Below are 255,359 nucleotides of genomic sequence, written 5' to 3'. Positions count from 1 at the left end.
TGGATTCCTTGATGAGTTGTTAGGACAGTTTGGGATATTTATGATAGAAAGAAAGGAAATCACTGTTTCACATCTGTGAACTACATCACCATAGGTTTTTTTCTTCTTTTGTTACTTTTGGACCAACATCCGCTTATAAAATGACAGACAAGGTTAGATTTAGTGCATTAAAAATGAGCATGGCCTTGAATTCTCTGCTTTTTCATATTTCATTAAATCCTACCACTGTCAACTTCACTCTCAATGAACTCATTCTCTTGTGGGCTCAATTTGAGTCTGATATGCAGAGTTGTTTCTTATCAGTTTGAAAGCATTAAGATCAGATCTTGTGATTGTTGTATGTGCAGATTGTGTGAACCCCGCGCACTTGTGTAGCAGCATTGTCTCTTGATGAGTCTCTACAGCACTTTGATATTCAACAGGAAATGGGAGAAGGATATGTGCATATGCTTGGGGATGCTGGGACACACTTGCAGCCGAACAGAAATCCAGCAGCTGGTTGGATTTGTTTTGGCCCAGGGCTGACCAACCCAGGGCCTAGCAAGACCCAGACAAATTTCCTGGTTGATAACAAGCAATTTCTGTGAGTACAAGCAGCACAACTTTGGGAAGACAGACTGAAGACTATGAAACATTTCACGACAGCGTGTAAAGCAGAAATCCACCTCTTTTTTTAATAGATTTAAAATTGTTTAAACTTAACTATTTCTCAAACAAAAGCAGATGCCCATATTAAGACACCCAGTTCCTCTTAGCTCTAAGTAGCACTAGCATCTTTTAACTTCAGGATCTGGTCAATTACAGCTCTCATAAGTATCTCTAGCTGAGGCAGGAAGCTTTTCATTCACAAACCTAATTGTTCACTACTTGTCAAAGCACATAGGTTAAAGATGATACATTGTCAGTTATTATTGTAAAAGGTTAATGGACAAGTTAACCTTTTAAAAAAAAACAACTATATACCTTCCTAGAACCAAACAGAGGACAGACAATGTATGCAACCAGCTAGTAAACATAGTTAGTCATGACAGAGACATAAACTCTGCTGGAGTTTTCCCGATTTTGGAAAGAGTCAAATTTGAACTAATTATGTCCTGGAAAAAAGCAGAGCAATCCTGATAATCACTTGTGAATAATATTTTTTTTAAAATCTAGCACATCAGCAAGTCTAGAGTTGCTTGATTTTTTTTCGCACACAATTCATTTCTTTTTTTCGACGGCAAGCACACATCAAGCAGAACAGAGTAGATCGACCTGGAAAGGAAGTCCAACAACGGAACTCAGAGAATGTGGTTGATTTCAAAATGAAAAAAACATTAGATGGATTGTAAATACGCATGATTATCAAGATTACCTCAGAAAAGGCATCAAATGAATAAATCTATATCGTAAAGGCAAAGCTACCTGTTGTATCTTTAAATCCCGCGTCACCTCTGCAGAGATCTCAATTGTTCTCTGATTAGGCCTGGCAGAAGTAAAATACAAGTCCACAGTTTTTTAAGGTTTGTTTGTTTTTCATTGACACCTCAGTAGAAGAATGACCCACGAGACAAGGTAACATTTTCTTTTAAGCCTTAGAGAAGCAAGTTGGAAGGGAATGGGAGCTTGGTAGAACACAAAAGCAAAAGCATACCTCCAAAATGGAACATTTTCTGGTACTCTGTTTTGGACTAACTGATTCTGGGACTTTCCATTGACATTGACAACACAGGACAACTTGCCAAGCACCTCAAAGGCAAAAACTGATACATTAAGCATAACTGAACATGCTGCTAAGGTCAGGCACAGGGATAAATTAAAGGAGTGGTTTTCAGTTGTTTTCAGTACAACAATCTCTTGAAAAATTACAATGACCTTTGGATTGTCCCGATGTTAACTTGGCAAAGCTTTCTTCTTTCAGTCCTATTAAAACAAAAATCATGCACATATCTGCCATCATTTTAGTGAATTGGTAAAAAATGTTTAAAGTTCGTTAGGATTTTAAAGGCAGCGTTGGTAATTTTTAAAATTACCAAACCAACCCAACCCAACCCCCCCCTCCCCCCTGTGCTCCCTCAAAAGCCACGCCCCTCACTTACATGCAGGAGTACCATTGGTCCAGAAGCGGATTTCAGCTCATGCTCTGAGTGTGGGCTCTTGCATTCATGGCTTGATCGGTTTTTAAAAAACGAACTGTCATCCGACATTGGTCAAAGTTTTACAGACTTACAGCTGCAACTGATGACATTATTGTGATAATGTACTGTATATATACTACAGGCAGTCAATCATATGATGATCTATACCAATATGCATCGGATCATTCGAGATAGAACCGGTTCTTTCACTAATACAACCTCTATCTCCTCCACCCCCTTCTCCCTGTTTGTAGTGTGTAAAAATATTTGGCAGTTAGGTTAACATTGAAACAAAGCCCAGTAAAAAAAAGAACAAATGGTAACTCAGCCAAGCTACAGAGAGGAGTCAACACACTTGCTGATGCAAATCAGGTTAAAAACAGAACATTGCCCCAAAAACCAGACACACACCGACATATTTACACCACGTGGTTCAAAGGTTAATGGAAACAAAGAGAGAGTTTACTATGTGGAAATATTCAACATGATAGAATTACAAAACTGTATGATGTAAGGTTTTGGATGAAAGTTTGACAGAGCTATTTTATGCCATACAGTTCAAACTGTGAAAATGGTGGTTGACGGAGGCTGCTCTGGGAAATAGAGACAAGTAACATCAGCTTCATCATCAGAGCCACCTATGATGTTCTCCCACCTCCAAAAACCTCCACCAATGGTATGGCGAGGACCCAACCTGTGCCCTCTGCCCAAATCCAACAACTCTCAAGCACATCCTGACCGGTTGTAAGACAAGCCTCACTCAAGGCCACTACACCTGGAGGCACAACCAGGTCCTCAAGGATCTGTCAGCAGCTCTTGACAAGAGGATTACAACAAACTCCTAGCCCCTAAGAGCAACCACCTCTATCAGGCCCCAACCTTCATCTGAGAGGAAAAAAAAAGCCCAACCATCCCCCTACTAAACCAGAATTTGAACTGGCCATGGCCCGGGACTGAAAGATGCTAGTCAATATTGGCCAACAACTAATCTTTCCACCTAAGATTGCATAGAGACAATCAATTACAATCGGTTAGAGAACTGTATTAAAATGTCTGAGAGTGTGAAAAACCAAGTTATAGCCTCATCCAAGAATGAAATGTCTACAATTTAGGACTCATTGGAGATCTATTATAAGAAAGAGGATCATTTATGTTATTAAACTCATCCTGAGGAAATGTTTCTATTAAATAAAATTGAAAGCCATCCAATAGTGATTTAGAAAAATGTAGGAGAACAACAAAGTTTAAAGTTTAAAACATTTAACAAAGTGACATTTATCCAGTCAATGCAATAAAAGTCCAAAGATAAAATTAATCAATTTCGGTAGGAATTTATGAATTCCTCAACGAGTTCCATTTTATTCATTTAATCTTCCCTGGTAAAACTTAAGATAATATATTAATAGACTTTATTGATCCCAAATGGGGAAATTCGGAAGTTGCAGCAGCACTATAGAATCAAAAAAAGTAAAAAACTGAATAAAATAGTAACATAAACACAATTTTAAAGCAGTAGGGGGGATACAGAGGACTATAATGGGATGAACTCAACAGGACAGTGAAAACATAATGCAGTGAATGGTAGGTTAAAGTGACCAGTGAAAAATTTAAAGTGATGTGTGATCAGAGGCAGTGAGATACGACTAGTTCCTGCTGTTGTACAGCCTGATTATGCATTCTGCCCCAATAACGAAAGTGCCACTACACCTTTACTGTTTTTCCCAGCACAGTTATAATACACTTCCAAATTGGGGACCCTCGTTGCATATGAAATAAAGAGGAGAGGATATGATACTTTATATATGATTACCCATCTCTCCACTTAGAAGGCCAGGGATGTATAAAAGCCACTCTGAATACTGCGCTAGAACAGATGTGTCAGGCAATACTTTTGCTAAAGAAATCCTAATATTTTGTATGGTAAAATAAGATAATGCCTCTGTTGTGACCTCTCTGAGGTTCATTAGCCATCACTGATTTTGGTTTGAGCCATATAGCTGCAAAATGTGGAGGGCATGGCATAGATGTGTTTAAAAATGATGTCATAGAATATTAGGTTTTATTAAAACTTCTCAATGGTATACCAGTGATAAATGAAGCCATTTTTTTTGTCATGGTAAAATCCAAAGGCAGGTACCGTGACCTCTCAGTATTTGCCCCATAAAGTTTGGTTTGTTTGCAGTGAACCAGAGGAACCAGGCCGTAAATTCTTACAAGGGATGCCACCTGCCGCTGCATGTTCAAGCCTCACAAAGGGGTTTGCAGTGCAAAACATCTCTGAGGTCACCTTGTTTGGACCAAAACAGTCTGAGAGTGAAGACCAAGAGTTCACATTTAACCTATGACTGAACTCCTCAACTGTTGTTTTCAATAACTTTGACTGTTCAAATAAACACTAAGATTTTGGAATCGGTGTCTCCAGCCTTGCTAAAACTTTGTTCTGGTCCAATATTTGGGAAATATTCAATAAAGTATGAAGCACTTCGCGTAAGCCTGATCAACAACAGTTGAGAAAACTTGGGAAAACCTACAAATTACCCAAGCCAACTGCGCAAATGACGAAGACAAGAGGCCAAAAGGGGACTCCCAGAAACCTACAGAGACTTTGCTCAAGTTTCACTCAAAATCAATCACTGCAATGGAACACAGTGCACAAGAAAGCTTGAGCGTTTGTGATAAGCTCGATCCAACAAAAACACTGATGTCATCATAAATACTGCCTGGGCAAGAGCCCTTTATAATGACAGATTATTCTTTCGACGTCACTGACTCAAACTCCATTGTGATAAATTTCCAAAAAGCCTGTGATCCTGTACATCGTAAGTTTCTTTTACAACAGCATATCACTCACAAAGAAAATGTGAGAAGCTTAGAGACTGTTTTTATATCAGTGTTAGAGCTGTTTGATGCTTAAATATTAGCCTTCTGAACACTCCTTGGACTTTCAGGTTTGACTTCTGTCAACTTCTGGGCAAAAACAAAGAAAGTATATTAAAAAAACAAAAAAAAACAACAAACAACCATGAGGATGAAACAGAAAAACCTCTGAAATAAACTGAATTCAGTTTCAGTCAGTGAATGAAACACCATATTTGTCAGTCCATCTGTTCAATTGTTTGAACATTTTGGAGATGGAAAATATCCAAGCAAGGTTTGGTATGTGAAAAAAAACCAAAACCCAACCGAGAACACTAACAAGATAAGACTTTTCTTTTGTTGGATCTTGGCAAATCTTCTATATCAAACCAATAATGCAAACTATTGGACATAACTTCTGTAAGATCCAGAGTTAAGTAACTACTGTGTCAACTTAGATAATGAAAGAAGCACCACTTAGTGTAACAATGGTATCATTTGTGTTATTGTACTGTGTTGCAGCGAGGGTTACCTGGCAGTGACCTGCTTGAACAGGCCTTAATAGGATCAAGAAAGAAAAGCTGACATAAAAAATAATCCAACATAACAATTTGCATATTCTTAAATGATGAATGGTACAGCTCACCAGATGTCACCGCTGCCCTCTGGACACAAATTCTGCAAGTTGCGGACCTCGCCTCGCCTTCCAGCTACGCAAAGCTCTTGCCACGTAAGCAAGGATCAGGCCTTAAACCACCAACATAGGGATCAGAACTCAATCTTTTCTTTCACTTTGTGAGACTACCTGCTTCTTTATTAGTGAGTAGGAGAGGAAACTTAAGTTGAATAATAAATTCTGGGCCAATTTTGATATAGGTAAAACTTACGTTTGAGAAGCAGACGCTGCTGCTGTTTTAATTCACTCCAGCAATAAAGACAACAGCTGTTTTTAATCTTTTCAAAATGTTGCGTGAATAAACTGTTACCAATTAGAAGAAAGTTGTCTGGTATCAAGTCTGAGGTTTGGGTTACTACGTCTCTGAACAACAGGAGTCCCAAAGGCAAGATGCCCTTCACAGGAGAGTCTAAGCCACAGGGCCTGTCTGCCAGGGCCCAGCGCATTTCTCATTTGCTGTCTAGACTACCTCCAGGCCGACCCAGCCACAGTCTGACTCAGGCAGCCAGCCAGCCAGCATTCAATAAAGAATCTCTTTTGCTCCCATCTGGCCAGGCAGGTATCAAGAAATCCACCTATATGAAAAAACTTAGCAAGAAATTTGCCTTCAGTGGTTTGATTTGTAAAGGTTACAGGAGTGCTAAATGAGCATTTACTTTGCTACACTGCAGATAACCTTAAGGGAATAGATTAACATTTATAATTCATTAACATGCGTACCTAGTTAGACACAATTCTTGTAAAAGGGTTAGAAAGACCAATAGCATAGAGCCCCGTTTCCACACAGCAGTCCGGTATGGATCAGTACAGTTTGGTTCAATTAAGCTTGATCCTGTTTGCGTTTCCACAGCCACCCATGCCCTATTTGGTAGGCAGCGTGTAAGCCGGATGACGATAGCCGCTACGTAAATAGCATCATATGATAGCAGCTAACTGCTAACTAATAAATTCAACAAAGGAGAAAAACGTTGGCATTGGCATGTGGATCTTTATTACAAAACTCAATCAAGCTCATCAAGGCTGTGGGCCTTCAGAGAACACACATAAGCTGATATATACACGCACAATCAGCATCCTATGGACATGCACGAATGGAGAGACGTCAGATTGACAGAGCGGCTTACAGCAGGCACTCAAACTGGTGGTGGGGGGGAATTTGGTGGCTTGCGCAAGGGCACCTCAGCAATGCTCAAGAAGTGGTCTGGCACCTCTCCAGCTACCACACCAATTTCCAGAGAACAATCTTATCTTATCATCTGCAAGACAGTGACAAACTAATGCTCCAGATAATGAATCTTTCCTCGAAGGAAAAAGAAAACATACACACAACAAAAAAGTGATTAAGAAAAAAGACAGACTTCAAAAGATCAAAACTACAACTACTATGTTGGAGATACAAAATCTCCTATGTCTATGACCTATGTCAAAGCTTTTGAGAAAACTATGTATAGGTTGTTTTTGTTTTGGCAGCTCACTCCTGAGTCCCTGGTGATATTTTTTGTTACCTGCTGTTATGAAGATACATCATAAAACATCTCAGCTCTAACTTTAGCTCCCGCTGGATTTTTCGTGTTTGCCTGTCTCTCTCTCAGCTGACATCTGAACCTCTTGAGAAATATCTGTGTGACCACAGCCCTGTCTCTGTCCAGTCTTACAAGGCCTGAGCATCAAAGATGGTTGTAAATGTCTTATAGATGGGTGAGAATATCTGGGAGAAAAGGAATGTAACATGTTAAAAATAGATTCACAGACTGAGTGACTTATTCCTGAAGAAAAGGTCCCCCCTCTAATCCCTTAAGTTTTTTCCTGCACGCTAAATAGTGTTTCGGGAAAGGAGGGAATGAAGGTGTTTAATTGTGTATGTTCGGCAGGCATAATGTTTGTCAAGACTGCTTGAAGCACTTCACATCTACTTTATGCATCGATCCGCCCAATTTAAAAGGGGAATCTGATCCTTTTAAACTTTTTCTTGTCATTTGCTGCATGTTTACTCATTACCTTTTTAATAATGTTAACAGTCTGTTTTTTTTCTGTGAATGGAGTTCGAGACAAAGTCAACTTAGCTGCCATTGAGTGGCCAGACATCAGTGTCGTATCTAGACAACAACAGAGGGAAACATCCCATCTGGTACAGATTCTCCACGGTCATGTTTGTGGAGGGCACTATTCTGTAAATACAAGTCAACAAAGCTTGGGGTTATATTGGGTGATCTTTCAGCAATAAGTACTGTAGTTACAGTTGCTAGCTGGCATGTAGCTGGTCTCTTGACAACAGGATGTTAAAAAAAAAGTTGCTCTTTCAGTGATATTATGTTAACACATTGGTGTATATAAAGTCAAAACACTGCAGGAATTTAATTTTGAATTAAATTGAAGCTTAGCCCTGGCACGCTTTGATCAAAGCACTCGTGTTTATTGACTTAATTACTGTGCTTTTCTTTGGACAAAGGTAGAACAATAATCTACCCCTGAACTTCTGACATGGGGTTGAAGCTTTCTCACGCAGGTTTCTACACTGTCAACAAGCTGTCACCCTGTTGCAAGTTATCAGACTGTGTGAAACATAGGCTACAGTATTTACAAATTCAACTGATACAATGTGTAACAGTGTGGAAAAAGCAGCATGGACAACTTGAAGTTTAAGACTGGGCTTCTAACCAATATAAACCCATCTTAAATGCCACTTCTTTGATTTGCAACCCTGCCAACAATAACCAACTCTTGACATCACAACATCCCAGCCCAAAAGCTGCCCTAATACAATTCCTTGTCAACAAAACCTTATGCAGTCTGAACTTACCTTATAAGTGTATTCATTTTGTCATGATAAGAATTACTTGCATTTTTAATAAGTAGTTCGATCATTTTCACGGTCCGACATATCTTACAGATGTGTGTTTTAAGGAATGTAACAGCTTTATAATCTCCTTTATTTTTGGTTGAATTTGTTTCATTATTTATCTTGAGGGACATTGAACTTCACACTCCCTTTGTCGGAGTAGGAGTTTCAGACACAAATTGCTCCAGCAGGTGTCACCTTTGAGTTCAGGTCATACACTTAATAAATAAGGATAGGACACTCCAGTTTCACTGGAGTGTCAGATGTTGCTAGATGGAATAGCACAAACAATTTTATGACCTCTACACCAAGCTACAGTACACAATGTGAGTGTTTTGAGAGAATCTTTGTAAGGAAATGTATGGACAAATGTTGGAATCTTGCATATGAAAATATTGAAGAACAGTAGTAAATGAGAATTAAATCTTCCATAAAAGAAGATGATATTGGACTGTCGTAATTTCCCCTCGGTATCTATCTATCTGTCTGTCTATCTATCTATCTATCTATCTATCTATCTTTCCCCTCAGTGCATTTAAGTTTAGGCTAAGCCGATATATCGTTATTGTGGGGCACTATTCTCACAAACAGAACCTATATGCATTCATACAGTATGGAATAATGTCAGAGTGAGGAGGCTACACAGGGACGAGAGCTCCAGGGGGTTCCATGCCCCAAATGCTTGGGGAGTGTTCCTTGCCCAATTACACTTTGGCAGTGCTCAGGAAGACAACCGGTACTCCTCCTGTCCGGCATCCATAAGGGGTCCACAGTGGGATTTTCACAGGCCAGCCTCCCTGCTGCCCACAGGGAATAAATGAGCCAGTCAAAAAAAAGTTATCAGTTTCTCCTGTGAGTTAAGCTTACAAGCTGCTTAATCTGTTGCACCAGTCTCCAGTATCTTTACATGAAATATGAGACTGTTAGCCAAGCTTAGCCTTAAAGCTTTAAAGAGAAACCTACCTAATTTAAGCGTTTCTTTACTCTTGTTACCTTACTTATTTGCTGCCTTCAGGTACATCCATCAGCCATATTATTATGACCATCAATGCAATCCAATACAACAGCTTTAGCATAAATTCTCCTTTTATGAAGCTGCTACATTTTCAGTATTTGTTGACATTCTCAGAAAAGTGATAGAGAGTATATTCATATCCAAATATTGTGCCCTTTCTGTTAACATAAGAAGCTTATACAGTAAGAGTTTATTCACCTAACCTATTCTTCTATATTAGTCTCAGAAGTAGCAAAGGAGGGCCCTCTACGTCAACTAATAATGGCTATTGCTAATAACACCCTATCAATTCAATTTAAAACCTTTATTTTAACACAAAAGCCACCAAGGTTTCCCTCATTTGCAGTGACATCGCGCTCACAGCATAGAGGAGGAGATGCAATAAAAGTCAATGGAAAAGAGAGGAAATCAGCTAAAAAAAAAAACAACAACAATAAAACTAATCAGTGGCTTCAATCTTCTTATCGAACTCTTACTTATAGCAAAAAGCCGATAGCATATTTCCCCAATAGGTCTATTGCAGGCTTTTACTTTAAAGTTCAGAATAAAATTCCCATGTCTTGGTCTTTAGAGTCATATAAAGACTTATTTTCATTTATCCCTTCACATGCTGCTGATCTTACTGACTTTTCCATGCACGGTGGAATCTGCCAGCGCAGTAACAATAGCCTTGGGTGGAGTGCACAGCTGAGCTGGAGTCTACAACATGTACTTTGATTGCTGGAATACTGGCCAGAGTGAGAAGCTTTCCTTGGATGATTTTGTTACTTATACAGGCCGCACTGTGCTCCAGCCCTGTGTCAAACACTGTTCAATAACACGTTATTACTCAAACCTGCATAATTTGCTTTATTGTGTATTTACTAAACGAAAGCTCTGGATGCACCATACAAGTTAAAACTTGTTATTTATTCCAAATGTTTCTATACTTGAGTTTTAAGTTATTCTGCCTTGCTTGGATACTTCACAAACATAAACAATGAAACACTTGCTGAGTTTGTTTATGGTCTGCAGGCTATTACCCTCTCTTGCTTTTTTTCTCGTTCACTCTGCTGCACTGGCATCGACACTGGGCTCTGAGAGGCCTCCTGAGGGAGGGGAAAAAGGGGAAACTTGGAACAATATATTGTAGGTAAATAAATGCTCTGTCAGATTAAGAATGCAGACCCGAGACCCTTTAGAGCAGCATTCGCCCCAAGAAATGCCCTAATTACTGCTCTGATCATGTGATAATAATGCTCTGACCTCTTTGGAAGTCACTGGGTTCACTGTGCAAACAAGCAAAAAAACTGAGAAGGAGGGAATATCATTTGGGGCCTTGAGGAGACTGCGCGTGAAGACATTGAGTGTGTGTTTGGGTTAAAGTAGGGGTACTTACAGTGGAAATACAGTACTAGTTTTAATCCCTGTTTCAGCTTTTCTGCAAAGAACCTAAAGGTTTGACTCCTTTATTTAGTCTTGGAGCTAAAGCCTTTGGCTGAGTAAAAGTAAAAATATAGAAGGTTGTTAAACAGGTATAATATAGAATAATCTTAATATGGACTATGACATGGCTATAAACATGGGAAGAGGATCTCAGTACTCGGTCTATCGGAATCTTTGGCTGGCAGATTGCTGCTGGAGAATGGCCACGTTATTGATACCAGATGAGAGGATGAGTAAAAATAGTGAGCAGACATGATGGAACATAATCATAACAGATATTCACAATTTCTCAAACTATATAGAATAGGTTAAATAAATGATGGGTTTTTTTGGATTTTGTTTTTCTGAAACATCTTGAACTATCCACATAAAGAGTGGGATTTCTTTTCTAAAATTAATTATATTATCTTTGTTTGGCTCTTCTATTTAGGTAAAAGTACCATGTGTTTAATTAGAGGAAAACTATGTTGTATTTGAGTTGTTAATTGAAGCTGAAGTCCTATGATTTCTCTATATGCACCAACTTGTTTGCGCATGCTCCCCTCGAAGGTGTCAACTGGTTATGTAGGTGAAAAAAATGAACTTGGCTTGTTTGGCAATGTTCAGTATTTATACGTTCACAGGGAATTTGACTGCAGTTTAAAGTTGCTGTGTGCACAAAAAAAACAACTAGGAAACGGGTAACAAATACGGGTGGGACGATAATGTCTCCATTTGGTTCTATGATGACTCATGTGCTGATTTGAATGAAGTAGAATTGTTCTGATACAACAAGAAGTGTAATTTGACAGGGCCAATGATAAATTTTCTTATCCTTTTAAATCAAAAACAAAAGCTTAATCTACAAGAGGACAGCGTAATAAAATATTTCCAAAAACAATGAACATCACGTCAGTCAGTCTTTTTTTCGCTGATGTATTTGTTTTTCTTAAAACACCTCTCAAATACTCAAACAGCTCGGCAATCTGTTCCCACATATTCACTTTCTCTGTGATGATCATTTGACAGGCATCCGTTTTCTTTGTTATCTTTGAGAAGAGCCTCGCCCCACCTAGTATAATTGGTTGCCTGGAGCAGTGACATTCAGCACCTTGCTGAACAGTTGTTGAACAGGGCTGAGATGTTTCAGGCTGAACAAATCCTAACACTTGATGAACACTCTGAATGCTCTTTAAAAGATGCTGGGTGCATCAATTGCCTTCCAAGAACCAACACACTGCTCACGCTCTCTTCATTGGGAAACTATCTTCAAAAAAACAAGCAGGCTTATGTAGCATGCAAGTTAACACTTGCAGGATAGCATAATGATAACCTCATCACCATCATTAATTTTATTTAAATCCTTGCAAAACACACTGAGGGAGAACCTTCAATTGCAATAGTGCTGAGGTACAAGATACAGATAAAACAAGAGAACAGAGATAAAACAGAACCTGCAGCGCAGTTAAAAAAGGCAAGGTTAAAATTTGAAGAAGAAGAAAAAAAAAAAAGAATAGAATAAAGTAAGAATAAATAACAATTTAGAAAGCTAAAAGCCAAAACAGCTAAATTGAATTAAAATCAGAAATCAACATTTTGAATTTTTCCCAGTGTTGTTAATGTGTTTGTCTTAAAATTTCTCATAAAGCAAATTCCAAGTGTTTGGTGCATTGTAACTAAAAACAGACCTTCCTAACTCTGTGTGGATTCTAGGAACCTGCAGGGTGAGCCATGACTGAGATTGTGTATTGTGGCTACTACCATTTAAACAAAACATATAGTTAAAAGATATGGAAGAAGTTAATTTAAAAGAGATTTGTAAATTTATAAATAAATGTACAGATCTTTTCTAATATTAAGTGCCAGTTATCTATTTATTTTTAAAAGAACTAGAATGTGTCCCATATCTCTCTCTGGAAATGAAGTGCACGATGATATACTGCGTCTAAAGGCTTGAAAGTGCTGCTGGCTGCATGACCATACGTCACAATAATCAAGAACAGAAAGGAAAACTGCCTCACTAATTCTTTTCTGAGCGAATGCAGGTAAGCTATATTTATTTCTAAAAATAAAGACCAGTTGTTGTCTTAGCTTAGGTAAGATGTGTATTTTAAAAGTAATATATACATATATATGTATATATACACTCAACAAAAATATAAACGCAACACTTTTGTTTTTGCTCCCATTTGTCATGAGATGGACTCAAAGATCTAAAATTCATTCCAGATACACAATATTACCATTTCTCTCAAACATTGTTCATAAATCTGTCTAAATGTGTGATAGTGAGCACTTTTGCTTTGCTGAGACAATCCATCCCACCTCACAGGTGTGCCACATCAAGATGCTCATCAGACACCATGATTAGTGCATAGGTGTACCTTAGACTGTCCACAATAAAAGGCCACCCTGAAATGTGCAGTTTTTGCTTTATTGAGGGTCTGGGGACTCAGAACCAGTCAGTATCTGGTGTGACCACCATTTGCCTCATGCAGTGCAACACATCTTCTTCGCATAGAGTTTATCAGATTGTCAATTGTGGCCTGTGGAATGTTGGTCCACTCCTCTTCAATGGCTGTGCGAAGTTGCTGGATATTAGTGGGAACTGGTACGCGCTGTCGTATACGCCGGTCAAGCACATCCCAAACATGCTCAATGGGTGACATGTCCGGTGAGTATGCTGGCCATGCAAGAACTGGGACATTTTCAGCTTCCAAGAATTGTGTACAGATCCTTGCAACATGGGGCCGTGCATTATCTTGCTGAAACATGAGGTGATGTTCATGGATGTATGGCACAACAATGGGCCTCAGGATCTCATCACGGTATCTCTGTGCATTCAAAATGCCATCAATAAAATGCACCTGTGTTCTTCGTCCATAACAGATGCCTGCCCATACCATAACCCCACCACCACCATGGGCCACTCGATCCACAACATTGACATCAGCAAAGCGCTCACCCACACGACGCCACACACGCTGTCTGCCATCTGCCCTGAACAATGTAAACCGAGATTCATCCGTGAAGAGAACACCTCTCCAACGTGCCAGACGCCATCGAATGTGAGCATTTGCCCACTCAAGTCTGTTACGGCGACGATCTGGAGTCAGGTTAAGACCCCGATGAGGACGACGAGCATGCAGTTGAGCTTCCCTGAGACGGTTTCTGACAGTTTGTGCAGAAATTCTTTGGTTATGCAAACCAATTGTTTCAGCAGCTGTCTGAGTAGCTGGTCTCAGACGATCTTGGAGGTGAACCTGCTGGATGTGGAGGTCCTGGGCTGGTGTGGTTACACGTGGTCTGCGGTTGTGAGGCCGGTTGGATGTACTGCCATATTCTCTGAAACGCCTTTGGAGACGGCTTATGGTGGAGAAATGAACATTCAATGCCCGAGCAACAGATCTGGTTGACATTCCTGCTGTCAGCATGCCAATTGCACGCTCCCTCAATGCTTGCGCCATCTGTGGCATTTTGCTGTGAGACAAAACTGCACATTTCAGAGTGGCCTTTTATTGTGGGCAGTATAAGGTACACCTGTGCACTAATCATGGTGTCTGATGAGCATCTTGATGTGGCACACCTGTGAGGTGGGATGGATTGTCTCAGCAAAGCAAAAGTGCTCACTATCACACATTTAGACAGATTTATGAACAATGTTTGAGAGAAATGGTAATATTGTGTATCTGGAATGAATTTTAGATCTTTGAGTCCATCTCATGACAAATGGGAGCAAAAACAAAAGTGTTGCGTTTATATTTTTGTTGAGTATATATATATACATATATATATATATATATATATATATGTATATATATATATATATATATATATATATATGCAGATGCCAAGATATTTACAACATTTGAAAACATCATCTATTTATAAAAGCTTCCTGCAGGTTTTCAGTTGCCTCATGAATGGTATTTGAGTCAGTTTGAGTATGAAGGACTGTGTTGTCTGTGTAAAGATACAGATTGCAGTTGTGTCATGAAGTGGTAATGTCATTGATATAGATGGTAAACAACATTGGACCAAGCACTGAACCTTGGGGAACTCCCTTTGTGATGTTGTTAATAACCAGAGAAGTAGCAGAAGTAGTGCTTTGATTTGAACCCATTGGGTAAGTATGATGTATGTTAATAAAAAATATATTTTAACTGTACATTAACAACTCCAGTATTTTAGCAAGACATGGAGATTGAACTATAGTTATTCATGTCAGAGCTGTAACCACCTTTATGTAAAGGAATAAAGAGGCAGTCTTCCAAACTCTAATAGTCAGATTAAAAAAAATGAGTTATGTGTTTGCTGATTAGTTGCACAGTGAGTTACAAAGCAAAGGGATTGGGATTGTCATCACCAGTTGATTTATGTTCATCAGTTTACTAGTTCTCTACATGCACAACACTTACCTGAAATAATTACCCATATTTCACTGCATCATAACAGCGTGATATTTTTGTGGAGGACAGTTAATATTTAAGTTTTTGCCTTACAAAGCCAAATGTTTATTAATAGGCTAATTTGCCTGCTATCCCACTTTGATAGTTGTATAAATCTGAACGCTCACAGACCTGAAACCAGCTTGCCAATGGTTATTGTGTTTCAGTTATCGAACAAAAGATGACTAATTTCTGCATCAATAAATCTGTCGTAATCGTATAAGGCGCTTTAGTCAGAAGGATGGGTGATGACCTGCTGTTATAACTTTATCAATGAAAGACCCCAAACATTCACCGTTTTCTTTTTCAACTGCTCAGATTAGACAATTTTTCAGGAAACGAAATCGATTTTCAAAATCGACCAATGAAGAAATCCTGATACTTAGTGAATCCATTCTTCCCCAACATAAAATATTAACTGTTACGCACAGGCCAATAAATTGGAAAATGTATGTATATGAAAAATTAATCACCCTTGCAAACAGACTTAAACAGGCATTCAAGGGTGAGTACGAAAATCACAGAACTGAGGTTTTCATCCGCAGCCCCATCTTGGTTCTATAAATTTAAATTCAAGATTGAACAGGAAAAACTATATTCCTACTCAGTATCCTGGCATTAAGAAGAGCTCTGGATCAGGTATAGGAAGAAGAAATATTAAACTAATCTGTCATGATTTATCCTCAAACTCTGAAAAGTTTCCACCCCTGAGGAACCCTAAGTGGAATTGAGAAAAAAAACAGCAGTGGAGACTGAGAGTGTTAGCTACAATGTATGGATGGAGTGAAAAGGAGGAGAAAATCCCCTGAGTGACATATCGGACCCAAACACCTGAAAAGTCCATCACTTCCAAGAAGAGTTTGGGAAAGCACCAGTTATATCGGCATCATGAGAGAAGGAGAAAAAGGGGGGGAGGCAAAGAGGTTCCTGCGTCACGTTTCTTTGATTTGTTCACCAGCTGCCAATGAAAATGATGCCTGCAGAAGTTTTTTTTCTTCTTCTCTCTTAAGCTCTGCATGTGCACGAGCAAACCACAGCTGTAGCCACACACTGAACAAGTCCAATCTTTATAGTATAATGGATACAAGGAAGGAGGCTGAGAGCACACATGGAGCCAGTTCCAACACTGATATGACTCATACAATTACTGGCTTCCATCCACCCATGGGTTCATGAGGTTGCTCTGACCAAAGACCATTGTGGGAAGTGCACATTTTATCACCTGCATACGGAGCTGGTGTAAAAAGTTAATGGTTTGAGATGATTAATTATTTTAATTCAGCCCATAAAGTATTGTGAAATTTGGGGCCAAATTTACATGACAAGAACAATTTTATTTTATATGCTTCATCCTGCTTGGTGCAGTCAAATGCCATGCTGCCACATCCTGCAGCTGTTCCAAAGCAGATGTTATGAACACATACAAGATCTACCGAGAATGGAGTGTTTAAGGTGACAAGGAGGGGCTGTGCCTCTACCTCCGAGGCACGCGCACTTCCTGCATCGTCCGCTGCAATATATAAAGCCGCGAAGACAGACTGCGCCGGGTGTACTCACCAAGTTTGCAAAGCGCAGAAACTCATCACTTGCAGTAGCAGACCTCCCCCTCTCCCCAAAAACGCACTGAGGCTTTCAGAGGTGATACAGCCACTCTTAACGCAGGGACAGGGTACCGCGGTGCAAGCAAAGGTATGACTAACGTTTCAGTGTGTGAATGATTGTCGCTTAAATATGTTTCGTGTTTTGAAAAACACAACTTTCAAGCTTATTTGAATGGCAAAAGCTCTAATTTAAACGGACTGTTAAAAATAATGTCTCTTCTTTCTTTTTCTACAGGTCAATCGAAAACTAGGGATATTCTGTCTGCAGCTTTAAACCAAACATGAAACCTCATTATTTCACCCTAGATCTAATGCTTCTGTGCATATCCTGCGGCGCAAGTGCACTGGCACCAAGTAGTCCCGCTTTGTCGGCCAATTTCACCAGTTCTGGAGCAGCTCACAGCTATGGAACAGACACCACGACTATTTCTAAAACCAGGAGGAAGCGATACATCAGCCAGAATGACATGCTCGCTATTCTTGATTACCATAATAAAGTGAGAGGGAAGGTGTTTCCACCAGCATCCAACATGGAATACATGGTGAGTAAAGGCTATCAATCACTTCTTGTCTCGTTCTTGTACTGAGATGCACGTCTTTGCATTGAATTAGCGCCATATACAGTATACTTGATTTGAATTTTTTTTTATTGCGTTTCTTATACTATAGTTCTAAATGCATCAAGGATCTTGTTTTTTCAAATGTGGCATTAATATTAGATCAATAGATTCAATCTAGAAAGGAAGTGGCAAATGTCTTTAAGCTTCTTGACACCTTCAGCTGTTCAGCACATTTCACAGCAGTTAGACCACCAAAGTAGGCACTCCCAAAGAAAGAGGGGTCATGTAATGGTAGGCTGCCAGTGGCCCACTGGCAGTGCATTATGCAAAGGTAGTAAGGGCTATCTTAGACCTCAGTCCAAACAAATCTTTTAATTCATTCTATATTATTAGATTTTTTTTATTCTAAAACAATAGTCTCATCTGGTAAAAATGCTTACTTTAGTATCTTAGACTTCCCCCAAAATCTTGGCAACTGAGCAGACATAGTAAGACTTGAAACTAGCAGCATCTCCATGTATGATGTTTACATGCAAACTGTAAGATGCAGTTAAAGAGTCTCTTCTTCTAATAAAAGATAAAGCAATGTGAAGAGGCATCCTTTAATCCCTTCAGTCACGGTCTATTTCCAGTAAAAGTGTTCAAGTGTGGAGCCCTTACCTTGATTATTGTATTCTTAAAGCTCTCCATCTCCCTGTTAAATGGAAGAGTTTCACGGGATACCAGGCAACCAACTTTCTCCACTTATGTAACTTATTTGATGGATGACTGTTGCCATGGTTACAGCTGTAACAGGCAATGAGGTCAGAAAGTGCTGACTCTTATCTGACATCTAGCTGCTGAATGAAGATCTGGGTGGTGTTGATATTTTTCCGTCGGTTATGTAACGACCTAACATGTATCCATGTGTGTGCATGTGTGTGTTTAGGTGTGGGACGACACCCTGGCTAAGACAGCAGAGGACTGGGCTCATGCTTGCCTGTGGGAGCATGGACCGCCTCACCTCCTCCGTTTCCTCGGTCAAAACCTCTCTGTCAGGACAGGACGGTGAGTGACCTTTGAGCATCTTTAACCCTCCCCCTCGCCGACATCTGCTGCTTCTCTCAGGGATGACTCTCTCACTCTCAGTCATGGTCGTTGTCTTGCAGCCCCCTTATTTTCTCTTCTAAAAGTTTTTGCACTGTGACCTGGTGACTGCTTGAGGAATGCTCCTGTGACCCCTCAGATAAACACGACTTGTGTTTTCAGCTATGACCCATGAGGACAAAGGAGCATCCCTTCAGAAGGTCTTGACTTTCCATTTGGAAACACAGGGCACCTTCACGTGTTTGAATACTTTCAGGCTTTATTGAGGGATAACATGAGACTCGAGGGAATACAGCTAATCGTAACATTTCCTTCTGTCTGACGAATCCCACGTAGTAATGCCATTCTACTGTCTTGCAGAAAAGAATAAAAATACATTTTGAAGACTTAGTTGAAAAAGGATTTAGTTGAAGTTATTTATTGGAGTTCATCTGCTTGACTTTATAATTTTGAGTAATCTGTGGAAAACCTAGGGGAAAAAAAGTATTGTGCCAGACCAAGCCCCCTATAGACCATGAAATGTGCTTCTTTAGAAAAACATAACTATGTTTCATCCACACTAAGTGCAGATTTCAATCCTACTCATGTTAAGAGGCGGAGTGTAACCATCCCACACTGACTCTAAATGTGACTCAATGTCTTTGGCAAGTTAGCATTATACAGTTCAGAGTGTGTTTGGACACCTCACAGATAAACTTGGCTGCTTCAAAAACAATGACTAGTTCAATCATTTTTAAGAATGAAGGTTGTTGCGTTTTTGGCAGCAAACTCTGATTTGTGGCCAGTTTACCAATAGTGGATGTAGTCATGATGAAAATGAAGCACATGTTTTATTTAATGTTCCAGCCTACAATGTAACATCAACCATTTTGCATAGGGCATCTTTACTCAGGCTGAACACAAAACAATTTATTGGAAGACAGAATCGGGATATAAAAAGTAAGAAAAAGGGCAAATTGGGGAAATGAACTGGGCTGTGCTCTGAACCCAAGAAGAGTCTGCAATAGTTTCTAAACATCTGTTTCAATATAGTCAGTTAAGTTTTGTCCGCCTTCTGTCCACAGCTATCGATCCATTCTGCAGCTGGTAAAGCCATGGTACGATGAGGTCAAAGATTACTCTTTTCCATACCCCCGTGACTGTAACCCTCGATGCCCACTCAGATGTTATGGACCCATGTGTACCCATTACACGCAGGTACACAAACAAGGATCAGTATCACATGTAATATTGTTGAACTGTTGCATCAGTGGCATTAACGTTCTGCTGATGTGCCTTTCCCCCCCCCCCACAGATGGTGTGGGCGACATCCAACAAAGTGGGCTGCGCAGTTCACACATGCCATAATATGAACGTGTGGGGTTCAGTGTGGAAACGGGCAACATATTTAGTCTGCAACTACTCACCAAAGTAAGTGAAGTGAGGGTTAAATGTATAGTTCTCTTCTTGTATAGTGTTACTTGCACGCTTTAAGTAAGCTTTAATCTAATTCTAGTGAACCTGTTAACCCGATGACGATAGGGTGACCACTGGCTTAATCCCGACACAGACGACTCTGTTTCGTGCTGAGCTTTGAAATGCCACCCATGTCGTAACAGACGAATATTCTCTAAAACATTCAAAGAATTAGTAGCTCGTTTGGACTTGTGACTGACTTGTGACCTAAGTTCTTTCATCCCACTGGATGCAGACATATGCAAGAGAACTGGCTCGGGACACATCCTGACCATGGGTAATGCTAAGATGCTAAGATATAGACCTACAGTGAACATTTGGCACACATGCTGAAGTTTCTGGCAAAGTATGTATTGATATGCGGTTTATTTCCTACAAAAGGTCCTCTGTTATTAGCAGATCAACTTCATAGAATTCAGATTTTTCTCATCTTTAAGAATTAAAAGCCATTATTGCTGATCTTTATCTTCAAAAAATATTATTTTATAATATTTAGAAGTCAAAATAATTGATAAATAGACATTGATTACAACTCATTGATTATATTCAGGTACACTGATTATTTTCACGTTTTTTCTGTATATGAACCTGAAATGCATCTTTGACAGACATTTATCTTTATGCTTTTAATTAATTAAACATTAGTTTTGTAAGAAAAAATCCTACATTGACTTTCTGTCTGCTTTCCATCTTCCAGGGGTAACTGGATCGGAGAGGCCCCGTACAAAGTAGGTGTCCCCTGCTCTGCCTGCCCTCCGAGCTACGGAGGCTCCTGCAACAACAACATGTGCTTCCCCGCTCTCAAGACAAACTACCTGCACTGGTTCAAATAAACACAGGTTTCCTTTTGACATAAGCTGACACCCTGCAGTACCACAGAGACAGTACTTCAATCCTCTAAGGATTTGCACAACAGTCTTGGACCACACTATTTTGTATATATGGGCTTATTTAAAGACATAAAACATACATTTGAAGGCAGCATATGATTTTGAAATGATGACTTGTAAATAAAATGTAAATTAATTTCATTTGTACCAGAAATGCTATGGAAATTTTAATTGATTGGATATAATTTATGTGTAGAGTGGGTCCTTAAACACAGAATATATTGTATGTGGTGCTGCGTTTTCACTATGTGTTTACCATTGACAACATGGTAATTAAGGTCATAACAGGATCATAGCTGCTCATACCTGCTCACTCTGGTGCTATGGGCATCACACCTTCATGTTGTGTGCTCTGCCTTCATAGGAATGTTTGTGATGTTGAGATCAAAGCTTTTGACCTCAGAGGCTAAAACCTACACTGGTGGCGTCAGCTTTGTCGGCACCTGAGGTCAAGCAAACTTCAGCGTTATTGAAATTTTCATTCATGTCCTGCAACAAATTAGCAAGGTTTGTTGACAAAAGTGCACTTACAGTAAACTGAACCAAAAAGAAGTGACATCAGTCCGACTTGGTGGTTTCTTTAAACGCCCAGTGTCATCATACATTTTGCCTCTAATGTCAAAAGCCCTTTTTGTTTCAACATCTGCACAGTTAAATCTGCACTGATTCAGTCTTTTATTTCATTACAAACATGACAAAGTTTTGAGTTATACTAAATGGAGCACATACATTAAGTCTGACCCTCATATCTGTTTGCTAATCATAGTTGAACATGGTGTATTGGTATGTTGTACACCAATATATTGATATGTCTGACAAATCCTTTGTTTATATTTTGCTCTGATCACTGATGTAGGTTTTTTTTTTCTTCCTGGCACTCAAGTGCACCTTAATCTTTGTTCTGCCAAAATACTTGGAAATGATTATTTTGTGTATATGTAATCATAACACCTTGTCTATCCTAAAAAAAACAAGTATACTGTAAGTTATTCATTTTTATATGGGGAAAATATTTAATTGATTGTATTTTTGTATTGTTTTGTAAAAGGGTTGTAAATATGTCCGATTGATTAAAAAGTGCTGAAAAAGGTTCAATCGCATGTCAACTTTTAAAAAAGGTTCGAATTTGATACATTTCTATGATTTGCTGTAGTTGCATAGTACTGCCAAGTGAGTGTCTGAACACTTCTAACTGGGCTAATGTCCCAGAACTTCTTCCAAATGAGGTCAGTTTCTCAGTACTAGAAGAAGTGTCAGCAGGAGGGAGGACCAAAAATCTGTTAAATCACAGAGATGTTGCCAGTGATCCAATATTAGTGTGTAACATTGTAGAGCAAAATAGGGGAAAAAATATAGCACTGCCTCATGAATTCAACTTTAACAACAAGCTACTTATGCAATGAACTGTGCTTTACTAAAGGTGTTTTGTGTTTTTGATTAAACGTGTCGACTCAAATTGTCCTGCAAACACTGTCTATGCTGATTTGTTGCAGCTTCCCCTCACGTGATATCGACTGCCCAGTACTGATCCAGCTCTTTCATTCTCCGTTTTCACTTTTAATTCAAACAATGCCATTTGTAAAGCCCCACCTGCGGAATATGAAAGGCTGAGAGGGAGGAGAGAAAACATGCTTGAGCTCCATCAGAAGCATAATATGACATGGTTGACTTTGGCCCAAGTGCCGAGAGTGCGACGCAAGCAGCACAGTAACACAAGAAGCACAAAGAGGGAGAAGGTGTCACAACTGACGTCAGAATTAACATAAACGCACTGTTAAAGACTCACACTTCCCTGCTGTCTAATGTCAAATGTTTGCATGCTATGAAGAAAAAAGTGGGAGAGATGGGGACAAACTTTGAGGGGGAGGTAAAAATGCTCTGATTTGTTGGACAGATGCTGCAGTTTCTTCTCCAGCTGGGATTGCAGAATATGGTTTGAAGCCAGCATAAAAATAATTACACATAAGAAAAACAGGCTATTCAGCAAACACATTTGCAAACAAGGTTACAATCTGGATTATTTGTCAGAGAAACAGTTAGTTAAAGTTCACACGCAAACTCCTAAAAATCTGTTCCAGGTTACAAACGTTGAATGCACTTTGGCAGGTAAGAATACAAAGTATCACCTTGCATGAGGTTTTCAAACCACTTCCTGCGCTCTATTAAAAAAACAAAAGCTTCATTAATACAGCCAGCCATAACAGGCGAGCTCACTACCTGGAACTAACCAACAGAGTTTTAGGAACACATTAGTATGCACGGGAAAAATCTTTCTATTGGAGCAGATGCTGACAACAGAGCCAAGAAGATGATTGGTGGATATTTAAAAGGCACATCAGCAGGATGAGGAGTAAAAGATATTAGGAAGAGTAAGACGACCTGCTGCCGAACCTAACCTGGCATATCAATCACTGGCAAAGGCTGAGCGAGGGTTAAGGATATGGATTTGGGTTAGGATTAAAACAGCCTGTGATGTTGCCGTGAGATGAATTCAAAAACACCTGCTGAGGGTGCTTAACTGCAGCAATTCACATATTCTGCTCATGCTCTTATTTTTACATTTCTGTTGTTGTCCTTTCGACCGAGTCTCATTAACATCTCCCACACTTCAAAATGGTCAGTTTCTCCAGAAACTGCAAATTTACTTAAAGAGTTCTATAATTCAATCAAGTATGGTTTTATACCACTTCTCTGCACATGTTGTGTATAATGACATACATTAGATGCTTTCACCTTCAATATCTTGATTATGTCTCACCTGACCAAATCTCAAAGGGCACTTTCCATTTTCAGTCACTTACCCTACATGTCTAACTCACAATGCTCAAATTTAACTGTACTTTAACTGTCATTATTATTGCACACACTAAACAGTCTTAAAACTCTGCACGTCAACTAAACGTGTATGGATATAAACTCCCGACTTTTTATCAGCTTTTATCTTTTATAGATTAAACAGATATTTCAAAGGCATCCAACTTCATGTGTTTAACTGACATTTCAACAACAGGCGACACATTCAGATCAAGTAAATACATCCCTCTACCTCTAATATGTCTAAACAATCCATACTTTAACTTTGAGCTCATCATAGTTTATACACTTAAACTAGTTTCTTTCAGGATCTCTGTTCTCACTGACACTTCCAGTTCCGCTTAACAGAGCAAATGTGTCACTGTAACCTCCACCGTGAATTCAGTTTCATAGTTTACCCTTTACCTGCTCTCTCCTAATAGATTTCAATGTGACACTTTAGCTGACTTTGTCTTCATTTACAGTCAAACCACTTCAGACATTACACTAAAGTGGAATTTAAATAATGCAGCTTGTATTTCTCACTTTTAAAAGAAAATACTTGCAGGGCATTTTAAAACTGACATGCCTGCGCCACTTGTCTTTAACATTTTAAACACTTTTTGATGGTTAAAATAATGTCAATGACAAGAAGTAACTTTTTCCAAAACTAGAAATGGTTCACTGTTACATTCTCTACTTAAACTGCTTTCAGGTGGTAAAACTCACTTTAACTATTTCACAGCTTGGGCTACAGGTAAGAGAGAAGAGTGCCATAAGCAGACAATAGCAAAAAGAGTTATGCTTTCTAATAATGTATGGCCAAATTGAACACCTACCGTCAGGCTTTTTGGCAAACTTCTATTGAGGAAATGAGGCAAGCTGGTGGGGTAGATTGGTGGAAGGACAACTCCAAATCCATATGGAAAATAAATCCAAACTGATGGCCTAACACAGGACAAGGTGTGGTGTATGGCAAAAAGACTAAAAGGAACAGGTGAGCAGGTGGGTTGGAGAATGCCTGGTGATTGCATAGCTGATTAGAACAGGTGTGTGGCTGGGGCCAGACAGGAAGGTTTGTAGACCTCTGGTGGAGAGATGGAGAATTGCAAAGGGAGCTTGGGAAATGGGGATGACAATAGAAAAGAAACAGACACAAAGTGGACAAAAAACTGACAACGTCCACAAGTCACTACACTTAAAGTCATTCCATTGAGTTCTTTCACTTTCAACAAAATGAATCCTTTGCACTTCATCTGTATCTTAAACTCCTTGCAGCAGTTTGATTCAAACTAATATCAACATTTGGCTAATTTGACTCTTCTAAACTGATTCAATGTATGCATTAAAAAGAGTTTCGATCCTTTAAAAAATGTGAAGAAGTTTTTCTGAAAGTAAAGCCTTTTTCTTTATTTTCCTTGGTCTGATTTAGTCTATTGTTCTTTTATGTCATTAAATCCCCACCCACTAAGAGTAGCTAAGCAAGAAGATAAACTGGGCTTGGCTGAGTATCAACAGCAGAGAGAGAGAGAGAGAGAGAGAGAGAGAGAGAGAGAGATACAATCAGAAAGACAGAGAAGAAACAGATTTTCAGTCTCAGGTTGCTGCATCAATAAATCCTTCCCAGCTAGCTTTTTCTAACAGCTAGTGCCAACGCCTTCTGAAGCCACGATGACGCATCTCTACGCTCATCCCAAGGTGCACCACTTTTCCTAATAACACAAGTGAATTACAGAGCTGTCAAATAAACTGTTATTGCTAAAACAGTTTCATCTCCCTCAAGTGTGAAAGTGGTGAAACGTTTATTTAGAAAGAAGATGGAGACTTTATAGGGACCACAGCAGGGTGATAGATCATTAATGGGGAGCGGGTGAGGTTTGGGGAGTCAGTTTCCAAAGTGTATGAGCACTATCCAAATCCAATAAGGATGAGAAGTATGAGAAGTCGTTTGAATATACAAAAGGAGGGGATAAATCTTGCGTAGAGTGAGTTTGTAGATTTGCTGATGTTGGTTGTGCAGTTAAAAGCTCTCCTTCCTTCCTTCCTTCACCGTCTCTGTATTCCAACCTCATTGCCCTCTCTGACTTGCAGATCTGAATGGTTGAAAACTTGGCTACTCCATGCCGCCAAGGGGATATTGGGAATGGCTTCATTTTAATGCATTTTACTTTTTTTTCCCTGTGTGTCTGTCCTAGCTATGTTTACTTTGCTCCCCTTGCAGCTCAACCATCGGAAATGCTGCCTGTGCCTAGCGTAAGGCGCACACTGTCCTCAAACATCCCCAAAAATGTGAATGCCAAGGGTGCTTGAGGACATCCAAAGAGCATCTGAACTTAAGCTGGAGTTAGAGCCAAAGTAAGAAAACAGTTATTCACCTCCTTATCTGTTATTATACCTTGTCTGAAACACTTATCTGATTGGCTACTGAAAGTCTGAATTAATTAAATGTAAATTCAAACTCCTGTGAGGAACTTTCTTTCTTTTTTTTTACTCTTGTCCTTTACATGTGTATTATTGATCTTTGACAGAAATGTAAATGATCTTGGTTTATATGTAGAATGCTGGATGCTGGTGGTTAGTTTGCATGCCTGACAGTATGTGTGTAGGCTGTGCTAAGTTTTGGTTTGGGAAATTGTTCAAAAGTGAGTTTTAGCTGGACCCAGCAGTTAATGGGCACCCCGCATGTACAGAGGCCAAATTATTTCTTCATTGCGTGATATCATTTTGCTCAATATTGGTCTGTTGATTTTCCTGCATGTAAAACTTTGTGCTGCTGTCTTGCCTGGTCTTTTTGTGTAAGAGGTGTATCAAGGGTTAAAGAAGAAAAAAAATTTACATTGCCATTTTGATAGATTTTAAATACTGCAGAGAAAACTCCCACATACATTTGTACTATAACTTTAACCATAGAGAAACTTACAGTGTTTATACCCCTGACATATATGCTTGGGTCATGCAGGAATCTGTTGACGTGATTCTCAGAGACTGATGTCAGCTTCTTGAAACATGTTTTGGGATCACCTCTAATGTTGGCACGTACATGGTAAAACCCTTTTGCCACCCATAAATCTTTCAGGGCTGAATGGTTAACTGCAGGGCAATGCTTCTTCTTTTGAGGTGGATGCCCTTACTTCAAACAAGGAGTTAAAAAATGAAGCGTCTCAGGTACACAAATCGTTTGCGGTGTCTCAGATGTGTATTTTGGTCCCAAAATGCTATTTATTTAGGGTAGCACCGCCATAACACGTGGGGAAAGGTATGATTTCTTCCAGCTTTTCTTGTTTTAATTGACACATTCTCTCTGCACTGACGTTGCATGCAATCAGCCACATTGAAATAAGACGTTATTTGAATTTAAGCATGTTATGGTCACTTTTCTCGTCTGGTGACTTTTCCTTGGCAAGGTAAGCTCCTTACATGGACAAGTAAAAGATAAATAAAGCACATACCTCAGTATAGATATTCCATTTTATGATGAAGGACATTAGCCACTGTTATGTCATAAAACGGTATAGTCTATATTAACCTCATGTGTGACATTACGTAAAATCTTTTTCTTTCCAACATTTTTGGAGCTGCGAGAATCATTCTACAGTACAACACGTCAAACTAGACTAGACTTGACCATTTTGGTTTAGTATTAGAACATAAACTGAACCGGTCTGGGTTCTGTGTTTGCCCTCCATATCCTACTGAAGTCTTTGTCTTGGACAGGCCACAGCTGCCTCCTCACAGGGGCCTCGCAGGGACTTCAGACAAGCGGCATTCTGCAGCAGCAAAACGAGGGCCAAAATCAATGTCCTGTCAGAGGCACTGCAGTGGGGGAGTGCTGCAAATTCAGATGGGCTTCCCTCCTTCTTTCTGGCCTCTGTTTCATACTTGAAATCAGCAAGCACACAAACACGTTGATGCTTGTACAATGCTTGCTCAAATGCAGAAAAAATATTTGTGACATCATATGTGACAAGAAAATGCATTATTATTGAATTCTCTCAAGAATATATCACTACACAAGATTACACTTGGCATTATTATGGAATGTACTGGTTTCAGTTTGCACAATAAGCAACAATTCAAGAAAAGTCCAGCATGAAGAAGAAAAAATACTTAAACAGTAAATTCTGGGTTATATTACATAATTGAAGGTTTTGCAAAACACAAAGGTAATGTGAGAATCCACAATTCCCCTGATCCCAGTGTGGTGACATTATCAGCTGACCAACATTTCAGTCCTTCAGTTTGCTCAATATATTGGCTATGGAAAGAGCCTTATTGTGGAACACAATCACCAAAGCTGACCCTTGTGGTTAAAAAATATGGTTGCTGAAGCATTTTAGTTTTGTCGTCAGGCACTCGTTTTGTGTTTTTCTTTTGAGCGTTTTTTTTCCAACCTGATTCCCTCGGTGAGACTCTGATCAGAAAGCCAGACACTGACACCTGGTGGTCACATAAAGCCTCTGCTCTATGTAAAACATTTCCTAGAAAGACAAGAGATACCTTTTCCAACATATTCTTAGGAAGCTTAATATAAAATATATTGGTGTAAAATCCATTAGATAATCAGCATCAACTTTTCAAAAGGAAAGTTAATACTTGTATGCAACTGTGCAGTTGTAATTTCATAGAGCAAAAATATTGTTAGCTATTGTAATCACACATCTAAATTCATGGTCAGTCAGAGTAATTTAGAATAGGTTTTTTTTAACATAACATTCACTTACTGGCCCACATTCCTGTATAGAAAGTTATAGGAAATAAATTAAAGGCGTACCAAAAGGTTTTCTTCTTCAGATTAACATCAATGAACGCACAGAATCGCTACATCTGTAAAAATCAATCGATATCATCATTGAAATATTTCATTGCAATTTTGCATCATTTAGAAATCTTGCTGACAACAACTCTACACTTTAAATATTGTTACATTTTGGAATTTAAAGTACTTCTTACAGCATTTTAAAACGTAGCTATGGTTGAACTTTAACACAAATTTGATAGGAGGGGAGGAAGTGTTAGAACATAAAAAATCGTAATAAAAAAACAAAACGCTCTTTGAGAAGATAAAAGGTGAGAAGTAGGAGAGAGGACATTTAAACAGAATGGTTTATGTGAATATTTTAGTGCAGTCAATGTTGGTATATTAGATATTTCATTTGAGAACATTACAATAAAAGTCAAATTAAATAACCCTGCAATCACACCTGTTTCCTAACACTGCACAAGCACTGTTTGATTTGGGGCTCACACATGCAATGGCATCTCCTCACAACCAGGGGGTAGAGGCAGACAAACTAAATCTCTCTGACCTGCAGTAGATATCGCAGGCGGCCTTCTGCTGAACACTGCTGATAATGTCACAAAAGCAAAGCTGCCAAATGACCTTGATGCTCTTTACTCCCATTCTCACCCCGACTCCCTTCCAACGCGCTGACCTCAATCGGGCTCAACGAGAACCATTAGTGAGCAATATGCCAGATAACAGGGGCCAACAAAAAGTGTTCATAGATTGTGTGTGTGGTTTTTTGTGGTGTCCAGAGGCTTCTGTTGTGTGTGTGTGGATGTGGATGGTTTCTGGCATGGCTGACGCATTCTGCTGGGTTTCACAGGATTTCTTGCAAGACCGCATGCTGAATGGAGGTGGTACAGGGCCCGTGGCTTGACAATGAGTGTGTGGGTGAGATAGGAAAAAAAAAAAAAAAAAATGAGGGGGAGAAAACAACGGGAAGAGAGAGGAAAATTAAAGCAGAGGAAAGGAAAGAATGAGTGTTTGAGAGAGACACAAAAATGTAAAATGTGAAAAGAGAAAATTAGGACAGAATAACAACATCAGGAGGCAATAGAAAACAGCAGATGCAATAAAAAATGAAGGGATAAAGCTGCTAACACAAGAGGCTGGAGCATGAAATCAATTATATTGCTCCACTGTGGGCACAAATACTGTAAATTTACTGGCAAGCATTGTAATAAACATGAATCAGAGACTTTTGCTTCTGTTACAGATGGCTTGACCTAAATGACCATGTTGTAAATCATATAAATCCAGAAATAGTTGGTAAGTATATTTCCTTTATCCAAACTATTTCATTTCCAGAGACAGACATGCTTCTGCCCCTTAGTCTTAAAGTATGTTAGCCAGTATGTGTTTGAAGTCATTTCATGTAGAGAGCCCATAAAACATATTCTGAGTGTTTCAAAAAAGTACATGTTTTATGTATTGACTCATATATCAATGCTACAAAGGCATGTGTAGCAACATGCAGCCTGTCACCGCTTTGCTGCCTTACCTTTCCGTTTAACAAAGACACACGCACACACCACACACCTACACACGCACACACCTACACACGCACACACCTACACACACACACACACACACACACACACACACACACACACACACACACACACACACACACACACACACACACACACACACACCCACACACCACACACACACACACACACACACACAAATGAGCCACATTAATTCTACAGCAGATGAATGAGTGTTTTCCTCCTGGGAGTTGTGGGCAAAGTGAGAGCCTTGCTGTTTCAACTGCGGTGTGACGGGGGGGGGGGGGGGGGGGGGGTCAGCTTTGACTGACTGCAGAGAGAGGGCCGCTGCTGGGACCGTGTCCGAGGTCCCTGCTTCTGACCCAGGAAGCAGACAGTAAAACCACAGGTTTATGGAAGTTCAGAATGTGGAGGGTCCCCTTATGAGAAAACTGTTGTATTATACAGACGTACTACAGAAGAACCTACAGAAGTAAGTCGGACAGCCTAGTAAGCCTGTGAGAGAGGGTTTGTATTTATCAGTAGTATTTTCTTATACTATGTGCTGTGGTTAGCTAACTAACTTAGCTAACCACAACCACCAGTTGTGGTTAGCTAGCTAACTGGTTTAAGCTCAGTATACCTGTGGATGCTTGACTTTTATGCATCTTCATTCCAGGCGTGAAGTTTTTTACTGTACTAAATTTTCATGAAGGTTACATGTGTATTCTATAATAATAAGATTAGTTAATAAAAAAGGTGTTGTTTTTTTTTAATATTAAACCTGACAGTTCCATAAAAAATACTTTTCCCCACTGCCGTTCTCAGATTGGTTAAACAGAAGAACTGAACTAACTCTATAAAGTAGCCTATGCAATTATTATTAACCTATGTAGCCTTTATGTAACCTATATGTACCCTATGAAGTAAACATAGAAGAATACATGTATTCCTGATTTATAATTTTGATAAAAATGGCACTGCTCATGAAACTTTCAAATTTGATTTGCTGTATATTTCTACTTGAGTAGAGCGTTGAATGAATGGCTGTGCCTCTAAGTTTTTTTTTGTTAACATTTTTACATGTTGGTATTGATACTTTTGTGCGTCTTCCACCATTAATCAAGGCTTCTTGAAATGAATATTTTATTCAAGCACATTACCTATCCATGTCATGTGGACCACTTTACAGTATGTTACAGGTCTATTAAAGCTCATACAGTGGCAGCATTGTCCATTCAGTCCTTGATTCTCCTGATGAGTAAAGGCAGTGTGCCAAAAACACAACAAAATAAAAACATCAGGGAGTCATGGAAACAAAGGGATTAACTGAGGAAGAGAAACAGAGTTAATGTACTCCCAGCACATGGCCGATTTGGCCAGTGTTTGGTTTATTATGTCTGTCAGGTAAAATACAAGACGATTGTGTCTCCTCCTGTGGAAAGTCAGTCTGTACAGGTTACAGACCCCCCCCCCCCCCCCCCCCCCCCCCACACACACACACACACACACACAACCACACACACACACACACACACACACAGGTCTGGAGATCAGCTACTGTTTCCACATGTTGCACAGCTACCAGTGAAAATGACCAGATGACCAAGACAAAACCTGCCTGTTTCCTTCATGGAATTTGCTCTGTAGCAGAGGGGGAAACAGTGACGACAAGTTCAGGGTTCTGAGGTAACAGAGAGATGTTTTGTGCTTTAATCCCCCAAAGGAGTCACCTGTGAACAGTTAGACTGAGGAGGATGGGGCCACTCAGGCTGCCAGACCCCATGTAGGAGGAAGATCTGGTTTAAATTAATGTATTTTTCACTAAACACGGGTACAATTAGAGAGGGAAACCCAGTCAACACCTTAAGTGCATGTTTCAGGGGATGACATCAATCAATAATGATGAGAAACACCTGTATCATAATACTTAATCTTTCAAAATATTTTCAATATAGAAGAATATTGAAGATTTAAACCCCTAACCATACATGAACCAAAATAGCACCATTTTACATTTTTTTGGTGCTTTTTCACACAAAAAATGGTCAGTTACTTCATTGTGACTTGCTCTGCACAATATTGAAGAGAAAATAAAATCACTTCAGCTCGTACAATACAGTGCGCACGCGCAGCCCCGCGCGCACAGAGGTCTTGGCATGCACGAGGGGGCAAACCTTTTTCGCGAGAGGGGGGCGTGGTAAGGGGCGGCACTCTCCCAGCGCAGTAAAGTTCAGGATAAAATGTGGATAAGTGATGCTTTATCGACTGTAGTGCAAGAATCCCGAGAGGAGAAAGACCCACTTCTTTCTCTTTTTTTCTAAGCAGCTGAATTAAAGGAGTGGAGGAAACACACCACGTATTTGATTTATGTCACATGGCAGTCTGTGACACCCTTCACCGCTCCACCTGAAACCTACTTTGAAGGCGGATTTTCTTTTTAATCTCCACCTGCTGGCGGAAGTTTTCTAACAGTCATCAATTGCGAGGATCTCAATAAACGGGCTGAATTCCAACTCATTCAAGGTAAATAATATCCAGAGTCTACACAAATCGCATCTCTTCAACTTCAGTTTCAATATGCATTAGGCTACTCTACACATTTTTCATTAGGTTCCAGTGCGTTTAGTCATTCTGTCAGAACCACAGCATGCATGCCAACAAGTTGAACTCAAAGTTGCCCATATGTAACTCATAAAAAAACAGTATGATGATTGCATTATAGTATTATAATAAATGTATTATGTTGGGAAACTACGGTATATTATTTTCCTAATATATAGATAATACTTGCTCCTTCTTTTGACAATAGAATCCTAAAGAGTGTTGAACACTAGTTGTGATTCTAAGATTGACACTTTTTTTTTTCTTGTCAAAACGCTGTTTCTTAACCTCAGTGAACCCTGTGGGGTTATCTATGGCCAAGTGTCTGTTAGCCTATTCACTGTCCTCCCCAAGATCAATATTGACTCAAGTCTTTCAGCAAATTTGATATAACATTCCAACACTTGTATAATCCAGTTTTGCTCTCTCCTTCCGACACCTTTGCCAGCTCTCTTTGTAGGAGAAGAAGGCGGTCTGTCTGTGCTGTTATACACCGAGTTTTGACCCGTAAAGAGGATCGCCTTTATCTCTGCCTGAAGCACTCCCCAGGATGAAGCATGCATCGCTGTTGCTGCTGAGGGGCGTTTCCTTGCTCCTGCTGCTTCTCACCACGAATTCCATGGTGATGCTTCCAAACTCCACAAGCTTGGAGCAGATTCTTGAAAAGTATCACGACGAGAAGGGGGACTGGTGGGAGGCCAAGCAGAGGGGGAAGAGGGCCATAACAGACAGTGATGCTCAGCTCATCCTGGATCTCCACAACAGGCTCCGAGGCCAGGTTTACCCTCCTGCTTCCAACATGGAGTACATGGTAGGTGGATAAAGGACTCTTTCTTTAAATGCTTTGACCCCATTTTGACCCTAAGAGACTTGTTCACTCATGGACCTTGTAGCTGAGAGAACTGACCCAGTCACCAGACTGGCTGGCACTTGTCCCATTTGGCTCACACACACACACACACAGCAACCATGCATGTAAGCGCCTTCACACACAGCCCCTCCCTACCAACACATGCACACACACACAAACACTGCACACACATCCAAGTCTGCATCCATGTGACATTGATTGTTTTGCCAGAAGAGAAGAATTCCACCACCTTGCCAATGATCACATTACTACTGCATTTTTTTTACCCTTGCAAAGAGATTTGTTTGACTTTATCCTTCGGCCATCACGTGTATGTTCAACGCCAGATCACTTTCAGCGTGCAATTAGAACCAGAGCACGGCACCAGGGCCTGTTTTACCAGCTGTCTACCCGCCACTAAACACACACACACACACACACACACACCACACCTTCAGAAATTACGCGTTTTGCAGATCTGGAACTCTCCCAAATCCACAACATGTGTATTTACCGCTTGACCGACTCAGTGCATTGCCACTGACAGCACTTAGGAGGTTTAAAATCGATACAGTGTGCAGAGGGTAATGAGGTTTTATCGTCTTTCATCTCCCCTTAAAGAGCTACAGAACAAAAGGCAGCATTATTCCATGTTAGAGGCAAATAAACAGTTCCTGCTGGGGGCAATTGCTGGACTATGTAATTGTATAATTGAGAGGTTGGACTTAAGGACCCCTTATGTGTGTGTGTTCATGAAAGCTCCACTCTGCCTGGCAGGGTTCTGGCTGAGGCACACTATAGTGGAGAAATGCTGAGCCAGCACTGCTGAGCTCCCCTTATACTGTCTCCTGTTACAGTGGTGGCTGTTTTTTTTTTTTTTTTAGCTGCAGGGGCACCCAGGGGTGAAATATGGAGAGGTATGCAACAAGAGGAGGTAAAGTGAGGAAATAGAGTGAGAGCAAGAAATGAAAAAAAGTAGTTGACTAAAATTAAAGGAGTAAAAAGGATACTGGAGATGTCTGCATTGTGTGGCGAGGCAGATGACAAGATTGGAGTGAATGAAATGAAAAATAAGTTAAAAACAAAGAAGAGTTAGGCAAGAGGCAATTGGAGAAGCAAGATTCGGATATAAAAAGAAATAAAGTGATCTTTATATATACTAGCTCAAATCTATTTGAGGTTCTGAAAATGTACATTTTTCATACAAGAACAATTCAGGTAACATGTAAAGTTGTATTTCAGTAAATTCCTGTGCTTTTATTTTGAAAGCAGCTCTGTATTTCTCAGATTTTCCTCCTGTCTGCATTGAACTGCTGTCACCTTTCAGAAACCTCACAGCTTCAGTCTACTGGAAGACTTAATACACATGCTCCCTTACCTCCACGCACGCAGCCACGCACACACACACACGCACACACACACAAATACGCTTGCCCACATACGTAGCTATTTGCCCATCGGCTCTGTTTATTATTTGCCATTGTGTTAAACCTGTAACCCTGCTGACCCTCTGTGGCAATCATCACAGAGACTCCAAGATAATATCAAATCTAATCCCCCTCCTCCCTTCATCTGTTTCCTGTCCTTGCCCGCTCCCTCTCTCTCTCGTTCTGCCTCCCTTATTCTTATCCCTGTGGCTCCGTTCCCATTCTGTCATTATCCAACATAGAGGCCCTGCAAAATTCCCTGGATAAGCATTCACACTCTGTAGCGATCCACAAAGTCTTCAATACACCTTCAATTGGGGTAAGATGGAGGGGGTGGGGTGGGGGGGTAACACTTCTGCCTCTAACTCAAATGTTGACCCACAGGTATAAACAGAGACGTGTCAGTGTTTGAAGCGCTGCAAGACAAACAGATGGCATCTTGGGAGAAATGGCCCCACCTGCCTTGATGTTTAACTTGGCTTTGGTTGGCTGCACTCAGGACTCAGGTGGTGATGTTAGCCTGTTAAGATCAACTTGAATTAACATTTTTCTGTTTAGGATAAGAGTTCAGAGTTGTACTGCAGGTGTTACACATTCTTGGAATAACCTGGATATAAGCAAAATTTAATTATCACCATAAACGATTGTGTAATTACAGTTATGGACAGGCATTGGAACAGTATTTTTAATCTCAGAAGATAACAGTCCAGATGAGTAAAATTGCCCAAAAAAATATTGACAAAGTTATTACACCAATAAATAAGTACAGGTTATGTCTAAACATCCTTTATCCCTGTTTATTCTTGTAGCTTTTTGCACAGTTTGTTTTAGAGATCACAGGCCAGAGTGTCTTTTTTTCTCTAGGGCCAGTCAGCTTTGCACACCAAAATAATCTCCAAAAGATGGGATGTCCCCTTGTTTCAATAGACATATAGAAAAGAAACTGAAGACCATTTTGCAAAAAGTGTTGAACCTCCTAAATCACTTATAGTAAACTCCTGACAGTTTTTAAAAAAAAAATCCAATGCCATCTTTCAGTGAGGCCCAAAAGAGAACATTCTCCAAAAATAGCAAAAATGCCACCCAAATGTCACAAAGCTGGTTTCTCTCCAGGCCTCACCTGCACTGTCTGAAACTTTTCCAAGAATATTGCCAACAGGAGACGCAAGGTGTACCCTTGAGGGAGTCCAGTGACCACACACAAACTGCTTGATTTAATGCCAAGAGTTTAAATAGGTATCACTCTAAATGCTCTTATGATGAATGGCTTGCAATGGACCTTTCAAGAACAATTCAGAGAACCTGGTTTTGAACAAGATCAACAACATCCAATCACCCTTTATAAGCTAACCCCCCATTATCTCAACTTGTCATGGAAAGACATCTAAAATTCAAAAATCTGTCAATGCAATTGTATCCTTTGTTTTTTTCCCTTGCTGCAATTTAAAACCTTTCTGCTGCTGATTCTGTTGTCAGCTGTGCCAGCATGGCTTGGACAGCCCAATGAATTACCAGGCGTGATGCGCATCTACTGAAAGAGCTTCCAGTTCAAGTGAAGCCTACAATAATTGTCTGAGCTGGTCAAACTATGTCCCTGTTATAACATGATGATTGCAGATAATGGTATTTGTCAGTCAACCACGTTCAGATGATGGGCAGTTGGATGTGAGATGAATCTGACTGAACTGTACTTTATGAAACAAGAGCTCTAAATCACATTCTGAAAAGGCCTTTTTAATGCAGTCATTGAAGCACATTGGACATGTTTGCTATATCTCATGGAAAAATATGGATTACTTTTCATATCTTTACATTTTTTATGAAGTCATCTCCATGCTTCTCTCTTATCACCTTGTCCTTCTGTCATGCCTTATTTTCAACTTCCCTTTCACCAATTCCCATAACTTCCCTCCTTGCTTTTTCAGTATTTCTCTGTAAGCACCATTGATTATGTGCAGGAAACCCAAACTTGCAAAGGAAGTACTTTTAGTAATGCAACCAGATGACCAAGGAAGACAGGAAAAAAAACGTTGGTGCAAATGAAGTGTTAAACAAAATACACAACGCAGTGTGCAACGCACTGAAAGACTGAAGCAGGGAAGGTGTTTTTCTTTATGGGGCCCCAAGCAGAAGTGTAGCCAGGGTGGGTGGTGGGGTCCTTGGTTACAAGGCCTCCCTGCTGGGATAACTGTGTAAACAACAGCAGGTTTGACAAGGCAGCTGCTCCCTGTAGCAGATTCAACATCTGACAAAAATGTGCTTTGGTCGACACTTCCAGAGTCTGCTTTTTTCCGTGAGCTTAAAGACATTGTATGGTTGCTTCGTGAATTTATTTTCATTTGGTTCAAGAGCATAACAAATCTTGTGAACTACTTTTGAAAATCTTCCGTCGATGTGGCATAAGCTAAATGTTTTCCACCCAATAACCATCCATTAATGGGCAAAAAACATTGTGTTGACCTGATTAAGTGTGGAACGTCTTACGTGCTGTGGTTTGCAGATCATTTGGCAGTTACCACAGCCCAATGTAATGTGTTTCAGTCTGCTTATCAGTGCACATTGATTTGTGCAAGGAGGTCACTTGTCAAGAAAATCGAAGGGGAAAATGACTTGGATGGAAGTCAAGGTTATAACTGAACTGCTTGCTTTTGCATTCTTCCAACGCTGAGGCTGACATTTCCCTGAAGCTTCTTCTGTTTCTGCATCATAGGGATAACCACGGATTACAAAACAGATTCAATAATTCTGACATACGAAGGCCTACAAAGGTGAATTCTGTGCAGGGGTTAGAGTTTCAGGTAAACAAATTCAGTACTTCCTGTTTTAGCCCTGGCTCTGTCAGTCATCATTTAGCGTTATTGTGCAAGACAGACCACAGGCACTACAGCTAAGGTTCCTGTAACACTGATATTCTCTCTCTTTGCAGGTGTAGAGGTGAATGAAAAATATACTCCACATCGTGTAGTGTTTATTTTGTTCTTTATTAAAATTGTGTAAGATTTTTACAAGGGTTTTTGTTGAAACCTGAAGCAAAACACTGGGCAGAATCAGCTGATACTACCTTGTTGATTTAAATAAATACGTCGCTATAGCCAACAGGATTACGAGAAAGAGCTCAAGTTAATTTGCAGAGCTGCCAGACATCCTGTTGTTAGGTAGGTGTGTGTTTCGGGAGTAATGCAGAAAACAGCAGTTGTTCCTGGTGGGACTTAAAGTGGGTGACTGACGATGGAGGAGGCGATGGTGCTGAGAAGCCAGGTAGTTATTTTAGTGTCTGTTATTGGAAGAGATTTCAGTGATGGCAGAGCGATGACTTCCAGGTTCCAATGTGTGAAATATGCAAACTCCTGACACCTCTGCTAGCATACTAATGCACATGCTCACAAACACACATTCACATATACACTTTAACTAATTGACTCCCTTGTAGAAACCTGTGACATTACACTAAAGGTGAAAGTGAAGGTGTGCAATTAAAGGAACATATAGTAACCTTCACAGGAATTACAGCTTGTGTTATTCTGACATTTTTTATGGCAGAATGTAGGTCAGCAGGGAGGAAGGACACTGCATTCCCAGAAAACCCTAGAATGGGAATATGATCCCTTAGTATCCAACCAAAGCCAAACTTAACTGTGAGGGCAATTCAGAGAGTGGTAACAAAAGCTTGCACCCAGACTTTTCACCAAAGACATATGGAAGGTATTACTTAAGGGGGAAAAAAGCGGTTGCATTTTTTGAATAACACCCAATCCCAGGGGAAAACCCATCTGGGGAAAGTCAGCTGAGCAGCAAGAAGAGAAGCGAAAAACTCCTTATAAAGCAGCAGAACATCAATGGAGTTTAGAGATAAGTACCTTTTACTAAACATAACAGCAATCCTATGGCTATGTAATCCATAGCCTGGACGATAAAACATGATAGGTAATCCATGTTCACCTCATATTATTGGCAGTTTAAATGAACCTAGCAGTTCCATGACATGATATGACTAGATTCGTGGGCAATATGAGTAGCTTTGTCTCACTTTATTTCCAAAATGTAATCCTGAAAATCACTTCTTTCTTGTTTGCTGTGCAGGTGTGGGACACAGAGTTGGAGCGTACTGCAGAGGAATGGGCAGAAACGTGTCTGTGGGAGCATGGGCCTGCTGGCTTACTGCCACAGATTGGACAGAACCTGGGAGCCCACTGGGGAAGGTAAAAACTAAAAAACAAAAAAACCCTTAAATTATCAATCTTTATTTGATTTAAATTTGAGTGTAAAAATATTTTTCATTTGTACTCCACATTCAAGATGTGTCACAGATATCATCCTGACTCTAATTGGATTAACAAGCAACACCTAGAACCAAATCAGTGTCAGACCGTGTGACTGTAATTTATCCACTTATGTCCAGTTGGCAGCTGGAAGCTAAAACTGTTTTATTTGCTTTCTATGTGGATCCTTCATCTACAAACTTTATCGTAATGTTGTAGTTTAGTGTAAATGACCTTTTATGTGCTGATGAAAAAATGAATTCCTTAGTCAAGGAGGTTAGTGAGCTTTTCAGGGTGCCAGTCCATAAATAAGAAGTGCACGTGAAAGAAGTGCTTAAACCTGTATTCTGTAGAGAGGCTACTAAAGAGCGACTTCTCTTGAAGTCAGATTATAAGAAGCTAGATGGTGAAAATGAGTCTTCTTCTCACTTGATTTCATTCAAAAGAGTTTATGGACTGATTTGATAGTTTGTAGCTTTTAACATTCTAAAATTCACTTAGCAAACACATTTGGGTCTTTAGCTTTTTCTTAAGGTGCACATACTGTACATCATGATTTTTATGTTGTCAATTATTTTGTTAATTAAAAATTGTAGTACATGGCATGGATAGTTGTAATAAGTAAGTCACTTTTGTGTTGGCCGGTCATCCAGGATAGAGAAGTTAAAATGTTTATCCACCCTGTCATCCAAATACTGTCATGTCTTGGCAACAAGATTGCCCAAATCAAGGCTAACAAACCAACGGTCAAGATAATTACCACTTTTATTCTACAGTCATCTTTGTCAGTACATCTTTAAATATATAGCTAGAATCCATTTATCTTAAACGTAGTGATTATAGTAAGGATGCAGCCATTTACATGGAAATGAGTTGCTTAGGTTTGCACTTCTATAAACAAAATTTCCAAGATAACAACCACATCTATTTTAAATGTAACACTTAAAGGTCACCCACTGTTTTATATCTTTTTTTTTTTGGAGACAGCTTTTTAAAAGAGCCCTTGCTGTACTCAAATAAAGGCGTTCCATAATACCAACTCCCACGCTAACAGAGACACAAAGACAGGTGAGAGGTTGTTTGGAACTTTTTTTTAATCCCAGGTTTGCTTTATTCATCTCCCCAGGTATCAGCCTCCTACGTTCCATGTGCAGGCCTGGTATGATGAAGTGAAAGACTACACCTTCCCTTATCCCCAGGAGTGTAACCCCTACTGCCCCTTCAGATGCTCTGGCCCAGTTTGTACTCATTATACGCAGGTAGCTTGCGCTGATTCATACTGTATCATCAGGAAATTTGCAGAACCTTTTGAAAGTTTTATCCTTGATTGAGTTAAGGTTGGAAAATATGTTTAATGGTCTGTGTTTTTATTCTTTTAAAGCTGGTTTGGGCAACCAGCAGCCGGATTGGCTGTGCTATCAACATGTGTTACAACATGAATGTGTGGGGGCAGATTTGGGCCAAAGCGGTCTATCTCGTCTGCAACTATTCACCAAAGTAAGCAGAAAACAAATATCTTGCATCTTTTTTTGTGTTAAGAAATGTAATATAGGTGATCAATTTTGCATGTCTGAACTGAACTGAACTGAACTGAACTGAACAGGGGAAATTGGTGGGGCTATTCGCCTTACAAACATGGGACCCCATGCTCTGCCTGTCCTCCCAGCTATGGAGGAGGCTGTAAGGAAAACCTCTGCTACAAAGGTATGTAAAGGGAAACTGGAGCAAGTTGTAGATAATGAATTTAAAAAAATGACATACTACACACTGGATTGTGATTTTACCTGAAGATGACAGCTCCGACCCTCCACAAGAAGAAACGGAAGAAAACAACTTCATTGAGCCGGAGGCCCCCCGTGCTCCGCAGAAGCCCCGGTTGAGGGCCTCCAAGCCGGAGCCTCCCAGCATCCCAATCCCAGCCACTTCCAAGCCCCCCACAGAGGACCGGCAGAAGAATGAAGCGGTCAACACACAGCAGATGTGTAAGCTGCCATTTAACTGTTTATTCTAGATCTAGTTTCTTCTCAATTGGGGAGGATGTAGGCTCTGGTTGAGGGACGGAGGGTGAATAAAGTGGCAAGGAGGATGGGAACAAATTTGGGTCAAAACTAGAATGTTTGTGGAAAGCTAACTGCTCAGTGTGTTGCCAGCCATAATGTATAAAAAAATGGAAATGTTTTTCCTACAATTTATCTTAAACTGCCTTGATGTTCTGAACACTTTATCTGCTATCTCCCTGATTAACCCTGACAGTTTGTGAAGTGTTCTTAATGTCGTAAGTCAGTCTGTGCAGCAGAGAGGAGTTGAGGGGGGGGGGAGCCCAATCCCCTAAGTGTGTGTTTGTTTTTGCCCGGCTGAGAGGGGTTGAGGGGGGGCTCGCTGTGGTTTTTAAATGGCTTCCTCCCTGCAGTGCAAGGAGCCTGTGCATGTAAGCTGAGACACTTCCTCTCGTACTGCTGACCACCCTGAACCGTGTTGCAGGAATTCTCCGCTTTGGTTGTTGAAGCAGCATAACAACAAAAGCCTTCTGCTTTTAGAAAACAAGTCGGCTGCATCAGAGCAGCATAATCATGCTTGTTGGTTCCTGTAGGAGCTCTGAAAGGCCATATTGTTTCTGTTTTTCAGCTCAGCTTGTGACCTGTGACACCAAGCTTCGAGATCAGTGTAAAGGAACGCCATGTAATAGGTGTGGTTAAGAGCAAATATAACACGATAACAAACACGTGAAATAGAGTTTGTAAAACATTTAATCATATTTTCCGACATGATTTTGTTCTGTAGGTATGAGTGTCCAGCTGGGTGCCTTGATGACACAGGGAAAGTAGTTGGGACAGTATACTATGAAATGGTGAGTACACAACTTAAGTCATGGGATTTACGAGTTGATTTACATTCCTACGTTGGTCAATTACAATAAACTGTGCTGGCAAAGTGTTTTTGCCAGCTTACACACCTGTATCACAAAAAGACCATACATGTAAGAAGGGTTGTAAATGCAATGTTGTATTTGCAGCAATCCAGTGTTTGCAGAGCTGGACTACATGCTGGTGTTATAGATAACGATGGAGGATGGATGGATGTAACAAGAGAGGGCCGGAAGGAGTTTTTCATCAAATCCAACAAGAATGGAGTCCAGTCTCTTGGGTAAGACGATAACATTTAAATGAACATCAACACAAGTTTGTAATTATATTATTTTGATGGTATAATTTGTCAAATATACCCACTTTAAATAAGAACAGTGTTGTCTAATGTCTTTGTTGTGCCTTGACAGGAAATATCAGAGTGCTAATTCCTTCACAGTTGCCAGAGTGGCAGGTTGGTGTGACACTGTTATACTGCAGATACGTCAGATGTTACATCGAATAACTCATTACAAGCTGGGCTGCAAATTTGTTTTCACTCGCTGTAATTATTTTTTGCAGTCAAAGCCATCACATGTGAAACCACAGTAGCACTTATGTGTCCATATGAGAAGCCTGCAAAACATTGCCCAAGGTTTGAATCTGACTTTATCTTTGCTTGATTGTCAGTCTTCTTCAGGCTTGTGTACATTGAAGACGCTTAACATGTCTGCACATTTCTCTGTTTTCTGTTAAGGCTTTACTGCCCAAGGAATTGTTTAGAAGACAATCCTCACATATCCAGAGTCATCGGTACTAGGATATATTCGGATGTAAGTGACTCTTTAAAAAAAAAAAGAAATATAGAAAAAAAAAAGAAATATATATATATATATATATATATATATATATATATATATATATTTCTTTTTTATATAAAAAAAAAAGAAATATATATATATATATATATATATATATATATATTTCTTTTTTTTTTCTTTTAGGGAAAACTGATCAAATACCTGTTGATTCTGTGATTTTCATGATTGATTTCATTCATTTCATGATGAAGCGGTCAGCTTGTCTTACATGAAATTCTGCTGCTTACCTGTGTGTAGAAGTCGAGTATATGCCGAGCAGCGGTGCATGCTGGAGTCATCCGGAACGCTGTGGGTGGATACATCGACGTGATGCCAGTGGACAAGCGGAAACACTACATTGCGTCATACCAAAATGGAATCTCCTCAGAAAGGTATGAAATTCTTGACCCACCAATAGAAACGTTGACTTTAGTATCTGTGAAAAAGAAATTGTAACATATCAGTAAAATACAAAGATCTCTTGGGGAATGATAGTAAAATATGTAGAAACAGCTGCCCTGTAAATCACACCTCAGTTATTCAATTAAAAATAATTAATAGGAAATCAAAGTTTAAAAAACTTTAAAATTGGGGTGTATATTGTACAAGAATACATTGCTTAAGGAGAGCACTGCTCCTATGTCTGCAGTCTGTCTTACAGATGGTTAGGGTTAATTTTCTATATTCACAGAAACCGTCAATGGCTCTCAACTAGAAAAATGTATCCACTCCACTCTCTCCCTTGTGGATCTAATCTTTTCAGGGTGCAGGCAGTTTGTTACAGTAAGCATGGCAGGGTGATTTGCATGCCTGTAGTTTATAATAATTAGCTGCTTGCCAATAGGTGTGAAGGTGAGACGTAAGATACTGGCATATTCAGGCAGAGGTTTTAAAGAAAACGAAGCAAAAAAAGGGCAATCAGCAAATAATTATCTTAAGTGTTATAATTTTGTCAGAAGAAAAAGTATTAGAATGCCATAAGCCATTCAGAAATGATCTTAAAAGTATCTGACACACAGTCGACATTCCCCTTACACTTAAAGATTGTCAAAGGGGAATCTGCAGGAGGAATGGATTCTTTTTGACAAAACAATGACAAATCTGAGAGTAACTTTTAACAGCCCTGCCACAACTTGCAAGTTCCATTTTTGTGATTAGATATAAGATTCTTATTAATCCTAACCATGTTCAGTGAAAATCATTGGTGTAGCCTGAAACAAAAGGTGTCTACATTCACTTGTAACCTTAAATAACTTCAATATTGAACCTAGGTAAATAGTGTTTAGGTATTTTTATGTAGTAAGTTTGAAAACAATCGTGTGTCAAGCACCACACAAGTAGAGCACTGCATCATCAGCATAAGGATGGATTACTGCTTATATTTAGCCACAATTTATCCGTTTTTACCACAAAGAGGAGGAGGGGCGGGTTCAAAAGAAAGCAAGAGACATCTTTGGTTTGTACTGTAGCACTGTAGGAATGTTAGGAAGATTAATGCAGGCAGTGAAATACCTCCCTAATTGAGAACTGTAACAGAGTGTAAAATGTAGGCCGCCACTCTACGATGTTCTATTGCCATTCTGATCAAGAGGTGTGATTTTTTTGAAACCGAAAACACACAAAACCAATCTAATTGTTTAGACTGAAAGTCAGCTCATTTAAATTGTTCACAAAGATTATTACTCATGAGTTATGAAAAGACTTTGTTGGTGCTTTCAAAGAGAGAGAGCATGTAATGAATCCTTGCTCTACCACTTCCCAACATCATTAATGTTACAGGTCTGTACCAGCCTCTGTTTAAGGCTTAAGTGACCCACAAACCGTATGGTCTGTTCTACTTTAAAAATTTTTTTTAACTGCACCAACTTTGGATAGTTCATGCTGTAGAATGAGTAGTGTGAACTTGATCTGTGTGGAGGACAAACACACACACAGTCTCCTTTCCCTTTCTGTCCTCTGCTTTTCTCTCCTCGTCTCTCTCAACCACATTTATTTCTCACGCTGCTGAGAAGACTGACATCTGTTCGTATCTACCAATCATTTATCATCTCTCCTTTAACTTCACAGCACGTCTGTCTTTGTTGGATTAACATGTGACGTCCCCTGTGTTTGTGTAGAAATGGGTGGTTTATCTGTTTTCTCACAGAGCTTCTCCCACTATCTGTTTGTGTCTTATCCGTCATCAGTGTCAGACAGCACACTGACGTGGAAAGCTTCCCCATACAGAACCTGACGTCTATTTGTGTGTGCGCGCACGCGATCTAATGTACCTCTATCTGCAAAAAGCTTAGACGAGTTCTATTACTGATATATGCCGAATCCAGCCCGACTTGACTCTTCCTATTGTTTGTCTCTTTCCCCCGCAGCCTTCAAAACCCTCCTGGAGGCAAAGCGTTCCGGGTGTTTGCTGTGATTTGAGTGGCCCCGAGGGCAGCTTCGCCAAACAGACAGAGCATTTGGGCTGTTGAATAGGCAGTAATCAAGCCCTGTTGTCAAACTCAATGACTGAAATATTGCTGGCTTTACTACACTCTGAGGTTAGAGATCATCTCCATGGCTGCGGAAACCCAGCAACCGAAAAATACTCATAACACAAAGAAGAAATGTCAGGATTCACTTAACACAAGTTACATTCACTAATTTTGCTGCATTTGTTTTTGGGAAATTGATGAAGTGTAAATAAGTTGTACATATTTGTTTATATGTCTGTGTGCCATTGCCTTGCCATTTAAGCAACTAGCTTTGTATGAATACTAATGTTAGACGTCCAAGGTAATAGCATAATGATGGCACTTAAGAATATCTACTTTATTGTATTAAGTCTGGCACATGTTTACTGGTGCTCTGGAGAGATTTATTGACATATTTTATACTTTTTTTAAGGATTGGGGAACAAATTGTAATGCATTTATTTTTATATGATTACATTTTATATCATGATGATTTATTGGATTTAAGAATGCTGCTATGTTTCTGAGTTGTTATTGTAATTGTTGGTGTGATGAGTTTTGTTCGTTTGGTAATTTTTCCAGATAATGTGGTTTAGTTAAAACTCCCTGCAGGACGGGAAGTACGCTCATCGCTCAGAATTGTCATTCTCTAAACAAAATCAATGTGCTTAACTCCATCATGCATCACAGATAACTGGATGTTGCATCCCCAAAGATGTTTTCAAGTGATCCATCTGCCTTTGACATTGACAAACACTGGCAATACTATGCAACATTTTCAATTCATACAATCTGAATGCTGTTTAAATAAACAGACATATTTTTCATTTTCCACCAGCTCTCAGATTTGTTTCAAGCTACAGTCAGTATGATGGCCAATATATTGTGTTTTTCTCACCGTTTCTCTTTTCATATTTTTCCTACCTCAGATTGTTAGGAAAAGTCAATTATGCAATAAATCATTACAACCACAGCAGCCATCATGAATTCAATGTGCTCTTTTTCATATTGTTTTTCTAAGACATCTTTGCATCAGGTCATATTAATTACATATTATACGGATATATTATAATTGAGATTTTATTTAAATGGATTCAATATCTAATCTTTAACTATGAAAATTGTATTGAGTTTAAACAACTGAAGATAACACTTTGAGTGAACTTAAGTGCATGAGTAAATCTGAATAGTAATTTTGAGTTTAAACAACTAAAGATAACACTTCTAAAAGTGGTGGGACAAGACATCAAAGTTTGATGGTACACCATGGCCATGCCCTTTAAAGAAATAACGTGCAGAGCACAAGCTGAGAGCTTCAACATGTCTGGAACAAATCGACACTGAGTTTGTGATGATCGACTGAACCCCTCAGACAAGTTCGTTCAAATAAGAAACGTGTGAAACGGGAATTTGAGACATTGCTCTTGCATTCAAAAAAATATGGCGGACTTCCTGTAATGTTTTGACTATAAGTGTAAGAGGTTTTTTTGTAGGTCTTGACATGGTTAACAAACAAAAATTGCCATGCATGTCGGACTAAAAAACTTGTATTGAGAGGCCTTTTTCAACATTTTAAGGGGGCACCATTGAGTCATTTAGCCACAACCCCTTGCTATACCCACATGACAAGTTTCGTTTTTGTACTGGGATCAGGTGTATGATGTTTGGTAAATGTATGACTAAATCAATAATAATAATGCAATAATGTCATTTGTTTGGAGCCGTCAAGAAAAGTTTACAGCTGTAAGCAGCAAAGTAACGTTTTATCGAAATGTTTTTTTGTGAAAAGGGACATGTTCAAGGCTTTGACACATCATAAACCCCAGCCTTAAACAGAACCTTAAATCCCTTGAACTGAATCCATCCTTTATCAATACCTCTTTTCCCGTTCAGGGTCATGGCGGGGGTGGAGCTGATCTCAGCTGTCATTGGGCAAGAGGGGGGTACACCGTGGACTGTTTGCCAGTCAATCACAGGGCTGACATACAGAGACAGATAAGCAGCCATGCTTACAGGCCTATCTTTGGACTGTGGGAGGAGGCCGGTGTGCCCAAAGAGAACCTACGCATGTACAGGTAGAACATGCAAACCTTATACGGAGAGACTCCTGTTTGAAGGGGATCTGAACCAGGAACCTCCTCGCTGTGAGGCATCAGCGCTTACCACTGCACCACCTTGCAGCCCTTTTGAACTTCAGCAAAGTGAAGTTAAATCTGAAATCATATTTTCACAGTTGCAGACTTCAACACAAAATGTTAACAGAAAGCTCTTAAATGAACTTAATTTCACATAACAGATCTTAAAATGATCAAATACTGACTTACTGAAATAAGTTATAATACCTTTCTGTTAGAGCTGACTGTTCGGAAACATTTTTGGCAATAAGTCATTCCACATACATTCTTACCCAGGAGATAAGCATGCAGAGCTTAAACACCAAACATCAAAGTATCTCCGGGAGTCACTGAAATGGTTTTGTGGCTTGAAGGAAGGCTGATCCCCCACAGTTCCAAATCTATAACTCCATTTGAAAGAGAAACCTGCACTAGAGATGTTAAATTCTCTCAGGATATGCCACCCTCCCCACATCCATATTGGCAAGAAGAAAGGTTTGGTTTGATTCTGAAGGTCTTTGTGATCCCCCTTTGGGTCTGTCAGCAGGGAGAAGGAGCGTCACTCCTCATTTGTTTCAGAGCAGCATTAGTGCAAAATGACCAATCCCTAATGGACTCCACCATATTCATGTCCGGTGGTGTTATGATGTCTGGAAGGCTGCAATCATTTGTGACTCAAGCTGCCACTCTGTGTTATTCCCCTGACAAGTCCTACTAAATCTTATATGATTGGATGACCATACATCCACTGGACCTGTGTCATACAGATTACAGAATACAGACAGTGACCCTCATAAAATATATTTTAAGAAATAGGTTCTTCATGTGAACTGTTCTTTTTTTTCATGCATGTGGCCCCAGCTCACAGCCCGTTTTCTCTTGACAATTTAAAAACGAAAAGGTTTAGACTGTATTCTTTGTAATGTAATTATTTTTTTAGACCAAACTGAAATTCACCATGAGAAAGCTCTGATGTCAAGGAGAAATGACCTTTTGAAAGGCAGAAAAATCAAACAGATCCATAGTCGTCAGGAGACATCTGCTGCAACTGGATTGGCCAAGGAAGGGGATATAATGTAAGCAGGAGCTTCCCAACGTTGGCTCACTGGAACCTGCAAGACACAGAAGCACAAAACCCTCGGGTAAATATCAAGTTGCGGTGTGCATTAATTGGACAACAGTGCATACACATGGAAAAAGGGGAGAGTTGCTTGGGCTATAAAGACCCCCTCTAACAGCATGTTCCATAAGTAAATATAGTTTTGAAGTTAAAGCAACATATTTGATAACAGCCAAGGTGAGACTACAGCCACTTAACAACGAATATTACCATTATCTAGAAAATGGCTGAAAGATAACATTACTGTGTGGCAGAAGATATAATCAGTTACTTCCTGTGTAACTCAGTACTACACTGTAACTTAATGAGAGCAGTCGTTAGCTGTTGTGTGAGGGTTAGCAAATGTTTGGCAAATATGTGTTCAAATCCACATATTCCTGCAAGCACTCGCATGTTCAAACCCTTGTCAGATTACACCCTAATATATGTGACTGGCTATTCTCTGCAAGAGAAAGGGGGGTGTGGAGTACTTGATAGGCTGTCCATGTGCTACCTGCTTCTGTAAGAAGAAAAGAGAGGCATACATCAGACAGGTGTCAAAACTCACAGCGGGGTGTGGGGATGGAGGTTGTGTTCGCGGGCTCTAAAGAACGAAAGGCATGGAAGACGAGATGGAGAGCGAGAAAGGGAAGGAGGTGGGGACAGAAGAAAAGGGCAGAGTGATAACCTGAAGGTGAGAGAAAACAGCGTGAAGTTCTGATTCTGCGTCACCTTCATGCTCCTGACATCGGGATACCTTCTGCAGAATGTCTGATCTTGTCCTGACTTTTAGAGTTCAAAGAAAACATTGCTTAACTGAAGTGTCATGATATGAAGTTTGCAGGAGAAGTTTGAAACATTGTTTGACACTTTCTAGTAAAATAAAATCAGCTGCACAACTTCAAATAATTTAAAAAAAAAGAGGTTCAAGACATCAGTGATTTTGATAGATTGTTGTTTGCCTTCAAGACAGACGAGGCTGCAAATAGGAGCAAACTGACGGAGCGACAGCCACCGGCCCATTAAAACCAAGGAGACTGAGTGCCGTGAAGACAGATGGGATGAGAGACAAGCTTGCAACTAGCAGGGGTCTGCATGTAGCCACCAGAGTTTTCAGACTGTCGTTTAAAATAAGGAAGGCCATTAATAACCTCCTCACTATGCTCTGCTCGGCTGCAGTCTGCTGCTTCTTGCAGAGCTAAATGTGGCACAGTGTGGCAGCAGACTGGCAGGCTGTGTCAAAGAGATCGTACACACCTGAGGGAGCGAAAAAGAGAGAGGTTGTTTGAGATTAATTGTATTTTTTTTCATTTACTCACCTGTTTATTTGCTATGTCATATCCCAACACGTTTGGATGGGAATCAGATCGCTGTAATGCATTCAGGGGAAGCCGTCAACACCAAGGTGAAAAGCAATGGCTGCCAGTGGTAATGACTGTGCCCCTTCTTGTAAAACCTTTACTTTGGCAGGTGAACTAAACATAAAATTTGACAGGGAGTTCTTTTTTTTTTTTTCGCTCATGATCCAAAAATATTACATGTACATAGCCACACTGTGAATTTGTTTTTGCAAAAAAAAAAAAGATGGAGTGGGTACTTTGGTGTAGAAAAAACAAGCTTTTCCTGAGTGGCCATATGACTCATGTAATTATTGAGTTATTTCAGGCATTGGTGCTTTTAAAACAAGCCACTGACCAATCTGAGAACATTTGATTTATAATAACCATTCATTACCAACAAGCTTTCATGTGACTGACTCAGCCATCCACTCAACTTAAAGCAGACAATGAAATAGTTTCTCAGAACCTTGTAATAGGTATATTCAGTCAGATGAACATATATATTTACATTTTTCAAACAAGGATAACTGAAGAGTTATTAAGGGTTTTTTTCTGCATGTTTTCTCTTGCCTGTAAAGATGGAGAGTATAGCTTCAAAGACTCTACCTCAAAGCAACAAAAAAAAAAAGAAAAAGAAAATCCAACATGTTCCACTTTCTAAAAGTGCAAAAGCAAAATGAGACAGGTGTGAGCAGCGTAACCTAATACTGTCAAACCACTTGTTAGCTACAGTGTAGGTGAACGGTTTTTTGTAAGGTGGTAGACTCTGTAATGTGATCCTCGTTGGTGCAAGAACAGAATAGTGCCATGCAGTTACACTTTGTCAACATCTCAGACGCTGACAATGTGTTGCACCGCAGGTTGATTGCAGTCAGCTTTAACATATCAAATACTTTGACAGTGAGACACAAAGAAGTGATTCTATTGAAGAGCACAGGCTTCTACTTCTTTTCTTTACAAAAAAATCTTTTTCTGCAACATTATTTCTCTGTTATACACTTAAGTGATCATAAAAAAAGAACACATCAAGAGCAAGTTACTTCTTACAGATCATTTAGAACAGAACACTGTGCATCTACATATTCACATGTTAATATCTTCTTCCTCCCATCTTTTTATGAACAGAGTAAACATTCATCTTACTCCATTCACAGCAGGATGGATGACAGCCACTTTTTTTAAATGCTCTATTGGTAGAGAACTACAAATCTGAGATGATTTAATGTCAACAATTTGCTCACATCAGACACTAACACTGACATTTGTTACTGTATAAATAGGTGTCAGTGAGGCAGTTTAATGCTCTGGATGCAGACAAGGGCCACATGTAAAAGCCTTTCCTAAAACAAGCACTGTGGAATAAGGAACGCTGTGTATACCTCTCCAAGGAGAAGCTGGCTGCCTCCCAGACTGCACTGCTGTTAGATGTGTTCCCTCAGGATAAACAATGACACGACCACATCATCTGGACACTTATAACCAAATCATGTGAGTCTCCTGGCCTGGACTAGATTTGAATCCTGCAAGTGATCTCTGGGGAGGTTTTCTGTCAAACATCCAGTTGTGGGTCAGTAGAGATTGCATTAATAATAACAAAAACAAAAAAACTCTTCACGCACAAAGCCATGGATAATAGAGGAAAGGGGTTGAGTTTCAAAGAAGCTGATATCTGAGTGTCTGTGTGTAAATCAAACACTTGTTTGCAAAAGGAAGGACAATAAACAGTGAGAAAGATCTGGAACAGAGAATGAGTTGCCTGACAGGGCAGCAAGAAGCAATCTGAGGAAGTACACACAATCTGAACCTTTTAATAGGGTCATGCATGGAAGATGGCCACACACTTATTTGCAGTCAGTCATTACACAAGCAAAAAGAAAGCAAGGTCATTAACTACTGTAGATGGCTAGAGTGATCGAAGAAGAGCACAGCATGAAAAAGTAAAAAAAAAACCTATTTCATAGTAAGGCACATCAAAGGGAGCCCCTGAATAAGTTTGTTTTTAAGTTTAAGCACGAGTCAGCAAAATGAAACTTTTTGTAGCTGCCTGCAACACTTTCACAGTAGAGAGACTTATGGGCAGTGGGCGATCCACCAAACACAATCCAATGACAGAAACTGACTCGTGTATTTACTGTATATTGGGATCATGGTCCAGGGGCACAGAGTGCAAAAATATTAAGAGCTGCAAGGAATCAGGCGCCAACGATGGGCCGCAAAATCATGGCGGAGGGCTGTCCCCTGACGCTGACGTCATCTCTGACCTTTCATGTATTTACAGAGGAGGTTTGATTTCCACGCTTTTTCCATGCTCACACATGAGTCGTTGTGAAGCAGGGCCCTGGATGTAAAAGAGTAGCTTTGTCCCGAACCTGGATGGTGAGCACAGGAGTCATGTGCTCCTGCCAATCCTCGAAGAAGGGCCCACAAGACACAACCATTGAAAAAAAAAAAAAAAACAGCACAAGGTTAACCTGTTTTATATTAAATCTGTCAGATTAAATAAGGAAAGCCAATAACCTACAGCTCTTAAGGTGCAGCTTAAGCCACATTTGGCCCTCTGCAACACTGCTCATGCTTGTTAAAGCTGTTTTCATACTGAGTGACAGAAAACACACGGCTTGCAAAGAAATACATGAAAATGCACCTGATCACAAAATCATATTAAGTCATATTAAATGAATTAAATTAAGATGTTGACCCACCAACATCAAACCACATGCATTTAGTTTATATTCAGGGTAATGCAACTTTTGTGGATTTTAAATGGCTGAGACAAAAAAAAAAAAAACACTGACTTTTTTTCTGCAGCCAAACAAATTTAAATTTTAACCATACACTTTCAACAAGATCAGATATATCATTTTCATACAGCAGAAATGAAAATACTTAAATCATTTCAAAGTAAAACCTCCTGACACAGTAGACAATATTGCCCTCTACAGGGCATACATGATAGTCCCGCTCATCTGTCTCCATTCTTTTTTTCCCCTTGTTGGCTGTGATAACTAACACAGACGCAGCACTACATGTTTTGATTGAGAATTTATAATTACTCAATGTTTAAAGGGCTTGAGGATCAGGAGGGTTTTTGCGGGGCGGGTTGGGGCCATGGCTTTGTAGAGTCAGGATTAGACCATCTTGACATTTAGCATCTGTCCTGCTGTGCTGTCATTTAGCGTGAATCTCTTCTATCTTATTACAGCAGCTAAAAGAGTTATAAAAGATCAAGGCCATCTACAAAAGTCTGTTTACAACAACTAACTTATTTTATTGGTCAATATTGATATGACATCTGAATAATACATTTTAAAAAATCTCATGAGAGGGATCTACTTAATCAAGCGTCTCCATGTGAAAGATGTTTAAAATGAATGAGATGGTCACATGAAGGGCCTGGTCAGTGATCCAAGACCGGCCATTACTGATGAATTCCGCCTCTCTGCTCTTTAAATAAGCTGCACGGCATGAAAGAGAAAAAGGATGAAGAAAAAAAAGAAGAAAGAAAGTGTCTCATCACTCATGCGGTAGTAGATGGTGGCACCTATTTTACTCTTCTTTCTCCCACGAGGAGCTCAATGTGATGAACTGTGGATTCAGCCTCCCCAGGATGTTTTGTATCAGAAGTGCTACAGCAGCAGAACAGCTCAAGTCTCCAGAGATCTAGCTGAGGGTTCAGCCTCACCGTGACACTAGATGGACCCCAATTTAGGACACAAAGACTGGGTCAAACCAGCAGGAGGTATAGCCTTTCCCAGAGAATGATCCTTCTCTTTTCTATTCAGTGTGCTTTTGCCTCTCCCCTTCCTATTTTTGTACTTTTCCCCTCGGATTCACCCTCCTCTGTCTGCAGTTTTTCCTCCCTCAAACACTTTACTTAGCCTACCATTCATCCTCCCCTATTACCATAATGATCATTAGCGCACCTACAGTGAACTTCTAAGGTTGTTTAAGTGACTCATGTGCTCATTAACAATTACCATAATAAATCTTCTCTGGCTTTAAATGTACACTTTATCTACTTTTTAGATATTGCCAGAATTTAATATTAGTCCAATCAAGGTAGAGGGCTCTAGTAGATTACTTCACGTAAAGGTCTATTCAATCTCATTATTAACTCCTCTGATATTATTTTTGTTAAATTCAGTAAAATGAGAAACCCTGGCAAAAGGTGCACCTGCACCACTTCCATTCTCATCCATGATTGAAGAAAAAGACCCTCTTGAACCGCTCACTCTCACCTTCCAGAGAAGGACGAAGAAGCCCTCCAACCACTTCTACTTCTGTTATGGAGTAAATCACAAACATGTCATGGCCTGATCCTCCGGGACCGCACACAACCTTCGCTGTCCTGTATTTTGTGACAAACCAATAGCCTCCTTGGATAGCCAAGGACCCACTGAGGTCTACAACAGCCTGCATCTCTTATTCTGAGAATTTTTTTTTTTTTTTTTTACCCCCCCTTACTTTTCCAACGCCGCCCTTTTTTCCCCTCCAGGCATTGACATTTAATCAAACCCAAATCCCATTGTGCCTATTAACATATCAGGCTGATACGGGTTGCTGTAAAAAAGCTTGAGTACAGGAACCCGGAGCACAACATTACCATAATTCTGCCTGTGTGATCTCTATTTTCTATCCTCCGCCCACGTGTAAAAATGCTTGCCTGGCAAACAACTACAGTGGAGATGTATTTCTCCCTCTCACTCCCACCACTCTACCACTCACCACCCCTGCTTATCTGTTTAAGAAGGTGTTAATTATTTAGCTGTGCTTGTGAACGTTCGGCAAATAGCAAAAACAGGAACTTAATGAAAGCTATTTTAATATTTCACCAGACCATCAAAACACCACGTCAAGATTACTTTTTATCCAGTGACTTTAACAACAAATCCAGGGTGCTTCTTACATACTTTAATGGAGGTAGCAGGTTTTCTGAAAGCAGCTTAATCTTTTCTGTTTATCATCAAAAGCTACATTACCACTGCAGGAATTTTCTCCGGGGGAATAGGTACTTTTGGAGGAACTCTGTTGATGTTTATCACAGTGATCAGGTAAATAAATATAGCTACATGAACTTCATTTCACCTCTCAAAAGGTCTCTGCTGCAGGGGGGGGGGGACTTTCAGAAGACCTCTGCAGACTGCTCTTGAGATTGAAGGTGAAACGTCATAGGGGTGTAAATATTGCATGTTCAAATGGGATTTAACAGTAATTCTCGGCGGGCTATTCAGTTGTATAAACACTTTTGATTGCTTGAGTACTTAGACATTTAGAAAACTATCAGAAAAGTTATACTACTAGTTGAATCCATACCACGCTTAAATTCTTGGCACTCAATGCTATCATAGTACAATAAGTAAGATCAGTATTTAACACAGAGATGAGAGCGCAAATCAAACTAAAATTGTTCCAATCAGCCTAAAATTGAGAAATGAAAGAATTAATTATATGAGTTTAAATTTTTAAATGTTCAAGAACAAAGTCAGAAATGTACACCTGCACAAAACATGTACCAGACTCATATTTGCAATGGGACACTGATTGTCAATCATTCAAACAGTGGTCATAAATAATAGAACTCTCTCTATTAAAGGAATTTTTAAATTGCCCATGAAAAGCATTGTCTTTTGTGATACTTTGGAAAATTTACCAAAAGTGTGCATCATTAGCCTGCTACCACAACAATGCAGCCCACAGCAGAGGACAATTTTGTCCACTGCTTGCACTAAAAGGTGCGTTCTAACTGATAATTCCTTCATACGAACATGAGATGAGAGCAGTTGGATGTGTGCAAATCTACTGGATCAAAAAATCTCTCTTTAATCTCAATAACTCTAATCGTGTAAAACTACAACTGTTATCTTGGATATTAACAGCATTACTTTTTTAATTTACATCAATCTAGAAGATTTACGACTTCCAATTTATATCACAACCTGTTAAGATTTTCTTCTTGTAAATTTACCTTTTTCTAGTAAAATTACGACTTTAATCTTTAAATTTCAGATGTTTTTATTAATTTTATGTAAACTTAATACTCCATTGTAAAATATAGCTACAGAATACAGCTTTTAAATTTTGACAAAAATGAATCTCATGTTGTGATTTATTTCCCTCTGACAAATGATTGGTCTGTAACACAGAACAAATTGGCTTGGTGAACCTCAAAGTACGTTGATTAGAGCCTAAGAATAGTGATACAGAGCTTCATCTTTTTTTCGACCGCTCACCAGATACTGGCTGCTTTACATGTGACCTTGATGAAAGTCTGTCTGCTTTCAAGTGACTCTCAACACATTTGACCCTGCTGGCACTCATTCATGTATGTCAGGGCCATATGTTCAAATGTGGTGGTCTGCCCACTCACTAAGCTTCCTCTCTACCTCAAAGTCCAACCTGGTTGTTGGTCTTGTTTAACAGCAGGTTAGTACTTCCCTCAAAACTAGGACGATTCCATCCAGCAATGCAGAGCCCAATATTCAGTTCAGTGAAAGAGACATTGTTGCTGTCAGCATTGTTTTCTTAGACAGAAAAGACAAGGCTGTGGGAATGGAACGGCGCCATGTTGTACAAAGAGGATTAGAAAGACAAAACAACTTTGACAAGTCTGAAATTTGAGGACACTTCCAGGGAGACATGAAGAATATCAGAGTCAAGCTGTTTGTTGGAAGGATGGCAGCTTGATGCTTTGTGCGCCCTCGTGGATGTGATGAACACGACAGAAAATACAGACATTGAGTTTTACCTCTGGACTCAAAAGCTGACACTTGACAGAAAAGCACTTTTCAAAGTGGCAGCAATCAATTCCCACTGAACAAAGCCCCCCTCCTTCACTGTGTCTGCAGAGGACATTTTATTTCAGAGAAAAACGACAAATAAATAAATTACAAGCAATAGAAATGACTGCGCGACAATATTTTTAAGGTTTACTTTTCCATCCCAATGAGATCATATTGTGGTTTCTTAGTGTGAGAATTAGGATTGTCAAACAAAAGAATTGATCATCACTATATCACATGGTTTATATATAACTCTCTTACATAAGTGATTCCTCTTTTCTAGATTTTAATCAACCTAAGTAATGGCAGCCCCCTCATATCAATACACCTGAGCCATCTGTTACCTAATACCACAGATTTCACCCTCTGCGATTTGCAAAAACCCAAGCTACGCCTCTCACTACATCCCGATCAGGATTATAGCTTTGGCAGGATCACATTTTTTGTTTCTGTGCTTTTATTTTCAGAGCTGTTTTGATTGCCAATCTGCAGCACCTTCCCTACAATGTGCAAGCTGTGGGCTGTATGCTTTGCTTTGTTGTATGCAATTTATTTGATCCTTTAACAGGGAGCTGGACGATCTGGTTTTATTATTCAACAAATCAAACAACATCAATTCAAGGCTGGCTAACAATGACAAAACATGGCGTTCACACACACCGCCAATTGAATTTCCTTATTAGTGCGCTGTGTGGTAAGAAAAATATGGAAATGATATTCATACTCAGACAGGTAATAACCAAAAGGCAAGGTACAAAGTGTGTTCCAAATTAGTCTGAACACTAAGCTCTGTTCTACATTTGCATATTTTCTTTGAACATGTTGTTGGGGGAAGATGAGGAGTCCAGAATATGAATAGCTGCATTACATTTCAAACATATCAAAATTCACTGAGCAAGTTCTCTTATCGGAAAATGTTAGGAGGGGGTCTTGATCTTGACCGTAAGCGCTTGCTTATAAAGGATTTTAGAGATCAAAAGGATGAATGACCTCAAGAGCCAATATTTATTTGTTGCTTGATTTATCTGATTGTTTTTAAGCTCAAAACGTGAACAAAAGTGATCAAATATAACAATAAAACGAATAGAAAGATATTTGATCGAGGTGTTCCTTCTAATCATCTTGGTTTTGTTGCAATTCTAATTTCTCCTATTCAAAAAAAAAATGGGCTATCCAAAGAATTGAATCCAACTGCTGGCTGAAACCCAAAAAGTTGACTCAGTGGGGATAGAGTCTGTTGGAGTCCGAGACTAACATTTACACAGGGCTATCGCCTTCATGTTATTAATTATACAGTAGTTACCAATATCAGCATTATTGGAGAGGGCACTTTTATTTTGCTGTCGTCAGAAAATTAAGTGATTATTGATTATTTGTCTTGTTTTTTCTTTTTTCTTTTTTTTAAGTCCCAGACATCCCACTAATTAATCTCTCATTGTCTTTGATGGCGGACAATCTTAGGTTTTCATAGGAATAATACATTTCACTCTCAGCAATAAAATGAGAATGATTGCTATCAGATAGGTCCCTTTTAAGGAGTTTCTTGTTATTTGAAAAGAAGTGTTGTGTTTTTTTGCAGAATGAGAACTATAGGCTAATAGCAGGTAGAAGGGCTTGGGCTACTGGCAAGTCAGAATTTCCAACTTCCGACATCAGGAGTAATCAACATTTGCAGGTTAAACTGGCAACAAGAAATTTGCTGACAAGGAGAAATTATGTAAACAATATGTTTGCCATGAAAATCATGAGAACATCCTCGTTTCAAAAGGTACTGATTGTCAACGGACAAGGCAGGCAACTGTTTGGGGCCCCAGGTCAGTAAGGGGGCCCTGAGGGCTAATAATTAAATGAAAGCAGTGACCAGGTGAAAACTGTGATATTTTAGGGCTAAAGTCTGTTATTAAAGCGGCCTGTCTTAAGTATTCAAAAGGTCTAACCACGATGTTATGACTGAGCACATTCATCAACAAAAATCTCAAATGGAGAAAACATTTTATGCGACAGAATTTTTTTGTGACGAGTTTGCTTCAGAGTAGAATTCAGACTCCCCCACTTCACAAGATACCCCCCTCCCATCCTCCGGCTGTTACTCCACCAGCCCCCCTCCCGGTTTCAGGGATGGTGTGGTCCAGGAAGCGCGCCTCTGCTCTGCTCGCTCCTCTCGTGCTCAATGAATCAGCTGACGAATGGTATCTCCCTCCTCTCCCGGATGGACCGCGCCGCTGAAGCCGGGCAGCCTGAGCGCTGACACAGGAGCAGGTTGCCCACGGCTCGCTCTCCTGCCGCTGGATGTCACACCGACCGACAACCAAGTGAAATATTTCCACGCCGGAAAGAAGAGGTTACTTTGTTAAATTTTTAACCCCTCGGGCTGGGAGCGACCCGCTTCACGTCACCATGGCTTCCAACTTCAACGACATAGTCAAACAGGGATACGTGAGGATACGGAGTAAGAAACTGGGGGTGAGTAGTGTTGCACTTGCTGTAGGCTATAACGCTGAGGAGGAGGAGGCGGAGGAGGAGGAGGAAGAAGAAGAGAAGGAAGAGTGGTTCCAGTTGTTTCGGGGGCGTCTGGATTAAGAAAGAGGCTTTAATTGCTCCGTAGACAGCCGTCCTGCTGTGAGCTTTTCAAGAGGAAAAAACAGATTAGAGCAGCAGGAAAAAGCGGCCAAGTTTCCCCTCAGTGCACTGTGCAAAAGATGTTGTCAAAGTGTGGGATGGTTGACAGCTGCTGTCACGTTTATGCTGTGTGTAAGTCACATTCTCACTCTTTGTTTACAGTTTGTGTGCTGCAACTTTATTTTCATCGAGAAAGTTGAGCATTAAGACTTCTTTTTCCTTTTTAACCACAACTGTCCAGAAAAAAAGGTAAACTAAGCCTATAAGGAGCTATACGCTACATTAACAATGCGCTTAAAATATTACATTAAACTAAAGTAATCTGTAAAAAACCCACTTAATTAGCCTTCACCTTACAAAATTACACAATAGGAAAAATGCCATTTCACTCTAACCCTTGTTGCACATAAATACCTTGTAGTATATTGTAGAAATCACACACTATATAATTTTTTTTTTTTTACAGTACCAATCAGTATACTAAATCTTGAAAAAAATCTCACCAAAAATCCTCAAATCTCAAAAATGACGTTTTTGTTAAACATAAAATCCCCAAACCCCACATCTCTTTGTTAACATGCAAGTGGCCAAATGTACCATTTGAGAGGCTGGGACCATTGAGTGATATTTCTGCATCAAAAATGACTTGAAAAAAGTGAGTCGATTATTAAAATAGTTGCCAATCAATTTTCCTTTCGACCAGCAATAGCTTCAGCGATTAATCATAGCAGCTCTACCCCAAACAAACAGTCATCAGGCGCTTATCGGGACTGTACTTTATCTCTCTTTCAGGCATGATGAGTTATTCCAAGCTCTGAAAAGTCTCATTGAAATCCAGCTGATTCGCTGTGATGGCAGCTCTTCAGTGCCTTTGATAATGGATTTTACATTGAGATTCAGCAAGAAGAAAAATGGCTCGAGTGTTTAAATGGAAACGCATGAAATACATTCAATTATGAGTGCCTTATTGTCTGACTCATAAAGCCATCTGCTTTTGTTCATACTTCCAGCTCATTAGCGGGCACACTCCCTCTCCTTCTGATCAAGTGTGATGATGGGGGCTAATGATGTCTGCCTCCTCACATCATCACCTGGCTTCATCAACAATCTTCTTCTGTTGTTTTGCTGCTATTGTGGCTATCTTTGATTACACTTTGAGTACGAGACAATCCTTCATACCCCTGAAGGACTTGCACAACACAAGCCTGATTTGACAAGTGAAAACAGGAGACATTTGTTGTTGTTAATATGCAAATGAGCTCTCTCATAAGCAGTTGGAACACTTTATTTACTTCTCGCATATGCAATTAGCCAAACGCATTCAGAAAAAGAGTGTGTGTGTGTGTGTGTGTGTGTGTGTGTGTGTGTGTGCGAGAGGACGCATGCTGTATTGGCTGTGCTGGTGGTACGGATGCCATGTCTCTGCCAGCTCATGTTGCTGCTTGTTTGAGGGAAACAGTTTGTGTCCTGATCGCCCACTCCCTCTGCCACTCGCTGCTATTTCATCAGTGAACGCCACGCTGCCATGGCCTCAGAGGACCCCCGTGTGGGAAGATAGAAAGTTCTCATCCGTCCACGCTAAGGTTAGTTAGAGCCATTATCATTCTGTATCAGTTAGAGAATGAAAACAATCTAATAGAGCAGGAGCAGGTTGAGTGATGTCTGAATCAACAGGCAATGATGCGGTGCATCTCTACGTTTGTATGTGTGGAGGAAAAATAGCTCATTAGTGGCTGACTGCATAGTTTTAAAGATTATGTGTTGTGTTTTAAGAGAGCATGTAACAGACTGTAGAGATACACATCTGTTTGGATGTTAAAATCCCCAAAATGTTATTTTGCAGCATGAGCTCAAACATCCTCATTACTCATATTCTTTTACTTATTCTCTCCAGTTTTGGTGACTCAACAGCTTCATCGTATTCATGGCTGTAAAGAGGGATGCCTGCCGTCATTCTCCAGATAAAAAGTGAAACGTTTTGAATCTGAGAGTAAAACATGTTAGAGACCTGCTTCATGTAGTCCATCCGGTCCCTGTTTGAGATATTTCAGGTTTTGTTTTTCACATTAAGTACCCAAGTTGTATTATTGAGACTAAATCAAATCTACTTATTGGGGTGGGAAATTTCAATGGATTCTCAAGATCACGAAAATAAGATAATCAAGATTAAATGACTGTGCTGCATGCACAGTGTTTGTCACAAGAGTACTCCACCACTACCTCACAAATATGTTATTCATTTTTAATATATCAAAGTTATCAAGAGTTTTTAAGTTATATCGACGCATGTGATCCAGATGTTGTAAAATCATCATGTAATCGTGTTTAAAGTACCCATATTATGCCTTTTTTGGGGTTCATGTGTCTAATTTATGTCTACTAAAGTACGTTCACAATCGCTAATGTTTGAAAAAAGTGTCTGTTTTCATGTACTGCGGCCCCATGCAGGCTCTCTCATCTGCCTGTTTTTTTAACGCTCAGAATCCCCCACGAAGAGAAACCCCCCCCAAAAAAAACAGCAGGGTGTGCCAAGTCTGATCTGATTGGTCAGCCAATCTGCTCTCCAGTAATTGGTTGTTTGGCTTCGTTTTCGGACATGTCCCGCCCCTTTTACCATATTGGGAGTTTACAGTCAGTCTGAGGAAAGTGTGTGCTTGCTACAACGAGCCAATGGGCTTGGATCAGTGACGTCTTTGTCTTGTGATGTCACAACACATATTTTCAAGGAGGGGGAGCGGCTATACCGCTAAGAGAAGGAGGTAGAAGAAGCCGCATTTCCTCGAACGTAGAATTTTCGCAAATAAATGTGCCCAAACATGCACAAGACACCTGGAAAACACACTGGAGAGCAAATAAATCCAGAAAAAGCTGAAAATCATGATCAATATCAAGTAGATTACACTTGAATTTGATCAGTTACATTTGAATGATGGACAAAACTCAAAACTACGTGCATGAACACAAGAAACCCAACGAGAAAGTTGCCTAAATCAAAAACCCCAGAAAATGAGCAAAATTATCATCAGCTCCACAAACAAGATCACACATTTTCCAAAACATGTAATGACAGTGCAGCTGCAACCAACAATTACCGTAAGTTGCCAACTGATGAATCTGCTTATTGTTTAGGATTTGTTTGCTTTGTAAAACATCTGATCATTGGGAACAATGAAGTGATTACTGTCCCGTCGGCCCAATCCTAACCCTAGTCTTAGTCTTAGTCTTGACCATGTTTGGGCTTTTACTTGGACAGCTACTTCGTTTCTTATAAATTGATCTTTCTTGGTAGTTTTAGCTGGATTCAAAATATTTGCCTGTTTTTGATTTTCAGTGTTGCAGATACTGTATTCCGTTTGGTACCAAAAAGGCACCTGTGTCCGACACCCTGCTCTACCTAGATACCCTCCCTGCTTGAGTTTTTCCCGAAAGGTCCTGGGTGTTTTCCTCCTCGTGATTTTTTCCTTTTTTTATGTTTCTTTTTTTAGTGCTTTAAAGGTCTCTCAAATATCACACATCAAGACTTTGCATCACAGTTGACCTTCTAATGCTCCCGGCCTCCTCTCTATTGTAATGCTCAGCCTTTAAAAGGAAGTATTCTACATTATTTTTCATTATAAAGTAGTACAGTCCGATGGTTCTCTTTATGCGATATGTAATACAGTGGAAACAGCAACAGCCTCCACTGAACTCATCAGCATCCGTAAGAATGATTGGCTCATTTCCAAACCCCGTCATGTGTGAAGGTTGAGGCCATGAGGTCACTCCAGTGTTCTGCGGAGTGATCAAAATTACCAAGCCGGGCACATTCTCTTTAAAAAAAAAAAAAAAAATCGGGGACATTTGTTTTCCTTCCCACTGACATGAATAGCAACGATTAACATTAGCCAACTTCTTTGTGTCTTTGTTTTCTGGAAAGACAACGGTGCAGTGTTCTTGAATGCACAAGCAGCGTCTCACATTCCCCTCCTCTTCCTCACCTCTTACCTACCGCTTCTCACCTGTACTCCCCTCTCTTCACAGTGTCTCTCTCTCTCTCATTTGATCTCTCTCTCTTTCCTTTCTTCACCCCTTTATCTGGCTTTATCTCCCTCACCTCATGCCCCCTTTCTCTCTCACCTTTCTCTCCTTCACCAGTTTGCAGACAGCTGAGAGACTGAGCACAAAAGCATCCTATTCATCACCCTGCACTGCACCCTCCATAACCCCCAACAGGCCAAACCCCCTGATACACTGCAAAGACACAAACACACACACACACACACACACACTCATTTACACATATTTGCTTGGTTCAGCATTGAGGAATTGGCACCCATATGCGAGCGACATACAAGTAAACAATCTGCTGCCAGAGAACAGTGTGCAATTCTCAATTAATTTTAATCCTGTGGCTTTGTATCATACAGTATTTTTTTTTCCCTACATGGAGACTAACTAAACACATACAAAAGCCAAAAACCAAAGTGTCTATGGCAGAGCCCAGATTTAAAAAAAACAACAAAAAACCACAACATAAAAACCTGAGAAACAGAAGTATTGATAACCACAAATTCTTTCGATCCCTTTCAGAGAAAAAAAAATGGCTGATGCTATCAGGGATGAATAACATGACCTTTGGGTAATTTCTGCGTCAGTCTCCATGCTGTTACATGATTCCCAGGTTAAGGATCGCTGTGTAAAAGTAGAAAAGGTCAGCTGTTGAATATTTCAACCCTCCTGTCTGTCCAACCTTTATTTTCTTGAAGCTCTAAGAAAAAAAAGAAGAAGTTCCATTTAAGTTTGCTGGAGGTGAGTCTCTCTGCCATTCAGCCACTCCATTCACAAACATGTTTTAACACTTCAAAAGAGCTGTGGATCAGATGTCGTCTCAGAGGAAAATATGTTATATTTTAAGAGAACTTCAAACATACACTTCACACTCAGATAAACTGTTATTTCCCACCACATTACCTTGTTTGACATCAAACCTTCACACAAAAAAAAAACAGTAAACACTTTGTCAGGGACTGCTGAATATAATTCTTTGATAAGGAAAAAAAACAAACATTTGATGTGCAGTTATCATCACTCAGCGTGTAGGCTGCTGTATGCATTTCCCCCATTGGATGAAGCACATACATATCATCTGGCCAATTTAGATGAAGAACCAGCTTGCTCGTTTGTTACCTTCAGATTAATTTGTGTCCATTTTTGAGTGACTGTGAGATTAGCTAGGATGATGGCTGAGGAAGGTAAGAGGCAAATAAAAAGGTGGTTGACAAAGACCATGTGTACAAATAAAGAACATAACTCTCTCTCCTCTTTTTCAGGATAGATAATTGGTTTGCAAAAAAAAACAAAACATGCCATGCAGTAAAAATAGAAACTGCTCCATTAAAGCTAGCATGCTCAGTATGTGAGGAAGTAGACATAATTATCAAGGTGAAAGGGCTGATGTGTATTCCCAAACGCACAGTGACTCCTGCAGGTATAGTAGTTCTTGTAGTTTAGCTTGCTGTTTTATGATCCATAACTCTCAATGCTTATTGGTTTTTCAGACAAAGTAGCCAGCGTTTCATGGCAACTACTGATCTGCTACACGTTCCACCTCCCTGGCAAAGTTAAAGGAATATACAAAGGCCTACATCAGGTGGACACAAAACCAACTACAATTGATGCTAGTGTTGTGAATAGGGCAGGTGAGTCAGCGTGCATTCAGCTTAACCCATTCGGGAGGGATAGTCCTTTGGAGGGATAGTCCTGTCCACGTACATCCGATGTAGAAAGTGTAGGGTTAACTCTCTCTCTTTGTGTAGGTTTTGGTCTCAATTAAATCTCAGGCATCTGAAAATTAGATACATTCAGTATAATAAGATGCATCATTGGTTCAACTTTTGCCTGATCTTATTAAATCAGGCGCAAATAACATTACAATCAACAGATTGACTATTAGACATTAAAGTAAAGACTATAAGAGACTGGAAGTACATTTGTAACAGCAGGAATCAAATTTGAAGGGACATATTTGTTGTCTGTTGCAATCTAAGTACAGAGCACTATGGTCAAACTGGAAATGTCAAAGCAGAAAACATATTAAAAATGCATTACGTCTGAGCCAGAATAAGTAGGAGCAAAAACACAATCAGCCCAAAGTTGGAATGTAAACAAATAATCAGTAAACCAATAATCGAGTCTGCAGAGTTTAAGTAAGGCTATTCATCATTCGAACACAAGGCTATCATTTGCAAAAAGATGGGTTACTCCGCTCTAATGTTTGTAGAAGTGATTTGGGGTTTTAAAATATCTTTTTCACAAGGACCATTTGAAAAGGTTGTATGCTTACAGTTGAAAAATGACTCAAAACAGCATCTTGTAGGCCACTCTTTTTGGATGCATAGTTATAATCTTGTAGGAAAGTTTATTTTGTCAAAGAAGGTTCAATCAACGCACCAAAGTCGACTTTACAATGACCCATCCACAAATAAAGTCGACAATAAGGAAAATGGATCAATTTTAATCACTATTTGAATCACAAATTACTGTACATGACGTAATACTCCCACCGGCCACAGTGAGTCAGGTTAGTAACTAATTAGGATTGTTTACTCATGAGATAAATATGCAATTCATTTATCCTCCCATCTGGGCTCTGTTGGGAAAGAAATTAAGTATGTAAACATCACAGATGAAGAGCAATTTTACTCGGCGCCGGAACTATCGACAGAATCTCTGCACCTATTTTTGTAGCTGAATAAATGTTCTTTTTTCCAACAGTGTCTGAGCTCCAAAATATGACGAGGTCGCTGTTTCATGTCGAAACAATAATGAGTCATTTTGGGCTTGAGGAAATTTTGATGAGTATTATCAGGTTTTTTTGAGAAAAGAATCACATATCATTATATCTGGTATCTGTTTAACTTGGGGCGTGGCAGACTGGGTTTTTCTGTCAAAATTTCACCAACTACCAAGGTGCGTGAGGAGTGAAAGGCTTGAAGACGTCAAAAAGCTCCAGCAACACTTTTAGTGTGAAGGTCAATTTAACTAACAAATTATGTGGCCTTCATCAGGGTCATGGAGGGAGGAGCCTGATGAAGGCCACATCATCAGGAGCTTTTTGACCTCTTAACCGAACATATAACCAACAAAACACTAAATATTTGCCTTTTTCATTTAACAAACAACAATTTGTCATCACAGACATAACGGCCTACAGTGAGGATTGTTTAATCCTTGTCAGCAGGCCAAAATGTCTCTTTATCCGAGAACAAAAAAAGTATGTATTCTAAACAAAGTTAGTTGTTTAATGGTGTTTTTTTTATTGTTTAATGTAACTGAAATCAATGAACCTGTACCAAAGGTGACTTTTTTTAAGTAACAGTGCCTCAACTTGAACCTTCTAGAAACTTTTCATTTGTTGCAAGAGTTCATAAAAAAAAACTATGTGTTGTCCGATGCGAAGCTTTTACAAAGATGAAAAAATTAATTGTGAACATAAAGCATTTTCTCGCCGTTACGAAATAAGATACACATCAAGAGTTATTACTCCAAAAGTACTTCTCTGGACCCGGTGTTGCTGCCCTCCCATTTCAGTCGACATAAAACAACAGCTATTAAGCGTTTTTCTCTCCTTTGTCTCACTTTGATTTTTTTTTTTTTTTTTTTAACCAAAACTGTACTTGTGTCCAATTGCTGCTACATGAGGCGGCATGTATTGTAATGGTGTGTGGGTACATTCCCCCCCCTCCTGTTGGTGCACCAAAGCAGAGGCAAACAAGAAGAGAACAATGAGTCTATTGTCCGAGATGGCACAGCCGTTTAAGATAGGATCTTACCACTTCCATGCACTCGCTATTAACAATGACATGCCGTCCAGAATGGTGGCTGTCAGGAGATTTTTTCACCACAGGATCTGTTTGTGTCAGTTGAGTGAAAGGACACTGTCAGCTATGTTAGAGTTGTAGGAATTGAGACCCCTAAAACATGGAGACTTTGAATAGAGTTAAAACCAAATAAATAATGAAAATCTTTACATTCTCACACTAAATGACACCCCCATCTTTTCTAAATGTCCAAATAACAACTCTGGATTCATTTCAGTATGACAAGTTCTGTGCATGATTTTATTCGTGCCTCGCGGCTGCATGTAGTCTACTCTCAGCTCTCTTTTTCATTGATTTTTTTTGGACCCACCCCACGGTGCATTACTTCAGGAATATCCTGGGCTATACGTTGCACGGTAATTTCCTTCGTTCCCCCCCCCCCCCCCCCCCATCAGCTTCCTCCATCAGACACAGACCTGGAGACAAATTACCAGCTCGTATTGGTCCTGATGAATTGCAGCTCTAGCAGGATATGGGAACAACAGTCGAACAAGTCGTTCTTCATACTGAAAAATGTGCCTCTATTATATAGTCACTTTCAAAAATAAATCTCAGCCCAGACCCCACTTGAACATTTCACATCATTGATTCCCTTTGTTACTAATTACCAAAAAAGCTTTCTGTTGTGAAAAGGGACAGATTGTGTTCTATGTTATGTGAAGAAATCCAGTTGATTAAGTAATGTGCCATGAAAATATGGTGCTTTCTAATGCCCTGTTGCCTTCAAACTTTTTCCCCCCTCACTCATTGTCATGCTGTGAAACGACAAGGCGGGGCCTCTTTACCTCAAATCCACCAACTTTTTTCTCTCTCTTTCCCCTCATGTCTTATTCTCTCTCTGTGTGAAATCCATCCACAAAAAAAAACATGTTACACCACACTGTCACTGTCCACAGCTTTGTGTTCCACATGTTTCCTGATGAGCTGATTTGAAAAGTGAAAAGATCTCTAATCCTTTTGTAGCAGAAGTCACAGCTCAGTAGAGGGCACGCATCGTAGCTGTTTAATCTTTCCAATCCCTGCTGACCCTGAACCCTCACAACAGACTAGACACTTCATTTAAAACCACAAGTAAGCAAAAGTTAAGGGAAAATCACATTTTCATATTCTTTTGATTTTTAGTCATTTTGTTAGTGTATTGCGAAAATGAACAAAAACAGAACATATCATTTCAGACAGCTATCACTGCTTTTTAAGACTTTTTACTGGGTTTAAGTTTCTACTACTTTGTTGCTAAAGCTATTCTGTTTAATATTAAATGTTGAAAGCAGCTACGTTCTAGAAGGGTTGGTGGAGACCAAAAAAGTAAAAAAAAAAAAAAAAAAAAAAAAGTATGGACAAAAGTAAAAGTAGGTATCTTTTTAAATTTTTACAATGAAAATAACGTTTCTTTATGGGGTTTTGATAAGTTTTGCTAATAAATCAGATGCATGATTGCAGGTTGATTATACGCATGCCCTACATTTGTTAGTTTGAGTCCTGCAACACAGGCAGCAAATGAAAAGTGAACTTAATCCTGTAATCATGCAGCACATCCAGGACACCAACAGGGCTATTTTGGGAACTATTTTTGGACATTAGTTGGTATAGTAGTGGAGTAATAGTGGAGGAATAGTGGAGGTAGGGGACTACCTCCACTATGATTGAATTTGTCTACGGCTAGCAACAATGATAAATGACAACAAACAGAACTTACTTACTTTTAGGGATACATTATTTTGTTTCAGTGTTTCTACCTTTTTACGCTCTATGGGCGACTCAAGTTTAAATGTTTTATATGCAACAGTGTGCACACATTTATAGTTTACCCCAACAGCCCTCATCAGGTAACTAGAAACACAACTTGAAATAGATCTAAATGTTGCTCTGTTTATGCAGCACATACTGCAAGTTTGCTTTCAAGTTTGCAGTTTTCATCTTAAAGATGTTCAATATGTTTGTGTTGTGTATTCAACTCTACACAAACACCATATTAGAAGACAAAAATAAAAGCTACCTTTCTGGACTCTGTCTGTCTCTTCTTGTCTGTATGGAGTTACTCTGGAAAGAAGAAGACCTTTTCTTTATTCTACCTGACATTGAACTGAGGTTAGACTGTTGACTAGAAATATTTTGTGCAGCTCGTAAGAATAACATGTCATTGGCGTGACACTGGAGAACAATTTAGATGTTCCTTTCGATGTTGACACAAAGCCAGTCAGAACAGGAATCTATTGTTTTTCATTTCAGTCTCAAGTTTTATTCATCATTTTTAAAGAGAATTTAAAAAAAAAAACTACTCCAGTTCAATAAAGTTTACTGAAATGATCTCCCATTGTAACATCAACTGTGTGATTTTGAATGTTGAATTGTGTGTGCTCCACATTCAAGTTCATCTGATCCTCATATTTCACCACCCAGGCTGGTGATCTTTACAGTCCTCTGTGGCAGTGTAGTCCATTGTGCAGAAACGCCGAGTCTCACCTATAAAACAGCAGGCCTGGAGGAATCTATCATAGCTCCATTAACACCTCTGCATCATGCTCCTCTCCTCGCCTTCCTCCCCTCATTAATCAACAACACCGGCCCTCGGGGCTCTACTCTGCAGCGAAGCTCAACCTCAGTTTGCGTGTCTGTGTGTGTGTCGGCATTGTGTTGTATTTGTATTTGTGTGAATGATGATAAAAAAACAAAGTAATCAAACAGATCGTCTGAGACAAGTTGTTATTTCTGATAATCAGATTTGTGATCACTGTTCAAGAGGGGGACAGGTTGCAGTTATTCTTAGCAAAAGAAAAGTCCCCCCCCCACCACCGCTTTATATTTGAATCACGGTCTATAATGAGTTCTTCCCATGCTGTTACCTTTCATCAACCTGCTTGCCAGGCACATTCGGTACAGTGTGCAGCCAAAGATAGCCTCAGCTGTGTCTGGGTGTGCTAAGGGCTTGTCTTTGTGTCTGTGTGCTTAATTTAGTCATTGAGCTGCATAGGTAAACATCATTATGGCCGTATGTTTAAAAAAATAATGAAATAATTCACCTGGTCTGCTTTAAATGCAAGCAAAATGCCTTGATGAAGAATGCAAATTAGGCCAAGCTGTCGACATAACAACGCTGTTTCATGTGGCACTAATTGTGAGGCTCTGTAATATTAATAAAAAAAAACCACCTTGACCTTGTCAGGGGAAAAATAGCAGCCAATTCATGCCAGCAGTCTGCCCTGTTTGTTTCTGTTTGTTTGGAGATGCTTCGTACACTCCTCTCCACTCCCTCCTTCTAATCTCAGGGGAGTTCTTTTAATAGTAAGGAGGTGACAGGTTACCTCTCACGGAGTACCGAGGTGACAGTTTTGGTACCTGCCCAGCCCGACATGAAACACCACAGCTCACTCGCTCACGTTGCAAAGCCAAACAAAGCTGCTGACTTTCTAAATTCAGACTCTGTTAAATGAGCCGGAACGACCTCAAGTGTAGGCCGAGACAATCTGATCCCCTTTCTATTAAACGGCTTTTAATATTTCCCCAAGAATGAGTGTGCGCTGAATGAATTTTGGATAAGGTCTGCCAAGGGAACTGGAGCGCACAATGTTGGCCTCGCAAGTGGCACTTTGAGCGGATCATTTAAAGGTCATAATGGGAAAATAATGGCTCTTAAGAGTCATAAAACAATCGAAACATGCGGCTGTTGGATAAAGTTTGAATGAAAAATAACAAAAGAAGAAAGACGATGTAATATGGAAAACTTTTGACCCGCCATAAACCTTTGAAGATGTGCCAGCAGATTAGGACTCTTTAGTTTGTCAAAAGGAAGTTTGTAGCTGGGTACACACATTGGGGTCAACATTGTGTTACCCCCCCCCCCCTTCTCCACTGCCCTCTTATGTTCACAGTTGTTGCTCGCATTGCATTGAAATGTCTGTTGGGCAAAGTGATAATTGCATTCTTTTATGATTTCATGCTGAGACACACATTGACAGTAAATCGCTGTCTACTTACTCCAAGCGAGCGTGTCCTGTGAGAGGAAATGAGTCAAAAACAATACGACCAACTCCATCGCAAAACCCTTCCTTTGACATAGAAGTGCACTTCCACATTTCCCACGTGTTTACTCCCCTGCGTTCCCCTTTGATCCACAACCAAATGTGGCTGAGTCGACTTAGTTACAGTGCACGCAAATATCTCATTTTTCTGGTTTTAAGGGAATAGTTGCTGCAGACACAGAACCCGCTGCTTTCCCAGCTAACCGTATCAGAGAAGCAGACCGAACATCAGTGAGCAAGTACCTCTTTTAGAATTAATCCTCTGGGGGAGGTGGGGTGGGGTGGGGTGGCAGGGTGGATGACTGCACCAATGCATGAGGATTACTGCTTTTAGGGCTTCTGATGAAATTCAAATTACAAACACTCACACAAAGTGTCCTGGAAAAGACTCTTTGGTTTCATAATATCCTGCCTTTATTTGCACATTGGGCCTATGCCTCATTGGATTTCACAGTCTTTATTGAAATGATAATCAGGTGGTTAGCTAATGGTAATTAAGCTAGTCAATTGATGGAGTTGCATCATGGGTGTGTGGGCCAGGGCTTCTTTCATCCTCCTTACTTTATATTCTCTTTCCCACAGAGGCGAGTCGGCCACTTCTGAAGCGCTTAATTCAGTTCATATGTCACGGCCCCCTCACCTGTTGGCCTAGATGCTAATTTAGCTGGAAGCTGCAAGCACTAGCACCGACATGGTACGAGAAAAGACAGTTTTCCGACATGAACAACCTAAACTGAGGACCATATTTTTTCTTCCTCAATGGATTTAGCTTGGTTAAAAAGCTGCTTGACTGGAGGAGACACAATAGTGCACAACTCATTGTGGTTTTAAAAAGGAAATAACACATGCTCTGTATTGTGGCTTTCTGTCCATGGTGGTCTCAGTACGCTCGTCTGTCAGGGTATTCTGCTAGTCAAATCCGTCTTTGTCGGCACGTTATTGTCTGTGAACGCTTCAGCCTAGTACGTGGATTAAATGGAAATTGCTCTATGGTTGTCTGGTGGGTGTGCGTGTGTGTGTGTGTGTGTGTGTGTGTGTGTGTGTGAGTGTGTGGAGCAGATTGCTGACTAAAGCTGTAGCACATAAAGAGGGTTTGGATGAGGGATGGTTTAAGGAGCAGGCAATTGTCATAATGATGACTTAAAGCAGAAAAGCCACGCCGTAAAAATGTTTAACACATGGATAAGAGTCCACTTTGCATAGTGGCCAACAATGCCTGCCAACTCCAGGGTCACTGGAATCAATAGGGGCTGAAATATATGATAGAATAACTTTGCAGCAGTGCACACAACAACATTATAAAACTGAATTGTTGGATTACTGGATTATGAATGCGGTGTAATCCTTTGTCCTCATCCTTACGTAAAAACACAATGTTTTCTGGCATTTTGACTGTTTCCACGCCCCAAATACACCAGGGTGACTGTACATTTATATACTGTTGCCCCTTATTTCCCCCTTTCTCCTCTCACTCCCTCACACCTGAGAGACCTACATCTCTTTCAGAATACTTTGCTACTATTTTTGTGCTTCGCCTACAAAAACAAGCTCTTCGACAGTCGCTCCGGTGGCTTTATACGCACAGTTTGACATTTTAACTGTTGTTGGGGTCATGGGTCAAACAGCTTTCTTGCCTCCCCCGCACCAACTAGAAACGACATGAGAAAGACTCTTCGTGCACTTTAAATGTTATTCGCAAGAGAATAAGAGCTGTACCCATATCTGATCTGGGTTAAGCTTTATAACACAGACGCATCTTACCACCTTACAGAATATGCCTCAAAGTGCATTAACTGGTGTACTGGAGATTCACGATGCTGCAGTATTGGGTGTTGATAGAGACACTGATACCGGCAGCAGAGATAGCTTAACAAGACTTGGCTCGTAGTTTTATTTCATTATTCTTAAAATTTGGTGCAAGGGAAAAGGAATTCCTGTGAATGGTACACCTAAAAGTAAGTTGTAATTTATCCTCATTGCTGTGACCACAGTCCTATTTAAGAGCCTAATTTATCATGAATCCTAATGGAGGCCTGCGGCCAGTTGCTTCTATGGCTCTGGCTTAGCTCGACACTCGGCAGCTGCTCTCACCACCTCATAATTAGTTTCACTTCTCCAACCAGTCCCTTAAGTAAACTTTCTTTCTTTTGGCCTTCTCTCCCCCGTGCTCCCTTTTATTTTCAGTCCTCCTTCCATTTTCATTATAGTCCCGTTTTTTTTATTTCAGGCCTTTATATGGTCAATCTAATACCACCTGTCCTTGCAGACTTCGTCACATCGGGCACAGGGACCCTTTTTTCTTTTGGGCAAGGAATCAGCTGGAGTCTGGTGTCCTTCATATTTTATGCCACATTGTGACAGTAGGTCAATCTTTCAGCTATATGGATACTCTATGTGTGTCACTCAGGAGGAGCAAAGACCCTTAATAAGTGGGAATAAGGATTTCCAATGCTATGCTATTCCATATTGGGACCAGTTTGGCTCATGAATGTTTGATGAGAATGTCTCATAATGCATAGACATAAGAGATGAGGAATGGGGAAGGAGACATTTAGAAGAAGGCACAAGGAAAGGGAGAGGGGCCATAGGGCCATTGCATGCGTGTGTTTAGTAAGGAGTTGGGGGGCAGTGATTACTTGCCGCTGAGGTAGCACTGCATTACACATGAGGATTTGGAATGGCCCAGATAAAGTAATCTATGATTAACTGGAGCGCGGGCTGGCTCACCACCCTGCCAACAGCTGTAGTCGGGGGCGAATTATAAAATTATGGGATGTCCAAACATTTTAAAATGCAGCAGGAGATATATTTCAATACAAGAGGGGGGTAAGTTGGGTGGGATAAGAGTTATGTAGCCTATCGAGTCAAAGATGACAGCTGGTGGCAATTAGAAGAAACTTTTTGTAGTTGCATTTGGTGGATCATTGTTAAAATGTTTGAGTCGTCCGTGGTGGATTTGGGTAAAGGGGAGGGGGGGGGGGGGGGGGGGTCGTGGTGATGGAGTGATCGCAGCAATGATTGCTGTAACAACTGTCCAACCTGATAACAAATCAAATTAGAAAGATGGAGACCGTGGCACACACCCCGCCGCCGTCTGAAATTGATTGCAAGCACCGCGAGCTGATATTGCCGAGCCCGGTCTGTCATAGTCCATCAGGCATCATTATCATCAGGGGAACACTAAACCGTATGCGGCGCTGAATGAGAAGGAAGACTTCATCCTTAGGGTTGCCGGGACTTTGACAGAAAAACAAACACAGATAGAGACATGCTGTATCGGGGGGGGGGGGGGGGGGGGGGGGATTACAAAAGCTGCAGCGATTCATTGAGCTTAACAAAAAAAGGGCCAAACATTGAGATGACGGAATAATTATTTCTGCGATAAATAAAACAAAAAAAAAAGTGCTTATTCCAGAAGTCTACTCAGTATTTTCTGCTTTTTGTTATTTGGAAAATGAAAAGTCTGTTTGAAAACAAGTTATTTCAAAACTTCACTTTTTGGCTTGAGACAGTGTAATGAGCATCGTTCACAACTTTTTATTCAAAGACTTAATGATAACAGATACCCATCGCCTGTCTCCAGATGGTACAACATGCGGCTGCACGTCTTTTAACTGGCACTCGTAAATACGACCACATTTCCGCCCATTTCAGCCCCCCTCCACTGGTTGCCTGTGCATTTTTAGGATCAATTTCAAAATGCTTTTATTTGCTTTTAAATCTCTCATTGATCTTGGCCTGCCCTACCTCTCTGATCTTCTACACCCTTACGTGCCCCCCCCGATCAGCTGCTCCTGAGGGTGCCTAAAACCAAACGGAAGCTCAGAGGGGACCGTGCATGTGCAGTTGCAGCTCCAAAACTATAAAACGATCTGCCTCAGCACCTTAAACAGGCCTCTTCTCTGTCTGTTTTTAAATCACGTCTTAAAACCCATCTCTTCTCCCTGGCCTTTGATACCGAGTAAGATGTCGATTTTATTTTTTGTTTTTATACTAGCTCTTGATTATTGTTTTCGATGCATTTTTTTTGTACGCTGATATTTTTATGTATTTTAATTTTTTGCACTGTGTGATTTTCTTCTGCTATCCTGCTTTGCTGCTGTAACACTGTACATTTCTCAGCTCGCGAGATGAATAAAGTATTATCTTATCTTATCTTCATCTTAACAGCATGAGTCATGATGCCTTTTAAATTATTGTGTACGATGCCTTTTAACTTGTTTTGTTATTTTATTGTGCAGCACTTTGGTCAGCTGTGGTGGTTTTAAAGTGCTTAATCAAATAAAGTTGGATTGGATTGGACCTCATAGTCATTAGAAATCAAAAGCTGAACAGAACAAAGTTCTGCCGCGATGCTCTCCATAGAAACGTGAAAGTGTGCGTATGCACGGCACCTATATCCATGCGTATAGTCAAACATCTAAGGTATGAAACGTGACAGAACATAATTATCTGAAGTGCTAAAAACGCCACAAGATAAACATCCCACATTAAAAGTAATAAAAAATCATTAGCTGCCTCCCGAGCAGTAATCCATTCCAACACTCCTGCATCCAAGAAAACTCTACGCAACAAAACAAAAATAATAATAATTACATGGTGATGTATTCACTCCTTTTTTCAGTCCTGTTAATATATATTCTACAAGCTAAGTACCAGCTAAATGCGTCCTGTTATCATGTCTGAGTGTAACGCGGCTACCTTGATTGAAGAGCTCTTGTGTCTAGTATTGCCTGTAAGAGCAGCTTTAATCATCTTTAAATCAGTTTGTAGGACACATGAATCATCCAGAGGGCACAAACTCTTCCCACATTTGTCCCTTTTTTTCATCAAATATCTGAGGAGTAATACATGCGTTTGCGCCTCTGAGGTATTATGATTGTGTTCCATTATTCCCCAGTGCTCCTGAGAATTTAACAGGGGGCTATTTTTATTCCACCGTGTGATTAGTCATTTACCTGAAGCCAGCTGTCATTGGAAATCATTTCCCATGTCTTAGAGGACACTTTCTCAGTTCATCCAAATGACAAGTGATTTTGCCTTTGGGGGGGAAAAAAAGGCCCATATTTTATTGAGGGGCGAGACAGTTCTTAAATATGCCAGAAAGTTGATAATGCTCCATGGAGTGAATAGATTTAAGCTCATTTAAGGCCGTGCATAGAAAATGACTCAGGCTTTAAAAATGGCCCGTTACTGGGGACCATGAGGTGTCAAAATTCCTCCACTCTACACCAAACCTCTTAGAAGAAAATGCTTTTACCCAATACTTCGTCAAACAGTAACACCTGCAAGTAACCTGAGATAAACTGTAAGACATTTAAAGTGACATAAAATGTCACTGCACTATAAAGGAAGGACTTTTTACGCAGACAGATGTGTTTTCAGCTTCCGTTTGAGTCATTTATAAAAGCCCATCAAACAGTCCGCTTCCATCTGTCTGTCTGGAATCGTACTTTGGCTCTAATCCTCCTTCCGCCCCCCCTCCAACAACAGTCTCAGTGTGGTTGTCGTAGTAGAGCTGGTGGTGTTGATGAACTCTCTGTACCTTGCCAAGTGCCTCCTGAAGTGTTTTCTCTGCCACAAATGCTCCCGAAAAGGCAACGGATTGCCCTTGAAATGTTCCCTGCTTTTGCCTCTTCCTACCTTACACACATACTCTCTTTGTTTGAAAATGACTCATTGATTTTAACAGACTACAATTACCTAGTCACATTTCAAACCGGAAGAAAGAGGATCGTATACAGGATCCGTTGGGTTGTGCTCATTAAATACAGATAATTCATACATTTGAGAAGAAACCTTCACAATTACGGCAAAATGAAAACTCCCCGAGGAGTTTTTACCTCTCAAATGAATGCGTTTGCTCAAGGTCAGTCACAATGCAGGGGTCGCACTTTTGAAAAGGTAATTTTAAAGAAGTGGGATTCAAATTTGCCCCAGACACTCTGAAGCCTTTTCAGAGTTGATTTCACTTGATGCTGCGATTGTAATCAAAGAATTGAGCACTTCAAGCTGGTTCTCCCAGTTTGCATACAACTCTAATTATTTCGTTCTATCCTCGTTCTCCAGTTTTCTACGACTGATTTCACGACTGTTCTTCATGGAAGAGAGCTTACAGGGATAACGAGCTTAGCCTCACTTTTATAGATACAGTTTAGCATGAAACCGTTTCGACCTTTGTTTTATTGGTCCTGAAACTACTGTCCTTCAAGAAGCCTTCGAATGCATGTCGAGATTGACCCAGAAATACTTAAGATGTCTTATTATAGATTCAGGAGAAACACGTAATACGTGGATAGTGAGGATGGTAATAGTTTCAAACCACCTCATTCAGTTTGAACACATTCTGATGATTGAGTTAATTTGTGGTTTAAGTTTCAGATTTTTTGTGACTTAAATTTGTAGGTTTCCTTATTTTTGTTTCAGTTGACTGACACATTTGCATTGATAATAAGTTTCTAAAATCCTTGATGGGGTCAAAATTGATTAAATTTCTTTTGATGAAGTATAGGCTATAAAGAACATCCTGGTTCCCACTTTGTGAACCCGGGTCCTAACCATAATATGAGAATACGCAGCCTATATGTTACAGTATGTAAACATTTAAGTAGACCCTGTGCTGTCTCTCGAAATGCCCTATATGTAAATTGGAAGATTAAAGCGAAAAAAAAGTAAGACTTTTATTTGAGACGTATTTTTAATTTTTCAAAAAAAAATTACAATTCTCATTTCACAAATGCTTTACTGATGTAATATGACCAACGCCACCCCCAATGCAGCAAAATTGTCAAAAAATACAAATTACATATAGTTTAGGTTTAGTTTGGGATTATTGTATTACAATGATAAATATTATAGGGTAGTTTTTTTTCGAGCGTCCTAAAACGATAGACCTCCAAAATGCCATTGGTTTTCATTTTCTCAAAATATGATGTGCAAAGGTGTAAACAGAATATCAAGTAGTTTATACTTCTACGTCTAGGTGAAAGGCTTCTATATTTAAAATCACATTTACTGGGATTTTTTGGATTCCATTTTTGGAACGTAGACTCTCTTGTCACAGTTGTCGTCAACAGGTTAAACCTAAATCAGAGCGACTGCACACAGATATTTGAAGGATTTGGATATGCCTCCGTTTTTTGATGCTAAAAATGGCCTCTGCTTGGTATTTGATATGTGAATGTTGGGTACATTCAAGTTCTTAACATTTAGAATAAGGTGGTGAGTTTGACAAGCACATATAATAGCAACTTAACCGTATATAGCAGAGCAATGGATATTTGTTTTTTAGAGGATACAGAAATGTGGACATGCTTATGTGCACACACATTTACAATGCAAAATCATGGGCAAGTCTGTTAAAAAAAAGGATTTTCTTTAATAAATCATTCTAAGATTGTGTTAATGAAGTGTTAAATTTTAATGAACTCATCTCATTTGGATTCCAATGGCCCTGTGGACTCATCCTGCCTGCTTGAATTCAAATTAATACACAATAAAAGTATTTCTTTTAATCTTGACGTAAGGTTCCTTATTTCTCGTGATCCTCCTGACCTGCTGGTACTTCCTTTCACTGAAAATACCATTTTAATCAGTGGATCAAATGAATTATTTGGTTTTCAAGAGACTTGCATTTTGAGGCTATATTTAAGCCTTCATTATGAAGAAGTGCTGAGAAGGTGGAAGTTGTCCGTTTGCACTGCTGAATGAAGGATGTGTGCGATTGCAAACGAGACAGCACTCTCTAACTAACGTCTAACAAGCATTTTACTCATTAGTCATTAGTAAAGTAGGCCTATGGAAAAGCTCCTTAAGAGTTCATTTTGTTCCAAGAAATAGACCCCTTAATTACAAAATACAAAATGGCGAAATCAATCTTTTGTAATTTGTGGATTTCAATCGAGTCATTCAGAGTCAATTCTGTTCATTCTCAGACCTCCACATGCAGTCAGGTAGATTGGAGTCACGGTCAAATAAAGTCATTTAATGCTTCCATGCCAGGTGGAGATGGTTGTGCCAAAATACCATTTATAGCCACACATGATCTGTGTTCTCAATTCAACCAGTTCATATATATATTTTTTTAAATTTTCAAAAACTCATGCTAACCCATCTCCTACGTGTCCATCTGGCAGTGAAGATATCGGGGAGAGGAACCAGCCATGAAATGTAATTATATCACACCTACCCCTAGGACACTTGCCAGATAGCCTGATATTAACTTTCACTTGGAACATACCTTGAGGCACGTTTGGATTTTAACAAATCAACTTCTTTCAACCAGCCATTTTTTCTTCATGATTTACACAAACTATGGCATTGTTTTTTTTCAGAATATCAGGGTGAAATTTGATTTTTAGCAGACTTGACAATTTTAGTTTGTACAAATAGACAAACACAAATCTTGCATTTTCAAGCAAGCTTTTATAATTCGTTTTCATTCTTCAACACATCTAAACTCTGATTTAACCATTTCAATTGGATCAATGACTATCATAACTCAAAAACATTTTACTCCTATACTGGTTGAGTTTCCGTTTTGTTAGTCAAAAGTTGTTGCTTTGCTGGTCGAGCACCACTGTCCCCAGTTACAGCTCTGATTTCCTACCGTTTACAGGGCCTATTACACGATTCTAAAAGTGTATCTCAATGATTTTTTTTATTTTTTTATCTGCATTCTTAGGAGCTTTACAAATTTCTTACCTTATTCAAATAATTAATTTGAATGACAATGAATGGTAATGGGATTTGATCAATTTAAAAAGCAGGAAGTTGTGGATAGAAATCAAACAAAAGGACCTTAAAAAAAAATCAGTCAATCACAGGACCATTTGGATGTGTTGTGGAGGAAACGGAATAACAGAGGCTGTAGAGAATAAGGTTGGCCTGCCAAGCCTCTGCACAATCAAAGTCAAAGGCAGTATTGGTTTTGGCCATAAGCCTGCCATTTTGCCTCTGTCAACATGCCAAATCCATTTTGGTTTGTTGTTTGCTTTTTGCATTGGATATTTAACTGTGGAGATAAAGCTTTGGAATGCCTACCTGATAGGCCAAAGGTAACTCGCAGGATGATCTTGGGACTGCTTTCAGACAGTATCAGATGACATGTAAAAGTAAAAACACATCTTTGTTTTATCCTGGAACTGGTGACTTGGTTTGCAATACCAAATAGTGTGTTATACTCTGCTCTGGCATTAAATGAGTTGCACCAAACCACCAGAGAGTCTCATTCATGTCTGTATAATTACAATCAGTGGAAGAGTGTTTCTGAATCTGACCCACCAGCAGCCAGAGAATAGAACTGCCTTGACAAAGCATTGACAAGCGTGGAACAGGCAAAATTAAGCCATTCATACAGTACCTCCATTCATACCCCCTAGTTCTTATTATGCACAAGCTATCTCACTGAGCTTGCTTTTGTGCTGGTGTAATTACTTAATCTGAGCACTCCGAGGGTGGATTACTTTGTGTGCGGCAAGTAGGCAGCATAGCTTTAACTCAAGCTCTCAAAGTGGAATTAAGGCTAGCTTTAATTTTTGTGGTTGATAGTCGGAAATGTGATAACGGTCAGTGACAAAAGGGATGCACATATGTTTTTATTTCTGTCTATACTGCAGTTTTGATTCATTTGTAAATGTGTCTTTTTTTGTAAGAAATTAGCGAAGATTTTATCACGTCTCTTGTTTCCGTACTGCGTGAAAACATTTTGTGGACGGTCTAGAGACGGTGCATTAGAGGGTGTGCATTCTGTGTAGCTTGCTGTTTATAATGGGCCTCAGCAACACTTAACTAGAATGGAAGCCCATCAAGGCAGACCGATAAGGACCTAGGGATCCACTCTAGTCAATTACTGCAGAGTGCCAAGTTCAAACTCAGTGGGCCTTTTATGAAGTACACCAGATGAGTAAACAAATTAATCGTACATCCATGGTTCCCTAACACAACCATGAGGCCCAGGGCAATCATACATCAGACAGAGTGATAGCGCCTGTCTCCAGCAGGAAATAGAAGGGTCCCATTATTAGAGATGGGCAGCCACATAGGACTCATAACCTATTGTCCATCCCATCACACCTCCTCTGCTTATCTACTGCCCTGCTCTGTCTACATTTTAACACCTTGATACTGCCTTTGTGAGAAGGATTTTTATTTTTTTTAAATTCGGGCTTTTCCAAGTGCTTTATGAGTGTAGTTGTGGAATTATAAAATAGAACAGATTGAACGATTTCTAAAGCTTTTAAAAATTGATCCTCAGAGATGCTGCTGTTGTGTTTTTCCAAAATGTGGGGTTTAGAGTTTACTTTTTGAATTGTATAAATGGTAGAAAAGCAGAAATCATACCATAAATTGCGACATGCACTGTTACAATGACAACATTGAGGTGTGAGGAAACATACACATACTTCTGAATGTAGCTGATCTGTGAGAAGAGCTAAGAAATCCTTTGGTTAGTGTTTTATGTGTTCGTATGTGTTTGTCTTTGTTCATATACCCCCTTAAGGATTTGACCTTGAAGTAGTCGGATGTATTTGTGTCATCTTTAGCATGCAGATGGGCCAGGCTTTGGTCCAGTAATCAATACAATGCACAGTAATCTGCTGCACTACACACTGAGACAGTTTGTGTATGTGTGTGTAGGTGTGTGTTCACATTTTGTTGCAAGAAAAAAAAAAACAGATCAGTGGGCTACTTCACAGAGTTCATAAAAGCAAGCGCATTACACCAGGATTCAGTTATTAAGTTCTTAAGATCGAACAGAAGTGCAGTTTTTTTAACGAGCTATTTTGGCTGTAAAACGCTTTAAACATGATATTCTGAAAGTCAACTTAATGCCTGAAGCTGGAGTGTATCTGTCCTTTTGTGTCATGAGGTTTAGGAGGATTGGGACTCAAAATGTGGTGTGGGAGTTTCTTAGTCATCCCAGAGGGATTACAACAAGCATTGCAAGTGACTGGTTGGTTGTTGGGGTTGGGGGCGGGATACCCAGTACCATCAAACACACTGAGAAACTAAATGGCGAGCAAACCATTTAAACATGTTCTTCTGTTGATTCTGTGGACTCACATACACTCAAACAAGAGCAAAACACTGACTGAACCTTCCACTCCCTCTGACGGTGACATAACAGCTCTGACCCACTACTGTATTATATTTATACTTAACTATATAATGAAAACACCATTTCTATTTAAATCCTGAGTGAGCGTCATCAAACCTATATAGTGGACTCCCACAATGCATTGTGAAAAGTAGTGTACAACCAATGGCCACTTTACATGCAATATATTGGACATGCAGCATACCATCATGCATTGAAGTTCAAAGCTTTTTAATGACTGCAAAGTGCCGTTTAACTGCTCTCAGACAGACAACTATAAATAGATTTTTAAATTGTATTTAACATATTGTAGCCTGAAAGGTGTTGCTTTGGTTGATTTGACTGTAGGTGAATGTTTTTTAGATTTCTGCAGTTCACATATTGTTTTTAAGAATTCGAAGCCAATAACACTAATATTGGCTTTTTTTTTTTTTTTACAGAATATTTATTTTGGTTGAATTTAGTATGAGATAGTGTGCAAAAGATTGACCTCACTGTGGTATTTCCCCCTATCACTCCTAGTTAGGGATGTAACGATTCACTCAACTCCCGATACGATTCGCGATGCTGGGTTTACGACACAATTATCTCACGATTCATTATACAAAATGAGACTGACAGAGATTCCTTTTTTTTTTTCTTTTCTTCATGAAAACACCAATGCACCTCGTAATTTATCTGGCTGCACACGTTTTGGCGAGCGAGGCTTCAAACTGGCTTGTTGCTTGTTACATCCAACCACCTCCGCTCTACAGCTGCTGACACTCATACTACTGCGGCTCATTTTTTAAGAGTACCGATGTGAATCTTGACACCTTTGAATTGAGTATAGTATATGTCATGTCGACCTTTTGGATTTAACCTCTAGTTTAAATAATTTGGTGCTGTATATTATTTAATCTACAGTTTGCTTGTGCAATTATTTATTATTTTGAACGTCAACTTGTCAGTGTAAATACATAATTTACTGTCATGTGGCTTTCCACGTAGTCCTTAAACAGTAGTCCAGATTCATAACAATGTTCAAGTGGAAAACTCAGTTGAAGCTGACATATTACTTTGCTAAGTACTGTGTCAGAAAACTCCAGCGTCTCTCCATGCTGTCCTACATCTTTCATTGGCCTGTCAAGTCATTCCAAATATCCCGTATAAGTCTTTTAAAAGGATGCATGACAGGGAGTAGGATTTCTTTTCAGTCCTTTGTGAGAAAATGTGTTTTCTGAACAGCCACTGAGCCAATAACAAGGAGATGAAAATATAAAGAAATCAGTGACTCATTATAATAGAATCCTCAGTCATAAACAGACCTTTCTGATAACTACAGTCAATAAACAAAATCATATAGCATGAGATAATAACGTTTGAATGAAATACCCATTTTGTTGCATTAAGAGGCATTTGATCAATAGGGCATACTGATTAGATTTTCTTTTCCCAATACTCTCTTTGGGGATTTTACTTTCAAACTGACATTGCTAACAGTATTCTTTAGTGTATCATCAGGATAGGACTTTGTTTTCAAAGATCCAGTTTAAGGAGAGCTAACATCATTTTGTCTTTTTTAAGTAGCAGATACATGAGAAAAAGGACAAATAAAAAGAACAAACAATCACTCAGTCTATATTAAGGTTCATGATGAAAGAACATTCTCAGCTTGTTAAGAGTGTTTATTTCTCGATTTAAATGGGTGATATGCACTTTCTTGGACAGCAGTTTGCATTGATTTCTCTTCCTCTTTTACTCTGAGCTAATTTGTCTGTGCTGTTAATATGCTGTCATGTTGAGTCCTATGTGTCTATTTATTCGGGTTAAATCAACCTGCCCTGACAGGGATCCTGTGGTTTGCTTCAGTTTGTATCTTTGGTTACCTCAATGTGTTTCTGTGGGTTTTCTTCAGTAACAGGGCTGTCATGTCTCTCTGTTGTCAGATTTTCCGGAGGTGTTGGCTGGTGTTCAAGAAAGCATCCAGTAAAGGACCCCGACGTTTAGAGAAGTACCCAGACGAAAAGGCAGCATACTTCAGGAGCTTCCACAAGGTAAACACACAGCTGAAACAAACAACAAAAACATCCTTAATTTTTTTCCTCCCAATTATTGTCTCAGTTAATACAGTTATCAGTCTATTAAACGTGTGAAAAAAATGTGAAAGTCTAATTATGTTTCCCAGCAGTACATGTTGACATTATACACTTAAATAATAATTTAAAAAAAAAAGAGTCAAGATTTAGAAAATGCCACTAAAATCAAAGTGAAAATAGAAACAATTAAAGTCTGTAAAGGTTGTCGTTTCTGGAGCTACATGAAACATAAAGGTGACATTGTATTATAGTAAACTACAGTATTTATTCACCAGCAATGCACCTAATCTACATGTGTGACAATATTGTTCAGGCAAAAAGAAACTGATGTCAGTCCAATCTTTGGTCGATCTTAACAAGAGAAAATGAAGTGAACAGATTGCTATGAAATCAGACAACAATACTCATAATCTCTGGAGTTTAATTGCTAAAGATTTGGTCACACTGATTTTTTATAGAACATCACTATCAGACAGCCATTTCAGTTAGCCAAAACTAAACCTGATATGAGGATAATACAACACTTATTCACATTTAATTTCCTGTAGATGGTCCCAAAAGATTCATAATGTCAAGTGGGTTGAAAAACAAAGGAAGTGGATCCAACTGCAGAAAGCAAACAAAAATATTTATTTTAACAAAAAGGCAAAAACAAAAACTTACTACTCAAAAATAAATCCAAAACGTCAAAAAAACACAGGGAGCCACGGGGTATCACATCTAACAGGAGCAGGAACATAAGAAAAGAGCAAAGGACAGGAGCCACATATAACAATGACCTGACACAGAGGGAAAAACAGACTAAATACACAGGGTAATCAAACACAGGTGAGACCAACGAGACACAGCTGAGAACAATCAGCGTAATCAAGACAGGAGGAAAACACAGAGAGGAATCAAGACAACACTAAGGACCAGGACTACAAAATAAAACAGGAAACACTGACGACACACAGAACTCAAGAACGTTACAATACACAGAGAAACAAGGATAGCAAATTACAACAATAAAACAGGAAACACCAAAGACTGAACTGAAAAACATTTAAAGAAACACAAGGGAAGCGAGCAACACTGGGGAAAATGAGAACTAAAACAAGAACTAGAAATCTAAACTCTGAAATATTATATACACACACACACACACACACACACACACACACACACACACACACACACACACACACACACACACACACTTTTATTCTCACTAACCCTATATTATATGCCTATCACCCCTGGTAGGTGTCAGATGAGACGATGAACAGCACACTGCCAAAACAAATGAATTGTGAGTTGCACGATATGCTTTTAAAATAAAGTTTGTCAGAGAATACTAATCCCACAGGGGGCACCAAAATCATCACAAACAAAAAGTTCCTCGCAGGGGCTTTGAGTAGCTAGCTGTTAAAATCTGACACCAATGGTCTCCAAGCATGAGAAGTTGCCTTTTAAAGCAGTAGTTAATGATGAAATTTAGTAACTTAAAGTTGGTGGATTCTTGTATGAAAAAGAGAAGCATAAATATTTACCGTACAGAATAAAATGCTCTCTCTAAGCACTGAACTGTAAAACACACTGCTTCCAAGAACCTTGCTTTCATCCCCATATAAAACATTTTATATTTTGGTTACAGAAGATAGAGTTGAGGATCTATTAAGAAACTTTTTGCTACTTTATCCTTTTCTCGGGGGCCTTTCCCCCCTCCCTTGCTAAAGTAATAATCTGGACTACAGTATAATACAGATAATTGCCTCTTAAGCTATTTGAAATACTCCAATTAAGGCTCATTGTTATGGTTAGAGGAGATGAAGTGAAAGGAGTAGCTGTGTGAACACAGGGTTTATATTATTGAGAGGAGATAACAGCGACTGATATGGGATTTTGACACCAGGTTTCCCATACATGACTGCAGTTTCAGGGCTGATTTAGGAACTATGTGACTATGAATTAAGTTGGGGATTTCTCCGAATCTGTGGAGTCTTTTTTATTTTTGTATAGTTCCAAGTACCTTGCAAGTACAAGCTCGGTAGATGCTATTTTCAACGCTTGCTGCTTCTATATCACCCATGTATTGTGAATGAAGCGTCTCCCTGCCTACTGCATCATGCTGTCACTCGAGGCATCCAGTGTGGCTGTAACCCCCCTCTCAGAGGCATCTCATACGGCAAGCTCTGGAGTGAGCGATGAGTGCGCACATGCACCAGTGCACCTGGTAATGCATCGCCACAAAGATCAAGAAAGGTCCCGTCTGAGGGCTTCATTCAACGCTGCAGTGCTTTGGGAGGAAATAGGCTGCAATGGTGGCTGATTTACAGAATCAACACAATGGGGATTTAGTTTTTTTTTTTTTTCCTCTTTCTCTTTCCATATCCCCCTCACCCCCACTCTGTCTTTTTGTATGCCTTTCTCTCTTTCTGACACGCACTGGTCCACACAGTAAGACAATCCCTGAATAATTTTTAGCATTATTTTTAGCCCTGTGAAAAGTTGTTTTCCTGTGTGCTACATATCTAGAGTTTTCCTGAGCTCCTGGCAGAGGCAGATAAAGTGAAAAGATGGAGCTGTATTTAAAGGCCTAAATATAATGTGCAAAAAGTGGAAATAACTGGAAAAGCAAAGACATTGCTAGTTCAAGCCACAGACCTTATAAAACTCTGGAGCCAGAGGTTCTGACTAAAAGGTTGAGCTTGAGAGAAATTTTATGCTATAAAAGTTGTGCTAATCTGGCTCACGTCAGTGTTTCCCACAGCAAAATATTGTTTTTAATGTTACTGATCAGAGATTATATATCTGTCAGCATACGGTCTAAAACAGCTACAGTAAGAAAGCTTGTTTAACTTAAATTGGCACACTCGATTCAAACCCTTCAATTCTCATGAATGAGAAACGAAGCAAGAGAGACTAAACTTTTGTAACTTTTTTTTTATTTTTATATAGATTTTTATGTACAGTTGTCCCTTTTGGAGCAAGCTAAAGCAGCCAGTCCAAAAATTGCAGTTTTTGAAAGATTGGTGTGGACTTTCAGCTTCAGAGGTTACAGGTTGATTTTAGCCACATACACTTTGGTTAGTCTAACACTTGAGGGAAATATATTTCTTACTACAGTTGAATAGATTGAAATTTTGTTCTGACATGTATGCTCCCCATGATGTCCATATCTATAAAAGGCATTCAGACACTCATGTCCCATCCAGAAGTTTGCAGTCTTAACTTTCATCTCCCATCATCATCGAGTCAAAATGTCTGCTTATCCATTATTTTGATTTACAACTTCTTGCTTAGTCAATAATATTACTGTTAGCCTGAGTTGTTTATTTCTCTAAGAGAGTAACTAGCCTATTGTAATAGTTTAAATCTGCTGTCCATTTGCATGTTAGCATTGTAGTTTTTAACATTTGAGCATACTGGTGCGTCTAAGCTCAATTCTTGTACAGAACAGCTGCACTAAGGTCGCTCAATACTTGCCAAACTAATGATTTTGTGTTATGCTAGTTAGCATAAATAAATAAATACATTTTAGCATGCTGAACTCAGAAAGTGAACATGGTCAACATTATACCTTCCAAAAATAATCACATTAGCGTTGTCACTTAGATTAATTTAACCAGCTGACGTGAACATACCGGCCAACCTCTGCTGGCACAGCCTCAAAAAGCTGCAAGCTAGCAGTGAACTTTTCGTCTTCGTAATATTGGATTTAACTCACAACTTTGAATACATGAAAAGAAAGTAGAGAAGAGCAGATGAGGAATAGGCCTCATCACAGATGATTCACTTTGCTTGGACTCTTGTGCCTTGGGCTGGGAACGCACCCAAACCCTCTCCCCTAGACACACAGCTACACACATATAGACATGAAGAGAGACTGAAACATGCACACATATACACAAACAGAGAAAAAGATAAGAGGCTGGTGGAATTCACAGCTCAGAAATTCCCACGGTTGAGGCTTTCTCAGTGTCAGTTAAATGTATGAATAGCCCGCCTGCGGACAAATATATACTGTCTTCACAGGAGAAAAACATAACCTCGTCTCATATGAAATATTAAGATACTATCTTTCTGGGGGATAGAAATAACAAATACAAAAAAAATATCTGCTATCTATCCATAGCTTCCTTTTCTTTTTTCCCCATTTCCTTGCATGGATTCTGATATCCTTATTGTTTAATACCACTCTCAGTGTTGAATGCTGAGCAGGTACTGTAATATCAGATAGAGGTTGAATTTATTACGTATGATGTTATCGAACAAAGAAATCTGTATTCCACATATGTTGACTGTGTTATTAGGTCTGCTCTTTTAACCTCATACAGTTCAGCTTTACTATACGGGCAGTGAGCCCAGATAATTCATTCCCAACAGCCTGGCAAAGGGCCCACAGTTAGCACACAATGGACTACAATAATGTAATGGGCCTTATCTCCAAGGCAGAGTGATCACAGGGAACAAAATGGCCTGTAAATGCAGGTGATATTCAATTAAATGTAATCTTTTTTTTTTTCCACTCACGATCAATCTTGTGGTAAAGTGATTTAGATGCTTTTGATCTCACTCCTCGCTACTGACTGAAACAGAAGGCTCAAGGAGAGTGCTTGAGCAGAGGATGTAGTGCTATACAGAATGAGTACCAGGCCACATCATAGAGTGCTTTTACAATAACAAGCAATGCATTGCATGCTTCATACTGTATTACAACTTGGTGGAAGAAGCAGATATTGTAGCTGTAAAGAGCTTTAAGTAATCATCAGGAAAACTTCTACTATTTATTCATCCCTAAAGATCACCCACATTTCTATTTAACTTAGCCCTGTTTTATATGCTAAGCCTCTAACTACTATTGCACTTTCAGCGAAGCAGTGCATGATGGCACTTAAGCCCTACTGCTGCTTCTGCTCCTGCTGCCTCTGTTCATTCAAGCTAATGTGCTCTCTGCCGCTCTCCCCTTCCTAGATCACTGAGCTCCATAACATCAAGAACATTACCCGGATGCCGCGGGAGACAAAAAAGCACGCTGTGGCCATCATCTTCTGTGACGAAACATCCAAGACATTTGCCTGTGAATCGGGTAAGTGCCTTTCCTCCCTCCCATTCAAAATTCATCTTTCTCGGCTGAAGTGGATGGCGGAAGGCATTATTTTTTAATTTTTTTTTACATGCAAATGAAAAGTGAAGGGGTGGTTTGAGGAAAGTTTTTCAAGAAGTGGAGGAAGAATCAGAAGTGAGAGGCAGAAAGAGAAAGTGAGAGGTGAAAGAGGCAGCAGAGAATTGGAGATGAGCCAAGTGATGCTCATTTGCCGCTATATTAAGAAGTGGGAGGATCTGTTCCGAAATATTGATTTTCATACTGCAGGTATGAAAAATGATATTGGGCATCGTTTGCAGTGTGTTTCAACCCAATTACAGACTGTAACAATAGAGATTGCCTCTAATACGTGGACAGGAAGCCAAAGAGGTGCTTGATCTGCACATGGGTGGCGTGTTCTTTTGGTGGAACTGGATGTATAGAGGAGACCAGAGGCAAAATGATACCTTTGCATCCTTAAAAAGAAAAGGATGAAGATCTCTGTCTTGACTCCCGCCTTGTGGATGTGTGCCGACATATGATCAAATATCTTTTGATGGAGAGTAGCAGGAAAGCTCAAGGGAAGTATTATTGAACTAAAAGCAGTGAACTCTCTCTTGCCTTTACGCCGTTTCCCATGATCACTCACTTCTTTCTTCCTTCTTTTCTCTCTCTCTCTCTCGGCTCATTTCCATTCCTCAAGCCTTCCCCCTCACACCATCATGTCTATATCACTGTATGTCCACAGACCTCCCATAGTCCTACACTTCCTACACACATTTACACCCCTTATTCAAAAGAACATTGAGTAAAAAATAAACATATGTGATATTAATGTGACTCATTAAATAATGATCAATTTCAGGGAGAAAACTGCAAAACTATGTTGATATGTTGTCGTAAAACTATTTGAAAGCAAAATGTGTCCGGTCAAGCTGTTTCAGGTTACCTAAGCGTCAATCTTAGAAGCCATCAGCTACCATCTGATGTTGATCTACACCTCTGGGAATTATGGCCAATTTCTCAGTAATTCTGGTGTAGCCAGTGGACATCCTTTTCTGTGTGCTACATGGTTTACACTCCAATTAGCAACTTGAGAAGTGACTGTGTGTTCAGATCAATAACAACGAGAATTTATCTCCTCTAGGATGCTATCTGCAAGTAAACGCCATTTTTTCGTAGGTCATTACATCCACAGAAAAAAAACGCCTGCACTTCTGTTTCTGGTGAATCCCAATTTAACTGTAAATATTACGTGACAAAGAGGCTTCGCTCTAGCTAATTTGTCTTAAAAAGGAACCAGATGTCTTGTTATTTACTTGAAATAAATGGGTTGAAAATGTCTTGAAATAACGGCATCCTGATGCAGATTTGTAAAATGTAAAAATGCAACTTACTTCAGGTCTGAACTTGTTTCCATATTCAGGAGGAAAAAAAGTCAGGAAAGTTGGTTGTAGCAACACAGCATTAGGCATCAAGTAGACATTTCTGGTATTGACTTTACTTGCATGCAAATATCTGTTTATAGAGTGAAATGAATCATTGTTGGATTAACACTGATGGGAGCTAATGTCATTGCAGTGAAATTAGTTCCTCCTGCTTTTGCTATCTTGGGACTGTTTTTCCTGCATACATTTAAGCCTGATTTGTCCTTTCTTGAAATGGAAAACAGAACAATCCTTAAATTAGGACCCCCAAGTGCACATTTTTATGTATAACCTGTAAATAGAGATTACATGAGAGCTAATTTGGCATGCAACACTTCAGCAATATCAATATCAATTTGAGTTTGGATCTGAAAACCTCACCAGGCAGAACGTAGAAGTGCATCCAAGGATACAACTCCAACTTCATCCATAGAATACAGATTCTATTAAAGTGCTCTTTTTAAAAAGGAAAATATAATCATTAAGCTAATGACATCCCTCCATATTCTATTTTTAAAAAAATAACCTAATGGTGTTTCGACCCAAGCAGTGTCATGCTGTTTAGTGTGCTGTCAACGAAACAAGGAACTGAAGAAAAGACTTTTTTTAGTTTTCACATTCTTTGACAGCTGTGTGCTTTGAGAGCATCCGTCAAACATGCACAACACAGAGATAAAAACAGAGTGTGACCTGCAGATTGATATCGCATCAATGTCTGAGATTCCACAGCGGAATTAGGTCCAGACAGCGTTATTGTATTAGTCCGTTTAACCGCCGGCAGTTTCTGTAATCAGGAAGGACAACGCATCCTCACCTGATTCAATTCTTGTGTCTCCTTTTCCTCTAACATCATCCTGTTGTTTTCTTACATCCTCATACACTCCCTGGCCTTAAAATGATGGGACTTTAGAGTCACTAGTGCAGAGCTGCTGTGTGTGTGTGTGTGTGTGTGTGTGTGGCTCTATTTCTTCTCTCTTTGTGTGTGAATGAAGTGCTTCAGGCAGCAGCAGACCTTTCCTTCACCCTGCAAAGTTGTATGTAACTGTCCCATTGGACACCCAAGTTGATCTGACAAACAGTCTGTTAGATATTACCCAAGCTAGCTTGAGGTGAATGAAGGGAAATTAAATTACCTTCGTACATATTATCATTATTGTGCTGTTCCCGCTCTTCCACATGTGTCTCTGTACGCATCACTGGTCATAGTAAGCTTCATATCCCAGAATTCCAGCCTGGAGTTAAAGAGCTTCAACGATAACCAACTGCGGCATTTGGCTCATTTCATACTTCAGTAACTCTAACCAAAAGCTCACTTAAGACTATTGGAAATCCTCTACACTGTAAACAATTTTTTTTCTGACTGAACAGGAAGCAATTTGGCATTCACATTTAACATGAATTCATTTGTCTCCAATTAGCGTTCGATTAGAGAACTCAGTCTTATGATAAATGCCTTCCCTTCTCTAAGGGCCAGCCTTGTTAAACTATAACTGAGAGCTTAGTTCCTAAAGATGAGAGTTCTGTTTAAAGAAGAGTAAATAAACATAATTCTCCAGATTATTTCCTAATATTACACAATTACAAATATTGTGAACCTTCAAGGAATAGACTGATGTTAGCTGCAAAACAGCAAACATATTACCGCAAGTTTCATGAGAGTGTTGATACTTGTTTTAATGCCATAGCTTACAGCTGATTAGCTTAACAATAATATAACTCCAGACTCCATCTCCTCTTATGGATTGGTTGTAGTATGGATTAAACAATTAAGAAATCACATGTTTATCAGTAGGCTCAGCTGGCATATTTTCCTCAAACATTAGAGGAAGTCAAACCAGCTGTATTCCTCTGCTGCTATCTTGGTGGTGAGATAAACGTTGCTGTCCATATCTTACCACCACCTTGTTTCTGAGGCTAACATCCCGTAAACTCAGTATTTTGTTCTTTGATTGTAATTAATAAAATACCCCACTAAATAGCATGCTTATCAGTGAGTAATACAGGCAAGCAGAATTGTTTCAGAAATGGAGGAAGCCAGAACAGTTTTATGTCCCACTCACAATCTTAGCTAAGATAGCCATAGCCAGCTGTTAGCCAAGCTAACACCTGTGACAAAATAGGTTTGGTTCAGGTATTCATTAAATTACAAGACACAACACATACCTTACACCCTCTTATAAAAACCCATCCTCTTTTAAGGCCCAGTCCTTTTTACTAACCTAGTATTACCATCATGTTTTGATAACTTAAGACAGGTCTTAATAAAGGGCCCCTTATGCATTTAGTGTTGCAAAAGTCAGCAAGACAAAGATTAAAGATGAATTTCAACATCTGTTCAAGAAAGACAGAATAAAGTGCATTACACATTAATGCTCTCAGAGTGTCCTGCATGATTATTTGGATAAAGATTAAAGACATTTAAACCTCAGTGAGTGACAGGAAGGCCAAAGAGCACTCTTCTGTCTGTGCTGTCTTTAGAGATGGAAATACTACATCTTTTGTGCAAAATTGTAATTCTGTGACATACAGTATGCCTTAAACAACTAAAGACATTACGATATGTTTACAGCTTCATAGGCTATAATATGGGGTCTCTCCTTCTCTCAACATCCTCATGTTGTACAAGTTAAATATTCTTTCTGGTATAAATATACTAATGTATTGTATTTCTCAATGTTATTGGCCACAACTTTTTGTAAGAGAATAAATAAAGGCTAGTCTCTTGTTGATGCCTGTCCCAAATTTTTAAATCTTTTTAATTAACTTAGGCTAATCAGCTTGTGGTGTTTGTCAGCTTGTTATTTTTGATGTGCGTTCTTTGATAGGAAAAGTTGTCATTTTACTTTTGACAAGTCGTCAGGCCTTCTCTGAAGTATTCCTTACTTTATTTCATGAGTACATTTTCTTTCCAATTCTCAAAGTCGAGCTCAAGCTAGTTGTACAATTTGGAAAATTACTTATTGATTGTCTGACTAGAAGATGATCACCAGTTTCGTTTGTAACTGTGGTCATATTGTTTTAGCAGAGCTACTTTTATTGTCCAGCCTTTGAACTGAGTATTGGCAAAGGGGGGAGGAGAAACCTAGTATTCATCCCTCGCCGACTTTCGCAGAATCCACCTCCTCTTTTAATCTACACCTAATCGATCAGATAGATTTTTCTCTCCCCTGGATACTGTTTGCTGTGCTTGTGTCCTGTATGTGCAGAATTTTACTCTTAAATCCACCGGATAATTTATGGGCCTGTGCATTTACAAACACAGTAAAGACAGCGTGGTTGTGTAAGTATCATTTTGACAGGTTGTTTTATTATCCATGCAGTGTTATGAAAGGGGATTTGTGTGCTTGTGTTTCATCGTTAACATGCATCAACGCTGTGTTTGCGTGTGCAGAGCTGGATGCCGAGGAATGGTGTAAGCTGCTGTGTGTTGAGTGCCTCGGCAGCCGTCTCAACGACATCAGCTTGGGAGAGCCAGACCTGTTAGCAGCAGGGGTACAGCGGGAGCAGAACGGTGAGTGCCCAATTAGTCCCTGCTAACACAGACAACCATTCAGGGTCAATCTCTCTCACTCCCGCCACTGAGCATTTACCGGTTGCAGTACAATCCCATATGAGTTAATGCATCCAAGCCCTCAGAGGTTTAAGGGAGCAGAACAGGGCTGTCCAATTAGGCCTAGCTAATTAGGGCCAGTTTTTGTCAATACATGATCCAAAAGTCCCCTGTTACCGTCTTTAGTTACATTAGCATATGTTGGTTTAACTTCTGAAGTACGTTTGGGTGTGTGTCTGTTGACTGAAACCTTTTTGTGTGTGTGTTAGAGCACAGGTCACAGGCTGTGGTTGGGGCTCTATTCCAGTCCTAATGAGAAGTGCTGTGCATCACTGGCTTCCCTCATAATGAAGCTTGTCACAGAGATGGATGAGATTATGGCTCCTGACGCCATATGAAATAGATGTGCTTCCCCACATATTTCACTGACAGGAAATAGAAATGGAAAAGAGTCCGGACAACCGGCCACGGCGATCATAGAGGACCTCATTCTCGGTGTAATTTGTAAACTCGCAGAGGAAATTGAAAAGGCAACAAGCAAAGAAGAGCAGTTTAAAGTTGTATAAAGGGCGAGTCATTGAAAAGAATCTGCCGTCATTTCGACCCATTTTATTTCACTGCAGCTGTAAACTGAAATTGCATTCTCCAGCATAACCTGGGCCGGTTTATTCAACATATCAATACACAAGTTTTGACTGTGCTGCGGTGAACCAGCCGACTGTAAAAATGCAATCCCTTTTCCTTCTCTTGTGGCACAAGTCCTGCTGTTCGGAGCTCCAGTGTTGTAGAGACAAACAGAGCCATCCCCTCTCCGCTGCCTGTATAAATGAATGAAACAAGAAGCTTGGGGCCTTCGATGGTGTTTCAATTAGTGGCCCTCCCCAAACAGCAGGGGCACATAATTAGATCAGAGTTCATTTTCACTGTCCCTAAAAATACGCCTCACGATGACATTGCCATTTCCTATCCACTGCAGACACATGGCTTATTTTGAATCATTAAGCATAATTAGTAAGAACTAATTTAGATTATGGGGACCTCTGCCCCTCTTCTTTTCCTCTGCCTGCCTCAGAGAGTTGGTTTAATGTGAAGAGGCAGACTTGGCTCCTTGATCCTAACACAGCACAATGGATAGTTAGGTACACACTCAAGAATTGTTTTACTCTACATACTGCAAAATTGGTTTATAAAGTGAGTACAGTAGACCAAGACAATGAAGTGCATTTTAAACTGCTTGAATGCACAACATATTTGATTCAAAGGTGGAAAAGAAGTACTGTTGCAATCTTTTGGTCAAAATGTTTCCTACTGAAGTGAGATTTACTTAGATTTAAAAAAATTATTCATCCCAGAGGGCAATTTTGGCCATTTGGTTTAATTGCATCCACAAGGATCTTTTCTGAAAAAATAAATAAATAAAAAAATCGGAATAATTTGTCATGCAAGTCATAGATCGATTCTCATAAATACAAATATTTGTCTGATGAGATGACAAAACCAAAATCTGAAATGGTGTGTTTTTAAGATTAAAATAATATTTTGAACTGTTACAATCAAACCTGAGATTCAGGGTCCCATGTTTGTACGAATTCAGACTAAAGCAGTCAATATGGAGCTCAATCTTAGATTAATATGAATATTTTTAATATTTACATCAAGATAGAAAAAAAAAACAGTTTCAATATGTAGACCACGAAAACTGGTGTCATGGCTACTGTCGATATGTCAGTGAAAAAAAATGTTTCATTGTGATCTCTTTCTGAAATAATCCGCAGTTTTATCTTCGCAGAACGTTTCAATGTGTACTTAATGCCCACGCCAAACCTGGACATCTATGGAGAGTGCACCATGCAGATCACCCATGAAAACATCTACCTGTGGGACATTCACAACGCTCGCCTCAAACTCGTCATGTGGCCTCTCAGCTCCCTGCGCAGATACGGACGGGACTCCACTTGGTTCACTTTTGAATCTGGAAGGTGTGTGTGTGTAAAGATACGTGCTTCTGTGTCTGTGTGACTGAAGTGTTGGCAGTGGGAATGAAGAAAAAGTTTTTGGAAGTGTTGTAAAAACTTCAACAAAGAAACGCTGGATATCCAAAACATCCCAGGATATCAACGTTTGCTGCAGATCCCTCCAGGCATTGATGTGACAGGTGCCTCTGTGGATGCGTGTCTTTGTTTGTGTACTGTACCTACTCACGCATTTGCGAGCGAGTTTAACTTCAGTGGGCTATTATATCAGTGCGCCTCTCTGTAAGCGCACATTCAACCATGCACATTTGTAAATCAGCAATCCAAGAGCGAATACGATCAAAGCCTCTGCACTTATCTCTCTGTCTCTCTTTCGTGTGTGCGTGTTCCTGGCACAGGATGTGTGACACAGGAGAGGGTTTGTTCACGTTCCAGACGCGGGAGGGGGAGATGATCTACCAGCGGGTCCACTCGGCCACGCTGGCCATCGCCCAGCAGCACGAGAGGATGATGGAGGAGATGGAGAAGAGCTCCCAGGTACTTTTTTTCCTTTTGTGATTGTTTTTGTGTCGCAGTAAGGCCCACTGATTTATTCCAGCAGCACCAACATTACACACATCTAATAATAGATGGCGTTGCAAGGATCATTTTGAGAGACAACATTTAAACACACAAATGTTAGAGTTAGGACACAATAAGATACAACAAGTGATACGTAGCACACGATAACAATAATACCACAATACAGTGATTCTGAGGGAATTGATATATGTAAGACAAAGGCAATACATCCTAGTTTTCACACGTGAACATGGTATTACCCTGTGTTGTCTTGGACCGGTAGCTGAGTCTGACTCCCCACGGTCTTGGCCTCCGCTCCCTCCTTCCATCACAACACCCCTCCATCTCTTGCTTCCTTCCTCCTTCCTCCCTCCCCCCCCCCTTTCTCCTCACTATCATCTGTATTCTTTATTTATGTAGGCCTGCCTAGTGTTTGATGAGCCTTGACCATATGGCCGTACACTTGGACCCCACCATTTGGGAACTTTTCCAAATGCAGCATTTAGCCTCAGCTCTATAAATCACATGGACAGCAACATGAAACTGACCACTAATAGTTGCATGGGGGGGGCTTATCATTAAATATGCTAATGCTGTTTCATGCTACAAAGTGAATGCAGACATTTTGCTAAAATATTGGCCTCTCATTTATACCAAGCCACTTTTTGGCTCTCACACTGCAAATGACAGTCTAAAACACATCACCCAGCAGCACAACAACATCCTAATCCCAAATGCTTCCTCATCTCATCTGCCAAACAGCCATTTATCCTGCAATATACTGTATACGCACGCTCTTTGTTTACTGACACACCTAGAGCAATTTCCCCCGTTGTGAGCAAGCGACAGAAAATGAGAGACAATACGTTTTTTTGTTTTTTTTCTCTGTGTCTGATTCAGATCCACTCCAGAGAGACTCTTACCAAGTCCATCTCCCTGCCACGCAGCGCCTACTGGCAGCACATCACGCGTCAGAACAGTGTTGGAGACCTCTACAGTTACCAAGGTACAGGCATGAAGCTACTAATTATGTCACGCAAGGTGTTGCTGTTTCTTTACTTGAGTCTGTCATTGGAAATGTGTGGAGCACTTTGAGTGACATGAAGGAAAGACAGGTGGAGAAAGAAGACGCCTGAGTGACAGAAAAGAGGAATACTACTCCCAGTGAGGGAGGAAGTGTCATTTTACATAACTTGTTTTTCTCAGGGATCTCTAACAATCGAATGTTATTTTCTAGTAGTTTATATTTATACAACCTACAGCATGTGCATCATAATAATACACAACTACATGACATAGACACAACATAAGTGAACATCAAACACAGCCAACTGTCATTCATTGATTAACCAAGGGGACAATAACTGAATGTTGGTTCCTCATATCTTCAATATGAGACACCTGTTCAATGTTCACATTTCACAACAATGACTTTCAGAACTAATCACTTATTTCAAGAAACTAACACCATTATCCAATATACACATTTTCCATCGTTACAGGAGGCACTGACCTATTGTTGGACTTATCTCCTGATATGTCTGCAGGACTGTGACAAGAAAGGTGCTGTGGAAATGGTCACATAAACATTCACAACACAAACAAACAAACACCTTGATTGCTTTAAGTACGGCATTTTAAAAAGTAAACACACATTGCTTTCTCACATGCGTACATTTACATTATATATATAGATGGAGGCTTAGGTAATGGGCTTTCACACATTTTAATGCTGTTAGATGAAGCTATAGCTAGTTAGCGCAAGGTTGCTATCAGCTACATTGCGGCAAATTATTTGGTGAAGAAAAAAAATGCTTCTTGGATTGATTTAAGATTGAGGAGAACCATGTTGAAAGCACATTTATATTGCAAAACATGAAGATCAGTAGACAGACATTAAAGCCAGTATTAGCTATTGATTTTTATTTATTTAATCACATTTCTATTGTTATTGCAATATTGAGATTACTTCCCATCAGAGGTTTTTCTCATACTGTGGAGACCTAATTGTCAGTCTGTATTTTTTCTGTGTTCACTTAATGCAATCAGGGAAAAAGGTGCGTCAGTGTGTGTTTGTGTGTGTTAATGTTGATGTCTGTTTGTAGACCAGAGGCAGAAAGGTGATTAGTGAGCTGATGAGATTATGCTCTGTCTATCGTATTAGTTGATTAGTAGACTTATCTAAGGATTAGGGGCCTTTTGGCTTTCACTGATAGAGCCGAACAGAAAGCCAGGCCAGAAGATGAAAGTCGCTCTGACGTCATTGTTTCCTTTTGAAAAGCTGCGGCTGGTGTTTGCGTTTTTTTTTTTTTTCATTATCATTTAATTGTGGCCTGATAAGCTTAAAAGCAAAAAAAAAAAAAAAAAAAAAAATATGAGTCCTCTCTCCCAAACATGTTTCAACTCTTACACACATTAAGTTTCCACCTCAGGGTCATTATTTATAAGCTCAGTCTCTGTAAACCCTGTTTTTAAACTTCCTCTCCAAACTCTGGTGAGCAGAGGAGCTCCTCTCTCATCCATCACTCTGGCATCTCCACTGCTCCTCCCACACTTTCTCTGTGTGTCTGTCCAGTTCAAAATAACCCTCCACCTTCTGCTTGCACACATTCAACTCAAAACATTATCTCCCTTCCTCTCCCATGAATAAATTGAATGCATCAGTGTGTTTGAGGACACAAGGAAAAAGGGTCTTGTCAGACAACAAGGACGACAAGGTGATTCTGGGGAGTGACAGAAGTTTAGCTCCCTTCGTGACACCGAATCTTTGGACTGTGGAAGGCGTGTCAGACACGCACGCACACACACAGAAACACAGTCTGCTGCTTACAGCTATTACTATGGCAGGAGTCACATACTGTAGCTAGCTAGCTTGTGAATTAAGTCTTCAACATCAGGTGGAACTTGTCATGAAGTTAGTAATAACAAAACCAGCCCACTAAGAGGGAAGACGTGATTGGTCAGTTTTATAGCTGGATCACCAATCACAGAGTTGGAATCTGTAACATTTTCTGCCTCGCCACAGCAGAGGTGGGAAAAATTCGGACATACTAAGCTAACTTGGTCCGAACATGATATCCTGGAAGAGATTCATGGCGGTATTGTCATAAGAGGTGGAACATCACTGGTAGTGTCACAAATGGACAAATGGACTTGCTGGGGGAACGTATTTTCTCAGAAACATTTTGCTCCCATGTTGATTCTGAGTCGAAAAATCCAGTTTAAAATAATTTTAAAAAGTAGTTTTTTAAACCTTTAGTAAATAAAACAAAATCATCTTGTTGATTCTTTCTTTTCTTTTTCATCTATTGTCACACTGCTTTTAGTTGGACTGATATTAAGGTATTTTTTGTACATATATTGTACAGTACATAATATTTAGGCTACTTGATACATTCAAGATGGAGATGGTTAGAACAAGTTTAACTGCCTTAAACCTCCAGGAACATCTCTTCAAGAAATACATCTCCAACAATAACTCTCCTATAGAAGTAGATGTCGGCTTCTGCTGGACTCAGTAACAGAAACATCAGCTTATTTTTCTCTAATAATGCTTATATTAGCCAAAATGGATTAAGCAGCAAATTGGTATAAGAAATAAGGAATTTGGACCATGACGGCTGGCTGATCAGTTGCTTGGCTCCCTGCGTGCATGATGAATATCCTATCAGCACAGTCAATTTGCTGAGTCATGCTCGGGTTGCTTTCAAATACCCTGCGGGTCCGGGGGAATAATTAAGGAACACAGTTTCCTGTCTCATTGAGGTTTATTCACCTTTTTGTTTATTTCTTTCCCACTGTTAACACAGGAAGCTGGCAGTGAAGTTTTCCTTTATTTAAATTGATGTCACATCTGTTTTTATTGAGCTGGAAGTGTTTCAAAAATACATCCCCCAAAAGCCTAGTTTGATGTAATTGAAAGTATTAATGTTCAAATGTGTTTTGTTTAAAAGTAAGGGATGTGGAGGTGTTCTAGTAGATAAAAACACTCATGCTTGATCATCTTTACGGCACGACAAAAACAACTTCTTCTTTTTTTAAACTAAAACCTCGCATAGCTGTTTAAATGTCTAGAAACCCTTAAAACGTCATATCTACCATGTACTGTTTTCCACCTCTACTATCCTAATGCTATTCACTCTTTTGCATTTCACAGAAACTGCTCTTATGAGGTTGCTGATGCATACAAATAAGTGCACTTTAAAGTTTCTGAGCTGAAAGAGCAAAGGCGCCTTGCCTGTCGGAAATGGTTCAATTACAGACTAATAGTGGGATGGAAAAGGAACATGAATGCTTGTATTTTTATTTTATTTTTTACTTGGTTCCATTTTTTTTTTTTTTAAACCGTTTTTTAAAAATTTTTTTTAACCATTTTGTACAGAAACACACAGAAACACTCTCTCTTATTCTCTGAATTTCTTTGTGTTTCAGAGTTTAGTGCCGAAGCATTAGCAATTCTAATAGAATGGAGTGTGATTCTGGGATCAGCTGGGAGTGTTACAAGGGGTTTTACTGAGAGGCAGAGAGTATTAGAGGCACAGGGTCAAGATGGTAGGAGAACAGGATGATAGCACTATCTTATCTGCAACAGGGGACAAGGAACATAGTGTATTTTGATACCAAAAAATGGATTCCATAAAATATTCATTAACTCATTCTCCGCCATTGACGGAATATTCCGTCATTTGGAACCCAACCGTTCCCCGCCATTGACGGAATATTCCGTCAATTGGTGTTTTCAGTGTAATACGATAGGGGGCGCTCTGGCGGACATTGTGAAAAAGTTACAGGACTGTGGGGTCAAAAACCAACAAACAAGACCACCCGCGGGAAAGTAGAGAGAAAAAAAACAAACATTTTCTTCGTCCTTATTTTCCAGCGGGCGGTGTTCTATCAGTCTATATGTGAGTTTGACGCGCGTCAAAAAGTCAACATTAGCCGTATAGATATGAGATAAAAGCTCTTGAACAGTACAAACATGCCGGCGCCAGCAAGGAGATATTCGGCTGCGGAAACTACAGAGTTAATTATCGATACAGACTCTGATAATTCATTTTTTGACCTCCGTGAAACTGATCTGGATGAAGACAGCAGCGGCGACAGTGAATGGAGGGATTCAGGACGTGTCAGAGGTAAGATATGATCACGTTATTTTTTTATTCACCGTGATAGCATATGCATCTGATAATTCATGAGATAACGTGACGTCGAAATAACATATCTCTCAGTTTTGTACATAAACTATGTACAAAACGAATTTTTGACGGACATTTTATTGTAATTTCCAGACACAGAGTCCAGGTCTCCAAGGTCCAGACATACACCTAGGTGCAAGAGGTGAGTCATGATAACATATTTTATTTAGTTTGATAGTATGTTACTTGGATTGTATGATTATTAGATACTACAAGACAAGAGCATCTGCTAACTTGTGAGAGAAGATAAAAAAAGAAATAATTTAGCTTTCATTTTGTACACAAACTATTTACCAAATGAATATTTGTTTGACATTTTACTGTCATTTTACACACAGAGTCCAGGGATTCAAGGCCCAGGTGTCCTTTACACAGAACTACTCAAGGTGAAAAAGGTAAGATATGATATGAAGAGGCCGAAAAATAACGTTTCTCTCTTTGTGCACATCACACTGTTGAATAAAAAAAAATGTCTTTCTAATTATTTACAGGTCGAACACAGCAAAGAGGCAGAGGTCGGACCTGTGGATCTTATGGGTGTGGTGGAGGTCAAGTACCTGGTGACCAAGCAAGAGGGTCTGTAAACCAGCCAGGTGCAGGTCCTGGTCCAGGTAATCTGATGTGGAAAGAAATGAACTGGCAGCCAAAAGACTTTCCTTTTCACTGAGAATCCTGGACCTCTAAATGATGCTGCTGCTGGTCTTGATCATATCATTCGTAAGCCTGACCTTGAAATGTACTGGTCTACAGATGACATTTTGGTCACCCCCTACTTCAACAAGGTCATGTCCCGCAACCGGTTTGAAATCATATGGAGATTTCTACACTCCAATGATTATGAATCAAGGCCAGCAAATAGCACTGACAGGTTGTACAAAGTCCGCCCTGTCTTATATTACCTTATATCTAAATTCAGTCAAATGTATCAACCTAACACCAACATTTGCATTGATGAGGGTATGCTTCTGTGGTGTGGACGGCTAGCGTTCAGGGTATACAATCCCCAAAAACCTGTCAAATATGGGTTCAAATCCTACATCCTTTGCGATTCTGACACAGGGTACTGTTACAACATGAAACCCTATTGCGGAGAAGGCACTTCCCTGGGAGACACGGTTGTCTCTCTTGATCAGGTTTTTGTTCAACTAATGTTTTATTATTGAAAATAATAATGATATTTAAGTGTTTGTAAAAACAAAGTATTTCTGAGTGTATAAGAGAAGAAAAATGTATAATATAGTTTGTAAATGTTGTAGTGCTACACTATTCAAAGAAAATTAATAATTTTATGTAATCATTTTTATTTATTTTAAAATATAACTGTAGTTGGCAAATGAAAGTAAAAAGAATCCAAATGTATACTCAAAATCACTTTTTTTTCTTGAAAATAAATAAAGTGTTTTATAAAAGTGCTGTTTTCTCAGCTTTTTGTCCGGAATGTGTTTTTTTTTGTGAAAATGGCCGATATTCAAGTGCTGATAAAAAAAGATTGAATGAAGTTTGAATAAAATAGTTTTTTGTATATGAAAGCAGAGGCTCTGATCTTTCTTTTGATGTATTCAATATTTACATATTCAAAGAACAAAATATTCTGTGAGTCTTGAAAAATTGGTGAAAATGGTGAAAAAGGCTGGCGCTGGCTGGCAAACATTCTAGAATTCTCTGGCGGGGAAAGAGTTAAAGATAAAACTGTATTCAACTGCTTTGGGTTTTTTTGTAATCGATTCTCGGGAAGTTTTCGGTCAGCAGTTGAAGCTTTATGAATCCTGAAGAGTTTTGTTTTTTTTTCACTTCTGTTTTACCATACAAAGATTGATGTCAGAAGCTTTGCATAATCCAGAGTTTGCCTCTTTGTCTGGTTACATCTGTGACTAGTACACAGCTGGGTTATGGCTCTGCGTAAAAGGAAGGGGCAGACAGGTGTGTTTTTGTGTATGCATGCACGAAGAGGTACTTCTGTAATCAGGAACACCATTGTATCTGTGTGTGCCTTAGTGCCCTCCCTACCTGTCCTGTCTGCTCCGGCCATGCAGCTGCCACCCCAGGCCAGATAGGATGACATGACCTTCGCTGGTAATGAAAAGGCACTGACAAATCACTGTCTGCTCCTCATAGGGAAAGGGGAGGAGGAGGTGGCTGACACCCTCTTCTCTCTGTGTATTTTGTCTTTATTTTCTCTGAGAGATGTTAGCGTTTGTCTCTTTTGTGCAAAAAAGAGTGGCTCTTATCAGGGATCTGGCTTTTCATGACAATCTCAAGTGGCAGCCTCTGTTGTTAACAAATGAGGCCAATGCAGATGTGGCAACAACTGCAGTACCTTCATTGTCCACTTGAGGCCTGCAGCAAAAGTGAGTCCACACAGAAAATACAAAACGTTGGAGCAAAAATAAACAGCCTATACTTTTTATACTCTAAATGACAACTGCACGAGGGCTTACATTTAACATGAATCACCTCTTTACTTTTAATTAAACCTGAAAGTTATGCACAATAAGGGACATGGCCACTTTTAAGTGACAGAAATCACCACTTCTAATTAATCCAATAAACATATCAATATTGAACTAAACTGATAACCTCTTAAAGGTGTTGTTTGGTTTGTTTGTTTGTGTTGTTAATACTATGGTCTGGGTGGTTTATGACACCAACGGTGCATATGGAAGTAGAGGGTTGCTTTGGAGCAGGTTCCCTGTCAATCATGTAGATCACAATCACACGTGTCACCAATGTGTCTGTGCCTTGTTATTGCTGGTCTTGTGTCACGATGTTGACTTCGCAATGCCTGAAGAAGATCTGTGAGATTGAGAAATTGCTTTTAAAATTACAGTTGGGAGCTTTCATTAAAGTGTGCCAACCTCTTTTTTGACTTTGTCTTATGGCACGAACCGCCATGAAACAAAAGGCTGTGCTTAAGCTCTTTCTGTGCAAGTAAATCTATAATGTAAAATTGTATTGATATTTCAGCACTTGCTGGCAGATATTGGTGTCTGCTCTCACCATTGCTGATTTGACAAGTTTGTTTGACAGCCAGTGCATAGTAGTTTGTGTTGTCCTGAAGAAAAATACGTTGGTTTAGAAATATATATATAGTTTTTTTTCTTGAGGTTGTTCTGTGTTCAACCGCTCTACCACTGTGTCGCTCTACCACTGGGGATGCAGACTAGCTACTTGTCCACAAATTGTCTTTTTCAGTCTTAAAAAATAACTTTGATAGGCTACCTCCACAACTAAGACCTCATTCTCATTATCCAGCTAATCATCTTTGTTGACAGACTCTGAACATAAATGCAGGAAACACGTTAGTGTTGAAAGTGTAATAGTTTCTTTTGTAGTCCAAGAAGTGACAGCAGACATTTTCTAGATGCAGTAAAATGGTCCACATGGAAGGTTAAAGGGGAATAAATAATCCTAGACCCTATCAGCAGGTTTTAACAACAGTTTAGCTTTAATTACTGTTTTACAGAATATCTGCATGCAAGCATCAATTCTTGCTTCAACAATCCTGAGTGTAGGAAATGTACTGTTGAAGCGGTTTTTACGTCAGTCCTTGATTACGACGATGCCATCTATAGACATGCTTTAAACCCTAGATTCAGTTTATCACTCCGCTCTTAGATTCATGACCAGAGAGCCCTGTAACCCTCATCATTAAATCCTTTCTGCAGGACTCCCTTGAAAATGGGACTTTTCCTGGATAAATGAAGGTTAAATAAATGAATCCTCTATAGCGAACAAACTCTTCATTTAAATGTTTACATCGGTCTTCACTGTGGCTGATGTGACCAAACTCACTTTACAGACGAGAGAAGATTGATCTTTTCACCTCATGTATTGTTTAGTTCAGTTGGTCCATTGTTACTTTTGAGACTAACTTTCTAGTGCATTGTCTTCTCTGTCACAGAGACGTGATTACGTCTTTACGTATCAATCCATTATCGGACATACACCATCTTATATAACATCTCTGCTGAACTGGACCATCAGGCCCCTAACACACTCACTATACCTGCGGGTTTACGCTGAATTTGCTAAATCTGCTCTTGGCTTTAAAGATGTGGAATCATTTAGAACATGTGCCAATCTCAAGATTGATTCCCTTGGGCAGATTAAGACAATGATCTTAAACCACTTTACCACAGTGTGTAATTGTTTCTCCTGACCTGTCTTTGCTGTTTTGTTTGTGCCCTTTTGTTTGTTCTGATCTGGATCTCGACATCATCGTAAATAAGGGAACCCTCAAGGATTTTCCAGGCTTAAATAAAGGTTTGAAATGAAATATGTTGATAGTTGGACTGCAAACAAAGCCAGAAATGCATGCATGGAACAGGATCAAGTCTTGACTGGGAGGTTTTATCACAAACAGCTTGCTACACCAGAAGCCCTGAATTAAAAATTGCTCCCAGAGGCTGTATTATTTACAAATGATAGCTGATGGTTTCTAAGACAGAGCAGCTAATAAATTTACCTCCGATGTAGAAAGTTTAGCTTTGATGACGAGGCTCCTCTAAAGGTTCACCCTCTTCTTCAGATATGTTCATTCTAGAAACAGAAACCAATATGTCGACAGCCAAACCGTGGCTTCAAAAAGGTAGTCAATAAACAGATTCACAATGTTATTGGACTTCATCAAAAATGTATTTTCTATGAAAAAAACAGAGCTGTTTATGACAGAGAAAATGTCGGTGCTGGGCTTCCTACCTTGTTTTTTTTATCAGGCCAAATTGGCCTTGCTTGAGGAGGGATTGTCTTGGCAAAGATGTAAAAAGGATATGCCTGGTTGCACACCCGGTGTTTCAGCAATCTATTAAATATAATATGGAGGGGAAGTAAAGCGTTCCAGGTCTCACAGTACATGAACTGAGCTGCATTTAAAACCTCAATCTGGGGCCTATCTCATTTTTCTTTTTCCCAGTAAGATGTGCAAGGGGAGACTTCTGGACAGAGGTGTAAAGCTTTTTTTTCTTTTTTTTTTAGGGGGGGGGGGGGGGGGGGGGGGGGAGAGAGTATGACTCACCTGCATGGTTGCCTCTGTTTTGGTCTCATCCTCCCACCCATACCAGCCCCTCTGTCTTGCTGTCACACAGGAAAGCGTTTTTTTTTTTTTTTTTTTTTTTTCTCACCCCGTCTTTCTTTCCTTGTGCATCACCACTTCTGTTTTGAACAGGACTGCTCTCCCTCCGTGACTCTCTGTGACACACATCCACTTGACATCGATTACCAGGCTGACTTAGTCATATTTCATATTCTGACGTGTGGTGAGGTTAACAGAGCTTCTCACGGTCAGAGCCCTGACTCTCTTTAGTAACAGTGTGATGGGAACATGCAGGAGTGTGTAAATGTTTTCACTTTGCTGTGAATGGAAATCCACTCTGATTATTACCTATTGCAGGACAGTTTTGTCTCTGTTTTGCTGGAAGATGACTACTTATAGAAATCAAAGGGGGGGGGTTTTCCAATCAGATTTCAACTATCCAGTGAATGTCATGTATGACAAGCAGCAGTCACCTGTCTTGGTCGGGAGCTTGCTTAAGTTGGACTTGATTACAGTGTTTTAGGTTTTGCGCCTCCTGAAATATTCATTAGTGGCCACTTCCTCCTTATTCGGTGCATGATCAGCAGCCTGCCAGCCACTTTATCCTCAACCTACCTAGCTGAGCACATCTCCAAACAGAATCCTAATATATTATTAATGGTCTCACAGTTGCGCAGAACAGCCCTCCACCCACAAGTATCCATTCCCCCTCTCTCAGTGCACTTAACCAGGATGAACTGCAGAACAAATTGGTCCAATTAATCTTGATAAAGGTAGAGTGAGAGCTAGGAAAGGAAGGAGGTGTTTCAAAAAGATAAATGAAAGAGTAAATCGTTATGAAATAAAATGCTCGAGGCAAAAGGTGGACTTTCTGTCATTTCGGTAACTATTGTACAACTTTGGGTGTATACTATATATTTTTGTATTATATAAGACCCACCTACATCAGAGGGCTTCAAACATTTTTTTATCTCTAACTGAAGAACACCAGGATTATTTTTGTCAACATATGAATACATAACGGACATGGGCAGTAACCAAGCAACAGTTGTATCATCAACATATTGTCTAAGAAAACAGGACTTGTTTATCATGGAAAATAAAGTTTAAAAAAATAGATTAAGTTTCATTTTGCTTTAAAGAAGAGCTACATTGATTCTTTTCCTACTTGTTTTTTCTACAGGAAGCAGCTTGTCAATGACATTCATCCCTCGAGCACAGACGTTTCCCAGCTTTCTATCTGATGAGCCAGAACAGGGGGAGAGCCTGCTCCAGGAAGAGGCACCATCGCCCTCTGGTGGCTGTGAATCCAGTTGCAGCCTTAGACCGCTTCAATGACAAAGAATTGCTTTCCCATAACTGGACACTTTGCCCACTACTGTAGAAAGGATGTAGAAATATGTATAGTGACATGTGTAATATATCATTTCATGGTGTCTGCTGTAGAGTGAGTGGTTTATGGAAATGATCCTGAATAGTTTTTTGTTTTTTTGTATTCTACTGTGCAACAGTAGCTTAAAAAACAAAAGCACCAAAAACCATGTAAGTTTAGTTTTATTTTTTTTTGTCATTTCACTGTCAAAGCCTATAGAACTCTTTCTAGTTTTTTAGTCCCTGAACAATTTTTGTAAGATGTGATAGTTATGAACACACCAAGTTCTACTTTTGAAAAATGATCTGAAAAGTTTTTTTGTGCGATATGGATAAAATCACATCCGACTCACTTGAACAGTTTGCTGCCTCAGCAAACAATTCCAGAGATATTTCACAATTTTTGGACACATAATTCTCCCAAAGTAACTGTACTTTTTACCCACTGTCAGGAATATGAAATTGATTAATGCCTCACATAGAAACATGTTCCAAGTTAAAGGCAGTGATGGATCAGCTAAAACTTGTATTTGGTAACAACCAGCAAAAGGAAAAGAGTAAGAGTGGACTGCTGAGTTAGAAATGATAGAAGGTAAATTTCTCAAATCCTGCTGACCCTCCATCGGAACACAATCTGGGTTTAATGGCTTCCTAGCTTCTCTACAATCTTGTATACAGTATTTATAATTGGTTCATTAGCAAAATGTGAAAACAAAGATGGCGGTGAGCTGAAGTAGATAACATCAAAGGATGACAACATGGATTGTGGAAATAAAAGGCTGAAATGTTGTGTTTAAATTATTGGAACATTTTAGCACACAATCATTTCTAAAAACCTGAAAAAGACACATAAAAGACAAAGGTCTTTAATGTGATAGTTTGTCTTTATAGGACACACCTATTTTCCAACAGTCACATGAGGAAATTGTTCCCGCCATCATGTTTGAACAATAAAAATAAAATATCCAGCTATCCTAAAACCACCACCGAGTGAGCCAAGCTTTCATCAAGACTTGAAACAGCGAGTCTGCTTTCAAGGATGTAAAAAGAACTGCCTACCAGCACCTTCGAAACCACAACTTGTATTTGCATTTTTGTAAAGAATTAATCAATTATTTAGGCTACAGTGTTTATTTGTGAACTCTAGAGGTGCTGGTGTGCAGTTTTGTTACCACTGTATGAACTAAGTTTAAGTTAACCAGATGTTAGCGCTAGCTTCAGTTCTTCAGTTCTATTTTCCAAGAACACGAACCAGGAGCAAACATTGTCGTAACTGTGGTAAAAAGTGACAAGATACAGCAGAAAACCAATACATATTTCAGTGAATTCTTTAAGTAGAGTTTGTGAGCCTGTGTGATCCCCGTGACGATATTCTGCTTTGACCTCCTCAAGTAAGAAGTGCCTTTCAACAAAGACCGCAGAGTGTGAGACCTACACACCCAAAGCTTCACCAACTTTGGGTTTTAGTTTACCCCTGTAGACAAAATTAAGCAATGAACCTTCAATAACCTGTATTTAATCGTCCAAATTCCCCATAGCCTCAGAAAGGTCACATCCCACATGAAATACTTCAAATCCTAACCTTTCCTAGAGCTTCTTTTAGAGATAAGAAAAACACTTGTTGCCTGTTGGTGGCTGTAAACACATTTAGTCCTGTCTCCCAATATTTGTGGTTATGGTTGTACTTTTTGTGAGGTTAAAGAAAGATGCAGATCTCTCAAATCCTGAAAAGCCAAGCAACATTGAGAAATAGACCCTAGATTCCAATGACAATCAGTTCGAGGCAGCAAATACATTCTTTGATGAACATTAGAGCACTTCCTTTGAGTTTTTAGTTGTAAGTACGGGGAAATAGCTTCCTATAGGTACTTGAGATTCAAGTACAAGCACTTTTTTTAAGTTGACGTTTTGCTATCTGGCACTTTATTTTGTCAATTGTATTTATATAGCTAAATATTTTTAATAAGTTGAGCCTCATAGTGTGAATCTACTATTGTGTCTGCATCACAGAGTTCATCTTGTCTGGGCACATTTCTGCTCATGTAGTCCTGAGTTTTAGCTCAAGTGTGATAAATAAATGTCTGTGTAAAAGATCCACTACATTTGGACCATTAGAGCGTTAGAGAGTTCAAACTAAAGACTAAAAGGAAAGTTCTAGATAACCATTTATTATTTGCTCTTATTTGTTGCATCTGTATATTGTAACCATTCTCATGTTTGTAGGTATGTCATGTTATCTGTTGCTACATGATTGTAACTGTGTCCAACTCGTTTGTGTTCAGTTTATTGTCAGGTTACATGTTATTAGCACTTTGAACACATTGAGTGTAGTTCTACAGTTTTCACTAAATGTACATATGTAATGTTTCTGATGATGAAAGGGTAATAAATTGAATGTTCTGCCATGTTCTACCATAATTTCACCAATGATCCTAACTTTATTACCTGAAATGTTTTAAGGTAAAACAAAGAAGATATGAGTAATTCTGTGCTTTTAAAGGGGAATTCACTTCTGACTTCCATGACCAACCAACGGCTAGCATGATATCCATGTATCATACTCATCTTTTCTTCTTATGCTCTATAACGTAAGGAGCCCATGAAGTCTCAAAAGTAGAAAAAATGTTTTTTGATAAGATAATCTTGTTTCCATGTGTGCAAATCATTTTAATTTTTACTTTTGGGGACTTTAGGGGCACTGTAATAATCAAAGAAATGTTCAAAAATGTCACAACATGTGTCGATAATTGTCTTTTCTGAAGAAATTCACAGCATCTGATATTTTATTCAGTTTAGCTTTCTTATGCCACACTCCCGTATCAGAAGAAATAAACATGTTAGCAGTCATGACACATTTTTATTTGAATCATTTACAGTCACACATATCAGTTTCAGTATTGCTGGTCACCCACACAGTATCACAGGTTTCACAGTCAAAAGTAAACTTGCAGCTTGTTCTGTTTTTCCAGGAACAGCAAGATGAGAGAATGAAGACAAAAAAAAAAAAAGAGTTTTGATTCCAAACTATATTGTCTCTTTGAGTTCCATATTTCTAACTTGTCCACATTTGTCTTGTTTCCTAGCAGGATAGCCTGCATATCCATTACTGCCTCTGCCACTGCCTCCATTTCTATGGAGATAAATGAATCAGATTACAAATAAACAACACACACCTCGAGGTACGTCTATAAACTTTAAATATTGATTTACAAGAGAACAAAAGCTGAGAAATCATTGACAAAGAATAAGAAATTTTGGCACAAAAACAATATGTATAAGATTCAAAATAAACAAAACATTCATCAATAAACTAGACAAATAAGAGCCATTTTTAACTTAAGCACAGGATTAGCTGATTAGAGTGGATTTCATAATAAGAGCTTTTTGTAACTAGGATGCAGCCAGGCAAGACGCAGAGCTGTTTGGGAAAAGCAACAGACAACATGTGATGGTACAGTGTTGAGTGACTGCTTTTCTTTTCTGTTAGATGATTAGACACCATTGTCAAGCTTTGAATGGAAACCAGGAGGGATGAAAGTAGAAGGAGAGCAATTACACAGGCTTTTGTCAATCGTTTTACTCAGGGGTTGAGGAAGTGAAAAGAATGATTATCCACGTCTTTGTCTTTTCTCTCTGCATGACAGTAACTGTTAACTATTGTTTCACCCCAAACAAATATATCCTCAACAGTAATTATGGAGTACATACTATGTTTAATTAATAAGAGCAAAACATGTTTAAAACCAATCTGTCAGCTTTGTAAGACTCACACAAGCCCCATCTTGCTTCCTGTTTTCATTAGAGCATGAATATGAACGGTCACGGTGATCCCTGCCTGCTTCCCATTTAAACAACTCAAATAACAATTATGAGCGATGCTTCTTAGATTTTCATTTTGCTAATTTATACTTAAATCGGCACAAGGGAACACCTACAGCTGTGACTGATAAAAGTACAGATTTACATGATACAGAAGATCAGATTTACGTGTGCTCAATAATCACGGACTTAACGTTTGGTTTTGTACGATCGTATTGTCTGCATGTTGGCGTACACTGGACCATTTCTGATCTGCCTGGGCTTCTTTGCACTTTTGCACACAGAGATGTTCTCATAGAAGTTTGGCTGTGGATTTAAGATTGAACAAAACATGGTTGTATTAGTATATAAGGTGTTAGACATGGAGGTGTTGCTGCAGTAGCATAAAAAAGAATGACATACTGTATATTTACATTATACCAAATCACAGCTACACAAAAAAGGATCTACAGTTATTGAGTGAAATTAGGTCAAATGTGTATTAAAGGATTGCTTATATATTTTATTCAACTTTTACTTTTTAAGAAATGGACCTAAAAGATGTGTGTCTGTTAGTGTCTTCTCTGTAATTGTAACTGCTGGTGCTCGTTTATGGAAATATATACTGTCTAATGGCCATCAGGGTACCCCGTACACAGCCTGTCACTTCTCAGGAGTGCACGATAATAATCTGCATGAGTTGAGTAAACGAGTATAAATACGATGTATAAAGAACAAGATGAGTTGTTATTTACGGGTTAATAAAGAGGAACGGTTTTATAATTAAGTGCATGTCTGAAGAGAAGGTAAGGAAGAGCCGTGAAAGAGTCGAGTGTGAAGACAAGAGTAGAAATGATTACTAAGGTGAGGCTCACCTGACTCTGAGATGGGTGCAGTTTGACTTTGTACTCTTCTCTCCTGTTCCTCTTCCTGTTGGGATTTTGTGTTTTGCAACACAAATGGGAAGCACTTGTTTTTAGCAATGGGTAATTTTCAGATTTAACCTCAGAATTTATTGATTATTTTCAACGTGTACATTTTTTATATATCATATAAGAACAGATTGTAGTATCTTTAATCATGTTAGCAGTTTTGGTCCAAATTATATAAAACAAACCGTTTGGTCAGAACAAAATGTAGTGCAATGTTATCACTTGTCCAATGAGGATAAATATTTATGACTTCATCTGGTGCAGTTGTTTCAAATCTGGCGGTAAAAACTCCCCCACAAAATTTAGATGATTAAATGTGTTAACAGGAAAATACAAGAAAGCTAGAACAACAAATGGGCCTTCAGTTGTTGAAGTCAGAAACAGTAGATGTAAATCTGTAACCATTGCTGACAGATTTCAAGGAGAAATAGTAAAAAGAAATGTAGTGGCCACTGCAGAACCACGAGTACGAACCGTATTTAAATAAAATATCTCCACAATAAATGGATTTGGAGAGTCTTGGCCATATATTAATCTAAAGATGGACCTTAAGATGGAAAACCTTTGTGATAGAATGATCTGCCTTGGACATCAACATGGCATCCCATTAGCTCCAGCAGTAAGCCTATATGAACATGTTAAACTAAGATGGTAAAAAGAAACTCAGCATGGCTAGTATTGTGAATGTGAGCATGTTAGCATGCTGAAGTTAGCCTTTAGCTCAAAGTAGAACTGTTAGATTGTAAATTTTAAAGCTCCTGTAAAGACATTTTTCCCAGTGTGAAACAGACCGAAATGAAAATGTATTCATCAATATGATTTACAAAAGCAAACAAAATCATCAGATTAATTATTGTTTTTTTCAGTTATTTCAATGCTGCCATAGGGTAGAGATCAGACGAGGCACTTTACAGCGCATGGATCAGAGGGGCCTTTATTTACAACTTGGGTGGAAAAGAATCAAAGTCTTTGGTAAGACTAATGGTTAAAAGGCAGCAGGAAGATGTTTTTCCTTACAGAATAATACGCATACATGAACAGGACGAAGAGCAAATTGATAGAGGTACAACTTTGTCCACAGGGGTCACAAAGACCAACAAAACTAAAAGTTCCACACAGTAGCTTTAAGTTTTGTTGTTCATAAAGTTACAACTTAACCAAATCTTATTTGAAAATAATAACCCTTTTAATTAATAATTACTGCTTTTTGTTTTAGACTTTGAAGTGCCAACAGCATTTTCAGCTAAATAAGACTCATACATTATCAAAATCTGTTTTAGAGTTTTGATTTCTGAAATATCATTATGTGATCTTACCTGTGCCTCACTGCGAGTATAATAATGACCATGAGAAGAATAAACCCGGCAGCTCCAGACCCGATGTAAATATACATCATGTACAAAGATAGGCTGAATCCACCTGGGTATAAAACGAGAGAACATAATGCTATCAAAACCAAACCGGACATAAAGCAACGTTTCCTCCGGAACATTAAAACTGTGGTTTTGTGTGTGTTAGTGGTGACTGATGTCTAGTTTAGCTTCACGACTAACTAACACATCATATCAACAGTGTGCGGACACAGCTCTATAGAAACAGTACTATGAGATATGACACAGGATGTTGTGGTTATCACTATCTGTCTGACTCTACTGAAAAGCTTAAGATTAACATTGCAACCATTGCTTCAATAAATATGTTGTGGTTTAAAAATCATTACTTTCTGTGGACATGCTTGTCTTCATAATTCCTTTTTCGTTCCAATTCATTCAGAAGATGGTGTACATGTATGTTAGAGTTCAGTGTTTGTACCTGGAGGGGGCACAGTGAGCAGCACAGTGGTGGTCTGCACTCCTGTGTCCGTGCTAAATGTACAGCGGTAGAAGCCTCTGTCTTCCGGCACTACGCCTGTCAGATGCAGACTGACGTCCAGGCTGTCTGCACAGCTAACCTCCCCACTGTCGCTGTAGTCTTCTCTCACCAGACCCCCCTCCACCTTCTTACACACTCCGATAATGCTCCAAGGCTGGCTGTGAGGCTTCTTCTCCAATATGACCTGGTAGACAGTGCCGTTGTGCACGTGGTTACATTTGATGGTCAGGTTGTCGTTCAGCTCTGCTACCAGCTCTGTGTCCTCTCTAAGCTCTTCTGGAGTGGGAGGCTGTGGGCTATCGTCTTCTTCTGGAGGTGTATCTGTAAAATACAAGGAGTGGGAAAGAGGAACAAGCTTCTCAAGAAGAATGAAATCAAACCACAAAAGGGAATAAAAAAACCTCAAATTTCCTATTAATTCCATTGATTTTCGTTTCTCTTAGGTCACTCAGGGTGTGGATTGATTTAAGATGACTCCAAATTTATTTCATTTTCACCTCAGGAATCCTTGCAAAAATCTTTTACCTAAATCCTCCACCTGAATGTTCCTCGTCCAGGGGCCTTGAGGGAAGGTCTGAACAGAACAGTGGTAAAGCCCAATATCCTGGTGAGTGACGTTCCTCATGGATATACTTCCATCCATCGGCGTCGTCCTCAGGAACTCTATCCTTTCACGATAATGGTGAGAAAAAGCTACGCCATACTCCGGATGGAAAACAGCGACTGGATCCTTGTCTGGCACTTTAGTCCAGGACACCATGCTGAGGTTACCGTTCCAGGGGCACAAACAGTCGAGAACCATACCTTCTTCCAGATGGACTGTGATGACATCTTTCTGCTGGATAGCAACTGTAACAGGTGCAGTTTATTGAACAGATATCATGACTTATATTAAAAGATATAACAGATGAAGATATGAAGAACGATATTACACGTTTAATTAAGAGTAGAATAACAACTATCTTTAAATATTAAGAAATTACATTTACAACCATGCTGTTTGGGAATGAATCCCTTCTTCCCCTCCTAAATCTTCTAGTTGAAGATTAACACAGCCATTCACAGCTCTGAGGCCATCCCTGGGGTAATGCTAATGAGGCTTATTTGAGCCAGTACACATAAACACATCTTACAATAGTCGGTGATCAAGCTTCCAATCTTTTTTTTCCGAAGCCTTTTATACAAGCTGAATGACATCTGATTTCAAGTCCAGTGATGCCCCTGGGAGAGTTCTGGCAGGTTTAGAATAATAATATCGTTCAAAAAACTGGGAATAAAAAGTCTCCATACAGTCTTTCAAACCACTTCGACTAAAAATAAATTACAGGACAATTCATTTAAGAATACAATCTGACAAAAGTATTTAAAAACATTCAGGGAAACTAGACTTTTCAGTGTGTCCTTAAAGACACAGTCACTGTTAGTTTTAGTGTTTAAATATAACACATAACCACTCCTGAAACACAATATAGTAAAAGCTAAGAAATTAAAGTCCTTACCTTTAAGAAAAGGAAGAAAGATGAGTACTACGAAGTACCAGTGGTCTTTTTGTACAGCTTCCATCTTGCCCCACAGAGGGAGAATGAAAGCAGCATTGATGAGACGTGAAGAGATGCACCCGAGTTGCACTTCCTGCTAGCTCTCTGGCTACAGACAAACACTTGAGCAACTGGGGGGGTACACTTCACACTTAGCCCACTGTTAGCTCATCCCACACAGTGGGCCAATTTATCACCAGGGCTGGGAATGGGAGGCAAGCTTATGGTGTAACACTGCAAGGTGGGACCCATACTGAGATGTTCTATTTGCAGTGAATATTCACTTAGTACTTGAAAAATGTTTAAACTTGATTACCATTTTTACATTTCCTTTTGAGTAATGTGACTATATTCCAAAACATGAAATCATTCAGAGATGATAATCATTAAAATAAAACTTTGCAATGTTGGTGTGTCAGTTCACCAGTTCTGTAAAGACAGAAAGATCCTAACACCTCTTGGCTGGGTTTTCATGAATTCTAATGTACATATTAGCATGGTACCCAAAGGATAAATCAGGCTCCAATAAGGTTGACTTTGGTTAATCAGACTGAATTAATATGTAGCATCTCTAGTGCATTAAATCCTAAAATGAACTTACTATATCATCAGACATCAAGGAAAAATGCTATTTCTTCTCTAAAAAAATGCTGGCTTCTCCAATGACAGTGCAGCAGCCAGTATGTCCTCCTATGTTTTTATTCGAGTGAGGAATGGTCTGTTTTCATTTTGACCACACATAAAAGGCAGTTTGAGGCACCCCAACACGGCCTATTTTGACGCCCCTGAGTTTTGCCAGTGAAAATGCGAACCAACAGGTGTTACAACGTTGGAAGAGGTCAAGTGAACTGGTTCCGATATGCATGATTCTACCAGCATCAGCATTTATCGAAAAAAGCTCCACGTCAGTCATGTGGTAAAACTAGGATAAATATTGGAAATGCTTTTGAAATGTGGAGAGAGGTTAGAACACAGAAAGGTTTCAAGACCGATGCAGAGCTCGATAAATACTGGAGCGTCATTCATTTCAAATCTTTATTTTACGAACTGAAAAAACTAATGCCAACCATCACCTGCATAATTACATTGTCTTCAGATCTAAATACAAAGAGTAAGTCTCTCATCTGATAAAGTCAGACATTACTCCTGCTCATCAACATGCTAGCATTATTAGCATTATTTAGCATGTTGATGTTGGTAATTAACTTCACAGAGCAGCTGGCACAGCTCATGTGTCTGTGTTGGTTATTACCTACTCATCCTATGTGGTATAGGGTAAAAACACCACAACCAACATGTATCTGTTAAAAACCACAACTGGGTCACTTCCTGAAAGACGAAAAACTATTCAAATTGTTGGACACACAAATCAGAATCTCAGTCGTGACATTTAACTGTTTATTATCAAAATGAATTTATCTTAGATATACATACATACAACATGATTAAAAACTGACAATAAATAATCACTTATTTAGCAGCTGGGAAAGGTTTTCAAGGCACTTCAACAGGTATGCACTCACAGGCTCCTGCTTGTTGTCTTCATCTGCTGCTGAAGAAAAAAAAAAAAGGCACATACAGTACGTAAACGTGAGGACACAACGTTGGGGAGAAACATTATCAAGGTGAATAAATGTATACCTTTCTTAGAGACGCTCTGTGCCTCTTCTATTCTCAACCGAACAGAGGGACACTTCAAAGTAGTCTTGGCCTTTTAGGAGAAAGAGAGATTAGAAAGAGGGAGAGCTTTTTTTCAGTTCAGAATCAGGTGATAAATACGGTTGGTTCATCTCTTTCTTTATGAACTAAGGAGACAACATGTTATGTAGAGACATGTTTTTAAACAACCACACAGAGAAAACTTATGCTTACAATAAATCGGGACACTGTACATTAAAGACTCCCAAAAACGGAATAGTGAGTACACACAGTTCAATGCAGGTGTGTGTGTGTGTGTGTGCGTGCGTGCGTGCGTGCGTGCGTGCGTGTGTGTGTGTGCGTGCGTACCCGCTGATTGTTGTGGAGCAAAGCCCAAAGTGAAGACGCTCCCATACAGCGGGTTTCCATGTCTTTACTGTCCAAACAGCTCAGCAAAACCTTCATAGCTTTGCCTGGAAGAAAAACAACATTTACATAAGATCAACATCAATTTGAAGCAAAAGAAGAAGAGCACATATTAACCAACTGTTGATCTTGATGTACCCATAAATTGACATTTTCAACTCCAAATGGCAAAACTATTCACAGAACAAGCGAGACAAACGAAAAACCACATTCATCAGACGTTGTTTCCTCATGTGGTCTTTTGATCATGTGTCACACACACAAGTACAGCATCTCATGTGTGTTTGCAAAATGTACACAGGAAGTGTGATATTTCCACAGGAAGCCAAGAGGAATGACACTTGACACACCTGGTCACAAACGTCATACGTCACACCCGCTAAAGGAAACTGTGTGAGGGAGCACAATCTGCCACTTCCTCTCCATTCTTCATGTAAACCTCTATGAATCATCCGCCTGCACACACCTGCTGCATCCATATATTCTGAATGTAAATATCAAGTATTTGAAAATATTGTAGATTCGAAATTGCACATTCAATGTGCTCATCTAGCAGGCACGTGGAACAGGTTTGTCCTCTCACCTGAAGACTTTTTCTGCAACATTTACTTTTCGGTTGAATCAGTTCTATCTGAACTGATAGAACTGTTTCCCCTCTTTCATTGCTGCAGCACCTGTTGGTTTGCTGTTTGGACAGGAAACAGCTAGCCTTGACCTGCTTCTAGTCTTAGCTTAACTAAACCCTTCCTCGCTCAAAATCCATAGTTGAGCACAAAGAGAGCAATGTCATTTCTAATGTCTTCATCAATTGCCTATCTATCTATTTGTCAAGATCATGCAACCATTACCTTCAATAGGAGTGATCAGACGGAGTGCTACAGTCAGATGCTACGACAAGATGGTGGAAAAAAACGGAGAATCTGCTAATGACAACTTTAAGGACTTCCAACAGAAACACAGTCCCACAGTTTTCTGTTGAACATGAGAAATACAAAAAAAAAAAAGAAAAAAAAGGAGGCTTTTGGGACGACTCAGGAGCAAAGTGAAAATAATGTTAAAACTATGAAATGCTAAATCGAAAAAAAAAAAAAAATCTACTCTTCTTTTGTAATCCTCGGTTTAAATGGATGCTAACCCTTTCTCCCCCTGCATACCGTTGGCAAGTACGTGTGGCTTGTTGGCGGGGCAGAAGCTGAGGTTGTGAAGAGTGAGCAGAGCGTGGCGTCGTTGCGGTGCCAGGTCTGCCAGCAGTTCCAGGGCTCCGGTCACCCTGAGGATACTCAGCTGGCCGTCCTCTGTGACAGAGAGATTGACCAGAAGCCTCAGCCACAGGCCCAGCAGGCTCCCACTGCCGCTGCCTACACATGTGGCCTTCACGCCGCCCGCCTTAGGGATTGGCACTGACAGGAAAGCTTGGAGGAAGTTATTCTGAGAATGACAGACAAGGAAGCAGACTTCATCGAGTTAATAGAAAAGTTTGAGAGACGTGTGAACAGATCATTAAGCGCTGCTTCTAAGTTTAGAAAATATTTCCCCAGCCAGCACAGTGTGAGGGCGAGATTTTGGACGGCTTACGTGCAAGAGAAGCTCATGTCATTTATAGCTTATGCCATGCATCTTTTTTTAATTCTGTCACACTGACTATCTCACTTGTGTGAATTTTATTAAACTTGTAAATAAGTTTGTCAGAGCCAATTGAGATGACTTTGAGAAAACTGTCAAATTTAAATGTGTTTAATCTTAAAAAAAAAAAAAAAAAAAAAGAGTCTCTTCAGAGTGTCTTCATCTATACCTCAGACATTATTTAGTGGAAGTCTGGTACTGTGAATCAGCTTCACCTTTTGCAGCAGGCCTCTGCACTCTCTGGAGATGGCCAGGTTAGCCAGGAGAGAGAAAGCCAGCTTCTGGACGGGGCTGTTATCTGGAGCGACCCCTGAGGCCAGCCGTATGATGGAGTGCATCAGGGTGCCTTTAGATCCGGCTGCAGCACCCGGACCACCGCAGCAGAGAGAACTGCACGCTGCAAAAGGAGGAAAACAACACAAACGCTTGATCCTCACGTTTTATTTTTATTCAACTTTAATTGCAGCAGAGTTGAGAAGATGCACCAATAATGTGGTTGTATGTATTAAATCCATTGTTCTCTGTCGATATATGCACTGTTTGCAGCTCTTGCAGACTCAGAGACGAGTCCAGAATAAATAGAGTGCTACACTCAGCAAAGTCCTCTCTTCTTCTTTGCTTTTTGGAGCTGCCTTTCCTCTCTGTTTATCCTAAAGCTAACTAGCTGGAAAGCCTGCAGTCCCAGTAGCTTCAAAAACAAAGACTGACCCGCCGGGCTGCACGGCTGTCTGCTCACAACACCCAAACATCTCCGCGTGGCTGCATGCATGGCTCCTTTTTTTTTTTTTTTTTTTGCTGAATAAGCCGTCGAGCACAAATGACAAATATGATGAAGGAGAGCGGACGACTTTCTCCAAGACGGAAAGAACTGCGCTCTGAAGTTTGAATCCGCTATAAGAACAAACAAACAAGTCTTCAAAATGAGTTTTTGAAGTAGCAGTGAGGTCGAGCGTGTGTCATTCCGATTTTAATCATCATTCACCAGCAGAGCTCTCTGAACGACGATGAAAACCATCTCTCGACTCTGGGAGGGGGGGAGATGGTATTTAGCTCAAGGCGATAGCTGCGATTGATTCGACTACAACACCGTTCAGAAATGTAAACACTAATTTATAACGTACAAAAAAACGAGAGTCAAATAAAAACATTTCTCTCTCGAGGCACCACGTCCACCGTCAGTGTAACTGACAGGGCTAACTGCTGCAGTCGGAGTTGAATTAAACACAAATTGAAGAGGACATAGTGTGAGGCTGATTGATGTTGATTATTGGTGAACATGACAGCTTATAGGTTATGCTCATCCTGGAACAGCCGACAACGTGCTGGCACTGTGAGCGGGCGTGTGCTGATTGTAGCCCGAGGTGATCTCAATACCTGTCAAGACCGGCCAGTCTACCGCCGAACTGACACGAGAGAGCTCGACTTGATAATGGATCTACTCCTTTAATGAGAGTTAAAGGCCTTCCCACTGCGAACACAAATCTCTTTAATTCATTTTGCGAACATATTGGATTGATCATTTTATAAGAGGAGCGGGGGAAAAAACTGTTGTTGTTTTTTTTTTTTTTTCTTATCTGGCTGTCTGTAGGAGCAAGTTTTGGGGCTGCTACAAAAATATCTGCGAAAATATGTGTGCCACAGACACAAAAAACAACAACAATCTAACTTGAACTAGCAGTACAAACAAAGCCTTGGATGAAGGCGGTAGACAAGAGATGAAACAGTCAGAGGAAATGTAGCCTTCTCTCGAGACGCAATGGTAGCCTGAGGGTGGATGGTGTAATACTAAGCCTGGCTGCATGCAGCCTGAACACAACCTGCTGTTCGGTTAACCTTTAGGGAAATACTGTGCCTGACTTCACTGATTTCTGCTACCTCACAGCTTGAGCAGACGAGGGGTCTAAAGCGAGCGAGTTTAGATCAGAGCACATGCACCCACTGAGGATCCGGTGCCAATCACACGGAGGCGCACAGAAAGGCAGAGACGCGGAGCACATGAAACCTCCTTTCACTGATGAAACTGATTTCGGTTGCGCAACTACACCTGTCACACACACACACACACAGACACAGATGAATCAAAGGCACCATGAGCTGTTTATCAAAGTCAAATGTCCCTGCTGTTTCCTCCCCATGAATCTCGATCTTTTCTCTTCTCAACAAGCTTTTTTTTTTTTTTCTTTTCTGTTTTGAAAGTCTTTGGCTGTTCTCAATTCAACATACCCAGCTCCGACATTTGCATGATGGAATACCAACATCTCAGGCAACACAGAGACGCTCTCTGTGTGTTCCCACATTATCTCCAACTGGTCTGACCTCCCGGTGCCACACATGCAGTGAGACAGCCTGACCCCTGGTCATGACACTGTGCCTATTGTGAGTGGCAGGCGAGCAGGCGCCGCTTGTACAGTTGACACAATGTTGTTCAGCAGCCGCTTGGGAGGACAATGGGGCCCCTTAGTGTGACGTGTGCGAGACTCGGTCAGAGGCGACGGGCAGGCATGGCACAGGCACGCTGCCTGCACAAACACATAAGACAGACGCGCACAAACAGACCTGCGGCGCAGTTGGCCGTGTAGACGCACAGAAGTTCCAGCGCCGCCTCCATGGCGGGGTCGTCCAATAGCAGCCAAGGCCAGAGAGCGTAGAGTGCGTGTGTCAGACGAGCATCTGTGGCCACCGTCTATACAAACACACACACACGCTTTAAACTAGCACGAAAATAGCACACTTAAAAAGTCATATAAAACATTAGAGAAACCCTAATTTATACAAATGCACAAACACAGATGGCAGTAATCAACATGAATTTCTTCAGTGTTTTTGTAAGTGTGCAGAAGAAAACACACAGGGAGCAGAAAATAGCAGGAGAAACACAGCAGTTCAATGTCCCTGGCTACTTAGTCCAAGGTAACCACCAGTGACTAAAAGGCCACTTAGAAAATGAAAACCAGCTAATATGCTCCATAAGTAATGCCATTACAGGGTTTAAGAAGCTAAACTTGCTGACATGTTCGCAGGACTGTGCACATTTAGCTGAATCTCATTTACAGGCTCAGCATTGGTACTTTAAGGTTCCATTAAAAAACAATTAGCAGTGGGGAATTAAAAGGCAAGGCGCAGAGGCTCACTCGGCATTCATCGTTGCGATAAAGAGCGCTCCGCAGGATCTCCACAGTCAGCTTGATTTCCTTTAAACGGCCGTCTTCCTGTTAGGACGCAAAGACAGAACAAAGAGCATGATGTTCCCGTGTTCAAGATGAAAAACACTCTCTGCGGCTCCAGAACAGAAAGGAGAAACACTGCTGGGAACGACAAACAGCTATTCATAATATTTATTCCCCCCGAAAAGAAAAACAAACACATTAACTGCTGAGACTGGAAATTTCCATCCAGTCTCTGCTCACCTTTTTGCGGTGAGAAGCTTTACCGGGTCGGACCGACTCCAGGTGGAGCTGAGACTGAGTTTGCTTCATCTGCTCGACGCAGCTGTCGATGAGGCCAGCTGCAGAAAAACAACAACAACAACAATCGGATCATGTTAACCTCGAACGTTAGAAGAGGAACATTTCCAGCATGAAGCGGCCTCTGAAGAAGTGAGAGTGAGACTAAATCCTACTTGATTACATGGATTGAAAAATGGATGAAAAATGTATCAGTCACCTATTCAAGCACTGCTACTGCTCTATGTGCTTTTGAATCACCCCCCAGAATGAATACACAGGGTTTTATTTTATTTAATATAGCGTCTGGGGAAGTGTTCCCTCTGCTTGCTAACTTATTCAGACCTATAAATATTCCCCTTCTTTATCAATTGTTTGGTCTGTAGCTGCTCTTCTCTCCTTACTCAAGCTTGTTGTTCAATGTTTCTCACACGTCTGCTCAACGCGACGTCACACGGACACTTCACGACGGAGCCGTCAGCAAAATAAGGTGGGAATAAAGTTTGGGTGATCAGATCTGGCCGTTTGCGTTCACACGTGGACGACATGGGGAAACGAGGAGAGCAATGAATGTGCGTGAGTTACATGTAGGAGAGGGCGCTCAATGAAAACACAACTCCTTTCGGAGAGAACACTTTGACAGAACAAAGGGAAGAGGGCGAATGTATCTGACTGCACTGGATTACTGCACTGTCAAAAGGACAAAACAAAGAGAATACAGGATCACGAGCAAAGGTTAAAACAGCTCTAAATGATGTGTTAACAAAAATAGATATCTCCACTAAATAATGAAATGTTGAGTTCTTGCGAAGAGTCCTTCAAATGATTCATCTGATGGTAACTTAGACACAAGATGAGCCAGCGACCCACTTCAACATTTCAAAGTGTGAAGCAACAGGTGACAGCTTGACGGTAGCCTGAGGTTTGGGGTTTGGTTTGGTTTGGTTTGGTTTTGGTTTTTACCTTTGGCTGCATGGATTTGAGCGGAGGGGCTGCAGGCTAACAGTGTCATCAGGGTTCTGGCTGTCAGCTTCTTTAAAGGGTCCTGAAGGGTCCTCTTCTCGAAACTCTGGCATCGGCAGTGAAAGGAGAAACAGTGTTCAATCAAGTCCACGCATTCGCAAACACTCTTGAAAGTTCGCATCAAAGTTTTGGATTGCCTTGAGCACACGCGCTGTTTGTTGTATATAAAAAGCAATCAAGTTTAGTCACAGTGAACTCCCACAGCGCGCCGGGGTCTAGACAGACCGCCCCGCGCCCCTCCACCTACCTGCAGTAACAGTTCACACAGCTGGCTGGCTGAGTTACCGCTCAAAACGTCAGACAAAGCTGTCACAGGTTTAGAGTTAGAGGTCGTGACCTCTGCGCCCTGACTCTTTGTCTCCTCTGTGAAGACTGCACAGAGGCAGTGCAGAGCCACGGTGTGAAGAAGAGGATCTGGCAGCTTCTCATTCACACACACAGATAAGGTTCCTGCAGACACACAAACACAGAGGAGGGGGAAAAAACAACAACAACAAAAAAAAGAGTAAGCTGGTGGGAGAATACTTTTCCTTTTTAAAGGATGACACAGCAAAACACTTCATCTCAGCGTGACAAAATGGCAAATTCATAGTCGAAATCCCCTCGACAGTGCTGGATTTCTCCACGCGCTGGCAGGCAAAAACACCAATCATTTGAATGTGTATGCAGACATCGTCAACATGTACACACACACATACACACAAAAGCTCAGCATTCATCGTTCACTGGACTCATCAGATTCCTCTGTTGTGCCATTAATCACAGAGGAAGATGAGTGGGTGGAGAGGAGGTGGTTTAAGGACAGGATGTAATTATCCAATCCCAGCATCTGTTCAGGGAAGTTAATACACACAGTAATGATGCAATGATGTGTGTTAATGTGAGAGCATGTCTTTTTTTTTTTTGTGCCACAATTACAGCTGCACAATTATAGCCAAAATGCCAATCCTGATTATTTAGTGGGTTATTTGCAATCAGCGTAATTATCCTTCACGATAAGAAAATAACGACTTTATAGCTATCGTGATTTCATCTTCGTACCAAGAGCTCAGAGGGATGTTGACAATGTAAATGTCTCCAAAAGACTATAAACTGTAATTGTGAATTGAGAGAAATTATCCATAATGGATGATTTTCCACCTTATTTTGCAAGCTCCTACACAATAATTAATTTAGTCACTTTCCACACACATACAGACAGTGCAGAGTATCTGTGTACCTGCGAATGTCCGCCAGCGTCTCCCCAGCGCAGCAGAGACAGATGGGTACGACGCTGAGCTGTCCCTCCTCACCAGAGTAGCCAGGAGCATAAACACGTCTGCCCAGCACACGCAGACTGCGTCCCGGGAACCGGCATCTGAGGAGGGAGAGAGTGAGTCACAAGTTTTATGACACGAGACAGCCACACTGCAGAACACACTGCAGGGAGGGGCTTGCTTCTGTAGTATCATTAAAAAGGGTTTTTGTTTTTTTACAGAATCAAAAGGAGGACACAGATCATGTGTTTTTAATCTTGAAAATAATTCAACGTTTTTGGAACATACACTTCAAATCGGATTTGTTTAAACTGATGACTTCAACTTGAATACGACTTAAAGTTCGGACCTAATCCTTTGGTGTCCAGCGTGAGCACTGCCACAAGAGTAGCTATCAGCTGTTTCAGGAAGTCCATCTGGCCAATCAGCTCCTGGCTCACCGTGGCACATGACCGCAGCAGTTTGGAGAAGCTGGACACGAACTGAAGTAATGTGACAAACTGCAGAGACATGCAGGAAGAGGAAGAGTTGAGGGATTCACGTCGCACAGACTTACAGAGCCTCTGAGGTTCGAGGAAAGGTGAAAAATGGATGTATGGGGAGAATAAGTTCTTCCTTTGATACCGTTAATATTCAGAGCTTGCAAAACAATGCTTTGAGTTTAAGCTTGTTAAGTATTCCACCCACGCTGAAATCTGGAGGTGCCCTCAGACAACCTCACGCTGCTCTGAAGCTGGCACTGCACCGTACCAACCCACAGTTTTTTTTTTGTGGTAAGTCAAACTAACAAAAACAGTGGGAACAAAAAAAAAAAAAAAAAAAAAAAAAAAAACAACTCTTCAGAACTGTCTTTGAGAATGTTTCTCACCTGGCTCTTGATGTCTTCTCTCTCTCCTGGAAGGATGTTGGGTGTCTTTAGCTCGTTCAGACATTTCTCGATAAGACCGATTTCCAACAGACTGAGAGAGAAAGATGATGGAGAATGTGATCAGGGAAAGAATTAGCATTCATTCTCTACGGGACCATAAACACACAGGCTTAAAAAAATAGCACAAATATGTCACCAGGGATAAAGTGTTCGCCTTGTCTTTCACTGCAGACGTTCTTAATGTCCTCAAAACTAAAGTTACTTTACCATCAAATAGTTTTGTTATTCACTTCAGTGCACATGAAGAAAGGATTGGTCTAGTTTCAACTCCTCGTACATGTACATTTGCATATTTGGAATAAAGAAGGTCACAGAAAAAGCCTGTCCCCGCCCACTCCTGACTTCTCTTCCCGTTTAACACATCAGAGGTGCTGGTCGTGTGTGCATGCAGCCTCTCACCTGGCCAGTGCCTGTAGGAGCTGGTTGTGTCGCACAGCAGTGAGGGTGGAATCTGGCAGGACGGCCAGCAGGTTAGCCAGCAGGCCACAGTGGGCCGCCATGAGTTCAGGAGTAACCATGACAACGGGCTCCATGGCCAAGGGCTCGCCCTGTCGGGAGTCTTGGGAGGTGACCGTGTCGCTGGTGTCTGTGTCGCTCTGGCCTGTGAGACACAACGACAGAGAGCTGATAGAGACATCTCCGACGGCTCACTGTTTGAATCCCTTCAGTGTGTTTCTAAAGATGCTGTGAGCACATCAAACACACATCAACGAGAGAGAAAACAACAGGAAACAGACCTGAATTTCATATGACAGACAGACGTAAACAAACAATTATGGAGATGTTTTCAGTTTATGTTCGCAAACACAAAACTGCATCAACTGCTTCTAAAATAATGAAGATATGATCGGTTAGAATGACTGTGTGTGAACACACTTAGACACTTTTCATCAATCAATCAATCAATTAAAGACATTTATTTCTCCCTGCATCACCTTGGGCCGTCAGTCTGCTGACAGGGGTTTCTTCTGTGACGCTTAACGGAGACGGACTTTTAGGGGTGTGGGGTCCTGAGCCTCGAATCTGTAAACAACCAGATGCCGACGTGAGGATCCAGATGTGCCTTAATGCAGCCATTTAGGAATGAATGCAGGTTTTGTGTGCGTGTTTTAAAAAGGCATGAAGCATTGCTGACCACAGTGCTCGAAGTGGAGAGGGAGCTGGAAGGTCTGCTGGAGTTCGCAGTGGGTGCTGGGGGGTCACATTTCCAAAACCAGAGAGAATTCTCAGAGTCTGGACAAATAATGATTTGTTAATTCACCCTGCAATCCATTAAGACAGGCCGCATGATCTTATCATCAACATTAAAGCAAAGATGTACCCAGGGAGTTGCACCCGTGAAGGCCTGGTCCTCCAGTGGCGCCAGCACGAGGTTGCAGACTGAAGGTGTACCTGCCTCTGTAACATCTGGAGGCACAGACAGCCACATGTTGGAAGTACTGACAGTGGTAGAGCAGAGCCTGAAGCGCTGGAAGACCCACTAAAGACACACCGGACACCTCATCGTGAACGCATGGGTGCTGTGAGACAGAAGAGTATGAGAAGGGGATGAAGAGATGAGTGCACTTCAAATGGTTGATCTGAATATATCAGAAATATCTTATCACACGACCTCAGTGGTCCTTTCTGTCTTTCTCAAGCTTTGTCAACAAAAACACTAGATCAGATTCTTTTAAGCAAAAAAGGTTGTTTAATATTGATCTTTTTGCTGCTTTGAGCATATAGCTCCCTTTATGGTTACAGCAAATGTGTTTTAAAAGGGTTGTAAAGGCAGAGTTTCAAAGCTTGCAAACCCTGCTTGAACCCTGCAGGACTCAAGTAAAGACTATAGTTTGGTAGGGAGAGAATGAGGAGAGACACAAAGAGAAACTGGAGGAGAGGGAGAGATAAAAAAATAAAAAAAAAGGAAAGAAGAAAAGAAGAAAACACTTCACGGTCTATAAAGGCTTTTTAACTGGCTGGCAGAGCTGCTGACCTGCCAGTGGGAGTCCTTGGCCTCCTCTGCGTTGGCAGGCATGGGCATCACCAGCAAATTCTGCAGGATAAATGCAGCCTGGACACACACACACACACACACACACATGCACACACACACACACACACACACAAAAAAAAGTTGCTCACACGCTAGGTCAAGTAGGATTGGATCAGCAACAGTGCCATCTGCCTGTATTTGACTGGTAATACACAGAAGTCCAGCCACACTCACTGACCACATGAAAACACAGAACACGTTCAGTTCATCAAACACGGCAGTTATCTGGATCTGTTGAGTCCGTCATTTCTGGACCTGTAACAAATAAACCGCTCGATATTGAAGCTCTTATTTCCAGAGTTGCAGTAAGAGTGATACCTCTCTGCGGACCATGCTGCTCTCCTGCTGATCCATGAGGATGTTGAGCAGCGTACCCCACAGACCTCCGCTGATGTTCTGACAGCTGGCACACAGGGCCTGGCACCCGCTGGGCACCGAGGACAGAGCTGCACCCAGACCCAAACTGGCGCACCTCACCTGAACACGACAGCGGGGAGACGAGGATTCAGGTGGGTGTTGAGAGAAAAGACAGAGAGAGAGAGAAGATTAGAAAGAAGCATCCTTCAATTTCGGACTGTACGTGGTGGTTATTCATGAGAGTTGCATTTAAACCAGAAAACGTCAGCGTCAAGGGAGCTTCCTTAGAGTGACTTGTGTTAAAACTTACTTTCGGAGACAGACATGTCATGTGCTTTTTCGCACAAATCTTTTGGGTTTCATTTTGTCCCAAATGTCAGGCATCTTGAAAACTCCATTTGATGACATTATTGAAGTAGATCCGAGCAGTGAGCAGCTAAATGTTGAAGCCTGTATTGTAACGAATGCCGTTTTCAACATGTCCGTACCTCTTGATCCCGGTCGACCCAGAGCGGAACGAGCCAGGCCAGACCAAGCTGAGAGGCACTTCCCTCCTCGGCAGCTGTCTCGTTCCCCAAAGACCAGCGAACGATGAAGTCCTGATGAAGACAAAACAGAAAGAAAAACATGCTCTGGGTTGGTTCTATGGTAAAAATGTTTTCTTGGGAGTCCGGCGAATAAAAGGGGGGAAAAAACTCCAGTACATTCATGTATTCAGCGATTCCTTTGTAAGCGGCGGTGTCTACACGTACAGTACGCTCTCAACACTTGCCTTGTCTTCGTTTTCCGCCATCATCTCATGGGAGAGGTGAAGTAAGCAGATGATAGCGTTCTTAGTCACTCCTTTGCCCATGAAAGAGAGGGAGTTGCCTCCCCACTCGACGTAAAAAGAGGAGATCACCTGCACAAGAGGTCACAGAGCACGTTTGTTAAGTGGTGTTCTCACGAGATGCTCCGGCTTTTCTTGCACCTTTGTCAATTGAACATCCAAGACTGCGTCCGTTTATGCTCGTCATGCCGCTCGCCGCGTCCTAATAAATACAGCAGAGACTAATTATTTAGCTTGGATTCATCAGGATGTGGGAGTGCACTGAAGAGCTGATGAAGAGAGCGAGGGGGCCTGGGGCCGGCTCGAGCTTTAGGGCCCTACAGTGCTGATCAGTATCAGGTGAGAGGTCAGTTTAGACGGTGGAGGGCATAGGGTTAGAGAGTGTTAGGAATCGGATTATTAGATCGAAGTAGCCACCAGAGAGTTGAGACCCGAAAAAGCAAATTAACCGTCACTCTTTATCGCATGTTAATCAGATCTGCCTGTTAAAAACAGACCGAACCAACATGAAAAGGAACGAGGTGTGAAGAGATGAGTCCATTCCACAGAGGTTTTCATCCTCAATCAAAAATTAAAGTTTGGACACTTCAGTGCTGAAGACTGCTGTGCAAGCTGGTCGACACTGTGTTAGGTTATTGTTTCACGGACTGTTGAACAACCGAACAGATGGAATAGGCAAGGTTGATTAATCTCATCAGCGTCTTCTCAGCGTGGCATATCTAATCAATGAGATTTTTACCTTCTGCAATTCATGTCCCGTAACCATATTCGGCTTCATTTTTAATTAATTCCTCAGAAAGTACTCTCTGCTTTGCCTTTTATTCGTTTCTGTTGGCAGTCTCGGCTCCGATGAGTCGGTATGCTGCGTGCGACACATGGAGCATATGCACTCAGCAGACACAGAACAGTGCTCACACACCTCGAGAAGACCACTGAGATACTTAGAGCAGAGGGACATGGGCTCCAGGTCAGGGCAGTGGGAGCTCCAGCCAGGCTGGGCAGTCAGGCTGACCATGCCCTGCAGTGTCCTCTCCAGGCTGGGAAGGCCGTAGAAACGCGGGGCGTCGGACACCCGCAGGCTCTGAAGCAAACGGACTGCCAGCTGGCTCTTGAAGGGGCCTGCTAGCGCCAGAGAGAGCCTGGACGAGAAAGGAAAGGACAGAGTGAGAGAGAAATACAGACGAGGAGAGTGGACAGGGGAGCAGAGAACAGACACAAATAATGGGCGCAACGCAAATTCTTCGACATAAGAAGGTTTTGGTTTTTTTGCATGTCACTGTTAATTTGGATGTCAGCCGGCAGGAATTTCATCACAAATTGCGTGGAAAAAAACAATAAAACATTGCCTGCAGTGGAGGAAAAAAAAGAATTCAGTAACTTTGCTTCCTCCTGATGATGTTAATTCATTTAGTAACCCCACAGGAAGGCTGAACAGCATTCAGATGGAGTTCATTCACCTTCTCTGAGCTCTTACAGAGGAAAGACAACTGTGCTTTCATTCATTTCTAATTAAGAACTCATTAAAATTGTAGAGATTCAGAGGAAAAGCTAAGCCTCTGTGGCCCTGAACTGCAGCTGAATTTAGAGCAGAGTTTAGAGTTTTATCACATGTTTGAAAAGCAGACAGGAAAATGAATGTTTACCTTTGATGAAATCATCTATCAAATCTATAAATAACTCAACGGCTTCATTGAAAACGTTAAATAGGTTCAGTTGCTTTTTTCCTCAAGAAATAAAATAATGACTTGTACTTAAGTAATGTTGCTCAATCATCACTCATCCTTCGCCTGGATTTTAAGGTTTTGTTAATGGGCAGGGAGCGGGTGTGTTTCCTCCATCCAATGACAGCGGGCAGATGAGTTTAGGGCTGGATACAATTCAGTGATTGGACGCCATTCAAAGCGGCGAATATAACGGAAGTGAACGTGGTGGCATATGAGAAAAAATATCTCATTGAATCAACCTCGGACCTCGGGTTAGCTTTTATCAACAGATGCCAAGCGGGTCAGGTTTCTGTTTTGACGTGCAGGTAACAAACACGAGCAGTGAGCGTACACGCTCCACACCGCGGGCGTGAGTGTGTGCTTCTGTGCGTGATGAGCCCAGGAGGAGGGGCCCAGTTTGAATGTTGTGCTTTACAAACTGCGACGAACAACTCTACTGACTCGACCTCCAAGATGTGTCACACCCACCTGTCCGAGGTGTGTGCCAGTCGAAGGAGCAAGATGTTGAAGAAGCTGGTCAGCTCTCTCTGGAGTCTCTGGCTGACGTGGTTCTTCAGTTCCTCCAGCTCCCCTGAGCTTGGAGAGGAGGTCTGCGTCTCCACACCGAGCAGCAGATTCAGAAGGGATGCAGCCTCCTGGATGAATGGACACCACCATATTCATTTGATTAGCAAACACTAATGTGTGAATGAAAACTACGATATGAAAGTAAGTACTACATAATGAACAGTACTTTGTTTTCCGCATGCATATTGAGGCACATCCCTCTGTCTTGATGGAACTAATAACTCCAGTGGATTATGAAGTATCGATTATCCTAAATCCTAACAAACGGACAGCCCATCTCTACGAGTGCTAAACATGCAGAATTTCCCCTTTTGCAGTGCATGCGTGGATAGTTGATGGGAGGGAAGAGAAGGACAGATGTTCCTGAAACAGCTCAGTAATTACAGAAAAGTCAGAGCAGAGTAGAGCTGTTCACCCCTACCAGGCATTCAATCTGAGTCTGCTTCAGCTGCCAGGGGAGGGCTTATTGTTTACACACACACACACACTTTAATGAGGAAGCCAAGGTGAGACTGATTAAATCCTAAAAGTAGCTCTCTCTCTGCTAAAACAGTGCAGTTCTCCTTCTCCTCGGGTAAAACAGGAGCTCAGGAAATAAATCGGTGCTGCAGGTCTGACCTGCCACACTGTGAAACTGTTCTCCCTGTCGTTATGAGACAGTATGGTTTTTCTGATGGCATGTGACTCCTTCCTGTTTTGATTACAGGTATATAACCCTCTGTAATGGAGTGGAGAGAGGCGAACCAGATTACTAGCTAGCACAGATGCAAACACAACGTACTTCCCATGTCCATATACAGACAGAAAAGTGAAGCGCATTAGAACACGTTAATATACGGATAAGATGGCTGCTATCTTGCTCGGTCCATGGATTTAGCGTCCATGGATCTGTAACAGGACCAAGCAGGCTACAGGACGATTGAAGTGAGGTTTCAGATAGTGTGAATTATTTGGACCTGGTTGAGGAGCAGCTCCAGTATCCAGCGCAGGTCCTTATCCTCGGGGTCAGATGGGGACTCGGTGTGCACCTGTTTGAAGTATGCATTCAAAAATGCAACAATGCCCACCAGCAACCTCTCATCCTCCACACAGGCGGGACGCACCTGGAGAAACCTTCAGGAGAGGAAGAAAGAGAGAAAGAGAAGAGAGAAGAGAGAAGAGAGAGAGAGAGAGAGGAGAGAGAGAGAGAGAGAAGAGAGAAGAGAGAAGAGAGAAGAGAGAAAGAGAGAGAGAGAGAGTCAACAACAGGAAGAGAGCCCGGCGAAAGGAACAATCCTGGGGATTATTAAAGACCTCTTCTTGGTACAGTGATTCAAATATGACACACAGGCTTAATGTCTATTCACAAAACTTTGTCCCCCTTGTTTAGTGCAAGAACAAACTCGAGGGTTATCTTGCTGATAAGCATTTTGAACCTCAAACAAATACACGGTTCATCGTTCATCGTCCGAGCAAGTACCTGGTCACTGCTGCCTGCCAGCTGAGGGACTGCAGAGTGTCTCTGCAGTTGTGTGTGGGAACGTGAGGGAGGGCCAGTCTGTCAAAAAGCAAATAGAGACTGAGCCTGGAGAGGGCAGAAGTCACCGAACTGTGTCCCGCTGCCGTGACGATGGCCTGGATGCAGTCCTGCAGTGCAGCAGGAAGGTGAACCGCCCGCAGCGACACAACCTGGGCTTCTGACAGCCTTAAGGCGAGAGGAAATCTGTGAGGGTGAGAAAATGGAAATGGTGGATCATATATGTGTACTTCTTTAAGTCTATATTAATAAACACATTTGATCACCAATCTAAAAGGGAGGAGACATTTACAAGTCATCCAGAGAATGTTTTTTTCTGAGCATTACAAGGAAGCGTGTCCAGCAGCTACGGTGAGAAGCGACGCTCAGAGAAAGAGCCAAAATGAAGTCTGAACCGTGTGGATTCAAACAACGTCGCATCAAACTTTAAATAAGTCTTCTCGTCTCAATTAAAACACAGTATGAAATTTACTTCCAGGTGGAATTGATCCATCCACGATGCATTCTAAAGCTTTTTTTTTTTTGCTGTAATCAAGCTGGTTAAATGTGCGTGAGAGACATTCTCATCTGTTTGAATTAGGCCACATTAAGAGTAAATGAAGACCGATGAAACAGAAGATGCGAAGCTTCTCACACTAATTCTTCGGCGCATTTCTCCATTAGAGAGAACATCGTACAAGAGTTATGTGAATGTTCTACTTTAAAATCCTGCAAAGCAATTATGATTCTGATCAGTCTCTCCAACACTCAACAGTTTCCTCAAACCGAAACCTAAAATAAATACCAAAGTGTTAATGAGGACATAAACATTTAACAGATACTCCAGATACTTTTCAACTATTCTTAAGCATTCAAAAAGGTTCTCACTCGTCAACATTGGTTGAATGGCCTTGATTTTCTTCAAGCATGTTGTCAATCCCAGCATGCCATGCGGTATTCCAGGCCACTTGTAGGGCTTGGCGGGCAGGCGCCAGGGTCAGCAGGTCGGAGGAAGAGATCAGGACGCAGCAGTGCGGGCTGACAGCGTGATGAGTCGCTGCCTGGAACGGGATGTTGAACCTGGACATTTTGCCGAAGAGTAAACTGCTGTTAAGAACGTCAAGAGAGAAAAAAAAAAGCATGAGCTATTTACTGTTCAACCAATCAGCTCACCTTCGCGTTACAGACAGGGGAAGTGAAAACGGCGCAAGGGACACGTCTGTGTTGGAAGTGTCCGACCTGAAAAGACGTCGAAAACAGGAAGCACATTTTATTAGTTGTTTTGAAAGAGGCACATTGACTTTAAAAGGATGCAAAGCTCTGAGAGAGGAAACTAAAACTCACCATACTTCAATGCTTGCAATTTCATCAAATAGCAGCAAGCTCATTAGGATAGAAATCTCACTCCCATTGCCTTTGTTCTCCTTTAATATCAGGGATGCTATAATGAAGACAACACACAAACACAAACACACACACACGCACAACTCAATAATAACCGCACCCTAAACTTTGTCTCTGCATCCAGGGGGAAAACATGGCAGTAACTTTTAGAGAGAGAGAGAGAAAGTTGAAAACTCGTCTCACAATAAAAGTGTTGAAGCGTTCAACGACAGGCTTTGCTTACATTATGACAAAGTGGTAACTCTAATGTGGCGTTCAGGCTTTGGGCTGAGTTGTGAAAAAAATAAAAGAAAAAAATCAACATGCACAACATTTGCCACGCATTTTTGAATAAGACATAACGCTCAAAGTCTGAGAGGAAAAGTCTAAATATATGCAGAGAGTCGCATTCGAGTTGATCCAATTCAAATGTATTGAAAAATATTTGACTAATAATTAAGCTACAAATGCTACAATGTGAGTTACTTCAGCATCAGCACTGAAGATAAAACGCAAATACAGCTGTGTATGTCTTGTTGAGCTCCATAGCAACAAGTTGCATCATGCCTTAACACCATCTATTACGGAGTGACATAAAAGCTGTGAATCAAAGAAAAACTTGTCAACCTCCTTTTTTTTTTGTGTATGTTTTAAACAATGTGCCCGCCCGCCTGCAACGCACAACGAGTATAGCTGTTACTTAATGAGTTGTCTTGTGAACGTACCCCTGAGCACGGTGAGGAGCAGGAGGTTGCGTTGTGCCAGGCTGTGCCTCAGAGCTCGATCTGCATACACCAGCTTCCTCAGGATGCAAGCACAAGGCTCCAGCAGGCAATCTGAGCTCTGGGGGGGGGGAAAAAAGCAGCAACACTCAACACTCGGTGTTTAATTGCAGGGAAAACACAAACACACTCACACTCTTTCTGTCTCCGTGTCTCACACATATAAATGCACATGGCCTCGTTACTGTCTCCTCACATAACGTTAACTCAAATTCAGTGAATATGCAGGTTGCAGGCAATCGAAGCAAGGCACAAATATGACTCGCAGACATCTTCTTTACACACTTGTTAGCTGAGAAAAGTCCTCCTGTTTGTTTTTCCCTTCATGTAGTCTGCAATGCTGGACGTTTAGCCTGTTAGCTAAAGCGCTTGATTTAAGGCCTGGGAATGATCAGCAGACTGCAACAACTAGAGGGCTAAAATCACTGCTGACCAGGGCCTGTCTGACACTATTAACACAGGCCACTTCATCCTTCCACGATGCACGCTTCACTGGGTTTTCCTCCCCATCCCCTGGCAACTCACAAGAGTAGGAAATGTACAAAACTGCGAGCACACGTTAGTGCATTGATGAGGCGCAGGGTTTGTTTTATTAGGCTTCAACAGCAATCCACTCAGCACACATCGAGTCATCACTTTGCCAAAGCGGGTTTTGTGTTTACCGTGCTGCCGTTTACACTCTCCACGATGAAAGAAATGACTTTGTCGGTAATTCCCAGATTCTTCAGCACTGGATGCATTGTTGTGTCTGCAGGGAGAGCAGCAGAACAATTCAATATACCGACAACAAACATTTGCATATTCATCAACTGTTTGCTTTTTTTGTTGTTGTCTAAAACATATGGTGGTGGGAAGGCAAAAAAAAAAAATAAATACTCAGAAATTCTACAGCTCACAAAGGCAGATTTCTAAAAATGGAGATTTTCATTTGGGTCTTTGAACCCTCTGTTCATGTGTATAGCAAATACTGACCGGTAGTTATGAACTATGAAGCCTAATACCACTCTCAAATCAACTTTGAAAGGATGTTTTACTTTAAGCAGCAGGTTCTGCTTGAAAACAGAAGCTATACAGATATGTAAGAACTTGGAGTTGAACTTAAAATAGAATGGACAGGATGTTTTGAGACTAGAAATACAAAAGTTCGAAGAGGCCAAAGTTAAAAACATTCAATGTGTGTTTCTCAATCAAATCTGCCTCTTTATGAGTACACTGTTTAGAACAGACAATGTTTGTGGGAGAAAAATGGACAGGAGTAGACTTTAAATGATCAGCATGGAGGAAAGGTTCAGAATGGAAATGAACTGCAATAATTCCTGAGTTTGTAGAAACTCAAGGGTACTGAATATTCAATATATAAACAGTCATCTCACCTTGAAGCACAACAGCAAGCTGCTCTGCTGCCGATCTTTTCAGGGAGATGTCAACCGTGTCTGAAGTCAAGATACAAAACAGCTTCTCCACTGACTCCACCTGAACGCCATTAAACGCAACAAGTCAGCAGGAGTGTATCTGAACGCGTTTCTTCCCTCTGTGTATGTGCATGTTTACCTTGAGGACAGACTTGTTACTCGCGTCCAGCCTGATGTCTGCTGGGGTTTGGAGGCAGAAGAGATTTGGAAGCGAGGAGATCACTTGTTGATCCAGGTCTGGTCTGGCTGTGTGAGCATCATCACTGCTGGTGAGGTGAGGCAGGATCTGTTGCACTGCTGCCATTCTCACACTGTCCATAATGAGCAGAATCCATTCAAACATAGATATGAATATTTAATTCAAACTTTCAAAGACATAAAAACAGCAGATAAAAGCACAAATAGAGGGTTCATCATGTTACGTCACTTTTTTCTTTTTTACACACACAACATCCCACATGGTGATTGGTTGTCAAAGAGTGTCTGGACGGGCAGACAAATCTATTAGCTGGTGCCGAAATGTACCAGGGCTCATCTCCTGTCCGGTGCCTGGTGTTAATTTCCATCTCAATCAATATTCATAGGCTGGGACTAAAGAGCTGTTTCACACAGGCCTCACTGAGGGTTTAGATGACTTGATGAGCACATCAGCTGACAGCTACAGACAGAAGTAATATGTCCATCACATTTCAGTTTGTAAAGCAAAATATTTAGACTCTCCAGCGTTTTCCTGCTACAGATAAAAAAAACAAACAAACAAACAGACTTATTTCAAGTATCGCCACATGTTGTCTCCATAAGCGTACGTATCGGGGCAGGGACATAACACCTGAACTCTGAAAAGGGACAAATCAGAAATAAGAAAGACTAAAAGACTCACGTGGGTTGTTTGGTGAAAAGGAGTCGCAGCGCCGCTTTCAGCTTGGCTGTGCTTGGAAAACTTTCTCTCGCCACGTCCGACTTGTCACTGATCAGCAGGACACAGTTTCCAAGTGACTCCTGAGTGCTAGCGTAACCCTGCCACACACACACACACACACAAACAGAAACACACAATCGTCAGACCGCCTTGGCAGACAATAGAGAGAACAACGGGGAATTCCATCTAAAGCAGCACAACGGTAAATAAAATATGCGCTGCTTTGATTACGGCTGGTTTCATTTCATCTCTTGTTGACATGGCGGGCCCATCACTGAATGGCCTTCTTGAATTAAATCACACTTGACAGCCTAGTCAAAACCTCATGTATATTCATGAAGAATTTCCAGGCTTTCTGTTGCCTGGAACTGAACAATTAATAAAAGCGTGTTTTTTCTCTCCCCCCCGCCAAAAAAAGGGAAACAATATAACAGAGAATATGTAAATGAGAGAATAACTACATTTTTCTCACTGGCAGCTCAATATGCAGTCTTTTGTGGTTCAGGAGTGCAAAAATTGCACTTTTGATCATAGTTGTTTTGATTGTGGAGAACAAACACCGCTTCCCACGGCTCCACAAATATAATGTAATAAGTTCAGAACATGATGCCGCTTTATGAGCTCTGCAGTGCAAATGGATCGCAGCCTAAACGGAGACAGAGCTCTACCTGTAGTATTGGCATGACCGGGTGAAGTGCCTCATTGAATCTTTCCCAGGTTGATGCTGTCATCATCAATCGTCCCTTGAGTAGGAACAGCAGAATATCCTTGGCAGCACCGTTCACCTACAGATCACAGGTAACGTGCTGAATTTACGCAGGCACTCCTGATAAAACGTTTATAAGCAGGTTCTATAAGTGATAGGGAATAAATGTTTAAATTACATGACAGCTGTGTACCCTGGCAGCTTAGCATATCTAAAGCAGCATACAGAAACACAAAGAAATCACACAATGCAGAACTGTACTTCTACTATCATTAGTACCAGTGTTTATCACAGAAATACCTTTCAACCCTGACCTACATTTACATATTGAAATACTGACTCATAGATCCTGCTCAGAAAGATCCATCAGTCAAATTAGTTCTAATAGAAATAAAGAACACATGTACATTTGCCCACCTTCTCCGCAGAATCCTGGAGACCAAAAGCGCTTATTTCATAGAGCACCCTGTGGTGAAGCAGGAAGTTTATTCCACCGCAGGCTCTTGGTTCCTGTCGTGACACATTCTGGATGCCAATGCAGTCCTAGAGGTGTATATAATCACACCAGCACACATCATAAATTATCGCTGTCCTCCCACTTGCACTTGCATGCAGGAGTTCCATTTTAATGTAGCCATGTGCTCTATATGGTGGTTAGAAAATGTAAAGGAAGTCTGGTTCTAAATGTCATGTTATTCTTTTATAAAATACACTGTCAAAGATCTGCAATCCATCCATCTTTAACCTACTAGTGTTAATACATTGGTGACCCTGGAAACAGACCATACTGTGGTTTCAGTAGCCATGATTTTAGCCATGAACCTGCACTAAGTCAATTAAACACGTTCTGACCTTGACCAGGTTTAAACAGCATTCGTATGTTTCCATCTTGACAGGAGGCAAGGGATGTGACAGCAGCTTGAGGAGCACTTTCTGGCTCTCCATTTGGAGAAGGGGGCTGGGCTGATCAAACTTCAGCCTGGTGACGGAAAGCCAAAGGAAAACAAAGTAGAAAAAAAGATGACAATTATTAAAAATACATTATTTAAAGGGTTAATAGGAAATGAATTAATGGAGTTTCTAAATTAACAAATGCCATTGACTCTTAAGAACACTGTGTTGCACTTACATTAACTGTATCTAAGGCTTTTGGTGCTGGTAATCAAAGTGTGTTAATAGAAAGGTTAGCAACCTTTGGCTGTTCTGGTTTTAGAACGTCATGCGATGGTCTTTCTTCTAGTTTTCTTTTTTTATTACAAAACAGTGTCCCACAAGGCTTCGTACTGGGACCTAGTGTATCTTAATACCCATGTAAATGATTTTCATGAACATTTCAGTGAAGCAAAGTTTAATTTTTATACTGACAATATGGTTTTGTACAGTTCTCCTACCAGTGCAATGAAGAACCTAGAAGCGTGGAACGTTGTCTAGAGAAATCTGAACTTAATACTTAAATGATGTGTACCTTGAGGTCAAAGTGAAAGATGGTGATCAGATCTTTATCCTGAACAATGAGGTGACTGAAATTAAATGAGATTTAATTGCAAAGAGAATTGATTTTTTATCTTACAGGTAAGAGCAGATCTGAATGCATTCTTTGACAATGGGTAGGTGTTGGTGAAATGGGAGGCCACTAATCGCTTGGTCTGCCAGCTCCAATAACTCCAACCAGTTCTTCTCTCCCTATATACAGTACAAATAAATAAACCCAATAATTAACACCAAAACAACAAAGTCGGAACATTTTTACTTGAGTGGTTTTTCACTGAAGAAATGCGACATCCCTTTATTGGCTTGCTGCAGTTCTATGACGTGGAGCTTATACCTCAGCTTGGGCTTCCTTGAGGAAGTTGCAGGTGGACTCCATCCAAAGAGCAGCACGGGCCACTCTCCTGTAGAGATCATGGCTGTCGGAATTCACCTGCTCCAAGTAGGCCACGGCTGTCTCTTGCGTGCTGGGTAATAAGATTCCCAGTGACGTATCCAAGGACAGATGGAAAATAGCCGTGGCTGTGTTTTCCGGGAGATTTTCACTCGCCTGTGTAAGATCAAGGCAATTTAATTTTCTTCAACTTTGGAGTTAAATTGTGGGAATCACATAAAATGATTGAGAAACTCCTTTTGTTTTGCTGCATACCTTTTCAGGAGGGAGGATGGTCTGTAGGATTTTAATGGTGAATATAGCAGTGCCTGTGTAAGCCATTCTGTGATGAACCTGACAGCTGTGGGGAATGTCTGCTGAACAGCTCTGATGGTAGCTCAGGATATCCCCAAGTAGTTCCATGCAGGCTTGCAGCTTCTCCTTCTGAAAACACACAGAAAATTCAGACAAAAAAAAAAAAAAAGCAACGCACAAACACAGCAGCACACGCACCCGTATCACGTGCATGTATGCAGACACACACCAACGCACAGCTACTGGGCGGGAGCCAAGAGAAAAATTGTTCGTTCCAGGGGTTAGGAATTGAATGTAATCAGATTTCAGGGTTATTTTGGGACGAGATACAGATCCACCCTATCTCAGTGTGAATAAATTGGAACAATCTATTCTCAGCCACTTTGTTCTGGGAGAAGAAACTGAACAATAGAGGATGAACACCAGCAGGGGGCAGTAGATGCCCTATGCATTGGTGTGGCTGGTATGAACAGTTCAGCCCATTCCCATAGGGAAAAACCTCGAGGTCTGGCACATGTAAGCTGCTCTCCACATAAAGATGACAAAACAGTTCTCAGGCTGCGGGACTCAGGGCATGTTTAAAACAGCAGAGGGCCAGAGGGGCCTGAGCTTGACAAGTGTATAAGTCCCCCAGAACTGGAAAACACCAGTCAGCAGGTTAACAAATGAATGTGCATGGTGAAAAAAATTCAAACCACTTTAATGTAATCCTTTGTATTAACTTCCTTCAGATATTAAAGAGAATAAATAGTACAACTCTGAGCCTGTGTAAACCCAGGAGGTGTGCATGTATGTGTAAGAGGCTATTTGTCACCAGCACAAAGCCTTTTGAAACCTTACATAATTCATTCAGATCAATCGCATGCCTACACTTCTGCTCGACAGTCAAGCACCGTACGCCTGTGAGTCTGCTGCAAATTGTCTGGTGGCAAACCCAGTTCCCTCCCCATTCCCCCCCCCCCCTTCCAGTGAAGTGTATCCATTCATCTACATAAGAGGCTGTCATGAGTTGTGTTTCCACTTGCCAGCTCCATCCCCACCAGGCTGCGCTCGTCCCAGACCAGCTCGCAAATGCTGTCCCTGAGCAGGAGGACGGCGTCGCACAGCAGCTCCAGAACATGTTGGAACACATGCGAAGAGTCTGAGAAAGGAGAGGAGGAGGAGGAGAAGAGGACACGGAGCGGGAGTACCGGAGACTGTGAGACAAATGCTGATGGAAAGCAGTCAGTGTAGTGAGGGGAGTATTATACCTTTGTTTCTGCCATCAAAAGACATCCTAATATAAAGCAGAGTGACTCTTACCTGTCTTAAGCAGGGGTATGGCATGTTCCAAGGTTGCGACAGTAAACTGAGCCAAAGTGAGCTGCTGTAACTGCAGCTCCAGGACATCTTCTACACCCAGATCAGGAAGTGCCATATGGGCCACATCTGCAGGCGACTGGGGGGTCTGCCTGGGGGCCTGGACCGCTGCTCCACCTCTCTGCAAGCTGCCACTGGATGAATCACGGACAAAGGTGGGGAAACTGTAAATTCCTGATCTGCACTTGGACCACTTGAAATACAAGGAGTGACGTACAAGCTGTTTAGGGATGGATCACAGAAACTGTGTATCCCTTCCCAGAAATCAGAGCCGATTTTTGAGCACAGTCGACCGACCGCTAGAGGGCTCATGGTGTTATTCATATTGAAGGGGAGGAAGAGGAAAAAATCCTCCACAGTCTTTCTCATGCCGTTTTATCTCCATGTGCGGGTTTGCTGGGTGTCACTCGCAATTGTATTCTAATCAAAGCCTTAAAACAACCTGCTGTGCATACATTGAAAACAAAGAGGAAAGGAATCTCCTGGGCTGGTGAACAGACAACAGTTCTGATAAAGCTAAGAGATATTCCTACAAGCAAGTTACAGAGACTAACATAAAAACATTTAGGCCTTAGATGTGTGACAGAAGAGGAAGTGAAGCCCTGCTCTCAATGCAACATGTTAAAGACATGCAAAGAAACACTGCCTTTTAAATGCTAAAATTGATTTGATGCAGGGCTTTTTTTTTGTGGAAGTCTTTCTGCTAGATTAAAAGGCACACTTTCATGATGTTGATCTCCATACAGTATACACACCTATTGGAAAGTGCATCTCCATCCTGGCCGTCTCCCCTGGCTCTCTGGTCTGTGCGTCCCACCACAGAGGGCCGAGGAGAACACTCCGCCCCCGGAGATGAGGCCTGCGAGCGCTGGGTCCGCACGTCGTGAGACACGGAGAAGGACGAGTTTTGGGACACTGGATCTGCACGGCCGCGGGAAGAACAGAAAAGTCACAGATGACTGATTGAAGAGAAGAGCTTTAAATGACGGACGTATTCCACATTTAAGAAATCAATCAGCAATGTTACACAGCTGTATCAATGTTGTTGTTCTATCATGCATTTTAAGATGTATCTAAAATGATTTTAATATGGTTAGATTCCATTTCAAACTAAGCCAAAAAAAGAAAATGTGTTACAAATCTGTTATACAAAAAAAACAACGAAACAAAATAAACCCACAAAAACACACCACCTGTAACAGGATGTCAACATCAGGCTAAGTGTTCAGCCATGCTACCTTGCTTTGTAGAGTAGAAGCTTGGATCCTGATGAAAGCGTAGTCTCCTTCTGAGCCCCACACAAAGCTGTCGCAGGCAGGAAAGAGCCTGTAAGTGGAGGTAGCTCGTCTCACCTTTACCTGAGCCCAGCCTCAACAGGGACAGAAGGTGCTGTGAACAGAAGGGGAGATCAGAGGCAGTGATGTTTTTTTGTTTTTCTTGTGTGTGTGTGTGTGTGTGTGTGTGTGTGTGTGTGTGTGAGAGAGTGTGTGTGTGACTCTGGGTTCTTTTTTCCCAACACTTAATTAACCACCAGTGATACCTAATTAGGATAATATTGTAATTGGGCAAATAAATTGGTTTATGGCTCTGTTTACAAACAGGCCAATCACGATCATCGCATAAAGGCTGTGTAAAACAGGACCTCAACAAAGACAGTGATAGAAAAGTTGTAACAAGTTTGCTAAATAAAGAGAGCAAGTGGAATTGAATTATTGAAGCAGCAATTTGTTCCGAGTTCAGATTCGCTGCCCTCTGCAGCTAATGATGTCATGTCTCTAAATCCGAGTCATTTAATTTAGCTTAATAGCTGCACTAACTCAACTGAGGGCCAAGCGGAGCAACGAGAAGAAAACTACTTTGCCATAATGATTTCTCTTTGATGATGAGATTGCTGCGTGACAGTTTGCTAATACTGCCTTGAGAGCGATGCACTTTATTAACAAATAGTAACGTTCACAGTGGCTCATCGGGGCAAAATGATGTTTCCTCGAGCGATCTGTCTGTGGCAATGAAACGACGAGCCTAACTAACAGATGCACTCTGTCAATTAAATGATTCCTAAAAAAGTGCAGACCACTGTTTTACAGCGATGGGGAGAGAGAGCGATGAAACAAACAAATAAAGAGGGCTGCAGACCCCCCCCCCCCGTAGGAATTCAGACAGACATGACACGCACACGCTGACCTTCTCATTTGCAACATCGCACAGAAGAGATTTCAACACCAGGATGAGTGCGGCTTAAAACAACTTCAGCACATTTACTGAATCGCTCATCCTGGAGGAGGCATCAGCAAGAAGAGAACAAAATATCCCACAAAGGAAAAGTCCAACTGTGTAAGAGGTACATCATGACCAAACGTTATCCTCACTGCTGAAGTGAAGTAAGCCCCTCAGAGGGAGCGGCTACCTCCTACAAGTTCAGGGACATAGAATTTCAAATTGGTGGTTTGTTCATTTTTTGGCATGCTTTTATTTTGACAGTAGCAAAGAGTGACCATCCCAGAAAAGCCACTGTGACATGGCTCATGCAAGCAGTTTTTTTCTAGAACCAGAATAAAGTAAAGTAACATGGTTATGTGTGGGGATGGAATGATTCACTCGACTCCTGATACGATACGATACGATTCACGATTCTTTCACGATTTATTTTACAAAATGAGACAAAGACAAGTCATGACTAAAAAAAGATTCCTTTTATTCTTTCATGAAAACACTAATGCACCTCCTAATCTCTTTGGCTCTTGCAGCCGGTGAGCAGGACTACAAAACCCAGCTGCAATGATAACGCCAGCATGTTACAACCAACCGCATGACGCTCACGACATTACTGCGATTAATTTTTCAGACTACTGATGTGAATCTTGACACCTTTGAATCCATTTTTAACTGCATTACAATTACATCCCTAGGTATGTGATAATACCTTAACAATACTGGGCCTTTGCAGGAAGATCTCAGCCGGGAAGTCTTGCATTATGACGTCACAGAGAAGTTCACATGTGGTCCGCACCAAGTTGTGATCGCTGCTTCGAAGAGAGCTGTTTCCAAAGAATCCCAAAGAAGAATATGAAAGTAAAACTCGATAGTTGACGTCACTGTACACAAGTAGATTCAACCAGTCTCTTTTCTCCCGACTTTTTCTCAAAATCTACGCATTAGTCATTTTCATGACGCTCACCTTTCATTGGATGAAAGAATGTGTCTGTCTGTGTTTGTCAACGTCAACCAGGGAAACACGGAAAACTTCAGGCATCTCACAGTCTCGTGCACTGCACACCGCGGAGAGATGAGACATGTAAGTCAAGTCATTTTAATTAGGGGGGGTGGGAGGATCATCAAGTGTGAAAAAGAATTGTACCTGCTATCCTTTGAGGGGGAACATCTGCGAGGCTTGGCATGCTCTTTGTGAAAAATCCAGTTTTAGGGAAATGCTCCTCAGGTGGAGCAACTATAGGTGCTGCGGCAGAGGCGACACATTTGTTAAATCATTGGACAACATAGTGAATGTTTTAATCAAATTCTTATAAGGTCTGAAAGGTTAAAAAAAGTTTTTAAAAAAGTAAAATTAAAAACATAAAAACACCCCTGCCCCCCTTCCCAATCTCACCCCAACTACATAATTTAAAGCACATTGTGTAATTTGCAACAGAGAGAATCAAAACAAACAATTATTTGGCTTTAACTCGCAACACCTGTCGGAGTTGCAGTACGCTGTCCATGCGAATAGACCGTTGTATGGCTAGGGAGTAGCTCAGGTAGCTGGAACAGCTGGTCCAGGGTTCCATCAATGACAGCTCGCAGTCTGGGCTCCACATTAGGAGACAGTTGTGTGAGGAAGTCGACTGCACCAACGTCTCTGAGCATCTGCGCTGCAGAAGGATGCTTGGAATACAAAATGACCAAATAAATAGTCGTGAAACGAAAAGGGGAAAAAATATACATACAAGACGAATCCGACTAGATGTAAGATATTAAAACACTATACATCTGAGGTGGGTTTGATCCTGCAATGCTCCCCCTGTGTGTACTTACCTATGCAGAGAAGAACCTCACCTTTGATAAAGCTAAGAGCAATTCAAGGACCTCCTCCTGCATCGGCACCTCCGGGAAGTTGAACCACTCGAGAAGATACACGAAGAGCTCCTTCTCTTGAACAATGTCGGAGACTGTTATCAGGGAATGATCCAGCTTACATATGATGTTCTTCAATGCTCGGACTCTTATCTCCACCAAAGTGTGGCCTGAGATCAGCAAAGAAAACACAGTAGTCAGTTCATAAGAGACATTTAAGCAGAGTTGGCGACGCGTTGTTTTAGTTTTGCTCACATCAAGCAAACGTTGGGAAGAAGAGTCTTTTTAGTTTGCCAATGTTAATGTGTATATCAACACTTTTCACAACATTTAGGGTGCTTTTTGCACCTGCAAAGAAAAGTTTAAATTGTTGGCTAATGTTAGCATGCAAGCGGCTACAATTAGACAGATGACAAGTTTTGTTAAGATTAGTTGAAGTCAGCTTACGTTGCGTTAGCTCAGTTAGCCTACCTATTTTCTTTATAAGAGGAGATAGCTCCATGCTCAGCGTATTGTCCTCTCTTGTTGTGTAAAGATAACAAGTGTCATAAACGAGCGAGGTTTTGTCACTTCTGCGTCTGCTGTCAACAACGTCTGCCCGCGTCTGTTTTCAACAAACGCGCCGCCCGCGTCACTGCACTTCCTGTCGAGGACGGTGGTGCGTTCATGGCGACAATCTGTGTAGGACAAACTAGGTAAATAAACGGACTTTTTTCAAAACACACGTGGACCCATACAATATTAGAAGCAACTTAAGGAACTTCATTTTTACTATAAATAAATCTATAATATATATTTAGAAACCGAGCAGAATCAACCTTCAGTATATAAAAGGCCAAAAGGACTAAATACAGCTGCATTTAATAGCCTATAAAGAAACAGCCTTGACAAAACTGTTTTAACAATTACTTATAAAGAGATAACTAAAGGATACCCAAGTTACATTAACTGACAAATACTGGTGCATAACCCATCTGTGAAAGTGCAAGATGCAAAACTTTGTATGTTCTTGAATTGGCATATACTTGTCTCCCAAAGATATTTCCCAATCTTATTTATTTTATTTTATTTTACAGGGACAATGCATATAAAATAATAATAATAATAATAAAAAAATGTAAAGTAAATGGGCCAGAATTAGCCAAAAGTTGAATTTTATCTGCTGTCCTTGGCCAGATCTTACAAAAGGCTCAAATCAAAACAATTATTATTATTAGTTATTAAAGGGCTACAAATAAAATGGCAGTAATTAAGCAGACATCACAAGTGAAAACAAGAGGCATCATTTGGTTAAAAAATAAAAAGTAGAACTCGAAGGACAGACGTGGAGCAGCACTGAGCAGACATAACAGCATACAAAGTTAAACAGGTATTAGTAAAGGCACGTATGCAATAACATACTATAAAAGTCAATGTTAGGCCTACTTATCGTTATCTTATCATTCAAGGCATTTGCATTTCTTCAATACTAGAGGAAGTCAGCACGAGTGTTGAGCATTTCAGCACCCCCTATTATCCTGTCATCAAATTAATCCTGCCAAACACTGACATTCTCAAAAATCAAAGGTGACGCGCGTTGACTCTTTACACAAGTGCGAGCATAAATTCTTGTCATATTCCATGCGTGAGTTAATCCAATTGCATCCAACCTCACACTTAGGATATGCTGTGGATATGATCAGCCGACAGGGTGATAATTAACAAACTTAGCAAACGATAACATGTTATGATAATAATGTAATCACACAGCTTTTGAGAAATGTAAGCCTATAATTAATTTGGCAGCACACCGTATTTTTAACTGTCACCTACATTCTTTGAAGACTTTGAGGAGCATAGAAGAAAAATTACAATATGTGCTTCACTGTTTCACTTCCCTACATGTAGACTCCTAGGTACTTCCTGAACCACTAATGAATACTCTTGTTACATCTTCAGTCATTTTTATTTCAGTCTTTAGTTTAATGTCGACTAGAGTAACTCATATCTGTGATTATTGTCCAGAGACTTTAATATCACATTTACTGAACTTTGAACCAAAGAATCAAACCTAAAATGCTGTATTATATTATGGGCGCACCACTATACATTGAATATAGAATTGTATGATACTGTCATCTCCTTTGTTGAGATGTACAATATTTGCTGGTAAGCTTCACACATTGAGCTACATTGAAAACAAGCTTGAACATTTGTTGTCTAAAGTTTCCCATAGGCTCCAATAAACCTGAGTTTTTATAAATGTTGACATTCTGCAGGTGTACAATGAAAACAGTGAGACATTTCACATCCAAACAGCCAAGGAGGTTTTCTTTACCTGGTGGAGAATTTTTTTTTTGCCAGAGGTCAGACCAGAGCTTCTCAGGAGCTGTTGAGTCTGCAGTAAAGGTAAAAACATCACTGTTTGACAACCGCTGTGTGTCTGGGATCATTTTATAGCATATGGCTGTTGAAAGAACTTCCCTGTCAATGAATGCAACATGGGCTAAGGTGTATGTCATCCATACCTGGATCTGTGACCATCACACATGAGGAAGACTATATTTTTCTCCCATGTATTTCCAGATGTCCTGCAGATTTCAATTATCCATTTATTAATATTCCCTGTAAACATCTTTGTAGCTCCATTCCCACACATTTTTTTATTCCCTTTTTAATTGCATGTCTTCTCTTATTAAAGGATTGTTTTACATTTCAAATCATATGTAAAATCTGCCATTTATTTTATATCAGGTTGAATTAGTCATATATCAGAAATCACCTCAGGCTGATAGTTAATGTACGCCTGATCTCAGAGTTGAAATCATGCCAAATGAAATTGAAGCCAGATTTACTCTGTATCCAAGACCCTGATTATTATTTTTAAAGGACCTCCACGGCATTTTTTATCAATTTTTTTGACCCTGTCCTTGATGATATCTCAAAATCCAGCACTCCATTTTCAAAAACTAAAAAAAAGGTAGGTTAAAATGTTCAGTCATAATTATAATGAGGATCTGCTTTAATTGCACAATAAAGAAAAGAGCAGGAGGGAGATGTAGATAAGGACAACAAAAACTGAGGAAAAAATATATTGAACTGCTAACTAGTGAAAAAAAGTGTCCTTTGAAAATGAAGCACTCAAACTGCAATATATTATTTTTGAGGGACATTTAAAGGACTCTTCTGCTCTCCAAAACAATACAGGGAAAATACATCACCCTTTCACAATTCTAACCTCCTTTTCTGTCATTTTTTCATTCGGCATATTTAAGGACTTCATAAGTGGCTGTGAAAGGACATGTAAGCTGGAGTTAACCGAATCACTTGCAGTGTAAAGCGATCACCAAAAAAGACACTTCCTTTTGCCCTCAAGCCAAAAACAAGATTAGTTAAGCTCCTTAGTCATAAAGTTATTGTAGAGGTTCAAAACACAGAACCTCATATGGTAACAACAAAATGGAAGGGGATACTCAAGAATGAATTGACGTGAATTCAAAAATAGTGTTGACTGATACATAAGCATAGGCAATTAATTAATTGTTTTAAGCAGGCATCCATTCGTACTGAGCTCCAGTCTTTATACTGTAGCTTAGTCATAGTACATTATGTGTGGGCAGCTGGTAACAGTAATTAAGCCCCATGTTTGAAGATGTGTTATATAAGAGGCTGAAAGGCAAAGAGATGATCTGACTCAGAAATGTGTCTCTTGTTGGTTTTTAAATTTAGTCAAAATAACACAAAAAAGTGAGGTAGAGGGAGCACACGTACCCAAATTAAGTGGGGAAATCTAAAGTGGGTGGCCTGAGAATGCTTGGGACCCCAAAAATCTGAGTGGCCACCCAGGGTACAAAACTGCAATCGCAAACTATCGTGATAACAAAGTCATAATCTGAACCGTGAGGGTGGGAACCTTTGTGTTAATAGATTTATTAGACAGTTCAGTTGTTTGGCTACGAGTTCACATTTGGCTCCTTTGTGTTACCATTGAATTTACTGTAGGGTAAGCCTGTACTAGAATGAACCATTCATATGAAGCTTAATGTCACTAGTTACGATATACATTAGGAGAGACACACCAGAATATGATTAGCAAGTCTGTTGACAAGACACGCTTTATAGCAACACAAGGATCTGTTCTGCTGTCGACTGTGACAACCTGAGCAATCTTTGCTGTTTTATTGTTAATTTAAGAGCCTGTTTTTGTGCTGGCCACGCCCATTTGCATTACAAATCCAATATAGTTCAATGTGTTTTAATGCCCTCAGCATAAGCTTGCAGTGCTCTCAGTTGAAAACGGTTAAACTTTTGGAAGAGCACATAGCACGTCAAAGTCACTTCTGCCTTATCAACCAATCAAATCATAAAGGGACAGGACTTCTGACTTCATCTTTGTCAACAACAAAGGCTGAGGAGACCCTATTCTGACTCGTCTTTTTGAGGGTAAAAAAGCTGCTTGTGATGGGACAGCAGGATTTATTTACATCGTACTACAACTAACAGTCATTACAGAGGGAAGTAGAAGTTAACTCTTGTAACCCAGCAACAATAGGAGATGAAAACTGAGGTTGTGGGCGCAGCCAGTACAAAAAATAAATAAATAAAAACTGTCTGTGGCGCTTCATGTTTATTTGGTTAGCTGAAAGGGTGACACAGCCAAACCCTACTGCACAGACTCTGGCTCCAAATGACATCATAAGTGAAAGATGACAGCACCCGTTAGAGGGGTATTTTGGCTTCAATTTTGTACAGCTGAAGGAGATGGAGAAGCATTGTCCAGGCTAAGGAAGGACCATGCCAAATGGAAGAAATTGCAGGCATAGTGTCCAAATAATTTATGGCTGATGCAGCATTCATTTGAAATTGAGATGAAACAAAAGGAGCTTTCCCACATGTAGAGGTATCTCATTAAACAGTTTGGCCCACTCTGTGTGCGCAATATCCCATCCTGTCTTGAGATTCAAAGTTTTCAGCTGTGCTTATAATTAAACTATTTTGGAACTATTGATTTCGAGGGGTCTTTTAAAAGTTTTGCGCTTTGGTTTTAGAAACACCATGCAGATAGCTCATTCATATCAAACTATATGAAACTGTGCTTATAGAAAGTTTTAACAGCGTCCATTAGTAGCTGTTTAATTTGTTTATCCTGTCATAACACAACAGACTACTTTATAACCACAACTGAAATCTTGTTTTTGCTGTCTGGCAGCAAATATCAACCGCACTAAAGTTTGTTTGTCAGGTCTAAATTAGCTTGAAGAAGAACATGGCAACCTTGCTTCCCAGTGTCCTTGGTGCTATATCTTAGAGCTGCCCCTTTCTAACAGCCCTCCCCTCCTGTGCCAACACATCAAACTAAGGCAGCCTGATCAACCCTAATAGGGCCGGGTAATTAGAGTCTTTGCAAGAGCCTGTCTGCATGCAGTTGCCCTAAGCAGGTTGGCGAAGGACTTGACAGCGTGGAAAACACAATGTAATGTTCGTTATATGGACCAAATTAGCCTGGCAGTGGTAAACACAATCTTCTTTAAAACAATACTGACACTAATTAGGCAACCAATGTATCATTTTAGGGTGTGAGTTTAAGTTGTTGTATCAAATGCATGAAAATACTTGGAGAGCTAACTTGATGTCTTTGGAATACAAATGCGAAACACTTTACTGCTTAAAGGCCAAGCAACATTTAAGGGAGGCTCATCAGTTAATGTTTCTACAGTCATCTGATGTTCGTAGAAACCTGACCATTGCACTTGAGGAAAGTTAAATTCTGTCATTAAACTGTAATGCCTTTAGGAATACAAATTATGGGTAAACAAAACAGATTAATTATTTTAAATCTGTAGTTTCAGAGGCACATTTATGTACAATCTTTTCAGAATGACGTTAAGAATAAAAGATTGAAATCCATAAATTGAACACAGTTGGGAGTATGAATCAATCCTTCAGCAATGCCACAAGTGTCTCACTAGATCTCCATGCTACTTCTTATTAAACGACCAAATAACTTGGATCATGCATTTTAACACTATATGTAACAGTAGATCAACTCAACAAAGTTATCTTCACACATTTGTTCAAATTGCATGTCATCTGTGATGGGTTATGTTCTTATTGCTTTTATGTACCCTATCAGTGAATATGCAACTTTCCGCAAAACAACAACTCCCTGTTTTTTTCCTGTTAGGCAATTTATTTTTTTATCTTTTTTTTATTTTTTTACAATCTTGTGTTCTGTTCTGTAACAAGTAAAGTACAGTTTTTTAATCGATAAAAAGCCCATGTATTTTTCATTTTTAAGTTAGCGATTGGTTTTGAGTTTATTTATTTTTCTTCAGATTGAAAAAAAAAAAAAGTATTTTTAATGCAGAAGCTCCCTTAGTTGGTGTTGGGTATTTAGAAACCTCTTTCAACATGTATGAAAGCCGCCCAACCTCTGCACAAAACCACATCCTTTTTTGTTTGGCAACTCACCACGTCTCAGGAAATATGGTCAAAATGTTTTTCTTTCTCTCTATCTTAAAAGCATTTAGTGGTGGATTAGTTTAGGTAAATATTAGATGATCTGGATACAAATCCTTCATTTTAACTGCAGGTAGCCAATATTTTCCCACAACAAAATAACATGCTTCCATTAATTCAGATGTCTGAGGAAATGTTTTTTCTTTTCTTTTTTAATTGTTTGAGTGCAAATGTGTACAGGATTTCTCTTGTGATTTGGCTGCCTTTGCCACTGGGATGTACAAACATGCCGTAGCTGATGATGTGTGCGTCTGATTCGCTGCATCTGAATCTGCTCCCACAATTCAACAGGCAACAAAGGAAGAAAGAAAAGAGGCCGTGAGGCTACAAAGTGTTAGCCAACCTGGGGCAGAAAGATGTCACCTTATTGTGTCATTCTAGTCGGCAACATAAACCCGCACATTTAGAGAAGAGTCAGATCCACAGTAAGAGGCCCTTTGTGCTTTTATCTGGGCACGGAAGCTGACGAAAGGGAAGGTAATTTGCAATGTTTTTGGACAGAAAACGTTAACAAAGCTAGCTGACTGGCTGTAGGTAGTAAGCTAACATAGCTGGAGCTAACAATCGTAGAGGAGCGAGCACTTACATGAAGGTTTGCTACAAGACAAATGCCAACATCTGTGGGTTATATCATCCTGAAAGACAAGAAGAAGTGACCGGGTAAGAGGCAGTATTAAGCTGCAGTGCTTTTAAAAAAGGTTAAAACATTATATTTTGACTTTGAAAGTAGGTATGCTAACATACTAACATGGTTATTAGCTATGTGGTGTTAACATTCAAGCAAGCCAATAACTGCTGAAGTGGCCAGTTGATAAACATAAGACTTAAACTGCATATTATGGTTTTTATTTTTATATGTCAAACCTGTAGTTGGAGTAAATTAAATAGTCATTAACGTAAGAAGCGATGCTAAGCTAAATGCATGCCGTTGTGTCCGTAGGCCTTGCTAGGTCAAGACATGCTAACGTTGGCATTATTTATACACACTGTTTTGTTTTTAAGGGTTAATAAAGGTGTAGTTGGGAGGTATTGTCACGTGTTTCAGTAAAGTTTTGAACTCTTTAAACGAGCTTGCTGTGTCCTTTTTTTTTTTTTTTTCTTTTTTTCTTTTTTCTTTCTCAGCATCAAATGAAAAGTGTTGGAAGTGGAACTTGACCCATCCAACCGAGTCACCATTTTCCTGCACATAATGGTGAGTAATCACAATGCAGCTATCTTGATTAACATGCCGCTTTCTTTAGGAGCTTTAAGTGACACATGGCTCTAGATACTGCCTCATGTATTTTACCAGAGCTACCATATCACTGATGAAAAGGTAATTGTTGGTACTAGTTTGGTTCAATCATGTTATGCAGGTGTGTTTGCTGAACATTGGTACACAGACACTATGATTTCTGTTACTTGGCTCTGCAGGTCGCACATTGAACTTTAAATGAATAGTGTCCCGTTAAGATGCTGGTTTGAAGTCATAAGGCAGCCTGAAGTGTTCTCGTCTCTGTAGGGAGAATAGGTACTATACCCCTTCATTTATATACATCTACAACATGGTCGGTATTAAACTCGCATTAGAAATGGTTCAAGGAAAAATTAATGTGCATGTGCATGACAAAGGAAATATGACTCGCCTGTGGATTGATGGCCTCATGCAGCAGGTGAAACACAGGACTTATGGACCTTTTTGATTGATGTTAGATGGCCTTGCATTTTATAATAGTTGATGCCATCTCATTAAAACCTTTAATTCAGCTCATAACACTCAGTTGTGTCGTGAATAATTGTTTTTACAATAAGCGATAAATGCTTTTAGTCCTTTTTGATTAAAAAAGGGGGGGGGGGGGGGGGCTGATGTTTTTTTTCTTCTTTTGACCAAAGAAAAGAAGACATTTGAATTATTATACTTCAGGAAATTATGACTGTCTTTTCTCGTAATTTATTATGTTGATTAATAATTTATAGCAATGTAATTGTGACTTCAGAGTCTATATTCAGTCTCACTAGCTGGGGTCTGGGCGAGTTTGCTGCAATGTGCTCTGCTGTTAAATTATACTTTTTGTGTGTGCTGTGTGTTACTCTGCATTTTGCATCAATAATTTGCCTATAAATAACCCAATGCTATCAGGTATAAATGGATTATCTCTAATCTTATTTGTTTCTCTCTCCACAGGGTATGATGGCTCCACTGTATGCATGACTTGTTTGGTGTGGCCTGATGGGAGGACACTGCGGATAGTACTTTCATCGGGATACCTGGAAAGGCATCCCATGCCCCCGTTTTGGAGGGCCTGTCAGAATGAAGAAGATAAGCCTTAAGACCATCCGCAAGTCCCTCAGCATAAAGGGCAAAGAGGAGGGGGACTTTGTCATGCTCCAGCAGCCCTCGGTGACGACTGAGTTTTCGAAAGACGAGTCGCTTTTTGGGGGCTGCTACACCAAAGAGCTTTCAGGCTGTGACATCGGTGGAGAGGAGGACAAAGGGGGCCCGAATAAGGGGCGCTCAAAGAGTGAGGGCCTGATGGGATCACTCAAGAGGAGGCTGTCTGCCAAGCAGAAGGCAAAAGTGAAAGGCAGCTCTTCGGCCATCGGCTCAGCGGATGACGATGACACCTTCTCGTCCTCGTCCGTGCCCATCAGCTTCAATGAGGTGAAAGCCCAGAGACCCCTTAGATCTTCATCCCTGCGCGGTCACCATTACAGCCCCTCGCCATGGCCTCTTCGTCCAGTTAACTCTGATGAGGCGTGTATCAAGATGGAGGTAAAAGTTAAAGCCATGGTTCACTCCCCGAGCCCCAGTCCCAACTTAAACGTTGTCCGGAAAGAATTTCATGATTTCCAGATGGAAGGGCTCTTTCAAGACCAAGCAGAATCCTTAAAGAATCTCCAGCAGCCGCAAAACGGTGAGCTGCACCTAAATATAAATGAAAATGATGTGCCTGACGTGCTGGGGTTGACTCCCCAGGACTACATCCAGTACACAATGCCTTTAGATGAGGGAATGTATCCAGAAGGGTCCCACTCCTGCTGCTTGGACAGCTCCTCTCCCATGGAGGTGGGTACTGAAGCAGATAATGCGTCCCTTCACACCGACCAGGGACAGGAGGAGCATGAACTGGTTAGTGGGCTGCCTCCAGATCTCTTCATGGAAACCTCAGTTAATAGTCTTCTCATCGGCTCCGCCGGTCTGATGCTCCAAAGCTCGAGAGTAGAGGTTCCACCTCCGCTCTCTCCTCTCCTGCCGCCCATAACGAGTAACGGTAATTCGTTACTGATTCCCAGGACTTTTTCAGGGTTCAGCTCTTCAGACAGCCAGGTCGCCGAGAGGGTAAGACACCACCTCAACTTTGACCCCCATTCAGCTCCTGGGGTCAGTCGGGTGTACGACTCTGTCCAGAGCAGCGGGCCCATGGTTGTCACCAGTCTGACGGAGGAGCTGAAGAAGCTGGCGAGGCAGGGCTGGTACTGGGGCCCCATCACACGCTGGGAGGCGGAGGAGAAGCTGGTCAACTTGGCGGACGGCTCATTCCTCGTGAGGGACAGCTCAGACGACAGGTACCTGCTCAGTCTGAGTTTCAGGTCGCAGAACAAAACCCTGCACACCCGCATTGAACACTCCAACGGACGCTTCAGCTTCTATGAGCAGCCCGACGTGGAGGGGCACACGTCCATCGTCGACTTAATCGAACACTCTATCAAAGACTCAGAGAATGGAGCTTTTTGCTACTCCAGGTCTCGGTTACCAGGGTCTGCAACTTATCCCGTCAGACTAACCAACCCAGTGTCTCGGTTTATGCAAGTGCGCTCCCTGCAGTACCTTTGTCGCTTTGTCATCAGACAATACACAAGGATAGACCTGATCCAGAAACTGCCCTTGCCTAACAAGATGAAAGATTATCTGCAGGAGAAGCACTACTGAGGACCCAGAGATAAGGCAGTGGTAGCAATTTGCACTTTTGTGTTCAGTTCAGAGATTTAAACAAGGTTTACAGATAACCACAGTTTGGAGATGTTAGCTTCCGGTGGCTCTTGATTCGTGTCCAGGTGACTCTGTCACTGTTCAGTCCTCCATTCCACTGTTCTGGGTGTTTGTTTTTTTTTGTTTGTTTGTTTTGCTTGATGATTACAGTAGGCTCCACTTCTTCAAACCTTGTCCAATACATAGCTTCTGCAAAAACAAAGCAGAGGTTTACAGCCAAGTTTGCGTAGTTGCATACATCAAGTGCAGAAGTTAAAATTGGTTTGTGATGTATGGTGAAATGTAAACATCCAGATCTGCAATAAGAGCGGATTTCATATGGGGAAAAAAATGAATTTGAAATTCCATGGAATTGTTATCCACTAAATTGTAAATTTCAAATATGAGGTTGAAGGTTTGAAAAGTATTGACACAATGAAGTATTTGTATCTGATTCCCAGCTTTCTGCAGACTGACCGATTTTGATCATCTTTTGCTCTCAGTACTTGTCAACTTGTGCGTCGTAACCATCTTTTTAAGAACCATCAGATTCAAGTGAGAACTTAATTCTGAATGTATACTATGCAATTAGTCAAGTGGCAAGGCGAGACTTCATCGTATAACAAGTAGTGATCGGTATCCCGTGTTTTTCATCTTAACAAGATTTCCCACTAATTGGCACACCGGCTCTTCCTCAAGGAGGATTTGCATCAACCAGCTAACACTACAAATATGTATGTGCTTCGGTATGCTCAGGCCGGTTGGTTGTAATTTTAACATTCAATTGTATTTTGTTATAAAATTCCCTTTTTGAGTTTTTGAGGGTTTTCTAAATCCAAAACATTACTAACATTTTGTTGCAAAAGATGTTCAGAATGTGGCAGTTTGTGAGATGGTTTGGACGCTTTTTGGTCAGCGCTAGAAGAATAGCCTTCAACTATGTGGCTGCATGTAGCCATTATATATCATGCAAGCCTATAGGTACTTACAATGCTGGATTTGAATGTGCTGTTTGTTGAAACAGCATCACATTGATGTATACACCTCTTTGGAATATGTTAAATCTGTCTGCATTAGGAATGTTACAAAAACAACTGCACTGCAGCTCAGGCCTAACAGCGTGTCACTATCTGTAATGCTTGTATCTGCATGTAGTAAAGGCTTTAAGACTGTCATTTAAAGGCACTGTAGAGTTACTCTTGATGAGAGACGACGTCTGTGTAAAAATGATTGAACGATTTTGGCTGTTAAAGCGCAACTGAGCAAAAGGCTGTTTAATGCACAATTGCATTTACCTTAGGCATTTTATTAGAAAAGAAAATTAGCATTAAAAAAACAAACTCAATTCAATTGATTCCTATTTAATGTATGTAAAAATGGCCGATGTTGAGTCTATTAATGCCAGCAGTGAGCTGAAGCCAGATCGAAAATGGTGTGAGCTTTGGTGAAAGGACTCGGGGGGAGAGCGCGAGTTAAGTCGTCTTTGCCATCTTGGAGTGACGCCAGGGTTTCAGGAAATGACAAAAAGTTCCATCACAGCTGCTGCACGGCTGCACCATTTTTCTCTTATAGGTTTCAAGGACAGTTTTAGGAACGTAAAAGCATAGTTTGTTTTTTTTAACCATTGCTTATCACATTGTCCCCACAGAGCTGCACTACCCCTCAGATTGTCTCGACATGGCTGTATGTGCCAGAGTAAAGGGAAGAGCACACAGTATGCTACGCAAGTGCTTTATATGGATACAATGACAGGGAATTGTGTTTTTCACCTTATGAATGAGCATCGTTTTTGACATCAGTGTCCTTAAAACTATTTGAAAAATGGGCTCTCAGACAAGTTTGGTAGGTTGTTAGCAAATAGTTGTAGTTTTAGTGAGCAGGATGCGTCTGCGTCTGAGGAAGTTACCGTGAATCTAGCACAGCGAAAAATTAGATAGGAACCTTTGAACGGTGTTGCATGTTTAAAGACTTAGCATTTAAAAGCTTTGAGTTGTATAGGAATGAAGGATCTAGGTTGTGTGTGTTTGGCTGTGTAGAGGGATGTTTTTTTGTTTTTATTCTGTCACAAAACATTGGCTGGACATTCTTTTTCAAGAGATGTGTTTTTTCCTTTTAAAATCCTGATGTGAGTTTTTTTTTTGTGACATTTGCCATCTGGGGAATGGGGCTGTACAAAAAAGGAATGTACGCTTGTTTGAGGTTTCCATTGTATCTGCCTGAAGAACAGTTTCAGAAAGCATGAGAATTATTTAAAAAAAAACAAAAAAAACATTGACACCTTTTTGCACTTGAATATTCTCAGTTTGACATGCTTGGATCTTCTCCAGCCTCGAGTTGTCCTTCAGATGGCCCTTTAAAAAAAAAAAAAAAAAAAAGACATAGAAGTCACACATTGGTCCTTATGTGTTCATTCAGCTGTTTGGATAAACTGGTTTTGTTCGTCATGTCTGTGGGATATAAAGGGTAAGGCACCAGCATCAAATATCAAAGCCTCTGTTTATGCTCTCGGCTGTCAAGGAATGAGATCATGTCAAGAATGTGGATATGAATTTACTTTTGGGTGTGTGTGTATGTTTTTCAGTTGAAATGTGAAAGTGAAATTATAGTCTGATTTAATACAACTGTATTTGCATTTTAGTTTGCCATTTGTCATCCTAATTTGACGAGCAGCAACCAGTTGCATATGGTGTTGCTGCTGTGATGTTTTGAGATACATTATTTAGTTTATTCTATAGCATTATTGCCTTCAATGTTTGATTCCAGAGGTTGAGGCTTGTTGGGACTGCTGAAGCGTTTTGCATTAACAGCTGTAAAGCACTTAACAAGCTCTAACATGGTCTTTTTTTTTTTTTTTTTGTGCATCTCGGTGAGTGAAGGTGATTGTTTACATTATGTCTGGAAATGCCCCGCCCCCTCTCTTTGTTTCCCCTCTCTCACATGAACATCTTGGTACAATTTTGAATCTGTCTTTTATTTCATTTTGATGTGTTTTACACATTTGTGCTGCTCATGGATATGATTGCCTTTCTTGTATTTAACAATGGGGAAATAGAATGTCACCAATGCAGATGTATGTACACATAACGGCTTTGGTTATCATCTTGGGAGAGCAAAGCAGATTTGCAATTTGTTAACAACCGTAGTCGGTTGAAAGAGCATTAGTAGCTATTAGTAAACCCTCTGTAGAATAACCGGTTCACTCCAGTTTACATTTGGTTGTCAACTTTCCAAAGTAGATGGTCTTTTTGTATTTTTCTTTTTGGAAAAAAAATCAAGTGATTTTATTGCACACTTTGGATACAGTTCAAGAGTTTTTTTGTATCTGCCAATAATAAATTATAAATAAACTATATTCTAAAAAAAAAAAAAAACTTGGATGTTCTTTTATGAATGGCTTTCTTGCTGTCAATTGTTCCTTGCAGAGAGTCTGAGTCATGCTATAGCTCGGAGCTAGCGACACACTCGACATGAGCCTGATCATGCTTGAAGTTGTGTTAATAGATGAAATCATGGAGGTCTCAAAGACTTTCTTTCCACTGTGGAGTACAAATTGGCAGCTAATCCCAGAGCTCTGGTTGCCTAATTTACAAAGACAATCCAGGCGATCTTTAAATACAACCGAGTGAAGCGGAGACTCTGGGGAAAGATTAGAAGCCTTGCAACCATTCTCGCTTCAACTTCTCTTTAAGTCGACTCTGGAGAAACAGAGATCTTGCTCACTTAGGGGGAGGGGGGGAGATAATCATGTCAGGTTTTGGACTTTGGACTGGATCTACTGCAACATGGTCCTGCATGATGATGAGGAGGAAGGCTTTGTTAACTGCTGTGTCTGACAGGCCTCTCCAGGCATCTGAGGTGAAGACGCAACTGTTTACTCCCTCTGCCTGGGTTCCGGATGATTTATTCATGGCACACACACTGGTGGTCACATGTCATAGGGAGTTGCCTCCATCATAAAAGGACCTCTCTCTGCCTTTCACTGTAACTTTTTTTATATATATATTTTTAAATTCCCAGCAATTCAAACAGCTTTTATTGCGAATTTAGCAGGAGGGCTTTAACTTCGCTAAGAGAGTGCAACTTGTCATGAAGTGACACGGCGTCTCAGCAGGTTTGGGTTTGTAGGCAAACATTGTGCTGCTCACTTACCTACTCATACTCAGGATGTTGCCTACTTTCCCAGAGTGCTTTTCTTGTCTTTGAAGTAAGCCTGTCAGTCCACAATATGTCAAATCGGTTGCTGCTTCAGCAAACATTGAAATGATTTTCGTGAAAATATCAGAGAAAGAAATTGCATCATTTGTTATCCTGTCAGTTTAAGTCATTAACAATGAATCAGCATGAAATGTGATAACACAGGTTTGCCTGGTGTACTATAATCTGGGCCTCAGGCAACATTTTGGACCATCGCCCATTTGCCTATTTTCCTGTGTCTTTGTCAACAGCGTAATACTACATCAAACACAGTCTTGGGTTCATTTGGCAGTTTGATTTAAACAAGGTGCAATGAGAAAAAGGGATAAAAGAGAGCATTTTATTTCAATATAATAGGAATTACGCTAAAAGATTTAATTCCAAGGCTCAAATTATACTTATAGGCTACATCAAACATTTAACTAATGCTAGCATACACGTAGCTGACATTAGCACAAGAGCAAGATATGTGAACACAGCTATCCTGGCCCATGTAAGGATGTGCTACAAGTAGTCCATTAAGCTTTTTCTTAAATTAACAAGTTTTATTTTGAGTCGTTTGAGTAACAAAAGAGTCATGACAAGTTGTGGCTTGAAAAGGTTGTAGCAGGGCTAATGAAATGAGAAACACCTAACAAATACTTGCCCATGAGCCCCAGAAGGATCTCACATAGCATCTCTGCAGGTTTTATAGTCTTTCTACTCTCTATATAAAGTAAGCACATTTGCCTGAATGGGTTTATAAGCTATTTTAGGAGTTGCTGATGAAGGAAAATTGTGGGCTTGCTAGCTGTTGCCATAATTTTTCAGTTTGCACTAAACTCAGCTAACAGGCACCTACCTCATGGCCTTCAGACCTGAAAGAGTCATCAATCTTCTCAACCTCCTGTTAGCAAAAAGCCAAATGGTAAATTCCCCCCTAAATACACAGTGATTTTTGATGACAGTTTTTATAGCACCATAGTAACAAGCTGGGAACACAACTTTGCCATATTATCACATTTTAAACAGATATGAAGAAATCCTTGCAAAGTGTTACTACTTAACACATCTGGATGTAACAATATGATTCATTCAGTCCTATTCTAAGCTACCTCGAGAATGTGTCCGTAGTCTCATGTAGCTCTGTTTTTATTAGCTATTTGCTTTGTCAGAAACAGGACTTATTCTTATCAAACCAAAATCAATATTTTGTACAAAAAAAAGATTTATTGGCAACAATGTGATATTCAAATATTGCACATACACAAAGAAGTATGCTGTATATATATATATATATATATACCAAAATGCATATACCCGTTATATGCATTTTGCGTATATCAGTGTTCATATTATTTGCATGACTTTGGACAAGCATGTTCTTTTTGAGTCCTTAAAGAATTAGGCTAAGAAGAATTATGTTATGTTAAAAATATACACAAAAATATCGGTATGGTACTGTATTGTAAGTAGTCAAGGTAGATAAGAAGTAAAGATGAAAGGGGTAAATAAATATTATTTATTTGTGTCTGCACACAAACTTAATGCCACACCTTCTTAAGTCAGTGCCCTATAAGGACAAATCAATCAGAAATGTCTGGACACACCCCTCATTCTCTTTAAATGTGTCTACTTTTCTTCTTCAGTTCACTAGCTAGATGCTAACATTGTCCTTCTGCTGTTTGGTGCAGGGCAGAGCATGGCTTAAGAGCTTACTCAATAAAGTCATTTGTCTGCAGTGTCAAAAGAATAGACAGTCATCCAAAACTGTAACAGTGTTTTAAGCAAATAATTAAAAAAATATACTTACATTGTAGCTAAATAGCCTACTGTACATCTCACCTGCTTGTTGAAGTTTATCGAGGAATAGCAGATTCCAGGCTTGGTCTTCAGTATTTTCTCTGTCATGGGACTGTATTTAATTATCATTGGGATCATGCATTTTGGCTGTAAATCTTTATCCAAAAGCATGAAGAGTCAAAGACAGTGTTTGCATTCCTTTCAGTGCATAATGTCCTCACAAAAGTGCTCATTTGTGAGCAAATTTCTTCTCAGTGTGGCTCTTAGTTTGAAACTGTTTACTCTGGAGAATCCATCCGTCACATGTCTGCTGTCTCAGATTGATGATCCATTTCTGCCATCTGGTGCGCTGCGTGGTGCACCCATTTTTCACCTACAAACAGGGATGATGTTGACAGCTTGAATTAGCCAGCAAACATATATATCGCTTTAAATTGTCATGCCAGGAAAACATCGGTGGGTCTAGCTGGTAATGACAAAGCCGAGGTTACCTGCTGGCAACAGATGTCTTTCAGCCCAGAGTGAAAGGTTCAGCTCTATTAATGCTTGTGATCCCGTGCCAGCAGTATCCACGCACCACCGGGACCCTCTCTTTCTCCATCTATCATGCATTAGACGCCTCTGAACCCCAATTAGCCCAGTTAGAGAGGGGACTACCTTAATCATTACCAGATCCCCTCTGAAACAACTACTCATCATGGCATTTCGGCGTGATCATCCTTCACAGTGTCTTATATTTCTTTGGAGTGCATATTTGTTGATGTTTGGTTTTGGTAGCTACCAGTTTGGGTCTCACACTGTCAGGCTTTATGCGATTAGATCAAAATGCCTTTCATCATGGTGCTCCTCCAAAAAGCTAAATATCTCTCCCACACCAAGTGAAGATAGAATTTACCAAACAAAGTGGATCAAACTGTGAACACAGAGATGGCAGCCTTAGTTACTCTTTAAGGGAGAGAGGAAGTGCTACACGATTCTTAAAGAGGGAGCATGCTTAATGACCAGAAATGGCCGATCCAGATGGCCCCAGCTCCAGGGTAGCAGCGTAGAAAAAGCCGGCCAGTTTGATATGAGATTGATAATCTTTCAAGAAAATCACTCTTTTTGTGAGGGTCACATTCTTCAAATTTGATATGAAGTCTTTGCATTTTTCAATCTATAATTCTGTTAGTTTTTTATACTGTTTGAAAGCAGGAGAAAGGCTTAATGAACTACAGCTACCTATAACCTTTGAGAAAGACGTTTATTTGCAACAAGTATAGGCACACAGTCATTGAATAACAATGTGCAGAAATAATGTGTTTATATGCATACGTGGATGTGCAGACTGAAAGCTGAGGGGAGTCGTAAGACGGTAATAATTATGTCATTTAAAAGAATGACATCTGGAGCTCAGGCGCCACCGAGTTACAAAGAGTTCCCACCTCCTTTCCTCCTTTGCCCCCTGTGACAGTGACAATCAACTCCCATCCCCCAACAATCTGCCCATTCCTCACGAGGGAGCGAGGTGTGAGTGGCTGCGGTGTGAAGGTGGTTCGAAGAGGGGGGAGGAGGGTGAACAGGTGGCGGCCATAAGGAAATGGATGGGGAGTGTTTTGAATAGGAAACTTGCCTCCATTCCTCACGGAGTACCTGGGAGTCTGCCCTTCAACGGTGGTCCAAGAGGCACAGCGAGGACAGGGAGAGATGAAATGAGAACAGGTGTTGGTTTGTCGTTTTGCAAGCAATGGAGTTCCCCCTGTAGATCTGCCAATGCACAGGCCAATAGAACAGTGCAGACCACACCTTCTCAATAGGAACGCCCCCCTGCTGCTTGATGCTCTCAAAGATCCTCTTGTTGTATCAAAACAAAAAGATGCACAAAAAACACACACATTTGAGACAGACGTTTTAGAACCTGTGATTATTTTTTGACAGCTGCAAATGGAAATTTTCTTTTCATATTATCCAACCTATCAATCAAACCATTTTTAAACATAGGTCCAAAATTCCAACATAAGGTTTCCCATCACACCAAACAAAAATAGTCTAAATTTAGTTTATTTTTTTTACATTGTATTACCGGTACTCAAAGGGACACAAATGTACCTCACCATGAGCAGACACTAGGCAACAGCGGCAATGAAAAACTTCCTTTGAACAGGCAGAAACCTCAAGGACCAGGCTGATTGGTAGACATCCAAGGTTGGGTTAGCGGAGAAAGTCAGAGAAGAGAAATGTAAGGGATAGACAAACAACAGCAAAAATCCAACTAAAAAGAAGACTATTGAAAGTATGTCATAATACAAATTCTCCCAGGAGGAACCGCCACATGCACGGAAGCAGGCTCTTTAGTGACAGCTATTGCGATAAAAGAGAGCATAAACCCCTGGGGAAGTCACAAAGTTAGCAATATGAATACAACAACAAGACATGCAGCCTGGAAGGAAAAGAACAATGCGTAATTAATGACATACCTGGCTTCAATCTGTTTTTGGTCAAGGGCCAAACTGCTTTCATTTTGTACTTTGATTGAACCACAGTTACACTCACTCTTTGAACTTCCGTTGTCCCACAAGTGCTTTCTCATCCAAGATGTTGCATTGTAATTAACAGCCCCACCTCTGAGCGGGCATTACTCGGCAGCCCCCCGCCCACCCTCTTCTACGGCCATATCCTGCTACTTTCTCTTACAGTGGGTGAATGTTTTTGGCCACAAAAGCTCAGGGTGTTTTCAGCCTCTGGTGCAGTGAGCCTAGTCCCACACCTCTGGTGAGACACCTGTCTGCCATACAGGAAGCATGGTGATGTGCTTTGTGACTTCCTAATTGTTCCTCAGCCCATTGTAGCTGCAAGAGAGGTATCCTAATTGTCTCTGTGAATGCTGCCTTCCATTCTCTATATAATAACATTGCCAGACAATTAAACCGGAGCTGTAATTTCTCCTCCTGGATATGATATTTTCTCCGTTTAAATGGTTATCCATCATTTTTACTCTATGTGACAGATAGGCTCTTGGATTTTGCCTCTTTAGTCACAGCCTCAGGATGGCTGCATTCAGTCAAATCACTGAGATTTGTGCTAATTGTGTTGCTATACATCACTGGCTGATATTCCTAAAAAAATAATACAGAATCAGCTTTGTTTTAAGGGCTTAGCAACTTAATTCATGATTGTTTTTTATATTCAAAACACATTTCCAGTTATCGCCTTCTCATAATTGCCCAAATGTTTTTATATTTTTGTCAGACAATAGATTTTTCTGCCATAATGGTGTAATTTCCTACTGTCTCGTGTCTCATCTAAACTTACTGAGGGTGGGAATATTCAACAACTTCTTTATCTTTACCTCTCTAAAATGCATAGTAATAGTGATGAACATTTAAAGTTCACGTATAATACTCATTTTCTACAAGTTTAAATAATTCACAGAGGCCCCCAAATGCAAATCCACTCTGATCATGTATTTTATCATGCCTAGGCTGTTACTGTTATATCTTGAAATGCAAGTGTTACACTGCTACACCAACCACAGCTACAACATACCTCAAGCCTGCTTCTTTTGGCCCAGTGAGCCCAACCAGTGGTGATCCCCTCCGCCAGCTTGCGTTTTCCTCTTTGATGTCCGTTCAGCTAGTGTGCAAAACAAAAATCCCCCAGGGTGTCAACATAAAAAAAAAAAAAAACTGTTCATCTGATCTTCGTTTTCCTCTTCCAACGCCTTGCATCTCGGCGTCCATTCCATTCAATCCCGTGCCTATACGCTCCTTCGCAGGTGCTGCTAATCAAGGTTACCAAGACAGAGCCACCACACCACCCCCAGGTGTGATATCAGTCCTGACCCTGTATCTCTGCCTACCAAAACACACCCATGGCTGAAGACCCGAAAGAGACTCCCCTCAAGCATTATCATAACACAAGTAAGCTGTGTTCGACCACGCCCCCGTGGAAGGGCTTGAGTGGCTTGGTTGTCTTGCATCAAACAACATTGCTTATGGTGAGAAGGCAGAATCAGAGGGCAGAACAAACATCTATGTGTGGGAGTGTCACCCACCTGTGAGAAGTCTTACTTCCCCTTGTGATGTCACAAGGGGAAAATCTCCAAACATGTTCTTGAGCAAACATGTTCTCAGAAATGGAACAGGCAAAAGATGGAGAGGATGGAGTTTTTCTTATTTTTGGGGGTGCTTGTAGACAGGATAGGGTCACATATTAATGTTTGAAAACCATGGTAAAGTGTATTTTGCAGAATATTGTGACCTTTAAAGAAATTAATGATATAAATCCGGTGCTTTGTTTCTACAGCTCATACTTTTTTAATCTCTATGGGAAATTCTGGTTTACACACGCATGCATAAACAGGACCTGTGGAGTGGAGAGATGTCAGACTTCAGCTGCTACACACAGCTATGCAGGGAGTGCTGTCTGTGTCTGGCTCAAGGGCACCTTGGCAATTCTCTGTAAATTACCTGGCACCCTTCCAACTACCAGATCAACTTCCATATTTTAATCTGCACCAGGACATGAACCAGCAGCTCTCCGGTTCCTAACTCAAGTCCCCTTAGCTACTGCCACTCTCAAATTCGTGGTACAGAGTGATATACTGTTGATATACTGTACTGCTGCAGATTTTTTGAAGTCTCAGCTGGTAGAATATTATCAATTGTGGGTGATCTTGGTCCTTTTTTGGCATCCTACTTTTCTTCCTTAGCCACCATTGAGTAAAAGTTACAATGTTATTCTGTGAAACTGAATGTTCTGTATGTGGCAAAGAATTGGTGACTGGAATCGATTAACTTTAATAACTTTGGTGATGGTCTTCATTTCTGCTACAAGGCTTGACATTTTTGTTTTACATTTGGCAATCATGGTTGATTATAAGATGGGTTTTGGGTGCACGTTATTGTGAATATTAAGATATAATGAAAACAAAGCCACATTATACACATTATATAGAGTTTTTTTTTTTTTTTTTTAAGGATTATTTTTGGCCTTTTTGCCTTTATTGATGGGACAGATAGAGTTGGAAAGGGGGAGAGAGTGGGGAGAGACATGCGGGAAGGTGGCCACAGGCCGGACGCGAGCCCGGGCCGCCCGCGCGAGGAGCAGGGCCTCGCAACATGGTACGCGCGCAGTCGCTGCCGCTGAGCTATCTGCGCCCCCCACATTATATAGAGTTTGTATAAATATTTGCTGCGCTAGCACTTAAAATATAGGGTTTATCGTCAGTGTACACAGTTTTCTTACCTCTGATGGTGAAGATCAGAGGAGCAGCTTCTACCTCTAACATTGATGTAAATCTAAACCAGCACACACAGGGAGCTGGCTTGAAAGTGGGGCCTGGAGGGGAGTCTTTTAAAATCAGATCCAAACTGAAGGAATTGTGAGCAATGTTGGCCAGTGCTTACAACTTGTAGATACACTTTGTCTCCTCACCAGCGGATTTCCTGTTATGTTTGGTTATTGAGCAGAACTGTGATTCCTGATATGTACGTTGCAAGAAAGGAAGGTGTCAGAGAACATTTTTGACTTTGCTCTTTTGTGCACTCATTTTGTGAAGTGAAACCCTATTTTATTATGTGCATGATATGCTAACCATGACTCAGTCTTTTTTTTTAAGCCGGGCTATCTCAATCTCCTCATGTTATATCAACTAATCTTTCTGACGTTGTCTTCATGCAGCCATTTATTGAGTCCATCCGTCTGTCAGTCCTTCCCTGCCTCTCTGAGCTCCCTGCAGCCATGTAGACTCTGCTTGAAATCCTTCAATCCCATTAGGCTGTAGAAGTATTTCTTTGCCCAATGTCTGACAATTCAAAAAAATCTTGTCCTGAATCTGTCCTTTTCTTTTTTCTACAACAAACGTAATGGCAAAAAAAAGGGCCAGTCCTTTAAATACACCTAGAGGTGCAAAATGTATGGCATAATAAATAAAAAAGTTATTCATAATTCATAATTAGGGGTTTAATGGGTGACTCCCAGTCCTGTAATACAGTGCTCCTTGAATAGTTTCCAGTTTGTAAATAATGTAATGCAGTCTTAATGAGTCAAAGTGGCCACTGGCCATGCAATAGTAATGAAGGCTGGGAGCGGGCACGGGCCGAACTGCGATAATTCTGTTTGAAGAAGACAGTCAAATATCCACAGCTGTCATTAGACACATCTGCAGGGATAAAAGAACGTGTTCCTTTTTATTTATTCATCTCAAAAACTGTCAAGTGCTCTACAGACTTGGTTTATTTAACGTCAGTGTACAAATGAAGGGAAAATGCTTTGAGTCGGGGAACACTTTCTGATTGCAAGCTTGCAGAATTTTAATTTGATTGCACTAATGTGCAAAAAGAAAAAAGTAATCTCTCTTTGTTTCGAGGGGATTTATGACTCAGTACAAACTTAAATTAAAATACACAAAGGACACATTCTGATAGCAAATAGCTGGAGTTTTTTTTTCACTTAATATTGTTATCTTTAGAAGCACTTCATCTCTCTTTGCTCAGGTCTCAAAGGTCAGGGCAGCCTCTTGAATCAGAATCAAAAGACACTAAACGTTGCACTGATTGAGCATGATGAGGGAAAAAAGAGCTTTCCTGAAAGGAGTGTCTCTGAGTCTTAAGAGCCTAAGGAGACATGAAGTGGTCTTTGTGGCATGTGATGTAATGTCTTTGTAGAAAAAAAAGAAAAACACACAACAACAACTAAAAGACACAAAGAAAAAGCACATTTGCAACCATTTGGCTTCTTAAGCATCTTAACCACATGAAAGACATCTAAACGTGTCAGCTTGACTAAGAAGCTTTAGCCTGTGTATGTCTGCTCCTCCTACTGAAGTGTGCCATTCAATTTTAAGTAATAAAATCCTTCCAAATCCCCTGGAGGGAAAACAGCAGCTTAAGTAAGGTTAATGTTCACTCTGTCTGCTTCCTGTGCTCTGTGCAAGATTATACTGGAGGATGTGAATCATGTCTATGTAACAAGCTGTGAGCTACAAGGGTTTGATGAAAAGGGACAGCAGGTCCTGACCTATATGCACTTTATGTCAAATTGCAACTCCAGCCACTGAGCTTTAACTTTGATAGGTGCAATTTGTTTTCATTTTATCTGTTTGCATTTATGTATCTGAGAATTTCCAGTCACTGATGGGGTGAATAGATATTAAAAGGCTTTGTAAAGAATTCTTTTTTGTTGTCAACAACAACAACAAAAACATGTTTGCAGAATAGTCTTTGTAAAATTGCATTTTGTTATTGCAGCTGTAATTCTGAAAGGGTACAATGGCACCGGCAACGTCAGGATTATTGCATTATCCAATGTGACCCATAGATGTCCTTGTTCAGCAACTCATCCTGCTCTGATTCTGTTCTAAAAATAAGTTGCCTCTGTTGAGGAGAATAAAATACAGAGAGTATATCTTTCTTTATGTATAACACATTATACTGACATAGATCACATAGATAAAGACGAGAGATACATGCTTCTATTTTTCTTTAGACAGGTCTTATTTTATATTAATTTAACTTTATTAATCCCGAAAGGGAAATTCTGGTTCACATTCTGTTATTGTTGAGACATGCATCTCACACACAAACAGGCCTGAATCACACTTATGCACAAGCAGGACCTGTGGACATGCATTAATGGAGAGATGTAATAGTGGCTGCCACCACTGGAAGCGCCCCCCCCCCCCTGAGCTGGTGGGGTTTCGGTGCCTTGCTCAATGGCAACCTCAGCAATGCTCGAGAAGTTTCTCTCTTGTCTTTCCCTTAAAGTTTTAAATAAGATACAGAGGTAAACTATGTGGAAGCTGCAGCAGTGCAGACTTTTCTCCTCTGTAGCCTCCACAAAGGTTTCTGTGGTTCAACATCTAAGACACGACTCGATCCAAGAAGGAAGAAGAAGGCAATGTCACACTCACACATTCAGATTCACATACTTAAAAAAAAAAACAATAAAAAGGAAATAGAAAGTCAGTAATAATCCCTAGTTTCTAGAAGAATCAACTCAGACTGCCCATAAGACATTTGACTTACTGGTTTGATTACCTTTCATGATTATTCATGAGTCTCTCCGCAGCTCAGCTGAGTACTTTTAGGGCCTTTTAGTGGAATGCTTTCTCGTCAGATCTAAACTTTGTGATAGTCTTATTAAGTCTGAATTATGTCTTTAAAGTTCAAACTAAATTCAAAAGCCATAGACAGTTACTTGAATTGCCAAAAAAATCATTATTTAAAATCTGCTTTATTAAAGCCAAACAAAAAATACTTTTGAAATCCCAACCTGCCTAGTATACAACAACCTGCATGGCATCATCATTGCAGGTGTTTTTGTTTATTCCAGAAGTAAAGAAATCATTTTTCATCCTTATATGCGCACTTTTTTATAAATATGAAGCATCTGTCAGGGCTAAAATGTCTGTAAACTCAAATTTGCAAGAGTAAATATGCAGCATATAAGGCTTTTGGATCTTTGAATCACAAAGGTAAAAAGACTGTCAGCTCTGGTGCTGCAGCGCCTAGATCTTAACGAGTGAGCAGACAAGAGGAATGTGGAGCAGACGTGGGTGGTATTTAAAACTACATATAAATAAATAAAAGGTGAAAATAAATAAATAAATCCTACCTACATCAGTGAGCTGATAGCTATCTCTTGCGAGATCTATCCAAATAGAGCAAACGGAGGACAAGCTGCTTAATTTAGCTGGTTTAGCCTTGAATCGTCCTGCAGTGAGAGATTGTTATTCATGACATGTTTAAGTGTTTTTAACCTGGTTGACTTATCACTGCATTGAGTGAGACTGCACTTGTGACTCATACAGGGGAATGTTTATGAACATCTTTTCCACATCATGCAAAGAAAATAAGGTTTCACCTTCATAAGCATTTGAGTTTCTGTTCTTTTATCACTTAAAGAATGGATACCATGAATGAAAGCCATTAAAGGGCACTTTTTGGCTTATTATTCAAAATGAGCCTTCAAAAAGCGTAAAATTACCCCAGGAGTCAGGATTTACAAAGCTATTGCCTGCCACTCCTTCAAAGGAAGGAAAGAGCCTTTTCATTGTTCGTTTTGCAGCAGTTACAGAGATTTCCTCTGAGAAGAAGCAGCTAACATAACCTAGTATTCTCCTGTACACTTCAAGTGCATGTACAGTTCTGAAAGGCTGTAGTTACAAGGGATGGGAGAAAAAAATAACATCCCTCTCAGCACAGAGAAGAGAGGAGGATTTATATGAACAAAGTTCCCACTGACACAATACAGACCTGCAAATAACTTCAAAATGCCTTAAGTCTAATCTTAGATAGAAATCCAGCTGCTCCAATGAAGCTGCTTGGTGGTTGACAGTGACTGACTACTAAGGTAAACACCCCAGCTAAGTGAATTCTGGTAGAATTTGTAAAAACAAAACAAGAAAAAAAAAGCTAAATTGAGTAACTAGGGAGAGAAAAAGCTCAAGTTTAAGTAAAACAAAAACATTACTCTGTCTTTTCATCCCCAATTTCCATCTTCCTCCCCTACTCACTCTGTCTTCCCCGTGTAGCGCCAACAGACGGGGTGGAGAATCTATCCAGTCTTGTCTGCCCTGATCTCTTTTCATCCACAATTATATGCCCCCCCCCCCAAACACCTTCCCCACAAGGATCCTACCTGTTTTGTGCACAGACTAGTCATTCCTAAATTGCAGTAGCTGTTGTCAGTAAAGCTGAACTAAGAATGAATCAAACTACAACATGTGCATTTAGGGTGTTGCTCAAGTGAAAAGGAAAAACACACATTCACACACCTACTGCACGTAGTCCCCATTATCACCTCTATGTGTTTTGGTTAACAAGTCCATAAGTTAACTGTTTGGGTTCACTTGGACTGCTTTTATCAGCACAGCAGGCAACTCACATTTACTCTTTATATGTAGTCTATATGCATGTGCAGCAGACAGACAAAGTTGATGTTGTGAGCTGGGGAAACATGGAAGACCATATGATAAGTACAAAAAAAAAAAAAAAAAAAAACCTCCAGTAATTGTAAATGTTGAAGTTTTCTGTAGTTAACTTGCTCAGAAGGTCCCCAGATATCAGAACACTTTGCACGTTTTGCTGTATTTATTTTAAGTCTCTTAACATCCTGAGAGCTATCATGAAAACACACTCAGACCAAAAAGAAATTTGAATGTAAAAGTGCATATATATTCAATTAAAAGCTGAAAATTGCGATGTTTCTGCTGCCCCTGGTGGCCTATTAGTCAATGTAGGTTTAAAGTCAAGTACAGAATTATATTGTTCATCTCCCACCCCTGCACTTAATACAACCATGCCAGTTAGATGATGGACTAACTTATCGTCTATTATCTGTGGTTGATACAGCTTCTGGAAGCAACCAAGAACTTCTCAGAGCGTTAAGTGTAGCCAGCGGTTTGAAATAAAAAAAACTCTCCTCCGCCAAGACTTCTTTTCTACCTGTTGACTTTGTTTACAGTCTGACAAGAAACTAGAGAAGTTATAATTAGAGTCGGAGTTGAGAGACTGTGTATGTGTAGAGGCCCTTTTGTACCCCACATGGACAGTTTTCCCGTACAGCTATTGCAAAGTTGTACTCCTGTATGTAATTTGTACAAATGTGTTTCATATTTTTGTTGATAGAGATAACAGAGACACAAATTGGGTAAGTGAGCAAGTTGACCTTTTTTAATCCAAAGTACAATCATTAAATCTATACTGATTAACATTATATTTAATTCCCTCGAAGTTTGTATTTCTTACATTGAATTGTATCCTTGTTCATGTTGTTTCTCTGTACTTTTTGGTCTATTTGTGACAGCCAGAGACGTGCCTGAGAGTTTCAGAAGAAAGCAGATGTGTAAAATATTGATCACACCACTCATTCCTGCCTGGTCAAACTGACAGCGCTACAAACATCCTTGGTCTCCTTTATATCTCCCATAGGGAACTTCTCTGTTCAGTTTCCCACTGGCTTACAGCAGGGCAGAATGCAGGGTCAGGAACAAGGCAGGGCTCATGGAGCTAGCAGCCATTCAAAGTCTGGTTGCTCAGGGACACTTCAGCAGCACTTGGGCTAGAGTGGAGCATGAACCTTGGATGTCAAGCCTAAGGACATTTCTCTTTTTTGCTGTGTCATTCTGCTACAGTGCTGACACAAAATGTATTGGGCATTGTTTAAATTACTGCATAACAGGGCTAAATTAAATATATGAATGATTACATTTTTTAAAGGGACTTTTTGGGGTCCAAAAATCTTTCACAGGCTCAACCAATTAATGGTTATGAAATCCAGGAGAACCAATCAGTTGCCATTTCTTTTTTAATGTTGCACGGTACGCTTCCTTGGTCCTGGCACGCTTGGAAAAGGTGTGCTTTGGTACAGGACACTTCATGAACGAGCACATGCATGGGTACACAATGTGGACAGCTTTCCATATTGACAAATCGGAGTGTTATGACTGGCCCCCTGCTTAATGATCACGTAAAAGGATGTATGTGTTGTATTACGATGTTACGTCCAAGAAATAACCGTGCTCAGGACCAGTCGGTCCTGGAACAGTGTGAGTGCAGGCCAGCGGGGGAATGGGGAGACGGGGACAATCACGCTAAAGGACAATCTGCGACAAATTCACCAAGCATGGCTGCGTAACATTAGAGGAGATAGATAAAAAGAGTAAAAACAATTAAATTAATGAGGGAAGGGAGAGATTGATAGAAATCTTAAAAGGAGAGATCACATAAAAGCAAGTCTATGAAAATGAGCTCATACAAATAATTGTTAGGAATAATGAATGCTTATGAATAATATATTGTTGATTGTAAGTTACTGCTAATGCTTAAGAGGCTAACATCGGGGTGTTAATATGAATCCATTTCTGAAAAATTCTGGTTCTGATGCTGTTTGACTTTCAAGTGATCAAGTGCTCCAGGAGCTCTGATGTACTTATACCTACTTCTTACTTCTAGTAACAAAACACTGCATTTTAAATAAAATGTGGATACCAGGAACTTCAGCTTTGACCAGTGACATGGACACACATAATTTACAATTCCAATAGTTATCTTTATAGTATATTCAACATTAAACTACAGGCTAAGGTGTGACACAAGCCATCCCCATGTAGAGGCTGTAGTCCTTTACTGCATGCCATGCCCCACTTTTTCCTCCCGTTACCAGTCTCGCTTCAGATGTCTTAACCATTAAAAAAACCCAAAAAACTAAATTAAATAAATAGTTTCCGAAGAGCAATGATAAACTGAGCTGTGCTTTTATGTGTTCAGGTGTGGTAATAGCAACCTGTAAAGGGAAAATAGATGAAAAATAATAAGCTGTAGTAGCCCTGCTGATTCTGGAATCTTCAGGGACTGTCACACAACTACTTCACTGTTCAGTAAGCTCATTAAACCATGAGGACCCTCATTCAGATTTGGAAAAACGCAAATTCAGGACAGAGGTATTTCAGACACGTGCACAAGCACGGGTACACAATGTGGACACCTTTCCTTAAAAAATATGTTGTGACATACTTATTGTGGATATTTATGTCTTTTTTTCCTTCTGGTTCATCTGTATTTGCTTCATTTTCCTTAATATCAATACACACAAGCTGTTAACATGGACACATTTTTAAATATGAAGATTGAATGTGTTATATAAGTTTTTTTCCCCCCAAAAAGCTGTTTAGTTCAATACAGTAGAAAAGCACCTCAAACAAAAGCAACCACTTTGTACCTCCCTCTTCCTTCCTGTTACTCATCTTTGTCACTAACAAACCCGCTAATCCTTTGACCTGTGCAAGAGCTACGTCAGTCTCTGTGCTGCAGGAATCCAAGGTATTCTCCACGGTACCAGCTGGTGCACCACTTGTGCCTGTTTGATCCTTTGGCAGACTACCCATCCTGTTTAAAGTGTATTTTTAGGATATTAGAAACATGTAGAAGGGATGTTGTTGCCTACAGTAATGTTGGGTAGATGTGTCATCTTGCTTCTGCTAGTTGTCATGTCATTTCTCATTACTTTCTTGCAGAACGTTTGTAGAGCCAAACACATGCTTTTCGGGGTCAAGGAAAGGACTTGCCTGGTCAAGCTGTGCTGTTTATTTACGTGTGGCACACACTATGTTTACACCTTAGTGGGTGACAAATATTAAGAAATTACAAGCTGTGTTTCCCCCCCCGTAATATTTAAGATTATCCTCTCACCTCACTTGAGGCTGGGTTATATAAAACCTGAGCTCAAGATGAGTGAAATAATTTTAGCAATGCTGGTAGTGTGACTAAAATAAGTTAAATACGCCTTTATCAAATGCACTCCTGAAAATTCCAAGAGCAGGAACTATCCCTGTTGGATTGGAGGGTGGGGTTTAGTGGGGCAAGACATGACGCAAAAAGAACAATGAGGACGTGATAGATGTAGCAACAGTACACTTCCCGACTCAATAATGAAAGTATTTGCTTTATACCAACATGGGTTGATTGACAGAATCACAAAATCAACAAAAGAATGGAGAAGAACATACTAGAGAACAGGAAACATCATGAGAACAGGAAACATCATGCAGCCGCTTAATTACGTGCACAGAGATTGTACTGGTCCCATGCATACAGTCTATGATCACGCACCGGAATAAAGATCACCACCCACTCCCACTTGTTTGAGGTGAATTCTCCTGATTACATCCTGCCATGCTCACTTGGACTTAAGAAATACTACAGTGCTGGAAAAAGGAAATCCTGTATTAAGTTAGATTGAAGTGTTTGGCTGTTTGCGTTCAAACATGCTCAACCCAAAAACTTCACACAACAGAGAACACTAGATTAGTTTTGAAATCCAAACTACTTTGAATCCTCACTACTATAAGTGAGCTCCATTGAAACCATTAGCCATTTCTTGGCACTTGACTTAAAACAGGTCAGTGTTCACTGTCAGTAATTGCAACTATTATGAATTAAAAATCCTCTGATCTTGATTGTAACATATCCGCGAAACGACCAACAATAGTCTCTTTTCATCTTCTAATTTTGTACAGTATTGAAGAATCCTTGACATCCCAAACACTCTTTTTGTGTTCTCTCAGAGAGGATTTTGCAAGATTGTTAGTGAGGCACATCACTGTCTCTCTCTTTGTCCTCCTCCCCTGCTCTGAGCCCTGCTCTTCCTCTCTCAGAATTCTTCCTGTGCTCCTGCTGTGGTATTGTGGCATCTCATTCACGTTACCTGATGTCACAGTCTTGACTTCCCTTTTGCTTTGTTAATCGGCAGTAAACAACATGGCTGTCTGGGGACTCTGCATGGCGCAGAGACATATTTTTACCCCAACCAAAAATAAAAGACGAAAAAAACAACAACAACACATGATTAAAGTTGATGCCTCTCATACTCCACACTGTGCCCAATGATAAAAGGTGCTCAGATATCCAAGTGACAGGTCAAAGCAATGCACACAGCTAATTGATGCTGCCTCAGGATCTCACTGCAGTATCAGAGACATTTGGCTCTTTCACACGGTTAGCGTTTATTCTCCCGAGTGTTACACAGAACTCATTTCTAATCTAGCACTTTAAGTCAAGCAATCATTTCCATTTAGTACCTGCCTTAAAACAACGACCGAGTTCTGCCACGCGTTAATTACTAGTTCATAATGTCATGTTTGGTAACCTTTTAGTTCAGTAAATATTTTGTGTTGCTCAGGGCAAGATGTGCTCTCTAAGTCAGCCTACATTTTACAGTAATGTTAACCTCATTTGAAGGTGTTGTGCCTTGAGATTTTAACATTGGTTCTGTTTTTCCATTGTACTCCATTCACAAATAAAAAAATAATTCTGCAAACACAGATAAACTTTAGGGGGGAAGGGTAGGAAATGTCTGGCATCTCATTTAACAGAAATCCCTGTGAAAACTTCAAATAGAAAAAGAAATCTCCAAATGACTCAATAAATGAGCCTGTTACAGAATGAAGTAGAAATATGATCATTTGGATTCTGTCAAAAATACTCAGGGTGTTGGGTTTTTTTTTTCCAAGCAGGAATAAAAAGTTGCTCCAACAGAATTAACACAATTCTAATACTTAATAAAGTCTCATAAATCACAGATTATCACAAAGTATAATCACAGTATGAACATTCTCTTTGCAAGCAAACCCCACAGAACATCCTTTACATGAGGCAGCTAACCAGTGTGTGTGTGTGTGTGTGTGTGTGTGTGTGTGTGTGTGTGTGTGTGTGTGTGTGTGTGTGTGTGTGTGTGTGTGTGTGTGTCTGAGCAAAAGTGCGTATCTGTGTTGTGAGACCCCGTTCAGCTGATTAAATATGTGAATATTTAAAAATGACAATTCTCTGCACAGCTGCAGATCGTCGCAGGTCGGTTCCTCAGGGAACCCGCCAAGCTGTTCTTCCTGCATTCAGCGCCATGCGCCACGCTGCACAAGGAGGCTCCAGTGCCATTGGAAGAGACTCCATGTCATTTGTAGGATCTGATATTCCTCCAGTTAAATACGGAGCACTCGGCACGTTCTGCGTATGAAAAAAAAAAGACGATCCCAGTAGGCTGTGGAGTATTTGGCTTTCAATTAGCTTCTCCCTCCCCCCTCTGGCTCTACCATTTGCCACTGTTTGATTGTGGCGATCGTGGTGAAGCGGCCTTGGCTCGCTCTGCTGTGATCATCTGCAGAGGACCGCAAACTGGCGACACACTTTGTCTACATGCAAACATTTGTGCAGCTCTTATAAGATCTCTTTGAGTGGCTTGCAAGGGAAGGCAAAGGAGCTCTTTTGCCATTTTTTGTTGTTTGCGTGAGCCTTTGCAGAAATGAGGCATCGTGCCAGGCCTACCTTTGCTGTCTCCTATTATTACGGGTAGAAAAGATTTGGCCCTGACCCATAGCATTTCATTTGTATTTACAAAGACAGGAAGCAGACAGATGTCATTTACATTACAGCAAATATGGCCTGGGCTTTTTCTTGCTGAAAGATGGCATGGAGAAAGGAAAAACACATCAGAGAATGCATTTTCCACTTCTCCACATTGATGTTACTCTGATACATTATACAAATGGTATGTGGACATAAACAACATTAATGTGAACAAAATGAAAACAACTGATAGAATTATCTGTGTTTTGAAATAAAAGACTATCTTCAGGTTACTGTTGAATGTAATGTGTCATGTAAGATGCTACTGTTCTGTACTTATTCGTAAATGTGTTTATCTCCTCTTTTCGATTGTCTGAGACCATGGCCGTTACTGGACACATGTCCATATAGGCCGAGTGTCATTCTTGAAGATACACTGTGTACTAAAGAAGAATTGAGTCCAAGAAAACAGCTTCTGTGAATAGCATCCGCAAGCACCAACTACTCAAACAAACATAAATACTCCAAGACAAACAAGATTGGGATTTTAAGATGATATAGAGCAAATTAGCAAAACATAGAACACACACAGTACTGTCACTAAGAAAGCAGAGAGGACGGAGATCAGCAGGTCTCCTCAAACACAAAGAAGCTCTCGAGGAGTGCTGACTAGTTCACCCTGCTCTCAATTACCTGCATTTGATTATTGACTTGTTGAAGTACTGTTTCAGAGTTTCAGACTCTGCACCCTCACACTCTTTGTTTAGTTTTGTTTTTTTTGCCTCTATCCATATCTCTTATTTTCCCCCCTTTTTCCTACTTTTAGTGTGCCATTATTGCCTAGCAACAAACATCCAGCTCAAACTATACTTCTTTTCATTCTTCTTTCATCTCTTTTTCCCCCTCCATTAAAACCTTCAATATTTGGCACAAAATGTGGCACATGCTCAAGAAGCCCATTCTGTTGAGAAAACATGAAAAGATCCATCAGATGAGACATAAGCAGCATCTGAAATGTTCTCTGCGATTACTCCAATGTACAGTACATCAATGTAGTAAAGTAACTCACTGTAGTTATTAATATACCAAACTGCAAATGGGTGTAAGCACTCAAGTACCTTTTAGCATAATAACTTTCATTCCATAGATGTGTAACATTCATAAGAAGCTGGATGGCGAGTCCACAGCTAAGATGCTACCCTCAATAGTTTACCTATGGTTGTTAGATTTGTCAGTCCTCAATGAAAAAGGGGAAAGAACATAAAAGGGTTAAATGTTAAGTGTTTGCTTTTTTTTCTTTTCTATGAAAGCCCTTCATTCATACCAACTGCTGCCCCATAACTTTCCTTCGCCAAGGACCTCCATATAGCATTAGCCTCTGGAAAATGTCTTAAATTTCTGGTCACCTTGTCGTCTTTTTCTTTTTTGAAATGCTTCCATTTTTAAGAGAAATGCAGATAGTTAAGTGTCGCTGCAACTTTCTGATATGCATCAGTCATAGCATCTGCTTCATTCTGATTGGCTAGAGTCTTGTGTTATTATTCAAATTGAACAATCTGCTTATAAAAAGAACACAATGGATATGCCGTTATCAGTAACATCTAAAATGCATACATTCAAACGTTATCATGGTCATTTGATGATGTTGAAAGATAATACACTGGAAGCCAAATAAAGTCTTTATGTTGCAGACAAAGTAATGATTGGCACCCCATGTCAGACACAAATATAACTGAAAGTTGAACCCAGAGGCTCACTCGCAATTATCCTGAAAATGTCATTCTCCAAACTGTCTTAGTCAATAACGTAGAGAAAGTGTAACACATCTTCCTCCCTCCTGTATATGATCTATTTGACACCTTCACACTAACAAGATAAGAGGCTGTGAATCTGCAGATGAAAGGCATTTGATGGCAGTAAATGGCTCATGGTGTTGGAAATCCTTGGTTAAGAAAAAAAACAACCAAAAAATACATCTAATGTTCATAAACTGAAAAACATATTCATTTGAATCTTTTTCCAGCTCCTGGTTTCTTACATGTGCACTGATAACTATGCAGCACAGACTTCTTCTCACCTTATGTGAGAGGCAAAGTTCAGCTGATTACCTTCAAACCCAGCTGAGCTCCTCTCTGACAGGGGCGTGGCACCATCACACACAACATCATCCTCACAATATTCGGGGGTTGAGAAAGAAAAAAAAAAAAAAAGATGACAATCATTACATGCCTGACAGACAAGACACCAATAGACTTCAACCCCAACCCCCTGTTTTTTCCCTTGTCTCGTCTCCTCCACCCTCTGTATGTCTATCACTGTGTCGCTCCCTTACACCCCTACACACCCCTCGTCGTCTTCTTCTTCCTCCTTCCTTTTTCCTCCCTCCCCTCTTGTCACCTGCCTTCACCGCCTACACAGCAGTCGGGTTGAACATAGCAGCGCAGAGATAACACCCCAGCCCGGACAGTCAGACACCTCATTTATCAGCTCCAGTTATTCACTGCAAAAAATGCCACAGCAATCTTGCAACAGGCTTTTGACAACAGGGCTACTTCATCAGCTGTAGCACAAATGAGCAGGAGAAATCCAGTTGAATGTCATGACAACTAATTGCAAAATAATGTTTTTGCCACTAAATAAACATGTGTAGACAAGATATTTTCGCCTACATTCTTAAGTGTTTGTCAGCTGCAAGACATGCTGTTTCCTTTATGGAAGGGACAGATATGCTGCTGTTTGAAGTAAGCATGTGTATCAGTATTCAAAGTGATTCACCAGTGCACCACATCCATATCACAACAGTAAAGACATGTTAATGCAATGCTTCACAGGAAAAACATGCATGGAAAACAAAAAGGATGTTGAAAAAAATCTAATAATTTTCTGCTCCCTCCCAATATTCCCTTGTTATTCAAATAAAGCCAGTTGTTAGTGAGAATTTACAATCCAGTTTGCACTGTGTATGCACTGCAGCCTATCATTATGCTAATCTCTCAGTTCAGGGGACCCATGGTGTCATTACTGGAACCTCTTATGTAAAGAGTGCTACCTGTGTGAAGATCACATTTTCATATTCCAATCTGTGGAATAATAAAGTTATGTGGCTGTGCAATTACGGAAAGTAACATGTGTTGACATAATAGAGTATGTGCTGCCTAAATCAAGAACTCTAATTTGTGGGTAAATCTGAACAGATGCTAATACACAATACGTTGTTTTCCACTGAGTTTTTTTTGTTGTTGCTGCAGCTGAAGTCCGTAAAGTGTCTTCATTCATTTAAAGAGGAATAAATGCTGGACATCACTTTCTGCTTTGATGAGCTGAGTTATTACCCAAGAATTTCAATTAAAATTTTATTTAAACATTATTTAACACGGCAAGTGCTCAACTCAATTATCAACTTTCATTCACCGCTCTTTTGTCTTACTTGACCTCTCAGTTTTCTTCAGCCCTGTTACACATACACTGTGGTCTTTTATGCAGTAATGAGAACTAAAGTTAAATGTATTATCCCACTGAAAGGCAAGTTCACAAAGTGAACGAATATTATGCTCACAAGGGCTATTGTGAAATATACATGCTAACAATTTTAGTAAAATGTGCTGGGGTTTTGTGGTACCCATCTCTAAAACCAACAAGTGCTCCAATGCATATGCCCATATAAGGGTTACACACTTCAAATCCACCCACAGCAAGTGAGTGAGCAACAACAACTTAAATACAAATGATACAATACGTTGAACCACATCTCCATCAGACAAATAAAAGTTGTGAAACCGTCACCTTTGATTGGTTCTGATACAAAAACACTTGGAACGATTTAGTAAAAGATCATATTAAAGTTAACAATCGGTGTGCTAGTTGCATTTAGAAACTTAAATATATGAAGTTTGGTATGTGTACTTGATGGATTTCATGTCTATGGATTAATTATTAGTGCACAACTGTAAGTATCAATACACAGATCTGCAAAACCCCCAAGCAATGGAACAGGGGCACATTTTCAACCATGTCAGATTTCTTTCAGTACAGCCCGCTCAAAATTATTGTTTATGTCAGGTTTGACTGTGTTCAATATCTTAATGCAGCAAATGTATTAAGTCAAATTTAAACAATAGTTTCCCAAAATAACCCAGGACATATTTAGGAGTAAACAGAAAGAACCTGCACCTTTCACACAGTCTGGGTGGTACAGCTGCGCCAGTTCGACGTCCCCCACTTCCTCAGTCCCACCCTCTGCTTCTTCTCCTTGTCCATCCATCCATCTGATTGACAGGTTATGAGCCAATCCCTGCATAAATGACTCCAACACAGCAGGAATCTAGACCAGCTGGGTTCAATCAATCTCACTTACGCTATTATCCATCGCAACCAGGAGCTCTAATACTGAGACAGCAGAGAGGGCAGTTTCACAGTAATGTTATAAAATCTTTTGAGGAGGGATGGCGTGATCACTAAGCTAGAAAAAAGAGAGGTAGAGTAGGGGGAAATGGCTTGTAAGAGTGGGGGAAAAGGGGAGAATGGAGGGGTTATAGGGTTTTTATGCAGGTGCTCTGCGATCATGGACAAGTGATGTGAACAAAAGGGAGAATGTACAGTGTCAGATATCAGTTAGATATGAGAAAAAACTCATAACAGCAGCTAGGATCCTTTTAATACGGGTGATATAACTGAAGGGACATTGCAATCTGTGTTTGAACTGAACAACGTTGCATCTCAAAACCCCAAAGGCTTCTGCCATAACAAACACTGACAAAAGAAAAAAAACACTTGTAAAGAATCGCCAGAATTGTTCCGACATTGCTTTCTCAGCTCAACGCTTGCCCTTCTTTGTTCCAGGTCTGGCATCACGGGGAACGTAAATTTTTAACCCACAAACCCCTCAGTGGTGAACAAGTGAACTTTCATTATTGCCGATTCTGTCGACCCACAAATAACTTCACACGAGAGACAGGATGATTGATACTCTTCATCATCTCTGCCTCCCTCCCCGGCCCCCCTAATTCAATTCCAAATAACTGCGGAGCTGTGTCACCCATACCAAGGAACTCACCAATGGAGCAGCACTATTGATCTACACAACATCATGTTGTTCTTTTACACCGAGTGAAAGAGAAAACAAATGAAAGACCTCCAACCTTTTTTTCTCACAAAGCTTTTATAAAAACACGAGGTACAACACAGCATTTCATTTTCTCACGAAGGAAACATCATCTGTGATAAATGTTCTTAATTTAACCTCTCATTATAATGAATCTAAATTTACATCACATACACACACACACGACCACACACACCTTCCCAGCCTTCATTTCACTGTCCTTTTCCTGAGGTTACTACCAGTCAGCATCCTTCTCCACTCCTGAATAGTCATCATTTTTGTTTAGCCACAGAGGTATAATCGGCCCCGATCAGGAAGCCCCCGGACTCTAAACGAAGCACTTTTATGCAAAATAAAAAAAGAAGCCCAACAGCTACAGTCTCATCTTTCTGTTTTTTTCAGGAGGGGGAAAGAGCTACACGACAGCAAAGATGGTTCCTCCCAAAGCCTCTAGTCTGTGTACTTTTCAGGAGGGCTTCAAATTTATCACATCAAAGACACGGCAAATTGATACATAATTCAGTTTAGAGAGATTCTGCCAAGACTGCATTAAAAAAAAGGTGGTGGCGGTGGTGAAAACGAAGCTCCCATTGCATACGATTTTTGTTCCTGGGAAGTTTTTCAGCTTTTTGGGGCAAAATCTGGTTCAGTTTTTGTGTCTCCTCTCTGCAGGATGACCAGCTGACTTTAGATGACGGTTCCCACGATGCTTTGCTCAAACAGCTTAGCTCAGCAACCAGGAAATAAGCAAGACTTCCAAAGACTTCCGAGACTTCCAAAGACACACTCAGGAATACAACATCTGGCTTAGTCTCGTTTTTTTTTTTTTTATCTGTCCAATCATATTCACCAGCACAGACTTTACTTTATCTTTGATTCCACTCCCTGATGTTAGAGTGCAAACTTAGTTTATGATGCAGCCTGTGTGATTTAATATTACATCAGATGACATAATGCATTTAACAATGCACACGGGTAAATATTATCAGTGAGGAATGGCTCATAAAGTGTCATCCGTCAGTGGTAGGGACACACAAGTGTGAGATTAGCTGACGTCAGAGATGAGTAACTGACCTGATTACTCCACTTTGATAAACACGAAGAGGATTGTCTCTCAAACACATCTCCTTCCTTCACGCTCTCTCTCTCTCTCTCTCTCTCTCGCTCTCTCCTCACTCGTTAGCCGCCTGCATGTGCACATCTGCCTACATTTGAAATCATCCCCACCTTCTTGGCAATTGAATCTTTGCCAAAAGAAGAAAACATCTCTGATAGAAACAACAGATTCCCTGCGTTTTTCCTCACAGGCCCTTCTGGAATCAATAATATCCAACCTCTGTGTTTGTACATCCCACCATCTCTTAATGCCCCTAACATACTGTAGGATGAGGGTGAATGTAAATGAAAAATGCATTATTCATAGTCCCACAATGCCATCTGAGAGTGTGGCTGCTGCTGTGCGAGGGAGCCTCACCAGAGCAGAGAAAAGGCAAAAAAAAAAAAAAAAAGACAAAGCACGCCCACACAATTTATTATCTGTTTTATTGATTTTCTCTTTTTTTGTGTTGAGGGAGGATGTCTGCAACTTTATTGTACCCAGAATCTATTTTTTCCGCTTCCAAAATAAGTTATGTGTGGCAAAGTCAAAAGCCTGACTTATAGGGAGCCTATGTTTTTCCAGCTCTTCTTTTTTTAAAGGAGGCACTTGAATAACAATGAGGGAGAAATGACGACGGCGAGAAGTCAAATTTAAAAATGTTGCACGGAAACTCAAGAAAAAAAAAGAGCTTTACCTCCTCCTTCCACCCTGATGTGATTTATGATTCAGCTTGAATATTACATGTAATGATTCAGCATGTTGATCAAAGGTTTTTACAACGGTACTCGATCCAGAAATATTGCAGTGAAACCGAGAATAGACAGCAATGCTGATCAATTACTCCACAGCTCCACATTGTGCATTCTGGCATTCCTCTACTTGTGGCTACAGACTTTACCTTCACTAAATCACAGCAGAATCAACCTGTCACTCCTTACAACATGCAACAAAAATATGCATTGCCAGTCAGACACACTTTACTCGTTCTTATTGTCTTGCAAAATGAAAAAGAAAATCAATTCTCAGTATTTTCAAAGATATCTCAGGGGGGCAAAACCTCTCTGTCATATTTCAATAACTCTGTGCGATACATAGCAAAGGCCCACCAGGAAGACATGTAAATAATTAACTAGTGTGTTGGTCACAAGGTGCTGTATCTACAAAATGAGCAATTACTTTCTTCCTCTTGGGACAGGAGACGGTTTATGGCATAGGATCAAAGAGGAAAACAAGCTCCATGGGGAACTAGCATCAAATTTCTCCATTTATCATATAGCTTGATCTAATATAAAGAGGGGGTACCTGTGTTTGGATAGAGTGAGGCTACCACCATGGGCATCAGTCATAAGACAACACAAACAGGTCAATACAGAGTAAATGGCTACTTCGTATTTACTAGAATTGTACTAGTAAGCTAAACATCGACCCTATGTATGAAATTGTATTTAGTAATTTTTTTCTGAAGAAATCATTATAGAAGCTAGTCAACAGCGTTTACCCAACAGGGACGTGCTCTGACATTTTGGGATGCTGGGGCTGAAGCCTGCCACAAATGGCCACCCAATCCACAAATTCCCATTTCCGACCACACCACCATTTAAATAGACACACTTTAAATAGTTAGCCCATTAACACTGATTCAACTCATTGATAATGCACAAACTAACATGCGTTCTCAAAAGTCATTGTGTTTTTGTCCTCAGTTTATAGATCTTACTTTCATATTATGATTCCTTCTCTAAAGAAATGAAGGATACCATTCAATAATAACCAAACAAGATTCTACTCTGTTCAAGAGGCTGGCAGATTATTCTCTATTTTCTTCGACTTTTAAGGAATTTAGGGAAAAATTAATTTTGTGCTCTAGAAGCAACTCTCTGTCATATATGTGCTTGAGTTGAAAAAACTCAAGGCATTTTCTTTGCTGACAATTTTGCAGTAAAATGACTACCAAAGCATCATAGTTTTACTTTACTAACTTGACACCAGAGTGGTGCCAGAGCTAAGAGCCACTGATGACAAGAAACTTCGAGCAGAGCCACATGAATAGCTGAACAAAAACATTAAAATAATAGCACATTATTAGATTTAAAGAAATAATAATGAAATTTGAAAGGAGTAATTGATTACCCCAGATTACATGTGGATTTTTCTTTTGACACTAATGCGCAGTTCCCTTATATTGATTTTTATCAAACTAATAATATCCAGATACACTTTACAGCATCAAAGAGCACACTTGTTAATATGTGAACATTAACATTGTTCTCTCTGTTTAAATTCAAACCTACCTTTAATTACATTTAGGTGCTGGAAAAGGGAAAGGTCACAGTTTTTTTTCTGGTGACTGCACTTAATAGAGAGGAAAATAATATTTGAGCAGGTAATCAAAAAGGAGGTGATGCAGTTTAAAAAAAGAAACAGATATTTAATTAAAAATTGTTTTTAGGATTTTGTTTTATTCTTTGCGTGGCAAAGAAAACACCAAAGAGTGTTCAAAAAAAATCTTAGAAATTCCCACTGAAATCCCTCTGTCACCAAAATAAGCCTTGAAAGTATTGAGAACCTTTTCATCACTGCGTTAGAGCTAGAACTGCAAACACACTACTACATAAATGTAAGCACAAAATCAGTGTCTAAAACAGGAGAAAAAAAATAATCCAGACATATGGTGCACTTTAAACAAAGTTGTTATGGAAAACCTTGTAAAATCTGGCATCTGTTTTCTTAATTGGCTTAAGTAGGAAAGACCTTGCCCTGACCACATCCACCCACCTCCCTCCCCTCACCTCAGGTGTTTTGAGCATGTCAATGTGTCTACAGTGACAACGATCCGCTCCTTTAATCACAAGCAAATCTTGTTTTCAATAATTAGCTGACAGACAAAAAGGAGCGAAACCTCATTTTCCTACGAGACTCGACGCTGCCGAGCGATCAATATAATGAATGTCTAATGGCAAGCCTGTTTGGCTCCAACAGGAAGACGTTAATGTGGAATTAAAAACATGTCAGACCTATCACATGTTTTGAACCCCCCCGCCCTTTAATCTGTATCAGCTGTCAGGATCCTCGCTAATAAACACTCTGCAGAGATGTGCAGTAAACAATTCAAAAGGCAGTTTGTTTATATTAAGTTGATCTTAAATGTCACAGTGTAAATACCGACTTATACAAGCAAAAACCAAAGCCGGTTAGGATAATTTACTTTTTCCAAAAATGTCTTTGTTGCAAACATTATGCACTTTATGACTGTAATCTTGTGCACAGCAAAAATACTTATATTGACTTTTATTGACATTCGGCTCCTCTGCTATTCAGTTCTTGCGCTCCTGCTGCTGTCTGTTTCTTTATTCCAGTCAACCACAGTATCAGTTGCACTTCTGCCCAGGATGACAATGCCAAGTGTAGATCACCCACAGTGACAGAAACCCCTGGAATCCATTGTGTGAGACAGATTGTAAATGCTTATGCATCTTTGGGGGATATCATCTTCTGATTAATGCAGTCGTCTCGCACCGTGCTGACAGCAATATATTTGGCTTGGAGTCGACGTCCAGGAAAAGCAGTAGCGATAAAGAACTGATTAAAGGTGGTAAAAGGTGAATATGATTTTGGGGATCTGTCAGTAATTGGACACATGAAAGATACTGGCAGGGCGCAGAAGCCGCCGCTGCTCTCCCTTATTAGGCTCCAATGAGAAAGTTAATATATCTCAAGCTGGTGCCCAGACGCCTGGAGGAGGGTGGTGCCATGGCCTCTGATGCCCCTCACAAGGTAGGAGCCCCTCATGGCTGTTTGTAAGTGGTAGGAGCATCACTTCCCCTCCTTTCTTGTAATTTACAGCTTAGAGAGACAAAGACTGAGTTCAGTGGAATAGATGAAACAGACTATTCTGAAACAAAAAAGCCTGGTAGACTTTGGATGTTTTGGGAAATAGACCTTTACAATCATGTTGAAATTTTTGTTGAAAAAAACCCCAAAACTCTTTGATGGCTTGATTCAGAATATCAAGCTAGCATATCAGGTGCTAGTAAGTAGCCTAGCTTAGCTGAAACACAAAGAACTAAAGGAACATTTATACAGTCTCTTTTAAGAGACTGAATAAACTATCAACACTGCAAGAGCTAATTAATAATGAGGTCATATCTTGTTTTAACAGCTTTAAATCAAACTAAGTTTAAAAGAAACAAGTTGTAAACCAAAATTAAAACCAGGCATATACTTGGGTATCAAACTAAAACAAAAATCAGAGCAGTCAAATGATTTTCTCCCCCCCCCCCCCCCCCCCTTTTTTTTTTTAAGAGTAATAGTAAGGAAAGCCAGGAATCAGATCAGATGAAAACTGTGGTTGGAAAAAAAAAAAGAAAATCCAAAATCGCAGATTGGCCAGCTTTTGATCTGGCTCTCCAGCTCCCACATAATAAACTTTAAAACTATTTTAAAGTATTTTCAAAGTCCAACATGAAAAGTAGAAATGAGATACTTTGTGCCCTCATTAAGCTGATAAAACACGGTTTGGTTTATGACTGTGACTTTACCAAGCTCACTGCAACAAGTCACACTCAACTTGAATAATTTTTCTGAATAATGGAGGCGGCTGTGCATCAGTGGTAGAGTCGTCCCTCTCTCAATCAGAAGTGCAGGGGTTGAATCCCAAACTCCTGCAGTCAAATGTTAAAGTGTCCCTGGGCAACACTGAACCACTGAATTTCTCCTGCTGCTACGCTGGCGGCGTTTGAATGGAGTCATACTGTTGGGCGGTTGAGCACTTTACATAGCAGCCTCTGCCATCAGTGTTTGAATATGTTGTGAATAACTGATTGGGATTTGTAGTGTCAAAGCTCTTTGAGTATCAAAGATCAAAAGTCTAGTAAAGCACTATTATGAGTCTATGTCCATTTACCAAATGTTTTCATGTTCTCTCACAACACCAGTCACAATTAACTCAACAAGTATAGAGAATACACTGCCTCCATGTTCACTTCATACTAGTAGTGATACTACCCAACAGAGATAATGACATCCTACATCCTATTGGCCACATCTTATTACAATATGTTCCCATTAATCAAGTCTGTATATGGAGGAACCATGCGATTTGATGCAAGGTTTCTGTAACCATTGCATCTATCACCTAGTATGTATCCCTATAGTTTACCATCACTTTCAAAACAGTTGCATTGTAGCTGATTAAAATTCTCCAGTGTTGGCAGACTATGTGTGTGCATCATGCTGCAGCAGCATCAAAGTCTCTAATGTAAAAATCTATTGCCTAATTAACTGTTGTGCTTGAATTAATGAAGTGAGCTGAGAAAATATCTTTAAAGTCTGAAAATGGATATACCAGTATATATGGTAACCTTTTCCAAAAAATTACTTTTCCCCATACTAAAATTGTGTTGGTCCCAAGAGTGGTCAGTCAGTGAAACTGATGGCTTTTCTTAGAAAAGGAATCTATAAATAAATAATCTCTTCTTCCTGATAAACACTAGAATCAAACCCTGTGTTAATGCCAAATAAAAATATAGTGTTTCTCCCAACATATTTTTTTCTTTGTTGCCTTTTTGAAGTTCAGACGATTGAGGCTAATGGCGGCTTTTATGGCTTCTTGAAAATGCTCTCAAGTCTTATTAGCTTTTCTCTTTCTATCCATTCTGTGGTTTATTTTTACTCTTCACTTAACAAGAAACGGATAGTAGGTTTACAAAGTTTCAGAGGATTCATTTATTGTTTTTATTGTTTAATCGCTCCCTGGGGAGAAAGGTGTCAGGCTGGATCTTATCGGCTCTTGCATAATGAGTAAAAATGATGGAGCTGGGTTGGATCCTGCAAAGGTCACACACTCACACCCTTTTACAGAAACAAATGGAATTAATGAAAGCAGTTTGTCTGGAGCCCTTTCGCCTCTCTCTCCCCTCCTCCATGTTGCACTTCTTTAGCCCCTCATTATTAAGCTTACTCCTTCTATCTTTTTGAAACAGAGCATCTGGTGTCAATGTATATGTTCCCCAGATCTATTTGTGTGACTTTAAGAACACAGCAAGCTTGTTGCCATATTTATAAGCTGTGTCCCAGAGCTTCATAAAATCATTTTAATAAAGCCAGACATCATCTTGGAAGGAAAAAATGAAATTAAATGGTTTTGTACACAAAGAAACCAAAGATAACAATAAAACGTACCACGGAAATGGAACATGATTGGATTATTTCGCTGCAAATGTATTCTCAGTGTGAGGTAAGATATTGCAGCCTCTAATATAAACAAGAATTCAGCAAAGTTTGAACTGCTGGCTGTTTCGTTGCAGATGGGGGGGAAAGAACAAAGGTAGCAAACAGCTTTGAGGCAAAGGAGAGGGCACAACAGCTCAAACAACGTATTTCCTGCCCAAAGTTTTTCATCTAATGTGCTGCATTCTTAAGGGTGTAGTAAACAAGGCTCAGGGAAGCATCTGACATGGGTAGTGAGCACATCAGGGTCGCACAGAGACTCACAATTCAGTGCTTATCAAATTTCCCTGCGGTCCAGCATGATAGGAAGATACACCTAGCGTAGCATGAGTTTTTCTTAGCATGGGGTCGCCTTCCTCTGCAGATCAAAAAAGCTCTCTTGAAACCCAAACAGAGGGACAGAGAAAAGCCTCCAGGCCATGTCACCCTCAAGCTGTTTGCAGGATGGGAATCGGTTTCTGAGGTTTTCTCAATGGACTCGACGCTGTTATCATACTTGCACGATGAATATATGCTGTCACAGAGAGGATTATTTTCAACAGAGAAAGGGAGGAAATCTGAGTGCAGGTTTTTCTCTGGGTGTTTACAAAAGATATGGAAAAAAAAGGGGAAGTCTAACGACTCTAAAGAGTTGAATCATCCAGTCGATATTCTGGGATTTCACCTGGGGGGGTCCTCTGCTGTTGTGTTGTGCACTACTGACTCACAGTGTGTGTGTGTGTGTGTGTGTGTGTGTGTGTGTGTGTGTGTGTGTGTGTGTGTGTGTGTGTGTGGAGTGCCGCTAAGTTTAGACTTGTGTATGTTTTCTCCACAAACGAATCTAGTTCGTAATTGGCAGATGCAAGGGGTGAAATATTGACTGTATTTGTGTGCGCATGTGTAGGAGTGCAAATGTAGTGTGTGTGTGTGTGTGTGTGTGTGTGTGTCAGAGTGTCTGTGGTGTGTGTGTGTGTGCTTGTTTTTTGGCTGCCATCCGGGTTTCATCTCAGTGTGCTACCAAGGAGACATAAGCCACTTCCATCTGCCTCGTGCTCCAAGTTTCTTTGTGTTCCTAATAAAAGACAGGAAGTTGAATTTAAATCAAATTCTTTATCACCACACAGGTCTCAAGTTGAAGGATAAGAGGAAACTTTTCTGTGACTTCACTGACACGCTAGAGCAGAAAATTAAAAAGGAACATACTTTATAGATGAATATACAAATGTAGAAATGAAGAAAGAACATGTACTGAATAACTAACTAATCTTATTTCAAGATTTGATGTTATCTAATTTGTTTTACTGTTGTTCCTTTGCTTGTTTAACCTGTCCTGCAAATGGGGTCAACCTTTTTTGAGAACTGTTTGGTCATCGGTCCAGGGGATCTTTACATATCCTGTGCTTAAAGAGGATCTTTATTTAATTTTATTCATCAAAGTCAGTTTACAGAGTGCTAACTGCTCAAAAAAAAAAAAAAAAGTTAAGCCCTTTTGCTTGTTCTCACAAAAGTGCCTGAAGTGATGAGGACAAAACAAAAAAAAGATTAGCATTTAACAAAAAATATATTCATTTTGGGGATCAGAAAGAAGGGGCTAACTATTAGTTGTTATGTTTAACATATGATGGCTTGTGGGTTATACTATATACTGTATGCAGCCTTGGTGCTTTCAGTAAAGGCCATTTGAAATCTGATAAACTGCCTTAAATGATTTTACTTGAATCAGCTTCAGTTGGTGGTATTGATGAAAACATGGTTAAAAAATTAGAAAAACTAGATAAATTAAATAATGAAATAAACGTTAAAGGCTACATTAGCTTCTACAGTTGATGGATTCTGAGTCATGAAGGCACAACATTTTAAGATATAATAATAATAAAAATAAATGAAGGAGGATTCTTTTGGATCTGTGATAATTATCCAGTTTGACACAGTGCTATGCTAAATTGGTGAGGATTGAAATCTACAACAAAAGGGATTTATTTAATCTCAAGGCTCTTGATGACTTTGCTGAAATGTCATGGGTGCAGTCAAGCACATGACATCACTTTTCTTCTATCCAACCCCATCAGTGTTTTAATTAAATTCTTCATTTTGTCTATTGAGTATTTTAGGATAACAATTAGTGTTAAAGGCTAAAGTGTTTAAGACACTAAAGAGGGTTGGGGTCTGAAGTCCTGCTGGTGGTGGTTTTATTCCTAAAACTTACTAACTTTTGGCCAGTTGAAGTAAACTTAAATTATCCACTTACTTTGATGGAGCTGTTTCCTTTCAGAGGGTTTCAGATTATTTAGTTAAAATACATAATCACCTTTCAGCACAGATTTTCCTCCCAAAGCACAGAAGAAACAGAATGGGTCAGTGATCAGATAAACAAACAAAGAAATGGACAAGGTCAGAGTTTAGGTCTGTATAATTAAGAGTATTGCGGTTTAGATGACTAGTAACCACATAAGCGTGAAAACCCCCCTGCATATGCCAGTGTTTAACAGAAACACATTCGAGCATCTATTGCAGTTAAGTCAGGTCAGTTTTCCACTTTCAAACAGTCTGAGACTCTTGTTTTTCTCCACTGTAAGAACACTGCTGTTGACTGCTCTTGTAACAAACAGCTGGATGCAGCAGGTTCAAACATACCTTATGCTTGTTTATGGCAAGGCGTAGGAAGCCATGGGAAGGAAGAACATCATTACCAACCACGGAGCATTCACAGTACCAAGGTGGGGGTAAACACGGTCATCAGAGTTTTTTTTGGCTGCAACACAAACTTTTATTTCCAAAGCTGCACTACCTCTGGTAAAGTTATGCATATAGATACTAAAGCATGTAATCTTTTATAAATTGATCAAATTTGACCTTTACGCAATTGATGGATTTTTGGTCCAACATGTTTTGTACAGTGGCTTCCAACCCTCCTACATACTCAAAGGGCAGAACTCATTTCGGTACGAGTAAGACCAGAAGGTGAATCTGTGTCCGGTGGGACTTAAGACTTTAACAGTCACAGGGACTTTTACTTATGGACTTTTACTGATTACTTATGGTAGTCGTTCGTTATAAACAGACCAAACACAGTTTTAAGAATCAATACATCGTTCTGAATACGCAATACTGGATTTTTTAATGTATCTTTTCTTTCTTCTGTCATGATGCTTTTGACGTCTTGTGCAAAGCACTTGCCTTGTTGTTGAAATGTGCTATATAAATAAACTTGAATTGCCTTACACCGCAGGTCACACCTACCCATTCACAACCTACGCTATGTGAAGTGTGCATGACCAACACACCACCGGGAGTTACCAATATCATTCATATATACGTCGCCAAAGAAGCAGCGGGAGCAACTTGAAGTTATATTTCTTCACATCGGCCATCTGGCTGTAGGAGATGGGGAACGAATCTTCAACCTTCTGGTTAAGAGACGAACAAACTCTACCAACTGAGCCACAGAATCCCTTTCTCTGTTAGGAGTACTGGGGTCATAGGGTGTGAAAAGTTGTTGAAATATTCAAGCAGCAACATAATGAGTTAAAGGCTGCGATGGTCAATTTGTAGCTCTGATAAATATTTTGCAAGTTAAAGGCATTGACAAACATTTTTAGACCCTTAAAGACAACTGAATAGAAACTCTTGGCTGACTGTCTCATTGGCTTTGTATCATTTGGCTACTATGGTGACTGAAAAAAGAACAGTGTTGAAAAGTTGTTAAATTAATCTGAGTAAAAAAAACCAACAACTTTCAGTCAAATTCTGTGACTGCAAGTGAAACATTTAACCTTGATAAGCGAGACAAAGGGTCCATTATAGTCATGCTAGTGACAGGGTGCTGCTGCACTTAAATACAGAGTAGCTCAATGCTAACTGCATGTTTGCATGCTCATTATGAAGATGTTGATGTACTAATATTTGGTAGGCAAATATGTGCAGTGTTTATTGTGCTGGTGTTAGCATGCTAAGATTTACTTTACAAAGCTGCTGCTTGTTGAAATTAGTGTGGTAGTCAAGACCACTCTAACTGAGATCAAGACCTGAGACCAGAGTGCTCCGTGAACAAGACCTATCAATGATCTGGCATGTCACTCACTTTGACCGTAACAAAGGGAAGGTTGCTGAAGTAACTGGTTGATTACAAAAAAAAAAAAAGAAAAGATAAATCAAGTAAAGTTATTTGTTGTTTTAGAAAGGGGTATTATTTTTCAATTATTCAATTAAAAAAAATATGTATTTGCCCGGGGGGCAATTCAAAGTCACAGTAAATAATCACAGTAAAATCGTGGAAAAATAACCAATCAGTAGTGGTCTTGAGCCCAACCAGTCCAAGACTGAGAAAAGACTGAGTAAAAATGCCAAAAATTCTAAGATATTTCCCAGAAGCCCCCAAAGACCTCAATTCACTGGCAGCATTATGTTGGAACATTAATCCTCTGAAGACTATGTAGTATCTCTTATTGTGGACATGCAAAATAATGTAAATTTAAACTTGAGATGAAAAGCAATAAATCACAGTTAAGTAATGACACTGATCCATATTGTAGCTAATAATTAAATTATATTAATTCAGATGAAAAAATAATTTTTTCAACAGTCAAACTGTAGTAAAGATCCCATGGTGGCTATCATTTAGCTAATGCTGCTAGCATGTTCTTGAAGCCAAACAGTAAGCAACTTACCAACTATGAGAAACTGTTTGGAAAAAAACACAAAAGAGAAGCAAAAACGAGGCAATGTCACAGCAATGGTAAGAGGTAAAAGAGAACCCTGTGACAAACATAATATAATGTATATCCAAACTGGAAATTTCCCCTGTGGTGGTGTTTGTCAGGATGACCAAATTCAACTATTAATCCAGATTTAAACAAAAATAAATATTTCGACAGTTGCAATGGATAGATATTTGCTTCAGGTTTCTGTACTTTCAACATTTTATGAACTTAAACATTTAATCCAATTTTAGTTCTTAATGGCAAGACTAACACCATTATTAAATTAAAAACATGGCAAAGTAGACCCAACTGGTTCATAAAAAATAATAATTTAAAAACATATACTGTATCAGAGACGTTTTACTTCACACTTCAACATGGTTAATGCAATTATGGGGGAGTAGCTTTATCACAGATCCTATAACACCACAGGGAGTGCTTCCATGTTTTAATCAGGTGCTAAGTGGCTTCAGCTCAACAGTGCAAGGCTGTACCTGAAAAGAGCCTTGGCTGCCGTCTAATGAGGAATCATATTTAGCTCTGCCTCCGAGTGTGAATATCAATCAAAACTCAAAGAAGCTCGATCCTCTTTTTCTCCTCCTCCTCCCTGCCGTCTTTTTTCCCCATCACCCCTTCCTTGTTTCAGCCTGGAGGTTTCTGATGATGCTACCATGAGAAGACAGACAGCGAGTCAGCCTCTTATAGGCTCTGTGTGTTCTGTTCGGTGTGTGTATGACAGCTTTAGCAACATATTTGCTCTGTGTAAATGTTCTGATTCGCTCGAGCATGTAAGCAGTTTATTGTGACAGTTTGAAAGTGAGACTAGCTACCAAACAATTACTGCCTGCCTGTGTTGGAGAGATGGAAACAGAGAGGTGTTAAAAAGGGTTTTCCCCTTCAGCAAATAGCTTCTTTCATATTTCATCATTAAACACTTTGCTCACCACAGCCCATTTACTAATCTGTGTGTTAGCGTCCATATATGCAGTTATGTAACGGGAACTGGGAAAGAAAAGCAATAAGGAACAAAACCAGATTTAATTCATTTCAGTGTAATGATCAAAAAGTTAACAGGATAACTGTTATAACATTTTAAAAAACATGAAAAAATGACTATTTTCAGCTAAGATGAAAGAATGAAACCAAAGAAATCTACTTAATTTCCATGGAATATTAAACTTTGTTCACGTATGTATTTACCACATGCAGTTTGACACACGAAAATGTGATTTGTTGTCAGTACTGTGGAACAAAAATGTTAACATTAATGTAGCAAATTTTTACATTGATATCTCCTTGCCTTGATTTTTGTCCACGTGTTGTACTAGATAATTGTGCAGATTGTGGATAACCTTTGCTAAACAGCAATGTGTTCAGTAATGATGATGTCGACACAATAACCTCTGCTGATATGCAGGCCAGATGGCCAGCCAAGTTGCCCTTTCAGAACCCTGCTACGCTCAGTGAGAGATAGTGACAGCCCACTTCTGTGTGTGTGTGTGTGTGTGTGTGTGTGTGTGTGTGTAGGTGTGTGTGTGTGTGTGTGTGTGTGTGTAGGTGTGTGTGTGTGCCTGCCTGTGTGTGTGAAACTGATTGTACTTGTTTAATTGTACACTTCTCTGACAAATGTTATTGGATAGCAGCAAGATACAAAGCTGTGTCACATTACTGTTTCACTGAAAAGACTGCTGATATTTTCAATTCAAATTTCGGTGACCAAATCTTTTTACAAGAGCAAAATATGACATGGTCCACAATGATTTTGTAATTTTGAACCTTGTTTGTAGCTTTCCGCCCCTTGCAGCACATTTACTCCTTTGTGATTTTGGTGGATGGATTTCTCTTAAAAATGTAACCACAAGAAAAGATGGAATATTTCTGTGGAAAAATATGAATTTAAAGGCTTCCTGTAAAGCTTTATTCTGCAAAAAAAGTGATGAAAAGAAGCAATATAAAAGATATCTACTGAATTTAATCATATAATTACAATATCACTTTATCATCAGACATTAGGAAACAAATGTTGGCTTCTCTCACAACAATAGAGCAGCCTGTATGTCCTTTTAAATGTTTTATTCAGGTAATGCTATGTGTTTTGACCAGAGAAGGAAGGCGGTTTTATGACACCCCCGCCATTTAGGACGCCCTCGGTTTTCCAGGCAAGTTGAAATTGCCAGCAAACTTGTTCAGCTATAACTGATTCTACCAGGCCTTAAAAGCCTCTGCATTTTTCTAAGAAACTCCTTGAGCAGAAATGTTTGAAATAGAAGAAATTAGAATGCAAAATAGTTTTAAGGCCGCTGCAGGGCTGGCTATACACTGAAGCTCGTCACCATCCGTGACATGGTTTCGTTCCTTCCAATGTTTGGTTATTGGACTGCAGTGCCAGTTTTAATCACTGTGTCAGAAATATTGAACCTTTAAAGAAGTATAATATCTTATCTTAAAGTACCTAATTCTGAAAGGCTTTCAAACTCTGCTCCGTTACTAACGGTGAATTGTTTTTTAAGTTGTAACTACAGATGGTATCATTGGGTTACTTTTGGTCTAATAGCAAGATGTGTACACATTTTTAACTACAGTTCCTCTCTTTACCTTGATTAAAGTGTGAAAACAAACAAGGAGCATTAAAGCACAGAGGTATTCTCCAAAATCAGTCTTTGGCACAGACTATACTAGATACTGGGATCAGTTCATTGTTAGTTTCATTATTTTTAGTGGATTAGTGGACTAAAGCTGTAACTTTCAATCTGCCGGTCTTTTTCTTTATCATTGATAGGACTTACTTTTGGTTTTTAATTTAGTTGTAATCAGATGATTTATTTCAGTGGAAATCACAACATGAGGCATCGCGACAACGGACCAGAAGAAGAGGAAGAGAGAGGAATAAATCTTCAATTTTCTTTGGGATTCAGAGGAAATATCCAAGCTGTGTGAGCAGGTGAAGAGAGCGCTGCAAAGCTTCATTGGGTTCTTAACTTGTCAGAGTAATCCAGGCCCGGCCCTAAGGAGGGGAGCTGGCTACTGGCATTTTCTCTGCAATTTGTTATAAAAGTGAGTTTACATTTTGATTTAACAAGGCCCATAGGTATAGCCCCAAACAAGAATCAATCATCGGGCTGAGGCGGACCAGGCCCTGGACAGCAGAGAAATCGTAGACTGGCTGGGATCAGAACTAACTCTCTCACTCTCTTTCCCCCCTTTTTCTTTCTCTTTCTTCTTTTCCACACACAGTACAATTATGCCAGTGCATATCAGTCACAAAAGACTTTTCTTCTAAGAATCAAAGGCTTTGTCTACCCACATGATTGTTAGAGGCACATGAAGGAATGTGTTCCACTTTAATAAAATATGGCCTTCTTGCCAGCTGAATGAATGCAAATGTATTTAAACCATTGAATCACACTCTGCCTGCAGACATCACAAGGCGCCTGCAGGGCCACACTTCTCTGTGTTCCATTTCTCATTACTGTCTAATACCTGGCTCCCTTGATATTGCCCCAAAGCCTCCTGATGGAACATTCATAATTGATTCTGATTTGAGTCCCTCATTACCAACAAGTGACTCTGTATCAGTGTGTGTGCACATTCAGTTCCAGAGGGCAAGTCCTCCTGCAGAGCGAGTTTTAAGCATTCACTTTCCCCTGTCATTCGTCTGTATGTGTGTGTGTTACGCTCCCTGAATACACACCAGGAGCGTGTGTGAAAGTGAGGAAATATTTGTCGTCCTTTGGAGTGTATATTTTAGTTTCTTTCTATCCTCCTCCTTCTTTTTTTTTGTTGCACACACACTTTACACATGCACACACAGGCACCTGTCTTCTTCTGGGTTTTTTTTTATTTTTATGAAATTCTTTTTTCTGCATCTCTCACAAAACAGAAGCAGCAGGATGGTCTGTTTTGCAAATGGAGGCAAAACGGTAATGATATCAAAACTGCCAGAGTGACATTAACAGAGGAAGGGAAGTATTTGCACTCTTTGAGGAAAAGAACCCTTCAAAATAAAAATAAAAAAAACAAGCAAACATCTAAAATCTGCACATTAAAACAATTTGTTTATTTGTGTAAAGATTAAGGCACCATGCTTCCTCAGGGATGGTCCCTCTTGAAAACAAACTATCTTTCCTTTTGCAGGTGAAGGGGCCAGGGACTGATGCACTGAAAACGCTACACCCATGCAATGAGATAACAAGTGTAGTGGCCATGACCTTGTCTAATGGCCCCTCCGTCATATTTACCAAGTGGTGCATTGGGGCAATCACCAACATTGCAGCAAGATAGATTGACAATGAAGCAATCAGGTGTGTGTGTGTGTGTGTGTGTGTGTGTGTGTGTGTGTCCAAAGTGGCTTATCCCAACTACAACCTGTTCATAATGCAGGGGAAGCAAGACCGATTTTATCACTGACACAACCCGTTTCCCCTCTTATTCTTTGTCAAGGCACAGGCGCCATCGGCATTGCATTCTACACTCTGATTTCAGCATTCAGGATCAAGTCAGAGAGTGAATGTTTAAACAACAGGTTGCAGCCTCTCCACCTTCTTCATGGGCCACTTTTCCCCCCTTTCCCTTTTCTTCGCTTTAGTTGAATGCATGAATGCCTGAATGTGAATGAAGTCTTTGGGCAACGTTTTCATCTCTAGCTCTGATGTTTCCCCTGAGCTAGACTAGAGGATGAAGGGAAGGGGGGTTGGAAGAGGCAAGGAGAGCCTATAAAAATTCTGCAAGAATAACCCCAGCCGGTCCCTCATGGACTGCCCTCCTTGGAGGACAGCTTTAGAAAATGGCCCCTGGTCTTGTCAGTGATGGTAATACAGTGCAAGACACCACAGGGATAAATACCTGGGTGACAAATAAATGTGTTGTAAAAGGGGCATTAATCGCCAGCTTTGTGAGACGTGTGTCCTTATGACAAAGGAGGGAGACATTTGTCAGTCTGTTCTACAGATGGCCCCGCAGAGCCCTTTGATGAATCACCTCCACCTTGTTTTAAGTGGCCACAGAGGCAGCAGCACCACAGTCACTCCATCTGCAGATGCATGGCACCCAAACTACTAAAAGGGTAGTACAATAAATAAGCAAAAGACACATCTTTCTGACCTAGTTAGCTTTAAAATTAAGTGAATAGATTGCCATTGGCATTAGGTATCAGCTTATAAATACAGCAAACTTACATTGACCCGCTTTTATAGGATGTGTATACAGTTATTCTTAGTAGTACTATTGTTTTTGGGGTTTTTTTCAGCTTCATTTTATTTAACCAGAAAGAACTTGTTGAGCTTAAACATCTTCTTTTTTTGGCTTGTTGTACTTCCTGCAGAGCAATACAACTTCAAGCACACCAGAACTTTTCAATGGTTGCACAAACATTGGGGTGATATTCAACACAATCAAAGAAATCAAAGATGTTTGATTATCTTGTCAGATGGAGCAGCACAAATACGTGGTTTCCTACTATTTGGAGTTTCATTTTGGTTGAAGGCCGACCCTAAGCTCTCCCAAAATGTACACTTTGTTGTGAGTTCTCTCTGATACGCACACAATAAAACTTACATGTTAAAAGCAATTTCTTTATGATCGTCAAAACTAGGAGTACCACCTTCCACCAAGCCTCGACCTCAATGGTTTTTAACAAATACTGTCAAATTGCTTTTATGCACACAGTAACAGAATGTAGCCATGTAAACAAGGGATTGTTTTCTATATCTTGATTTATTGGGCTTAAGTTTATCTCAATCAATTTGCCTGTGTGTGAATATTTTATGTTCAACCCTGTGTGTGTTCTACATGATTTTAAACCCACTTTGATGGGTTTTTTTTAATCACAGTTTAACTTCTCAGTTGACAAGTTTTACTTTCTACAAAGAGTCTGACCAAATTGAAAACACCTGATGCTTTTTCTGGCCCGAGTCATTTTGATTATGGACCTGGGAAGTGAACCACGCTCACACACACAGAGCAGAGCGGCCCTGGTTCCCTTTATTGGTCATGCAGTCCACAGTGGAAGTGATTAATCACTGACCAATTAGCCAGTGGCACCTGTGCCAACACTGGGGCAGTCTGGGAGTGCAGACAACTCAAGTGAGAGTCGGTACCACTCTACTCACTACTTCTCTAAAACTGCTTTAATGACTTTCCTACTTCATGTTTTATTTTTATGTCTTCAGTGCTCAGCGCATACTGCAAAGGACTCCCTGCGAGCGAAAAGGATCAATTATGCATGCTATTAAATATGTATATCTGTGCCTTTGTTTATTCGATTGGAATACACTGATAACATTTTCTTCTTCTTCTCTTAATGATTTATAAAGAAAAATTAAAGCAACCTCTCTTCCTTTTCTTCTAACTGTTGAACTCGGACAAAGACAGTGAACATGACCGGCCACATGACTTCCTGTGTGACATCACCGCAAATCTCCTTCCTGCTACGGTCCGTCAGCCAATCAATACTGTCTGCCTCCCACCGAGCCTGCAGGGACACTTCCTCTGGCACCTCGGAGTATCTAAATCCTTTTACAGTGAAGCCTTCTGGCTGTCTCACAGCTGACTGATGATCCGGTGTTACACGTTGAACTGACAGGGAATAGGCACTTGGTTGAAATCCTCCATCCATTGAGAGAGAGAGAGAGAGAGAAAGAGAGAGAGTGAGTCTAAATGGCGGCTTGGGACAGAGGCCTAGTCTACTCATGACTCAAAGACATGTTGGGGCTGGAGGTTAGAAGGATTAGAGTGCATAATAGATTTCAGAGCAAGGGAGCACCGATGCAGCCCCAATTCAAACACTGCCTTGGGCCTGTCAGCTTTCCCCACCGAAAAATTCAGGAAAAATAATGGTAGGTTCTTCATTCTCGCTGGTGGGGAGACACTAATAACCTCTTAAGAAAATCCTAGACTAGTGTCAGACAGGCGCGCCTTCGTTTTAGTTGCAAAGCTGCTCTGAAATGTTCAAAGGACTCTCTTTAACCAGCAAGTCATTTTTCAGAAATCCTGGAGTTCCCCTTAACGATGACTGTGAGAGAAAGTCAAGTGTTTTCTTCTCAGTTAAACAAGACACCCATCTGTTCTGAGCTTGTAATGAAACCAAATACAACTTTGTACAAATTTTTAATGATGCAAATTAAAGCGATACAATATTTTTGTTTCTCTTCAGCTTTGTTTATCTCCAAGTTGAGGATCTGTGGTGTGTTAATGTGATCCGTGCAGGAAATATAAGGCCCTGACCGCTGACCCCAAACACCACCGAGCAACATGGAGACAGATAGGGCTATTAAAGTACCATAATGGAGGCAGAAAAGTGACACCAATTAGATTAAATGTGCTAGATATTCACCAGGCCTTTTTCCCTTCTAATTTCTCTTGGCAGGGAACCAGAGAGCAACTCAGACTGGATAACAGAAGATAATGATCTCGTTACAGCACACACTTCTTTTAGTCCGGCTAGAAACCTGAGATGGGGGGGGGGCTGGGGGCGGGGGGGCTTTGGCCATCATTGACACACAAACAGTACATAGGAAACAAACAGTCCTCTATGTCCAACAGCCTTCATGATGTCCAAGTTAACATTTAAAATTAGGCCAAACTAGACTATACTTCAACATGCTACATCTTGTGCTCGGTGAATTATTAAACAATTTTAAGTCTTCTCCATCCCCAAAAGTTCCCACTGCAATAATTAAAGTAGTTCTGTTGAAGGAGCGTTCTAACATCCCCCTTGATGAAGGTAGACAAGGTACAACCATTTTATTGCACTCGGGAGAGCATTTATGCTTGCCACGGCTCTGAGGGGCTGTTGCCTTGTCTTTTATACTGGAATATCAGGGGAAAAAAAGTACAACTTAGTAAAAGAGTATAACCCTGATGCCAAAGTCACACACTGGCAGGTGGAGCCGTTAATGAGACAGGTACTAAGGCAATCTTTATTTTTTTGCAGAGAAATTTATAGACCCAGACTCCCATTGGCTCCTCCATAAATGTTAAGAGTCTAGGTTAACAAATGAAACTAGAATAGCCACGTTGAATCTTATAAAACTAAACAAGAAATAACTTCAAAAGACAGTGAATGCAAAATACCCAGCTGATCAGGAAAGAATTCAGGTCTGCCACAAAAGTTGCAAGATATGTAGAAATAAATAAAGAAGCTACATTTAAGAGGCATTGTTTCTAGTTGTATGCTAAGCTAAGCTAAGCAAAGCAACTCTGACAGCAGTAGCTTCTCATTTGAGAGTGTATAATAATAACTATCATGATAAAAGTGCCTTTGGCTTGATGATTCACCATTTGGTCTGACATAATGTGTAAACTACTCTAAGCCAACCTTTTCTGAAAGTTCCTTCTTGACAAACCAATGTTTGACTTCTTGGGTCTGTCACTGTGCTGGGACCTTTCACAGCTTGCCCCACTTTGAATAGTTCAGACTTTGAAGCAGATGCCACAAGTTAAAAGGCAGAAGTCATACTGAGTCACGTTTGGTCTGATGAGTTACCGGGGCACTGTGGACCATCTGCTCTCATAAGACACTGGCACTTTGGTTGCCAGCCTCCCACCAGTCTGAATACACTCTGTCGTAGTATTGTTTAGAGTGCACTCATTAGGGCTGAGAGCAGCACAACACAATTATTTCGGACAATAGTGGGCTCTCAATTTCTCACCTGATGCATCAAGAACTTTTCGTTTATTTGTTGTTGTATTTGAATTGTTTGCCTCCTTACTAACTGGGTTGTCTGTGTTTATCCTTTTTCCTTCTATTTGTATGTTTATTTCAGCAGCTGAGAGTCACTTAGTTGGAGAGGCTACACTCAGGGTGAGGGGTCCCTTCCACCTATTGCATGTGAATCAGGAGCATCAGGACACAAAGTTTGCCCCATAGATTGCTGTGCTGCACCTGAGTGTGTGGTAGAACCCTTGCACCTTCCTCAGTGTTGCCTGCCTCTCCACCTCTGACCTCAGCTTTTGATTGGTTAAGTACTATCTTAATAGTTACATTTACATTTTTATATTATAGACCTTTTAAAATATTGACATGATAAATAACTTACTTAATTCAAATGGTAACTTTGTGAATGTAACCATTCTCTTTACTCACTGCTTCAGTCTACCTTATTCAGTTTGTCCATTTTTTCCTGCACATTGTTGACTTCGATCCATTTTCAGTGCTACTTATCCTTTAGTCTAAAGGGTCATGGGGGACTTAAGCCAATGCTAGCTGTTATTTGTTACAGTTGGGGTGCACTCTAGACTGGCCACCAGCCAATCGCAGGGCCTGTTTGACTTAAACATAAAATGTGAATTTAAAAAGCAACCTTAAGTGTAAAGTCCCACTTTCTCCTTGGCAAGAAAAGATGAGGACGCAAGCCCTACTGATAGCAATTAAAGTTTTCAGAGGGAAATTCATTCTGAAAAAAATCTTGTCATACAAAACTTAAAAGATGCTTACACCTTTTTTTATTTGGACTGTATGATAAATATTACAGCATAGAAAATATTAAGTGAAGACTTATTTTATTAAAATTACTGTAACTGTGATGCTTTGGACGGTGGCCAATAGGGGTCAAATCCTCGACAACTGATGGAATGACAAACATTTAGAAAAACGTGCAGCATATTCTGAAATGCTACACATTCAAAGCCAAATACAAACTCCCAGAACAAGTGCAAAGGCACAAACAAAGCACACTCATTCAGAAAACAACAGCAAATATAGAAACACACAGCAAGTTCAGCCAAAACAGAGGTGCTCCAAGCCTGTAGGGGCGCTCTGTGTCTGTTTATTCACAGGAGAGAGTCACAGAGACAGCTAGGTACAGAAAGTTTTGTTTAGATGAGGAAGTTATAGCGTCGAAAGACAACAACAACAATAACATCAAGAGATGAAGATTGAAGTGATCTGACCGGGATTTTGACGTTAGTTTAAGACCATCAAATAATGACTCTTCACCCATAGAGAGCCCCCTGCTCTGGGCCTAATGAGTTTAAAAACCTGGCTGACTGAAGTCCTGTAGCCTACTCAAGCTGGGCAAAGGTGCCAGTCGACGGGCAGCCAACTTAACAAAGCCACCGATAAAATGGATTCTGTTTTTTGGAATACGTTATAAAATCGTGTTTGTGCACAATAGACAGCAGGGCACAGCCCCATAAACTGGTCGTGTTGATCAGTATAAGGTTCGATAATAAATCCACTTCTCCGTCCTCCTTCTCTGACCTCATCGGAGATTCAGTGAGCGCAGCCCCGGTATGCCTGGAGCCGAGCCTGGCACCTCGCAACAATCCTCCCAGGAGTCAAACGGAGCATGCACTGTTTTAAACTATTTTAAAACTACAAACTCATAAACCAAGCAAGACTATTGAAAACAAGCCTTTTCTCTCCTCCGTATAAAAAAACCTGAAGATAACATGAACAGTGGATTCCAGTGTTATCCGTTGAGTCTCAAAATATGAGGAACAATGAGAGCCTAAAGAGAGACGCATTTATGCACATTTAAAATTTCACACATTTTGGATTTAGGATAAGCTTTTATAATATCTTTTTTTGTCCAGACGCTGAGTTTGTCTTAGATAATGTAAAATTATCAGCTCCACTATTCCTCTGAATGTCCAGCCCTAAAAGTGCAGCAGTCCACAAAAAACACAAAGGCATGTCTGTGATTGGCAAGGGTAGGAAGCAAAGTGCAAATACAAATGTCATTCAGAGGTTCAATTCGTGGAAATGTTAGTATCGGCTTTTCTTTTTCTCCCTTCAATCACATAAAGTGGTCCTGTCATTAGGAAGTCACCGCTTCATTCATTTGCTTTAGACTTTCTACATTTTAATACTTTTTTTTTACCTTTATTCTCTGCCGCTCGTTACTTTTCTCTTTCACTTGCTCGGCTTTCAGAATAGCACTAAGAAAGGGGATAAGTGCAAGGCTGCAGTGGGTTTCAGTGCTCCAACATCATGCTAATCATGGCAGAGGAAAAAAATGATGGTAGGGGGAAAAATATGATTCAGACCTAATCTTGCAACTTGCTGTGGCAGCTCACCGGTGAATTATTGTGCCCCAAGGGTGCATCTGGCTTTCAGTTCCTTCCTTCTCCTTCATCGTCATAACAGCTGACACGTGTGAATGTTTGTGTTCGGTGTATGGGCAAGCTCATCATGGTGTGATCATATTGACACAAATGTCAATGTGTCAGTCTAATTATTTCACTCATGCCTGTCTATTTACACAGTAACAGCAACTTTTTCCTTTACATGCTCCTTTGCTGGTAGAAATATCTGCTAACATGAAATTAGCAACATTTGAAAATGAGTTACAAACTGCAGCCTCTCCTAAACAAAGGCACTTTTTTAAACTTTCTTCAAGGTTTGATTTAAGAGGAGATAAAAACAAAACAAAAAAAACCACCAAAAAATGTTTTTCATTGGTTTGCTCAACATTTTTACAGGCTGAATCATCTAAATTTTGAAGATACTGAATGATTAACTCCAGGTAATTTGCGGCACTTCATTTGTCTCTGTCCTTGCAGCAGGGACCAGAATGAATGAAATTGGATCAGAAAATATTTATTTCTTTTGAAATAATGAATGGACCCATGAATGGACCCCCCCCAAAAAAAAAAATTAAAAAATTAAATAATAAATAAATAAAATTTAAAAAAGCAGTGTCTTTTTTAGAATCTGTAATCAAAAGAGAAACAAATAATCCCAGTGTTGTATTGAGCTGTTACAGTACATCTCCACGTCATGTATGATAGTAGGGAGGGCAGAAGGAGTGTCAACATGTGATAGCCGTTCTTTGTGCAGCCAGATGGCATCAACTTCCTCCTCTCGTTTTTTGGGTAAACAACTGTGTCCTGTTGGCTGAAACCCAATTCTGTTGGGCAAAGGCAAGTGTGCAAAGATTCCTGTATTCATGTCTTTCTCACTGCAATTGAAATACACTCGGAAAAGGTGGGAAAATAGAGCTAAACAGAATAGATAACATAATGTTTGCAGCTTGATTATTGGGAGGGGGGGGGGGGGGGGTATGTGTGTGGGGGGGGTGTGTGTGGGGGGGGCGGCGGGGCTCGTTATCCCAAGGAAATGGACATCACCAACACAAACAGAGGTCGCACAGTAGATCCAGAGTCACCCTCATCAGTCACAATCATTCTCAGCATCCTATCTTCACTTCTTTTGTTTCCAGTGTCTTTATCTCCCAAGGCCAGCTTTCCAAATGGAAAAAGGGGCCTTAGCCAAATGCAGAGGGAAGGTAAAATAGAGTGAGAGCATATTACTGTGAAGTGTCCCATGGATACATAAAAAAGGGGGTAAAAAAATCATCCATCTCATTTCCCTCTTGAAGGCCTCTATGAATTTTCTGAATGATGCTGGAGGCAGATTCACTCCGCTCAATCGTCCCACAGTGAATGTGCTCTGAAGATGACCATAATAAGAGGGGCGGGATCTGAAAGCCATCAAATCCCCTGGAGTGCATTGATAAGGAGCTGGCTGTGTGTGCTGGTGATTCTATGGGCTTACTTTTCCAATTGTATCCATCCAACAACTAGAGTCTAGACTGAAATATCGCCGCACCTAATAATGTAATTGTCATTAGATTTTTTTCAGACATTCATGTTTCCCAGAGGATAAACACTGTTATTTGGTGGGGTATCTCTTAATACTGCACATTTATGGCACATTTCAATCACAACGTTGTTGAAATATGTGACCTTAAGTGAGTGCACAACTAATGGATTCATTACAATTGAAGTTTTGGTAAGCTCTCAGTGGAATCCAGGGGATAAACATTGATGACTTTCCTTTAGCACCAACAGCAATGAAAATTTATTTATTCAAAAGCATTACTCTTCATAGTGCTTCAACATATTTTGGCTGGATTGGAACCAAAGTTGTTTTACATGGTCCCTATAGGATAATTCCAAATTACTTACACACTCGGCAAATGACAAATTGGTACTGAACTGAATCTTGAATTACTTTGCCTATCCACAATCCACAACCATTATCCCAAGTAGACTTCATACCTATTTCCTAAGAGCATTTGCGCTGAGGGTCTAATATTGTCTAATAAATCCTCTTGCATCTGGACGATGAAGGCTACCTGTCGTGTCTTTATAAAATGCGGAGAGTGGAAATTAGGACAGGCTGCTTACTCGTTGCAATAGAAAGTACAACAAAGCAGTTTTGACAAAATGGTCTTTTGATATGATGATATGCTTTACTGAGAATGTAACATTTTGTTTTGGTGATTTGCATGGCCTTGTTTTATTTTTTGTTAGTGCTGTATGTTTAAATATTGCTGAACCCCTATACAGATGGCAAATAGGCTTTGGATGTTAATGTTGTGGAATGTGGCGTGTAGACTTGTTCCTGCACATGATCAATTAACAAGTACATCAATTAGACAACATTATTTTTGCTGACATTTATCCACTGACCTTTTTTTCTCCACTGGCGGCAACTTTGTATTAAGATTGAGATCCTCTTCAGCATTAAGCTGGCCAAAGATCAACATTTGAGCGTTGACGCATTGAGGCTGCTTTGGCACACTGAAGCCTGAGCTGCTAACATTCATGTAGCTCCCCAGTTTTGTTTTCATCTTTGTCTATCTCATTTCTTTTCCAACACAGCCTTCACTGAGCTGAAGTTGCGCCACTGTATGATAAAAACACTTGCCATCGGCCAATCACAAATTAGAAGAAACCAACATAAATGCGTAATTGCCTTGCGATCTGCATTGATGAAGAGTATACAGTATTACCCTACAGGAAAAGTATGCCTTAGTTTATATTCATACACTCCAGAAATACATTCAGTTCTCTGTTTGTCTTTTTTTCTGTCACATCTACAAAAAGAATGACTGTGCAGAGAAACAATATTCAACTCTTACTGCCATAAAACTTGAAAGTGCATTTAGTGATCTGCAGTTCTTGCTCATATTTCACTTTGATGACTATCAGTTTGAGACTACACTGATCAGACAAGAACTACATTGTAAATCTTAGAAAACCAAAACATAATTAATCACCTGAGCCTGCATGTAGCTGAATAGAGAAGAAATCTACATTGACTTACTGTAGGCTCATTGCAGATCTCTAAATCCGCGGGGATCATTATTCAACTTTAGTTTCATTTGTTTGTTTTATGATATATGACCATATCCTTGTTTCTTTACTTTAATATATATATATATATATATATATACATAAATATTACACTTTTTCATCATTTTGTTCAATGAAGAGACAGCATGCAGTGTTAAATGAGAAGCTGTCTGGTCCATCGTTTGTTTTCTGCTTTGCTATGGCCTGATTTTGCAGATGCGTTTGAAAAAAATGTATAGGGCAAGTTGCAATTTTTTGTGTCTCTTTCCCTTTGTAACACATTAGATATCCACTGCAAGCAAAGACATGAAAGACATGAAGGAGCCAGTTTACAGATTGGTCAGATGGTAGATGCTTGATCCAGGCTCACAACACATACAAGTCATACATTTCTATACTTTTGTCTTTTACAACACATCTTTTATTGATGGTCAACAGGAACCAGAACCCAATTACTTTCTCCTGTGTCATTGCCAAACCAAACCAAAGCACAACACAGACACAACATGCACATGGTTACATTGGGTTATGGGTTTCACAAGTGTCATTTTTGTCTTCTGCTTTTGGTCCATTCATGTGTGATACAGCTGAATAAAATGTGTAACAAATAAAGAAATTCACAGTTAATGTTAAAATATTGCTCAAATTGCACTACACATGCACAACTATATGCAGAAGAATCTACATGTTACTTATAACATGCACTGTTGTACTTGTTATTTAGGGTGCTCTGCCTTTGTAAAACCTTGTTAAGAGTGTTAAGAGTCCAAAAGGTATAATAAGACAACATAAAAATCAGCCCTTGCATATATTTGGCACTATTTGTGTGGAGCATATATCAATAACAAAGCCTTTGGTCAACAGAACATTTAAAACTTTGGCATCATAGTGTAGCTTTGTAGATATCATTTTCCAAGATGGGCAAAATAAAGACAAAAGACTATTATCAGTATTATAGTATATTACAGTATTGGATTCATGATGATTGATTATATAACAACGTAGTTATTATGATATGCATTAGTAGTTATAGGCTGTATTAGGTAGCTGCATTGATGACCTAAGGCCTGAAAGTGATTCTGGTGATGTGCAACCTGTGCATGGATTGGTCAAATTGAGAAAGGTTGTATTGACAGGACTACATTATAAGTCCATGCAAAATATACAGAGAATGATTGGTGGATTTTTTTTGTTAATTGTTGCAATTTTGACTTTGCAACTTCCTGGAGTAACTGACTTCTGCAACCTTGCACTAACTAATTAATTAACGTTTTGATTGTCCCAGAACTGTTGGCATATTGTATTTAACCTATGCACTGCTTCAGTGCTTTAGGTTATAAACCCTCATTCATTCAAGTTTTAACACTCTGTAGGTCTTCAACTTTGTTTTATGCAAGTGTTGGGTAACACATTCTGCAGCGTTCTGAATTTAGTGCATCAATAATAACCTGTATAACATACAGCTTGGGTTTTGCAATGCCCTTTGTGGTTACTATGATTTAGCTATAATTCAGATATAAGGCATGGACTGGTGTTTGCTGGTGTGAAAGAAGCCACTGAAGCCTATTTTAGAAATAACTTGTTTTTATCATAATAGATTAGCCCAGTCCTTATTCCTCTTTTTCAAATACTTATTAATAAGGCTGCAATTGTATTATTTCCCTCACAAATCATTCATACCCATTAGATGTGTCGAGTGTAATTAATGGTTTTTAATAAAGAAGAAGAGTCTCCTCATAAGGAGGCGGCATGAAAAAGGTGCAGTGCAACAGTGTATTAAAACATATTGCAATGCTCAGGAAGAGGAAAACAGTCATTCATCATATCATGGTAATGTTCATGCTTCAGTATCCAACAGCCCGCTGCTGCTGCTGCTGCCGGTTTGTGTGTCCCCATAGATGTGTTCTTGCATTTGTGCTATTTGAGTTGCTGGTGTGTGGCCATCTATGATGTAGCTCCTCATTACCACATAATTGGCCTGGTGATAAAATGATCATAGATGGGCTAAATCATACATGTACTGAGATAGACTCTGCTCTGTAAAGCCATTACTGCCAGTGACTGCAGGATCTTCACACACTGCCAAACATAAACTGAAGACCTGTATGTGATCCTGAAAAAACACGGAGAGAAGTGCATGTTGGATGGCAGGCTTTCATTTTAATCTTTACCCTTTGCTGGTTAACAATCTGATTTTCTTGTTGTTGGAAATGTGCTAATAAAAATATATTAGCTTTATGTCTCTATTTTCATGTTCATAAAGTTCTGGTCCAATCTGGAAATTTTTCTACAGGTGATTTCAATAGAGTCATCAAACTAAATACAGCATTCAAGCAAAAAAACTGATTTGTCTTCATACATGTCACATCATATATTTTGCTTTAAACTTTAGCAGTTTTATTTTATATTGTGATATTCTATCGATTGCCTGTCGCACATCCATTTTCAGCTGACATGTTACAAGTTACTAAAATAACATGATAATTATAAATAGCAAATTCCTTTAACACTTAAACAATCTTATTCCAACTATCGCATTGAATGTGGCTGTTGGTCAGAGGTCCATCACTTGTAAAGACGCTATACATTCTTCTAACATTATTTACATATGTAATGAGCTATGTAGAAGTTTTAACAATTCTAACAATGTTGATAACATAGTTACAGAAGAATATAAATAATCTTCTGGTTCACCTTTGTTTCTGCTTCACATGGTTAGGAGGGATCAGCAGTGTTTGCACAATTTGTGCTCCTGGACCTTTCAAATGGCCCCAACACACCTTTACTGTGGTGGTGTGACCTTGCAGACTAATGACCACGGCAAGGTGGGTTCTATTATACATACCTCGGTGTTTAACAGGCTGTAACACAAAGTCGACCAAAGCTGTCTATAAACTGTACCTATAGCAAACTTGTCAGGATGTGAGAAATTTAGTAAATTTCGAATTTAGTACAAATATCACAACATTAAAGTTAATGAATTATCTTTTTAACAAGTGTATTCATCTTTGCAGATGAAGATGTTAGTTATACATTTGCTCTGCATTCTCTGTAAGACTCATCCTTTTCAATTGAAAAAATATGAGTGATTAAATTCTGTCTTTTTTCTGCTTTAGCATGTATAGCTTTTAACTATATTCTGCTTAATGCTTATCCTGCCACTGATATTCCACTTGCTCATTTTTTTTGCAACAGCAGCCGCTTCATTGTGTTTGGCATACTTTCAATAAAATGCTAAATTAACCTTTAAGGAAATTAGACAATAAAGACTCACAATATCTTAAGAAATATAAGTAACACCACAAAACTGCAAAAAAAAAAAAAAAAAACAGAATCCTTTTTTCTATTAAGTAAGCATAACACTTTTAAAGTATATAGCTGTTTTTTAAACGTAAGTCTGAGGTGAACTTCTGTCAGATGCCCCTGTACTTCCTAGACCACAATGCTGCCATAAATCAGTCATGAGGATAATAAAATGCACATACAATAGAAGCTTCCACATTGTCAAGAAGCCTGACTGAGATCTTTAAATGCAGAAGTAGATTATAATTCAGACACAACAGCGTAAATTTCCGGTCATCTTATCCTTCCTCTTTCCTCAATAGACCTCCCCTCGGTGCTGAACCTCTCACGAAAGAGCAGAGACTCCATCTGTAGCAGGTGCAGGTCTAATGACGCTTTGATGCCATATGTCAAATCTCATCGCTTGCTGAGTCGACTGACATTTCCGTTGATAGCACCTAGCAACAGCATTACGAGTGGTTTACTCTCACCTTGCATGCGATGAGAGGAGCACTAACAAAAACTACTTCAAAACCACTTTACAGTTTTTACACATGTGACAACACTTCCACTTTCAGTAACACAACAGAGACATCTTTTTTTGTGTAAATCATTCTTAGTGACCCACAACAACAGATGGTGGGACACAAATCTTTGACGTGTTTTATCATCCTCGTCTTGCTGGTTATACATCGGATTATTTAGTGTGTGCGTGCATGCTGAGAATTTTGTCACTCTTTTCTTAGGTTCTCAGCAGACACCTTCTGATTATTACATCAACAGCAGTCGTGTCTTTAACGTCAACCTAAACTGTGCTATTTTTTGGTTAAATCATAGCTCTACAGCCCACCCTCGGCGGCTGGATGAGTAACTACTAATCATTCCACTTGTGTTTGATGTGCAGGGCTGCTGTCTAGTCACAGGCAGCCCATCACAGTCAAGTGGTAAGGAGTGATTGCCTGCATTGTGTCAGTGATGGAGATAGAAGACACTGTTTTGTCCTTGTGCAGTGTGTACAAACACAACAACAACAACAAAGACAGTGGAGAACACAGCAGAGCAGTGTGTGTTAAGTAGTGTCCAAGGCCATCTCTGTCCTGTGTGGTGATTGGCTGCCAAATAAAGTTCATGTGTTGCTAAACGAATCACAACAAAGATTGTGCTTCTTGTCTTTCAACATTACATGAGTGTGGCTGTAGAATAAATTAATTTGGTTATAAATCTTAATTGTGAAATTAAATAAGATAATTATTATTTTCATTATTACATTTCCTATCTTTTCTTTTACTGATTGACTGCAGTGTAAGTCATAAACTTTGCCGCGTCCATGTTAACAGATGGGACATGTATCAAACTGTAGCATCTAAAAACACATCTCGTATTTTTTTCTTAAAAACCTAGTATATCTGTCTTTGCAGTTTCTTCTTATAATGCTGATTTATGCCCTTTCATGTATTTTCTAATATTCTGTCTCTCTCTCAGAACATCTTCACCCAGCTCAATGTCAGTGCCGATCACAGGGAGTTCTTTGGTCTCACCCTTGTACAAGAGGAAGGCAAGATGTGTCCATTTCTATATACCCTCAAATCCAAAATTGTTCTGAGTTTACTCGTTTTTTCTTACGAATACATTTACATTTCAAATTTAAAATAAAGTTCTACCCTGGTTGAACTTTAAATAGTGTTACCGCAAAAAGTTTTCCCGAACCACACCCACTGTGTGATGTCACAATGCATTCACATACACTAATGTATACATCTAAATAAGTGCTAGGTTAGTAGGAACAGAAGTAAAGATTTGTTCACTGGTGCAAGGGTTACAATTTTGTTTGATATGTTTTTAGACTTCAGACAGTTTCTTTAAAGATATGAACATTTCTTCCTTCTAGATATGTGCTGTACTGAGAATATATGGCTTTTGTAAAAGGACTTTTGGCCTGTTACTAAAGCCCCGTTTCCACACAGCAGTCCGGTACGGATCAGTACAGTTTGATACGGTTTGGTTCATTTAAGCTGGATCCCGTTTGCATTTCCACAGCCACTCGTGCACTATTTGGTAGGTGGTGTGTAAGCCGGATGGCGATGGCCTTGTCAGCTACGTAATAGCATCACATGAAAGCAGCCAATTGCTAACAGCTAACCGCTAACTAATAAATTAATCAAAGGAGTAAAACGCGACACAAACAAAACAGCAATAAAGACAGCCCGCAATTGATCTACTCTGTCATTGGCATGTGGCTCTTTATTACAAAACTCAATCAAGCTTTGTTTCAGAGAAGGCTGTGTGCTGCGGAGAAATACAGACGTAAACAGTCAACTGTGTGTTACAGTCTATGGTTTAAACACGGTGGAGTTTTGTTTACTATTGTCACAGGGGAATTGACAATTCTTTCAACCAATCAAAACACTGCAGTGTTTAGCTCCATCTTTTCGGGTAGGCTCAATATTCTTTGCACCCCATCGGAAGGGTCCCAAAAAGTAGGACCGTATGGACGGTTATTTGGGAATCTTCCTCAGGATTAGTCTATGGAAACGCAGCAGACTGTGTGCCGTACCGAGACGAACCGAACTGAACCGCTCGGTGGAGACACGACTTAAGCAACCTGTTAATCAATAAATTCCACCCAACTCGGAGACAAAATATTATATTGTAACCTGCTGGCTAAACACCAGCAAGTTTATTTTTAATTAGAAATATGTAATGGACACTTTTTTGTAGCAACCTACTACGGTCTAAAAATATCTGCTGTTCGTTAAGGAAAGGTTTAGTAATTATGTTGTGTGCATCAGATTTCAGAAACAACATTGGTGAAAAATAAATAAAACACGATTTTGGCTAACAATCGTAAATGCAACATGAATATATCACTTGTGCTACACATTTAAAAGTTGGGAGGTTCATTATATTGTAAAATTTATTTCAAGGAATTCAGTTAATTTGCGTGAATTCGATTCAGTTTATTTTTGGTTTACGAGTGAAATCATCTATATTCTACCACAGCTCCTTGAAAAGCTAATTAATTACTCATTATGTCTTGTTTTTTTTACAGTGCAAAGTTACTTCAATACACAAGTGTTCCACAAGTGGTCGTCTTTGTTTATCCACTTATATTTCATAACTTGGACTGTCATGGTGAGATACACAGTATGATCAAAGGCAGGATGGAAGGAATAACATTAAAAGAGCATGAGAGTATAACAGCATTTCACAAACTATTGCTGCATAATTGACTGCTAAACTGTTACCCTCATATAGAGACAATGATCTACATGGTCCGTAGCCTGGATGTATGCTAATAAAGCACCCCTTAGCTTCAGTATCAATGTTGTTAAAGGTGTATTCTCTCCTTTGATTGCCTCTAATCAGCTCCGCTCAGCCAAGCTAACTCCACCTGGAGAACCGGCTACTGATTTTCTGTCAGAGGGAAAAGCACACCATAATTATGCTGCCATTTGAAATTCCATCACTCTCTCTTTTGCAACAGAAATAAGATGCATCTCATTGAAATGTATGGGGAATGCTGGAGGGATATATTCGTGGGTAAACCTTGTCTTTTTAATTAAACACACGGTGGCCTTGGCGGATTGCTTGTGACACAGGGAATGATCGGGGCACTTCGAGGTGCGGCGGTTCAGGTAAATATTCCTTTAATGTCCCAGAGGGCGGCCACAGGGGCATGACTGGGCATGTTTATGGAAGTTTGGAGTTTGGAAAGGACATTTAAATCGCAAAATACAATAAAACATTGACCTTTTCACCCTGAAGTTAAACTGAAAAACACAACTAAACTGTTGAACCCCTGTGCTGTTATTTCTCCCTCTATTCATGTCTATCTTGTCTAAAAAGATGGACTTCATGGGGCTGCTCACACATATCCATCACATATTAAACCTGTGGGAAGATGATGAGCCCCATTTTTATGATGTATGCAGATTATGAGGAATGATACAGGAGCACGTTCTCCCAGGTCCCATTACTGGCGTCCCACTAGCATTTATAAATCCCAAACAAAGCCCACTCCCAGACATGACTCTGCTGTTTCATCTGTCTGTTCCAATGCTTAATGTTCAAGTTGGGGAACAATACACACACTATTATCAGTAGTATCTCATCAATGTCTTCATTTTTATGAATAAAAGAAAAAGATCAAGAAGAAAGAAAATAAATGAATACAAAAATGACACAGAGATTGGTAATTCTACAGAGACAAAGCCGAATGACCTTGACATTTCACTTCGTCGAAATGCCAGAAGATTATTCAGTCAAGTGAAGAACGAGGGAGACAGACAGGAGGAAAAGGGAGAGGAAAACACAAAAATAGAATTATTCTGAGGGGGGGAACAGACATTTGAATTCCCTGTGATATGCCAAATACATTTTTAGCTGCATTTACTGACACTTTTTTGTTGCCATAGTTTGGAGAAGCTACACTTTTGCAATTACTTGTCATTATACATCAATTCTGGGTCATTATTTCTGGGGGGTTTTATGCGTGTTACAGTATGTGTTTGTGTGTTTGCCAGAGGGCTTTTTGGATGCTGCGGGGTCTCTGAGTCAGCCGTAAGCCCCCCTCACTCTCCTCTCGCTTCACTGCCTCTCACCTCTCACCTGCCCTGTGGCCTGCAGCCTGCAGACAGGCACTCACTAATCTTAACCTCCCTCCAACTTTCTCTTTTCTTTCTTCCTCCTTCTCCTTTAGCTTCTCCTTTGCACACAGGACAACAAGGTCTTGCTACTGAACTCTAACTCTGACCACTTCCTTCACCTAGGTTCATACTTGTTGTAGAACGATACAACAAGTACGATTTTCCCCATATAAATTCAAAATGGGGACTTCTGGTTAAGCTTCTGGATGAAAGGGGCTTTTTTTAAAAAATTAATTTGGACATGACAGATATTTGTAAATGTCATAAATCTAGGAAAGGTTGGAGGATAGACTTTGAAAACTGCTCAGGATGCTAGCCAAGAAGTGCCATCCACCCGAACAAAAGCCAATACTTCAGTGAAATAAAACTGCAGTTCCCTGAGTGTCCATTTGAGGCTGGATTTAAAAGCCAAAAAATCCCTGGCTCGGCATCATTACAGCAAAATATGCTAACAGCCTAAAACAAATAACAATATTTGACTCTTGAGCTTATATTGATGTGCTTTAATTGAGATGCTTGTATTAATAACAGCTGTAGATATCTTTTGAAAACGTGTTTTTTTTTACTGTGAACTTTTCAGAATCTTGAACAGTGTATGTAAACTAACTATCAGCTGAAGTAAATTTTGAGCTAGGTCTTTTTTAAGTCTGCATAACACTGGCTGTGCTTGTGTTTTGGGCGCCTTTGTGGGAGGTTTATAGCCAAAAATTTTGATGTGGCTGTTTGTCCAGTTTCTGGCTCTAACATGCCATCTGGAGAAATCTGTCATATTTTGTAAGTGAAATTCTTCAGACTAATGGCAGCGATGTTTTTTCACTGAGTAGCTGGATTACTGGATTAACTTTTTTGTAACTTCTTGCTGCAAAAAACCAACATGGCCGCAGCTTAATGCAGAACTCAGCGTTTCATGTGTACATTGAGAACAAAGGGTAGCTGGTTCTCAATGTACATATATTTCTTTATTGATACAGTTGGGATTTTCCCACTGTCCCACTACCTTTCTGCTGATTTTCAATATGTTTTGAGTAGGCCAGGCATCTTGTAAATCTGACGCAAAACATACATCAAATAATAATTCTTAGACAAACAAGCAGGTATAATGCCATTGGATGATATCATAAGGTTAAAATCTCACAGTTCAAACAATTTCAAAATAGAGTCTTGCTCATGTTGTTGTCAACGAGGTACTCTTTTTACACGCTTCTCTTCACGTACGTACAATCTCAGAGTTTGAACGTCATGTTTCTATGTTAAACTGATCCCTCGCTCATTGTGGCCTGTGTCCCTGTCTGCTTTAATAAATGCAGTGTGCCGTCCTGCTTCCCCTCCTGTCTGCATTGTTTTGCCAGCAGTGCTGTGTCGCTCCGGCTCGGCTCTCTGAAAAATGTGCATCTGCATCACCTGTCACTCATAGGGAGGAATGCCATGTGCTGCGTGATTGACGTCTGGATCTGCTTGAGGAGAAGGGGCCGTCTCTCACAGGGTTCAGTGCGCCAAAATATGTGTGAACAGAAACGAGGACATTTAGGGAGAATAAGAACTGTGAAGAAATGAAATAATGTTAGAATGAAGTGATGGTGTTTAAAGAGGAATGCTGTTCCCCTGTGTGTGTTGTGTGTTGATTTAACAGAGCGTGAGCAACTGCCTGTGTGTCTTTGTGTATTCCTGAGTGTAATCCTGTATGCATAGCAGTGTGTGTGTGAAGGCGAGACTGTAAGATCTTTCACTTTTGTGCATCTGATATTTCCCGGCAGAGCCGATCGCGGCAGCAGAAGGTGATAGGTACTAAGGTGTGCTTTGACAGGGCTCATCTGCAGACTGAACATGCTGGACGGGACCTTTGGGTTGCATTTACACCCAGGGGTCAAACTAAGGGTTAAAGAGACACACATGCATATCTTCTCTCTACAAAGAGCTGGTTTGTGTAAGGCTTTGATATTCTTTAATCCTTCCCTTCTTTGGTCATATTCATGGTACTTAAAACAGAGCACAAATCAAAGCTCGATGTTCCTCACTGATGTGAGGGAAGGTCAGCATACCAGTCTTTTTTTTTTTTTTTTTTAAACAAAATTTGTGTTTGGTGCCAGAGAACCTCTTCAGCAGCAACGACAAAAAGTGAGTGTGTTGATAAAATCCCAAACAGGAGGAAACACTGGGCACTGAAAACTGTAAAACAATGAATAACATTGACTTTTCACTTATCACAAACTTTGTACCAGGCAATCATCTGTAGCTCTGTTGTGATTGGTCTAGTCTGAGAGTAAAAAGAATCATTGGAAAGTAGATAATGACAATAATACAGATCACATCCATCGGAATATACAAATATTTTATACATTCTGTTTTCAATGTGTTATTTCTCTTTAAGATATTTCAAAATGCATTCAATATAAAAAAAATAAAGTATTACAGAGAGAAAGAGAGCGATACGTGTGTAAAACAGTGTCAGGGTTACTATTTATTTATTTATTTATACTTTTTTTATTATAAAAAAAAAAGCTATTTGAAAACCCCATAGAAATACTGTAGAAACACAAGAGAACACTAAAAAAATCCCTTATTTTCAAAATGTGAACAAAAAAAATCATATTGCAAGGGTCCAGATTTTGATTTTGAAAAATTCTGGAGATTTTAATTTGTTTTATAGGTCCAAAGATTTTTCAGATAATCTAAAAACAGGTACCTCGTGTACTTACAAAACTATAAATAGTCCGGTAAGAGGAGAGCAGTTTAGATTTTAACTTTGACAGATTTGTTGTTTGAATAGCTGCTACTTATGAGAATAGATAAAAATCACCAAAAAAAATTAAACAATGTTAGTTACTTGGCCTAATCCACACAAACGGGGTTTCACTTAATTTCGGAATTGTTTTGTCCTTTTTATTGTTGAAGCTAAAGTATCTATAGGACCAATCTCAAAAGTCACATTGTGCAGTGAAGCCACAGGAAGCTTTTCAGAAAAGCCATAACTTAACATAACAGCGTAGATACTTGGTTTTTTTATTTATCCTGCAACCAGGGTGTTCATCAACACAGCGATATTGTGTGTGCGTGTGTGTTTGTGTGTACTTGGATATAAGGAATCACAAAACCGACTGAATTCACAAAAAATGAAAGGTGCACCTTCGAAGGAAATGATGTGCCGTTCGAAAACCTATCTCTGACAGTTGCAGAACAACCCCCCTCCTTTTTGTGAGATTTTTTTTTTTGTGAAAGAGTCGAAACTTGACAGTTTTGTGACTGTCTCCATAGAAACGGTGAGAGGGTCTCATTAGGGTAGTACAACCAAAAAATCTGTTTTTGAAGGAACAAAACCCCCTTGACTAAAATAAAAAACGCTGAGAACGGCAGGTTTCTTCTTTCCTTTTTTTTTTTTTTTCAAAAAAGAAAGCTAAACGACAAAAACACAACAAAGATGTGACGTGCTATGCTTGGAAACCTGGAAAAAGTCAAACTTCAAAAACAGAGGACAGCATAGGACTGATTATTAAACATTTGCAGAGTTGCGGTTTCAAAATGGCTCTTGACACAGAGTGTGAGTTTGCTGTTGCATCAGACAAAGCTGGTTTTCAAGGGCAATCTCTCCCTCACATGTCTGACAGGCTTCGCCAACTATTTCCACTGGCATCACCATTGTCTACTGTATTTTATCTGCGTCTTTCCTGTAGCTCTGCTGTGTTTTTCTTCCTCACACTTAAATATTACACCTCATAATATTTGCACGCCCACATAGACACAGATGTAACAGACATAGACATTTTTTTCACTCCGTATGCACCGTGTTTCATAGACATCTCTCCACTTCACTTTTCTTGAAAGATTTGTTTTAGGAAGTTCCTATTCTTTCCAGCTGACACATTAAAAGTCTTACAGATTTGTCTTCAACATTTAAGAGACATTGGGTGATGATGCCAGCTGCAGCGTCCGTGGCAATATTCAGTGCTGCGTAAAAACATTACTTTGTATTCACTCTGTGGTACAACTGTCGTTTATCATTATATAAGAAAAAAAAAACTAAATCAGGAGGAATGAAGGCTTTATTTTCTCTGGCTTTTGGCTTCGGCTAATTAATTTCCTATGATGCTTATCTGAAATGCAAATCATGTCATGCTTTTTTTATTCTTATATCATTATCACGGCGTTGAATGTGCAATAATATGAGTTTTAATTCAGGAAACAACGTTACTAAATAATGAACTAACGTTCAACTTGCATTGCAGATTTCTTTTTTATCTTCCTGAAATGCCCCTAGGATGAAGCATAATGTGAAAAAAAATATGACAAAGCTGTGCCAGAGGAGGATGTGAGGAACAACTTAAACTCATCATTATGAAATATTTCACTTCCTTATTTTAAGAGAAGTCGGTAGCAACTTTTTCCACGACTTTTACTGGATTAGATGGTTCTTTTATACAGTGACAGAGAAAAGCATCAGAAGTTATTTTACATGACAGCCATATGTGATGTTGACTACAATCCAATTATAGCAAACTGAGAGCTGAAGATCATACGCTGTAAGATACAGTCAGACTTTATGAAAAAATGATAGTGCCAGATTGCTCCTAAATTATGAAACAAAATATAAGTTGCACAAAAAATCATCAGTTGTAAATGACACGTAAGGCACCAGCCTAACGTTTAGTGCACTTGGCCCTTGTAGGAGGCCACAGTCCTAGAAAGCGGGCGGCCTGGGTTCAAATCTAACCTGTACTTTTATCGCCGTCACTTATCGCTTTTTTTCAGTTTTTCATTATTGAACACACAAAGGGCGTTCATGAGCACTCATTAAAGATTTCTCTTCACACATCTTTCAGCCTCCTGCCTCCATGCGGAACAACATCATTAATGTTAAAGTGAAAGTCAGTGAAAGGGTGAAACGTTTGCATTTTGTGCATCCGGTGCAGGAAGCTCACCACGGCTGAGCGCTGGGGTTGGTGCGAGGGGCCGCAGCATGCCTTGTGGAAAGCTGGGAATTAAGCTGTATTATGCCAGGAAGAGAGGGCTTTATTTATGGGAGCATCCGGAGTGAGCTGAAGGAAATGTGCTGGCGTTACCTGGGGGACTGTTGCTAAATAGTGTGTGAGACCATTCCCAGGACAGGGGATACTGCAGAAAGAGCTGGGGAAGAGGTGGATGTGGCTAATGAGAGGACCGATAGATGCTAACACACAGGGACTTTATGCAAAGGTAGCAAAATAATGAAAGCTAATGGTTATAGTCACATCAATGTACACCTTTAAGCTTCCAGTTTACACACTTGTATTGATATACCTCCTTCCTCATAAGTATTGCAACTGAATTATTCTTGTTAATAGCTATTTTATTATTACGTTAATCTGTGACGTTTATTTTGGCTTTAATTAATCCTTATTTTGAAATTTGATTTGATAACTTCCGTTTAGTGTATTTGCTGTTTTTTCCCCAGTAATTTAAAGCCCTTTAGGCTGCGTTTCAGCTGCTGCTATCTAAATAAAGAGTTGAGCTGTATGATGCTAATATCAGTTCACACTGAAGCAGTCAAGCTTGCATCTCATTATCAGCACACTAAAAACACCACGGCTCACTGCAGGAGCTCAGAGAGAAGATATAGGTGTGTGTGCACCTGCTAATATGTGTATTAATCACATGTGACTATTTCTAGGACGATGCAGCGTGAGTGTTTGGATGGCTTCCACATATTTCAAAGAGAGAAGCTGAGAACCAAGAGAGGCATGCGTGGAGTGTGGGTGAGAGGAGGGGTGCAAAGGCAAGTCCAAGAAATAAACTCTACCCCAATTTGGCAACCAGCTCCTGTCTTTTTTCTCCCCTTTTTTTGCCTCTGACATGGCCTTCACCCCATGTGAGTTGGCCCTGATGGCCTGCAGTATGTAAGGAGGAGGCGAGTTCAGTCTACACCTTCCCCCCCATGCCCACCCAGCCTCCGCCTCTCCTCTCCTCTCCTGAGAGCACATGACAGAGAGCATCGTGCTAAAGCGGCTAGCTCTTCCTGAGCAAAATTCCCCTGCCTGCCAGAGCCCGCCAAACCCGGCTCCTTTCTACACGCTCTGCTGTCTGCTCCAGACTATTTACCATCAGCAGAGAGAGACACACAAAATATTTACTAATCTTCTTGGCTGAACTGTAAGGGGTGGGGGACAAGTATAGTATGAGGCTTGACAGCAAATTAGTGCCCTGCCATGACACATGCGGTGGTGTGGCTCGACAGGTCCCCCTCGTTCCCCGTTTTTATTATCATCCATGCTTGAATTATTCAGTGGCAGCCATTAGCATAACGCCAGCCATTTTATATTTAGCTCCCCCTATGTTGACTGCGACAACATTTCACTCCAAATATCTGGCTAACGTTCCTGACAAGAGGCAGGAAGCAGCAGCTCAGAACAGAGTGCAATTAGTCACCAAGAAGAAGAAGATTCGTTCGTGCTATTTGGATTCTAAAATCACAAGGCTAATGTCTTTTCAGGGGAGGGCGGGAGGGAAATAGTCCATAACTCTTGTTAGCCGATAGCAAAATCGCCAATTCTAATACTGTTTGCTGAAAAAACCTTGAAATTGCCACACATTTATAGATGTGCAGAAGCTATCACCCAGTCTCATTTGTCACTATTAGCAGTAATATGAAAGATCCCTCATCTCATCTCCAAGGGCTAATTTGTTGGCGTGCAATAGGAGCCGGACTGGAGCTTCAATGATGAAAGCGCTCAATGCTCTTCTCCCTCACTGACTGTGAAATTAAAACCTTTGCATAGCAGTTCAACTATTATGAGGCACTCTTCATGGACATTTTAAGAGTGTATTTAATTGAAAAGCGTTTAATTTCTGGATGAGATATATGAAGGAAGTCAGTCATATAGTGTGAAAAGAGCTGTGACTGTATGTTCGCGCTATGTCCGTGACTGGCATGTGATCCCGTCTCCTCGCTCCCTTCCAGCTGTACACTTTGACCTCTCGCTCATCCTTGATCTGCTGTCAAAGAGCTCACTCTCTGCCGTCACTCTGCAAACCTTCACTTCTTGCTCCAGACTTGGGCCTGGAGTTACTCTGTGTGAGCTTCTAGCAGTCTTTCTGAGATGGCTCCCTTGTTTAAGTAACTCAGGAGAAAGAAGATCCACCTGTAATTCACTCAAGCCAAAAAAAACCAAAAAACTTTTGCAGCAAATTCAGCACAAGCTATTCAATTTGTTGGCTTAATTTGAATGCAAAATTTTCTGGATTCAAGGGGGAAAAAAGCGGCCATTGCCCCTATATTCAGCCTAGAGTGTACCCTTTTTTCAAACCTTTTCTTATCTGATACTGTCAGAACAGACTTAAAATCGGCATATTCATCAACTTGATTTAGTTTATTTTTGATGATGTGAGATTGAGAGCCTCTTGTCTTCATCTGGAAGTCAAAGCAAACATTTCCAACCATGCGCATGTACACAGAAATAAATAAATAACATCTGCATGTATGTTATTTATGTGGCATTTTAATGCAGCACATAATTTATCACCCATGTTGACCCTGTTGATTTTTACATTAGTGAGATGAAGTGAGCAATCTGGGCCTAGCAGCGGAGAAACAGACAGTCAAGTACAGCTTTCAGTGTAAAGGTCTCTCTCTGTTCTGCTGGAAGCAGAAATATTTATATATTTAATTATTCTTTCAGCTTATAGGCATTTTCAGAGAGTTTTTTTCTTCATCCTATTTGTGGAACTACAAAAAAAAACTGAACAAAACAGATTCTGCAAACTCGGACCTAACGTGGGAAAAGTGAAACATTCAATCTGCAGAAAATTTGAACGTATAAATGCACGTTCAAATTTTACGTTTTAGTTTCTTCAGGATTTCTCCTCACAGCAGGAATTTTTTGATTGACTGAACACAACGAAAAATCTTTCTTAAAAAGGCGTGAAAGGCTTTAAATTAGCTCGGACCACAGACACTCACTGATGCTTTTCATAACATGAGAGCTGCTCTATTATAGTTTGATTTGTCTTCTCGAAAATCATCAAGATAAACATCATTAAAGCCATGAAAGGCCCAATAAAAAGCTTTAAATGGGTTTATTTACAGCCATTAAACCCAAGTCAGCAAACTTGCCATCTGTTTTCTAACCGCATAAGAAACAACCGCAAACAAATGTTCCGATCAAACCCTCCGCCTCATGAGCGTGGTGTCACAACGTGGCCTCCGTGCAAATATGAGCTGATAACCTATGATCCCCTGGGTGAACGTTTTTCATTTCTGGATGGTTTTCTATCTTTCGTTGAACTTTCTGAAATGTATTTGCACTGGATTTTGGTCCACGACATCCTCCTTGAATTAGCATAGACACATTGTGCATATGACTCCTCACTTCCTATGAGGCAAAATAAAGTTTCACCAAAAGCAGCAACTTTTTAACACCTGCGTCATGCTGTTGCAGGTTTGTTTTCCAGCCGTCAGACACCCGAAGAAAGTCCTTTGCTGCAGATGTATGCAGTGTGCATATTTGTGTATTGTAAAATAAACAGCACATGCAGCTTAGTATTGACAGTCACCACCTAAATGGAAGCTGAAGGAGAGAAAACAGAACTCGCCTGTGCAGGATATCGAGGAGATGTGTGTCACTGTTCCTCAAGCTGTGACACATGTCTTGTTGGGCCTGCAAAGCCCCCCCCCCCCCCCCCCCCCATATCTCTCTTACTATATTGCGAAGAGGAACATGCTCCTTTTCTTTGCGCTCCACAGCCTCCTTGTTCTCTTCTCTCACTATAACACTGCAGTATTTCAGCATACCAATAACGGAGACTGTGGGGGATCCTCTTCCTCCTCCTCCTCCTCCTCCTCACTGTGCTGCCAGCCACCCAGGTGTGACTACATGTCAGGGAACAGACTCACTACAGCCACAATTACACTCTCCTCCTAACTCTGCCATGGCAGCCCCTTCTTATTAATCCCTGACCCTCAGAACCTGCTGTTGTACACATGTACTCATTTGCTGTCTTGTATAGAGCCTGGATGTTGCAATTACACATACATTAGCCAAGTCTGATATGTGTATGTTGATTTTGTTATTTTTTGCAATAATATTAACAGCCATAAGGTTGTTTTTTTGTTTTTTTCTGGAGGGCTGGGGTTGGATACTTGCAGCTGTGGCAGAATGAGTGGGTATGAAAACAGTCCCAATGGACAGAAAATAATCAATTTAAGTTAAAATGTATGGCCTATTTACAACCTGCCAACCCAATAAAAAATTTGAGATGTTATCAAAATGTTACTAATTTTTTTGTCACTTTTTAATACGCAAGCTTTCAAGTGTCAAATCAGTCCTCAAATTACCTGCTCTGAAAGTTAAGTGAAGTAAAAAAGACATGACTGTGCGAGGGTGGTGACTTCAACCGTTTCCTGTGGGCGTCAGGTGATTGACAGTAAGCAGAGTGTAACGTAATGTGTGCGACGACATGAAAAGGTTCGTCTCAGTCACCACAGAATAACAATGAAACAGAGATGAAATGAAATTATGACTTCACACACACTGTGATGGATTATCCCACTTGGGAAATTTTGGAGTCTGTGATTGTTTTTTTTTTTCTCCACCACACATGGAGACAAGAATGAATGGCAGTAAATGACAGCTGCTATATTTAGAGGAGTGAGACCTCATATCTCCAACTATGCTGAGGGTTGGGTAACCTACATAGTAGGTGGTAGGCTACACACTCACACACTCATATAGACAGGTATACACGCAAGGGTTTGAATACAGGCTGTAAAAAAGAAACATAATGTGTAGCCTTATTAATTGCATTAATCTCATGTTTAAAAATTATTTGGCATTTGAAAACTGTTTTAGTCCATATTAGCAATGTAGAGTGATAGTTAATAGTCTCTTGATTTGGGAGTAAAATGAATGCAAAGAAATTTACTTTATGATCTTGACTTTTAGATATATTACTTATGTAAGCGTTGCACAGTTACACAAGTGTAGAACTGGAATCATGACATGGAGGAAGGAGGCTGCTTCAAAGTGCGAGATCTGTGAGTAGTTTTTGAAAAGATGATTCTCTAACTTGAAAAGAAGTATGAAGGATTAGATGCTCAAAATGACTCATTAAACTATTGTTCACTGCAACTGTAAGGCATATACACTAACTGCTCACAACATGAACTGAGGACATTCCTTAGATCTAAGTCTTCCACTATGTTGACTGGCTAAGAGCAGCACTTCAACTGTTCTGTTTAGTTTCATCCACAGGCATAAAAATAGTGCCATGCCAGCGTTTGATGTACTTTGGTGATCATTTAATTATGTTTGACACAAGGTGCAAATGACTTTTGACTTGATCTGTGTGCGAGTTAAAGAAAAAAATGAAATGAACCATTTAACCTGTCAATCATGTCATCACTTTAAATCACTGCTGCAACAGGAAGATGCTGAGGCGGCATAACTACAGTGCATGACAAGGGACAAACAAAATGTATTTATCTTTTTTATTGTCATTATGGCCAGTTTTAAAACATGTGTTACTCTTCAGACCTTTTAATTATTATTATTATTTTTGAACTTTTTTTGATCCATTATTTAGATCAATAGATTTGCTTTCTGCAAGACTGAGGAATGTCAGAACTGTAAACTGAGAAAGGACACATTATCTTTACAGTATAATTTTTACAATAAGCCGATGTTTGTTCAAAGTATTTTAGAAAAATTATAAATGTGTGTATTGTTAGATATCATTCTTAGAAGGACAATAAGAATCTTAACTGATAAATCACTTATCACTTATTCGGTTGCTTTTCCAGTACGCCTGCACAGTGTGAGAAAAATAATTGACTGTTTGGTATCATGATAAAGACAGAGTATGATAGCTGTAACTCAAAGTAGCTTTGCATATTACTTACTGCTACAGTAACACTAAACACGTGTTAGATGTTTTTTTATTGTAAAAAAGAAAAAAAGATAAATATCTGCATTTCAAATGTGAACAGATAACATTGTTTTATAGTATGGCAAGGGTTGAGTCTATCAATATCAAATATCTGTGGTCAAATTGATCATCACAGACTGTAAGCACTCCAGGTCATCGTGACTGTAGATGAAAACTGTGGGAGATGTGCAGCATAGAGCAACTAGGGTTTTTTTAGGTGGGCTTTTTGCCCTTAATTATAGGGACCGAGAGTTGGGTATGACATGCACTACATGGCAACAGGGTTGGAAGTTGAAAGCAGCCACCTGTCAACGACAAGGACTGTCGCTTCACATGGGGCGGCTGCTTTACAAAATGAGCTGCAGCACCCCAACAACAGGTTTATTTCAACATTACATTACAAATAGATCAATGTTGTCCTCTTTTTTTGCAACCTGCTGGGCTGGTGGTTGACTGAATTAGAGGCTCCCTAGGAGTTAGGACCATCGAGATTCAATGTGCTATGAGTGGAACCCATTAGAAACACAGTTCTTATAAAATATAGTCTAGCAGCCAGTTGTATCCAACCATGCTTAGTGGAAGATAAATAACTAAAAAAGTGTTTGGCTTCTTCATTATAAATGGGTGTTTCCCTTTAAAATAGAGGGAAGTGCGCACTTACTGATTCAAGGGCACTTAAGCAAAGGTGACATGCAAAGTTGAAGGGTGGTCCTTATTTACTACACCATCGGGATTCCCCGAATCGTAAATTCAAGGAGAGGCACAGAGAGTAGGAAGGGGAAAAAAACAATAGCAGGAGGTTAAAATGCAAATCAGAGGGCGGGTAAACACAGGAGTTCAGGTATATTGGAAAAAAGCGAAGGCAGAGCGAAGAGGGGTTGTCTGCTGGGTGAGGTGTGGTGTAGATGGTGGATGTGGGGGGTGGGGTGTCTGACATCTCTTCCATGGTCATAACAGCAAGGTCTGCATGTGGGAGCAGCTGCTGTGCCCTCTGCTTCCTCATTGCAAAATATGGCTGGAATATTAATTGCGCTTCTAATTGTGCTTAACACAGCTTTTCAGGATGCTCAGAAGGTCCTGTAAGCTGCTTTTATGTTAGCTGGTTAGCAATTATGACTGCCCTGCCCAAGTATGGGTAACACCAGATAGTAATCAATGGTTTATCACTGGTAAATAACCATTTACTCGAGCAAGAATTAATGAAAATGCTTTTTTACAGGAGAATTTAAGAGCTTTTCTCAGTTGGACATTCTGTGGGAAGAAATTGTAAATAAAAGCTGAAAATAAAGGTTTTGCCTCAGTAACTTTGATGCAATCTGTTTCAGACTCTACCTTTGGCATCACCTGTGTTTCTGTCCCCGATCGTCAGCTGATTGTCTGACATGAGATTGGCTTGATTGGCTGCAATGTACTTAAACAAGAGTTGGGCTAATTTGAAGTAAACTCTGCGCAAGTGGCTGAGTCGTTGTTTTGTGACCCTGTTTGTGTTGGATGAGCGCACCGTGCCTCTCCTGGGAGCAGCCTACAGGCATCCCACAGATCTGACACGCAGCTCCGCACACTCACAGAGAAAGAGAGAGAGGAAGGGAAGAAAAAAGACGAAGAAAAAAAATACAGTTCCCCAAGAATCCTGGCTGAATACATTACAGAGAAATAAAAACTAACTTTATCTAGTTTTTTTTTCTTCCCAAAGCTTGGGTCAAAATAAGTAAAGAAGATACACGTAATACACTGCAAAACTACAAGGATTCTGTAAATTCTGTTTTCATATTCTTTTCACTCCCTGCTGCATCTGGGTTATTATATGAAAGGGGGCTGAACAAAATCTACAACATACTACTTAGTGACATTCATGTCGGAGTAAAATCCCCAAGACAACGTGGCGTTATCTTTGTAAAATCAGAGAATATTCGGGACCTTTGTGGATGTATACATAAGGACCTGCAGGGATTTACGGGTTCCCCCCTTGTGCCACTGAAGCACCTTAGCTCTCAGCGGGACCTCTCAGATGACAGAAGGAGCCGAAATGTCAAAAGAAGGATAGAAGGAGAAGGTGCTGGCGAGGAGAAAAATAAGGAGAGGAGGGGGAGTATGGACCCTGGGGATCCTGGTGTGGGGTGGTATATGAAGGAGAAGGGGGGGGTCAGAATCAGCAAGTGCAAGTTTAATCTGATAGGAGTTCATCCATGCAGAGGAGCTGGAGAAGCATGCAGAGAAGAAACAGTGATATGCACAAATTATACACCGATGAAGGGAGAAGACAGAAGGGAAAATATATGGACGTGTGTTTGGAATGAAGATGATTTGTCAGGATGGAAGACGGAGAGAAAAAGCATCACAGAGAGCTTAGAAAACGTGACAGCTGAAATCAAGCACCGGTAAATAAAGGTATATAAAAGTTGCTATAGACAAACCTAGTCATAAATCGGTGTGTGATGGAAGCAGAGTAAAAGTACAATACGAGCAGGAAATGTCTAAAATGAGTAATCTTTCAGAATATTCACATGGGAAGACTAAATGCTGTCATATTGTTGTAAATGTCTTTTAATCTAAGCATAGGCACAATTTTGACAATTTAATCACTTTCCAATCGTTCAGCAATTTAAAGACTATTGATTTTAATTGACACAGGAATATCTGCAGACGTTTCAAGTTTAAACATATTTCATAACCCACCAGCTACATTAGCATTCAACAACTTAAAACATTCTAAGCAAAGAACTAACCTTAAATGAAAGGTCAGTCATAATATTTCAAGTTTACAGGAAATGTAACTAACTATCAGCTGTCAATCGATAGCTAACAATTCCCTTTGACTGTGTTCCTGATATATATTGTGAGTGTTGCATGATATGAAAAGACTGGGCAAAAAACAAGCAAATTATTCAAATGAAAAGGCCTTATTTCAAGAAAAGCTAGCTAAATTGCCTTATTTCAACAGGACATGCTAATTATGAGCCAACTATTTCGCTGTACTTTCTTTGCACCATCATGGGTTATAGTAATTGGTTGAATGCTAACATTAGCTGCTGTTTTGATGTTGTTTCATCATGAAAAGTGGGCATGATGCTACTCCTGATTTTCTTGTTCACTGTTGAAAAGTTGCTTATCGTTTAGGTAGTGGTACCACCAAGATTTGAGGATTCCCTACATATGAATCTGCATCCTGAAACACAGCAGCACAATATTCAAACTGCTCTTTCCAACCTGACTGTGACATCAGAGGAAAATGGCCGACATGTGTAGATACAGGTGAGCTTACATCCCCCCCACACACCTTCCTCCCTCCTCGCCGAACAGCAAGGGTCACCCCTACTTTTCTCTCCTCTTCCGCTCCAATGCGTCCCCTCGTCATGCACTGTAATTAAAACCACAGGTGGGACCAGTAACACTGCCTGGCTGCTCCCAGCATGCAACAGGCACCATCTGGTTCACAGGAGGGGCGTTTTTTTCCTCATAAACAGCCAGGGGTTAAAACATCAAAGGCTCAGATCTTTGATCGGACCTCAGCAGGGTTGAGAGCACAGGGAATAAAATCAACTGTCCTTTGAATCTTTCTGCAACACAAAGCGTGAAATGGGAACGCGAGCGTGAGCTTGTAAGGCACCAGGTCAGCTACCTGCCGCTCGTACAGGGACCTTTTGTCGTCACCTGTACCTCCTCTCCCAGTGTCATGTCCTGCTACAATGTCTGGCTGCTAAGCTGTTAGAGAGTATTCTCCAAAGATTCCTGCAGTGCTGATTACTTTTGCTTCGGTGCATGCTTCGCTAAAGCGAACATGCTCACTACTCCTTGAAACGTGGGAGAAGTCACAAGAAAACAAGCCTCATCTTGATCACAGCACAACACAGAGACCTGCATATCATCAAACCTCTACTGGACTTTTTTGTTTTGCCGTATTAGTTTTTCTGAAGCCTTTTTTTGCTGGCAGCGAGATTTGATATTCATTTTTTTGGGGAAGCTTCGACAATGCTGTTACAAGAATCTTTCTCGGCATGAGGGAAAAAGTGTCTTTCAAATCAATATCTGAAATGAAAAGTCATGAGGAAGACAAAACCGTCTCTCAAAGCCTTCACTCTTTTCGCCAGTGTAATAGAGCCTTTAAACAAAGCATTACACATCTGTCTCTAGATACAAGATGACAGCCCAATTTTGAATTATTTCCACTGACAGGAAAGTGGTACTGCACAGGAAGGGAAAAGTTCATTTGAGATCGGCACAGAGAAGGACAGAGTTTTACCTGGGGCGTTAGCAGATTGCAGATGTCTGCCTCTGTTCACTCCAGTCAAAGCTTCGCTTGTGGAACAGCCCCCCTGGTGGAGAAATTCACTTAAAGTTGGGTCTCTGAGGAACAATAAAGACCCCAAACTGTGTGCCTAAATTTAAGCTAGCATGAAATCCCCCTACTGCTGCTTGGTGGCTGGTTTGCCTCCTCCTTCCTCAGATGTCGCATCAAAATTTGTATTTGCCTGTTAGTTTGATGTACCTGGAGGTTTACTACAACAAGAACAATTGATATTTGAGTGTGCGTGTGTAAGTTAACAGTATGTGTCCTGAGCATCTGTTGTAGAAAAAGGTCTCATAAAGCTAATGGGAAACAAGGCTAGCACTGGTGCATTATATAGCATGTTTATCTTTTACAGCAGTTAAAAGGCTTTGTTAGAGAGGAAATGGTTTGTGAGACAGTTTTGATAATAAAAGAGTAGGGTAGTAGCAGCACACACTTGTGGTTTATGGGCCAAATATAACCTCCTACATCATCGGTTCTCGACTGGTCTATTCTTAGGACCCAGATCCATCATGAAAAAACACGGGCTCAATCTCTTATGAGAAACACAAAAAGGTGCAATTTACACAAAGAAACAAAACAAAATTAACATTTAAAAAGTGCTTCGAATGCTTTTGGGTCCCGACCCATCAGTTGAGAGTCATTGCCTCAGATGCTCCACCCTCAGGTTTTTCTGACGCACATGTCCTGTGCCTTTCTGATTCAGTCCCAAGACTGGTGCAATTTCTTTTAAAAACACATTTGTTGCATTGATTAACAAGTGGTAGGCATACTTAACTAAAAAGAGCAACAGTATCAATAGCATCAGACAGTTTACTGTGTTCTTGTTTAGAATGAGTCAGCTAACCTTATGTCAACCACAAACAATGTTTTTCAACAACTCATGAGGCTAGCTCCCAATGGTTGCATGTATCAGTCCATCTAACTGATTTCCTGTTAAATATGTACTTTAAGGCCTAGTATGCCATTGTAAGATGCATTATGAGACATGTTAAAGCCTGAATGGTTAAGCAACAGTATACCAAGAGTCTGCAGCTTAGTGAAGCGATAGACTTTAAAGATTGTGTTGAATTTACTGCTGTTTTTCAGAGTATCAAGGCCATATCGAATATCTACGAAAAAGAGACCTTTCCAAAGGCAAAATTCTTGCTAATATGGAAAATAAACGTTATGGAACTTACAATTCAGCTAAAGGTTTTTTTTAATTATGGAAGGCAAGCTACACCTGTGGGAAATATGTGAAAATTATTTAGAAATAGCAAGCTTTTCTGATTCAGCGAGCTCACATACAGAGTGAGTATGAATAGAGAGAGGCACTATTACTTCTGATGTGATCACTGACCTTGATCCAGATCTCTTTGTGTAGTGGGACCTATTCTCTCTCTGGTATTTCAGGGAAGAGTAAAAGTGACGCATTCAATGGCACACTATCCATTAAGGCCAGCCGCAGCAGGGGTATTTTTTTTTTCATTCAAATGCAATGCTTATTGATGGATTGAGATTCATGTCTCGCAGTTTGGATATGATAACCCCGAGCTACTTGGCCTTCAATTCACATCTCTTTTTACTTTACAATTTATCCCTTTCCTCACTCTCTTCACTTGTTGTCCCTCTATACTTTTAGCTCTCACTCCATCATCCCCATCTAAACCTTACTCAATGTGTCATATACCATTGCCCACTATACCCACCTCTTCCACCACCCTCATCTCAAGCTATTTCCCTTCCTCTCCTCCCTCCCTCTTTTCCTGTCCTTCCGTGCCCAGTGAGAAGCTGTTGGCACCAACAGCTCCAGAATTCTGATCAGCCACTTTGTGGTCTAAGAAGGCTTGCCAAACTGTCTTTCCGATTAATCAATAGTTCCATTGGCTGTGGTTAACACCTGTAACCTCTGCATTACATGGAGGGAAATCATCAGTCCTGGAGCAGAATAGCAAACATCTAACTTATCCTGGCTGCAGCCAAATCCTGCTCATTGCAAAACATTTTACCTACTGAGCAGATAAGTTCTCTGGGATTAGAATCATGGAAGTCTCTCTATCATTTTCCTCCCTCTCATTTATTTTGAGTGAGTGAGTGAAGGAGTGAGTGTGTGGAGAAGTAAAAGAGTAATTGCTGATCAAAAAAAACCTACCTGTGGGCTGTTTTTGTATCCGCTCCAGCTCTACGATTGCCATATGGATGCGTAAGGAAAGTGAGGTACACTTAGATGCTGCGATAAAGGTAAATGAAATTCATACTCCAGAATCTAGGTCATTTGTAAGGCCCAGAGCAACATCTCTTTCCCTGCCTGCCTTTTCCGTGTGTTGCAGGAGTCTGTGGAACATCAAGGAGATGAAAACACTCCACATCCTGTATGTGCAACAGCGCACACAAGAATTGTGATCTGCGAGCATGCCAGCATGGCCCCTTGGAGTTTCTTTTGACAGTTTATAGATAGAATGAGCTATTATTGTATCACTAAACGCATCAATATGCATTTGTTGAACTGATGCGCAAAACTAAATCAGTGGAAGCTACATGAGGGCTGATACAGTGAACAAGTCAGGTAAATGTCTCAACCCATTAAGAAGCAAATAAGCATTATTTAACTCAATTATAAAGCTCAACCAAACATTTTCACGGGTACGCATCCAGGTAACTCTTGGAGAAAGAACCGGTAGACAAAAAGAGAATGAAAAATGATGTACGGTTATGTACATAGACAAGAAAAGCTGAAGAAAATGTAACAAAGTCAAGCTATTCTGTGCTGATCCAATGCAACAATACACCTAAATAGTTGTTTTTAGGTTGAAATATGTCAAGTTGCCCTCCGAGTTATTGTCATTCTCATGAAACTAGTGTAGGCCTTACAATGCTCAGGGGGCGTGGCTTCAGGGCTCTCGGCTGCAGCTGTACACTTCTATGCAGTTATTTGATAGAAACATGATAGAGAGGCTGGAAATGTGGGGAGAGAGAGTTGAAGATAATACACATCAAATAGTAACTGCCTGGGAATAGAACCTGCATCGAGTGTGATGAGGATTCTGCCTCTCAACAACATTTGAGAAAACCTTTTTGTTTTTCTCCAAACGCTTCAAGACAGTTTGGAGCCTTAGCTCAGCCACACGAGTGTCTCACAATGTTAGCCCATCTTCATTTTGAATACAGTCACAACAGAAATGTTGCACATGTCACATGGATTTTGTCGAAATTCATATTCATAAAAATATTTGCATCTTTTAGGCTGTCAAATCAAACTTACTGATTGAAACCAGTTTTAAATAATAAATGGATCAGTTATGAGGTAAGTTTGTTGAAGTAGCCTGCTGTTGAAACCTGGAAAATGAGCCAGCTAACAGTATAAACACTATTAAAGTAGCAGATTGTACAATGTAAGTTTTTATTTCTCAGCCTTCTGATTTTAAATATTTTTGTGTTGTGGCCAGAATATTTAATTTCAGATATATTGCAATTACCCCTGTGATTTTTGATTGGAGGAAAATCAAGGTAAAACTTTGGCGTCTATAAATATAGGTGTCAACTTACGAGAAATGCCCTTTTACTCTTTAGATCCATTTTGTTGCCAAAAAAATCCCCAGAATAGCAGAAGATTGCATCTAAAAAAATGTAGGCAAGCTTTCCTGAATGGCATTCTGGGAAAGTAGTTTGAAAACTCACTCAATGACAAACTAAGATGCAAAGTATATCATAGGTGGATAGATTACATCGGATCATCCTTTCTGTCAGTGCAATTGAAACTGTTGCTCTCTTCAGTTTCAATGTCTTTTGAAAGTTTTCACTTAAAAAAGTTAGCCCTCCGTCAATACGTCTTTTTGCATTGATATTGATTGTGCTTAACGTAGTAATATACGTGTATGTGTCCCAGTCTGTGAATTCAGATTGCAATAGGGAGTTGTAGAAGCTCCACATGTCCAGAAAAAGTGGAAGCTCCACGCACAAACACTCAGTACAAAGGTGGGATCACTTTGTCCCCACCATTAAACCTCTGCAACATCCACAGTGAAGGAGAGACGTCACAGGGAAGTAAATATTGTGCGTTGAACGGACAGTCTGAATACTTTAGCGCTATAGATTTCTGCCTGAGTTCGCATACGCCAACCCAATCACCTATTCCACTTTCTTTGTGTAGCTCTTCCCTGCCCCCCCTCCCCCCTCCACACACACACACACACACACACACACACACACACACACACACACACCACCACCTTCCCCCACCCACACGTCTTCCATCCATCTCTTTCCTTTCCTCCATTTTTTTCCCCTCAGATCCCAGGAGTACACATTCCTCTCCCTCTCTCCACTTGGCCCTGACCCTCACAAACTCACGGCCAAAAGCTCCTACATAAACACAGACATTACACTTACAGCACACACACACACACACACAGACAATGAAGTTGGCTTCTGGGAGCCTAGTGCACGCCTCAATCACACCTCAGCAGCATTAAGGCCTTGGTTGGTGGATAACTACTCTGTATGGTTTGCTTAGATGAAGGATGTAACATGCGCAGTATTTAGCTCACAATTAATCACATTCTGCATTCAATACACAATAATTCACAAACGGTTATCATGTAAAGTTATGGTTTGCATTATGTTTTTTTATGCTCTGACAAAAGATTTTTTTTTTTTTTTTATTAAAAAGGACTTCACCGTTTCTGATGTTATTTTTATTTGTATTCAGTGAATAATGCCACACAACAATCACAACCAAAATATACTTCACAGTGCTTTTCATTTCCAGAAAAAAAACACAACATACTTGACAATAGCTGTGTAGCAGGTAGCTCAGGCTAGGAAGCAGATTTTACAGCCCAGGCAGAGATGGTAGGTGGAAATAAAAACAGATTGTGGGAGTTGACAGGTGCAATGAAAAGGGGGGTTGTTTCCTTGATGTTGGGAAGGGCTCAGAAGAATCCCGATCAAAGTTTCAAGTGACTTTTTAATATTTATCCAAGAAAAAACATTTCTGAAAACATCAGTATTTGTTTTTACTCCTTTCATTTGAACTGTTTACTTATCTAAAAAAGAGCCACAAATGCAGCAGGAAAGCAATCCGTGTTTCCTAATAGTAAGTCCTCAGAATTGGCCAGTTCTAAACAAAGAGAAACTGCATGCCCCACTTGAATGCTTCAGATATTTTTCTTACATGTTCATGTTTTAGATCGGTCACTGGATTTGGATCACGGGAAACCTTAGTGAAGCAGCAGGACTGTTTTCGTTGGAATGCTATGATCAGAATAGTAGGCCTACAGTAAATATTTAAATGGTATGTCAGAAGATTGGTGGTGGAATCCGTAAACGCAACTGCAGGCTGTTTTTCTGTGGGCCTGCAGTATTGTAAAGTGGGATGTGTAATATTGTTATAAGGCGTACATAATGCAGACCTAATCAGTGGGAGAAAGGTTGGGTCAAGTCCTAGTTAGTCAAAGACAAGAAGATAAATAGTTTTAATATGTGGTTTATCTCTTTTGATGCAAATGAGAATATGGATCAATGAGTCCCCCCCTCCCAAAAAAAACAAAACAAAACAAAAACAAAACAATCTACAATTTGTCAATGATGACCAATCAGGTCTGACTATGTTAATCCTTATTTTGGGACAGCCCTAGGTATTTCTGGTATTTCTGGAAAAATATACCTTCAAAGAAGAAGGGAAGACGAGACATGCTGAAATCATTCCTATACAGACAGTTTATCGACTTTCTAACGTTCAATTATGGCTGCAGTGGGGTTTGGGGATGAAGTGGGAGGCCTGGTGAGCTTCAAGTGAAACTTTATAACATTTACATTTCTCCCTCATTAGCAACATATTCTACTCAAACCTTGAGAATTAATTATTGGGCCCGGCTGCCAACTACATCTCATTGATTTCCTTCCTCCCTTTTTTCTCTCAAATGATACGAATTATATCACTCGAGCATAATGCAGGGGCATACAAGTCTCAACAGACGTGGATTCACAATGTATATTTTAGAGAAGAGTGTGCACACAGGAGAGGTGTGAGTATGTTTGAGAGGGAGATCGATAGATTTTTTTTTTGTCTGCAGTTTAGGGCTTGCCACGATACTAAACCCAGGATTAAGTTTGAACAGATGTCTAATGTTTCAGTGTTAGAAGATTTATGAGCACTGCACGTTTGAATGATAAGTATCCTCCAATTAGAGTCAATTGATGATGCATAGAATCATGGTAAGTAAATATATAAAGATTAATGTTATTCTTTATTCCCTATGGGGTAAATTGCTACAACTTAAAGATTTGTATGCAGAGCAAGTATTTTGATCTAATTTGACAAATATACGTGTCAGTATGTCAAATTAAAGAGCAAAATCAATGGTTTGCTCTTGCACTGTAATCTTCCTTTTCTCTCTCTGCTTTCCGTTTGGACTTGCAGGTGATATTTTCCCTTTTCCCTGCAGAATTGTCATCAACTGTCATCAACGGCAGCAGACCTTGAACCAGATACAAGATGAGGGATTTCTCTGCCTTGCTTAAGTGTGCACGCGGCAGCCAGACTAAGAATGAGTCTGGGCTGTGGAAGGGATGCGCAGAGCTAGTTGTCTGAGGCCTACCAGGAGACCTCGGATAGCCAGCACACCGTGTCTTCAATCTTTACCCTGGTGTCATCTTCCCCTCATGTTCCCACACTCAGCCAGACCAAAAACAACGGCCAGGAGAGGGCTGAGAAGCTGGTAGGTAACAGAGCTGTGTGGATGGAAACACACACTTTATGCTTCATCGACAGCAGTGTTTTTCCATGCAGAGTCAGTGCTGGTCATTTTTATTTTATGCTGTATTTACCAAGGTTGAAGTCACCACTGTGGAAAGCTTTTGGAGAAAAACATTTGACTATTTTATTTGTGAGATTCTTACTGTCCTTCAACAAGATTTTGAAAAATCATTATTTAGCAAGTGTGTTCTACACAGGTTTTCCAATTGTATGAACATGCTCACAGACCTGATTCAACATAAGCCACAAAGTCAGTGAAGTAGCTGTCATGTTCTGTGTTCTTCTACGATGTATTGGTAATGAGCTGCTCTTAATAAAGCACTTTTATTGACATAGCTGCAGTCAACACTTCCTAAAATCTACTGAAGGGGTAACTGCAGATCAATGATTTGTTATCAAGGGGTCTCAATTGATTGTACGAAAGAAAGTACCTGCACTTCTCAATGTGAGGGTACTTTAGAGGATAGCATATAAGGAAAAAGCTCTAATAATCACAGTGAAGAACGTAAAGCTGCAGTATGACCTCTGAGGGTCATGTATGAGGCGGTGTCCTTCAACCTGAAGGCCATGACAGAAGTCTGAGACGTGTTCATCAGTGTCTGAGTTTTCACTTCTGGATTTCCATGCACCCACAGCCTCTCTGTCTGCGCTCAGCCTGCTCAACACCTCTTCCCCCCCCCCCCCCCCCCCATATCCCCGAACGCAACACAGCTGTGGGTGTCGATGGTGACAGGTCAGCTAATTAGAGCGCTGCTCTGTCTGTCTGAGGCTGTGGCAGGGAGCTGCTGGGCACATGACTCGTGCACGCTCATCAGGGCTTCTGGCCCCACAGAGGCACCCGTGCATACACACACTGACGCATGCAGAAATGTTCTGACACATGTAATAACTTTGCAATATGCGGTGGCCATAAAAAGGTGAAACTTTTCAAGCTCATGACCTTTTTTTTTTTTGACAGGAGGGTTTGAAGGATATGTTCCAGTTCCTTTTTTCACCTTCCTAAAATCACAAACAAATTCCTATCACCCTTTTACAAACTAATGTAAATTATGTCTTTGGAGGGCTTCTAAGAAATGGGGTTTATGGTTAAAGTAGATCAAGTTTTCCTGACTGATGAAGAGGTAAAACATGTCGTACACACATTTAAACAAAGACATTTCCTCAATCCACAAACAAAATAAACAAAACAAAACAAAAGTCAAGTGTCACAAAGTCTTTCATAGCCTCTGCTAAAATCATGCACTCATAACTACTTTACTGACCTTGAAGGGGGTGAAGTTATAGTAAGTATCCCAGACAACCATTAGCCACCTTCAGTAAGACCACGTCAGCACAGCAACCACCACTACGGCAAGCACCATGACCACTTCCATCTCTGAGTTGATGTGACCTCCTGGAGCAATGGAGCCTCGTCATACCCTGACACCTCGCCGTGACACACAATTTGACCCTTTCCCCCCCGAGTGATGACCACAGTGAAGAAGAAGATGGAGACAAACACCCTCACGCACAAACACACAAACACACAAACACGTTAGGGCTCTTGTGACTTTGTTTATGGGGTTGTTGATGGAAGATGAAGACCATGTAATATATCATTGTATCTAAAAATAAAATGTACCAAATCAAATTAGTATTGGAATAAGGTAAACATTTTTACAGTTTCAAGGAGATGACAGTAACAATGAAATCTTTACAAGCTACATCTGACATGAACTATCGCTTTAATATTGTCAAGTACGCTATTGAACATGGTTCATTTGACAGCGCTGTGTCTATATTGCTGCAGTATCCAGCTCTTTGTGAATTACTGCCAAGGGAGGTCTTAGAGGTGAGCTTCTTTTCTCTTGGTTAAATTGCTTATTTTTCCTCTTCCTTCCTCCATGAACCGGACCTTTTGGCCCACTCGGCCCTTCGGTGGCTCCGGAGTCATCTACTTTTATTGCACCTAATGCTCCAAAGGTACAAAAAAGCAGCCGTGATGCACTGGGATTTTCCAGCCTGGACACCCGACACAAGTGCCAATCAATTTTTAATCACAGTTAAATCAATAGGGCCAGCTTATTTTTGAATGAAAAAACAACAAAGCAAATGTAAGATCTGATTCATTGTCTCTAACTGAATTTAGTCATTTTTTATCTGCATTAAAAAAAAAAAAAAAAAATAAGATATTTAATCCTCAGCTGCGTATGGGGAAGAAGACAAGCCACAGTCATACAGTCAGACAACACAAAACCAATTTAATGGCCACCTTGTGTGAAATATTTAAATATTCATTTGTGCATTTTTATCTGATATACTGCAGTTATAAAGTGAGATCAAAAGGCCTATTTGAGAGTTTCTTCACTTGCTCTTAATGGATTGGAGAACTTTTTACGACTTACACTTTGTCCCTGTTGTAGTAATAGCGCTGTTAGCTATTTTTTATTCCCAAGTCCATAAAACTGCAGTGAATGCTTAAAAGAACAAAAGTCAGACCAGGCTGCAAACCTTAGAGTATAAATCTAAAACATCCATGTTCAAGCAGCCATAATAGAGTGAGGAAACACCCCTCACATCCATGATATCCGTTTCAAAAGAGCTTTATACAACACTCCTGTTTAAGTCACATATTGTAGATTAACATACAAAAGATGCTGGCTTGTTGATATACGGCCGCACATCCAGGGAAAGAAGTAAGCAACAATTTGTCTTGCATGCAAATATGTAAATGACAAGGCTGTGTGTCTAAGTGGCTGATTGTGGGAAAAAAAAAGACACTGCAATAAATGAGTGGCATATGGTTCCAGTCGTCTCTTTGTTGGCAATTCCTATACACAAGGCAATATAGGTGGAACTGCAGAGGCAGCAGAAACCTTAACTGGAGCCTTATGCTGCCTTTCTGTAATGACAAAATGAAGTTTGGAGTTTCAAAGTCTTTCTCAAGTTTTTGTGTTTTTTTTTTGTGTGTTCAGAGATAAAAGGGAGATGAACAATATTTCAAAATTCTGCATTAAGAATGCTCTACCTTCCTATTCAAGCCCTAATTTTAAATTAATGAAACACTTTTTTTGTCTTCTAAGTGTATTAAAGTCCATTATCACTGTTTCTAACCTGAGAGGCAGCAGCCCGCTGAGTGCCAAGATGTAAAAACTGTCCAATGAGTCTCAACGATATGCAAAGCTTCCTGTTAATAATTCATGTCTGAGTTTACAAATGGCACTGTTGCGCAGAGACGAATCAGTCGAGTCGTTGAATTGCTGTTTGGAGGAGATGAAAGTTTAATTCCTGTCCTAGATTACTCCTCCTCATATCTAAGCAGGCCCATTATTTTGCCTCCGCCGATGTTTCCCCACGAGCTGTGATGGGAAACGAAGGGAGACGTAGGCTGCAGTGGCAGGACACGGGCCGTTATGTACTCACAGAGGATCCTACCTGATAGGTGACAGCTGGGGCGGCTATTTGCATCGCTGTTTGAGGGAGTGTCCTGTTAGGCCACAAGCTGCTGGAGGGAAAGCAGGGCCAGTACTGTAACAGTTGCAGGGTGTGTGTGTGTGTGTGTGTGTGTGTGTGTGTGTGTAGGTATGTGTGTGTGTGTGTGTGTGTGTGTGTCATATACTGTACTTAAATAAAAGGGGGGAAAAACAGAGGGAGACACAAGAAAGGATAACTTTGGCTGAGAAGACATGCATTACAAAAATCCCTTGTTCAAACTGAGGAAGGCAACTTTGAACCAAAATATCAAAAATAAGCCAGATATTGGCGATTTCAAGAATAGACATGGGCGCAGTCTAAGTGATGTCCCCCATGGGTTTGTAAAAAAGGATTATGAAGCCATATGGCGAGAGTTGCCATATTGGAAAATTCAAAAGGAAATGCAGAAAAAGCAATTATTTGTATGATATAGATCAGTATACGTTTGGAAATGATTTGTGGTTGCAGTCCTACATACTGTATCTACTCCCCAATATGTCAGCTATTGGCCTTTTTACTGTACTGAAGAGCTCTGTTTGGCAATACACACATCACCCAAACCTTGGAGAGATCTGTGTGCGTGGGCTTCTGTACATCAGTATGCTGCTGTGGCAAGTGAGGAAGCTTTGTCGAAGAATCTGAAAAGCCCTTTGATAAATGCCGAGGGCCACCACCCCAACTCTCTCTTTCTCTCCTTCCACTAGTTCCTCTCTCTCTCTCTCATCCTGCAGACTTCGAGAGCTGAGTCAGACGTGATCAAAGGTACATTTTGAATTGTTTCTTCGCCTCCAGGTCTGAGGTCAGAACACATGTTGTGTTTCAGATAGGAGAGCATAAGGTGAGTCTCATACCTTATATTGATCAGTTTTATTCCTACAACTCAACTGACAGATTCTGTATGAAGTGAAACAACTAATAAAGTGTGAAAATGAAACTTATCGCCTATAACTTCACACCTACCAGTGCCACTTAACATACACCCGCACGTTCAGCAGCGCCAGCACGTACACACTCACACACTCACACCCTCACACTGTAACACACGAGGGGATCTAATTTGGTAGTCGTCTAAATTGGAGTCTCCAGTGTCAGATGACACTGAAAACATCGTGTTCATTGTATATATTACAAGTGACGCATCGTTAACACATGAGGATATTCTTAGCTCGATTTCATGCTCCATAATGTCGATTGTGTTTTGGTGCTAACTGAACAAGATTAGTGATATGACGGAGAAAGGGGGTCTTAAACAGCTGCTTTTTTGTCAGTTAATAAGTTGGCAGCTAACTAATTCATATGTCACCAATGTTCCTTATCAGATAACTATAGAAAGTTAACACATATAAGATGTATGAAATACACAAAGTAAATCAGTAAAACTGGTATACAGGGAATTTGGCTTCACACATTAGAAGATAGTTGGAAAACAAAGCCTTCACACTACAGATGCTGAATAATTACAAAGCAACCTTAAGTACAGGAAAGTGTTAGCATTAAGTGTGATTATACAATAGACAAAAAAAAAGTCATAACACGCTTTATCATGTTATTTTAATGAGAGGTTTAGCTCTGCAGAGATTCAAAAGATTTTCATAAATCATTAAGTATTTTGTTGTTGAAGATTAGTCTTAAATATGAGAGCACAATTTAACATGGAGTTCGTATACAGTAGCTAAACTATAGGTTTCCTTAAATCTAGATGGACAAAGGGGAGAATTGCTCCTTCAGTCATATGGCTTTCTGCAGTACCCATATAAAACACTAGATGTCAGAGTTACATATTGCTCCTTTAAGAAGGGGGAAAACAACTTGCTAGTCTTTTCTTTCATCTTGGTTCCTCTTTAACAGATTGAGAAGTAATGTTCTGCTTCTTAGGTAGTGAAGAGCAAAAAACAGAGGACCAAAAATCTGTCATCGAGGCTGTGTTGATAGACTTGTATTCCAGCGAGTGATGATCAGTTTTGCGAGTTGTGAAAAATCACTTAGGTTGACCCAACCATTTACAGTGGAACAACTTCCTGACAATAACCAAGAAAAAATACCAACAGTTTCAACCCTGTGTTTGGAAAAATAAAATAGCCCAGCTTCTCTCAGTCTGTCTTTTGGATAATGGGATAATATTTATAACAGTGTCTTATTTCAATGAGATAACTCTTTGTGTTTGTCTTACCAGAAGTTTGCTGGAGTCTTCTTCTCTCTGGATTCAGGACGCCTCAGTTTGGTACAGCAAGGAAATGTAGTGAGACGTAGCAGTTAGTATCTCTGAAAATAAAGAAAAAATGTGTCCTGGTTAATCAGTAGTTCTATTTTACTTATTGTTTCCATCAAGGCTGCTAGTAATAATCATGTTAGCAAAGCTAACTATGAAATATGACACAATTTGACACGTTTCTGAAAAAACTGATCAGCATGAACAATGCTGTTACCATTCCCTGTGTTTATGCTCAGCTATCACCATGTTGACTTAACCATTTTCCCTTTCAATTGATTTATGCGAGATCCTGCTCACTATAAATTACTAGTTGTTTTTGTAGATCTTGTTGGAGGGATTTTTAAGAACTCCTTGATGGCTTCTTTACTTAAAAAACCTTGAACAGCTGAAAAGACAGCTTTGCAATCTCGTGAGTAGTTTCATTGAGAGCTTCAGGAAGGACAAATCTAATGGAGAATTCACGTTTTCATGACAATAACATTGAAGCAACTTTCAAAAACGCCGATGATGAAAGTCTTTCATTGATTAAATGATTAATAGGAATATTCTAGTATGCAAGTTGTTGATAGTTGCTGTAAAAATGTGTTGACACGACCATTTAAATGGTTAAAATACAGCACATTGTAATTATGATGTTGGAAGTGAACTAGACAAGAGATGTGGGTGGAAAGTGAATAAGGAATTAGACGGCTGACTTAAACTTAAATATGTATATCTGTATATCTTTGTTCAGGTATGCCAAGACATATAACGTGTTCGCTCGATCAGATATTACAACAAGCAGATGTTACATTCAAACAAAGTGGAAAACCTAGTCGTATTTTTCCGTTAAAAATCATTTCGATGCTGAGCCTTTGACTACCTCAGACCATGTACCTGTTATTCTTCTGACTGGTTCAGTCTCAGTGAATCTCTGAAGCTGAGCTCTCATAGACCATGTTTGTCCTGCCAACTTTTCCGAAAACACTGCATCTCTCCAACCCTCTGCTTGTTTGTGTCCCAGAAGAACACGAGCGTCCAAGCTGTGTGCTTATCTCTCCCTCCCTGGTTTCTTCTAGTCCTCTCGACTCACTCAGGCTTCTCTGACCATCAGCTGTTCAGAGACCTCACTCCAGATGTTTTTGATTCTCAAATTGTGTGCCTTATGGAGATTCAGCTACTTTCCTTGATTCTCTCACTTTTCTTTTTCTCTTTGCACAAGCGTGTCTCTCTCTTTCTCTGTGCTACCCGTGTGGTAGGCGTGCTCGCAGATTTTGGATGCTCAATTACTCTGTTTTCTTACTTCCATACAACAAAACACTGAGATTGAATTTTTTGGCTTTCTAAAAGCACCCTGGCATCCGTCTCTGACAATAGGGAAGGTTAAGCAATGTCAGTGCCTGACAGCACATGCAGATGTTTGAGGAGCAGCAGGTGTTATTTGACAAACCATTTCTTTAAAAAAAAACATGAGTAAACATTTGGTCTACTGTAGAGGAGGAAAGGTATGAATACTTAGGCAAGGTAATGCAGTACTTGTTTGCTGCGCTATGATGTTCTCATAAACTATCTTTAGTATAGAAATACTTTTAATATCTACAAATCTGTGTGGATGACAGACTATTTTATGGTGATTCTGCTCCTTTTCCCCCATGAGAAATGAGCAAAGAGATGATTCCTTCGCGTAGATCAGTGCATTTTATGTACAGTCAAACAGAGAAAAGGTGGACACAAAGAAGGCTTATATGAGCTCATCAAAATGAAGAACAGAAGAGAAAAATATGACAGCTGAAACAAGGCTTCTGTTTGTTGCCTACATAGAAAACACAATGTAATATTGACTAAAGTAAACTACAAACTGTCAGGAGTACCCGGCAGAAAACAGGGGAGGAGGACCCAAGTGCAGTGAAAACAAAAGGTTTATTTAAACAAAAAGGCAAAAGAAAAACTTACTCAAAATAATAAATCCAAAAACATCCAGAAAAGCACGAGAAGAACAATCCCCCAAAAAATAAATCCAGGGAGCAGAGTGAACAAATGACGTGCTCAGACTAGGTATGACAGACAGACAGACAGACAGACAGACAGACAGACAGACAGACAGACAGACAGACAGACAGACAGACAGACAGACAGACAGACAGACAGACAGACAGACAGACAGACAGACTATAGGCTAACTACAACCTACAATGAACTGACAAGAAGAAGGAAGTCACACATAGACTAAATAGACGTGAGGTAATCAGACACAGGTGAGACTAATGAGACAGGTGAGGATAATCAGGGTAATCACGGCAGGAGGGAAACAGAGAAAAGAATACAAGACCAGAACACTTGAGGACAAGTAAAAGTAAAACCCAACACTGACACCGCCACCTTAACCAGATATTACAAAATAAAACAGGAAACACTAAAGACTAGACTTTTAAAACACAACACATGAAATACATTTACAGGCAACATAGGAGGACACAGGGAGACACACTTAAGACTAAAGTAAACACAAGACTATGAAACATTAAAACACACAAGAAAAACAATCAACACTAGGAAACAAACAGAACACTAAGGAAAGAATGAAAACTAAACCAAGACGAAACACAGAACACAAACCATGACACAAACTTGAATTTGGACTACATCTATTGCAGCAAAAGATCTAAAAGGGAACTCGGCATACTATGACGTTTACCTTACTGGGTTATACTGATATCTTATATTTGTATGTTGTACATTTATTTTTGCACGCACACGTTAACCAGCTTCAGGCCTGTGGGTTTGGCGTGTGATGAGATTTTATGTACATAAGGTTTTCATGCTTTGCAACTGGAAGATATGTTGCCTTACATTAGACACCCAGATCAGGCTGAGTTTAGAAGTGGAAGGTCATCCTCTGATAACCTCAGGAAATTGCTTCTCTTGATGTGACTAAGTGAGCAGGATTGCACAGTGATCGTTGCTTTCTCGTGATGCTGAGATGTTGTTGATCCCTTACACCTGGGTGTGGTTTTTCTTTCATACTCTAGAATATCTTTGGGGGATTTTAAATTGGGTGCAACAGATGTAAACAGAACCATCAGGCATCATTCCTCACAAATGTGTTGATTTAACCTCTAAAATCTGTTACAGGTCTGAAAACAGGGACGCAATGCTCTAATTGCACTTTTTATTGGAGCTTGAATCACATAAATTGGCTTTGAGAGCCAAGCAAAGGGTTTGTGGCCTCTTTTCATGTTTCAGCGGACAAGCATATCGCGCTCTCTGTGTGCAGGTCTGACAGTGTGTTCTTATAGCTACGACGAAACAACGTGAATACACAAATTGGAACATGAACATTACTCGGTCACAGAAATCAACGCAAATCTGAAAAGACGTGATGACAGCTATATGTTCAGTTAAGATGCTAAAAAAGTATCATGTTAAAAAAAACAGGTAGCCTTTAAGGTGTGAGGATAACATATGCTAATGAATAATATGTGATGTGATTAGGATTTGGCAGACATGTTATGTTATTGGCTTGATTTGAGAGCAATTCTACAGTTAATATAGGGATTATTGTATGTGAAAAGCAAACCAAGCTATAACTGAAAGGTTAAATAAAGAATCATAAAACATATAATACATCATAATTGGACTCATCACGCCTACTGTTGGTATGTGTAGAGAAGAAGTAGGTATCCTCCATTCCTCCTTTCTTGAAACAGTCAGAATTATTGGAGAGTGAATACATAAACCATTGCCAGGATCTCCCCAGCTGTGAGACATCTCCCTCCAAACACCAAAACAAAAAAAAAATCATGACTTGCATTGGCCCGGTTTTGTGGGCACTTCAAGGTTTCTTCTTTGCCAATGGAAGAGCCAGACCAAGCCTGTTTTTTACTGAGCAGTTGAAATTATTAAAAAACACTTTCTCATTCCTAACTTGTACCAAAGGTTAAATAATCAAGAAATGTTTTCTTCATTATGGTATCTTTTTGTGCAAGGAAGTAAAATTCACTAAGAAATACTCCAACTCTATCCCATTAAGGTGTTTTTTGCATCCATTTCCTCTTATTTACTTATTAGAATCTGTGTTCTTGGTTTGTTGTATATTATTTTGACTCTAATGTCTACTATTGCATTATGAGTTTTATCTACTGTATTGGAGAATTTGACAATAAAAAATGAAAATTACATATTGTTCATTAAGAATCCCTGCTGGGAGTTCCGAGGATAAAACTATTCTCCATGGTGCAAAAATATATCAAAATACTTTCTAAAGTGAACATGAAGTTTCATCTGGAAATCGTCCAGATTAATATCCTTTAATGTACATCCTCATTTTTCAACCATACACTAAGCGGCATTTCTGAGAAACACAAGATGAAACATGCATGCTTCAAATACTTTTTTTGGACGATCCTCACTTGATTTAGCTAATTTGGACTGCAGAAGTTTTGTTTAGTTCAGGCAAATACAATATGACAGAAATGTGTCTCTTGAAAAGGTTCTTTAGTATAAACATGGGAAAACAACAAGTACAGCCATCTTCACACAGTAAATTTCCTCGTGTAAACTGATTTTTTTCTTGCGTCAACTTCATACATTCAGTTGCATCTACAGAGGTTGTTTTTATTTTTTTTATTTTTTTTTTAATCAGCATTTCACACGTAATGAAGCTTTGGTTTTTCTTTATCAAGACCCCCTGATGAAAAGCACAGTGACCTTATCTACATGGGGTTCTTCTAAAGACACAGATATTGTTATCCTGTGGGAGCAGTCCAGTAGCACCAAGTAATTACCACAGAAACACCTGAAATCTCCCTTCCTTACACATGGGCACTTCAGCGCAGCTGTTGTCAAGCCAAGAATGGAGAATTTCAGACTCCTCTCCCCCAGCACAGATATTCCCCTGATGGTTTTGGGAAGTCAAACTGGCAACTTCGCAGTCACAATCCCCTCCTCAGCAGCCTTCAGGCCACAGCTGCCCTCCTCCGTGATTGGTAATTTCTTCCCGTGAAAAACTGGATGCTTCACAACATAAAGTGCTCTCCAGATGTTTCAAGTGTCATAACATAACAATGCAGGTGGTAGACTGACAGCGAGGTGGATTCGCTCCTCACTGCCAGAAAGTCTCTGCTGTCAAGACTCCCATATGAAAAAGAGGGTTTTTTTCTGTCATTCAGAGCTGTTTGAGTGGTTACAAAAATCTCTAAAGGAGATTACATTTGTGCACGTATTCCGTTTATTTCCTCCCGTACTTTATGGTTGTCATAGTGAGCATGTTTTTATGGGTTCATGCCATCACATGATTTGATAAATCTATAATAAAACTGCCCCCGAAAATGAACACTGAAAACCTTCTTTAAAGACATGGCTCACCTCTCACCTCATCTTCTTTTACTGTCTTCTTCCACTGACTCTGGTTTCACATCTGCAGTAACAACACTTCTCACTTACTGTAAAGCAAATCAATACAGTCATGCACTGAATCAACACATCTTGTGTTGTCAGGTGTGGATGTTGTCAGTGTCAGAGGGAGAGTAAGAGCCACCGGGAATACGAGATATTTATCAGACGTGTGCTGTCTCTTGTCTCTTTACCGAGTTGTCACAGTTATCCTGAAGCTCGGACAAAGCAGCAAACCTGCGTACGTCGATCTCTCTGCAGCACATAAACCCCAGGACACCATCAATTACCAACTAATTAATCTGTTTAAAATGGAAAATTTGCATTTATTGCCAGACGGCTTTTCTGGCAATAAACACAAACTACTACTAATTGATCATCACTTAATGTTTGCTCATTAACCTATAGTCACATATATTAGATTGGGTTACCATGTATTATTGTAGTGCAGGCAGTGCTTTACATTTTTAATAAACTATAAAAAAAAATGTTATTCACCCCTCTTTCACAGAGTTGCACTGAACAAACATCCCTTCTTGCCGTATAATGGAGATCAAGTTACCCAAAAAGTTGAGAGAAAAATATAATTAGCAGACCATGGCCTCTTCAGATATTCCATAGTTATGCTAATATTTCTTATCACAGTGCATAGAAAAAATGATATCAAGGAAAGATGTGGGACAGATATACAATAATAATATATGTGTGAGCAGGAAACACGTGGAACCATTTTTGCTGCACACACATATATCCAATAAATGCATTGTATAAGAATCAAGGTTGGTGGCTTGCTTTTCTAATGCTGTAGACTAGAAATACTGTCTATAAAAATATAGTACTGCATTTTTTTGTTTCTTTATGGTTTTGTCAAAAAGACCAAATATAGTCTCGGAAAATAAAAATTACAGGCTTTATTTCCCCTTCAACTATTCCTTGAGCAGCTCAATAAGATCTTGATCTTGTTTTAAGGAGCACTGATGACAGCTGATTTATGGCAACTGTCTAATAAACACTTCACAGGCTGATCAAAAACAAGTGAGTGTGCCGTGTGCTGGTGCTGAAACAGTAATAGTGCCACCATTGTACAATACTTTCACCACAGAGGGGATCAATAATCCCGTGGACGTAACCCAAGAAATGATCCCACAGGCCAGGCTGTACGCTTCAGAGCCCATGGTGCCACAGGCGAGGGACGGAGAAACACGGTAGCCTTGAATGTAATAATTAAACGTTTTTACTCCGACCACATATATTAGCGCGTTTTAGCATACAACGAGCACCTTGAAAGATAGGGCGCCCTCGGAGCGCTCAAAGAATGGACTGCTTTGTCTAGACGTGTTAAAGTTTTATGCTTTAAAATGAAATTCATGCTCTGTGGTGGGAATAAATATGTTTTTGTATTTGTGGGAGAGAGAAAAGAGACAAGGGCTACATTTTAATGGTGTTTTAAGAATAACAGCCTGGCAGTATAATCTTTACAGTTTGTTTTTATTAATATCCACAAGGAAGCATTACATTTAGGGTTTGACAATAAAACTTAAAGTTTGGAGGACTAACAGGAAACGAGCAAAATAGAGGACGATATATGTGACTGTTTTATTTACATAGTTCGCCTGCTGCTGTGTTTTATGGTATTCTTTACTTTGCCAGTACTGTTCAGTCAGTCTTTAACCTTTGTACAAGGATTAAAGGAAATCTTTGATCTAAATAGAGGTCTCAAAGTGCGGAAAGGTTTTTTCCAGGCTGTCAGTTTCATTTAAAGCTCCCATGAGGTACTTTGGCAAACCCCTGTGGACAAAGTGAGTCTTCCGATGTCGATGGCTTTTTGTGTCCAACAATAATCTCATACTTACTTCTTCCAGTAGTCAAACATCTGAGTTTCAAAACCATTAACTTTAGGTGACTAAAGAAGTATAAAAGCCAGTTTATTACTTTGTCTGCATGAGTGTTTACAGGCATGAAAATGGCATAGAAATAATCAATCTTATAGCTCACAAATAAGCATCAACATTCATTACACTAATTTTACCGTATAGTAAAATTTATATTTCTTATAAAAACTTAGATTAATAAAAAAAATAATAATAATAATTAATAGAGAAGAGTTGGGATATGTCTTCCCATTCTTTTTCAGACGTGTACATTACTTTTATAGAGGAAGTATTTAAGTTTGTATGATCTCATTCATTGTTTGTCCATATTACGTTTTTACATTTTGCTTTCTCTTTTTCTTTGTTATTTTTAAATCTTTGCAATAAAATAAAACTACACTACACTCTGTTTCATCAACACATAAAACTCCTCACTGGCGCTTTAAACGTTTCAAAGTTTTGAAAACAGTTGAAAATGTCTTCATTTGGCCTTGGAACTCATGAATCAAACCAATATAGTGCTACTCCTGCACAAAAAGCATTTTTTTATTTTTTATTTTTTTAAACTGTGCCTCTATCTCTGATGAAAACACTTGTCAAAACAACCAGGCACACTTATTATATGAAGGCATGTGATTGATTACCGTTGAATTGGCCATACAGCTGCTTTTTTTTCTCCTCTTACCATGGCAGGAAGGAGTATTGTTCTCCCAAAAAATCCTGCTAAAACACCAAATTGTTGAAGGAAGTAATTTCATTGGTCCCTGTGAAGGAAATTGATATAGTCACTCTATACGCGGATTATAATCGAACAAAGTGGACACGACAAAACTGGAATTAAAAGAAAGTGGGAGATTGATGGCGAGGAAAAGAAATGAAATAGAGCTTTTAATAGGCGATGCTTGTGGAGCAGTTAGTTTTTTTATGACACAAAAGGCAGAAAGTCTTTGATTCATTTTCAGACGTTTATTCAATGTCTTATCAGGATTAAATATCTTGCCCTGAGGTTGTGCCTCAATCTGTTTTAATTCAAAAAGCTGTTTTTCATATACTGTAGTTGTGAGCGTCGGAATGTTCCACAAGAGCTTGTTTGGTTTTTTTGGGGGTTAAAAAATGGATCTATTTTGCAAAGGAGAGATTGAAATGGACCAGAGTAATCATGTCATGAACCTGAGCTGACAATCTGACTATGATGCATGACTTGACAGTTTCCTCATCCCTCAAATCTATTGTTTTAAATCGACTGCGCTTTCACACGATTCAATTATACAGTCAATATTGCAGGGGCCGCCTTTTCGCTGCAAAATATTTGACGTTATGAGAACCTTGTGTGACCCATTTATTTTGATTTGGGAAAACAATTGTATCTCATCCCTTAATGCCTGTTGTGGGCAGGGTTCATGTATCACTCTCCCGCCTGCATACAGATAGGAGGTGTAAATTCGGCAATATCTAAAGAGAGGAATTAGCATGGATTATGTTCCTTATTATCAGGGATTTGTTGAAAATAAATGCACATGCCATCCCCTTTTTGTTAAACTATCACTTTAGGAAGACTCAAAAACTGAGCTTTCTTCAACAGAATCTCGCTTTCTAGTCAGAATGAACTCTTCAGAAGATCTTTGAAGTTATTTTTCTCTCTTTAGAGGCAAACCTAGTGTCACTCAGTGCATATGTTTTATGCAAAACGGCAAAGAAAAAGGGCGTGAGCTTTCACACAGACAATAAATCAAACCTCTATGCGTTACCAATACACTGCTTCTGTTTTCCTGCTCTGTTGTCTTTTCCTGCCATGAAAGGGAATTTTAAAAGAGACCTCCAACACTGCCAGAGAAAAGGAGAGAGAGAGAGAGAGAGAGAGAAAAAAAGTGCAAGCAAGGAGATGGAGGAAGTGCGAGAGTGTAGAGAGACAGTGTTTATTGCTTGTGGGAGGTGAATGATGGCGCAGCATAAAAACCCCACCAAAGCGAGCAGATGGAGCCGATGTGACAGTAAAACCCCAAACGTCCGCTGAAGGTTTTTTACCAGTGACTTATGAAAGCTATCTGTCAAAACAAAGGCAAGAGTTAGCAGGATGATATGATAATGAAGCAGCCCGGCTCCAGTGACAAATTATACTCAAAAAGGTAAATTGTTTCCCATAAGAGGCCTCCGTGTGAGCAAGGACAGCGGAGAGTGGCAAATTATTGGTCCAGGAAGTGACATGAGACGAGTAGTAACTGAAGTTCACAAAGAAATAGAAGTAGTAAATCTTTGTACTTTAAGTAGAAAGGAAAAAAAGAAAGCATCTCAATGAAAAAATAAAAATAAAATAATGCTGTGATCATTTCGACACACTGCTTCATTTGGAGTGGCAAAGTAACTTGATATATTTCCTTTAGAATATTTTTTTGGA

General features: G+C 40.0%; 6 protein-coding genes and 2 long non-coding RNA genes across 15 annotated transcripts; 4 read left to right on the top strand and 4 right to left on the bottom strand.

The window, feature by feature from the left end:
- The first annotated feature begins 16,892 nt into the window (after nt 1-16,892).
- pi15a (peptidase inhibitor 15a) lies at nt 16,893-22,324 on the top strand. Its single transcript, XM_079361680.1, has 6 exons — nt 16,893-17,044; nt 17,192-17,498; nt 18,445-18,563; nt 19,667-19,799; nt 19,897-20,012; nt 20,755-22,324. The coding sequence occupies exons 2-6, from the start codon at nt 17,238-17,240 to the stop codon at nt 20,888-20,890; spliced, it is 765 nt and encodes a 254-aa protein (XP_079217806.1). The 5' UTR covers nt 16,893-17,044; nt 17,192-17,237; the 3' UTR covers nt 20,891-22,324.
- Nucleotides 22,325-32,257: 9,933 nt separating this feature from the next.
- Nucleotides 32,258-46,279, top strand: LOC306835234 (cysteine-rich secretory protein LCCL domain-containing 1-like). Its single transcript, XM_079361671.1, has 15 exons — nt 32,258-32,539; nt 33,066-33,428; nt 38,975-39,093; nt 40,280-40,412; nt 40,535-40,650; nt 40,757-40,857; nt 40,944-41,135; nt 41,779-41,839; nt 41,935-42,001; nt 42,167-42,297; nt 42,428-42,471; nt 42,579-42,651; nt 42,754-42,829; nt 43,115-43,248; nt 45,223-46,279. Exons 2-15 carry the CDS (start codon nt 33,168-33,170, stop codon nt 45,272-45,274), a joined length of 1,560 nt encoding a protein of 519 aa, XP_079217797.1. The 5' UTR covers nt 32,258-32,539; nt 33,066-33,167; the 3' UTR covers nt 45,275-46,279.
- Nucleotides 43,224-80,247, bottom strand: LOC306835242. The gene is made up of 4 exons (XR_013780596.1): nt 80,178-80,247; nt 49,088-49,123; nt 48,411-48,532; nt 43,224-43,292 (listed from the first exon to the last, which is right to left on the bottom strand). It is a non-coding gene; the product is annotated as an uncharacterized lncRNA (long non-coding RNA).
- On the top strand, nt 58,860-110,906 carry dok6 (docking protein 6). Its single transcript, XM_079361675.1, has 8 exons — nt 58,860-59,101; nt 84,162-84,269; nt 89,268-89,382; nt 94,198-94,317; nt 96,146-96,335; nt 96,728-96,866; nt 97,791-97,896; nt 108,301-110,906. The coding sequence occupies exons 1-8, from the start codon at nt 59,036-59,038 to the stop codon at nt 108,453-108,455; spliced, it is 999 nt and encodes a 332-aa protein (XP_079217801.1). The 5' UTR covers nt 58,860-59,035; the 3' UTR covers nt 108,456-110,906.
- A 419-nt stretch (nt 110,907-111,325) lies between these two features.
- On the bottom strand, nt 111,326-116,791 carry cd226 (CD226 molecule). 4 transcript variants are annotated; one of them, XM_079361660.1, is made up of 6 exons: nt 116,590-116,789; nt 115,616-115,939; nt 115,031-115,411; nt 114,535-114,637; nt 113,162-113,216; nt 111,326-111,445 (listed from the first exon to the last, which is right to left on the bottom strand). In XM_079361660.1, exons 1-6 carry the CDS (start codon nt 116,651-116,653, stop codon nt 111,422-111,424), a joined length of 951 nt encoding a protein of 316 aa, XP_079217786.1. In that variant the 5' UTR covers nt 116,654-116,789; the 3' UTR covers nt 111,326-111,421. The 4 variants fall into 4 exon arrangements, with proteins under 4 accessions (XP_079217786.1, XP_079217784.1, XP_079217785.1 ...); XM_079361659.1 differs by lacking the exon at nt 111,326-111,445 and adding an exon at nt 111,498-111,618 and having other exon boundaries at nt 116,590-116,786; XM_079361657.1 differs by lacking the exon at nt 111,326-111,445 and adding an exon at nt 111,625-112,613 and having other exon boundaries at nt 116,590-116,791.
- Nucleotides 116,792-118,014: 1,223 nt separating this feature from the next.
- Nucleotides 118,015-147,471, bottom strand: rttn (rotatin). Of its 2 annotated transcripts, none has more exons than XM_079361648.1 (49): nt 147,252-147,471; nt 146,763-146,950; nt 146,402-146,591; nt 146,068-146,166; nt 145,888-145,978; nt 145,633-145,747; nt 143,948-144,098; nt 143,465-143,630; nt 142,653-142,843; nt 142,376-142,491; nt 141,312-141,479; nt 141,000-141,212; nt 140,745-140,857; nt 140,027-140,153; nt 139,592-139,717; nt 139,137-139,253; nt 138,430-138,566; nt 137,689-137,860; nt 137,511-137,610; nt 136,800-136,885; nt 136,081-136,198; nt 135,317-135,413; nt 135,146-135,211; nt 134,861-135,052; nt 133,937-134,179; nt 133,434-133,590; nt 132,379-132,545; nt 131,106-131,325; nt 130,130-130,258; nt 129,846-129,956; nt 129,319-129,477; nt 128,941-129,018; nt 128,287-128,485; nt 128,101-128,198; nt 127,901-127,988; nt 127,365-127,566; nt 126,906-126,996; nt 126,387-126,537; nt 126,001-126,138; nt 125,029-125,231; nt 124,722-124,827; nt 123,723-123,820; nt 123,447-123,524; nt 122,872-122,998; nt 120,531-120,712; nt 119,847-120,120; nt 118,636-118,739; nt 118,270-118,339; nt 118,015-118,180 (listed from the first exon to the last, which is right to left on the bottom strand). In XM_079361648.1, exons 1-49 carry the CDS (start codon nt 147,280-147,282, stop codon nt 118,095-118,097), a joined length of 6,729 nt encoding a protein of 2,242 aa, XP_079217774.1. In that variant the 5' UTR covers nt 147,283-147,471; the 3' UTR covers nt 118,015-118,094. The 2 variants fall into 2 exon arrangements, with proteins under 2 accessions (XP_079217774.1, XP_079217775.1); XM_079361649.1 differs by having other exon boundaries at nt 118,015-118,177.
- A 1,644-nt stretch (nt 147,472-149,115) lies between these two features.
- Nucleotides 149,116-247,855, bottom strand: LOC306835223. Of its 3 annotated transcripts, XR_013780593.1 has the most exons (8): nt 247,656-247,855; nt 245,682-245,773; nt 166,729-166,815; nt 165,297-165,367; nt 164,816-165,036; nt 163,246-163,576; nt 162,263-162,307; nt 161,395-161,467 (listed from the first exon to the last, which is right to left on the bottom strand). It is a non-coding gene; the product is annotated as an uncharacterized lncRNA (long non-coding RNA). The 3 variants fall into 3 exon arrangements; XR_013780591.1 differs by lacking the exons at nt 161,395-161,467; nt 162,263-162,307 and adding an exon at nt 149,116-149,157; XR_013780592.1 differs by lacking the exons at nt 161,395-161,467; nt 162,263-162,307 and adding an exon at nt 159,485-159,578.
- Nucleotides 153,321-160,598, top strand: socs6a (suppressor of cytokine signaling 6a). 2 transcript variants are annotated; one of them, XM_079361652.1, is made up of 3 exons: nt 153,321-153,755; nt 154,401-154,470; nt 155,443-160,598. In XM_079361652.1, exon 3 carries the CDS (start codon nt 155,569-155,571, stop codon nt 157,186-157,188), a length of 1,620 nt encoding a protein of 539 aa, XP_079217778.1. In that variant the 5' UTR covers nt 153,321-153,755; nt 154,401-154,470; nt 155,443-155,568; the 3' UTR covers nt 157,189-160,598. The 2 variants fall into 2 exon arrangements, with proteins under 2 accessions (XP_079217778.1, XP_079217777.1); XM_079361651.1 differs by having other exon boundaries at nt 153,321-153,938.
- Nucleotides 247,856-255,359: the final 7,504 nt, after the last annotated feature.

The sequence above is a fragment of the Symphodus melops genome (assembly GCF_947650265.1).
Source record: "Symphodus melops genome assembly, chromosome: 14".
Taxonomy (NCBI): Eukaryota; Metazoa; Chordata; class Actinopteri; order Labriformes; family Labridae; genus Symphodus; species Symphodus melops.
The sequence above is the reverse complement of the archived record's forward strand: the minus strand, read 5'-3'. Positions and strand labels throughout refer to the sequence as shown.

Bases quoted from the DNA above. Each gene is read 5' to 3' on its own strand.
- LOC306835234 (XM_079361671.1), top strand. From the start codon at position 33,168: ATGAAGCATGCATCGCTGTTGCTGCTGAGGGGCGTTTCCTTGCTCCTG. The intron at 33,429-38,974 runs GTAGGTGGATAA...TTTGCTGTGCAG, and splicing joins CTTCCAACATGGAGTACATG to GTGTGGGACACAGAGTTGGA. The intron at 41,840-41,934 runs GTGTGGTTAAGA...TTTGTTCTGTAG, and splicing joins AAAGGAACGCCATGTAATAG to GTATGAGTGTCCAGCTGGGT.
- dok6 (XM_079361675.1), top strand. From the start codon at position 59,036: ATGGCTTCCAACTTCAACGACATAGTCAAACAGGGATACGTGAGGATA. The intron at 84,270-89,267 runs GTAAACACACAG...TCCCCTTCCTAG, and splicing joins ACTTCAGGAGCTTCCACAAG to ATCACTGAGCTCCATAACAT. The intron at 97,897-108,300 runs GTACAGGCATGA...TTTTTTCTACAG, and splicing joins AGACCTCTACAGTTACCAAG to GAAGCAGCTTGTCAATGACA.
- pi15a (XM_079361680.1), top strand. From the start codon at position 17,238: ATGAAACCTCATTATTTCACCCTAGATCTAATGCTTCTGTGCATATCC. The intron at 18,564-19,666 runs GTGAGTGACCTT...TTCTGTCCACAG, and splicing joins CTCTCTGTCAGGACAGGACG to CTATCGATCCATTCTGCAGC. The intron at 19,800-19,896 runs GTACACAAACAA...CCCCCCCCACAG, and splicing joins TGTGTACCCATTACACGCAG to ATGGTGTGGGCGACATCCAA.
- socs6a (XM_079361652.1), top strand. From the start codon at position 155,569: ATGAAGAAGATAAGCCTTAAGACCATCCGCAAGTCCCTCAGCATAAAG.
- rttn (XM_079361648.1), bottom strand. From the start codon at position 147,282: ATGGAGCTATCTCCTCTTATAAAGAAAATAG. The intron at 127,989-128,100 runs GTCAGCAATGCT...GGTTGTTTACAG, and splicing joins TCTCCACTTCGAGCACTGTG to ATTCGAGGCTCAGGACCCCA. The intron at 118,181-118,269 runs GTATACATTTAT...TTTTTTCTTCAG, and splicing joins ACAGAGCGTCTCTAAGAAAG to CAGCAGATGAAGACAACAAG.
- cd226 (XM_079361657.1), bottom strand. From the start codon at position 116,653: ATGGAAGCTGTACAAAAAGACCACTGGTACTTCGTAGTACTCATCTTT. The intron at 113,217-114,534 runs GTAAGATCACAT...AAATCCCAACAG, and splicing joins ATACTCGCAGTGAGGCACAG to GAAGAGGAACAGGAGAGAAG. The intron at 112,614-113,161 runs GTGAGCCTCACC...TTAAATCCACAG, and splicing joins TGCACCCATCTCAGAGTCAG to CCAAACTTCTATGAGAACAT.